Source organism: Mustela lutreola, chromosome 16, assembly GCF_030435805.1.
Source record: "Mustela lutreola isolate mMusLut2 chromosome 16, mMusLut2.pri, whole genome shotgun sequence".
NCBI lineage: Eukaryota > Metazoa > Chordata > Mammalia > Carnivora > Mustelidae > Mustela > Mustela lutreola.
The window spans coordinates 27,728,212-27,983,994 of record NC_081305.1 but is presented as its reverse complement, the minus strand read 5'-3'; the positions used below and the strand labels follow the sequence as shown (position 1 = coordinate 27,983,994).

Genomic DNA, 255,783 nt, shown 5'->3' with positions numbered 1-255,783 from the left:
ACTCCATAATGGTTCATAATGAGAAATAGTTTGTCAATGGATTTATTTATGATTTCCAAATTCTAAAACGAAGATTTCACTAAAGATATTATAATTATTAAATTTCATCTTAAGCTAATTTTATTGCAGGAAAACAATTGATATTGTTATCCCAGATTACATAGAGTTTGGTCATTTTGACGTCATGTAGGGGTTCACAAGTTCATGTCTTTCAAAGGTAAGTACAGGGGTGTCTGGGTGTCTCAGTGGGTTAAGCAGCCTACTCTTGATCTCAACTCAGGTCGTGATCTCAGGGTCATGGGATCAAGCCCCACTTGGGCTCTGTGCTGGGTGTGGAGGCTGCTTAAGAGTCTCTCTTTCCCTGTCGTTTTGCCCCCACTCCCCAAAAGGTAAGTACATTTCATCTTTTAAAAAATATTTATTTTTCCCTTTGCAAAAGTAACAGACTTACTAATTATTGTAATAAGTAATAACAACAATGGCCACCAGTCTGGAGTGCTTACCATGTATTAGGCATTGTGCTAAACGATTTACAAGTATAATTCATTTAAAGACTTAATGAAATATTGGTACTGAACAAAATTTAGAGCAATCTTTAAGTCACTCATTTAATGGCAGAGCTTGGAATTAAAGCTGATTTTGTCGGACTACGAAGGCCATGATTCTAATCATTTACATATAGCATCACCGTTGCCATATCTATAGAATTTATAGATTAGTATCTGCTATATACATTTTCCTCCTTGTGGTCCTAGATACCAAATTTTGACTGAGTACTTAAAGGGAAGAGCGACAGAGGTGGTTCCAAATGGCTCTGGGCAATGGTTGATATTGGAAAAGATGGGTAAACTGAGGCCCACGATAGGGCAGCTGAAAATCCAGAAACCTTCCCATATGAATAATCCAAGTTGCTGTAAATCAATGGAGAGGTCAACTTCAGGATCCTATGGTCATCTTTTCCTTTGTGGATAGTGAAGGAGCATGGGTGCTTTCCTTCTTATGGGTCCCTCTGTTGTGGGTCACTTTTTAGTCATGTCTCTGCTCTCAGAACAATGTTACATGACCAGTAAGGTCACGTTGGAGGGAACTGAAGACCAAGTCAAAATAAGAATACCTTCATCCTCGTTGTTCTGGAGGCTCCCCTTTGCTGTTCTCCTCACTTATACCTTTGCCCTCCTATAAATTCCCTTGCCAGACCGAGAGCACCATGATTGTCCCAAAGCATAAACCAATTACCACTTCTCCGGTAAATGTTTTCAAAAGCCGCCCATTGCAGTTTGGACACAATCCCAAATATTCAACATGGCCCTCAAGGCCCTACATGGTCTGGCCTCCCTTCTCTGGAGGTCTAGATCTTGACCGTCTTCTGTCTCTCCCTCACTGAAACCCTACTACCCGCTCTTTCCTTTCCTCAAACTGACTAAAATCCCTTCCAGCCTTAGGGGTCTGTGTAACTGGTTTTCTTTCTAGTTACAAGGCTGCTCACCTGCCTTTTTTTTTTTTTCACCCAGATTAAAACAAAACAAAACAAAAAAAGCTTCATTGAGATAATTCACACATACAATTCACCCACTTAAAGTGTGCGATGCAGTGCTTTTTTCTACGTTCCCAGACTCGTGCTGTCATCACATCTGATTTTTAAAATAAATTCAGATTCCAAATCAAACATCATGTCCTCAAACAGGAATCCCCCACTGCCTGATCAAAACAGCCCATCCTGTCTCAGACATTCTCAGTCCATTACCCTTGTGACTGGGCTTTACACCCCTGGGAAATTATTTGTTTATATATTTATTATCTGTTACCCCTACCACTTCGGAGGCGCGCCCAACATGGAGCAAACACTATTTGGTGAATGAACAATGATAATGTTAGGTTTTCTTGACTGTGCCTCGCATCGCATGAGAGCAAAGATCATCTTTCCAACAAAGTTGAAAACCTGTCATTATGACATCCCTAACATTCATGGAGAAATGGGCTGGGAGAGGTTCTGTCACTTAGGCCAGAGTTATATAACTGGCGAGTACCAGGGCTGGAATTCAAACCCAAGGCTGTCTGGCTTTGAATGAGGGGACTTCTGATTAGGCGAGGTAACTTGAACCCATAAAATAACGAAAGGATATTATATGACAGGTTTTAGTTTCCAGAAACATGGATACTAGATATGGCCACAAAACCCATAGAATGCTGAGCAAAATGTCACAAACATTTGAAATGTTAGCTGAGCATGCAAAACACCAAGGGAAACCATCCCTGGGCAAAAATGAAAAGAGAGTTGGAAACTGGAACTGAATGAAGGCATAAAAGTTCTAAGGGACACGTGGATTATTTGTTTGTCTCAGTAACAAAGGGGCTCAGTATTTTACAGCTCTATAAGGCAAAGCACAAGGTTTTTGTTTGAGGTGGGGATCTGGGACCGAGATCTCCAGGGAGAAAAACAGACATAGGAAGGGCTATGCTCTCGGGAAAAGAGTAAACCAGAAACATTCAACTTCTAGCAAAGGACGACAGAGAAAATGTTTCTGTCTTGGCCTGGATTCTAGGCTGGGGTTGAAAAGCCTTCCCTCTGATCTTTTAAAAAAAATGTTTTCATATCTGTTCTTTTCAATGTTTTAGAACTCATGTTATAGCCCAGCCAATGGTGTGTCTTGGTGAAGAGTCTCATGGGTTCTTGTAAAGAGAACGAGTGTTCAGCAATTGCTGGGTGTAATGTTCCATGAATATAAGTCAGACCCGGCTCGTGGATCACTCAAGAAGTCCTCTTCTACCTTACTAGTTTTGTATCCCTTTCTTCTAGCAGTTATTGGGAAGAGGGCTATGGAAATCTCCAACGATGTAGTTTTATCAACTGTCATTTGTCTGCAGCTTTGCCATTTGGCTCATAATCGTTTTTGATTGTTACGTCGTTTTGATTAACTGACCCTTTTGTCGTGATGAGTATTTATTTCTTCCAGTAATACCACTTGTCCTGTTATTAAGCAACTGCTCAGCCTTGCCAGCTTTCTTACACTAGTGTTTGCCTGCTTTATCTCTTCCCTTCCTTGCTCCTTTTAACCCATCTGTGTCTTTATACTCACAATGCATCTCTTAAATGACTATTTTGTGATCCATTCGGCTCTTCCTTTTTATCTTGTCTGGCAATTCCTGCCTTTTCATTGGAGCATTTGGTCTACTTCTAGTTAACGTAGTTATTGATATGATTGGATGTGAGTCTACGTCTTGCTTTTTGTTTTCTATGTTCCATATGTTTTTTGATCTTTTCTCCTTTCTGACTTCTTCTGAACTAATTTTTTTTTTTTTTTTTTTAGTATTTGTCACTTGGTGTTTTCTTTTGGCTTATTAATTATATTTATTTTACTTACTTTTAGTGGTTCCTCCAGGGCCTACAATATAAACCTTTCCTTTAATATCATCTACTTTCAAATACTAATATGCTTTTTTACTTATAATATAGGAAGCTTATAATATGCTTCTGTTTTCTCCTATCCTATCATTTGTACTATTGTCATGTATCTTCTATGTGTCTTCAACCACACAAGACACACTTATCATTTTTGTTCTAAAGAGTCAAGTGAAATTTTGAGGAAAAAAAAAGTTCTATTTATCAACACATTTACTATTTCCAACTCTCTCTTTTTCAATTTCTTCATAAAATTTCACCTTTCCATCATTTTTCCTCAGCCTGAAGAATGTCCTGGAACAATTCTTAGAGTACAAAACTCCTGACAATAAATTCTCTCTGCTTTCTTTTGTCTGAATATGTCTTTATTTTGCCTTCATCAAAGACGTATTTTAGCCAGATACAGAATTCTGTGTTGACTTCTTTTTTCCTGTCAGCAATGTCAAGATTCCATTGGGCTATTTTGTTTTTTCTTAACATTTTTTTCTTTATTACTAGTGTTGAGAAATTTTATTATGATTTTCCCTCAATTCTAACCACTGTAGAATATCACAGCTGGGATAATGACACGGATACAGTCAAGACACAGAACATTTCCACCAGCACAAGAATTCGTCATTGGGCTCTTTATAGCCCCTGCCCCTGCCCTCTGATTCCCGCCTAACCCACTTTAGTCTCCGACAACCACTCGTCTACTCACCATGTCTGTAGTTCTGTCATTTCAAGAATGTATCAATGGAATCATAGAGTATGTAATGTTGGAGAGACCTGTTCTTTTCACTCAGCGTTTTTCTCTGGAGATTCATTCAGTTGCTGATTCTATCAAGACTTTGTTCCTTTCTTGTCGATGACATGAGCGTACCATAATTTATTTCACCCTTCACCCACTGATGGACATCTGGGCTGGAAAACGGGAACAGAAAGAAACTTCTTTAACCTGACTATCTGCCAGGAATCTCTAGCTAAAAGCGCACTGAATTATGAAAGTATTCCTTCAAAATCCGAAAGAAGGCAAGAATGTCTGCTGTCGCTGCTTCTAGTTCCTGTTGTAACGGAGGTCTTTGCAAGCACAGACAAATGGGGAGAAGATCAAGGAATGAGAGGACAATGTAAGGTATAAACAATGTAAGAAACTCTACAAATAAATTATTAGAATTAATAAGAGACACAGATACCATAAATTGCATTTTTACATACAAGTAATCATTAGAAATGGAAATACTGAAAAGGAAGATATCCGAAAATAAATTAGAAATACATTTGTAAGAACTTGTGGATGAAATTATGAAATACGAGTAAAAATATGTTAAATGAGGGCCAGATAGAAAGCATAGGAAGATCTAATTAAACTTACAGGCTGACTTGACATGATAAACGTTTATTTTCCACCAATATTTCCATCAATTTGAGCAATTACAATCAAGAGCCTTCTGTGGTATGGGGTGTGTGTGTGTGTGTATGTGTGTGTGTAAAAGACAAGCTGATTCTAAAAAGCTATTGTAAAATGTAGACAAAAGTACAAAGAGTCACCTATAACAAGTTCCGAAGACAAAGAAACCAAATTACATGTGCTTGCTATGGGGTCCTGCCACCTCTGATATAAAACAGGATTGTAAAGCTATGGTAATGAATGCAAAGTGAAATCACGCCCTTGTAAAGTAGACCGTGGACTCATAGCAAGCCTGGAGAAAGATCTCTCCTTTACTCGTCTTACTTTCTCCATTCATTTACCTTCAGTAATAACTATGTATCGAGCAGGTAATTAGTGCCAGGTCCTGATATAGATCCCCGGCATACAATGGTGAACAAAACAGCAGTCCTTGTCCTCCTGGGATACAGTCTTGTAGAGACAGATCATTCAAAAGTAGAAACGAACCTGCAATGGGCTTACGAAACAGGAAAGTACAGTTGCTTTGTGAAGATATCGAAGGGTACCGGTACCCAACATTGAGGGAGGAAGTCCTTCCTGTATCAGGAAGGAGGACCAGAAGTTAGAGAGTGGAGGAGGGAGAGTTTCTTCCAGCAAGAGCAAAAGGTGCAGGGGAAAGCCAGGCTTATTCACGGAATTCTCAGAAATCTAGTTTGTTTGGGAGGTGGAAAGATGCCGGGGAGACCGACCTCTTCGGATTAATTGCGTTGCTTTCGAAGAGACCTCTTCCTCAGGTATATTCCCTATACTTGACAGGAAAAACAAGACATGCCTCTCACCTCGTCTGAATCTTAAAATCCCACCTTACTCCGGGGATGTGAAAATCCCCTGGACATGGAACAAGGCACCCGCTGGAGTATGGATAGAGGCATTAAGAAAATGAACGGGAGGGCACCTGGGTGGCTCAGTTCTGATCCCAGACTTTCAGGATCGAGTCCTGCATCAGGCTCCCAGTTCCTTGGGGAGTCTGCTTCTCCCTCTGACCTTCTCCTCTCTCATGCTCTCTCTCACTCATTCTCTCTCAAATAAATAAATAAAATCTTAAAAAAAAAAAAAAAGGGAAAGGGAAACTAATCGGTTAAAAAATACTTGGTGGTGTTATTTAACTCATGTATGTGCGTCTTTAACACCAATGGTTTTCATTATTTGCTTTCAGTGAAACTGAAGGTGGACCAATCAACTTGTGAGTCTGTGGATCATTACATATAATCTTTGATTGTAGATACGTGATTTTTGGTAAATATCTTGAAAGTAGTTTAACTATTGCTCTATAACAAATCCCTCCATTCCTACCACTGACATATATGTAAATAAGCTTTTTCAGGGCTTTCATCCATAAAAAAAAAAAAAATGGGGATAGTACTGATGGGGAATCATGAATGCTTGTAGCAGTAAGCAATACTCATGAACAGACACAAGAGGTAGAGAGAAATCTTACCCATCTTATTAAAATGCATTTCCAATGCGTTTTGTATCTGATACTAATTTCCTCTGTATTTGATAGCAGGAAGAATGTGTAATACATTCCATTCAATACATTCAAAACAGAAGATCTAAGACACACATAAAGATTAAGAGAATTGGGTGCACCTGGGTGGCTCAGTGGGTTAAAGCCTCTGCTTTGGGATCGAGCCCCATATCAGGCTCTCTGCTCAGCAGGGAGCCTGCTTCCCTTCCTCTCTCTCTGCCTACTTGTGATCTCTGTCTGTCAAATAAATAAATAAATAATCTTTAAAAAAATTAAGAGAATTGTGGTAAGTGATCAATCAAAGGTTATTGAGCTTTAACTTGTAACACAGAAACACAAAGAGTGAAAGGAATATTATAAAACGACCAAATCTTTAGGGAAAACTCGCTCATGTATGTTATTGTTATTTTTGTAGTTATTTTATTTTTTAAAAAAAGATTTTATTTATTTATTTGTCAGAGAATATGAGAGCATGCGTGAGCTGGGGGAAAGGCAGAGAGAGGGAGAAGGAGACTCCCAGCTGAGCAGGGAGCCCAACCTGGGGCTCGATCCCAGAACCCCAGGGTCATGGCCTGAGCCGAAGGCAGACGCTTAACCAACTGAGCCACTCAGGAGCCCCTTTGTAGTTATTTTAAATAAAATATACACACGCTGAAATGCATAGATCTAACTGGATACACTCATGTGAACCATCCCCTTATCTCGGAAAGTTCCCATAAATCTCTTTACATTCAGTCAACCCACCACCACAGAGATGACCACTATTTTAATTTCTATCACTACAGATTAGCCTGCCTGTTCTAAAAATCCTATAAATGAACTAATCAGATGCATACTTTAAGTACATAAATTATGTGTTCCTTTTGCAGAATGTAACTGAGATTCATCTGTATCGGTGAATACTATTACACAGTAGGATTCTGTTGTAAGAATTAGCTCAATTTCCTTATCCATTCTTCTGTTGACAGACACTTGAGGAGCCTGAAATTTCCCCTAAATATTTATCTCTCTCTCTCTCTCTCACACACACACACAGAGTTTTCTTCAGTGAGAAAACACCCACAATATACACTTGCGCATTTTTCCACATTTCTAGGATCAGTCCTCTCCTTGTCAGGGCTTTCAGTTAGAAAGTGCTCCAAATTCATTTGAGTTAATTGAAGCAAAAAGAGCAGGAAAGAGTCAGGAAAAGCCATTTCCCTTGAATGGTAAACACAGGCCCTCGAGGGGCACTGAGGGGCCCGCTGAGGTCACTTTTCACTCCCTTCTGGGCTACATTGAGACAAGTGGGCTGACAAATGATTTGCCAGAGCTCAAATAAAATGGACCAGGAAAAGCCTGGAAGGCTAAGAGGGTTTTCTGATGGAGCTAATTTACCTGAACCCAGGCGTTGTCTCGGAAGATTGAGCTGACGCGCCATCAAACGCAATGCTGCTGACACGCCATCAAACGCAATGCTTGTTCACTAAACTCTCAGCCTTTTTCTTTCCATGTTACGTTTCCCTCTGTCCAAATTCCACCACGGATGGAGGCCTAGCATTCCCTCCTCCACTCTGCCCTATTTCTAGATACACCAGTAGCCTAGTACTCTCAGCCTAAGTGTTCCCTAGTTAAAGAAAAAACAAAAAACGCAGAGATCCCAAAAGAGAAGCGCTGTCACCTTCGCGGGTGACAGCTTGGCTCTTGGTTTAAACTGTACCCAAACAGAAACCCATCCTTCTAGAAGGCACCTTTAAAACCTGCCCAAACTGCCTGTTGCCCCGTCATCACCCTGCCAGGCCTGCATCATGGACATTGCGAACAACTTTGGCAAATGGAGAAGAGTTGTGGGAACATGTAGACACAACCCGTACATGGCCCGGAAGAGAAGGAACAGGATAATTGGTCCCATGGACACTTGTATGGCTCTCTAATCCTCAGAGGACATTTTTGGAGAATGACTGTGTTCTTAGCTTGAGCTCACACAGGACAGCCACAAATCGACCTCAGCTGTGTCTCCACTCACTCAGCCAAGGATTCTGTAGGTCATTTCAGTAATGGGGCCAAAAAGTGATGTGTGATCTATGTTTTTTTAATCATTCTCAAAGTACTGTCAAATAAAGCTACCTCCTTGGACTCAAGCAGAGTCTCAAAAGAAGCAATAGCTCAATTTGGCAAAAAAAAGAAGCTGGGACCCTGAGAGATGAGGTCTCAGCTAGGTCCGCTCTGGGGGGGGGGGAGGGCAGAGCTGACCTAGGCTTCCAAGTCCCCTAACCCCCAGGTCAGTTCCGAGTCCCCCACGACACCCCTGAACTGCTTCAGTCTGCCTCTCCAAGACTCAAGTCTCTGCATCTCTACAAGGAAACCCTTATCGGGGCTTTGTCTGCCGCAGAGACCCCGTGGAAAGGGACATTGAGACAATATGGCTCGAGCCAGGCCACAGGTGAAGGGTAGGAGTGGTAATCTGACCTCGGATGGAGACCTCCTTTGCTCGGATGGCCTACAGGGCAGCCCCTGAGCCACATGAAAGGCCCACACTTCCTCGGCCATTGTCTGAGTTTATGGATGAATTCCTGCTGTGGTCACCCAGCCCCGGAGTGTTGACAGCAATGACGCATGGCTCCCCGGGGTGGGGTCAGCACGAGAGAAGAGATTGAGTGTTCTGGGGGTGGGAGGAAAGCCTTGTTTGTTCCCAGAGAGCTTGATCACCTGGCTTGGGGCCAGGGCTCCTGCACTCGTTTGAGGGAGGGGGAAACCTGCTCATGGCAAGAGGCTGCAGAGGACAGTGGCCTGAGACAGAGCCCGGGAGACACCTGCATGGGGGCTCAGACCTTCCCCGTCCCAACCCCCGTGTCTGCCGCAGCTCACCATTTTCCAAAGTGGGTCCGTTATGCAGAGAAAGGAAAGCCAAGGTCAGGGTACTTAGGTTCTAGTCCCTGTGTTCATGCACTGGCTTATTGCCACATCTCTTACCCTCCTAGGACTCAGTGTCCTCATCTATAAAATGGGGATATTACTTCAACTACATGTTGTTGTTGCTGAATTTTAGTGAGTCAGTTCAGACCAAATCCCTGTGTGTGTGTGTACATACCTATGAGACCTCAACAAAGTCAGGGACTGAGAGAATGAAAGAAAACTTTTCAAAGAAGAACATCCTAGGTAGAGTATTTCCTTGAAAGCTGGCATTATTGTCTGAGCTTTGGAAAATCGGGGGACTCCAATGGATATAATCTGAGATTTTTCCTCCAAGGACCTCCTAGCTCAGCAGAGATCTTGTCGAGGTTGTCCTTCTAATACCCTGGGACACCCATTTTACAGATATATGGAGAGAGGCAGAAGTGAGGCCAGGGAGGCTGGGAGAGAGACAGGGAGCTCAGTCTTCTCGCCACTTCCAAACGGGAGCCAACGAGATACCCAATGAAGGGCCGCTTTGGACGAGCCCAGGTGTCGTCAAGCAATAGCTTGGGTGGAATGGATGGCCGTGGGGAGGGGGGAGAGGGGAGAGGGGGTTGCCCCCAGTACCAGGTGCTGGGTACTCCACACCCTGTTGACAGTGTCTGACGAATATAAATCGCCTTCCTCAGAACAAGTATGTGTTTCAGTCTTGTCAAATGGGATGTGACATGAACCACAGCTCCAAACTATAGCAGGAAAAAAAAAAAAAAAAAAAAAAAAGATCAAGCTCATTTTCTAAAGCTCAAGTCAAACCAATTATTTTTTTCCCCTTAATTTCAAAGGAAAGCTCAGTTATAGCTTCTTGCTTATCCCCAACATCTACTAATAAATCCATTCCGGGAGGAATCCATTTTTTCTTTTTTTTTTTTTTTTCTGTAACTAATATACTAGGGGAAAAAAAAAAATCCAAAGGTTAGTATATTATTTGAACGGAGTGGATTTAGTCTGAGACTGAGGTCGTTTCATGTAAGTAAAAAAGACTACTCCCGGTTAGGGTACGCCTAGAGGTCCTCAGTTTTGGATCTGAGCTCAGTCGGGAAAAGCCACTGGAAAGCCCCCAGCCCACTCCCAGAACAACTCACAACACTGACTTCTCGAGGGAAGACAAAGTAAATGGCCACTGTCAGGGTCCTCAGTCTGGGGACCCCTAAGTGGCCAGATAGGCTGGTCTGTTCCAGCAAGAGCATACGGGCTAAGCGGACCAAGGAAACACCAGCCAGCATCCACCTCTGCCCCTTCGTGGACCTCTGGGTGGACCGGAGCAGGCTGAGGAGCCCTGTTATTGGGTCATTATCCGAACTGATTTTGTCACTGAGGTCTCCCCGACGTCATCTTTTGACCATCAGCTGGGAGACAGCAAAGCCTGGACATGAAGGAGGTTCTGGTATTTGCTGCCAGCTGGGGACACCTTTGATGCTTAGCATCACAGCCCCTGAACCCACCTCTGATTTCAGCCTCAGGGGCAGAGGAGAACGTTCTCAGTGGGCTTAGAGTCGCCTCCTGCAAGCAGTGCGTGACCTCAAGAGGGCGCAGGGCAACTTCTGCTTTCTGCTCAGGGGCTCCCGGGATGCCTGGCAGGAAACCCTCCTGACCTGTGTGCAGGGGGTGCTGATGCCCTTAGCCGCGCCACCCAAGAGGGGTGGATGGTGGGTGGGAGCTGCTGGGCTCGCGTCCCACCTTCCATCCTTCTGGGGACAATGCTGTGGGCAGGGTACTCTGTGCAAGGAGCTTCTGGGAGGAACTGGCAGAACCGAACCCCCGTTACTCACAGCACAACCCTGAGAACACCCACTTATGTTGGTCTTTCTTCCTTCCCTGGGTCACTTGTCCTCTTCCTTCCCTCCTGCTGCCTGCGGTCACCTCCCAGATATAACCACCTGGGGCCAAATCTGTGTCACAGGCTGGGAAAGCCTTGATCTTCGGCAACTATGAAAAACCCACGTTTCTTGGGAGGTTGGAGCCACGGTCTTTCTTTTTTCTTTTTTACGATTTTATTTATTTATTAGACAGAGATCACAAGTAGGCAGAGAGGCAGGCAGAGAGAGAGAGGAGGAAGAAGGTCCCCTGCTGAGCAGAGAGCCCGATGCGGGGCTCGATCCCAGGACCCCGGGATCATGACCTGAGCCGAAGGCAGAAGCTTTAACCCACTGAGCCACCCAGGGGCCCCAGCCACAGTCTTTCTGAGAAACCCCGAGGTGGGGGTACACATCCCACCCATCTATCCTTCCTGTCCCCTGTCACCCCTCCCTTCTGGCCACCACCCTGCTCCTTCATTCCCCAGAGCTACTGCCCTGTGTCTAGGCCCTTCACCCAGAAGTGGACACCACCATTCTCCGGTTCCTCAAAGCATGCTTCATGCCAAGATGCAGTGTTTGACCAGACATGGTGAGATCTTGAGGCTTTGAGGAGGGAATCCAAGTGCAGAAAACCAACACTTCAAACTGGCATCCATGCTTCTTCTCTCAGGAGGTCCTTCTGCACTTATGGAACTTTCTGGGCACAGGTGCCGCAGTGGGCTGGTTCTCTCCCTCTCAGGGGGGCGAGCAACTCCCGGCATTCTCCTCGAGAGCCCGGAGGGAGGAGGAGCACTCCCCCTCCTCGCTGAAAGTCACCAGGGCTGCCGATGGGAGCCGCTGGCTCATTTAGGAGTTCATCCCTCGCAGCCTGGGCCAGACCATCCCATGAGTCCCCACAGTTCCCCCAAACCTGGCTCTTGTCCTTTAGAGAAGGTCAGGGAACGCTGCTCCCAGCTGAGTGTCGTTCCTTCCAGAGGCCCTCCTCCAGCACGAGGGAGAGACAAGACGTGGCCAGCAGACTCTTGATGTGTGTGCTTGGAGAAGGGGCTGCTGCACGGGGAAGCCTTCTGCTCCTGTAATCTTGTGAGAAAATACCTAAAAGCAAGAGTCAGCAACTTCACTTCTTCCATATTTAGGGGGAAGACAGTCAGTCTACCAGGGCGAGATCTTGTCGGGCAACACCCGTTTCTGTGGATCTCTCTCAACCGTGAGCCTCTGTGTTTGTGTTTCCTCACTGGTTCATCCTAAGAACAACGGGGCTCACTTTGCATCGGTAAGATCAGGAATAGCCAAAATGCGGAAGACGCCTGGGTGGCTCAGTCAGTTAAGTATCTGTCTTCGGCTCAAATCATGACCTCAGTGCCCTGGGATCGAGCCCCGCGTTGGGCTCCTTGCTCAGCAAGGGGTCTGCTTCTCCCTCTCCCTCTGCCCTCCCCCCATCCATGCCCTCGCTCTCTCTCGCTCTCACTCAAAAAAAAAAAAAAAAAAAAAAGAATAGTTCATGTGCTCCCACTTAGAGCAAAGAGTGGGTCAGGCCCCAAGAGAAGGGCCACCCCCCTCGCAGCCTCAGCTCACAGAAACTGCTGTTTTCCCCCAAAATGGTAAAGGCCACACTTCCATGACACACCTTCCTCCTCTGGCAGCATAAAGAGCCTGCTGGCAGATCTGGGTTTGTCCCCCGTCCCCAGCTTACAAATGTGGAGAATCTACCTGTTGCCAAGTACTCCCAAGGTTGGCCTGGGTTGCTCTGGGCATCCCCCGACCCGGGGCAGAGGCCCCAGCCTGGGAGATGGACATGCATGGACAGCCATGGGTCCACTTGCAAAGGAAAACACAACCACCACAGAGGCCGCATGGGGACCAGAGAGGCAGAACTGCCAGGACAGGGGCTGCAAACTCGGCTGAAAGCTAAGTGAGCAGGGCTGACAAGAAGGTCTGGGGTCGACTGGAAAGCTCATGCCTTCTCCAGAACTCAGAGTGGCCAGACAGAGCTCCCTGAAACAGGTAGCTCCTCCCACCATGGACCCTGACCTGGCCGGTCGATGCCACAGCTGCTTTAGTGACCCTCGGCACCTGTGTGAGTGATCACAACCGGTTAGAGCCTGTCCTCCGCTGGAGATGACAGGCGGGTCTCCCCGGGGCAGTGAAGCTGTGCGAATGCAATCGATACAAACCAGATCAACGCGACCTGAGAAAGTCAATGACTGGGGAGGGGAAGAGCTGTGTCCCCACGGCCTCGTGGGCAATTAGCCTTGATGTCCCTGGCAGCCGCTGAATTCCAAAGGCAATTCTGGGAGTTGTGATTTGGAATCAAGTCTCTTAATACTTAAAGGCAGCTGGGCTGGATGCTTGGCCCCGAGAACAGAGAATCCAAGGTGGGGGTGGGGGGTGGGGAGAGGGTGGTGTTGGGGGTGGGGAGGCAGACTCATTATCCCCGTCCTCTGACATCTGCTGGGTTGTTGTCTAGAAGCATGGAGTCACCTTCCTTTGTGTGGCTCCATGGGCTAAATCCAGGACCTTAACCAAAGCTTAACCAAAGGACTCCTGAAGAACCAGCGTGGTCTGAAGGGGGAGTTCGTTGCCTTTGCAAGAAGTAAGCACTCCATCATGGGAGGCATGCAAGCACGCTAAATGGCCAGAGCTTAGGGATGACACAGTGGAAAGGGAATGCTGCTTTTGGATGAACTCTGGAGTCCCCCCCCACCCCGCCCCATCCTAGAAATCTTGTGATTTATCTTATGACATTCAGCTGATCTGCTTTATTTGGAGGTCTTGGTGTTATTTTAGAAAATATGCAGCAACTTCAGAATTCTCTTTCTACTCTGGAAATGGGGCTTGGAGCCGTCGGCTCAGGAAGTGTGACAAGTGGAAGGCAACCTGCAGAAGCATGGCACTTGGGAGAAGAAGGGAGCAGGGGGTCATCGACAGCCTTCTGGGCCCGCGAAGAGCCAAAGCGTAAGCCGGGCTCCTAAGAGACAGGACGGGGAACGGGCAGCCTGGACACGGGAGCCTGGAATTCATAAGAAGTCAAATGACTGAGTCACTGAGCTAATTTCAATGTCTGAACAGGAAAAAAAATTAAAAGAAAATAAAAAAGGAAAAGTAGACAATGGAAAAATAATGAAGTTTTGCAAAGACCCCAGGTGACCAAAACAACAGAAGAAGTTGGGAAAATGTAATTACACACTGACATGAAGCCCTCGGTAGCAGTCAGCCCATCCTGCTCCCGGCCTGCCCTGCTCATCTGATTCTTACCCGGTCCCGGGCAGCCCCCCGCCCTATCCCAGGACATGACTAGATGGGCAGAGGGCTCCCCATTTGCTCAAAATTGTCCACTTGCTCCCGGTTGCAGCGCCCCTCATTTCACCTCACACCCCTCCCTCTCAGTGAGGACGGAGATATCAGACACGAGTGAATATTGGCAATCATTTCACCCATTATACAGAAGGGAAAACTGAGGCCTGAGGAACAGACCCTGTGCCAAGTGCGATGGGGAGGACTGACGTGTGCAAGAGTCCATTCTTTCTCCTTCCTGAATTCACAGAGAAAGAAGTTCATGCCACTCAAGTTCCAGCGTGTCCTTTTGCTTTAAAGGACATTTTTCTCTGGGAATTAGTACAGGATTCTCTCCCACTCAATAACGGGCTTTGAGGAACAGAGATCTCTCCTGTTCCACAAACTGAAAGGCACCTTTTCATTAACAGACGACGTACTTCAGAGCAGTCAGCATCTGTGTTCTGCCCTGTGCACCGGCCTGCCCAGAGCTCGGGCTCTCCCCACCCCAGACCCCCCAGGGCTCCAAGGGTCCGCAGCCTTTGAAGCTGACCCTGTTTGTCCCACTTTGAAAGACAGAGAAGAGCCCCAAGATGGTTTCCCAGCAGGACTGGGCAAGGTAGGCAGTTCTCTGGGCCAGGACAGTCATATCTCTAAAGAACTAGAGAGAAGGTAGTCTCTAAGGGTCTCTTCATGTTTTTTTCAGAATCGGACGATGATGTCTCCAGACTGTTCTTGCCTGAATTCCTCAGCCTTCTCCTGCCTGGGTGGGGGTCTCAGCTGTTCTTCTTTACAGACCCTCGTCTCCCCTGGTGACTCCAGAACTTCTGGCCAGGTTCCACTTTGCACACGCTGGCCGGACAGACCCTTTGAATACAACCTCAGTCGTGCACTCCCCCTTTTCAGCCATCGGCAGTGGCTTCCTCCGTACATGCCGTCCTCTCCATGGTGGACAACAGGTGCCTTAAAACCAGGCCATTGCCTGACTCCTCCCTTCCTCCCCCACCATCTCCTCTGGAAGGCATTGCCTTTCCTGCTGTTCTGCCACTCAGACCTCTGCCGGTTCTTCCTCGGCCTGTCTCCCCTCCCTGCTCTCTGGAGGGCTGAGCCCGTCTCATCCTCCATTCTCCCTTGGGAGGCCCTGGAGAGGCTTCCCTGAGAGCCTTCCCAGCCCACGGCCCTCCCCAGGCTTTCTGAGTTAGCCCACACTCTGGTGTGGTTTTCAAGCCCTTGTCAGGATCCCCTGATATCTAATTTATTTGCTTAGCTAATGTGTTTTAGCCTTCAGCTTCTCCTTGATTTTAAGCAGGAGACGTTGCTGTCTCGTTTACCGCTGTAGTCCCGTGTCGTAGCTCTGTCCCTGACATACAGTAGTTGCTCAGGAAGGGAGGGAGGGAGGTGGAGAGAAATAAAAAAAGGGCCGGTTGGTGGGTGACATAGAGGAAACCATCCATAATACGAAAAGGCAGCTTACAGAGTAGGAGAAAGTATTTGCAAATGATGTACCTTATAAAGCGTTAGTATCCAAAATATATAAAGAAATGGTACAACTCAACACCAAAAATGCAAATAATCCAGTTAAAAATGGGCAGAAGACATGTAGAGACATTTTTCCAAAGAAGACTTCCAGATCATCAACAGACACATGAAAAAATGCTCAACATCACTCATCATCAGGGAAAGGCCGATCAAAACCACATCGAGATACATCTCCCACCTGTCAGGATGGCTAACATCAACAACGCAAGAAACAGCAGGGGCTGGCCAGGATGCGGAGAAAGGGGAGCCCTCCCGCACTGCTGGTGCACGTTGGTGCGGCCGCTCTAGAAAACAGTGCGGAGGGTCCTCCAAAAGTTAAAAATAGGGCTACCCTATTATGACCCAGTATTTCCACTTCACATATTTACCCAACAGATAAGAAAACACTAATCTGAAAAACACACGTACCCCATGTCTATAGCAGCACAGTGTACAATAGCCAAGATACGGAAGAAGCCCGATAAAGAAGTCGTGGCACACACACACCATGGACTATGACTCAGCCGTCAGAAAGAGGGGAATCTTGCCATTTGCAACATGGGGGGAGCTAGAGAGTAATTGGGCTAAGTGAAATAAGTCAGTCAGCTGAAGACAAATATCGTATGATTTCACTCGTATGTGGAATCCAAGAAAGAGAACAAAGGGAAAAAAAAGACCAAAAAATAATAATAATAATAACCTACCAATAAAACAAAACATCAGATGCTTAAGTACAGGGAACAAACTGGTGGTTTCAGAGGGTGATGGGGTCAAGGACACATTTATGATGATGGGCATTGAGTCCTGTATAGAAGTGCTGAATCCCTATATTTTATAGCTGCAACTAATGTAACACATGATGTCAACCGGCATTTTTTTAAATTAAAGGGTCAACTATGGGCTTGAAGGCATTAGATGCAGCCATATTTGGGGGGAGGTTGTATGGGTTCCCTGGAGGTCAGCCTTGGGTCTTCTGCCGTCGTACAAATGCACTGCCCCCACTTGAGATCTGGTGACACATAACTATGCATGGCAAATGACGGCACGGGAGGGGTGGGACCTTACTCCCAAAGATCAGGATAGACCAGGGGGCAGGACTCATGGGGGGTGGGCACAAGCTACCCCAAAGCAGCTGACCAGCCACCTGCAGAGTCATGTCTTCTAATCAAGAGTGACAATGACACTGGACAGCCTGCTTAAGGGATGGGGAGCAAGAGTTCTCCTCCACCTCACCCCACCGCACCCCCATCCTGACCCTGGGGGTGCTGGAAAGAGCTAGAAGGGCTCATGTGTTAGGTAGAGGCTGGTAAGGACAGCGCTGGGCTGTCCCTGCCAAACCTCAGATTCTAGGATGCTCAGACGGGGTCCAGTCCCTGCTAACTCCCCAGCAGACTCTCAAAGCCATCCAGAGGGTGTTCAGCCTAGTCAGGAAAAAGTCAATTCCCTGGGGCTTTCACGTCTAACTTTGTTTGCAGATAGCGAGCCTTTTCCGTCCGGCTCCTCATCTCGATCCTTTCTGCCTGTAACAATCACATTATTTAATTTAGACGAGTGAAGTTACCTTAGATCAATTATACTTATTTTTCCTGTGTAATTTCTAAAGCTTAATCTCTCCATTCAGGCCCAGCCTGGGGGACAGGTTGTCTAGCAGAGTCCTAAACAATTTCAGCCCTTAATTCAATTGTACTTTTACCGAGGCCCCGGCAGGCGAGCATAATTCTTTTATCCTTAAAATGTCTCATTAGCAATAATCTAATAGCACATATTAAAATATAGGTCACCGAGGTGGGCTGCCAAGTAGAAGACTTGTCATAACTTTGAAGGCTGGACAGCTGCCGTGTCCCCACAATACCATACCACTCACATCCCAGGCTTCGCCCTAAAACAATTCAATGAAAACAGTTTACTTTCTGCAGTTCAAAGTCAAGAACTAACCTTGGCTAGGAAACGCAGTTGCTATCTGTCGCAGTGGGGCTGGGTGGAGGGAGATGTTTCTTGCCAGCTTGACATAGTGTAAAAGATCTCTGGCCTCAGGCATTTTGAAGCCAAGGCCCTTGTCCCAGCTGGAACTTGAACTCGCAGACTGACCCGGTGTGGGGAGGGGAGGCCTGGCTCTTAGCTCCCCGGCCTCAGTGTTCATACCTGTAAAAGGGGAAGAGAGTGGAGTCAGAACCCATGTTTTCTCAACGCTGACACCCGTGCTCAGCTTGTCCTAGGATGCCCTCAGGGTTTTCCTTGAAATCAACTCACTCTTCTTAATTAAATACATTTGTTTTTAAAAGGAAGCTCAAGTATCAACATGGAAAAATCTCAAGAACATTTGCAGAAAGATTCGTGCAGAATGATGCCATTTGTATAAACTTGAAACATGCACAAAATGATATTTTCTATTGTTTAGACAGGCCCAGGGATTCTGGGCTATTAGAGGTCAAGGGAGTGGCTACTTTGGGAGGAGGGAGGAGACAGATAGTAACTAAGGGAGGGACAGGGGGATTTCTGGGGCGCTGGTCATTTTTTGTAGTGGTCTGAGTAATGATTTTATGGATGTATTTATGAGGATTGATGCGTTTTTCTCAGTGTGTTAAGCCTTGCAGGCACACACAGAAAGACGGTTGATCTTGACCAACACTAATAGCCAAGCATGGATGAGAAGCATTACTGATCCCGTCAACAGTTGACTAAGACATGTTTTGTATGGTATAGGTTTTCTAGATTGTATTCTTACAATAAAGCAAGCTAGAGAAAATAATGTGATTTTAAGAAAATTCTAAGGAAGAAAAAACTGTACTACAGAACTGTACTACAGTTCTGTACTATACTACACAGAACTGTACTACAAAATATCTGCAGGACGAGGCATCTGGGTGGCTCAGTCGGTTAAGTGTCTGCATTTGGCTCAGATCATGATGGGGTCCTGAGATCAGCCCCGAATCAGGCTCCCTGCTTAGCGGGAAGCCTGCTTCTCCCTCTCCAACTCCCCCTGCTTGTGTTCCTTCTCTTGCTGTGTCTCCTTCTGTCAAATAAATAAAATCTTAAAAAAAAAAAAAAAAAAAACGAGGCTCAGAAATGTTTTAAAAGCATCTGCAGGTATTGCACTACTGGGGATTTACCCCAATGATACAGATGTACTGAAAAGAAGGGCCATCTGTACCCCAATGTTCATAGCAGCAATGGCCACGGGCGCCAAACTATGGAAAGAACCAAGATGCCCTTCAACGGACGAATGGATAAGGAAGATGTGGTCCATATACCCTATGGAGTATGATGCCTCCATCAGAAAGGATAAATACCCAACTTTTGTAGCAACATGGACGGGACTGGAAGAGATTATGCTGAGTGAAATAAGTCAAGCAGAGAGAGTCAATTATCATATGGTTTCACTTATTTGCAGAGCATAACAAATAACACAGAGGACATGGGGAGTTAGAGAGGAGAAGGAAGTTTAGGGAAATTGGAAGGGGAGGTGAACCCTGGGAGACTATGGACTCTGAAAAACAATCTGAGGGTTTTGAAGGGGCAGGGGGTGGGAGGTTGGGGGAACCAGGTGGTGGGTATTAGAGAGGGCACGGATTGCATGGAACACTGGGTGTGGTGCAAAAACAATGAATTCTGTTATGCTGAAAAGAAATTTTTTAAAAAATCTGCAGGTAACTGGACCTGATAATACAAATTTGTATTGTTAGACATTCAGCTATCGAGACACAACATTTTAGGAATACACATTTATAATTTTAGGCATATATGTGTATCTCTTTGTGTATAGACCCATATGTATCTCTGTATCTCTGTATCTGTCTGTCTACCCAGTGAAAGCACAGATCCATGCTTGGGAATAATCAACACTATGTGAGGACAGCGGTTGGCCAGGGAGGAGGGAGGACAGAGACACACCTGGGGAGGAGTGCACAGGGACCTCAATCATATTGCTTGTGTTTTTGTTTCTTAAGCTAGTGAGCTGTTTGTTAGGCGATGTCTATCTTTTTATGAAAGGCTGAACTATTCCACAGTTTTGAAAATCTTTGAGTTAAGAGTCATGAATAATTCGAGAAACTTGAGATCATGGTCATAAATGGAAAACCAAGGTCAGTGTTATAATTAGATGGTAAATGCAAAAGTAAAGTGAGAAGAAAATGCTGTCCTTCAATTGTATTGGACACTTTTTGAGCAAGTGGATGACCCCCCCTCTCTTGCCCCCCCCCAGAGCCCCCCCCTCCCGCCAAGCCAGTTTCCCTCTGGTGAAAGGGGGATCAGACCTATGAGACCAGACTGAAACTTTCTTCTTCAACAGTCAGGGTTAAAGGGACAGGGAAATCGAGGCAGACTCTCCCTCTATCTGATTCTAGGTCCCTTAAAGCGGGGCTGGTGTAGGCCTCAAGCACAGGCCCTCTCATGGACTAGCCCCGCTGCTCCACTTCAGGAAGGGGTGGGGAGGCCCCTCTAAGCTCTAGCCTCTAAGTGTTTTGGGGATCTGGGGAGGGGGAGGGGAGGTCCTGTTAGGAGTGGGGTGGAGGACAGGGAAAAAAACAGGAGGACCTATTATTAGCAAAATGATTAGCCAGGATTGGCGGAATTTGGAAAACCTTGAGGAAGAGCGCCCTCTGCTCCCGTGGCCCCTTGCCCAGCCTCGTGACTGCTTGCAAAGCTGTCAGGCTGACAGGCTCCACACTGGGATTTGTTGCCACAGACCAGGGTAGCACTGACTCAGGCCTCAGAGGGTGGCGGAGTCCATCCCTGACACGGCTCTCCACACTCCCCTGTGCCTCTGTGAGCTGGATTGGAGGCCCCGCAGCAGGTGTTTGGGGCTCGGCCCTGCCCTTGAACTACACAGAAGTACAGGCTTCCCTCTCCCGTGGATGTCCCCCCTTGAGGCCAGCGGCTCAGGCCCTCGCAAGTCCCTTCCCCGTCACCTCGGCTCACCCCCGACGCACACGCACACGGAAGGGGTTCAGTGGGAGGGGTGGGGCAGAGTCGGGGCTGAACGGAGCCACAGCCCACTCCTATCTGTGGGCAGTGTGGACGGGCCACGGAGTCACCTCACCGGGAGAGTGGCACATTGTAGGGTTAGCAGGTATGTTCTTGTGTCCCTTGGAACAAGAAAGAATGGCCTAATGCTGACCTCCCTTGGACTCTGTCAGCACCCGGATCCAGCCGGTCTGGACCTTCTTGGCCAGCGTCCCCATCGCAGCTTCCCTGTCCCCTGTCGCAAGCCCTCAGGGTGTGTCTGGTCTGATCAACACTCCACAGAGGGGCTGTGGGCTGTGAGAAGAGCCCTGGACCCTGTGTCAGGACCCAGGGTCTGGGTTCTTGTTCTGCCACCAACCTGTGTGACTTGGGAAGTAGGAGAGGGGGCACGGAGGCAGCAAAGGGAGGGTTCTCCTTTGAGCCTCAGGAAGAGGGGGGGTAAGCAGGCTACAGTGCTAAGGAGGGGTAGCTTGGACAGGTGGGAAGGGCATGGGGTGGGGGCGGAGACAGGGTGGGAGTCGGGGACTGGGGTGGGAAGAAGGACTGGAGAAGACAGTGGCTATGACGGACAGTGCTGGGGTGCAGACTGCGTCTCGAAGGGGGCAAGGCCCTGCTGAGATGGGGAGCCCACATGGGGAGGGGGCAGCCAGGAGGTGGGGAGGACGAAGAAGATGGGGGACCAGAGAGAGAGAGAGGCTGAGCCACCAGAGAGAACAGTGATCCAGAGCGTTGCCTTGGAGCCAGCCCAGACCTGGGTTCAAATCCCATTTTCGGTCTCATCCTCCCCATGTGGCCATGCACAAGACCTCTAACCATGGGGGGCATTAAAAATGGGGATAATGATGGCAAGTATTATACGAACTAGTATGTGCTACTTAGGACCAGTACATGCCTGGGGAAGGAAGGATTGTCAAATTGGAGCAAGTACCCATGTGTCTTCAGTCTGTGCAGACACTGCTGACTGACTTTACCGTCCTGATGCTGTCATGCCTTTCAACTACCCTGTGGTGTAAATACTATGGTGGCCTCCATTGTAGAAGAGAAGACAGGTGCATGTCAGCCCATGGGGACACAGCGAGGGGGCAACAGGGCCAGGATCTGAAGCCCTACTCAGTTAGTGTGAAAGTTGAGTGTCTCTGTGCTGGTTTATTGTATTTCGGAGGCCAGGGATTGGCCGTCTCCTAAAAAACTAGAAGGTGGGGCACCTGGGTGGCTCAGTTGTTCAAGGTCAGGTCATGATCTCAGTATTCTGGGACTCAGGGCGTTGTTGGGCTCCCTGCTCAGCAGGGCGTCTGCTTGTCCCTCTGCTTCTGTCCCTCCCTGACTCATGGGCTCTCTTTCTCTCTCTCTCTCTCTCTCTCAAATAAGTAAATAAAATCTTTAAAAAAGAAAAAGAAGAAGGGGCATTTACCATGAAGAGGGGGAGAAAGTCACCGCCCTGAGCCAGGCTCCCTAGTTCCCCTGCCCTTTCCCTAAGACCGTCCATCTCTCACCTTGGGGGTAGAGGGTAGAGAAAGAGGAGGACAGGTGTGCTCTGTGCGTGGACTATGGCCTGCACTGCCAACACGAACTGCCTTCAGGTTCCTGGGCACAAACGCAGAGAAGGACCAGAGCCCTTAGCTTCGCTGTGGACAACCCCACGATGAGGCCTTACAATGACCACTTTGACAAGGGTGCTGCTCCCACCTCTGTCCCGTTGCCCATCCCTATCCCACCTGCTCTGGGGGCTTTGTGGCCATTCCCAGTAATTCCACAATTGTCACCCCAAAGCTGAGCATGAAGCACATGAAGCAGCTTTTCTCCCTTCCATCCCTAGAGGGCGCCCGTTCACCCCTCCCGGGGAACAGGCAGCTCCGCCTGGAAGCAGCTGTGCGCTGTTTGCTAAGTGCGGCCGGTCCTTTGCCAGAGCAAAAGGACGGTGTACCAGTGTGAGACAAAGAAGGCACTCGGGCCAGGCAAATTGCGTGTGTATGGCTCTGGTCACACTCAGCCTGGGACGGTGGTCATGAAGCAAGCCACTGGCGCTGGGATTCTATTTTTTTTTTTAAATAGGAATTAAACACGCTATAAACATGCAGATCCTGGGTCCCCACTGTAGATGGACTGAATCCAAATTTCTGGGATGGGACCAAGGAATCTGCCCTTTGAGCAATCGGCTAGACTAGTGTGATCTGCGATCTGGGAAAGGGGGCAGAGAGGATCAACCTCTAGGAAGAAGCAGTGAACTTTGGGGACCTGGCTACAGCTGGCATCACGGAATCCTGATGAACAAGTCTCTTCCAATAGCGTTCTCAAAGGGCTTGTTGTTGGTTCTCTTACTGTACAGGTGTGTCCCCTCCATTTTACAGATGGAAAAACTGAGGCTCAGAAACCAAAGTCCCTCAGCACGCATGGGGTGAGGCCAGGCTTTGAACCCACCCAACTCTTCCTAAAAACAATTTCCCACTCTGTACTCATAATTGTTATATCAACTTGTATCTGCTCTGCCATCCCAGTCCTGGAATGGGAAGTCTGATAAACTTAACTTAAAATTCTGGAGAAGAACCTTACCTCCGACAGACATAGAGAAATTAAACTTTTTGGAACAACAGCAAGAAGAGATTACCCATTATGCAGTAATCTCTGCTCTAAGTGCTCTGCATATATCTATTCCTTTGATCTCCTTGACAATTCTGTTGGCAGGCACTGTTGCCATCACCAACGTACCCATTTTACAGATGAAGAAACTGAGACACACAGAGAAGCGGGGGAACGTGGCCAAGATTTCACAGACAGTAAGTGGTGGAACCAGGATTAGAGCTCATGTCGTGGGGCCCTAAATCAATGCATTTAGAGAGTTTACTATTTGGCATCTCCAGGCTGCTGAAAAAGCTGAACTTGGTCAGTTTCCCAGGAATGGATATCAGAGGGCCAGAAGGAGGAGTGGGAGGGAGGTGGTAGGTAGCCTCGAGATTGGGCTCTTATGTATTACTGGAAAACAGAGCAGAGAGGCCAACAGGCAGTAATGTTTGAGGGATTCTGGGATAGGTTTCATGCAGGAATCTGCAAATCCCCCTATGCTCTATTTAAAATGCTGTGTCTACTAAAGATGGAAAATATAAGGAGCTATGTGCTGTGTTCTTGGATAGAAAGACTGAATACAGTAGAAGTGTCAGTTCTCCTTAAACTGATCTGTAGATGTAGTGTAATCACAGCTGAAATTCCAATGGGATTTTTCAAGGAACCCAGCACGCTGATTCTGAAATTTGTAAGGAATAACATTGCCAAGACACTCCTTTCTCTTTTTTTCTTTTTTTAAAGATTTAATTTATTTATTTCAGAGAAAGAGAGTAAGAGAGAACATAAGCGGGGAAGAGTGAGAAGCAGACTCCCCACTGAGCAGGGTGCCCGACATGGGGCTCGAGCCCAGAACCCTGAGATCATGACCTAAGCCGAAGGCAGAGGCTTAACCCACTGAGCCACCCAGGTGCCCCCACCAAGACACTCCTGAAGAAAAGGATCTGGAGAATCTTGCCCCATCAGTTAGAAAAACACGTTTTAAATCAACGCTATTTGTTTTCCCAGCTTTGTTGAAGTATAATAGACAAAACTGTATATATTGAAAGTGTATAATGTGTTCATTTGATATACATACACATCCCAATAAGATTATCATAATTAGGTTAATTAACATATCCATCACCTCACATAGGCTTTCCTTTTTGTGTGAGAACAAGATCTACTCCCTTAGCAAATTTCAAATATGTATTACACAGTTGTTAATGCTGGCCACCCGTTTGTACTTTGGACCCCCAGAACTTATTCATCTAATAACTGAAAGTTGGGATCTAGAAAGCAACATTAGTTAAAACACTGAAGGGATATATGAAGGCAAAAACTGTCAAGTTTTAAGTTATAATTTAGAAAAGTATCAGGTAGGGAAGGATTTCTTAAACAAAGCATAAATACATATGCCAAATAAAAGTTAAAGTAAGATCACACTAAATCACATGAAAATGAATAACCTTTATTCATATATATAGAGAAAAGACATAATACTACCAATTAAAGATATTTGCAATATAACTGACAAATAGTCATGCCCAGAATATTAAGAAATTCTGGGCAATAAGAAAAGTTGAACAAGGGGCTCCTGGGTGGCTCAGTCAGTGAAGTGTCTGCCTTTGGTTCAGATCATGATCCCAGGGTCCTAGGATCGCGTCCTGCATCAGGCTCCTTGCTCAGCAGGGGGTCTGAGTCTCCCTCTCCCTCTGCCCCTCCCACTTGCTCCTGCTCTCTCTCTCTCTGCCCCCCTCAAATAAATAAAATCTTTAAAAAATTAAAATTAAAAAAAATTTTTTAAATTACACAAACAACACATTACCATTTTACAGGAGATAAAGAAATACAATTGGCCAATATGTATATGAAAAGACGCTCCATGTCACAAGAAGTCAGGAAAAACCACCTTAAAGTCACAACCAAAGGAGCAGCAAAAATTAAAAGTTTAAATAACACCAAGAATTAGGGAAGATGTAAAGATCTAAAGAAATTGGAAGTGAAGAAATAACTCTATGGGGGAGATTTTTAATTGGTTCGACCATCTTAGAAAAGAGCTTGATATTCCTTAATAAAGCTAACCAAACACATACCCTACAAACCAGCAATTTGTTAAGCACAGAAGCTCTAGAAACTCTTGCCTACATGCAGAGGAACTATCTGCATGCAATTTTATAGGCGGTGTTGTTCAAATATAAAATAACTGGAAATAATCCAAATGTTCAACCATTGAATAAATACATGAATTAGTTATTACTCATAAAATAGAAAGAATATATGCAGCCATGAAAATGAGTGAATGCCACCATCATGGGTGGGTCCCCAAAACATCATATGCAGACAAAGAAGTTGCAAAACTATCCATAGTGTGTTTCCTTTTATATAAAGTTCAAAGAAGGACAAAATCATGTATTGTTAGGGAAGTATTGATAGGTGGTAAAGGAAGACAAAGAAATGATTATTTGCTGAGCACAGGGTAGTGGTAACCTTGGAGTTGGGGAGAGCGGTGAAGGGGTGTGTTGAGAGAGGGAGACCCAAGGGCTGATAAGGTACAGGAAATGCTCTATTTCTTACCCCACAAGGTGGGTTCTTATACGTTCATGTCATTAATATTATTTAAACTGGAAACTGGTCCTACCTGCTTACTACACTTTTCTTTAAGCATGATAAATTTCGGGGCACCTGGGTGGCTCAGTGGGTTAAAATCTCTGCCTTTGGCTCAGGTCATGATCCCAGGGTCCTGGGATCGAGCCCCGCATCAGGCTCTCTGCTCAGTGGGGAGCCTGCTTCCTCCTGTCTCTCTGCCTGCCTCTCTGCCTACTTGTGATCTGTCAAATAAATAAATAAAAATCTTTTTAAAAAAAAAAGCATGATAAATTTCACATGAAATTAAAAATGCAACATGTATGTGCCTATTTCTGGGAGAATCCAGGTTTCATCAGATTATCTAAGGAGTGCCTGGTTTTCCATCAGACGGCACCTGAGCATACAGGTTTCTTGGGGGGAATCCCCCCTGCTCTGATATTCCCCAGAGAAGCAGAGTCCTTGGGCCAACCCGACGATGGTTCTTCTGGTCAGCTGCTCCCTAGTCCCCTCTGCCCCAGAGACAGACACAAACTAAGTGTGAGTGCCCTCCTACTGTACCTCACGTGACCACCTTAAGGCCGAAGGATGTATTAAGGTGCTCCTACAGTGGAGGGAGGGCCCTAGTTCCTCCTAAGAGACTGAATCCCTTCATCGTGTACCCCTCCTTCCATTTCTCCCTCCCCAGCTCCTCTCCTGATCTGCCTTCTTCTTCCTGGGGTCCATCCCCATGTCACCATTGAACTTGCCCATGATTCCAAAGCCTGAAACCAGCACAGCAGGGGTCAGGACCCTGGGTGCTGACTCCCAGCCAAGGGCTGTTTCGGCCACACCACTTGCCCCTCCTGTTCTCACCCAGCCCCTCTGTCCTTGCCTGATTCCCATCTCCCGGGGGCCACAAGGCTTTGCTGGGCTTGCGTAGGCAAGTCCAGAAAAGGATGCATGTATTCGGTTTTATGCTGAATGAGATAGGAACACGAGAGAGAGGGACTGGATCTAAACTCATTCCCAAAAGTTCTAGCAGTTGCATAGAGCTTGACCTTCAGAGGCAAGGGGAGAGTTTGGGACGACCCTCAGAGACTGTGCAGTGATCCAGGTGAGAGATGGTAGCAGGCCAGGCCCCGTGGAGATGGGGAGAGGTGAGGTGGCTCCGACCCACAGAGTTTGCAGTAGCACTGGACATGAAAGTATGAAAAAGAGGAGTCGAGGTCAACTCCAAGGTTTCTGGCTTGAGGAGCTAGAAAGAAGATGCCATCACTCGGAATGAGGGAGAACTAGGAGGAGTCCGTTTGTGGGGAGGTCAGGAAGGGGAGCTTAAGAAGTCTGTTTTGGACACAGTAAGTTCCAGATGCCTTTTATCACTGGGTAGAGACGTGCAGTGTGTGGATGGACCCAGGATGTGAATGTGCAGGTCAGTGAAGGTTGGATGCCCTTAATGCCGGAGCCTGATTTGTGGCTTGCTAGGGCAGGAGCTCAGCAGAGAGGACTCTAAGGCCTGAGCTACCTCTGGGTAAGCTGGTAGCCTCAAGGACCAGGGGGCTTTTACAGGGGGAGTTCAGCCTATGAGGGTCTTTTATTGAGGGGACGGTTATGCTATTTGTAAATGCAATAGAAGTTATACCAGGTCAGCTTCAAGGTCGTAGGTCTAATCCCTGGAAATAGAGAAAAGAAAAGAAAAGAACAAGGGGAGGGAGGAAGGGAGGGAGGAAGGAAAGCTATAGACAAACCTCTCCTCTTCTCTGACCTTAGTTCCCCCATCAGGGCAACATAGCACAGGTTCAGGTAGTATCCTCAAGACCCCCTCGGTACCCAGCCCTTTGGATTCCAAATGTCCCCCAGCGTATCCTTTGCGTGTCAGGGTCTTGGCGTCGGCCGGGAGACGTCCAGAGCTGGACTGAGAGCACCAGCCATCACCTTGTGCCCATGGCCTGTGTCACCAAGTGCCATGGTAAGTGGAAGTGACGCCTCCCCAGAGATCCAGTTAGCTCTGATAATGCTCCAGCCGTCTGCCCACCCACTTGCCCTCAGGCCACCTGGAAGGGCAGAATGCAGGGTATGGAGAGAAGCCACATGGCCCCATGGCTCTTGGAGCCAGGGGCAGGGAGTCTGGGCCAGAAAGGGAGGGAGACGCCGTGCCCTTCAGTCCAGGCCCAGCCTGGTGTTTCCACTGCTGTTCCCCAGAAGTCCCGGAAAGCTCCCGGCGGAACTCTCGGGGCTTGCTGATTGGTACTCTGATGGCGTGCAGGAGTTGGGGGATGCCTCCCTCCATCCCTGTAGCAGACACTTCCAATGCCCCGCCCACACTGTTCCTGCCAATGCAGGCCCCACCACCAGCTTCCTACTGCCAGTACCTGGGATGCTGCTAGAAGCCTTTTCCTGGCAACGGGAGCATGCTCAGCCCACACACCAGGCAGGCTGGAAATGCTGGCAAGTTAGCACCCCCGGCACAGACTTAATGGATAAATATTCTAACCTCCTTGCCCAGGAGTGGGACAACAGAGGCGGGCTCTATGCAGTCTCCCAGAGGTCCCCGGCAGGGCTGAACACCAACTGCCCACAGCTGTAACTGCTCCTTCACGTCCCCTCTGCTGGTTCCTTTTCCTTTCTTGCCTCCTGCCCCACTCCTATATAATTCCTCCAGGAATTACCTCCTAAATAAACTACTTGAATTCGAATCTTTCTTTCAGATTCTGCTTCTGGAGGAATTCAACATTAACAACCCCAACCAAAGACAGCAAACCCAGCCAATGACTGAGATCTGTTCTAGTTCTGTTTTGTACACATTTCTAGAGCATAACCTATGTGACAGGATCTACTGGGTTCTGTCCTTGTCCCTAGAAGGGAAATCACACAGGTAACTGTACTAGACAAATATACAAAGCAATATAAAGAAGAGGAGGTGGGGAGGCGGTGGTTATCAGGGAATTTTACAATGGAGGTGACATCTGAGGTTTTGAAGGATGAATAGGAGTTCTCCAGGTAGACAAGCAGACTATGGGGACAGCATAGTTAAAAATCCAGAGATGTGAAAATGCACAAGATATCAAGGATACCACTAGTTGTTGAGTATCTCCCATGTTGCTAGAGAACAAAGTATATTTTTGTATCAAGTAAAGGGTTTGTAGGGAGAATGAGGAGAGAATTAGAATAGCAAGAGATGTGATTGAATAGACAGGCAGAATCTTGTCCGTACTGCTAAAGGTGTTTAGATATTATCCTGAAAAGATCGGGGGTTTTAAGAAATTGTGCATTATCTTTTTCTGATTGTTTAATATCAAATGCTCATTGTAGACAAGTTGGCCGATAAAGAGAAGTATAAAGAAGAAAATAAAATTACCTTAAATCCAGGGTTAATGAAATCACGTCGGTGTGTTGTCTCTTGGGGGAGACAGAAGAGGAGGCCGAGGAGTGAGGTGATCAGTCTGGAGTTTTAGAAAGAGCTCTGGCAGCTGGTGACCATCACGCGGCTGGAAAGATACTGGACGTGAGAGGAAAGTTGTTGCAGTGAGGGGCTGGGGATGCTGCGATGGCGGGGGTGGGGGGTGGAGGGAGGCGCGGCAGAGAAGGCTGGGGCTTCCTGCGGTGTTCAGAGGTGGGAGACTTGGGGCCAGTTGGGTGGGGTTAAAGCAGAGGAGGGAATCATGATCCCTAGAGAGATTCTGAGTGTCTTGACTCGCCAATTGGTGGAAGGGGCAGGAGCTGGGAGCTGGGAGACCTGGGTTGTCATTTCAACTTTGTCATTTCCAACCTGTGGGACCTCTCGCAGGTCCCCTGAATCCTCAGAGCCACGGTTCCCTGACCTGAAAAATGGAAAGATGATTTCATTTCTGTTCTCTTAGAGGCTTGTCAAAATAGCCCGGGGGCGGGGGGGGGGTGCTGCTGGTCAAAGGAAATTGACAACCTTGATGGATGGGAATCCATGGCTCCAGGCTCTCCTGAAACTTAGCCCAATCCTTCCCCTGACTTCTGCCTCTCCTCATCAACCCCCAGAAAGCCAGGGCAGACTCATCATCCACTAATTTTCCCTTCTTCTCTATATCGTTCACAGAAGATATTTGTCATGCTGGTCCTTCTGGCAAAAATGATCTCAATGCCCCCATACACCAGCATGAATGCATTCAGTGTCCCTACTAATTGGTGCCTTAGTATGTTCCAGGTGTTAGGAACACAGAGGTGTTTAGGACATTCAGGGTTCCTGCACTCACAGAGCTCATACACTACCTCCAAGATGAGACATATAATAAACAAATAATTGCATTTGTATACTGGTGTAATGAAGGGAATAAAATAGGGTGATGTGTTAGACAATAGGGGTGTATTTTAGATTTGAGTGGTCAGAAAGGAACCACTAAACTAAGATCTGAACAACTCAGGCAGAGGAACCAGGAAGTGTCAAGGTCCTGGAGCGGGTTTGAGCTTGGACTGTTTAAAGAACAGAAAGGTCAGCATGTCTGGGTTTGTCAAAATTTCTGCCCATCCCCTTTACCTGTTGTCTCCTCTGTGATGCCTTCTTAGATTACCTCTTCACCCCCATCCTTTATCTGCTGATTCAGCTCCAACCAGTTTCCATACCCCTGTAGTTGCAACCAATCCTGACCACACTGGGTGGTGATGGTCTCTTTACACACCGGACCACTAACTCTTTGATGGCAGGAACTATCTCCTTGGCTCCAGGAGCCAGCACTGTTTCCGCACACAGCAGGTGATCATTTGATGAATGAAGAAATTAACCAACAGACAAACAAGTGAAGAAATGCATGAATACCAGGCCCAAATGGCTCACTCCTTTACTTGCTTAAATGCTGCCTTCTCAAATTCCCTGACCAAACTGCTTCCCCCTTTCCCCGCAACACACCACCCCCCAACACCTTCCCAGGCTCACTTTTCTCTTTGCCCATATCCCTGTCCCACACACCCTACAATGTGTTTATTTATTATGCTTCTTGTTTTCCCGCAGGACGGAACGCAGAGTCCATCCTGCCAGGGATTTTTCCATAAGTTGTGCGGAAATTCTCCTAAGAGCCTAGAGCAGTGGCTGGCACATAGCAGGCATATGGACACATGGGGAAATTAGTAAAGTTCTCAGCCTCATGGAACAGGAGTCACACCTGCAAATCTGTGTAACAAACAGAGGAGGTCAGAGCTGGGGTGTGACCTTCCAGTCCCCAGCCAGCCAAGGGGCCCCCAGCAGGTTTGCCGACCTAGGTAGGCACCGAGCAGAACATGCCCACTTTGTTGATGGAGAAACTCCGCAGGGTAGTTTAAGTGGCCGGTGGCAGATGACAGAGCTGGCACCGACTCCGGTCATTTGCTCTCCCTGGTCTTTTCCCGGGCCCCTCTCAGACGCGACTCTGACCCCAGTTCTGGGCGTCTCGCTCTCTTCCCGTTTTGGGAAGTCAGAGCCCGGTGCCCCCGGGAGCTGTGTCTGGCGCGCGGGTGCGTGTTGGGAAGACAGCGGGCGCCCGGGTCCCCGAGTCGCCCCCTGAGCCCGCGCCGCGCCCCCGCCCCTGCCCAGCCCCGGCCGCGCTGTCAGTCCGCATTAGCGCTAACAGGCTCCAGACGGAGCGGACTCCGCGCGGGCTTAATGCAATCGGCGCGTTACCTGGGGCGCAGGCTACATTACCAGCCCGGCCCCCGCCCGGCGCGGACAGAACCAGCCAGCCCGCGCCCCGCCGGCCGCCCCGTGCCTCCCGCGCTACCCGGGCCGCGCCCGAGCGCCACGCGGCGGAGCCCAGCCCCGGCCCGCGCCCCACAGCCCGCGGCGGCCAGGCGGGGCACCCGGGATCGCGGCGCTGCCGGACACGTGAGTGAGCCCTGCGCGCCGCCCGGCCGAAGTGTTCCTGGGAGGCCCCGGCTGCGTGCGCAGAGCGAGAGCGCCCGCGAGTTTGACGTGCAGAAAGGTGAGTGTCCGGGGAGGCTCCTGGGGCTGCTGGAGGCGGCACCCATCCGAGCTGGGGGACAGGAAGCAGCAAATGGCACTGGTAGGGTCCCCGCCCCTGGGAAACCTCAGCCTCCACGTGTCCCAGCCCCACCATTTGGGGGCGAGAGGGAGCGGGCGAATGAGGGAAGCGCTGCGGGGTCCTGGGCCGGACCCACGGGGCGGACAGGGTCAGTCTCCACCTCTCAGTACCGTCTCAGGTCCTCGCACCACTCCCACTGTTTCAATTTTTTCCCCAACAGACGCGCTCCCGTTTTGGAGAACCCCGCGTCCGCCCAGTGTGCACTGGCCGCTGTGTCTCCGCGCTCCCGGGAGGTCTCAGGAGGCGCAAGCAGGGCGGGATGGTCTAGTGACCGCATCTTTTCCTTTCATCCGCGCAGAACCTCGGCGTGCTCCCAGTGCCGGTGACGTTTCCCTCGCCAACCGCACTCATGCTTTTGGCGCGGATGAAGCCGCAGGTGCAGCCCGAGAGCAGCGGGGCGGACCCGGGGTCCGAGCAGCCCACGCAAGGGCGCAAAGCCGCGGAGCTGCTGGTGGTGAAAGAGCGCAACGGCGTCCAGTGTCTCCTGGCGTCCCGCGCTGGCGACGAGCAGCCCCGGGAGACCTGGGGCAAGAAGATCGACTTCCTGCTGTCGGTGATAGGCTTCGCGGTGGACCTCGCCAACGTGTGGCGCTTCCCCTACCTCTGCTACAAGAACGGTGGTGGTGAGCCCCTTGATGGGCTGGGAGTGTGGACTTGGGAGGCTCCCTGTCCTCAGCGGTGGCTGGGAGAGGGGCTGGGATGGAGGAGCTGGGACGCGCGGGTAGAGGCAGCACGCGAGCGAGCCTGGAGCGCAGCAAGGGCCTGGTCAGGGTTCCTGGAAAAAGGAGTGCAGTTCCCGGTTGAAAAGGGAAGTGGAGGCTTGCTGCTGGACAGTAATAGACGCATGGGTGGAAGGACAGAAACCGGGACCCTACGTTGGGTGAGAAGCATTGATCTTTTGATGGGTCACAGGAAGAGAGGCAGAGATCTGGAGAGCTCTGGAAGGGGCACCAGAAGTGCCCGGAATGTGACAACCAGGCACACAGGGACCCTAATTCCAGCACTCTGAGCCTTGGGGCAGGGACCTCTGGGCCAAAAAGGAAGAGAGGATGTGGGCTCTCTGAAGGCGCCTGGGGGGCCCTGCCCTCTTGGGGACAAAGACTCTGGAACAGAGACACACATAGAGAAGCTAGTGTCAGAAGGAACTCCTCTCTCAGGATGGGGGTTGTGTTGCTGGAGGCACCAGAGTGCATAGACTAGGTAGTGTGGCCTGATCCTCGAGGCAGGATGTCCCGTTGATAGGGATGAAACCTTTACCTCCTGGAGTCCTGGCCATGATTGAAGGATGGAGTGGAAGAGGGGCCTGGAGAAAACTCCAGTGGAAACAGCCAGGCTCTCTCCCCATCCTCAGCCCAGTGACAGATAACCTACCTGCCTGGGATGCGAGTCAAGATGGCCCAGTCCAAGGGCAGAGCCCTGGAAAAGGGGGACTGGGGGGGCAGGACACAAGGTCTTAAGACCCCAGCTCCTTCTTAGTGCCCAAACCACCCCAGTCCTGTGCCCCTTGCTAGAATGAGTTCAGGGGTTCCCTGGGAAAATGATAGGGAGGAAGAAGTTGGCAAAGAGGGTCCTGCTCTGGAAACTTCTCTCTATCCACGGTTCATCCTGCCTGGCGGGGGCTCTAGCTCATGACTCTGAATGGTCAGAGGCAGGCAGGGGGAGGGTTTGGAACCAGGTAGAGGGAAAGCTCGGGACCGGTCCCATTGAGTCTGGGAGCTAGCTGTTGGCTTCAGCGTTTGCTCTGGACCCTCACTCTGGTGGAGACGTGGGAAAGGGTAACGCTTTTCCATGGTTGGCTGCTGTAGCCTTTCCAGAATCTCTGGTTGGCTAAAAGAATTCAGGCCCAGGGAGGGAGGAAAGGCAGATTCCGTGTGTTTTTTAGTGGGTGGGGAGATGACGAATGAAAGATGGACTCCGAGATGAACCATCCGGCATGTCCTCAGGGGCCGTCCAAGACTGTGTGTCCCTACACAGCAGGAGGCCCTCTCATGCATCAGCAATAATTCTTGGCTTCTTCCCGACGTGAAGCACAATGCTCGATTCCGGAGGGACCCCCTACGTGTATTCCTCACCACTTCTGCCTGCCAGGGGCTTTTGTTATCTAAAGTGTCACGCCACTACACGCCATTTCCCATTATAAGTGTTGGTTGAAACTAAAAGTCCCCCAAATGGTCAGTTGGACACATCGGCTAGATGAATATTCTTGAACTTCCACTGACACTGCACTCCCGCAGCCATTGCCACCAGCCGTGAACGCCTGCTGCATGCACGGTGATACATGGGGAGCGGGGGCGCACAAACTCAGCCACTTTGCCACAGGTTCCAATTTTTAGACAAACTGGGTGGGAATCTCCTTGGTCCGCTAACCCTGCATATCACGCACCTGAGCTGTTCGGTTATTTATCGCTTTGTGTGGTCGTTACCCAAACAGGTGGGGGCAGGGCACATCGAAAGCATAGACTGGCTTTTTCCTGCTTCTATTCCAAAGGCTCAAAATAAGGTCCAGATCCTAGAAATGTGGTAGAAGGTATCCAACAGACTTCTACCGAATGAGTAAATGAATGGAATGATCAGACAGCGGGAACCCCCGGCAGTAACTGACCAAGAGAGGGAGCTCATGCTTGTTGGATGGGGCCGGCAGGCTAGATAGAGGTCCAGGGACCTTGACTGTGGAGTCCCAGGTTCCAACTTCTGCCAGCCGGACTCGGGGTGACTTCTCCTGCCTCAGTGTCTTCATCTGTCAAGTGGAAAGAATGGTTTTCACCTCAGAGGGTGAGGATGGGATCGTGTGATATAAGGCTCGTGGAAAGCCAGACAGGGAGGATGGCCCCAGCTTCTGCTGTTCCTTAACCACAGTTTGATGATGTGGGAAACAGATGGGAGAGGTGGCAGGTGCTCTAAAGGCCTGAGGAGGGACTGCTTGGGAAAGACAGGGAGGTGGACAGTCCTCAGAGCTCAGCCCCTCAGGATGGGAAGTGCATGGATAAGCCTTGAGACAGTAGGAGGCATCCTTGTTGTTCGAGAATGCACATGAGATCATCTCAGAGACTAGGAGTGCGGGCTGGCGGGAGGGCAAGCCAGCAGAGATAAGGGCAGAGAGGCATGCCAGGGCCCAGCCCTGGAGACCTTGAATGCCAGATTAAGAGGTGGGAAAGTTGTACCAGTGAATTTCCATTACTGGCCACCATGTCCATGGTTGACCCAAGGAAGCCGTGCAGCCTCTCCCTCCATTTCAGACTCGAAGGCAGCTCCTCTTCTAAACTACCCCCTAGCCCTTTGGGGGGAGCTCAGCTTGGCCCCTTTGGAGTTTCATCCCTTCTGAGCTCTCCTGGCTGCTCCTTGGGCATCCGTTCTTAACCATAATTCAGAGATGGGCCAACAGGTTGGCAGGTGGGTCTCCTATAATTGTGGAAGCAGCCCAAAGACCCAAGTTTGAATCCCAGCTCTGTTTCCTGGGTGTGGCCCAGCCCCTCTCTCAGCCCAAGTTCCCCATTACAGTGGGAGAGGAGCTTCGATGACCACCCCCCCCAAGACCTATACTTCTGCGATGACCTGGCTCAGCATTACGCCCAAGCCAGGATGCCCCCTGCCCTGTTATTTACTAGCCCGGGTGATCTTCTGGTGCCAGTCTGAACATGGTAACCTCCACATTTGGCTGTGCACGCTGGCGTACACTGGAGCATATTGTGAAATGACAAAGGTGCCAATTGTTTCGGCCCCCGGCTAATACTTTCTGAATAAATTCCTGGGAACGATCAGCCTGTCTGAACATCTTCCCAGAGGCCAGCTGCAGGGACGCACACGTGTGGGAGACTACCAACAGGGGAAGCCAGTCTTGGAAATTCTCAAACAGAGAGACAGTGCGAGGACATGGGGGCTATTTTCAGGGGGCTGGAATCTCCCCTGCACCTGTGGTCTTGGGCCTGGCCTGGGCTGGTCCCCGGAGAGGTGTGGGCAGACTGTCTGGGTCTCTGTGTCAGCCTCCCTTGCCAGGAAAGGGGTCTTGCAAAGGCTGCTTCTGTTTGAGATGAGTCCTGTGCTGTCAGACCCATGGTCTCTGGGCTCAGACACACCCAGGTTTGAATCTGAGCCCAACACCTCCTGGAAATGGAGCCCTGGACTCATCCTCTGCAGGCCTCAGTTTCCTTGTGCAGAGAAGGAGAAAGCGTCTCCCTTCCGGCAGGATGATGGTGTCCATGACATAAGCAAAACTCTCAAAATAGTGTCTGGCACATAGAAGGGACCAGTAAAATGGACCTCTTCCTGTTGTTGTTAGTGTTTGTTGATTTTTAACCACAGGCTAGACCCGGGAGTCCGGTATGGTCCTGAGTTTTGAAGGAACAGAATCGATTCTAGGAGGAGATTAAGGAAGGGGAGTCAGGCTGGACAGCAGGCACACCTCGGCCCAGGGAATCAAGAATCAAGAGCCAGGCTCTGCTCTGGGTTCTGAGAGTGTACCCTCCCCCGACTGCTCTTTGCTCACCTGCAAGATGGGGATTAACATTCCTGCACCGGACATGTTGTTCTGGTCCCGAATAGGGTTCTTCTCCCTTCCTTAGTACACTGAGGGTCTCAGGTACCCATAGCTTATATGGGAGTGGGAACCCTCTTGGCCAAAATATCTGGGCTTCTGGAGGCTGACTGTGAAATGGTGGCTGGTGCTGAGGTCAGAGGTTTGTAAACTCGGTGGCCTCACATCCAGCCTGCCTACAGGAGTCCACCTACACCCTGGGCTTGCCAAGCCTGGCACGGATCGTTCAGCTCAAGTGCACAGGGCCTCCCACAGATAAGTCTGCAGGAACTAGTTGGTGCTCATTAGGGACTAGAGCTGAGTCTGGAACCTGGGGTCATCAGCATGAATGAGGCTCATTGCTCTGATCTAGCCAAAAAGGTCTAAAGAAGCTGTTTCTAGCAAGATGGGATTTCACGGGGATAAATGTTACACCCTTTGCTGTGGTCCCAGACCCAACTGCCCAAGTAAGGATTAGGTCACAGTACAAGGGGAGGAAGGCCCTGGGGCTTTCATTAGCTGCACCCTCCACATGAGTCACCGCTGGGAGCCACTTTCTGCACGAGAAAGCATTTCCAACATGCCCACCATATGCCAGGAACACAGAGATGAGCGAAAGACAATTCCCCATAGTCTAGGGCAGCTATCCTAGAAGTTAACGTCATCTTGGATTCTGTTATTGGAAGTCTTATATCCCAAATGGGGGAGATGAGTTCCACTGTTCTTTGTGGGCAGCATTTCCTTCCAGATTGTAGTTCTCAGCATCCAGCATCCTTTTTTGTTCATTTTCAAGAGACCAGGACCAAGATTGGGAAACCCCAACCTTCAAGGAGCTCTAGGGAAAGCCCAGCTTCATTAATAAAAACCAGGTCAGATCCTGCAAAGGTGATAGCGGAAGGAGAATTTTCACATGGGGAGGAGTAGCCCCAACTCCAGGTTTCCTGAATTGCACCCCCCAGAGCCTTCCTGAAAGGGGCCAGTGGTGTCCATCTATCAGGATGTGGGCATGTTTCCTTGCTGGGGGTGTCCCCTGATCTCAGAGCCAAAGTCAGCTCAGAGGACAGCTGGAATGTGTTGATCGCTCTGCAGGGAGCCCACTCCTGGAGCAGCAGGAACATCGGCAGGTGTGTGCACCCATGCTCCCGCCTGAAAGGCAGGAGTCCAGGGCTGCAAGACTCCACTGGGGGATCCTGAGGCCAGTGGGAAGGGGCCTATAGTGGTCCTTAAGGCCCCTAAAGAGAAGATCAGTCTGGGGAAGAAGGAACCACAAGGCATCGCCCCATGGTTCCAATACCCTACCCTGGACAGTGTCTGTGTTGACAAACTTGAAGATCTGGGCTTGGTTTAGTATAAGAACTGGAGGTTTTCCTTAGAGGAGTGACCACACGAAGCCAGCTGTTTAGCTGGCAAAGGCTCAGAGGGGATGTTCAGGCGAACACCCGGTGCACAAAGCATCGCTTTAGACCAGACCGATCTGTTTTGTTCTCGGTGGCTCTCAGGCCAGAAGGAAGGCGGAAAGGGGAGGCTGTGGGGTAGGGATTGAGGGAAAGGGAAAAAGCAGTGCTGGCCAGATGGAGAGGTTGACCACCAGGTTCAGCTGACCGTGGGGGAACTCGGAGACCAGGATGGCCCCCCCAGACTTGTCCTGAGTTGAGGTGAGGAGGCCAGGACTATGCCCCAATGGCAGCTGGTTAGTGGATACAGGTGCTTTGGGAAGGGGACATGGCCTTGGGTACCGTGGCTGTCTTCAACTGAGGCAGTTGCCAGGGGCCTGATGCCTGAGGGCTGAGCAGTGCTAGCCGTGGGGGAGTAGGTCCTTCATTTCTGAGGGGCTTCTGTGGGAGCCCTTTGTGGTCATGGGCTGGCGGTGGCCTAGGAGAACCCTTGACCCCATTCCTGCTTGTGGACCACACTCTTGTTTGGGTGCAGGGGAGTAGCCAGCCTCCCTTGGGACCGGGACACGAGGCGCTAAGGGCCTGCCTCAAAGCCCTTCCGTGCTGGGGAGCCTCCAGCAGGCATTCAAGGTTGTGCTCTGGGAAGGACCCTCAATTCCCACGGGTGATGGTCGACGCGATTTCCAGTTTGCAGAGGGGTGTTGCACATGCGCAGCCCTGAGTGATGGCAGGGCACGATTCGCATGCTCAGAGCACCCCCTAAGTGCCAGGTACTGGCTTCTCCTCCATCATCGCCAGTTATCCCAGCAAACCGGTGACACGTAGCCTGTCCTCCATACTTTCCCATATGGGCCAGGGCTCCAACTCTCCAGACCCCAGCTGGGGGCCCACCTGGAGTTAGCAGACCCCCCGGGTTCAGGCTCAGTCCCGCAAGACCCCTCCCACTTCCGATGCCTGGCGAGGTGTCCCGCTGTCACCTGGTTCTCTGGTCAGGTGCAGTCATCGGCTACGGCAGCTCCTAGAACTCTGGGAAGCAATGACATACATTCTCCAGCCTGTGACAACGGGTATGCGGAGAGGGTGCCAGGGAGAAGCCCGATGAGGAGGTCCGAGGGGTGAGGTCTGGAAGAGTTTCCAGGAGCTTCCACCCTCCCCGAGTTGGGCCATCCTCCTGGCACGTGCGTGTGTTCATCAACCTGCAGGTTTTCCGAGTTCTGTAGCTCAGAAATCTTTATGGAAACTCCATCACATGGGCGTCATTGATATCAGCTTTATCTCCAGCCTGGCTTTCTGTCCCAGAGGTTGGAGGCTGAGGGAGGCTGAAAGTTCCAAGCTTGTAATCAGAGTCTGGCCTTTCTGGGGACTCCCCCCAAAATTGTCTCATTAGAACCAAAGGTCCTCCTATCACCCGGAAAAATTCCAAGGGATTTAGGAGCTCCGTGTAAGACACTCCTGTCATTCTCCCCCCCCACGACCCCCCCCCATCCCCCGCAGAAAACCGAGAGGTTTTTAAGAGCTCTGTGTCAGGAACCTGGAGCAGAGACCAAATATCCAGTGTCACTGTCACCAGCTACCGCCATCAGCATCACCGCCCCCACTGGGATTGTTGTCCCACCGTGGACAGACATGAGCTCAGGTGCTAGATCAACCCTGTCTGTGTGGGAGAGGGGCAGGGGTGGAGTTCGACAGTAGGGACTGAGCAGGGCACGAGAGAGGTGGGCATCTGGGCATTGCAGGGAAGTCAGGCGTGGAGCAGGGGATAGAGGGTGGGTATGACCAACAGACTAGATGGTCTAAGCTGGCTCCAGACCCCCAGGGTCAGAACACAGAACACTCCCCTCTAAGACCCTGTTCAGTCTCATGGTCTTCACTGAGGCTGGAATATTCTGGAATCTGCAAAATATCTTGGGAATGGCTCTGGAGCTCTGAAAGCAGGCAGACCTTGACCCGAACCCCAGATCCACCCCTGACTGGCTGGGTGACTTTGGTCAAGTCACTTGATTTCCCCAAGCCTTCATTCTCTCCTCTGAAAAATGGGTCTATCAGGTGCCACCTCAGATTTTTCTGGGTAAGGTAGATGGGATCCCATATGTCCAATGCCCAGTGCCGACTCGATACATAGGAGGTACTCACTTTCTGGCAGTTTCTTTCCTATGCCCACCATGCTGGGCCATCTCTTGCTACAGCACTTCGTGCTTTGTCCTCTAGAGCCCTGGGCTTCCTCAGGAGAAACCCTGGGAAGAAAATGGAGAATGACGGTCTGAGTCGCTGGGCGCGTTTGACCTGGGGTGCCATGTGACTTCGCCGTAATCCTCTGTAAAATCGAGATGGTAATCATCTCTGCAGCTTAGCGCTGGTGTGAAGATGGAATGAGACCTTGCCTGGAAAGTGCCTGGAACGCAGCCCAGGACGTTCTAGTCCTAATGCTACCATCAGGAAATATTTCCCAGTTTCTGCACTTTGCTGGTGTGGGTGGGCCAGAGAGCGTTTCGTTTCCAAGGTTATGGCATCTCAGCCAAAGGCCAGAGGCCGAGATGAGTGTGGATCTGGCCCGGCCACCTCCAGCTGCGTCAGGAAAAGGAGTTGGCATTTTGCATCGGTCCCGCTTGTAGCTGGGGCTGACACGGCGCATATCCCGGTGAGTCACCTCACGGCGTCAGAGCCCCGTGAGCTCACCTCGTGGAGGGTCATCTCTGAAACTCGACCGTGGCTCATCCCACTGGGAACTCTCCCAGGGATGAGTCGCTGCCCTTTCCTTGCCAGGGGCCCCCCTCTAGTTTCTGCTGTGCCCCAGGTGGGCTCCTTCCCTGGTCAGAGACTTGCTCCGGGGTTTGGGTCCCCTCAGCTGCCTGTCACAGGGAGAGTGAGCCTCATGGGTCCGAAAGACCTGAATGTGAATCCTGCTTCTGTCACTGACCAGCAACGCCAACAAGACCTGTTTCAACTCTGCCCTCAGTTTCGTCTGACATAGTGACATAGTGACCCTGTCTGATGATGTCTCGTAGTGAAACTAAGAATCCAGTGAGATTGTGTTTGGGAAAGCCCCCTGGGAACTGAAAATGAGACAAATTAGAAACTCAGTCATAGGTGGGCACATCTCTCCCCCTCTCTGATCACCATTTTCTGACCTCTCCCAGGAGGCTTTGGGGCGATTGGCTTCCCCCAGAGCGACAGTTTGGGCAAGGAAGTGTTCTGCGGTTGCAGGAATTGGGTAAAGGCTGTACCTCTTAGCATCCTCATGGCATACTCTCTGCCTGGGTATCAAAGGCTGGAAGAATCCTGCAAGAAACTAGCCTGTTCTGCTTTGATGAAGCCAGATTTTACTGCTTGGCCCACAGAACCTCATTAGCATGACTGATGGTTCTTCTTGGTGCCCCCACAGTTGCCATCAGTGTGACGATGATCTGTATTCGTGGCTTTGTGTCACTGTATTTATGTGCCAAGCACCCCTGGGGAAGTGGCCAGGGACCTGGGAAACAAGGACCCTGAGGTTCTGGAAATGTGGATCCAGGCACCCTGAGGGGCAGGCGCAAGGCTGGGCAGGGCTCCGGGGAGGTCATGTGCTGCCTCTGTGTCCTCCAGGTGCCTTTCTGATTCCATACACACTGTTCCTCATCATCGCCGGGATGCCTCTGTTCTACATGGAACTGGCCCTAGGCCAGTACAACCGAGAAGGAGCGGCCACGGTGTGGAAAATATGCCCATTCTTCAAAGGTAAAGCGTGGGTCTGGGGAGTTCAAGATCACCCACAAGTTTGCCCTGGAGGCCCTTGGAGAAAGTGCTCCAGAGGTGGGATCTGAAGTAGAGCGGCTCTCTGAGGCCGGTATGGGGGGAATGTCAAGGGCACCCTCTGTTCAGTGTCATAGGGAGAGCCCTGAGTGTGTCAGGAAGAGCTTAGCCTAGAAAATCTAGACTCTTGGGGACCAGTCCTACTTCTACTGCTGAGTGAGCAGGGGGTGTCTCTTTTCCATGTGGGAAATTTTTATGGAAAGTCACAAGTACCCAGCTCCTCTCCACTCATGCTCTCATGGCAGAGATGTGTGGTAAGCTGCTCGTGGGCCTTTCCAGCCTCAGCTAGAAACCGGTCACACCATCTTGGATCCAGCAGCCACCACTGACTGATCACAGCTGGGAGAGGTGATGAGGCCTGCTTGCATTTGGGACTTGGAGCACATCTGGAGAAAGTAGCCATAGTAACTGGCCTTTCTTGGCTCCTGTACCTTCATGAGAAGGGCATGGAGTCAGAACTCGCGCCTCCCAAGCACTGGTTAGTGACCAGGGCCCAGATGACACTGAGGGCCAGTATGATTTCCATGCACCTCTTCTCAGTTTATATGTGTCTTGAACCCCCTTCTCTGTACTCAGCCCTGAGATAGACACAGGCTGGTGCAAGAGGCTTGTAAGACATGTGTATTGGTTAGTATTGTTTAGTTTCCAGAAATCCCACTCAAAATGACTTTAATGTAGAAGAGAACTCATTGGCTTATGATACAGTAAAGAGTAAAGTCCAAGAGTTTTGTGCCAGCTTCAGGTGCAGCTTGATCCAAGTGCTTGAATAAGATTACCTGGAATTTCTCTCCACCTCTGTCCATCTGAAGTCAGCATTAGCATCCATCTCAGGCATATTCTTCTCAGGTACCGGCAAAACTGGCCATCAGCAACAATTTGACCTCCTACCAAGTTTAACAGTGACACAATAAATAAAAAACACCTTCTATCGTCTTTAAAGTTCCCAGAGAGGACTCTCATTGGTTTTACTTGAGTCATAGACCCATCTATCAACTGATCCTTGTGGCTCTGGGCTAGCAGAACTCTAAATGGCCAGGTCTGAAGCATGTGCCTATAGCTAAGTCAAGGACGTGAGGGATTAGCCTCAACCCAAACCTCACATACTAAGAATGCTTAAGGCAACTTTCTTAAAGCAATGCTGCACAGACAGAAAAAGAAACTCTACCCTAGGCAAAAGCCTAGAACTAGCTAGCCCACGGGGAGCTTCTTATACATTCAGGAGGGTGGCATTGGCACATGCACAAAGCAGATGGTTGAAAGTAGGGCCAGTGCTAATCAGGGAGTTTGTTTGGGGTTCCCCAGAAGCAGGTCCTGAGACAAGGATTTGTGTGGGGAGTTATTTTGGGAGGTGATTCTAGGAAGGACTGTTAGGGCACAGAGAAGGCGAGTCAGCCAATAAAGGGTGTGTCATCAAGCCCGTTCCACTGTGCACCAGCGGCTCACCCCACGGGGAGAGAGTATTAGTGGACCTCACTGTTACTCTGCCCCAGGGGTGAGGGACCTGGGGTACTCACACTCCAATACCTCTGTCCACTCCAGTACTTACACTCTGGCTGCTCCCTTGGGGCAGTGAGGGCCTAGCACTCCTGGCCGGCCTGATGAGGAAACCGAGGGACCCTAGGGGCGAGAGAGAGCACTCGGGCAAAGGGCTGGTGGGTTCCCAGGGTGTATGGGTGGGGGACTGCCAAGAAGGAGAGGCAGAGGGGTTGGGTCATGCCATGGTTGGAGCTGGCTCCCCAGGAGATGTGAGTGGCTCTGGGACGGGGCCGGGGGCAGCCCCCTCCTGACCTCGCTGTGCCCCCCACACAGGAGTGGGCTATGCCGTGATCCTCATCGCCATCTACGTCGGTTTCTACTACAACGTCATCATCGCTTGGTCGCTCTACTACCTCTTCTCCTCCTTCACACTCAAGCTGCCCTGGACTGACTGTGGCCATTCCTGGAACAGCCCCAACTGCACCGACCCCAAGCTCCTCAACGGCTCCGTGCTGGGCAACCACACCAAGTACTCCAAGTACAAGTTCACGCCCGCAGCAGAGTTCTATGAGTAAGTCATCGGCCGCGTGTCCTACTCACACGGGCACACCAACCCCTGTGCTGGGCCTGACCTGGGCCCAAGGCTAAGGAAACACCCCGAGACAGAAGGGGACACCCCAGCCATGGTGTCTGGGATATGTTGGGCAGCCAGCACCTGCTAGGAGCTGAGGATCCGGCCATGGACAGTGACGGACCCTGGGTTCTGGCAGGGGACAGCAGGGCTGGGGAGAAGTGCCCAAGTCGGCAGGCAGGAAAGCAAGAAAGTTTGAGAGAGTCGATGTGCCCTTCAGGAAATGAAATATATTTTCGGGAGTGTAAGTGCTCTTAAGGAACCAAAACCAGGTATGTGGTAGATAGAGATGGTTGGGGAGGTGAAGGGGAAGGAGCATTTGCTCCTGTGGTCTGGGAGGGCTTCTCTGAGGAGGTGACAAGAGAACAGATGAAGCCAGCCAAGGGAACATCTAAAAAGGCTCAGCCGATGGTGCTGTAGCTCGAACCCCAGTGGAACGGATCCCGAAGCTGTCACTTGGGGATTCCGGCGGGGCAAGGAGCTGGAGTTGGTGTGTGAAATTTGGGAGGCGGGAGGCAAGTCAACCGTGAGCAGCTCGGGGGAAGCATTTGGACCGTGTGTGCATGAGAGTCACTGACTGGTGATAGAAGACAGAACATCTTTTTTAAAAATTCACTTTAGATACTGACATCATTTTATTTTTTTTTTAAGATTTTATTTATTTATTTCACAGACAGAGATAGGCAGAGAGGCAGGCAGAGGGAGGGAAGCAGGCTCCCTGCTGAGCAAAGAGCCCAATGCGGGGCTCAGTCCCAGGACCCTGGGATCATGACCCGAAGGCAGAGGCTTTAACCCACTGAGCCACCCAGGTGCTCCCTGACATCATTTTAGACACAGAAAGTTATAAAAGTAACCCCTGAAACTCTCATATGCCCTCCACCCACCTGACACCTTATAGAACCAGAATGCCGGGAGTGAAATCAGAAAATGAATGTTCCTGTGCTGTTAATTCATCTGCTACAGAACTTTTTTTTTTTTTTAATTCATCAGTTTTCCCACTCGTGTCCTTTTCTAGCCCAGGATCTGCTTCCCCTTAGTCTCCAGACTGTGGGAATTCTTTGGTCTTTCCTTGAGTGTTGTGACCTTGACCCTTGTGAAGAGTAGCGGTCAGTGATTCTATAAAGGCGCCCTCCGTGTAGACTGGTTTGCTGTTTTCTCCTGGTTCAACTGAGCTTAGGCATTTTGGACGAGAATCCTGGAGGGAAGATGCTGCATCCTTCCCAGAGGTCCATGCTGGGGCGCCGTGGGGGTACGTGATGCCAGTCTCTCATTACCAGGGGCATTAACTGTGATTGCTTGGCTAAGATGGGAGCAGCCAGCTCCCTTCTGGGTGGAGACAACATTATTTCTTTTGTCATTCACAAGTGTCTTCCCCAAGCCACTTGAGGTTATCCAAATATCTTGTTTCTTGTCATCCTCCGACCCACAATTCTCGAGCACCCCTCAGTGATTCTTGCAAGCAAAGATGGTTATGATAGCGTTGGTCTCATTGCGATTTTTCTATTCCCATCATCCCGTCTAGATTAATGGGTTGGAATTCTTCTGTAAGGAAGACTTATCCCTTTTCCCCTCTGTATTCATTCATTAGATCACTTACAAATTCTTTTTTTTTTGAGATACCATGAACATAAAACATTATGTGAATTTCAGGTGTATAGCAATTTGAAACATGTATACATTGCAAAACGATGACTACAGTAAGTTCAATGGACATCCATCACCACACATAATTACAATTTTTTTTTTCCTTTATGATGAGAACCTGTTAAGATCTACTCTCTTGACAACTTTCAAATTTACAGGACAGTGTTGTTAATTGGATTCCCCAGGCTGTGTGTGGCATTCCCAGGACTTACTTAGAGTTGGAACTTTGTCTCTTTTGACTCCCCTCACCCTGTTTGCCCCCCCCCGCCCCCCGCCTCTGGCAACTACTAGTTCATCTTCTTTATCTATGGGTTTGGGTGTGTGTGTGTGTGTTTTAAGATTTTATTTATTTATTTGTCAGTGAGAGCAACCAGAAGCACACAGAGTGGCAGGCAGAGGCAGAGAGAGAAGCAGGCTCCCTGTTGGACAAGGAGCAGGATGCAGGACTCGATTCTAGGATCCTGGGATCATGACCTGAGCCGAAGGCAGTGGCTTAACCAACTCAGCCATCCAGGCATCCCTGTATTTTTTGTTTTTTAATGTAGGTCCCACATATAAGTGGGATCATATGGCATTTGTCTTTCTCTGCCTGACTTATTTCTCTTTTTTAAAAAAAATACTTTATTTATTTATTTGACAGACAGAGATCACAAGTAGGCAGAGAGGCAGGCAGAGAGAGGGGGAAGCAGGCTCCCCGCTGAGCAGAGAACCCGATATGGGACTCCATCCCAGGATCCTGGGATCATGATCTGAGCTGAAGGCAGAGGCTTTAACCCACTGAGGCACTCAGGTGCCCCCTGACTTATTTCACTTAGCAGAATGCCCTCAAGGTCTGTCCACATTGTCCCAAATGGTAGGATTTCCTTCCTTTTCATGGCTGAATATTGTGTATAGAGATACCATAGTGTGTGTGTGTGTGTGTGTGTGTGTGCACGCACGTGCACATGCATGTGTGACTTTCCCTGCCCCCGCACGTGGACACACACACACACATACACTCCATCATTCTTACACATTCACATGTCCGTGGATGTCTTGTTTCCATGTCTTGACTCTCATAAACAGAGCTGCAGTGAGCATAGGGTTGCAGGTATCTTTCTGACTTAGTGTTTCCACTGCCTCCAGATAAGTACCCAGCAGTGGAATTGCTGGGTCACAGGATAGTTCTATTTTTAGCTTTTTATAAAAAAAGATTTTATTTATTTGACAGAGAGAGACAGAGCATGAGCAGAGGGAGGGTCAAAGGGAGACCATCCAGGACTCCAGAATCATGACCCAAGCCGAAGCCAGATGCTTCACCAACCGAGCCACCGAGGCACCCCTGTTTTTAACTTTTTGAGGAGTCTCCGTACTATTTCTCACAGTGGCGGCACCGGTTTGTGTCCCCTCCCGCAGGGCACAAGGGCTTCCTTGTCTCCAGGCTCACCAGCTCTTGTAACGTCTTATTTTTTGATAGTGGTCACTCCAGCAGGAATGAGGTTCTGAGAGCTCGTGGTGGGTTGGATCTGCGTGTCCTCATTCACTCATTTCTGTCCGTATGGACTCATGGGTGGTTATTTTATTTTTTATTATTTTTTCATTTTATTTTATATCCAGAACCGTCGACATTTATCTTGTGGTTCCCTTGAATCCTGTAATCCTCTCATCCATCCTTTTACGTCTTGAGGCCTGTCTTAGGCCACCCAGTGGACAATGTTTGCATGGCGGGCTCTTGGGAATGGAGCACATGGACCGTGTTTATTCCTGGGCAGGGAGCTGGGAGGGAGGCCTGCTTTAGCAATCTCGACACGAAAGTCAGCAGGTAGGTGGGAAATCCTGTTACAGGCCATGGCGTGGGATAGGGAAATGCCACTGGGATCTCACTCAGGGTGTATGTGCTCTGGAATAGGTGTGGCAAACTGTTCTATGAAAGACCAGATGGCAAATATTTGGGACTTTGAGGGCCTTCTATGTCTCTTGCCTATTCTGCTTTGCTTCCTTTTAGCCTTTCAAAAGATAAAAACCATTTTTAACTCTCAGGCCACAGTCTGGATTCGGCTTGAGGGCTGTGGTTTGCTGACTCCTGGTCTAGAGAGGTTCTCTATCTATGTAATTCAGTGAAGGAGCCACTTGTGGCCAGAGGAGCCGTGGAAATGTGACCAGTGTGACCGAAAAGTTACATTTTTAAATGCTATGTAAGTTTCGTCAACTTACCTTTAAAGAGCTGCATGAGGCTGGTGGCTATCCCCTTGGGCAGTTGAGGTCCAGAGGATGAGAAAAGATAGCTTCATAAAAGACAAAACACTAGGACCAGCATCTGTCAGTCTGACGGATTCTCTACCCCAAGGACCTGGGAGTGAGTCCCGTTTATCTGGAGACTGGGATCCCTTTGGGCCAGTTTCCATCCCTGCGATCTCAGGACGGTGACGCCAAGGAGATACAGTTTGGTTAAAAGGGGCCTCTGGAAAGTCTGCTGCCTTCTGGGGCTCAGGAGAATTAGGGGCTCGGGACCCAAACTGACCCTCCATGAGTTCTCACAGCAAATTTGCTAAGCGTCCCTGCCCTGCATCCTCCCTCCCTCTGTGTTTCCTATGGATTTCCAGCTGGTACATGCAAAACTATATAGGTTTCAGAATTTGGGGGGATAGAGTCCATCATGGTCATCAGATTCAAAGCCTTGCTGCTACATCCTTCCTGTCTCCCTCAATGTCCCATGAGCAGCTCATTGCTCCCCACACACGTTCAGCTTTCTGCTGACTTCCTTGTATGCATGACTTCGGTGGAAGCCTCACCTCCACCCCATGAGGTTTCTGTGACTCTTTCCCTCAGTGCACCCCAGCCCCAACCTTGCCAGTCAGTCAAACCCACGGCCCGCCATTCTCCTCATCGCGGGTTTGTTCTGCATTCTCGCCATTATCAATGGTCGTTTTCATTCAGAAACGTTGTCCTAGTCACAACTCACATTTGTCTGGTTTCAATTATGCCCCCCGTTGTTGCATGCTGTGGCTTTTCATCCGGAGCACTGTGGTCTGGAATTGTTCTTGTTCTACACATGAGGGAACGGGCCCACGCAGGAAATGACTTGGCCAGGGTCATGCACATTACAGCTGGCATCCGAAGTGGAAGGAAAGGCCAAGTTCCCCATCCAGAACAGTGATTCAGAACCCACGGGGAGAGCTTTAAAACACACAGATGCCTTGACCTTGCACCCAGAGGCCCTGATTTCGTGGGTCTGGGTGCAGCCAGGGCCTGGGGACTCTTATGAACAGCTCCCGGGGAGCCTCTGATATCAGAGCCACTCTGCCTTCCTGTCTCAGACAGAGCAAGATTCTCCCCGGTTCAGGCTGATATCCCAACAGTGTCCTATCATGCAACATCGAGGACCTCCTTTGGACTTCTTCTGAGGAGTGGGGCCTCAGAAAATTCCAGAACCTTCCGGAAGCTTGCGGGTGGAGGTGTTAGGCGCCTGTAGTTCATGAGTGCGGTTTGGACCAGGAGGCAGCTGAGGAGGATGGGCTGAGGATGCTGCAGATACAGGCCACCGGCTCCTCGCTCTGCCCATTGCCATCTCGTGCGAAGAGAAAGGCATGATTTTTCTTTTTGCTCTTGGCCATCCTCCTCCTTGTAAATTAAAATGGAAAAGGTAGTGTCGGTGGGCTCCAATCTAGTCATTATTTGGTTCCTCTGCGGTGTGCGTCTAAGTGGCCAGCACGTCAGCCCCAGTGGAGACCCCACCCCCACCCCGGCCCAGCAGGAGGGAGAGAGGCCAGTTGGGTTTTGAGACCCAGATCACTTCAGCCACAGCTCTAGACTTCTTCCAGGCGTGGCTCAGCTGTGAACAGGTTACCGTGGAGGAAGATGGTGTTCTTCCATGAGCGGGGCTTGGGGACAGGAGACCTGCAGTAGGGAGCAGCCTCTGGGACTCTTTTGGCAGCTCTGTGCTCTGCAGGACTCACCCCCGGGTCCTACCCCTGCAAGCTTCCCTGCACAGTGCATACCAGGCTTTCTTCCCACCCAAGCCCCACTTGGTTTGCAGACACTGTGGAGGTGGAAATTACACCTGTCTCACAGATAAGAAGGTGCCAGGTCAGGTTTTTAGGGAAGCGGCAGAGCTGGGATCCCAGCCCATGGGGTCTGGGCCAAGGCTCTCCTGTCTTCCTCCTCCATCCGTTCAGGATGTGCGTGCGGGAGTCTCTCCGGACAAAACACGAGACAGTGGCGTCTAGAACTCAGGGAACTCACTGTCTCAAGTTCCAAGGCTCACTTTTCTCACCTCGAGCTGTCTTCTGTGCACCTCGAAGTCACTGAGGCAGGAGCTACTACTGGATTTTTTTTTTTTAATGGCACATGGCCCTTTTGTCTCAGTGTTTCTGCTTCGTAAGAGTTGGCCCATCTCAGTCTGGAGAGGCAGCGAGGACTCCCAGTGCCAACGCTGAGGAGGCCAGGTCCTTTTTTTCTCTTTCCCCAGAGCCTGCTGGCCGATTTGGTTGTCATTTTGCACTCATTTAGGCTGATGGATTGAAAACACCATCCAAGGGAACAAAACCGATACTTTCCCCAGGCCCCAGGCCTGAAGCCAAGCATCTGGCTAAAAAGAAAGCCCGATGCTCTAACTTTATCTGTAAAAGGGCACTCCTGGTGAACGTGCTCTGGGAGACAGAAAATGTCTACCCCCTGCCTGTTCCAGGTGGGGCAGAAAAGTCCCCGTGGGCCCCCGGGGCTAACCCTCTGGGCTCAAATGTCAAGGAAGAAACTATGCCCATTTGGCCCACTGACTTCGGAAAGCCTGGACCATATACTTTATGATGATTCATTTTCATTAAACTGCTGGAAAAGTATAATAAACCCCAGTTCCTTGTGCTAAGCCCTGAGGCTTGGGCCTGCTGGGGAGAGCCTAGGTTCACATTTCCTTTCCTGGGAATCAGCTCAAGAGTCTGGCCTTTTCCCTGGCAAATATCTAAACAAGCCCCGAAAACCTGAATGTGGACTTCACATGCACTGGGGGCCTTCCGACGGGACGCTGTCCCTCCAGCTGGACACTGACATCATTTTAGCACATTTCAGACCAAGTAGAGTTGCTCCAGTCCCTTTTATCATCATTTTTTTTTTACAATATTTTATTTATTTTTTTATTTGACAGACAGAGATCACAAGTAGGTGGAGAGGCAGGCAGAGAGAGAGAGGAAGCAGGCTCCCCGCTGAGCAGAGAACCGATGCGGGGCTCGATCCCAGGACCCTGAGATCATAACCTGAGCTGAAGACAAAGGCTTTAACTCACTGAGCCACCCAGGCACCCCTTTTTATCACTATTTTAATAGTCGAATGGGCCAAATGGTTTGTGCCACCCTTGAACCCTCAGCCCATAAAACAATGAAAAAGCAGAATGAAGAGTTGGGCGGGTTCATCACCTGGTCTAGGTTCTCTGTCTTTTTGGATAGGCCCACCCTCTGTTCAACTCCTCCTCCTCCTTCTCTTCCCCCTCCCCCAGCTCTTCCTCCTCCTCCCCCTCGCCCTGCTCCTCCCCTCCTCCTTCCCTTCCTTCTCCCCCTCCTTCTCCCCCCCTCCCACTTCTATCTTTCTGTCTTTCTCTCAGAGCATAGGATAAGAGCCTGTCAGGGCATCATTTTGAGCTAACACTAGCCAGGAAGACAAATTGGGTCAGGAAGTGTGTTCTAGATGAAAGGGAACAGAAAGTTCCAAGCCCCAGAGCAACAAGAGCTTCAAATGACGGAGAAATGACAGTGACTGGCCATGGCCAGGAGCCCAGGGCAGGGTGTGGTGAGACAGGGGGTGTGCTAGGCAGGGGACAATTAGGAAAGGCCTCAGGTTCTGCAAGGCTTTTGTTTTTATCCTTTGGACCAGGATTTCATAACCACCACAGTTTTAGCATTACGGGCTAGGAAATTCTCTGTTGGGGCAGAGCTTCCCTGTGCACTTGGGATGTTTGGTAACATCTCTGGCCTCTGCCCATGAGACAGGAGCAGCATCTCCCTCCACTCCAGATGGCACAACCCAGACATTGCCCAGCAGCCCTGGGGAGGCGGGGCCAAAACTGCCCCCTGGGGAGGCGGGGCCAAAACTGCCCCCAGCGAGGACAATCGCTGTTGGAGGTGATAGGGACCGTTTGAGGACTCAGGGGTTGGGCGAGTGACAGATTAGAAGGACACATCTGACCGATGGTTCTATAGCAGCCCAGACTGTATTAAGGGGTCGCAGAGAGACTGGGTAGTGGGGAGGCGGGGAGACATCTGTACCAGTCCAGGGGGAAGAGACCGTGCGTCTGGTCTGGGACACGGCTGCAAGGGTGGGGATGTTGGTAACAGACCAGGAGGCAGGATTTGGGGGGGCCACACACAGAAGCTGATTGCATGGGGCAGCTGATGTGGAGGAGTTTAAAGCCACAGCGTCTGGCCTGGGGGCCTCAGGGATGGGAGCCTTTTGGGGCGGGGGTACGTGGGCCTTTGTGGGTCACACAGCTGTGCTCACTCACTCACACTTGCTCGTCTACAGACTCTTGAGCCCATGCATGCCCCCTCTGTCCCTCTCTCCCTCTGCTGCAGCTCTGCCCCTCCTCTCAGCTCACCTGCTCCCCCACGCCCAGCAGAGAAGGTACCAGCCATGCCCACAGCAGAGGGGAGCCGCCGCCTGCTGACTCCCTAAGGCTAGCTCCCTCAGCCAGTTTGGGGGCACCCCTTAGCTCCTTTGCCACTCCTTGAAGGCTGGGACGGTCTCATGATAGTTATACTTACCATTCGTGGAGCATTTCCTGAGTTCCCTGAGTTCTAGACGCCACTGTCTCATCTGTGATTTCATCCCCATGAGAAGCACTTTCCTGAGAAGGGAAAGGGCTCAAGGTGGGGAATGTTTGCACCAGCTCCTGCGCCCACCCCCCAGCCCCATGGGAGCGCCATGTGGTGGGAGCCAACACCTGCTTGTCCACAGCCGTGTCCCCAGATCCTGACACTGCCTGCCTCACCGCAAATGTACAGAATGAGTTTGCACAATCAGAGGACAGATTCAGGCCACCTGTCGCTGGCGGCAGGACCAGGGTGGGAGCCCAGGTCTCTCTGACCCCCGTTCTGGGCCCCGGTCTGTTTGCCTTCAGGTTCTTGCAAATAATAGACATCAGTTTGGAAGGGATGAATAAATGAATGCGTGAGTTCACGCACAGGGACAGTGGTGGCCTCCTCAAATGCAGTCTCCTGCCCAAGGACAAGCTAATGAAGTTTCCAGACTCGGGTGCATTTTCCCCACAAGTGCAGCACCTTCAGGGTCTAATGCACTGGTCCCAGCGAGCCCAGCCATCTGCCTCTGATTCTGTGGGCCCCTCTGACACTCAAGCATACCAAATATTCCAAGCTCACATTTTCTGAACTTCTCTGAGCCTTCCCTCCACCCCCCCGTAGGTGCAGAAAGCCAGTTTTGTTTTGCCAGGAAAGTAAAGACAGTTTCTAGAAGACTCAAGCTTGCTCTAAAGAAAACCTATAATTTAGACAGACCTCTTTGCGGGGTGGGGGCGGGGGGTGGTCTCAGCTTTGGCTGCCCAGGAGAATCTCCTGGGGAATTTAAAAGATGCTGGTGCCCAGGCCCATTCCCCCATGGGTTCTGAGTTAATTGGTTGAGAGCAGGGCCCAGACATCAGGACTCGTTAAAAAGATCTCTGCCTGATTCAAATGTGCGGGGTAAGAATTTGCTAGGCCTCCAAGTGACATTCTCCATACCTTGAATTTCTCTTTTGGGGGGAGTGGAGGGAGTAGAGGCGAAAGAGGAGGGAAGGAAGAAGGGGAAAGAGAGACAGAGATGCAGACAGGCACAGAGACAATTGACACCCCCCACCCCCCCCATTTATCCACTGTGGTTGTGCAAACTTTTGCCTCTAGTGTGTCCTCCTTTTCAGTTAAAGCACTCCTCTAGGGAAGGACAATATATCAAGATACTTTTAGCTTTTAACATGAGTGGCCCTGGACGGTGTAAGGGACCTGGACAGAGGGGGAGGAGCTGCCGAGAGAAGTGAGGGCCTGTGGGAGGCTGACCCTCTGGGCTCCCTGGTTCCTCTTGGTTGGGTCCTGGGTCTCATTTTTTAGAAGATGGGTTATTGGATTTAGCAAGAAAGGTTGTAAGCAGTTGTTCTTGATCCAATAATATTCTCTGAGTTAACAGGTCTACCTGTGAGGCCAGGGTTTAGCACCAGGGACCCAGAGATGGCCCATCCACCTCCTCACCCCAGGGAGAGCCTTGTAGGCAGCCAGCCCTGCTGTGGTAAGAGCAGGCATGGCTTGGGAAATGAACCAAGAGCCATGGGAACTGGAAGGATCGAAAGATCCATGCCAGGGGTGATCATGGAGGCCTCCCAGAGGAGGTGACATTGGAGAAGGCCTTGAAGGGTATTGGTGGTTTGTAGCCTCTGAGTGTGGAGTGCAGTGGAGGACGGCAGGGACGAGTTCTGGGTACCCTTGAAGCTCTCTCAGCTCCCAACCCTGGTCACACTTTATTGTGACTGTGCTTGTAATCCTGTCACTGGTGCTAGAATGTAAGTCCCCCGACACACACACACACACAAGGCATCGTGTGCTGGTGAGGCCCAGGATGAACCTGCTCCCAGAGGACCCTCACTGAGGGACAAATGATCTGGGTGCAGGAAGAACATCTTCCCAAGCTGTCCCCTCTTCCATGGAAATAGTTTTGCCTTCTTTGTCTTATAAGGATGTGGAATTGGGGGCAGGGAACCTCCATCCCCTGGGACCTGGTCTACTATGTTTTCATTTGGTCTAACTTGACCTTCAGGTAGATCCTAATGACTTAGATTAGATTCTAATTAGCAGTTGGTCATTTTCTGTGCAATTCTATTTATTGTTTCTTCATGGTTGATCGAAGAAGGAATGCCAGTAGTCTCCAACCTCATTTTTCTTGTAGTTGTTTGTTTTCCTTACTTTCAAACACCTCACTTCTTATTGAAGGACACCACATTGTAAAGAAGTGCATATCACTGAGGGGTGGTTCCAGAATGCCACAGATGGATCGCAGCCATATTACCAGCGCCGAGATCTAGAAACGTGACTGACTAGTGTCCCAGAAATTCCCATAGCGTCCCTTCCCATTCTCCCCCACCTAGGGAGCACCTGCCTTTCCTGACTTCTAACTCCTGGGGTTAGTTTTGCCTGTTGTAGTTTATATGAGAGGCATTAGACAGAAGGTACCAACTTCTTTGGATTTGCTTTTGAGTTCTCACAGAATTTTGTGTGCGCGGTCCATTCATAGAGAACTGGTTGCTTCATGATATCTCATTTTATGAATGTGTCATGATTTATCCATTCTACTGTGGATGGGTATTTGAGTATTTTTTCAGTTTGAGGTGATCGTGATTCATGCTGCTAGGAACATTCTAGAATATGTGTTTTGGTGAGCATATGTACACATTCCTGTTAAGTGAATATCCAGGAATGGAGTGGCCAGGGCACGGGATATGCCTACCTTTAGCTTTAGTGGTTCTTCCCAAAGAGAAGGAACGTTTGTTCTCATCTTCGTCCCTAGACAGTTTAAACTCAACAACATGAACATTTGGGATTGGATGATTCCTTGCTGTTAGAGACTGTCCTGTGCGTTGTAGGATGATACCGGTCACAATCCTCCAGATGCCAGGAGCACAGCATTGTCCCCCGGGTTGTAAGTTCAGAGTTACCCCATTGCTCCTATTGAGAACCACTGCTCCAAGCTGTGAGTTCTTGAAAGGCCGGAACTTTCCTGTTATTTCCCACCATCTCCCCAGGACCAACATGCTGGTGGCACTCAAGAGATTTGTGTTACTGTTTTGAAAACAGAGGTGTGCAGGAAGAATTTGACAGATGATCTGTTGACCCAGGGAAGGCCCATCCCCAGCACTGGCCACCGCTGTGCAGGACAGGCCCACACAACGCGGGGCAGTGGCTGGTGCAGCCCAAGGCCAGTCTCCATCAGTGAGAGCTTGGGGGGGACTGGCCAGTGGTGCCACAGCCTCGGTCATCCTGCCTGACGCCACCATCTCCCCGGCCCCTCCCCTCTCCTCCGGGCAGGCGTGGCGTCCTGCACCTGCATGAGAGCAGTGGGATCCATGACATTGGCCTCCCCCAGTGGCAGCTGTCGCTCTGTCTGATGGTCGTCGTGGTCATCCTGTTTTTCAGCCTCTGGAAAGGTGTGAAGACATCAGGAAAGGTAATGTCTTTGTTTCTATTTAAGTTGGAACGTTGGCCTGAAAAAGAAGTTCTTTTTTTTGTCTAACTGTCACTAGATAATTGGTAAAAAGCCAGGTTGGGAGTGGAGGTATAGAGCCTGGCTTTGCCTCGTCCCCACCCCCCATGCCCAGCTTGGCCATTGTCTGACTGGGAGGCCTGCAACAAGTCCCTTCACTTCCCAAAGCCCAAGGCTCCCCAACATCGGGGGTAGGGGGTGCAGCAGGGTTCCATACTTCTCTACCAAAGCTTGTGGGGATTGGGACATCCCAAGGGTCTTGGGGAAAAGCTAAAGTGACTTATTGACATGTATTTGACAAATTACAAATTCTGGCCTAAAATCTGATGCCCATTTGCATCCTTCTCTGGGATATAACCATTTCCTTCACTATCAAATCCATGTGCTTCAGCTGGCACAGTTCTGAGTGACTGCGAAGGTCTAGGTTTCCTGGGAGGAGGGGCACAGGGAGGGGAGGGGCGGGGCCACCAGAGTCTGCATTCTGACCTGGGTGACACTTCCCCCTGCCCCTGGATTCGGTCCCTCGAGGGAGAGTATATGCATCTCATGACCCATATTGATTCTGAGCCCAGGAATGTCAGAACAACCCCATTTGGACCCTATGGGGTCCATGGGGGGTTTGATTGTCCTCAAGAGGCTGTAGTTGAGAAATGCTCTTTCAGTGCTGTGATTAGCTACTGCCGTGTAACAAAATACCCAAGACATAGTGATATTAAAGAACCATTTTGTTACCTCTTGTGATGCTGGGGTTGACTGAGATCCAATAGGCCTTCTGCTCCATGTGATGTGGCTTGGCTCCCTATCTGGGGGCTTGGCTGAGCTGGAATGTCCAAGATGGCGCACACTCAGGGATGGTAGTTGGTGCTGGCTGGGAGCCCAGCTGCAGCCGTCAACCAGAGCGTCTTGGGTCATTTCCACAAAACCTGTCCAAATGGCTTGGGCTTCTCACAGCATGGCGGCTGAGTTCCAAGAGCAGTTCCAAGCAGACAAGCCCCAGTGTGCAAGTAGCTCTTCCCGTCTATGGTTGCGTCATGCTTGCTGTTGGCCCAACGGCCAAGATAAATCTTGTGGTAAAGCCCAGAGTCCATGTGGGTGGGGACTAACCCAGGTGCAGATTCACTGGGGGTCACGAGGCAACAGTCTACCATAATCAGGGAGGTGTGACTTTGTGAGAAGCCCCACTGGACAAATGATGGGACAAGTGGCTTGTGTCAGGGTGATCCCTGGTATTCCTAGAGTCCTTGGCCATGCCTTTGAGAAAAAAGATAGTGGCAGGAGACCAGCAGCCAGTATGTCAAGAAAGACTTGACATGGAACTTCCTCTCGGCATGATGAAGACACAGTGTCTGCCCCAAGAAGGACCCCACCACCAAAATTGCAGACCAGGGCTGTGAGCAATTCTGAGATAGGGCAAAACTAGGTGAGGACTGCTACCGTCCCAGCACCTTGCACGTAGTAGGTCTTCGGTAAGTATTTAGTGAAGGATTCATGAGAAAAGGAGGGAAGGTACAAAGAAAGGAAAGAGGTGCATGGATCATAAGTTGGGGAGCCTCCCTGAGTGTTCTTTTGAATTCAGTGCAACACGTTTAGTGTCTGTGTACACCTACTATGTGCAAGGCTTGATGCTAGTACTAGTGGCATAGGAATAGATGAGACAGGGTCCTTCCATGGCTTATCCTCTTCTGGGCATTACAGACAGGCGTGGGTCACCCAGTGGGACTAGTTTCTTGAGTCTTCATCTAGAGACACGTATGCCTCCCTCAACATAAACAGTGATGGTCACAAGCTGTACACACACTAGTCTATGTCTTGCTTTTTTTTTTTTTTAATTTTTTGACCTTCCCTTAGAGGTCATTTCTCATCAGGTACTTGGGTTGCGTTTTAACTGAAGCACAAACTGGATGTTTCAACGGTCCTTAAATCAATTTAGCCGATCGCCACCATTTTTTGACAAGGAGACGGATTGGACGCATCTAGTCAAGGCAGAGCTGGCTTGTGGAGTTTGGATTTTAGCTCTAGCAATCCGCGTGTTTGCATGTGTTTTGTGTTAGTGTGCAAGGGGTTTATTACCATGAGTTGTCGTGGTGAAAAAAGTGAGAGATCCTGCATCAGCATTTGCTCTTGGAGCTAAGGACCATGGAGAAGGTGGCATTTGGCCCAGGTCGCTAAGGACAGGAGTATATAGAGACAAGGCAGAAGGAGAGGGTTTTTGGTAGGAGGAACTAACTGCCTAAGTAAAGCCACAGAGGAGCTGAAGCCCCGGGCCAGCCTAGTCCAGCCCCTCTGCGCCTTTCCTGGGTATCAGGAGCAGGTGGCAGAATGGCAGAAGGGCTTCTGGCCTGGGCATGAGGCCCCCACAGCTCCTGATACTCTGTTTCAAGATGAAATGCCCTGTAGCCATCGCCAGAGTTGGTACAGCCGGTCCCACTGTAGCCCTTCCTCGGGAGCAGAGCCGGAGTTCTCTGCTGGGAGACGAAGGCGCAGGGCTGAGCATGCTCAGCTCCTCTGCGCAAATGCTCCTTCAGGGAGTCACGCCTTCCTCTTCGGGGTGTAAGGAGGGGCAGGTGTCGGGAAGGTTGCCCTGGGAACCCCCCCAGGTGGAAACGCGTCAAACTGCAGCCACAGCCTACATTTCCCGTAAAACCCCCCCAAAGGAAGCCACGGTCCACATTTTGCGTAAATCTCCCAGCGTTCTGGCAGCTGAACGGGGAAGGGCCCCTGGCATCCCCTGGGGAGGGAGCTTTCCAGAATGCGGGACCTCACTCAGGACATTCCGCTGCCCTGTCTTGAATTGTTTTTATAAACTGGCTCACGAGAAACTCGAGAGCGTTGCTTCTTTCTGTCTAGGCTGTATCTGGAACGGGACGGAGTTTTTCTTAGCTGGCTTCCACAGCCTCCTCGGAGCAGCCCGAAATGAATTGCAAATGTTCACACTTCCCGTCTTGGAAAGTGGAGGCTCCCTGCCTAGGAGGAGATGTGACTCCACCTCCGCAGCTGGGAGGGGGGGGGGGCGGGGCACAGTCTGAATCAGGGAAAGGGGTGACCCCACACCGCACACGCTGACCTCAGCTCACTGACCACCTCCAGGTTGAGGGCAGAGGTCTGAGTGGGGAGTTAGTTACCCCCGTCAGCACGCACACTGAGGCTTGCAATCCTGGAGTCCTGTCTGCCTCCCCCATCTCCGGAGTCCTTGGCTGAACTTGGCTCTTGGATGATAAGCCCGGTCACCGAGCCCCTAAATGTCAGACTGGAAGGCACACAGAGGCCATCTATTCCACGTGGCTTGTACACACCGGGAGGCCGAGGCCTGGAGGGACACAGGGTGTCAACTACAGTCTTGAACACGGCCAGGACTTGGCCTTGGCTCCTAGATCTACAGTGGAATGAGCTATTAAGAACATGGCTTTGTGGCCAGACACCTGGGTTGGAGTCCAGGCACCACTCTTTCCTGCTGAATGACCTTGGAATTAAGGCTGCTCCCTACCGAGGGCTGTTAATAATTATGGCCACTGGCAGGATGGAGGAGAGGTCCTTGGTGCAGGGCTGACAGGTGGAAATTGCTCAATAAAGGATCCTCATCCTGCCTTTGACTCCTCCTGCGGCCCCCACTTCCAGGGTTCTGTCCCCGCCTCAGAAGTTTGCAGACTCCGCTGCCCGCTCTGTGTAACTGGGGGAGGGGTGGGCCCGGGCTCCTACCTGCTCTGTTTACATATTGGACTAAATTTTCAGAAATCTTGAGCTCCCCTCTGCCTGCAGATAAATCAAGACAACAGAACGGGCTGGGAGCTGGGCCACCGTGTTCTGCCTGCGGCACAGCCAGGCTCTGGGCTGTTGGGGGAATGGGAAAAGGCAGAACATCCCTCAGATTTTAGCAAAGAGGGGTGGGGTTGGGGAGAAAGCTGGACCAATTTAAAAAAAAAAAAAAACCCTCAAGTTTTAGAATTTTTAAATAGAAAGGTCATTTTGTTCCTTGTGAGTTTCAAGTTGTAATTCTATCCAAGTCTTCCCCCTGATGGCTCCATGGGAGCTGGTCTGCCTGTCTTTAATGACTGAATCAGACCCAGTTATGGTGAAGCCTATCATCTTCTTATGAGCAGTGAAGAGGCTAAAATATTTACAGCTTGGTGGTTTTTTTTTTTTTTAATGTAACATCTGTACATACCCCTCACCCCACAAATCTTGTATGTCTTCATTATTTGTGCAAATGTCCCTAAAACCCAGTTTGGAGGATCACACATTCTGAGTCATTAGAGGTTAAATCAGTGCAGTTTTGAAGGGATAAAGCACGGACATTTTTCATGCCTGTGTCGGAGGAGACCTTAGCGGTGACCCCAAGCAGTGCTTCTCAACCTTTTTTAACACACATGAGAATCACAGGGAAGCCTTGTCAAAACTCAAGATTGCTGCGTCTCACCTTGATAGTCCGATTCCATAGGGGTGGAGTGGGAGTTTGCCTTTCTGACAGGCTCCTAGGTGATGCTGATGTCTCTGGTCCATGGGCCTCCCCTAGATCTGGGTAATCCTTTGCTTAATGAATGGATCTCTGGTGAGATTTGCACACCTTCAGTGGCAGGGACCTCACCATCTCCCCATCTCCCTGGGAAACTGATTCTGTCTTCAGGGAGCTCTGTTCATTAGATCTTCTTTGTTGTGATTATCAGCCATTGGTTTGAGTTTGGCACCCTGGAACCAAGCACTTCTTAGCCTTTATCCATAGAAACAGGAAATGGGTGAGAAATTGGATTTGAGGTGATGGAAAGCACTGGCCTCCCTTAAAGACTGAGGACACTTGACTAAACAGTGGGCTGCTCGTCCCTCCTTTTATGTCCTGCTAAGAGACTGGCCAAGTCTGGCTTCTTGTGGCCAGAGATGCAATGAAATTTAAAATTTTGAGAGCAGAAAAGCCTGGGGTGGAGATGACAAGAGCCCAAGCGTCCCTTCTCTTTGTCCAGTGTGCATACTGGGCATGCGTTTGTAGGAGCTAGTGACTGGCCAAGGATCCAGGGGCCTTCCTTTTTGCACAAGATTTTAGGCAGCTGAACTCACTTCTGTCAACAATTTCGAGAACTTTCCATAAGACCCAGATGGTTTCACTTTCAGTACATGTGCATAGACAAGACAAGCTCCCCTTTCTTGATGCTTTGCTGCCTCAGAGTCAACTCAGTCATGTCCTGATATTTCTTGTGTCCTGATATGTTCCCAGTTAAATCCACATTCGAGCCTCAGACATGGCTAATGAGTGCTGCCTGTGGATCCCTTGGGAGATTCCTTGGAGTCAGACCTGAGGATGCTTTTTGATGGGTGGAGTATGGTCTCACCTGGCCTGTGGGGCTGGCCATGGGGCCTGCAGCTGGTGCCAGGAGTTGCAGGGGAACACAGCAGTTAGGACCCACTGCAAAGGTACATGAGGGCTCCTCCCATGCCTTTCACCAAGGAGTTAGACCTATTGGTCCCAGTTTAGGAGAATAAATCCAGGATTAATGTGAGGCCAATCAACCAGATGCAATGGCTGTGCTTTTCAAGGCATGTTTTCCTCCTTACTTGCTTTTGACAGTTTGTCCTCCCATTCCTGCACTTCTGAAAGAAAACAGACCAACAAAGCCTCCACCCCCTCCTGCATAGAGCAGGGGAAGGATGGAGGAACAACTGGATAACATGAAACAGAGGAACCTGATTCCTCTTCTGGTTCCCTCAGAAGACCTGAGCAACCACTGACACATTTAATTATTCCTGAATCATTTTCTCATTCATTCACTTGCTCATTCTTTCATTTGTTCTTGGACTAACATGGTCATCCACTAATCCTCGAATATCACTGACTCACTTATATGTCTACCCATCCATATACTCAACAATTTACTTACCCAACCATCTATCTACATTTAACTATCTACCCAACTGTATATCTAGCCATCCAATCATCCATCCATCCAATAATTTATCTATACAACTGTTCAATCATCCATCTATCCATCCATCTACCCAATCATTCATCTGTGTAACTGTCCAATTATCCATCCATCCACCTACCCACCCAACCCTACATGCAATTATTCATCCATACAACTCTCCAGTCATCCATCCCTCCATCCATCTACCCAATCATTCATCTGTGTAACTGTCCAAACATTCATCCATCCATCTACCCCTCCAACCATCCATCCAATCATTCATCTATACAACTGTCCAGTCATCCATCCATCCATCCATCCATCCATCCATCCATCCCTCCATCCATCTACCCAATCATTCATCTGTGTAACTGTTCAATAATCCATCCATCCATCTACCCATGCAACCATCCATCCAATCATTCATCTATACAACTGTCCAGTCATCCATCTATCCATCCATCCAACCATCCAGTCATTCATCTATGCATCTGTCCAATTATCTAGCCCTCTATCTAACAAATGTTTTATAAACACTCATGTATGTCATGTGCATGATACAAGTTTGAAAAATATTGGGATATTGCTTCCAAGGAGCCCCTGGTTTAATGGGAAAGACAGACAATGAGGATAATCCCAGTCCTTCCATGTAAATATGGAAAACAGAACTTTGTTTTTCACATTTCATTTTTTGTATTGAGCCGATATCTTTCTGGCCCAGGAAAGAATTTTACCCTTGGTCATGTTTCAGGGCTTCCATATTCTCCCCAGGGATGTGTGAAGATTCTAGAGGCTGCCTAGTGCCAGGGCTTTGAGAAGAGGGACCCTCTGGTCCTTAAGTCCTGTGTCCTCTTCTTTTTTGGCTGAGGCTTCTTCAGTCTAGCTAACCCAGGCCCGAGCAGATTTTTTGCTGGAGGCGCAGCCTCCTTTCCACAAGGCTCTCCAGGGCTGCAGCTGTCTAGAGCAGTGATGTTTGACCTTGACCTTGACCAGTTGCATCACCAGGGAAGGGGGAAGCTTTCAAAACCTACCAAAGTACAGGCCTCACAACAGATTGATTAAATTAGAAACCCAGAGACTAGGAGCTGAACTTTGACATTCTAAACTATAAATTTGCCCAGAGTACTCTAATGTGTAGTCAGGAGTGAGCAGGGACAGCGACAGAGCCCATACAACCTTCCTCTCTCCCTCCTTTTGGTCTCTGTTTTTCCACTTTCGGCAAGGGGGTAAGAAAAATGTCGCTTTTAAGTCTGGGGCTAATCTCTTTCGGTAGGGGTTTCTGGAAGAGACGGTCTGTCTTTGTCCTAAATCCGACCCAAGATAAAGAACAGTCAGAGACTCTGCTTCCTGCCCCACCACAGCCCTTCTTGGACAACGAATTCCTTCTTGGGCAATGAGTTGGGAGGATATGTATGAAGGAAGGTACAGGAGGTAGAGAGAGGAGTCGGGGGAGGGAGTGCGGGTGGAGAAATCAAGGTGGGCGTGCTTAGATCTGCCTGGGGCAACCTGAGGGTGTCAGTAGAGGCAGCTCAGAGAAGAGGAGGGGTTGGGAGCCGTGAGAACCTCATCCCTGTCCTGGCTACCCTTCACTTCTGGAGCAGGGCCACCTGTGTGAGCGGTCCCACCTGTTCTGGGCTGCCTGAGAGAGTGGCCTGGCCAAGAGATGGAGCCTGGGGCTTGCACATGGGGTGAAGGAAAGTTTGGGGAGGGCACACCTGGCTCCCTGGGCAAGGACCTGACCCTACGGCCCTGCCCTCTGTCCACTGCCAGGTGGTGTGGATCACAGCCACGCTGCCCTACCTCGTGCTCTTCGTGCTCCTGGTCCACGGCATCACGCTGCCTGGCGCCTCGAACGGCATCAATGCCTACCTGCACATCGACTTCTACCGCCTGAAAGAGGCCACGGTCAGTGCCTGGGACTGTCCACCTTCAGGCCGGGGTTGGGGAGGGTTCTTGGGGCAAGCAATGGCAGGAAATCTGATCCTAGATTGGCCACAAATCGGTGGCAGCGCCTGGGACAGAGGACAGAGTGTTCCCTCTCTGGGCCACAACTTCACAGTCTGACCAATGCTGTTTGATTTGCACCTGATGATCTCCCAGCTCAGATGACCCAGGACTCTGTGGCCAGACACATGGTGTCCTCTGCAGACCCCTCTTTCCAAGGGGAGCAGCACTCTGTCCTGGGTCCTGATGCCTGCCATGGCCTCTCAGTTCCCCCTACCCCAGCCACCCCAGCCCTAATTCCACATCTGGTCCCCAACTCTATCCTCTGCTGCCATCCCATGATGTGAGCAGAAGCAGCAACAGCCACCACAGGGCGATCTGGACCCTGCTGACTACGCCCCCAGTGCTGCCCCAGCCTCTTCCAGCCCACTGTCCTGTGAGAGACACAGACAAAATGCAGGTGGGATGAATATGGAGGGGACCCCAAGGCAGCGGGATGAGGTTGGGATCAGAGACAGCCGCGGAGGTACCCGGTGCCTTGAGCATCTTCCAACCATGGCTGAGGTCATTTCCGCATCCTCCCTGAAGCCCGCATCCCTGACGACAGCTCAGCAATTCCCCTCACTCTTCCCAAAGGCTTCTTCACACTCTCTGAACACACAGCAATCCCGGCAGCGGGAACAACATGGGCTTAGGAGGGAGGCGTCCCCGTACGCACCTCCCATAGCTACGATGTCCCAACACACTGCGGTGTTCTCATCCAATAACTGAGGGGAAAACCTGTTTCCTTAGGAACTGTCAGAAAGATAATGGAGCTCAGGACTCGCACAGTCTTGTAAATCGTGAAACAAGTCGGAGTTCTATTTGTTCCCCACCTGTTCAAACACCCTGTCTTTCGGATGAATAGAAATTGAGCCTGCGTGATGCCTCAGGGAGCAGACCCCTCCTCCCCCATCAGATTGCTTCTCTTTTTCCACCTTCTGCTCGCAGCATAGGGAAGCCGAGGATAACATGAGCCAGGTGATGCAAAACTTGAAAATTCAACTCAGTCCAAGTGGGCGGGGTATAACTGTGCCCCCCTCGCAGATGTGCACACACGTGAAATTGACCAGGGCTAGGAATCCGGTGGGGGCAGTGCTCAGAGCTCCGGGCCTCAGACGTGTGCCTTCATCACCCAGAAGATGGAATAAGTAACCCCCGTGCCCTCCCTCCTCCCCCGAGGAGTCAGCACTGTGGGCTGGTGGAAGCTGCTGGGAATCCGCATCCCTTTTCCGAAGCTGCAGTCTGTGAAACTCCAGAGATGGTCCTACCCTTTGCCCTCAGTCCATCCACATCCTAACCTAGGCACCGTGAGTTTCATAACTTTCATTGAAAATCTGGTCGTCAGACTGAGCCTGTGAGTTTGTCCAGCCTGAGCTCATTCCAGGTCACCAAAGCCAGGGGCTTCTAGAGGGGTCTCTCTCCACCGAAGCTTCGAGCAGGCTTCTGGGGAGGGATTATGTGGCTGCCCATCGCCGGTTCGGACCTCACTTCCTCAGATCTCAGACATCCCCGGGGCTCCCCTTCCTTCCTGGAGCAGCCTTCCCGACCTCGAGGAAGCAGAGGTTGATGGCCCTTGTGTGCCTGTTTCAGGTCTGGATCGATGCGGCAACTCAGATATTTTTTTCCTTGGGGGCTGGATTTGGAGTCCTGATTGCCTTTGCCAGTTACAACAAATTTGACAACAACTGCTACAGGTGAGATCCTTATGAGGGCTCTGGAAAGCTGTGGATCCTGGGGCCTGAACCCTGGAGAGTAGGAGAGCGGGTTCTGGTCTGGAGCAAGTCAACCCCTCTTGGCTTTCTTCTTCTGTGAAATGAGGCAGAGCGGACCTTCTGTGAACTCCAGAGGGGGTGTTCTGTGAACTCTGACAAGACCTCTAGGGGGGTGGAGGGGTCCTAACCAATGTATCTCAGTGCAGGACAGCCCTTAAACATGCAAGGTCGTCACCTGGAAAAGTCGAGGCCACTGGAGGTGGCTGGAAGCTCATGGGGATGGGCTACTGGTGCAGAGGAGGGCTATGTACAGGCTTTCAAGAGCAGACAGCACTGTCTGTCTGTCTGTCTGTCTAATGTTCTACAGGCAAAGGCTGGTCGCACAAGAGGTGAGGGCCTGGCAGGGTCAGAGGGGAGACCGCAGTGTGGGCCGAGGAGTCTGCACAGAGCAGCAGAGCCAGAAGATCACGTTGTAGCTCGGGCCTCACTCAGCACATGACACTGCCCCACTGTGGGCCCTGAGCTGTGCAGCCGTCAGACTGGGACACACCTGCGGCCCACTCCCTCTGAAGCTTCAGGCAGAATCATGCTGCCTCTAGAGTGAGACAGAGGGGGAGGGACACATGCCACGGGGCCAGGCTGGAGAAGCGGGGTGATCAGCCAGTAGCAGGGGCTCAGCAGAAACAGGGAGGGAAGTTAGGGGAGAGCCTCGGAGGATCGCTGGTAGTCGGATCGGTGGACCCGGGGCAGCCAGCACGCACGGCGGGGAGAAATCTGAGAGGAGCCAGGGAGGTGGGCCTTTGGTGGGCCGGCAAGCTGACCGATCTGGAATGTTCCAAGACTGCGTGTTGGGGAGTCATGGAAAGGAAGCCAGGAAGGAAGGTTGGGTCATCTCAACAAAGCTCCTAAAGGCCAGGTTGAGATGCCGAGAAGTGCTAGGGAGCTACGGGCAGTTTGCTGAAGAAGGAGGCCAGTTGGGTGAATCCCCAATAAGAGCTGGACACCAGTCCTTGATCTCCAAGTGGCCCCAACCCAGTGGGGCACTGGGGTCCCTGCAGCAGCAGGAGGGGCTGGTGTTGGAGGTGGCTGTCCCATAGATGGTGCAAGGGCTCGGGGAGCAGGCCGGGGGAGTCTGGCCACTTGACCCCACAGTGCTCCTCTCCCCCAGGGACGCCCTGCTCACCAGCACCATCAACTGTGTCACCAGCTTCATCTCTGGGTTCGCCATCTTCTCCATCCTCGGTTACATGGCCCACGAACACAAGGTCAACATTGAGGACGTGGCCACTGAAGGTGGGTGGGCAGATGTGGGAGGGGCTGAGAAAACCATCGTGCCCTTGGCCAGCGGCTTTCCTGTGGGTGGCTAAGGGAACAAGAGGGCTGGGCCTGGAACCTTCCACATGGTCCATGTCATGGGCTTTCTCTGTGGCCGTGAGTGGGCGTTCCTGGCCCTCCTGGCTTCTGCCTGTGCCGCAGAACCTTCCCGTGGGTCAGGCTAGGTGGCTATTGTGAACCCCTATGCTGAGCTGTTGACATACCCTCATTAGTTCTCATGGGACTGCAAGACAAAGGGTAAATGACCCACTTTACAGGTGAGAAAGCAGAGACTCCGGCCATGGGAGTGGTCCTGGGTCAGCCAGTTCGTGAGCTGCCGTGCCAGCATTCAAAGCCTGAGCAGCCTGACCTTGAACCTGCCCTCCCCTACTGCTGCTCCTGCTCTGGCCAGGAGCTGGGGCCTGGGAGGGAACTCGCATGGGCCCTGAGGATCACGGACTTTTGAGAGTAAGAGGTTCTCTGAGGGCGTGTGAGGCGTGGGATCTGCAGCCTGTGGCCTGCTGCCGCCCGGGTTGGAGGTCTGCCCCCTCCAGGCATAACGGACGGCGAGCTGGGGCCAGCATCACCTGTCATCGCAGAACCTGGAATTGCTTGGCCCCAGGGGACCAGCCAAATATCGCAGCGGGGTCGGCCGGGCGAATGGGGCCTCCGCTACGCTTCCGCCATCGGCCTCCCAAACAGCTGGCCCAGCCCTTGAGGATGTCCTCCCTGCTTCTTCCAGGAGCTGGCCTGGTTTTCATCTTGTACCCAGAAGCCATTTCCACCCTGTCGGGATCCACATTCTGGGCGGTCGTGTTCTTCATCATGCTCCTGGCTCTGGGAATTGACAGCTCGGTGAGTGACCCTGTTCGGGAGACAGCGCCGCACACACCGGGAGGGCGGGAGTGGGGGACACCCTGGGCCTGTCCTTCCCGGCCCCCCAATGACTCAACCTGAAGTGCCCACCTGATTGCTAGTGATTTTCAGGAAGTCCTAATTAAAGGCAGACCAGGAAGTGAGCTCCTCTAGGTCCAGGCTAAGGACCAGTAGAAACCCCAGGGACATCACAGAAATCCACAAACACTCAGGGTCCTGTTGGTTTCTTAGAACCTTTTATTTTACGTAGGCCACATTCGATTTACCAACTTCTAGGTCTGCTCCCACCTCTGGCCTGTCACTTCCTCAAGTTTGCCAGAGTCTCAGGGTAGGGCTGGCGAAAGAGGGTCCCCTCGCTGTCTCTTCCTTTCAGTCGGTAGGTCTGCCGGGGGCACTGTGTTAAGAAGGATTCTGAGGCCACTTTTAGGCTCACAGGAAGGAATCCCAATCGTGGTTAACACGGTCTGCCGGGGGCCCGGGGGTGTGTAGAGGAAGAGAGGGAAGCCATGTGTGCTTCTCACCTGCCATCCCAGGCTTGAGGTGTCCCTTAAGTGAGCACATGATTAGTACTCACTGGAGAGCCTTTCAGACTCTGAGAGGGGACGTGCAAGGTGACCCCTGGCTTGACAGTTGGAAAGGCAGCCAGAAATCCTTGTCACAAACCGCTGCCTCAGGCTCCAACCGCTGGCAGCTCTACTCTGAGAGTTGCTTCCAGAAAGACTCTTACTCCTACACAAATAGGCGAGATGCGCGAGCAGTTTGGCATTTCATCGCCGCACCCTCCTGGGCTCATGGGCCCCGCTCAGGCGAGTGTGTGGGACAGCAGACGGAGACTTGCTGTCCAGAGGGAAACTGGGGTTTTCTCTTCAGCTTCTCCCACATAGTTCCGAGTTCTGAGCCGGGTTGAGAGCAGGGCCGAGCCGGGTGGGCGGGCCGACCCTCCTACCTGCTTCTCACCCCACCTGGCTCTGTGCAGATGGGAGGCATGGAGGCTGTCATCACCGGCCTGGCGGACGACTTCCAGGTCCTGAAGAGACACCGGAAACTCTTCACGTTTGGGGTCACCTTTGGAACCTTCCTTCTGGCCCTGTTTTGCATCACCAAGGTGAGGAGGGGCTGGGCTCTGGGTCACCTGGAGCTCTGGAGGCTGCATTTCAATCCAGTCTGGTCAGGAATTCCCAGCCAATGGCAGTGCGATGGGGTAGGGATTGGGGGTGGGGATGGGGGGGGTGCCGGGGTGAGCTCAGGGGAACCACAGTGGGACAGGCATCAGCCCTGCAGCCTGATCTCCCCAGGGCGACACCCCAATGTTCTCAGTCTCCCACCTCTGAGCCTGAGGGATTCCAGGCGACTTTTCCAAACTGCTAATTTATTTGAGGGGAAGCCAAAGTCCCTTTGGAAGTCAGCTCACTTGTGACCGGCTCGAACACCCACCCTTGGCCCTCTGGAAGAGCACAAATATGCGACATTAAGACAATAAGCCCAGGACACTGACACCTGCCTTCACAAACAGGGTTCTGAGCCAGTGCGACAGGGGACGGGGGGCTGGGACGGATGTGGTAGTCGGTGGCCATTTCTGGGCAGGATGGTCTCAGACTTTCTCCCTCCACACCCAGGGCGGGATGTATGTGCTGACCCTACTGGACACCTTCGCGGCGGGGACATCCATTCTGTTTGCTGTGCTCATGGAAGCCATCGGCGTCTCCTGGTTCTATGGTATGTCGGCGGGCCCAGAGCACAAAGGAAAGCCTCAGACACCACCCAGATATGCAAAGGGTTCTCCATTTCCAGGACAGCCGCTGCTGATTCTAGAACAGAGCAGACAGCTTCTTAGGCACAGCCCCGCTGCCCTGCCAGTTCATTTTTGCCTTTGCACAGGAAGCTGCAAGGACCCCCCCCCCCCAGGGCCGCACAGTGCCAGCTTTTACTGGGGAACACAGATTCCCCCAAGCCATAAAATTCCTTCCAGAGTAAGGTGGCCACATTTAGCAAACAGAATACAAGACACCCAGTTACACTTGAACCTCAGATAAACGATGAGTAACTATTTTAGTAAAAGTACATCCCAAATGTGGGATGTAGTTGTAGTTCAACTAAAATCACTTCCGTTGTGTCTCTGAAACCCAGATGGGACCGGGCATCTCGCGTTCTCTCTGACAGCCTTATTCTGCAGCTGAACGGGGAGAAGGTGTCACAAAGTGTCACATGAGTTCCAACTGCTCCTTTCTTTCCCCACGAGTCACATCAAAGAGTCGATCCGTGTGAGGCTGGGCTCTTCCACACCATGACGTCACTGTTCTAGGAGCCCAGCTGCCTGGCTGTGTCACTCGGGGCTGGTCCTCTCCACTTCTGGAGCATGGCTTTCCCTCTGCAAAAATAAATCGGAGTGGCACATAAGTCAATACTATATATATATATATATATATATATATATATATATATATATATAAAATTTTTCGTTGACAAGTAGTTGACATGCAGTGTTGTTTTAGCTTCAGGTGTATAACATAGCGATGGGACGCTCTGTACCTTCCTTGGTGCTCGCCACCCACAGTGTCATTACCACTGGGCCCTGAACACTATTCCTACAGTATTGTTCCCTCTCCTCCCTGGGCTCTAAGACCTATTTACTTACAAGCTGGAAACATGTACCTCTTACCCTCCTTTCTCAGTCTCCCGCACCCCCCCCCCCCCCGCCCAGGTCTGTTCTGGCCACCACATGTGTTCTGTGTCTTGAAGTGTCTGGTTTTTTGCTTGTCTCTTTTTTGCTTTGTTCCTTTGGTTTGTTTTTTGAGATCCGGCCGATGAGCGAAGCGGTATTGGTATCTCTGAGACTGCCTGACTTCACTGAGCACAGTGCCCTCTGGGGCCACCCGTGTCGTCGGCACACACGGCACCTACAGGGCATGTCTTCGGCACCAACTCAGTGCCCGCGGCCAGATCTCCCAAGTGCCACAGTGCCCGCCTCTTGCCTGACTGCCTGGCCACCCCTCCTGGGGCCTGACTCTCAGGGGTGGACTGAGAGGGGCGGCCAGGGGCTCTTCGGTGGGGGGTAGTGTGACTGGCCTGCCCTGTGTGTGCCCAGGTGTGGACAGGTTCAGCAACGACATCCAACAGATGATGGGGTTCAAGCCAGGCCTCTACTGGAGACTGTGCTGGAAGTTTGTCAGCCCCGCCTTCCTCCTGGTGTGTACAGGGTGTCTGTCTGGGGCTTCCAGGGCCTAGGGGGCTGGGTTGGGGAGCCCGGGGTGGGGGGGCTGGGCTCAAGCAGACAGGATGCTGGGATGCCCAGCTCTGTTCAGAGCACGGGAGGCTTCCACGATGGCGGGTCTCCAGCTGGGGCTGGGTCCCCAGGGGAATGTGTGTCACCTTCCCATGCCTCTTCTGTGTCTCTTGCTCCCTCTGTCTCCTTTCTTGTCACCATTTGCTTCTTGAACACTTCCTGCCTCTCAACCTTCTCCTCTCTTTTTTTTTCTCTCCTGCTGCTGCATCCCTCCCACCTGCTCCCCTCCGTCCCTCCCTGGTGTCCCCGCAGTTTGTGGTGGTGGTGAGTGTCATCAACTTCAAGCCGCTCAACTACGACGACTACGTCTTCCCGCTCTGGGCCAACTGGGTCGGGTGGGGAATCGCGCTCTCCTCCATGGTGCTGGTGCCGGCCTACAGCGTCTACAAGTTCTTCAGCATACGGGGCTCCCTTCGGGAGGTGAGGTCGGGGTGTGGGCCGGGCTGGACCAGCGGGGTCGGGGGAGGCAGGGATGGCGGGGGTATCTCTAGGCATCGCTGATGGGCCGAAAGAGGGCAGACACGAGGGCGCGTACACCAGAGCCACCGCGATGGCCCAGTCATGACCACAACCCAGCCCGAGTTTTCACGCTCAGCAATAGGGACCTTGGAAAGGTAAAAGTAGCGCTTAGCCCGGTGCCCGGCTCCAGGAGGCGGTCCGCGCGCGCCCCCTGCTGTCCGGTTGTGTGCGGCAGGCGTCTCCGCTCCCTGTCCCTGTGGTTATTATTAACATGAACCTGGTGTCCCCTTCTGAGTTCTGTCCTGTCCCCGATGTCCCCATCTTCCAGTCTGCGCTGACCGTGACCTAGCCACCTCAGCTTTTACCTGCCTCTTTCCCGAACCTGACACCCACCAGCCAAACCCAGAGATTTCCAGAATACATCTTCTTCTTTTACCGGGGTGCGTTGTACATGCAGATACCCGGAGAAGGGTTTAGGAAACAGGGCCTTTCCTCTCAGAGAAAGTCTATCCTCATTGGTTATTCAAAAGCGCTTTCTTTTATGTATCATGGTGACAGCCTCTGCCTCAAGTCCTTCCTTTGCGAGATGAAGCTTCCATTCCTTTATCCCCTCATGGTCTCGCTTCCCTGCTGTGAGGTTGCCTGGCCCCGGCAGGCTGCTGGCACTAGATATAACTCCCCAGAGCTCACATTCTAAGCCGGAGACAGAAATACAGATGAGGGAGGCAGGAAGTGAGGGAGGGCTTAGGGAACAGGGTCCCAGGCTGGGCTGTGTCCCCCCCCCCACCCCCACCCCAGGTCCTTGTGATGCATTTCCTGTCCTTGAAATCCCACGTCCCAGAGCCTCTGGGTCACTGCGAGGACCTGTGTTCCGTGAGCTTAACCTGGATCTGCTTGGAGCTTTTCATGTTTCACACTTAGGGAGCAGCAAGGGCTCCGCACCATGCAGTGATCCATCATGGACCCCAGTGAGCCCCCCCAAGTCCCTGCCCTGTGTCTGCACCCCAGGGGGCCTCCCCAGTGTCTGACCGCAGTAGTCAGCCCAGATAACTCAAAGTGAACAGACCCACTCTATAAACAAGGACAGGGGGTGTCTTGTATGGACCTCACACGCCGTTTCTGTGGATCTTCGGGGTCAACCAGGAGGTGGTCTGTGACTGGGGGTGGCTGCTGGGCTGGTGTCCCTCGGTCTGGCTGAAACACACACACACACACACACACACACACACCCCACCCCACACACCCCCACCTCCTGTGTCTGTCTTCTTACAGAGACTGGCCTACGGCATCACCCCGGAGAATGAGCACCACCTGGTGGCCCAGAGGGACGTCAGGCAGTTCCAAGTACGTACAGGCTGGAATGTTCCGGGCGGGGGCCAGGCCCTAATTACTCCCCACATGCTGGCTGCAGGCCTACACGCCACAAAGTCTCAGGCAGCTGTGGGCTGGAGTCCCAGGGCTATGGTGTCAGGAAGGGAGGAGAGGGGCCTCTCCTCTGCATCTGCCAGCTTCTGCCTGGCCTTCTGCTCCTCAGTCCTGGGAAGCCAAATGTCCAGTCTTCCCTAAGCTTTAGTCTCTCTCTCTCTGAGGGGTCATCACACTAGGCTGGGGATCTCTTATCTTGGAGGAAGAGTGGCAGGTGCATCAATACCATGTTGACCTAAGTCCTTTTCCCTGAAAAACCTTGGGGTTGGGGTATGGGAGAGGGTCCTGGTGGGCCCCCTGTTTTCAGACTTGCTGTGTGACTTTGGGAAGCTTCTTCACCTTTTCTGGGCCTAAGTGACAAGCAGGTAATCAGCCTGCCTGTTCTCCGGGATCTTTGGAGGGAGGGGTGTGTTCTCTGCACTCCACTCCCCCGTGCTTCCTGCTGCCCTTCCCGACTGGCCCTTGGCGCTCTCCATCCCCACCTGCCCCCGGCCTGGCCTAAACACCTGCCGTCTTCCTCCGCAGCTGCAGCACTGGCTGGCCATCTGACCGCAGCCCCAGGGAGGAGCCCTGCCGCACCCACGTCCAGGTCCAAGGCTTCGCTACCACTCCAGACACAGTCTTGAAAATCCTCTCCTGAAAGATATGTCTTTCTATCCCTCTTCCTCTTTTCCCAGTTACAAATGGTTTAGCGACCTGGTTTTTACTCACCTTCTGTCCATCTGGCCCCAGGGTGGGGGGCGGGTGGGCTTTGAGTTTAGATTGGAAAGCGACACGGGACAAGAAGAGGGGAGGGAACAGGAAGAATGACTTCTGTTGAACCTCTTTTGTTTGGGGGAAGGTCTCACGCAGCTTGGGATCTGGCCCAAGCCAAGCTCCGTGGCTCGGGCAGAATTCCCCAAAACTCTTGCTTGTAGTTTGGGTCTTGGAAGAAATCCTGTCAGCCAAATCAGAGAGGGGATGTTCCTTTTGGTCATACACCATGAAACCAAACCCAAACAAAAAGCCCACCTGGGTCTGGGGCGGGGTTCCTCTTGCCACCCGGTCAGCGTTGTGGTATCTGAACCTTGGTCAGGGAGCTTGGGTTGGTTTGTCTCTGTCTTGGGTCTGCGGATAGACGCTTTGGGGGATCGTGAGCAGAAACCATCACAGTTTTCACTCTGGCTACATTGAGTCTGATGTGCGTGTGTGTTCTGGAACATTCTTCCTGGGGAATCCCACCCAAGCACGGTCCTAGGGCTCTTCAAGTGATTGGGGGGGTTGGCCCCGAAAACCCCCTCTGTCTCTCTTCATGGTCTGGACTTAGCACCTGAGGGCAAAGTGGGACCAAGTACAGAGCAACCTAGTCACTCAAGTTGAAGGGAGAATATTCTGAGTTGACGGAGCCCTTGGCAGTTTTAGAGAATGTCCTGCTTGAGTTCTGTTACACGTTTGTGCTTGGCGCCCCCTGGTGGTGTTGGTTAGTTCCAGCTCCTTCAGAGAACGGATTCGTAGTTTGGTTAAGTTGGTGACATCTGTTTGGGGTTTCTGTTTATGGTTTGAGTCTCTTCTTATGCCCTCACTGGAATTCGAGATTTAGAAGTTCTTGTTGTGACTTTGGAAGTCCCTGATGAAGAATCTTGGGCCAGAAGTCAATAAATACAGGGGTCATTCCTACTGGGAGGGTAGGATGACACACATCCGGAAGGCGCTTTGCCTAACACTGGGGTGTCCCCTGAGCCTGACAATGGATCGTGCAGTTTGCAGAAGATGGTTCTGTGGGGGCCTGCTGGGCACAGCGGGATGGTTTTCTCTCTCAGGGTCCTGAGATTTCCTTGCTAAGTCAGTGTCCGTGGGTCATTTTTTGGAGGCAGGAGGGAAAATCAGAAGCCCTTTGATCTTTCCGTGTAAAAAGTCTGGCTCAAAGTGTAGGACAGCCCAGGTGGCAGGTGTCTTGAACCACGGTGGAAGGCGGGGCCTGGGAGCGGAGCATCCCATGGAGTGGAACAGTAGAGTGGGGATTCAAGAAGATGAGGGCGGATGACCCATCACGGGTGGGATCTGGTCCCATGAAGGATAATCCCTCCCTCAGGGTGATGCTCCTTCTCCACAAAGTGCATGCATCCTCATCACCTCCTGTCCTCCCAGCTCGGACCACAGGGCTGGTTTCTGTCCCCATTTCCCAGATGGGAACACCAAGGCCCAGCATTTCGGGCACTCTGGTTCAAGTGTTGTCAGCTACCGAGGGACCCAGTCAGACCCTCAGGTCAGATCACCTGACTCTCAGCCCAGAGCTCTCCGAAATGCCCGGCACACTAGGGTCTCCCCCACCCAGGGCTGTCATGAAAAATAAACAAAACCCAGTGGAGCGGCCAGGGAGGGTCTCTTAGCAAAAGAACAGTGTGTTGGAAGAAGGGAAAGGGGAGAGGATGTCACCTGTTCTCAACTAGCTGGTTGGCAGAGGCGATCATGGAGCGGTGCCCTTCCTGATGATCACGGTCGCCCTGGGGAACAGCGAGGGGTGACAGCTGAGGCCAGCTGGCTGAAATGAGGGTGAGCAGGAGAGCCTGTGCGTATCAGAACAGGGACCCTACAGAGGGAACCTGCCAGCTGCATGTGGCCTTTCTGCCTCCAGACATTTGTCTCAAGGGTGAGTCGGAGATGTGGTGCTAGCTGACCCGTTGCCAGACCAAAGCCATGGTGCAGCCTTGTGGCAGGATGGGGTTGCTGAGTCTGGGGGGAGGGGCGAGGGAGGGGGGCAAGCCCAGGGACCCCCCTCCCTCCCCGGGGTCGGGTGGTGGGGGTGGGCGGGGAACCCTGGGAGCCTTTGGAAGCTCTCGTGGAAGTGCTGGCAGAGCTCTGGGCTCACCTCCCACCTACACTTAAGGGACGGGGGTGTATGTCCTTTGTCCTGAGTCATGTTTGACTTCTTTTTCGTGGCCTTTTTTTGATAGCAGAGGTTCCCCAACGTGAGGGTGCTCCTGTGTACTGTATAGGATGCTTTTGCCTTTTCCCAGATTTTTAAAGGATTATTCTTGTCCATGAAATGTACACTATCTGTTTAACACCCGCCCCCCCCCCCACGTTAACATCTGCTCTGAGTCCAGTGGTTCCGTGTCCCCCTGTGGGTGGGGGGGGAGGGTCCTTATTCTAGATGCAAGGGAGACAAAGGAGAAAGGGGAGCTGCCAATTCTTGCCAAACGTCCTGCTGAATGCAAGTCCCCAAAGCTGCCTTAATTCTCGGCTGGCGGCCCCACCTGAGGGGTGGGGGTGGTTGGCTGTCTCGTGGTATAGGACCTATTTCGCAGCCATGGTGATGTGCGACAGAAACATGCTCACCAAAGAGGTCATTTCTTAGTAGAGAAGCCTGCTGAGCTCATTTCACTTATTTCTTTTGGAAGCCAGGGAATGGGGAAGAACAGAGAAAAGCAAGTGCCATTCAGCATTTCGAGTCGCAGGGGACCTGGGTCTACGGATGCCTCACCGGGCTCCTGAGGACAGGGGAGATTTTTCTCTCTGGGTTTCAGGGCTCTTTGTCTGCAAGCAAGGGTTGGATCCCATAATCAAAGGTCCTGTCCAGTTAAAAAATGTTCCTGTCTCCATGAAGATATTCTTGTGCTAGATGTACCTTGAGGGAAGCACGCTGTTTCCTGTAGGACTTTCCAGAACCATCTGGCGACTTGTAACCTGTGGAGTAGAGCGATGTCTGATGTCTGGCCTCCAGAACTCAGATTTTTCTGGACATTCGGTAGTTCCTCCTTTTCTGGTATGTCTTCAACAGATGTCGGAAACACTGGGTATTTAAAAAAAAAAAAAAAATCCAACCCTTTTGTTTCAAGGATGTCAAGGGTGACGTGTTACGCCCTTGTGAGCCCCGGGATCCACAGCTGTGCGGGCGCTGGTGTCCTTACTGCCACCAAAGACACTGGTGAATGTGAAGTTGTTTTTGGGGTACCCGCCCTCATCCCTCTGCTTCTCTACTTCTGTGTAAATAAGGATTGTTCCAGTGGTGCCCTCTCTGTGTCATGGACCATTCCGATGTCATGCAGGTTTCTTTGTCTGGTGTGGATTTATTTCCAAAGCTGTTCTCTTCATGGAAAAATAAGTGTGCAGAGTAATAAAGGATATTTCCTGTGCCACGTGTCTGGCAGTTGGATTCTTTCTGTCATGAAAGTAAAATGCTACAAATAACGAAAGGCAAAGGAGGGTGACTGCAATCAACCTCCAGCTGGTGAAGAAAAGCTTCTGGTCATAGTGGTCCATCTCTCACCCAAATAACTCTTTGTATAACCCATGGAACAGGAGCGTGGAAGGGGTGAAATCTGTAATCCCAGCTCTAAGAATGACACACTTTAAAAAATTTGTTTGTTAATTTTTTGACATTCAAGCTACTTACTAAAATAGCTACATTGGTTTTATTTCTTAAGACGTATTTTTATTTAAATAGAAAATGGATAACAAGTAACACCAAGTTAGGTATCTAGCTTTGCTTTTTCATTTCTGGGGCTGAAGTTCAAAGGAATCAGAATCTTCAGTTGGAAAAAAAAAAAAAAAAGAACCTTCAGTTGGGTTACATTCAGTGCACAATTAATTGTGTGTTAATGCATGTGTGCATTTTTCTAGGGAAAGAAGGATACATTAACACAAAGCCCTTGTGGCTAAGTACTAATGTTATTACTTTTAATAACTATTGTTATTATTTTTATTGTTATTAGTTTTAATTTTTCATTATTTTTAAAGTGACATCAATATAAACAAGGTATTGCTATCAGGGACTGGGTGGTGAACCCAAAGGCTGAATTGAAACCAATAATAGGAAGTCCAAGAAGAGAGCTTATAAGGTTAGACCAGACAAGAAAATAGGCTAGAAGTGGTGAGCTTCCCATCACTGGAGATATGCAAGCAGTTAGCCCACAGTGTCTCTTGGGTAGGTTATGGAGGGGACTCAGTGCCCTACAGGGGTGGGGGAGAGAGGTTGCACAACCTCTAAAGTCCTTTCCATGAAGCTCCTTTGTGGAGAGCCATGAGCCCAACCCCCTTGCAGCAGCCTCGGGAGAAGCAGATATACTTGTGGCAACGATCTTGAGGTGGGGAGTGATGTGGCCTGTCGAGCTGCCATTGGGCAGACATCCCAGGGAGGGGATTAGGATTCCAATCGTTCTGTTTGAAGTCCAAAATTGGAGTTAGGGTTTATTATAATGGATCAAAAGAAAGGCAGCCCCTTCTAACCATTTCCAGCCTTCCCTTTGTGTGTGCTGACATTTCATGAGTAAGCCGCCCGGCGGGTGTAGAGGAGAGAGGCTGGACCAGAAGCAGAAAGGGCAGCAATTCTGGGGACGATGGGTTGCTGGCTGCCGCCTGGTGCCCTCGACTGACAAATATGGCAGGAGAAGCCCGCACAGGTGAGCCTTGCTTGAGGCGACCGGCAGGTTTTTCCCTGTTCCCGCACTGAATCACACCCCTGGCCTATTTGTGGAGAACTATAACTTCGTTTCTGTCCCCTTCCACAGGCGCCGATAGGTGTGAGGTGCTCTCTATGGGCCTCAATTTATTCATCTGTATAATGGGTCAGGGGTTATGAAAACTTATTTATGGATGGACTTCAAAGACTTCCAGAACCTTCTGAATTTTGGCTTTGATGAGTTTGTGTCTACTTCTGTGGGGGAGAGAATGCACGTGTTCATCAGATTCTCAGGGGTTTGAGACTCATGGAGATACACACACACACACACACAGCCTTGGGGGCCCTCTTTCTACAAGTGATCCATGGTGTCGGTCTCTGTTCTCCAACCCCAACCAAACGACGATGACAACAGAGCTTATTTCTGAAAGTCTGTCACCTCATTCATGCTGAGTTTCCATTGGATCCATCCCACATCCAACATGGCCTTGGTTTTCCCGACAGCGACTAAATGCTCACATCGTGTTCAGAGCAGTGCCTGTCCCTCCGAAGTTCGTTGTTACGTGTTTAGAGCAGATCAGCTCTGCGACGAATGTCCATCTCCTCCCCCTCCTCTGCCCATGTCAAAGGCAGCCCAGTCATTGCTGTGTTTTCCTGCAGCCGAAATGGTCTCTGTTCCTTTGTCCCCTCCTTTGGCTGGTGCCGCTGAGGTTTGAACTGGGGTCTGGGTGGCCACATCCCAGTCTCCCTGTGCCCCAGTGCACATGACCACCTGGGCAGGGAGTTTAAGCTTCAGGAAATACCAGAGCCCATGTGCTTTGCTAGGCAACAGCCAGCCTTCTGCTGGACCGGCCGGCCCCACAAGCCCTCCGCTGTCAGCCCCCATTAGGCTGCGGTATGGGAGAGGCTCCCCGAGCTGGGCAGCAACTCAGGCATTACTTGACCTCAGCTCCAGCTCAGAGGAGGAGCAGACAGGAGTGTGGCAACCGGAGACTCCCAGATGATCTGGCCACTAAGTGGCTTAACAGCTGGTAGCCATGTCGGCCTCAGGCGTGGGAGGGGCTGAGCTGGGCCCGACCAACAGGGCCAGAAGGCTCCAGGAAATCAAGGAAGACCATCTCTGTCTCCAGAGGAGGCCCAAGCCAAGTCCATTGCCTGGACATACCCAGGAGCCGTAAAAGGATTGTTGGTGAGCAGAGCAAGTCTTCCTGGGAGGGACAGCCCCCACCTCCCATCCCCCCAACCCCTGTAGCTTCAGGATCCGGTCCAGGGGAACAGTTGAGGATGGGCAGACTTGGAATCAGAAGAGGTGGGGCCTGAAGCAAGCCCAGCCCCTGGCCACAGGAAGTCGGATGCCGACCTGGAGGCCATGACCAGCCCAATATCGCGGCCCCTACCTGCTGCTCACCTGACTTATTCCCAGGTCCCTGCTAAGTTTCTGTTCTTGCATGACAGGCCCCCAGACTCCCCTGACCCCCATCTCCAGCCACATGCAGTAATACCTTATCAGTAGAGAAGAATAAGGGGGTGGGGCGGTATCTGAGGCCTTCCCACTTCCCAGGTAAGGACGGGCAAGGCAACTCTGACATTTCAAATTAGCCATAGAGTCAGATCAGGGAGCATGGGAGCCAAGATTAGAACCGTTGACTAGACTATTACACTTAGAGAGGACCCCACTGGAGGTTTGGAACAAGAAGGGAAAGACAAGGGGTTCCTGGCTTTCTTAAAGAGAGAATGGAGCCTTTCAGGTCTCAACAGCCATGATGGATTCATTCCCAGGGGGACTGAGACCTTAGGAGTATAAACACCTTGGACAAGGCCAGACGCACTGCGCTGACATTTAATGAGCCAACGCAGTGGCTTACCCAGTGCCAGTTACTGTTCCAAGTGCTTTGCAAATTTCATCTCACTGAATTCTCCTGATGAAACCATGAGGCAGTGTTATTATCCCCCGTGCACAAATGGCGGACACTGAGACACAGAGTTGAAACAATGTACTCGTTGGCGACACTGGGGTTTGAACCCAGGGAGTCTGTGTTCTTAAGCGCTCTGATCTGCCATCGTCCCTGGTCCCTGGCCATGGTCCCATGGTCCCTGGCCATGCAGGCATAACTCTGTCCAGCTGGTAGGATCGTGGGTCCTCAACTAGTTCCAACACTCTCTTCATCACAAACAATCTATAATCCGTACACCCATAGATAGTTTACATGCATGTGTTACATATGTTTGTATACAAACTAACATACTTAAATATGTATGCATTTTCATGCATACTTAAATGTATACATGTATTTACATGTAACATGCATGTAACACAAACATGCATGTGAATATATACATATTTAAGTGCCTCCAGTGTGCTCAGAAACAAATGACTTGCACTAGGACACCACCGTGAGAAAGTTCACCTTGAACAGAGGTTCCCTATCTCCCAGAGAAGCTAGCTATACCCTAACCTCATGCTCTTTGTTTCTTTATGTCAGATACAGGTTCCCTTGGGCTCCCTATCCATCTCCTCTAAAGGTTAGGATAACAAGTGTAACAGGCATCTAACTATGGTCCCTGAACAGATGAGGTTTTATCATTCTCTTGTGTCCAGTAGGCAGTGGGCCAGGGAGAGGTGTGTTCCTCAGCAGGAAGAAGACGAGAAGCATCTTTGGTCGCAGAGAAGAGCTTCTGAGCGGGTCTCTGCCTGGACGTGCCCAGAAGCCTGCGGTAGCTCTGAAGACACTTAAGAAAGCCATCAAGGATTTGGACTGCTTCTAGTTTTCTATTCCATCCGTAGCGTATGGTTCTCATGCTCCTGGAGAGAGAGAGAGAGAGAAAAGAAAGCTAATCCACCTGCATTTGCCTATCTTTCAGGCAGGAAGAAGGGAAACACAGAGAAAGGACAAAAGGCAGAGGCCAACTGCATCTGCAACCCTTTACTCTGGAGAAAAGTGGGTCTCCCGGATCCCCGCCAGGATGTCAGTCTGTGTCTCACTGGCCAGACCCATGTATCAGGGCAACTTCTAGCTGTCAGGAGAATGGAATTTGTCGCTGGGTACATTGCGGCCCTGCACAAAATCAGGGTTCTTTTAGGAGGAGGGCAAGAAGGATATTAGGACGACCCTGATCACTGCCTTCTTTCCTCCGGCTCCTTCCCCCAGGATTCCACCGTCTGCTGAGAACGGCGGGGGCCTTTGTGAAAAGCACCCTGATCGGAGCAGCCATCATGAAGGGCTTCTTTGTGCCATAGGCTGAGATCAGTTCCTATCCTGGGTGGGGGGCGGTGGGACTAAAGGCTCAGGTCTTGCAGCGTGAGGACAGGCAGACCTCGGTTGGCATCCACAGAGACCCCTGAAGCTGGCCGAGCGAGTGGGGATGTGTGTATGCTGAGCTGAACTGTTTCCGCCTGCTCCAGCTTCCTTCTCACTTTCTCTAACCTGAGGGCCCGTTCTTCCAGAACGGAAGAAGCTGATTAACGCCGAATATGGCCGTGGCCACCAGATGGCGCCAACGCACACTCCTGTTGCATCACAGAGGCCGAGGAAGAGGGCGGCAGGAACCAGGGGTCTTTGTTCTCCGGACCCTCCTCAGCGCCTGTGGGAACCTCCTCAACACCTTCCCGAACCAGGGGAGTGAAAGGTCATTCTTGGCTGGATGAAAAGGTCCATTTGGTTTGTTTTTTTATATGTTGGGTGGATGTATTTACTCATTAACTCATTCATTCTTTGATGAGAACCATATCTAGTCCTAGTACATACCAGAAAGGAACTGGGGTGGACAAAGAAGGAGTAACTTGTCCCTGAAGAACTCTTAGTCTAATGGAGGACGCAGATAGTATGCTGACAAGGAAACGTATATTGAGCACTTACTGCATGCTTATTTGTAACCCACAGATGTCTCCCCAAGACCTTCAAAGTAAATCCAGACTCCTTCTTCATTTCATGCCCCTTCTCTGCTCCAGTCATGCCATACTAGCTGCAGATGTGTCCCCAAGGACACCCCGTGGCCCTGGTCCTCGCCCCTTGGGCCTCATCCCTTGGCCTTTCCCCATCTCTCTGAAACCGACACTCTTATCTGTCCCTCGTGTCCCCCTAAAAAAATAATAATAATAAAAAGCCTTTCCTAACCTACCCATCTCACCAACCTTGCCACAAGTTGTTGAAATGATCTTTCAGGAGACCACTGGCCTGGGGACAGAAGGCAGCCACCACTTCTATTTCTCTCTCCTGTATCTAGATGAGCTTCTGGCACATGGCTGGTCCTCAGTAGATAGTTGCATTGACAGAGGGGACTGAGACAAGGCCATCTCAGAACCTGACAGAGAAATCATGCATGGAACCCCACCTGGGAGATCGGAGAGGGGCTCCCATGAGAGGTGGCACCTGAGCTGAGTCGGGAAAATTCCAGGTCATGAGACTAGCGAAAGTGACAGCGTGGACGCAAGGAAAACTCCAGAGATATGCGGTAGAAATTTCCACGTGGAAGGGCCGCTGCAAAAAGTAAAATATAGATGAGGAGGGCCCTCCCAAGCTGGAGAGGGGGATGGAACTTTTTCCAGAGGGCAATGAGGAGCTATTGAAAAGGTTGAAGTCGGTGGAGTGATGCGATCATACTTGGGTGTTACGTGTTGTATCTGGAGGTAATTGCTGGGTGACACACCACCCGCAAAATGTAAAACAATAGCCATGTATCTGGTTGATGAGTCTGTGGACCACCTGGGAAGTCCCGCCAACCTGGGCGGTCTCAGCTGAACTTGATCGGGCTCACCCACGTGTCGGCAGCTGAGGGTCAGGTGGGCTGGTCCTCGTTGGCCTTGGCCGGCTTGGCTCCCCTCTGTGGGGTGTCTCATTCCCAGCAGACTGGCCTGGGCTCATTCCCATGGCAGTGATGGGGGTTCAGCACGTAGGCACGGTCTCTAGAAACACAACATCACTTCTGCCATATTTTAGTGGCAAAGCAAGTGAAGAGGCCAGCCCAGATTCTTTAATGAGTAGAGCTTCAAAATCAGATGCCAAGGCTGTCTCCAGCAAAGTGAACACGAGGGTGGCCATTCGGATGGATCACTCTGGCTCCGTGGCACGGAGGCTAAGGGGAAGAGAGGCCAACTGGGAATTGTTCACCCGTCCAGGTGGGAGGCAAAGCGCAGATCCTTTACAGAGAAGTGTCACATGAGTGGAGTTTCCTGAATGTTTCTGAGGTGCCAGGAGCTGGGTTAGTTCCTGTTGGAGGCTGGGGAGACCACCAGGGCCAGGAATCACTTCATCTTAGGGTTAAGTAGGAGGAGGACATGGGAAGGGCCTACCCAAGCTGCCGCTGCATGATTAGGATTCTCGAGGCTGCAAGAGACCAATCTGAATGCTGAATGCTGACCCCTGGAAGGGTCAGCTCTGGCACAGTCACCGCCCCCCCCCGCCCCCCCCCCCCCCCCCCCCCCCCGGGAACATTGCCAGGGTCCCTTCCAGGGGTTATGGTCCTGGATCCAGCCCTGAAGCACGTGTGGCTATATGGACACTTCCCACTAGAGGGCAGCAGAGAACAGCCAGTTAAATAGGTGCCTTTGGCAGGAAGCCTATGACTCAGGATGTTTAAAGTGTTCCATTTAGGAAGGAAGGATTGCTCCGTGGGCTCAAGTTCTAGAACCAGACTGCTAAGGTTTCTATCCCAGGTCTTTCGGCAAGGTGGGCTTCATGGGTGTGAGACCCAAAGCCCCAGGCTCATGGTTGCTTTAACGCTCTGCTGTTGCCGTCTTGAAATTCTTAATAATTTTTTAAGATAAAGGCTTATTTCAGGGGCACCTGGGTGGCTCAGTCATTAAGCGTCTGCCTTCAAGCTCAGGCCCTAAGATCGAGCCCCACATCAGGCTCCCTGCTCAGTGGGAAGCCTGCTTCTCCTTCTCCCACTCCCCCTGCTTGTATTCTCTCTCTCTCTCAGATAAATAAAATCTTTTTTAAAAAATAATAAAGGCTTATTTTTATTTTACACAGAAAATTATGTACTTGGTCCTGTCTGCCACTTCCTTGTTGAGTTTTCTTGGGCCCCATGTTAACGTTCATGAGGTTGATAGCAAGTCTTCACCTCAAAGTATGACTGTGAAGATGATATGAATAGGAAAAGTACTTTATTATGAAGATACATAGAAAATATTTGGTAACTTTTAGTTACTGTTCTTCTTATAGAAGTCAAAGGTATAATCAATGAATCACTGAAGGCCGAAGAGCACTTTGACCTTGTAAAGTTCCATCTGACCACCACCTATCAGTCTGTCCATCTCATCACCTGAGAAGGCCTACATTTTTTGCGATCTCCAGGAACCTAGCAACACTCCTTTCCTCCCTGCTTATGCATCCTACCATCCGTCTGTATTTAGCGCACACATTGTGCAGGGCCCCAAAGTCCCAGAGACCTATAGAAAGGGTTCCTGCCTTCAGGAACGCATGGACTAGGTCAGTGGTTCTCAATGCTGGCTACATACCAGCTAAACAAAGGGAGTTTTTTAAAAAATCCTAATGCCCAGGCTACAGAAAGGACCCAGTCAAGTTGCTTGGAAGGAATGGCCTCAGGGAAGGGCCCAGCAGGCTGCTGTGTCCTTTGAAGAAAAGCTCTGGGCCTGGGGAAGAGTTCGTAAGGGCCACATCACAGTGCCCCAGGGGTGCGGCGCCACCTCCCCTCGCGGCCACCTCGAGTGCGCACACAGACGATGCCCCTTCCCTGCCTACAGGTATCTCCTCATGGAGGGGAGGGACAGGGCACTCTGGCCACCCACATCCGGTAGTTGGAAGCTGTTGAGGACCAGAGGCGGAGTCCTCCTTGGCAGCTCCCAGGGCCAAGCCGTCTTCACCAGAGGCGACTTCCAGACAATGGTGCCCACCAAGCCCAAGACACCAACACTGACTTGGTCTCCGAAAGAATTTATTCCCCAAATGGAAGCCACAGTTCCCCTCCCTGACCTCCACCCTCCTCCACCAATAATCCCTAGCCTCCACAGTAAGATTGCTCTTTGGCTCATTAACACCACCTGTAGAATACCCCGGTCTGAGCTCCCCGGACCCCAAGGTCAGGCAGGCTTCCCATTCACAGCTCCACGTGTTCTGTGCGAGGTGGCATTTCTGCCGCCCCCTTGGCCAGGAGCTCAGTCCAGAAATCCACTTCCTCATCCTTCAGCTTCTCGGCTGGCTGAGTGGTGGCTCCAATCTGCAGGTACCCTTCCTTCTGGTCGTAAGCTGGCCAAGAGGGCAGCCCCTTCCCATTGGGGTTCCTGGGAACAGAATCAAGTGAGAATTACCCAAAGCTACCGTGGGGTCCCCCAACAACACTGTGAGATTTGCAAGACCTCTTGGTTTCATTTCTGCCAGGAGGCTCATTCACCCCCAGAGGCAGAGAGCTCACCAAATCCTCGGCAGCCTGCCCACTCTCAGAGAACTCTCATTGTCAGGGTCATAGGGCTGGGAACTACCTGTCCCAGCCCACACGGCCGGCCCTCCCCCAGCCTTGCTCCATCTCTGTCACCCAGCTCACCCAGTCCGGGCGAAGTTGGCCCAGTATTTCATCATCATCTTGCTGAGCCCGATCTCCTCTTCTGAGGCACCACCTGCGCAGAGGAAGAAATAAAGGCCACGGTCAACAGCCCTGGACAGCTTGTGGGAAATTCAGAATCTGAGTCCTTACTCCAGGCCTACTGCATCAAAACCCGCATTGCAGGAAGATGTGGGTAATTTGTGTGCAATTAAGCTTCGGGGATCCTGATAGAGGATGCAGGGGAGGGCTGTGGTCAGTCTGTCAGCTGGCCACCTCTGTCGACGATGCCTATATATCCTGTCCCCCCGGCTGTTGCAGGCCCAGCACCACACCCAGGGGGGGCCTCCACAGCAACCCCACCTCAGGACTGTGCTCCCCGGGGTCTTTGCTCAGTCTTCTTCGCCCACCCACACTTGCACAGAATCTGAAAAATAACCCAAGTAGTTCACGCCCAGAGGCGCTGGCGTATCACAAACAGCCCTGAGGCGGGTCGCATGTATGTCATCTGTCACTGCTAGTTAGGACACTGAGGATATTGGCAAGAGGTCGTCTCTAAAGCATTATTAAATATATTAAGTTTAGAGACATGAGTTTTAAGTAGATACACAGTTGAATGGACAGACACACAGACGTACACTAGCCCTGATTCAAGGTCACCAGCCATTCTGACCTTGTTCTCACTCACATTCTGATATGCTCTGGTGAGTGGGCAGTGAGTGGTGGCTTTCTGGCCCTGCACGTGACCCACCAGGTGTCTTATAGTCAGCCAGGTCCCAATTCTCAGAGACACTACCAATGGGGACACATGGCTACACCTTCTCCATCATGTGTGTGGGAGTCAGAGAAAGGCTGGCAATCTTTGGAGCTCAGCCCTACTCTGGTGTATTTGGGTAAGAACTAGAGAGAAAGGGGAACCTGCCCAAGGCCACCTCAAACCCAGATCTCCTAACTACAAGTCTGTAGTCACCAAAGGACCATCACCTTTCAAAAACGGGGCCCCGAAGACAGAGAAGAGCTCATCCCCGTGGTCCCCTTCCACCGTCTTGGGTTTCATGTTTGACGAGAAGCTTGGATGATACCGGAACTCATACATGTAGGTGGGGGCTCCGGCATCTGGGGAAAGATGGAGCACGCACAGGTCATTTTACCAGACACCCACCTGGGTGGTGCCGAGGTCGCCAGGGGCCCTGAGCGCTCAGGGACCAGGAGGGCCACCCGGGTATGGAGTACAAACACCAGCAACATTAATAGCAATTGCCCAGTGTCGGGGCTGGCTGTGCGCTGGGCCCCGTGTGAACCTGCAGAAAACCCCTGGAGCTTCGGGAAAGGTCCGTATTCGCTTGAAGGCACACCGTCGGTGGAGGCGAAAGTGGTTTTGAGCCAGGTATTGAGTGACTCAGTGAGCGCAGGTCGAATGAGCGGCTATTGGACCCGGGGGCGTAGACCCATTCAGAAGGACCATCACTGCAGGGGCCTGGGGTCCTACAGATGCTGCCATCTACACACGACATCTGTGCTCGTCCCGCTGACTCCGCCGCATTCCACTGCCGACAGCCCGGGTCTGATTCCTTCACAGGCCCTCTGCAGCCCAACAGGGGCCTTCTATCCTGCCCAGTTTGGGCAGTTTGCAGTGTTTTCCTCACCTAAGCTCTAGGGAGGAGTGACATGAATCTGAGGTTGCATTTAAGTATCTGACAGCTCCGATATTTTAGTAGGAACACGGGGAAAGGGCACAATCCGTCTCTTGCATCACAAGAAACCAAAACCTCAGCATTTTCTATTTCTCCATCATCTATCTTGCTTCCTGACAGCAGAGGGGGGGTGGCAGCAGAGAGAAGGGGGTCTCTAAGGGAGGACAAAGGTGGCTGCTCTTGCTTTCCTGGTCCCGCTCTCGGAATCCTCTCTCTGAGCCCCCAGAGGGGGTCAGCTTTCCTGAAGACGGCTTCACCCAGAGTTGTTTCTCCCACTCCTTCAGGGCTGCCACCCCGGGGAGCTCAGTGCTGTGCACAGACCCGAACACCCACAACGGACTGACTCTGATGGGGGAATGGCCAGGCCCCCAGTGGAGCTGGCGGAGACATCGCACAGCTTTTCCCTCCTTATGTACAAGAACAAACTCGGGAAGTGCAGAAACAACCGATGAACAAAAAGATCACTTATGGGGCGCCTGGGTGGCTCAGTGGGTTAAGCCACTGCCTTTGGCTCGGGTCCTGATCTCAGGGTCCTGGGATCGAGCCCCGCATCAGGCTCTCTGCTCAGCGGGGAGCCTGCTTCCTCCTCTCTCTCTCTGCCTGCCTCTCTGCCTACTTGTGATCTCTCTCTGTCAAGTAAATAAATAAAATCTTTAAAAAAAAAAGAAAAGATCACTTACAATGCCACCACTTGAAGACACACATGTTCATTTTCTAGCATATATCCCTTCTATGAATATAAAAATGGGATGATGTTGTAGATGTCATTATGAAATAGACAATAATATTTCTCCCTATCATTAAATATTTGTCCAAAGATGACTTAGCCATATACGCCATCCCCACATGAGGATGTAGAATAATTTATTGAGTTACCTCTCTCACCCCCGTCAATGTGCCCTTGGTTTAGCAAGAGGTCCTGTCTGGAAGAAGCAACCGTCAACGGGTCTGAAATCTGCCTGTTAGCAGCTGCTTCAAGGTCAAGCAGAACTCACCGAGAGAAGGATCTGTCACTTTGCCCCTTAAGACGTTTTGCGAAGGAGAGATCTTCTTTGGGCAGTGCATCGCACAAAAGATAATTCCCCCCCCCCTTTCTTTAGCTTTCTGCCTAAAACCATGGAGGTGCATAAAATTCCTACAAACACAAGTGTCCAAAGGAAAGTAGGGGCACAGGTTAGGATAACAGGAAAATAGAGGCAGAGAGGACAGAGTTAGTTATCTAAGTACACCATTGTAAACACAGGGATGGTCTTTCTTTCTTTCTTTCTTTCTTTCTTTCTTTTGGTGGGGGGGGACAAGGAAAAGCTTATGACATTTGGCAGCATTATCTTTCCTTTTAAATCTGAGTTTCCTAAGTAAGAGAATTAAGAAATCCTACTCATACAGTGGAAAGAAATTTCACAACATCTATCAAGAATTTTAAAATGCTCTTAGGGTCCTGCCTGGGAATTTCACTTCTAGCAACCAATCCTCAGAAAACTTTTAGAGACTTGACTGAAGATTTATGCACATAAGGCTAAGCATGAAGACTTTTCACAGATCTTGAACAAAGGCTTACAATATAGCGTTTATGAACACTGTTGATATATCGAACATGTGATTATTGAACACAGGATACAACATTAATTTCTAAGTTATATGTTAGGCATGGAAAGATTATTCAAAAAATATATCAAAAATTTAGAGCAGATGTTTCTTGGTGGAGGAATTCAGAGTAGTATCAAATTCCCTCTTCACGTGTTTCCACATAATATCCCAGTGCAGGATATTAACTTTATATTCAGAGAAGTTCTTTCAAAAAGAAAGTGGGACAAATACAGAATGAAGACTATCATTGGTAAAATCTGTGCAGTCCTGGGAAAAGACTGTGAATTCAAAGTCACAGGATACTAAATTCTGATTAAAAAAACACAAGTCCAAGTATGGCTGGGACCAGCAGACAAAGCAGAGTAAGATATCACGAATCAGACACGTATCCAGAGGCAAGACCAAATTTATGAAAGAGCAAATTTGACCCCCCGTGGCCCCTGGCTGACGAGTTTCATCGGGACCCTTGGGAGGAGGAAGGAGCGCCTGTACTCATTATACTGAGGGCTTGGGAACAGAATAGGTCAGCTCAGCTGCTTTTTCTCATGCCTAGAAAGTCCTGAACTTTAAAACCCTCCCAGCACGGTTAGAGAAGAGACATATGTACCAAGAGCCATTTCCTGGCCTGCAGACCAGGTGAAGGAGGGGTCCTGTGAGGACCTCATACAGATGCTCAGAAGGGGTGCACCCTCTCTAGATGAGCTTAGCCATCCTTGACCTCGTGCTATACCTGCACAGCCTGGGATCAATGTTGGATGGGCCTGTGGTAGACCCACCACACACCAGGATGGACAGAAGCCATCAATAGAATGGACACTCTCTAGAACAGCTGCCTCCACACCTCCCATTGCTCGCTTCTCTTGTTTTTTTGTTTTGGTTTTGGGTTTTTTTGGTCTTGGACCAGCCTGATTTTATGCTTGGCTTCAGTCTACCCCAGCTCCACTAGTTAACAAACTGGTTTGCCCCAGCTCTGATCTTGGAAACCTTCCAAGACATATCTTCTAAGCCTTGCACTCTGGCCTCAAAGACCACAGTAACATCGGGGGAGAAGCCCCTGTGATAGATGCTGCTGGTCCCTCATCGCCTCCCCCAGCTTCTGGGTGCACCAGCTGGACTTCCACTTCTGGCATCTGGAGCTCTTTGTCTGGAGGCTTTGGCCACCAAGTGACCATTCTGCCCATGTGTGTGGCAAGTCAGAGCTCCTGGAAATTAACAGCCCCTTGGGAACAGGCTTCAACCCATGACTCCCAGGAGTGGGAGGCTAAATACCGAAGCTCCCTTGCCAGTCGCACAGAATCACCCTGAGACATGACAGGGGACGTGATGTGACTGGCTCCAGGTGTCCACGGTGCCCACCCACTTCCTATGCAGCTCCAGTGGCTTCCTACTCCTTTCTGTGCCGCTTCTCCGCTGCTCTGCTGGTGTATTCTGGGATCCCCTCCCTAACAAGCTATTTGCATTCAAGTCCTCCTCTCAGAGTTGCCTTCTGGTGGACCCAAAGTGAGACAGTGTCCCTATCCCCGGCCATATGGGATCGGTCCTGGAAGCCTGACCCTTGGTGGCTTCCCTCTGTCTATGCTGAGAAGTGGGCAGGACAAACAGAGAAGCTGGTGGGGTGGTGTCTCTCTCCTGTCCAACCTCTGGGACTTACCTCTGTGATGACGGGCCACAGTCACAGATGGGACACCAAATACCAAATCTGCTATCATGTCCAAGAACAGGTCCTTCTTTTGGGCGGGGTCGTCTGTCCCTCCTAAATACTTCTCAGTGGCCAGTGGCGTCAGCTCCTCAGGGACCCCCTGAAATGGAGCAGAAGTAAAAGTAACCCTCTGTCCCTCCTCCCCCCTGGGAATGATGTGGCTTCTAGAGCCTGGGGTGGCTTGTGAGAATGGTGACTCTCTCCAGCCCTATGCAACCACCCCCGCTGTGTGTTGAGGGGGGGAGGGCAGAAAAGCGGGGCCAGAACCCTCCATCTCTGGGCTTCACCCTGCCATTTAGGTGCTCAGCAATTTGGGGCCAGTGTCTGTCCCTCTTGGGGTTTCAGCCAGTTCCTGTGGTTCCCTGGCCTCTTACAGCGATGGAGTAGGACCTCCACAAGAGTGATGCAGCCGTCTTCTGGTCCAGCTTTCCCTCGGAGAGTGGGTAACCCATCATCTGTTAGAACAACAGTCACACACTTGTAACGCATCAACAACTAGCAGAAGACACCAACCCTACCAACCAACCAGACCGATGCAGGCTGAAGGTCACTTCGTCATGACTTAGACAAGCCTGGGTCCTTGATGCATTGGGCAAAATCAATGAAACAAATGGGCTTATTTTCACCAGAAACTCAAGCCATGCAAAAGGATACAGTCAATGTAGAGAGAAGCTGTCCCAGGCCTTTGCAGTGTGTGTGTATGTGTGTGTGTGCATGTGTGTGTGTGTATCAGGCAAGAATCCCCACCCTGGACATGGCGACACCCAGGAAAGGTTTAAGCCTGGCTAGTGTTGAAGCAGAGGGCAGAGGACACAGACCTGACAGATACTCCCACCTGTCTCAGTGGCCCAGGAAGGCCCAGATCCTGCCATTATAGCTTTGGTCTGTCAGTGACCTCTGCAGTTCCGTGAAGTGAGAACGCAGGACTGTGACAAAACACCCCACCCAAGCCTCCACGTTAAGGGACTTGACCAAACGATAGCTTGGCTGCCAGAAGCGTAAGGCCTTGTCCCTAGGATGGATGGGGAGGATGTCCCAGTGTCCTTTAAAATGCTTGCCTAAGAAAGCGCCTGGAACCAGGGGAATTTACTGTTTGTTCTGGCCAAATCCTGGCAATAGCTTGATAGGTCCCTGAGCCCCCTACCTTAGAGAGCATGCAATCCCTAATCCTTCTCCCCCTCTGAGATGTAATCTACCACCCAAACCATTTCCTCCAGGACCTGAGAGCCACTCCTTGAAATGCAGACATTCAGCCAGGAAGCCTCCTTCCTCTCCCGGTTCTGTGGGAGCGGGGAGGCCTGACTCTGGGGTCGCTGTGTCGCACCCTGTCCCACCACCCCCTGTCACAGAGACAGAAATGTGTCTGCCTGGCGATCATCCCCGCAGGCCCTCCTGGCACCCACATGTCAGGGATTTAGATCGGAAGACAATAGAGAATGTGGGGACGGGGTCCCCAGGTGACACTTGGGCCATCTTAGAGAAGCTCCCCTTTGAAATGTCAACTCGCGTGAAGGGGACAGCTGCTCTGGATTCAGGGGGAGCTCTGGAGAAGGAGGAGCCCTGCAAGCAGAGATGAGGGGGTGACGCAGTGGGCGCAGGAGGAGGATGGAGGGGACCCCACGTTCTCACCATTGGAAGAAGCCAGCCAAACTCATGCTTGTTGATTCCGATGATGTAGGGGACGGAGTTGAATTTCTTTTCAGCCAGAATCTCTTCAGGCATCTTTGGCAGCAGCACGCCATCAACGACCGTGGGCAGGAAGGGATGGCTCTGGGGAGGACGGCATCATGGTGTCGCGGCTTCCCCTCTAGGGGCCGCACCCAGGTCCCCTTCTCCAGTCTGAGCTGGAAGTTGACGCCCCAGACCTGCAGGGCCACAGGTGGTGGCCACAGAACTCTAGCTCCCGAACAAAGGGGGCCAAGTGCACATGACCCAGAGGGCAGAACACTGACTCAGGAACTAGCAGCGGTAAGGTGATGGGGGCAAAACTCACTCAAATTGAAACACACAGGGGAGTCTGGGTGGCTCAGTCCGTTGGGCATTGGACTCCTGATTTCAGCTCAGGTCATGATCTCAGGGTGGTGAGATCAAGCCCCGCATTGGGCTCTGCACTGGGCATGGAGCTTGCTTAAGATTCTTTCTTTCTCCCTCTCCTTCTGCCCCTCCCCACCACCTCCTTCCTTGTGTGCTCCCTCTCTAAAAAAAAAAAATATATATATATATATATATATATATATATATATATACACACATATATACATGTTTTCATATGTAAATATTTTTAAAGATTTTATTTATTTATTTGACAGAGAGAGCATACAAGCAGGGGGAGCAGCAGAGGGAGAGAGAGAAGCAGACTCCCCATGGAGCAGGGAGCCTGATGCGGGGCTCGATCCCAGGACCCTGGATCATGACTCGAGCCAAAGGCAGATACTTAACTGACTGAGCTACCCAGGTGCCCTTATTTCCATATATTTATATACATATAAGTATACATTAAGTTAAATATAAATGTATAAAATTTATAAATATATAAAATATATAATTATATGTATATATTTTAGTATTGAAATTTATAAACATATACATTTTATATGATTTTAATATAAAAACATAAAATATATATATGTTCATATTTCTATATCTCAATTTGAAGTACATGTTTGCCTGTATGATCTCTGTATCTATAGTCAGCTCTGGTGTCCATGCTAGTTCATTTCTATAAAAGCTGCCGTGAACTCTGAATTAGCAGGTGCTGAGCCACGGCTCCTGGAGGACATACAATGTCAGATTCCTGCAAACACCTGGTCACGTTTTTGTGAATCCTGTTTTATGCGTGTTTAAAGACACCTGATACAACATGCATTGCTCACAAACAATGAATTCTGTGCAGTGTTTATTCATAAGACACCAGCTGAGAAGGGCTCACCATTTTCCTGGGGCCTGGGTAACGTGAACAGAGCCTCCTTGACCTTCAGCCTCGCGACCGTGTTATCCGTGATCCGCTGTCATCTCACAAACCCCAAGTGTAGCTGATCTCCTGCAGCTTCCTCACACACTAGATGTTACTCTAGCCCTTGCCTAAGCAGCCTCAGACTGGCAAGTTGCCCCTTCTTTTTCCTGCATGGCGGCCTCACCGACCCATTACCACTGAGCTCACGGCCCAGGGCCCTGTGAGCTACCCTGAATAAGGCTGATCTAACACATGACTTTTCTCCACGAGGCACACCACAGCCTTGCTGCAGGGAATAGCACCTCAGTGCTGTGCCCACGGGCCATCTTCAACAGTGAAACCATCAAGAGAAAGCGTAAAAGTGCAGAAAATGGGGCTCTACATAGACTGTGAAAAGGACACGAGTTAATAGTGGAGATGGGAGACAACAGAGGGTAGCCGTGTTTGATCTTGATCAAGAGCCTATGCTCTTTGTCACTATGCTTTTTGTCACTCCCTGCGTGTCCATGAATGATGGCAAAAACTCCACAAGCATTGATTTTGGGGTTACACATACATTTAGGAGAGCTGATAAACTCACCAGTTCAGAATTCACCATCAATAAGGATTGACTCTATTTAGTCATCTCTATTTAAACAGAAGCTGCTACTGGGCGCACCTGGGTGGCTCAGCGGGTTAAGCGTCTGACTCTCTATTTCAGCTCAAGCCAATTGGGTCCTGGGATTGAGCCCCAAAGCCAGGCTCCACAGTCAGCATGGAATCCGCTTGTCCTTCTCCCTCTGCTCCTCCCCGTCCTTGCTCTCTCTCTTTCTATCTCTAAGATAAATAAATAAATAAATAAAATCTTTAAACATAACCTGCTACTGATTAACAACAGTTCGCATCGAGGAGGTAGTGAGTTCCCCATCACTCATGAATAAAAGCATCAGGGATAGTCTCGCCTTACGCTGCAAAAGTCCTCATTTTGGTGAAATTCGATGAAAATCACTCACATGGGGCCAGAGTCAGTGGCACCTGACTCCTGTGACAGCGTCTGGGACACAGGCTCTGGGTGTGGTTACACTGCGTTCTGGGTCACTCGCGTAGTTATTAAGAGCATGGGTTTGGGAGCCGCCTGTCTGGACTCGAATCCTGGCTCTGACACCGACTAGCTGGTAACTTGGGACCTTATTTCACCTGTCTGTGCTTCAGTTTCATCCTCTGTAAGGTGGGTTGTTGTGGGGATGAAGAGCCTGGACCCACAGAGAACGCTCAGCTTAGTACCTGGGCCCCGGAGGTCGCCCTGTGCACATCAGATAGGACCCGTGGGCAGTGCTGCCCAGCCCTCACTTAGACACCAGCTCCACGAGCCATGTTCCCAGCTCCACACACCATGAGCCTTATTTCCCACCACCAGATGGCAGGTAGAACCCTACGACACCCAGGCTTGGAGCCCCTGTGGCTTCAGGGACTTGCGTCCACTCTGCAAGGGTCAATGAATGACGGGCCATTTCTGGTGGCCACAGGAAAAGCTCTATCAAGTGAATTTGACTCGAAGCCTCCTCCAGTCTAGGCGTGGCCTAGGGGGATCAGGCAGTGCAGGACATTTTCTGCACGATGCCCGGCACACAGCAGCCGCGCAGCTGGGCTCTGGGGGCGAGGGCACTGGTCTTGTAAGGAAGACCAGCCTTTCGAGGAGGTGACGTGCCCTGACCTATGCTTACAAGGGTCCAGTCTGGCAGCATCATGAGGCAAGGATGGGAAGGAGAAGAGAGTCCAAGTGCAGAAGCGAGACCACAGGCCCCGAGATGACCCAGTGGGGCTGACTGGCCCTCGTGAGATGCAGAGCAACACCACAGCTGCCTTCCACGGTGCTCACGAGGGGCTACCCTGGGGGGCGGACCTCAGGCACCACCAGGCTGAAATCAAAACCCCGGGGGCCATGCTCCATCCTTCCGTTTCTCTTCCGCCCCTCATCCTGTCCATTAGCAAACTCCCCCAGCCATGACTTCGAAATTACCCAGATTCTGGCCCCATCTCCCCATCCCCCCTGCTATGCGCCCAGCATAGGCTGCCCCGGCCCATCTGCCACAGCTCAGGGGCCTCACAGCTGGTCTCCCTGGGCCTACCCCACTCTTCCCTACCTTCAATCTCGAGCAGCAATCAAAAGCCCTTTTGTAAACCCACGGTCAACTCCCTCCTCTGTTCAAAACCCTCCCAAGACTCCCCATCTCACTTGAAATCAAACTCTGAGTCCTTTAAAGGGACCACCCATACCTCTCTTTCCTTTTCATTCCCAGGCCTGTTCCCTCCCCCAACTCCTTCCACACCACCCACAATGACCTCCTGCCACAGGACTTTTGCAACTGCTGTTCCCTCTACCTGGAACACTCTTCCTCTAGTTTTCCTGACAGCTGCCTTCCCCCCTACCTCCAGAACGTGGTCCCAGTGTCACCTTCTTGTTTGAGCCACTTCCTGATCTCACTATGCAAATCCAAACCACTGCAAACCCCATCCCCATTCCTTTCTCTTTCTCCGCATCGAGGACCATCACCAAACACACGACATATCTCGTTTGTCACTGTACCCTCCTTTCACTCCGAGAGGGCAGGGCGTTATCTTTGTTTTTGCCTATTTTATTGCTATTTCCCCAGCTTCTGAATCAGGTCCCCACACAGTAGGTGCTAATGAAATCTTTGCTGAATGAATCTCGGTGAATTGTCATGACACCCTTTAAGGTAGATGCCAGTATCCCCAGGACAGAGCAGAGAGCACAGAACTGTGAGGTGTGGCAGAGATAACGTCTCGGAATCTGTCAAGGTGTTGGAAGGCACGAGAGGAGGAGAAAGGAGATAGGGAGGCTCCTGGGGTTCTGGGTGTGGCTGCAGGGGGGTGGTGTCCTCAGGACTGAGATTCTCAGCTCTTTCCAGAGGGCCCTCCAAATCATGTAGCTTGCACAGCTCGTCAACCCTGCAGTCTCCCGGGAAAGTCCTAGGCTCCTCAGGGAAGGTTCCTGAAGAAACTCCTCATCAGCTATCACCACCACCCCATAGTGGAAGTTTCTAGTCCAGTCCTTTCCCGAGGGACTTTTTTGGGAATGGGAAATGTAAATAAGAAGTAGGGTGTAGGCTGGACCCAAGGGACATAGAGTTGATAACTGGAAGCCCTGGGCTGAGTCAAGAGAATCCATTCCAGTCTCACATCTGGTCACCCTGGCTGTGTTATCCCAGCAAGTCGCCAGCCCTCTCTGGGCCTCAGTATAGTAAACACAAGGAGTCATCATGAGCGCAACAGAAGATTTTTTTTTCATTCCTATTTAACTGGAGCATAAATGTGTCAAGACTTAAAACCTGTAATCAAGAAACCCAATGTCCTTACCTCTCTGGGGTCTCCAAACATATCAAGGGCAAAAAATTTCTGTGAAGACAAAGGGAGAGTATATGTGAGAAGGCTTCCAGGGACGAAAGCCAGTCTTTGTGAGCGGAGTGCCAAAGGTGTCAGGTTCTCCCTCTCGGTGCCACCCTGGCTGGGCCAAGAGGAAGTGGGCAGGATACTGGCTCCCCTGGGCTGGGGCACAGGTGGAGGTCTGGGACAGGGGCGGGGTTGCTGGAGAAGCCATCTGTCTGCTGTTCCTGCCTGTGCTGCCCTCCATCCGCTTCCCCTTCTTGTCCCCCTGGGTGACACTAGTCACCCTTTGGGGCACTTCCCTTTTCCCCAGTCTCACTCACAAATCCAGGCATCTATATGTGACCTGTGGTGCCCCATCTCCCTGACCACAGGGATTTAGTTCAGGTATTGGCATACACCCACATGAATCCAATAGACTTTACCCCAAAATTTGTGCTGGAATTATTGTGAACAGTGTCTAAACAGATAGGAGGTAAGTCTAGATGCTGTCACTGACTTTACCCTCCCTCAGGAAAAAATTTGCCCAAGAGTGAAGCCAACACTGAGAGGAAAAAAAAAAAGCCGAGGGATGGAGTAGATACATTCTTAATAATAGCATATGTGCACCTGGATCCAGCCATACCTAAAACCATATTCTCCTGAACCACAGTTTTGTTTTCAGTTAGTTACCTAAAGATTTTGTTACATTTCTTTTTGCACTCAAGGTAGTTTGAGATGAGTTTCCTCATCCTGCATCAGTAAGTCCTGACTTACACAAGATCACTGAAACTCACCCAGTCCCATGGTTCTCTTATATATCGGCTGAAGAGTGCACTGATTGTAACATTGCACTGTAGCTACTAGGTCTGGCCGGTATGCATCCAGGGATCAGTCGGGCACTCCTTGTTATGGGTTATGGCCCTAAGTCCTCTGGCTTTCGTCAATATCACCAACTCTTCTAAGCTGGTCCTCTTAAACCAATGGAGAATTGATTAAATAAACCTGCCTCTTTCAAGGAATCAGATGTGGTTGTATTTTCATTCTTTACATGCACTACTCACCTTATTTGAGCCCAAGAAAACAAGATCCAAGCCCAAGTCCACATTGGAATCCAACCAGGAAACAGAGCAGAGACTAATGCCAGAGGCCTGGCCTCAGGGTCCAGGAGTCTCTCCAGGAGCTGAGGGCCCCGACAGAGTGTCCAGGGGCTCAGGATATGTCTGAACTCACAGTCACACCCTTTCCCCACAGAAGGAAAAATTCCCATTGGGCCTTCCTGCTGTATTCTCTGGGTGTTCTTGTGATGACACACTGTCGTAACCATCCATCAGTCCTCAAATGTCGCCTCCTCTAGGAAGCACCCCTGCTGACTGTTATGGGAATTTCCTCTCTCTATACTCCCACCACCCTTAGTCCACGAAGTCTGTGAGTGCATTCTTCCTTGAATATTTCCTTGTCCACAGAAATTACATCTGATTAATGTCAGGATGGATGGAGGGATGGAGGGAGGGATGGAGGATGGATAGAGGGTTGGATGGATGGGTGACTGGGTGGATGGGTGGAGGGATGAGGGAGGGATGGAGAGAGGGTTGGATGGATGGGTGACTGGGTGGGTGGATGGAGGGATGGATGAATGGAGGAAGGGAGGGATGGATGGATGGATGGATGGAGGGATGGATAGATGAGGGATGGATGGATGAATGGAAGGAAGAATGGATGGATGGATGAATGGAGGAAGGGAGGAATGGATGGATGAATGGAAGGATGGAGGGATGGATGGAGGGATGGATGGATGAGGGATGGATGGATGGATGGAAGGAAGAATGGATGGATGGATGGATGGAAGGATGAGGGGATGGATGGAGGGATGGATGGATGAGGGATGGAAGAATGGATGGATGGATGGATGGATGGATGGAAGAATGGATGGATGGATGGATGGAGGAAGGGATGGATGGATGGATGGATGGATGGATGGATGGAAGAATGGATGGATGGATGGATGGATGGAGGAAGGGAGGGATGGATGGATGGATGGAAGGATGGAGGGATGGATGGAGGGATGGATGGATGGAAGGAAGAATGGATGGATGGATGGATGAATGGAAGGATGGATGGATGGATGGATGGAAGGATAGATGGATGGATGGATGGATGGATGGATGAGTGGATGGATGGCTAGATGATGGATGGAGTTGGTCAATACACAGAGTGTGAATGAACTGGATGGACTGGTAGACAGATGAATAATAACTAGCTGACCGGGTGATGGATGGATCATTGATTCTGGACAGTTGAATAATGGGGTGAAGATATATGGTGGTTGGATGACACCCAGATGATGGAAATGAATGGAAGTTATGGCTGAATAAAAGTTATGGATGGATGGATGGATGGATATTAAACTGATTAAAGAATACTGATAAACTGGATAGACTGGCAGATGAACAGATGGATAATAAGATGATGAGTGGATTGATGGCTGACTGGCTGGCTGGGTGGGTGCATGTATAGTTATTCTAGAACCACAACTGAGGCCGTCTCAGAAAAAGTTAGATAAATGGACCACCACTGGGTTATCACTGAGGTAGTTTCTAAATTAAGCAAGATATATTATGACAATCTTCCTTAGAATCTTTGTTCTTAATATCCTATCCTCAAAATTCAGAATAGTATGTACCTCTGGGACTATGTAATACTTAATTTCTTTAACATACATTTGGAAACAAGAATGGGAAAATAGTAAGTTTCAGTTGAGGTGAGAGATTATTATACGATTTGTTCATTGTGTTGTTTCACAACTTCACAAATGTTTGTGATACTTCATATAAAAAAAAAGAAAAAGAAATTCCTATTCAGATCCAAAGGCTGACACTGTTCCCCGGGGGTCAGAAACACTGTCCCAGACAGTTTTCTAGGGCAGGGGCAAAGGGACAGCCAAATAATGGAGCCTGGGCCCAAGTGCAGAGGGTGGGGGGCTTGTGTGGTCACGAGAGTGGATATGCCTACCAACTTCAGCGACGTCTCCAAGAGCTCATCTTCTGTCTTCTGGCGCAAGCAGTGAACAAGGACAGCCGAGGTGGTGGCTTTACACCCAGCAAAGACAGCAATTTGCTGTAGAGATCACAAGCAAGAGCAGAACTCAAGAGCCACGCCCCTTCCCTCCAATCAATACCCTAACCTTCACTTCTAAGGGCAGCAGAGGGGAGCAGAACATACTCTAGACCAGCAGGTGGGAGTCCTACGTCCCAGGCATGCCAAATTAAACAAGGTCTGTCTCTGTGACTGTATCTCCGTAAAATGGACAAAATGATCTCAGAGCTGAGAGTGAAAAGGGAGGGAGAGTGGGGTGGGGTTTAAGAGCACAGAATCCAGAACACACTGCCTGTTTGCACATTTCCTTTCAGGAAGCCTTCCACGATAACCTCCTGCTCACATTAAGATTAAGTGCTCCTTTTGGATTCCCTTACGGTATCAGATATCTCTGCTTTATTGCTCTTGTCACTTGAGATTTTATAATCTGTGTGATTATGAAATGATTAATTTGTCTCCTCCAATGGAATGGAAACTTCATGAGGATACTAGATGTCTGGCTTTATCAAAATTACGTGATGAATGAATGAATTCCCGGAACCAACCCCAGCCATGAGGCACTTAAGTGGGGGGCCACTGCAGGCCCACATACTGTAAGTGGGTTAACCAGAACTCAGACCCTGAGAGAGACCAGTCACGGTGACAGCCTGCTGCCCACTATGTGGCCTGGTGCCCCCCACCCACCACCCTGCCCCCGGTTGCACTTTGGGTAGAATGCTCAGGGGACAGTGCACTGCACTGGCAGTCCAGAGTCACGTGTTCAAGTCCCAGCTCTGGTAAAACTGGGAGACTGGCTGAGGTGTCTCCTTCCCCTTCCACTCCACTGCTGTCACTTCCATGATTCCTTGAGGATGCCTGCCGGATCCCATGGCAAGAAAGACCCCTGAAGATTCCAGAACAGCAGAGCCAAGGGTGTGGCAGTGGTCCTGCGTGAGACCTACCTGAGCTGTTTCCTTCATGTCTTTCCTAACCAGGGCAGCCGTGAGGGCCACGCCGCTCTCCGAGATGGCCCGGTGGAAAAGGTTCTTGGCCAGGGGAGACAGCACCTGGCAGGACAGTGGACAGGAAGAGAGTTTATGCTCATGGGGAGGGGTTTCAAGAATCATCTCATCCTTAACTCTAGCCTGGACTGTCCCCCTGGAGACCCGGGCACCCAGGGAATGTGGCAGATCCTCACCAGGGCCTCACCCTATTCCCAGGCTGACGCTAGGGCCCGGCTCCTCCAAGAGAAGCTGAGCTGGAGGGCACCAGCAGCACAGAGTGAGGGAAGCACGGGAAGCGTGGCACGTGTGCCCACTGTGACAATCAGAGGTCTCGAGACAGGGCGGCAACTGTCAGCCGCCCTTTAAAGACACAGTTCTGATTCCCCATCTCTACTATTCAGGATTTATCCTAAGAGTGATCATGGAGATGAATGATGATTTCCAAGAATGCTCATAATGTTTATAATATAATTGGAAATAACCCAAGGTTCCAATATTACAAGATTGAGGAAATGAAGGATTTTCATTTTTACTGTGGAATACCATGCAGATCTCTACCACGGAATACCACAGAATCTACAACAAAATGATAGTAATGGAAGAGTAATGTTTAGGTAAATATTTCTGTTATAGGATATACTAAGAAAGGTTTTTAAAAAAATCTTAAGACAGGTGGGGCGCCTGGGGGGCTCAGTCATTAAAGCGTCTGCTTTCGGCTCAGGTCATGAGCCCAGAGTCCGGGGATGGAGTCTCACATTGGGCTCCCCACTCAGCGTGGAGTCTGCTTCTCCCTCTGCTCCTCACCCCACTGTCAATCTCTCTCTGACTCTCTCCCTCTCTCAAATAAATAAAATCATTTTTTAAAAAATCTCAAAACAGATGACAGATGGATAAAGAGACAGAAGTGAGTCATGGGGAAAACACTAGAAAAATAAGTCTCAAAATGTCTGTGGTGAGCTTCCCTGGGTAATGGGACTATGGAGGACTCTTTTCATCTTTGGGCTTATCTGAACTTTTCCTTTTTCTCCACTTGATAAACTATCAAAACTTTTTCCTCTGAGTATTGGACATGGAAACCAATACATACGTTAAAAGCAGTAATAGTACTGACCGTCTGCTCAAAAGTGAGGGAGCTGGAGAGCTTCTGGCTTCCAGCACTTCCTCATCTCATTCCCATCTCTGCTGCCCTCAGTGGCTCCCCCAGCCGCACTCCCCACACCAGGCCCCCAGGAGCCCCAGGTGCTCACAGCACCACTGCTGTCCCAGGCCTCCCTGTCCCTCCCAGCCCAGCCCCACATCTCAGTCCCAGAGGCAGCTGTCCTCACAGGAGGCCCCTGACCTGTTCTTGGTGCCGATGTCCCTTGACTTGCAGATCTGGCTTCCAGCTGAACAATGACCCTTTGTCCAACTCTTTCTCATAATCTATACCCACCCTACTCGCTAGGAGAAGTGAAGCGAGTTCTAATGCTAAAACGATGGGAAGGAGAGAGAGCGAGTGCGAGCGAGAGAGCATGCACTCAACCATGGTAGAGGAGGTGTGTCATTGCTGGAGCTGTGGCTGGAGATTCTCAAGGCCCTAGGATGCTACCCTGGGATCTGAGCTTCCTGGGGGCCAAGGAGAGCTCCGCCATTAGCTCTCCACCAACTGATGCTGTGCAGACCGGGTCAGCCCTGAGTCCAGGTCTTGTAAATCAAGCTGCCAACTGGTCCAAAGGCTCCAAGGGGTCCCATCAGCAGATATATCAGGGCAGGAATACTTACAAGAACAGAGACGCTTTCACCTCCTGCTGACTCTCCAAATATGGTTACAGAACCTGGATTCCCTCCAAAGTTGGCAATGTTCTCCTGGACCCAGCGAAGTGCAGCCAACTGGTCCAAGTGACCCCAGTTTCCTCGGCTGTGTTCGTCCCCTGTGCTGTAGGAATGGGGAAGGGGTGGGAGCATAGACCACATGGCAGGGCTGTCAGGACCACAGATGGGGCTGGGGGACTCTAGGTGAGCCTTCTAGAAAAAGACCAGCCTTCTATAGCCCTAACACAAGGGTCTTCTTCTGTCTTCCATTCTGGTGGCATTGTTCTGTTGTAGGGTTCTACATTTACTCAATTGGCATCTATTTACTGAGCATCTACTTTGTGCAAAACACTGTTCTAAGAGCGAGGAGCACATCTGAGAACTAAACATGCCAAATCTCTGACTATACAGAGGTTCACACTACAGATTACAAACAAATGGATAAATACAGAAAATAATATCAGGTAGTGAAAGTACTTCCAGGAAAAATAAAATCAGGTAAGGGAAAAGACTAGGGTCCTATTTCAGATCACAAGACCAAGAAAGGCTTCTTGGAGGTGGTAGTATTTGAATAGAGACCTGAATGAACAAGCACATGAGCCTTGCAAATATCCAAAGAAGGGAATTCCAGGCTGAAGAAACAGCCAGTGCAAAGGTCCTGTGGTCCAGTGGACAAAAGTGAGTGTAGTACAGCAGCTAAAGGACTCTGTGGGCCTTGGTAAGAACTTTGATGTCATTGCTAGTAAGGTGGGAAGTCATTTCACGGCCTATGACAAAATTCATTTTATGTCTTAAGTGGTCATTCTGGCTGCTGTGTAGATGAGACCCAGCATCAAATTAGCAGATTATAAAAGTAGGTGGTTTTTACAATCATCTGGGAGAGAGGCACAGAGGGCTTTGATTAGGGGGGCATAAGGGAGGAGGTGAGAAGTGGTTGGATTCTGAATATATTTTAAAGGTGGAACCAAGAGGATTTGCTGACCCTGATGTGACCAGGTGAGAAAAAGAAGTCAAGGCTGACCACAAGTCTATCCAGAGCAGTTGGAAGCAGGCGCGAGGGGCCTGCCAGCAGCCAGCAGGAGGCGCTGTTGGCAAAGTAGGAAAGTTGGGGAAGGAGCAGTGGGAGTCAAAGGTTAAATCTGTCCCCCTGGAGGGTGAGGTACCCTTCAGACGTTCAGTTGAGGTAGCAACAGGTACAAGGTGGTAGTTAATGAGGTACCTCTGGGTTTCAAAGGCGAATCAGGGGCTGAAATAGGGAGCTTGGAATGTGGCTCCTGAGGTCACCCAAGGAACCCGTGGAGGTGGAGAAAGAGATGCACACAGAGGCCAGAGGACCACGCGTGAGGAATGGTGTGCAGCTGCTCCCAAGGTTGGCCCAAAAGCTGTTGGGACACTGGGCAGAGGACAAACTGGGAGCAGGAGCCACAGGAAGCACCCATATAGCATTTTGACCTTAATGGGGAGCAGAGAGATGGATTGCGGTGGGAGAGAAGAGATGTCTCCACTAAGTCACCACACCCTAGGACAGGACTTGCTTGGGATAATCCTCCTCTAGCCCGGGGCCGGAGGGGAGGGGCTCTTTCTTGTGAGAAGTCCACCCCCTCCCCCAATCCAGCCCAGCAGCCATCTCAGGGTCAGGGGGCACTGCGGCTGGTGCCCAGGAGGGCTGTCCACTGGACAGTCTTCAGCTCCAGACACCCAGTTCCTTTACCCAGAAAAACGCACCAAACACCTGCCCCGAGTGTGCTCTTTCCTTCCCTTCCTGCCATGTCGGATGCGTAAGTCTCTAAGTGCTGCTATAGGCTGTCTCCACAAAGGTGTGTGATGTGCTGGAACAGCACAAGTGAAGAAGAGGGGGCATTTCAGAGGGGGTGACATTTGGGTTGGGCCTTGCAGAATGCATAGGAGTTCGTCAGGTAGAATGGGCATTCCAGGTAGAAGGAAGAGGACCTGCAAAAGCTCCGAAGCAAATGGCCCAATGCAGCTGGGGATGGAGAAGATAAGTAGAGCCCAGTGAGGAAAGGGCTTGGGTGCTTTCCTAGGGAACCTGGCAAAGATCCCTTTGAGGGCTGACCTGGCCAGAGCTGAATACCTAGCACCCTCACTTTGGTTGGGGGGGGGGGTGGGGCAAGGTGCAGTGAGGACTGTGCAGAATCTTACCTGAAGAATCCCCAGATGCCCAGGCGGTACTGAATGACCACCACCACCACGTTTTCATGGGCAGAGAGGGCCAGCCCATCATAGGTTGATGCTCCGCCCACCACCAGACCCCCTCCGTGGATCCACACCATCACCTGGGCAAGAAGGAAGCAACCGTACTGGTGAGGGGAAGCAGCGCTGGGCAGGACCTCAAGAGGTTGTCTGGTTTGGTCGCCGACCTCTTGGCCGTGGCTCAAGGAGGCCATTACCAGAAGTGACCTGTCCCCAGCAAAGTTAGAACAGGCATTTGCTCTTCTCCCCGCTCCTCCCAACTGGGGCCCAGGCCACTGCTCCAGCTCATGCTTCAGAACTTCATCATGGAAACAGTCACGGCTAAGAGTGCCATCTTCTCCCCAACACACCCATCCCCCTCATGCCTGAGCCCGTCCCGCAGCCCAGCCTCCTCCGCTGCCAAAGCCCCGTGTTTCGGCTTCATCTTAGTGATACCTTGTATGGTGAATTGAACTGCTCGCCTGCCACAGGGACTGTCTTGAGAAGCACACGTGCCCCCCGTGGGATCGCTTTTGAACATGCCGTCCTTTCTGCCTCCTCTGCACCCCCAAATCCCACCCGTCCTCCAAAGCCCAGCCTAAAAGCCACCTCCTCCAATAAGTCTTCAGTCATCTCACTAATAGGATCTGAGACCTACTCTATGCCAAGGACAGTGTTTAGAATCGAGGACGAGGGTAGATATAGGAATTCATCACGCTTGGCTCTGGCATTGTAAGAGCTCATGTAGCCAGGAGGGAAGAGCAGCTAAAATAATTATGTTGTAATCATTTTATTCATTTAAAAAAAAGGAATTTGTAACACAAACTATGTGCCAAGTAGCATTCCACGCCATAGGGACTAATACGGCCCCGTTAACAGACAAGAAACCTGCCTGAGGCCACGCAGCTTAATAAGCCGCGGAAGCAGGACTTGAATCCATGCGGTCTGTTTCTGGAGTCCACCCACTGAGGCACTCAGCCCACTGCAGCCATTGGCCAGGGTGCAATGGAACTGCTGTTAGGAGAGGAGTAAGATCTTCCCTTTGACTCTAACTAATGCCTCGGGAGTACTTGCTTTGTGCCCTCGCCAGCCACTGAGACAAAGCCCGATGAGCATCACTGGTACTCATGCGTGATTAGCCCCATTCTGGAAACAGAGCCAGGCCCCTCTGCTGGTAAAAGGCAGAACCGGGATGTAAGCCCAGCCGACTCTGTAGATCCAGAGCCTGTGACATATGGAGAGGTTCTCGCCTTGTTCCTCCTCCGCCTCTGGTCCCTGCCTCTGTCTGGGTGGAAGGACCGAGTTAGCAGTCATCTGAGTGAAGGCTGAGATGAGCGTTGGTCAGCAGTGACTTCCTGAAGAAAGCATCCCAGATGGTAGGGCCCTCCAAAGCCAAGGGTATCTGATGATGGGTTTTTTTTGTTGTTTTTTTTGTGGATTTTGTTCTTGTTTTGTTTTGTGGTGGTTTTTTTAAGTCCCTCCTTTGCCTTGACCCCCAAGTACAGCTCTGCACACAGAGGCAGGGAGTATGTAACAGAAGAACGTGAGAACAGAGGACTGAATGCTCACAGATTCACAGATGCCCTCCCCCACTCCTGGGCATCCTGCCAGGAGATGGCTGGGTGCAAACATCCCCCCCACCTCTCCACCCCGGGGATCACCTCCTTTTCCTGGACATCTCCAAGCCCCAGCTTGAGTCTAGAATTTGCCCCATCTCTGGGCTTCCTTTATTCTAGAAATGCTGACTCATGGGGTCATCAGTCGTGCCAAAGACAATTAGGGAAGGAAATTAGCTACGATAAATTCCCAAGTATTTGGCCGGAGGCAAAAGAATGAACTTCTCGGATTGCCCCAGGCTCTGCCCCTAACATCTCTCAGGCGACCCTGAAGCTTGTGAGAGAAGCATCTTACTGTGCTGAGGAAAGGCCTCGCCTCCTGGTCTGTGTCAAAGGGCACTGGTCTGAAATTCAGAAGACCTCGGCCCTGGTCCTGCCAATCCCACTGTGGGATCTCACTTCCCCCTTTCTGGGCCTCAGTCTCTCTACCTGTAAAGGAAGGATGACTTATCTCTAAAGTCACCATTTTGGTCCTCCTATTAACAAGAAACGATTTGGAAAAATTACAATGGGCATGACCGTGGTACAGCAAATTCCCCCGGAGGTCCGTCCCTAGGGGAAACTGAGGTATGGAAAGCTTGTGTTTCTTGTAGTCCTAAGGTCTGGCTGTGGTGGGAACAGGAAGCACTGAGGTCTCTGAAATGACGCCCCACCCAAGCTGTCTTCACCCCCTTCTAGTCTACACCAGAAGACTCTCAGTGCTAGAACCTTCTACTTACCGGCAGTCGGCTTTTCTTTGTCAAGTCAGCGGGAGTGTAAATATTTAGATAAAGGCAGTCTTCAGAAAACTTGAGAGCAATATTCTCCTTTCTGTTGGTAAAGAGCTCTGAGAGCACCTGCCCCCCCATTGCATCCTGGGAGCACCTGGGGAGGGGAGCAAAGAAGAAGTTCTGAGTTTGGCTCAGAGCTGAGCAAGATGCCTCCTGGGGTGCCCTGGGCCTTGGACTGGCAGGCTCAGGCTGATAAATAGAGTTGTTCCTACCAGGCTGGAGATACTGGGATGGTTAAGAGGTTTTTTAGGTGCATAGGTGGGGTTTGGAGGGGGGGAACCCTGAGGCTCACTAAGGTCTCCCACGGCTGTGTCTAGATAGTAAGAAGGCTTGGTACCTGTCCCCTTCCCTGAGCCTTTGAGATGCCCTGGGTCAAGGATAGGAGACCGCCCATAAGCTAACCACCTGGGCGAGGCCTATCTCCTGCATACCCTGGATACATGCGAGCTCTCTGTTCCAGGCAAATGTGTCCTCCACCAGGTCAGCATATTCTAGTCCATGGCAGACTTCCATAATCCCTGGGAAGTCACTCAAACGACAGACATTTAGGCACTACAAAAGGTCAGGGATGAAATATTTTGTTGGGCAGTATCAGGAGAATTGTGTTCTAGTCCTATCACACTCGCTAATCTTCTGGGTGACCTTGGGTGAATTCCCTGCCTGATTTGGTTTGAATCTGCCAGGTCAGTGTGAGGGAAGTGATTTTTATAAGGGTCATATAGTCCTGACATGCTAAGAATCTACCCATCCCAGGCAAACACTATTGGTTTTCCCAATAACAGACCTTAAAGACCCGACACAGATTAAAACTGGTAAGGTTGGGGCGCCTGGGTGGCTCAGGGGGTTAAGGCCTCTGCCTTCTGCTTGGGTCATGATCCCGGGGTCCTGGGATCAAGCCCCGAGTCGGGCTCTTTGCTCAGCGGGGAGCCTGTTTCCCTTCCTCTCTCTGCCTTCTTCTCTGCCTACTTGTGATCTCTATCAAATAAATAAATAATAATTTTAAAAAAATTGGTAAGATTTATGAACCTCCCAACATGCCAGGTACTCTATGTACTAACTTACTTAATCATCACATGGCACGCTCCCTAATATAGAATCTATAATTATCCCCATTTTTACTAAGGTACCGAGAGGTTAGAGAACCTACCCAAGGTCACACAGCCAGAAAGATCTATACTATGTAGTGCATGATATTTCTAAGGACACTATAAGGAACATTTCTGGATCTCAAGGTACCAGAATGCAGGTATCACTGCCCCCAGTTTGTAAATGAGGTCACTGAGTCACTCTGCTGGCAAGTGGCAGAATCAGAGTCTCCAGTAATGACTCCTTAATTTCCATCCTAAGGGAACTTTCCCCTGATCACCAGGGCAAGGAGCCTAACAGTCTTAAAAGAAGAAAATCAAATGTCAAGAAAGGGGAAAAGAGTAAAGGTCACTAGTGTTTAAATAAATGCGGAATAAATAGCAAAATTACAGACAATTATAATGATAATTATTATTGTTTTGCCTATCCAATAGCCAAAAAGCATTTTTTTTTTTTTAAAGATTTCATCTATTTATTTGACAGGGAGAGAGAGATCACAAGTAGGCAGAGAGGCAGGCCGAGAGAGCGGAAAGCAGGCTCCCCACTAAGCAGAGAGCCTGATGTAGGGCTTGATCCCAGGACCCTGAAACCATGACCTGAGCTGAAAGCAGAGGCTTAACCCACCGAGCCACTCAGGTGCCCCCAAAAAGCATTTTTTAATAACCCCAAGCATTGCCAAAGATCTGGGGAGTGAAGGTTTTCAGATATCAATGGAAGGAGTGTCGCTGGAACATTTCTGGAGGGAAATGTAAACAGAAGGTGCATATTCATGGCATTTCTTCAAACTTGCCCCAAAATATTCATGGGCATACATAAATATTTAACTACAGGATATTCATCAAAGTGTATCTGTACTATCAAAAACATCAAGAACTTAATGAACCCAAATAAGAGATGGGGTAAATAAATTATAAACCAAGACTCAATGTAATACAGCCATTACAAGTCCAGCTGTGATATCTAATGACATAGAATAATATTCCTGCTAGATTTACAAATGAGCAAAGCAGGCATCCAAACTATCTGTATGATGTGATACTGTGATTTATAATAAATACATATTCGGCCTCCATTCCATTTCAGCCACAGGATCCCTAAAATCCGTGGAATTTCCTATGTGAAGGAAACAATAAAGATATCTTTATTATGTTAATAAGGTGACTTTTGATCACACTTAAGGCTAGGGGCTGGTTGTCACATGAACCGTCCAGTAAACTTTCAGTTCTGCCTCCCTGACCTCTGGGGAGCAAGATGGGGCTGGGGGTTGAATGGTGGCCAATGCCCCTGGTTTCATCAATCATGGCTACATAACAAAGCCTCCTTAAAAAACCACAGGACAGGATACTGCGAGTTTCCAAGTTGGTGAACCAGAAAGCTTTTATGGCCACTGTGCAGGACCCCCAACTCCAGGACAGAAGCTCCTTTATTCAGGACCTCACCCCATGGATCTCTTCATCTGGCTCTTGATTCATATGCCCTAATAACCTTTGTAATGAACTGGTGATGTAGTGAATAAACCAGTTTTCTGAGTTCTGTGACTCAGCAAATTAATGGAACCCAAGGAGGGAGTCATAGGAACCTTTGACTTATAGCCAAAGTCAAGCATAGATAGCAACTTGAACTTGTAATTGGCATCAGATGCAGAAAGTGTCTTGTGGGGCCGAGTCCTTAACCTGGAGGATCTGACACTATCTCCAGGCAGAGCAGTGTAGGGATTAGTTGAATTGTAAGACACACAGCTGGTGTTGAGATTTTTTTCTCTGTGTTGGTTGGTGGTGGTTATTGAGAGGGGGGGGACCCACACACTGAAATTGAGTGCAAAATCTCATGGATTCTATTTTTAAGGAAGAAAATATCCAACAGATAAAAGACTGGAAAAACAGAATCTAAAATATGAACAGCAGTTCTCTCTGTCGGTGGAGGAATTGTATGTGATTTTCATTTTCTTATCTTTCCTTACCCGTACTTCCTCCTTTTCTGCAATATGTATGTATTACATTGGCGGTCAGGAAATAAAAAGAGCAAACACAATTTTTTAAAACAAAAGGAAGGAAGGAAGGGAGGGAGGAGGAAGAAAAGAAGGGAAGGCAGCAAGGAGTAAGACCTTAGAAATTTCCAGAATGCCTTGCTGAGGTGAATAAGGTCATATGGATATATGTAGGCTTCTGAGGTATCTGGAGGAGGTAGATATTGGCTACTTTGTCCGACTTGGTCAGGGTGATTGGGACACACCAGCCATTGCTCTGCTCATGACTAGGTACTTTGACACACTTGGGAGCTAAGAACTTTTGAGTCAACTCCCCAAAGCTCTCCCCACTTACACAACTCTAGGTCTACCCCCGCTCCCCAGCTTTGGCAAAGGTCCAGACAGGAGAATTGTTACTTCTACGTCCCTCACTTGGTCAACTTCTAATTTTCTCCCACTTATCATGGTCTAACGTATTGCATAATTTATTGACTGATTTGCATATTTTTTCTTTGTCATCCATCTCCCTGCTAGAATGCAAGCTCCGTGAAGGTAGGGATACTTTTCTGATCGTTCGTGGATCCTAGGAAACCTAGAACGTGCTCAGTAAATGTTTGTTGAATAGAGCTCTAGAATGCTCTATTCTAGAAGGTATTAAAAGATTTATGGGGCGCCTGGGTGGCTCAGTGGGTTAAAGCCTCTGCCTTCAGCTCAGGTCATAGTCCCAGGGTCCTGGGATCGAGTCCCGCATCAGGCTCTCTGCTCAGAGGGGAACCTGCCTCTCCCTCTCTCTCTCTGCCTGCCTCTCTGCCTACTTGTGATCTCTGTCAAATAAATAAATAAATAAAATCTTAAAAAAAAAAAAAAAGATTTACAACAGCTTGGAAATTTTGGAACAAAGCCACTCAGCAAGTTGCCCTGGACGCTTCCTGCATCACTTTGAGGCCAGCATCCCCCCGAGAGACGCCAACTTACATGGGAGGGTAAGCGGTGGTGTTCTTCACGTAGTTCCATGGCTCTGCAGGCTGTGGCGGAGCAAATCTCAGGGACCCCAGAGGAGGCCTGGCAAAAGGGACTCCCAGGAAGACGGCCACAGGCTGTGCAAATCCTTCTAAGCTGACGTACTTGCCCAAGACCTTGCCTTGCACGGTGTCCACCACAGGCAGCGAGGATGGGTGCCCCCCTGGACATCCAGAGGAAAGAGGACACATCAGCCCAAAAGGTCTGACCTGGACTCCCAGTGGGTCTCCACCTTGAACAGGGACCTTGAATGAGTCACCTAAACCCTCAGGACCTCAGTTAAGCTTGAGGTTAACTGTCATTCCTTACTTGGGGCTATCTAGAGGAGCCAATTGGAAATGGAGGTATAATAGCATCAAGTTAAAAAGAAATGCAAGAAGGAGAGCTGCTGAGGGGAATAAGGCATTTGGTTGTCACTCCTAGAAGCTTCTGGAAATAACTGGCCAGTAGGCCTCAGGTGCTAAGCTGCACACTGGTGTAGAACATGAATAAGAGGCTGTCCCTCCTCTCAGAATTTCTGAACCATGTAGGGAACATGAGCTACAAACACACTTGCCCCTACTGGGTGGGAAGGCAGGTGCCGGAGTCCCCAGAGAGGTACCAGTACCACAAGGGTCAGAAGAGGCAGGGAGGCCTCCGTATTGGTGGCATGGTGGAGGTGGTGCCCTTGGAGCTGGGACTGGCAGTGGGAGGGAGGAGGGGGCTGACAGCAGGAGGTAGAAGGCGGGGGGTTGGGGGATAAAGGTGTGAGGCAGAGCAGAGGCTAGGCTCTGGGAGCAAAATGCAAGGCTGGCCTGAGGAAGAGTGAAGGGCCCACAGAAGCCAGAGGGAGTCAACAGGGAGCGGACAGCAGCCTGTATTGTGAAAGAGGTTCAAGCCTGGGAGGGGCCTCAGTACCAGGCTAGGGTCTGGGGCTTTCTTTGGGGGTACACATATAGCAGTCAACAGTCCTAGAGTATGCAAGAGTGACATGTATCATCTCATATGGGATTCTGAGCAGGGGCTTCCGGGGCAGGGGAGAGAGCCTGGGGTCTGGTTCCTACCTGTCCCGTCCTTGTGGGGCTGGTGGTCCTTCCCCACTGAGCTGTCCCTTCCTCCCGGGCTGTCCCTTCCACCCCAGTCCTGGCTCCACCTGCTGTGCAAGTGGGCCCTCAGACTCTCGATCATGGCCCTCCTCCAAGTCTTCCCTCATCCTGCCCTGGCAGCCTCTGTGTGTATGGTTCCTCATCTGAAATGGTTTCTAGCCTGGCATCACGCCAGCTGCTCCCTTGTGGACACAGACAAAAGGTCAACCTCTTCCCCAGAGTGTGCGGGCGGAACAAGAAAGGGTGATCCAGATTTAGTCTTACAGAAGGAAATGGAATGGTAACCTGCAGGAGAGGCGAAGTGGACAGGAGCCCAAGGGGCCAGGGTGAGGAAGCGGGTGGTCGGGGTGAGAGGCAGAGCAGTTATGGCTCCAGGAGCAGTCCACACTTGTTGTGTTACATAAGTACACACGTGATGTTTATGCTACATGACATCCGTACACAGGTAAGCTTTGAATGCTGAGCACTGACTATGCGCCAGATTTGCATTCTGGCTCACTTAAATTCAACTTCACAAGATGCCCATTTTATAGATGAGAAAGCTGAGGAAATGGAGAGAGCCAGCGTGGACTTTCTACAGCGGGAAATGGGATGGCCTTGCCAGCAGGTAATCGGTAGTAAGGGAATAACCCACTCCTCCTTTGGTTCTTCCTCTGGCCTCACATTCAGTCCCAGGTTTCTGACAAAGTCACCATCAGAAAGAAGGTGAAGTGCACATGTGGCCTGGGCCTTCCCAGTTCTGAGGGTCCCAGCCCTGGCTGTCCATTCACAAGCCACAGACAGATTCCAGAGTATGATTTTAGTGGACCTTGGGCAAGTCCATTTCCCTCTCTGAGTCCGTTTGCCTGCCTGTAAACGGGCATAGATGCATTCTGGGGCCCCTTGCTACGCTCTTGTAGTAATCATGGGCTTTATTTTGTGTACACTTGACGCTTGACCTCTGGGGCCTTGATGACCCTGGAGGGACTGCCCTCTTGGAGTTAGCCAATTCCAGTGATAGGCATCAACTTCCCTTCCAGTGTGCAGAGCCTGTACCCCAATCACCTTCTTTACCAGGCCGTCCCAGGCCAAGCCACTACCATCCTGCCCTAATCACTCCAGGGCCAGAGATCCAAAAACTGTGAGAAGCCTTCGTGCCCTAGAACTCACTGAAATTGGTTAGTTTGCCAGTCCTGAGCCTGCATATCCTGTCTCACCTCTTCCTTCCCCAGGTAACCACAATAAGGGCTCTTGCACGAAATTCCTCCCTCCTCCCTCCTCTTCTAACCCACCTTGAGCATCACCTCAGTGTGCAGGACCGTGGTGGGTATGCGTTCTCCTCCCGGGAGCTGTGAGTAACAAGTCCTGGCCATTGGCTCCTGATCTGTTGGCCTCACCGCACACCAAGTCTTCTACTACTACCTTTTAAAACGACTCCTACATTTATAAATTCTTTATTTACACTTTCCATACTAGGTGCTCTTTAGAAATAACCTGTTTTATCCTTACAACAGCCCAATGACAACTGCCGTCATTCCCATGTTCGAGAGGGGGACCCCAAGGCACAGAAACCTTAGGCACAATGCCTAAGGACAGCTGGCCAGTAAGTGCTGGGCTGGGATTCAAACCTACACTCTCTGGGTCCACAGTTCGTCCAGGTCTCCTGCCTGACATCCGAATGGGGAGCATTCCTACGACACTTTTCCTAAGCCGAAATGGCACAAAGCAACATATCCTGGGCTTTCTGCAAGTTGCATTAAGCCACTTTGCTTTTAGGAAAGACCTCCCCATTAGTCCCTGTTATTGTAGCCCAAACAAATTGGAGGACTTTCGCTTTTCCGTTACTATAGTAATACAGGATTTCCCTAAAGGTGAAGAGGCCCGATGCCACTTGCAGAAAGCCTGGGATACTCCTGTTAATATTCTGCAAAGCCACTCTCCCTGATTTGGCCATGCACAGACGAATAATCAGGCAGAAAACAAACTGAGCTCTCTGGAATCCCCATCCAGGAGGCATGAGGTTAGCTGTCTGCCCTGCTCTGGGAGCACGCAGCTGCAGTCTGGGAGTGTTCCTGCTCCCCCCGCTCTCAGGTTGTCAGGGACTGGCTGGGCACCAAGCGGGTGAAGTCCAGAGGGCACTGGCTGCAGCAGAACTGGACCCGCCATACCCTTCCTCTCCACGCATCTCCCCCACCTCGTTCCCGTCCACCTCCCACCTCGCACCTGGGCAAGGATTTCCAAACACACCCCACTGTTTTATTTCAGAAGGACTCACCCCAAGCTATGGAAGTGGCAAAGGAGGTCAGGACCAGAGCGGAGAGCCACATCGTGGACAGGCTGCAGCTCCAGCGCTTCAAGCTGTTTACACCACTTAAAAGAGTCTGTTGGGTCCCGCCCCATTGCCCTACTCCGCCGGCCACCGCCCCAGAGCTCTTGGCCACGCCCACCCAGAGTTTACCCTCTTTTCTCCAAAGCCAGGACAGAGTTTCTGATTACGGAGAGCCCCAGACTGATCCAGCAGCGTATTACATAAGGGCTTCTCCCTTGCAGAACTCTAGCCTGAGAGCCCTATGAATTTCCCAAGGCAGGCAGGAGCAGACAGATGCCTTTCAGGAGGGGGAGGCTTTGGTCCAGGGTTCTCAGAACAAGCTTGAAAATTAGAACAACCGCCAGCTGCTGGGGAACTCAGGACAAATCTGTCTCAGCTGTTTGGGCTTCTTTTCCATATAGTTCTGTGTTCTCAAGTTTGGAAACACCTTAAATTCATCCAGGTCCCCCCACCTCCCTTTTAAAAAAAAATTAATTTATTTTGGGGAAAGAGAGAGAGAGAGAAAATGAGTGAGGGGAGGGACAGAGGGAGAGAATCTTCAAGCCCCATGTGGGGCTCGATCCCATGAACCAAAAGATCATGACCTGAGCCAAAACCAAGAGTCAGACACTTAACTGACTGAGCCACCCAGGTGCCCTATCCGGTTGCCTTTTGATGCCTAAATTAACCTTACAATATTCCTGCCAAGCCACTCAGCCTCTTGTCACACACCTCCAGGTTCAGGGAATGCATTCTTTCTCTAGGCAGGGATCTTTGGGCAGAATATTTTCACAAAAAATGAACTCCAGATCTCCACAGTCCCTAGCTCTAATCATCCATCCATCATTCCACGTACTCAATATTCCATTTATTCATTCATTCTCCATTTACCAGTGTCTGACGAGATGCTACATAGTATGGATACAGAGATGAACTCAAGGGATATTCCTTCTGCTTACAGAGCTCAGCATGTAGTAGACAGGTGGTGGGCCACTGCGCAATGCAAAACCCCAAAACAGAGGGATACAAAGTGCTCTGGGTATACCTGAGAAAGTGTCATGTGTCTGCTGGAGGCACAAGAACGATGAAGCTGCTCAAAGCCTGTTTCATAGAATCACTGAATGTCCAACAGAAGGGAATTCCTTCAACACAGTCTGGTACAGCTGGCTAAGAGAATACTCTGCATTCATTCAGACTACTGATGAGCACCCCATTCATTGACAAGGACAGACAGTCATGATCTCTTGTGAAGGGAGAAAAGGAGGCTCTAAAATACTTGAGGTCGCTTTATAGGAGATGTTTCCTCAAAAATCAAACACAGAGTTACTATATTCTCAGCAATTCCACTCTTGGGTATATACCCGAGGTCACCAAGAACAGAGCCATACAAAAACAAGACACAAATAACAGCATTATTCCTAATACCCCAAAGTGGGAACAACCCAAATGACCATCAACTGATGAATGGATAAAGTGTGATCTAGCTACCCAATGGAATATTATTCAGCCATGAAAAGAAACAAAGTATGGACCCTTGCTACAACATGGATGGGCCAGGAAAACCGGTCACTAATGAGAGAAACCCGACACAGAAGGCTACTTGCTATAGGATTTTATTTACATGAAAAGCCCAGAATAAGCAAATGCATGGAGACAAAAAGATCAGAGGTTGCTTGGGGCAGAGGAGAGGGGCATGAGGAATGACTAATAATGGGTAGGAGGCTTCCTACCTAGGTGACAATGAGTGATGCGTGATGAGAGTGGTGGGATGTTCTGGGTTTAGATTGCACTGATGGTTATGCAATTATGTGAATATATTACAAAAAACACTGAATTGTACACTTAAAAATTTCAAGTTAAATTTTAACTTAATAATTTAACTTAGAAAAATATATTTAGCTTAATAAAAACTTAAAAAATGAATTTATGGTATGTGCATTATCTTTAAGATTTTATTTATTTATTTATTTATTGGTGGGAGGGAGAGGTTGAGGGGGAGGGAGAGGGACAAGCGGTCTCTGCCCTGATCCTGGAGCCTGATGGGGGCCTCACTCCCAACACCCTGAGAACAGGACCTGAGCCAAAACTGAGCGTTGGACAATTAATTGACTGAGCCCCCCCAGGAGCCCCATGAATTAACTTTCAATAAAATAAATACTTAAAAATCCAGTCATGTATAATATCCCATTTTAGTAAAAACATATCTTTGTGTAGAAAAAAAAAAAATCCTGGAAGGTGATACATCTATTTTATGTTACAACCATTTTCTGGCTGTCGTAGTGTGTTTTTACTTATTTATATTTTCCACCTCTACTCATTCAAGCATTCGTGTAATGAATATTTATTGAGGGCTCACTGTGTGGCAAACAAGGGGCAGAGTGCTTTGTATGCAGTCCCTCCCTTCCGTTCTCAAAGGAACCCTGTGAACTGATACCTCTATCTCCTGGGACTCACTCAGGCAAAAAACATAAGTTTAGGAAGAGCTGGGAATTGAACAAATGCTGTGTAACATTGCAGACCATACTCTTTTTTTTTTTTTTTAAGTATTTATTTGACAGAGAGCGATCACAAGCAGGCAGACAGAAATAGAGGAGGAAGCAGGCTCCCTGCTGAGCAGGGAGCCCGATGCGGGACTCGAACCCAGGACCCTGAGATCATAACCCGAGCTGAAGGCAGAGGCTTTAACCCACTGAGCCACCCAGGTGCCCTCCAGACCACACTCTTAACCAGTTTGCTGTGCTGTCCAAACCTTATTGACAAACCGACTTTGTCAGTGCCCTAAATGCATGCTCGATTTACCTGTGAGTGAGCGCCTACGGTTTCTCTCCCTAAGTGCCTCTCCATCTCCACCCTTCAAAGCAGCCACACCTCCCAGCTGACCCCTCCCGGACCCTTCCTTGGGCTGCGTGGGAGGATGAATAGAAATGGGAGTACTAGGATTCCTGGGACAGGGAGTGACTGGACATGCTGCTGGCTCAGCCTTCATGGTGGCCCTCTCCCAGCAGAGACAGACTTGTGGCAGAGAAGTCACTGGCTGGCCGGGTATCACAGGCCCCAAGCCTTCTACCTTTAACTGGAGACATGAGATGTATTTTTGTCAGTGGAGAGGAAGTAGATGTGAAGCAGGGTGGCAGGTCAGGTCTCCAGGCTGGTGCAATCAAAGGGCAGCTATGCCTTCTCTACGCTTGAACTACTCTCCTGGGGTCCTTTGGCAAGACTGCACTTGTCTGGTCAGAGCAATGTCAACATTCAAGAGAACTGAGCAATTAGCAGCCACAAAGCACATGACACTCAGAAAAGCTCATGGGTTCTTGGCCAAGGCCATGCGTTAGAGCTGAAATGAAATGAAACGAATCTGGAGACCTTATTTCAAAAAAGGATAATTTGCACTCATTTGCACTGTGGTAGGCCAGTAAGGGGAGCACTGGGATTAGGCGTGAGGTCTTAGTGACAGTGCTAGAGTCAGTCCCCAGAGGTGACCGCTTGGTTGAATGACATGGGCTGGGGCTCTTCCCTTCCACCTGGGAAAGAAACAGGAGTCTTTCTTAGGACTACCCTAAGAAAGAAGACCCCTATCTCTATCTTCACGGGACAATCTGGCTTGTCTTCCTAAGCAGACGAGACTGTTTCTAATCACTTAGCACACCACATCTCTCTCTCACACACACACACATACAACCATTATACCTGTTGCCCTGACGAGCTCATCTTTGCAGCCTGGGAACAAAGCCCTGGTTCTCTGCCTAAAGAAACCTGGAGAATGCTGTCTTTGCAAAATATAAAACGAGGAAGGGATTATTCTCCCGATCCCACTATTTAATCACATGCCTGCTCGAGACATTAGCCAGTTGTGCAAACAGAGGCAGCCACTCCCAGACCTTGCCATGTCTGGCTGCAGCCTGGAAACCCATTACTGGCTCATGATGATTGCGCAGAGTAATAGGTGAGGTTCGAGCTCACCATGCCATTAGATCACGCCATCACACCTCAGTTTTGCTTAACGTATATGGTCTGCTTGCATCCCATCAGCTCTGTACATAACACAGCTCTTCTTGCTTCGGTGGTGGTTGACTGCGTTAACTGCTTTTCCCTTGGGAAACTCCCTATGGTTTCTCACGTGGAGCTAGACGGTCTGAAGGGTAAAATCCTAGAAACTGGCCTTTGCTCTCAAGCGTTTAGACAGATCTTAGGGGAGAAGACACCTCTGAGACCTCCAAGTTATCCCCTACCACACCTCCCCAACAAAGTCCTCAACAGACACACGGAGAGCACCTACTAGAACAAACCCTCAGAGAACTATAAGCCATATCCTAGGATTGACTGAGGCAGAGCACCTGTGGGAAAGTTTGACCTGGGGGAGGCTTCACTCGCCATGGACATAGGGGTCATTGCACAAAGCACAAACCACTGGAGATGTCTCATCTCCTGCTGGCAACATTCATGCCATCCCCATCAGGCAATCCCATGGGACTGCCTACTTTAGCTTCTGCTGAGGTAGAATACATGGTAAGAGTTGGGTAACCCATGGTAGCAAACAGTCCCAGAATGTCAGGGGCTTATTTCGGCTGATGTAAAGATAAGTGGTGCTGCGCCTCCAATGATCTTCAACAAGGGGTAAGTCAAGGTTTTCTGTAAAGGGCCAGGTAGTAAATACTTGAGGCTTTGTGGGTCATATGGTCTCTGTGGCAACTGTTCAATCAGCTATTGTAGCAAAAGCAGCCATAGATAACACCTGGGCAAATGGACACGGCTGTGTTTCAATAAAACTTTATTTAAAAAACAGGTGGCCCGCTGGATTTGGCCCATGGGCCAGTTTGCTGACTCCTGATCTAGAACATGGCAGCTTTACCATCTTTAACTCATAGTTTCTCATGTTGTCCTGGGTGCCAATTCTAGTCAGCTGGAATTAGCACAGAGGAGTGAACGGGGTGGGGTGGGGGGGTTGGGCCAGGCCTGGCTGTGGACCTCCTCATCTCTACTCACAGTCCATTGGAAAGAACGTAGCAGCCTGGACAATATAATTGTAAGGAAAGCCAGGAGATAGGGTCTGGTTGTGCGCCGAAGGAGGCTGGACAGATTTTAATGGCAATGCCTACCACAAATAATAATATCCATTAAATCATCAATTAGATACTAGGGATTTTTTTCCCTAACACACAGCAAAATGAAGACATAACCATCATATAATGCTTTAAAGTTTATTTGTGCACCATCTGAAATCATCTTGCAGAACTCCGGGAATAAGTGTACTATACTTTGGTAAACAATAGCATCTGTATTTCTTTTATTTAAATTCTGATAGCCTGATTGTAAACCTAGTTCCTGCTTGCTTGGGCTACTCTATAAAGGTTTCCTTCAGCCCCTTAAGAGTAAAGAAAGAGAAAGGGTGAATCAGAAAGATACATAAAAATGGAAGCCCCAGGAAGTTAAGATTAAATTATATTCTGAAAACGGTCCAGCAAACTGAAATCATTACAGATTGTATTATAGACATCTGGGTGATACAGTAACCTTGAACGAGAGAAGTGTTTTGTGTGTTTTCTTATGCTGAGCATTGTTGGGGTTTATGTCTATGAATGTCCAAACCGTCCATGACTTCTGATTAGGCAAGGCGTTACGAGGTGAGCACGATTTGAAACAGCAAAGAAGAGAGCATGTCAGCACTGGGGCAAGGTAGTTCTGGAGGCTTCTAGAGGAGGTCACTTGGGCCAGAAGGGCAAATGGAGGACAGAAGGCTTGAATGGTAATCTAAGGGGAGCTGGCTTTCACCCTGGACAATAGGGAGCCCTTGAAAGTCTTTAATCCTGGGAGTGACAAGAGAGAAAGGGTGTTTCCGAAAGTAGAATCTGACAGAAGCAGGCAAGCCACTGGAGAGGTCAAGAGGGTTCCTCCTAAATCCTCACTGGGAGGTGGGAGGTGAGTTCTCTCCAGAGAAAGCTAAGATCTCTGCCTGAGGAAGCTTGCCCACCAGGCTCCCACAGGCCTCTCAGCAAGAACAGTGACATCAGCTTCTCTGAAATGCTGGACTGCACAAAGCTTTGCCCAGATCGAAGACCTATCAAGGCTGATTCTCGGTTCTCACTTTAGAAGGTCCTGAGGGGCCATGAAGCCTTCAGAGTGCCTAACAAGCTGGTTGACAGCTGGGGGTGGGGCATCGCAACCTCATCCCCAAGTCACTATCCTTCCTGTGCCTACATGTCTTTCTATGGAGCAAATCAGGGGTGAACACCAGGGAGCGGTAGAGGGAAGGATGAGTCAGTCAACCCCCTTCGCTGTGGCACCTAAGTTCCAGCGGCCTCTCATATAAAATGTCATTTCAACATACCATATGTTTCAACATACCATATGAAACATATGTTTCCACATACCAAGAAAATGTCATTTCAACATGCTAAGAAACACGAACCTCAAGACATGCAAATTACAGGCCGACTCTCAAATGGTCCTGATCAAAATGGCAAGGACTTCTACTACTGCTGTGTTCGTAGTTGTGCCAAGTATGGACAAGAGTATGGGAGAAATGAGAACAATCGCTATGAGTGAGAAACTACGACAAGCTTTCTTGGGGCCAATTTTGGCAGAATCCATCCAAACACTGCCAAACGGCATACCTCCTGTCCACACTATTCTCTAATCAGGAATAATTCTGAATGAGCCCGAAGTTGTGTGCATCAGAACGTCTGCCTCTGTGACACTGACAGTAGTAAAAACTGTGATGTAATTGGAGAGACCAGCTATAGTGACTGCCCAAATACTTCATCAAGTATTCCAACTATGGAAAGCTATGTTGTTGTCAAACATGGAGAAACATATATATTTTTCATTTATTCACCTAAAAAGCATGTTTGCCACTTCCTATGACAGAGGGACCAGAAATTGCATTTCTTTCCACCCTCTCCCCCACAAAAGCTCATAAAATAAACTCTTGGAAGGCACAAGCATGTGTACATACAGAATGGAAGAGGAGATGATAATGACATCAGTATTTTAGAAGTGAGAAGGTGGGACAGAGGAGTGACAACTGCCTTTAGAGCAGAGAAAGGGAAAAATCTATGCATGAGGAGGGAAACCCCCCCCCCCGCCCCCGCCACACACACACTCAGACTAATACATTCACAGTGGAGGCAGCAGAAAACCCTCTGGATTTAGAACTACTGGGTACCTGTGAAATTGGGGTGCATCTACCCTCCCTTATGCACATGGGAGTGCAGCTCTCCCTTCTGAGATCTATCCCCCAAACCAAAGTTCCCACATGTGCTCTGCCTCTGCTAGTCCCAGAACTGGTTGAATCTGTGGAATCCAATCACTTGATTACAACAGAGCCTCCAAAGAGCCTTGCTAATATCAGCATAGTGTGATTTCTGTCCAGAGATCTGAGTGTCAAAAGGAAAATGTTCCCTGAAGTTCAAGGAAATGGTGCAGTCACAGTGACCCTCGATGAAGCCAATGCCGGTCACCTAACCCTGCCCTTCTATTACTAACTGACCATCAGTGGTCCACAGGAATACAACTTTTGGAAATCAATTGTTACTTTATAGAAAATAAAGCAAGGAATTTCTGTAAAGCAAGGAAACATAAAGAATAAGGATAAAAGTGAAACGAATCCTTTAGAAAAATACCAAGTGTCAACAACAACACGGAAGAACTAGAAATTTCTTACTCTGCTGGTACGACAAGTCTGCACGACCACTTCAGAAAACTCGTGGAGTGCCTACCAAAGTTGACATGTGCTGGTGACCTAGCAAAGCCACTCCCAGGTAAATATCCAAGAGCAATGCATGCACATAGTCATTAAAAGACACGATCTAAAGTATTCGAGGCAACTCTTTTCATAATAACCTGAAACAGGAAATTCTCCAAATGCCCAGCACCAGTAGAATGGATAGATTTTTGGCATATTCACACAAATAATGACTATGCAGCAGCGATAGAAACCTGTCACCACCTGCACCACCACGATGCAGATACACCTCCTCTCCCACCTCTGCCCACCTGGGACCTGCAGCCAGGGCCAAAGGGCAGGGAGCTGGGCTTTGTGGTTGGCCAGAAAGGTCAGAGTGTCAAGGGTCCTCGAGGGGAGGGGAGCAGTAACAGGGAGTCACCAGGGAAGGGACCCTTTCCTGCCCATCTCAGGCGGGCTCCTCGGGCCCCAATTGGGAAGTACAAAAATTAGGAAAGAAAAAAGCCTGTAGGTCCCAACCTCTGCTCTGCCTGCGAGTGTAGTCATTGGAGTCAGACTTTGCAGGTAATGGGCTGGAATTGGCCCTTTTCCAAGTGTTACAGAGAAAAGCAATGATGATAAGTAGTATTGGTTTATAATTTAACCATTTTGTTGTTGTTTTTGTTTTTAACCTTCGAAGTTGTACAGTATCAGGTCACCCGCATCTCAGGAGCCTCAGAGGGGAGGAGAGCAGTTTTTCCCCTTTTATAATGCTGCCCTCTGCTGCACAGTAGGGAATTCACAGACAAAGATTTGGTTTGTCTCCAGAGTTTTGTTGGATTTGATTTGATTTAGGGATTCAGGTCCAAGATTGTAAGGGGGGTGGGGATGGGAAGGAAGCATGGAAAAAAGGAAGTTGTTTAATTTACAATAAGAAAGTATATAAGTATTTTCTGTTTTTACAGTGGTGAGATAACAGGTGAGTGGGAAATGCATGCATCTGTGTTGTTGATGAGAAGGAAGTGAAGGGACCCTTTGGGGAAGTGAATTTGTAGAACATAAGAAGAGCAATTTAGGGGCCCCTGGGTGGCTCTGTCAGTTAAGCGTCTGCCTTCGGCTCAGGTCATGATTGGGAAGTCCTGGGATCAAGCCCTGCGTTGGGCTTTCTACTCAGTACGGAGTCTGCTTCTCCCTCTCCCTCTGTGTGTGTGTGCATGCTCGCTCTCTCGCGCGCGCGCGTGTAAATAAATATTTTTAAGGGCAATTTGAAAAGGGCATGGTCTGTGACTGGGCCCATCTTCTGCAGATCCAGATGGCAGGAATAATTTTACAAAGTAAAAGTACTCATTCCCAAAGCTGCTCATCAAATTCTATCCATAAATGTTCCAGGAGCAGGCTACTGGCTGGAGATGGGGATACATCCACATCAGACTGATATGAAAAGCTGATTCTCTGAAGATCCTCCAGCAACTTGGAATGCATATATCATGCTGTGACTACTCAGCACTTCTTAATCAGGGGGGGAGCATCTAATGCCTAAAAGGGAAAACATATGTTTCTTGGTCCCATCCAAAAAGTTTCTGGTTTGGTTGGACTGGGGAGCGGCTTGAGCAGTGGAATTTTGGAAAAGCCCTTTGGGGTGATTCCTCTACTTACACCTCTGATAAGAAACCCTGAATTAAATGGAAAAAAAAAAAAAGCAGGATGCCAAATAGCATTTATATTTCAGCTTTAACCCAATACAACATCTGATGGCACGTGGACAGGAATAAGGCAAGAGGGCCCTGTATCTAGATGCGTTGGAAATATGCTCCCTCTTGCAAGACACCTACCAAAATTAGAACTGTATTTGAGGATGCCGGGACTGCGTGCAGTATATAAATAAGTGTAATGTCATTTAATATGATAGTATTTTAAAAAATGAGTTGAGTGGTGTTTTCTAACTGTTAGTTTAGCCAAATATCAGTGTAGAAATTAGCCTTCTGCAGCTGCAGAGGCAACTGAATTTCCAGCTTGCTTGTGTGTGGCTTGGTTCCTCTTCCTAGAGCCAGAAAATGCCCCAAGTACTGTTGATCAGCCCTTCCGCAACCACCAAAGCCAGAGACACTCCAACAGATTTGGACCCTACGCTGAGGGAGACAGGGAGCATGGCAGAAAGAGTCCTGATCTGGAAAGACAGAGATTCGAGGTCTGGTTTTGACTTGCTACTAATTCACTGAGTGATTTTCAGTGAATTCTTTCACATCTCCATAGGTTTCCATAAAATGAGAGGCCAGGGGTCCAAAGCTTAACATCTTTGGGAGTCAGGTAATATCAATGAGTGAAATGGACCCAGGCACAAGACAAATTAAATAACTTCACTTTTAAAGAAAATCTTCCACCCACCCTTACAATCTTAGACCTGAATCACTAAATCAAATCAAATCCAACAAAACTCTGGAGACAAACCAAATCTTTCCCACAAAGGGGAATAGTGAGACTGTGAAAAAAGGTAAAGGGGTGGCCACTACTCCGTTCCTACAGGTTGTTCCATCAGGGTCGCTGAGAAAAATTGTGCAGGTTGTGTACTGCACAAGAGCACTAGTCCAGAGGAGGTACTGTTCACATCACAGATGTAGATCTCTATCAATGATGAGATGATGATTTCCTGGAAGATGCCTATAGAAGGTTTTGAAGAAAGGATACTTTCTAATTTGTACGAAGGTGATGTATGGGCTATCAGAAGCCCTGGTTACCAGGCTGGAACGCAGCTCCAGTGTTGCCAGAATTCTTCTTCCCCCTTCTCCTCTTCCTCTTCCCCTTTTCGTTCTTTTTCTCTGGAGGGGCTAGAAACATGGCTTCTAAAGTGAAATTCCCCTGATTTCATATTAATTGGAAACTAAATCCAAAACATTTTTGACACCTGTGGGCTAAACAAAACATTTCTGGGGGCCACATTGAGGCTAGGAGTTGGAGATCTCTGACCCAGAAAAACACAACATTACTGACATTTCAGAAACTCTCCTACTCCATGCACTTCGCATGTAATCCTGAAGCAATCACAAAGAAAAACTAATTACCCTGGTAAATTACATGGATAGAATAGGGATTATGTAGTTATCATATGAATTAAATTAAATATCAGATTATATTAAATATATTACCATTTTAAATAAATATTATAAATGAATAGATAATTCTATAAACATTAACTTAAATATTAAATTTTAATATGATATAAAAAGTAAAAGTACGGGACGGCTGGGTGGCTCAGTCCATTAAGTGTCTGCCTTCAACTCTGGGATTAAGCCCAGAATTGGGCTCCTTGTTCAGTGGGGAAGCTGCTTGTCCCTCTCCCTCTGCCTGCTTCTCTGCCTACTTGAGCTCTCTCTCTCACTATGCTCTCTCTCTCTCTCAATTAAATAAACAAATATATATATATATATATGTACATAAACAAATCTATCTATCTACCTATCTATCTATATAAATTCTTTTAAAAAAAGTAAAAGTGCCTCCTTCAAATGATGTATCACAATACTCTCCCTACCTATCATCTGGTTAACTTCAATCCATCCTTTCTCCAGAGAAAATCTCCTAAGATACGCATCTCAGTTAGGTTCCCCTGTTGTACTTACATGAAACACCTGACTCTCCCTAAGTGAGATTTTCAGATTTGTCACCAACTACACACTTGTGTGGATGTCGGCTTATGGTGTATCTGCTTACCACTGGTGGAGGGCGTGTCTCGCTCAACACTCTAGCCCCAGTGGGGATATGCCTGGCACATATCAGGCACCCAGTGTAGGTTTATGGAGGGTTGGATCAGTCTATGTCCCATCAGGCAAACATCTTTTCTCCTTGGTGTCCTCCCTGACCTGACTTTGTCATCAGGTGTCTGACTCCTTGGCTCCTGACCTTGGAGGACCTCTGGTTTTAATTGCTGAGAAGGAGGCTCTCTGGCCACCCCACAGGCTCTCTGGCCACCCCACCCCTCCTCCGCCTCATATCTCCTGAGCTGGAGAAAAGGCCCAGTTTAAGCCATCGAGGTTGAGGACATCCATGCTTGGCTTGTGGCAGAAACCTGCCTGGATAGGAGTTGGAGCACTCAGATTTCAGGTAACATACACCTCTGATAGGAAGTGCACTTCACCTTGGATGCTGGGGGTTGGGGGAGAGTTTTGAGTACAGAATTAAATTCTGCTCCCCGTACATACTTCATGTTCTGATTTTGTTTCCTCTTAGTAACAAGATCATTATGATGCCAACTAATAGGCCGGCCCTCCTACAGATTTATTGAAGAGATCTGGTAGTGTTCCAAGGCAAGCAGCTTTGTTTGATATCGAAAAGAAGTCCCCTAGGGATCATCCCCACGTCCATAAAACATCAGTAAAAGCAGCTGATTTCACAAAGTAGCTAAACACAAAAATGGAGCTAATGATCGTGGGGGAAACTGCAGAAGGAAAATCAAAAATCACACACAATTCCTCGGGGAGCAGAGAAGAAGAAAGGTAGGAGCAGAGAAAGGGAGAGTAATGGGGGAGGAGGACCCGGGAGGGCTGTGGAAGGGGACATGATCAGAGGGAGGGTATCTGACCAAAACTCCACCTCCCGTTCCTTCAGTTTCTGTCCCACGCTCACATTCAAGTCCAGCTTCAGGTACTGCTCGCTCTGACTGTAGGCTGGCCACAGGGGCAGGCCTTCCCCGTTAGGGTCCCTGGAAGTGAAGGCAGAGACGAGGATGAGATTTCCATCCTCCAGCACCTGACTGTGGGGGAGCTTGAGCGGGGGTGTGTGGGGGTGTGGGGAGGGTATACTAAGGGGAGGCGGGGGACAGGGCTCACTTACCCGGTCCGCGCAAAGTTGGCCCAGTACCTCATCATCTTCCTGCTCAGCAATTTCTCCTTCTCCGTGGCTCCTTCTGGAGGAGACAATCACAAAACCCAGCTCTCACACGGATTCACCAGAAGGCCAAGGTGACTCAGGTGTGCTGAATGGCATTCCCATCTCCCTTCCCGCGGGATCCGCTCACCAGCCCACCAATCAATGTACTCCTTTTGCAGCCTCATGTACAAAGGCCCAGAGCAGCAGGGGCTCGCCCAAGGAATCATGGCTTCTGAATGCTCAAGGAGGCCCAACACCTAGTTTCCCCTTCTAGCCAGTGCTCTTCCATACATTCCTGCAAGGCTGCAAGCTCCCTGGGGACAGAGACCAACACCCCCCCCCCCACCCCTCCGTCTCTTTCCACCACTCCCCGCCTCAGTTAATTATTGCATTTCTTTATTGGAGAAAGTAATATTTGCTAAAAGTACAAAATGCAACATGCAGGAAGGGCATCTAATGACAATAAGGTTCCCTCCCATCCCTTCCCTCCAGACCCCCAGTGCCCAGCCTCAGAGGTAACCATAGCTACCAGCTCCTCGAGCGCCCTCCAACGGCAGGCTGGACACGTACAAGGGTTTAAGCGGACACCTTGCTACACATTCAGTATGACAGGAACACATATTCTGCGTCTTTTTCTTTTTACAAAATCGTATCCAGGAGATAGTTCCACACTGTCGCTTAAAAACCTTCCATTTATTGCCGTTTATTATTCTCTAAATGTATAATGCATGAATATTTATATATGCAATCCTATGTAAATATATAATTCATGCACCCAGTACTCTCTTGGTGGATCTTCACAGCGTTTTCAGTCTTTTGCTGATAAAAGCAATGCAGCAGCACATGCCTATCGTTTTGCCTGTGCGCAAGTATAATTGCACAAAAAAATTCTAGACATTGGATTGCTTGGGGAAAGACTATCTGCATTTTAAATTTGGAAGTTTTGCATTAATATATGAAATTGTCTGTCTCCCCACACCTGCTCAAATACATTATGTAAAATGCATTGCTCTTCCCAACCTTGATAGATGAAAAAGGCTTCCTTAGTCAAGGTTAGTGTGCAATCTTCTTGTTATGGGTGAGGTCATGCGGATTTTGATGCTTAGAAGTCACTCACGTTTCCTTTTCCATAAACTGTCTCTTTGTATCTGTTAGCCACTTTTCCACTGGGCTGTTCTTTTCCCACTGACTTTAGGAGCTCTTTAGATATTAAGGAATTGAAACTTTGATACACATGTGGTTCATTTTCTCCCATTTGGAGAGTCCTGTGCCCGTCCCACAGTATGAGCTCAGTGATGGCTGCTCGTAGTACAGTGACATTTATTAAGCACTCACTGTGTGCCTTGTGAAAATTGTCTCACTGGGTCTTTATCACAACCCAAGAGGCAGCTGTGTTATTATCTGTATTATTAGAATGGGCACAAATAAATGATGTAACGAATAAACCGCAGCCCACAAACATACTTGTGCGGAGCACAAGAGGCCAGCATGACCTGGTCAAGGGCCTGGGTCGTGCAATTTCTTTAACGAAATATTTTAGTGATATCTGTTGTGTGTAGTTGCTATAAATTTTTTTGGTGGATAACCTCATCTGATTGGCTTCTTATTTTAGGCTCTGAATAGGTCATAAGTTCAGGAACAGATGAGTGAACCTTGCTAGTAGCAGTGCACAACATCTACATTAGATCACCTAGGTCCAGAGGACTTCGGGAGTTATGAAAAACATGGGTTGTTGGGTTTTGTTGTTTTGTGGGTTTTGTTGTTTTGTTTTTGTTTTTGGGTTTTTTGTTTTTTGTTTTTGGGGGTTTTTTTTGCCTTTTAAAGCCCTGGGTGGTAATCTCATCGATGGCTCTGGAAAGGGCAGGGAGGGTAAGATCGGTGGTCAGAGACAAGAAAGTGGTTCTAATTAAAAATAAAATTAGATTGCATGAGTGCCCCCAGTGGTCCAGCCTTTTAGGCTTTAGCACAAAGAGAAACATTTATCAAGCAAATGCTGACAACTCCTTTTCATCTCGGTTTCTAAAAATAAGAGTGGGGGCATTTTCCAGGGAATGGCTGGGTCTGTAAACTGTAGATTACATTCCAATGCACCAATACCAGGGGGCTCTTGCATCACGTCAGGTGGACCAAGGGCTTTTCCCCAGCTTATCCCAAGCTCAAGGCCCCACAAGAGCAGAAGCCCGCCCCCCCATGCCCCCCCGCCCGACTCCTTACCGAACATGACGACGTCGCCTTTGAGGAAGGCACCTCCAAAGACGAAGCGGATTTCATCAGAGTGATCGGCTTTGACGAAAGCTGGCCTTCTGTCCTTTAAGCACTGGGGCCCGTGTTGAAACTCGTAGAAGTAGACAGGTGCGCCAGCATCTGCACAGAGGAAGGAGGGGGCCTGTGGCCAGCGCCCAACGCGGTGGAGCAGGGGCTGACCCTGTGTTCCCATTCAGAGGGCCTGCCACACCCGTGGATGGGATGGCTCAGAGACAATGCGGACTTGAACCCTGCTAACTTCCCTCTTACTTATTAGAGGCTAGTGCTTGCTACCACAGCAGCCCCTTCCCCCGTGGTGACAGGAGCTCACTAGCCCTCAGGGCAGACCGATTGGGCAAAGAGGTCTTGGCTATAAGCCTTTCCTCCTGAGCAAAGAACTACCTCCCACCGATCCTGCCTCAACTGTCCCAAGACAAACCAAACAAAGTTATTCCCTGCTTCCAACATTCCTTCTCCTCACTTCTGCTAAAGGTCTTTGCTTTTAACTCCTCCTCACCCCACCTTTCCCTGCATCATCCATGTTTCTCTCCTGGACCACTGCCATCAGCAGAGTCTCTGTTAACGCACACACACGTGCATGCACATGTGCGCACACACACAGAGACACCCACAAACACACATACTCTTGGTCTCAGCTTCCCCTCTAGCTACTGACTTATATTTCTAAATCCCTTCTAGCAAGAACCCCCAATACTCATTATGTCTGCTCCCTCCCCTCACTCTCTCTCTCTTAATTGAAGTGTCACTTACGGACAATAAAAAGTGCAGATTTTAATTACATGGTTTGATGAGTTTTTGCAAATGTATACACATTCCTGTAACCACCATGCAAGGGTATACAGAGCATTTCTATCACCCTGGAAAATTTCCTTGTGTGTTTTTGTAGTCACTCTATCAAGGGACAATCAACGCTTTTATGGCTCATCACCACAGATTAATTTTGCCTGCCCTTGACCTCCACATAAATGGGAGCAACAAAATATATATACTTCTGTGTGTCTGGATTCTTCTCCTGGGTGTGGTGTTTTTGAGACTCTTCCATGTTATCTCATGTATCAGTCATTGATTCCTTTCAACCACCAAGGATACGCTATTACTTGAATATACCACAGTGCATTTATCCACTCGTCTGATGATAGACTTTTGGGTTCTTTCTAGTTTGGTGCTATTATGATTAAAGCTGCTATGGATGTCCATACACCAGCAAGGACATATGCTTTCATTTCTCTTCAGTGAATGCCTAGGAGTAGAATGGTTGAGTAATAGGGTAGGTATGCACTTAATTTTATAAAAAGGGACAGTTTTCCAGAATGGTTGTACCATTTTATGTTCCTTCCAGAAATACATGATACTTCTGAATATTCCACACCCTTGAAAGTACTGGTGGGCGTGGTTTGTGTTTTCAGTATTAGCCATTCTAGTAGGTGTCCATGGTTTCCTCATTTGGGGTTTATTTTGCATTTTCCTGATGACTAATAATTTTGAGAACCTTTTCATGAGCCAAAAAAGGCTTTCCTGTATCTTGTTTTGTGAAGTGTCTTTTCAAGCCTTTTATCCATTTGCAATTGGATTATTTGTCCTTTCATTATTGACTTGTAAGAGTTCTCATATGCTAGATATGAATTTTTTGTCAGATAATTATGTTGTGAATATTTTCTTCCAGTCTGAGGCTTGCCTTCTCATTTTCAGAGCAGCACTGGGTTTTTGGTTGGTTGGTAGTTTTAGGTAAAATACACATAACAGGGGCGCCTGGGTGGCTCAGAGGGTTAAGCCTCTGCCTTCAGCTCAGGTCATGATCTCAGGGTCCTGGGATCGAGCCCCGCATGAGGCTCTCTGCTCAGCAGGGGGCCTGCTTCCCCCGCAGCCCACCCCCCCCCGCTCTCTCTCTGCCTGCCTCTCTGCCTACTCTTGTCTCTCTGTGTCTCATAAATAAATAAAATCTTTTTAAAAAATACACATAACATAAAATTCACCACTTGAACCATTTCTAAGTATGGTAAATCAGTAGTTTTTAGCACATTCAGAATGTTGTACAACCATCACCACTATTAAGACCTAGAACATTTTCAGCTCCCCAAGCAGAAACCCCGCACCCATTAAGTAGTCACTCCCTATTTGCCCTTCCTTCCTGTCCTTTGGAAACTGCTTTCTGTCTCCATGGATTTGCCTATTCTGGACATTTCATATAAATGGAATCACACACGTGGCCTTTTGTATCTGGCTGCTTTCACTGAGCATAATGTTCTCCCGATTCAGCCATATTGTAGCAGGTGGTGGTCTTATAGCCAAATGATAACCCATCATATGTGTATACTATGTATATACTATGTGTATGCCATTTTTCAGCTGATGGATCTTTGGGTTGTTACCACTTTTTGGCCTCTCCAAATAAGGCTGCTATGAACATGCATGTACAATTTTTGCTTGGCCATCTGGTATTCAATTATCTTAGGTCTATGCCTAGGAGTGGAGTTGCTGAGTGATATGGTGATTTTATGTTCAATTTTGTGAGGAACAGCCAAACCACTTTCCACATCACATGGACCATTTACCAGTTCCACCAGCAGCTCATGAGAGTTCCAGTTTCTCCACATTCTCAGTAACACTGTTATTTTCAGGTTTTTGTTTGTTGTTGTTTTTTGTTTTTTTTTCTTAAATTATAGCCACTTTAGTAGGTATGAAGAGGTGTGTCACTGTGGTTTTGACTTGCATTTCCCTGATGGCTAATAATATTGCTCACTTTTTCATGTGCTTATTAGTCATTCATATATCTATTTTGGAGAGATGTCCACTCACTCCTTTGCCCATTTTTGAATCGACTTGTTTGTTTTTTTGCTGAGTTATAAGGGTCCTTTTATTTTTCAAATAATAAACACTTATCATGTAAATGATTTGCAAATATTTTCTCCCATTCTATGGGTTGTCTTTTTACTTTCTTTATATTGCCCTTTGATGCAAATTTTTCATTTTAATAAAGTCCAATTTATCTGTTTTTTTTTCTTTTTTGATGATACTTTTGTTGTTAGAGCTAAGAATTCACTGTAATTTTCAACCTCTTTGTGTCTTTGGTTCTAGAATGAGTCTCTTGTAGACAGCACACAGTTGGACTGTTTTTATAATCCACTCATTCTGCAATCTCTGCCTTTTGGGAGAATCCATTTACATTTAGTATAATTACCGACTATGAAGGACTTACTTCTGCCATTTTACTATTTGTCCCCCATATGTCTTATATTCTTCTTCAATTCTCCCATCACCATAATATTTTCCAGGGTACCACTTTGATCCCCTTGTTTCTTTTATCATACATACATATTTTTTGTTATTTTCTAGGTGGTTGCCCTGGGGATTACAATTAACTTCCTAATTCATAATAATCTATTTCAAACTAATACCAACTTCATTTCAATAGTAAACAAAACTTTCCCCCTTTATAGCTCTGTTTCTTTATATTGTTATTGTCACAAATGGCATCTTGATGCATTGAATGTGAAAACAGATTTATAATTATTATTTTCTACAGTTGTTTTTAAATGATGTAGGAAAACAAAGAGACATTAGAGAATCAAAAATAAAACAATACTGACTTCTGTAAGTAAACATAAGTAGTGTAAGCACCATGAGAAGTGTTTTCTTTCTTCTTATGGATTTGAGATACTGTCTAGTGTCCTCTTGTTTCAGCCTTAAGGACTCCCTTTAGCATCTGTCAGGCAGGTTTACTAGTGACAAACTCTCAATTTTTGTTTATCTGGAAATGTCTTGATTATCCCTTCATTTCTGAAGATAGCTTTGATAGACATGGAAATCCTGGTTGGCAGGCCTTTTTTTTTCCCCCTGCACTTTGAGTATGTTATTCTGTTGTCCCTGGCTTCTGTGGTTTCTGTGAAGAAATCAGCTGTTAATGTTATTGAAGCTACTTTGTACATGATTAGTCTATTCACTTTAACTGCTTTCAGGAATTTCTCTGTTTTTGGTGTTTGATTGATTATAATATGTCTCTACATGGATCTCTTTGAGTTTTTCCTACTTGTGATTCAGTGAAATTCATGGACATGAATATTTACATATTTCATCAAATTTGAGACATTTTGATCATTATTTCTTTAAATATTATTTTTACCTATTTTTTCTTTCTTCTCTTCTGGTAGTCCTATCATGTATATGTTGGGATATTTTATGGTGTCCCACAGGTCTCCTGGGCTCTGTTCATTTTCCTTCATTCTTTTATCTTTCTGATGCTCACAATGAGTAATCTCTATGGATTTATGTTCAAGTTCTCTGTTTCTTTCTTCTCCATGCTCAAATCTGCCACTGAGTCCCTCTAGTGAATTCTCCATTCCAGTTGCTGTATTTTGCAATGCCAGAATATCTGGTTCTTTTTTATAATTTTATAAATTCTCTATTGCTCCTCTATGTGGTGAGACATTATTTTCATGGTTTCCTTTAATTTTTTATATGTGGTTTCCTTTATAGCAATTTGAGTATATTTAATAGTTGGTTTAAAGTAGTTAGAAAATCCATTGTCTGGGGTTCTTCGGGGACAGTTTCTATTCATTTCTTTTTTCCCTGTCTGGGGCCATACTTTCCCATCTCTTTGCATGGCTGTTGAACAGTGGAGATTTTGAATATTATAATGTGGCAACTCTGAACATCAGATTCTACCCCTTTGCCACGGTTTACTGTTACTGCTTTTTGTGGTTGCTGTTGTTTGTTTGTTGAGAAATGTTTCTGTACTAATTTTGACTATTCTTCATCCTGTGCGGCCACCAAATTCTTTTTTCTCTTGTTATCTTCATGGTCAACTAATAATTTTATGGGTCAGCTGAGATTTTCATAAGTGCCTAAAACAGACAAAATCTCCCAATCTTTGAAGACAGGCATTATGTGTGTGTCAGAGCACACCCTCAACACTCAGCCAGACAGTCTACAATTCTTATTTAGCTTCCAGTTTCTGTATGAGAAGAGCCTTCAGGTCAGCCAGATATAACAGCTTAGGGCCATCTCAGGTCTTTTCTAAGCATGTTGCCCACTCTAGACAAACACAAAGCCTTCTAAATTCCCAGGGCTATGAGGGAGCTCCTCAAGCCTTTATTCCCAGAACATTCTATTGCCCAGCTTTTCCTCCCTAAGTATTGTCTATTATTTATTCCAACTGTTATCCCTTGTGTTTGGGGGCAGCAGCAAATACATTTATTTATTTTCATTTTTCAGAGAGAGCATGCACACATGTGCACATGTGAGTGTGGGTGGGGAGAGACAGAGGGAGAGGGAGAGAGAATCTTAAGCAGGCTTCATGCCTAGTGCAGAACCTGACACAGGGCTTGATCTCACCCCCCAGAGATCAGAACCTGAGCTGCAATCAAGAGTTGGACGCTTAACCAACTGAGCCACCCAGGTGCCCCAGCAAATGCATTTACTTTTAAATGTTGGTGGGAAATGCCCTCCAGGTAGGTGCCTAATGCCTGAGAGAGTTCTGGATTAGGTGAAATGAAAGCAAACCCTTTGAGCTTAGTTGTTTAGGGAGCCACCAGATAGATCAAAGAAAAAAAAAAAAAAAAAAAAAAAACCAAAACACAATTCTTTGAGTGTGAGATCCTTTTTTCTCCTTCCAGTACTAGAAACCTATTCTATAAATGTGGGCTGCTGTCTTTAAGGCCACTGCCTAACTGGTATCAAGAAATGGGGCAGAGTAAGTTGAAATGCCATACTCTCTCACTGAGACCTTATCTTAATTAAATGTTCACTTGCTTGCGATAAACCCTTGATATGTTTCCAGGTTCTGATCAAATTGATTCTGACAGTACTTACCAGTTTATTCACTGCTTTTGGGGTGGAACAGATTTTTGGAATTCCCTCCTCCACCATTTTTGCTAACATTGTTAACAGTGTTTTTTGATGAGCAAAAAAATATGTATTAATTTTTCTTCAGTGCAATTTTAGATTTTACATTTGGATCTACAACTCAATTCACACTGATTTTTGTATATAGTGTGAGGTAGCGGGTTGAGGTTTACTTTTTCTACATAAATATCCAGTTATTCCAGCTCTGTTTGTTGAATGGAATTTTCTTTTTCCACTAAATTATCTCAGCACCTCTGTCAAAAATGGGCTAATTATCTTCTGGACTCTCTCTACTCTATCCTTCAGTCAATACCAGACTTTTTAAATTCCTGCATCTTGAAAATTGTACTTGAAATCAGATGACTTGTAAGCCCTCTAACGTTGTCATTCTTTTTCAACACTGTTTCAGCCATCCTTGCATTTCCATGTAAAGTTTTAAAATCAATTCATTCCTTTTTTTCAAAACCACTGGCTGAGATTTTGAGATTGTGATTATTTTCTGAAGATCAGCTTGCTTTTTTCTCATGAATCCCATTTTAACCAGACTTTGACATATATCATCTCATCACAATAGTTCCCATCAAGGTCACCAGTGACTCCTGTGTTCCCAAATTCAAGAGTCAATTCTTGGTCCTCATTCTCTTGTCTCCTCCATAGACTTTATGATACAGAATCCCAGAGCTCCCTGAAACTGCTATCCCCTACCCCGGTTTATCTTACTTATATTACCACCTAACACATATACATTCTATCTTTACTTCTTTGTTATCAGTCTCCCCAGCTAGAATCTGAGTTTCATGTAGGCAGGGTCTTTGTTTGGTTCACTGCTGTATCTCTAGGGCCGATGATACTCTTAGGCACATGGTAGGTTCTGGATTAAAAACAAAACAAAGCAAAACAAAAAACTGGATGGGGCACCTGGGTGGCTCACTGGGTTAAAGCCTCCGCCTTCGACTCAGGTCATGATCTCACGGTCCTGGGATCAAGCCCCACATAGGGCTCTCTGCTCAGCAGGGAGTCTGCTTCCCCACTCCACCCCCCTCTGCCTGCCTCTCTGTCTACTTGTGATCTCTGTCTGTCAAATAAATAAATTTTTTTAAAAAAGAATAAAAGCTTGAAAAAAAAAACTGTGGAAAGAGGAGGAAAAGGGGAATGGAAGAAAAAGAGAGAGAGGGAGAAAGGAGGAGAGAGAGAGAAGGAATTAGGGCAGGGAGGGAGGGAGACGAGGTTTGTATCCCCACAAATAATACTCTTTTTCTGATTGTTCCACTACTCCTTAGAGCTAAAATGCTTGGGAAGACAAGACTCCCAGAAAGGAGTCTGGGAAATGAGTTCTCTCAAGTCATGGGGAGATGAGAATTTTCTGCACAGTCCTGAAGGAGAAAGAGAAGAAACAATAGAACTGGCCAACATCCCTGAACACTGAAAGGCACGGGAATTGCAAAAGTCAGAGTGCAAAGTTATATCCCACGCATTCTTGGGAACTCCCTCTCACTGAGCGAACAAAAGGTAGAGCAGGTGGCCAGTTATCAGGCCACAAGACTCTTGGCAGTCACTGGCGTTACTGGACTGTGACCCTGCTGTACGGTGGGGGGTGTTGGTACTCAGAGACTCACCTCTGTGATATCGAGCTGTGACCAGCCCAGGGACCACAAAGAACACATCTCCAAGCAAGTCCAGAAAACTATCTCGTATCTCAGCTGGGGAGTGCTTGTTGGAGAAGTATTGATCAGCCACAAGGTATAAATACTGGTTGGGGATGCGCTGTAAAAAAAAAAATCATGGTCACAGGAGACTCAGGTCAACAATAGCAAACACGATGAGCATTTGCTTGGGTGGAAATGATTCTGGGGTCTTTATGTGCAATGTTTCATCTAATCCACACAGTGACCCTATGGTGCAAATATCAAAATTAGCCCCATTCACAGATGAGGGAACTGAGGCTTTGAGAGAGTAAGTGGTTATCCAAACTGGTGCAACCATTATTCTTCCACAAGTCTATATATGCAGCCGGAATGCATGCTCCTAATTAGAGTACTTCCCTGAGATGTTTCAGAAACACCCATCCCTGGCAACCAAGGGTGGGACTCTTCTAAGCGTATGCCTTCGCAGCTACTACTGGGGCCCTGCTTCTGGAAACAGTGCTGCCTCCAGTCCATTGCTCTTAGATTTGAACTAGTCTTTGGTTGGAGTTCCCTCATCCATAAAAAATGGGTTGTTTGGAGGATTACATGAGATCTGAAGAAAGAAAGGTGCTGGCTGGCACAGAGCCTATCTTCAGTTCCATCAGTCCCCCCTGAGACCCACTGCTAAATCCCTGAACAGGACCTTCTGTGCTTTCCTGACTCAGCACGGGCTGCCTCCCAGGCTTCCATCTCTCAACTCGCCCCGAGCAAAAATGTCAGCTGTTGCAAAGTAAACTTCATAAAAATGCAGGGTCTGCCACACTGGTGAGGTTCTTGGGGACCTGGGGGTCTGAGAAGTGCTGGCACAAGTCATGGCACCTCTACCATCACCCTCTCACCCGCCACATGACAACAGGCATAGCCAGGCAGAAATTTCTTTAGAATTTGGGGACAGTATAGAGCACACCAGGGAGCACTGCTTAGACCACTCAGCGGGTCCTCTGAAGGCTGCGTGTTTTTAATCAGACCCAAAGCAACTCCAGGCTCTGGTGCAAGTGAGTGCCCCTGATTTGGACCATATGACCAGCAGACCCCTATGAGCTCAAGTTGTCCAAGGTGGGTACAGTGCTCTGTGGAGCCTTCGGCGAGCCCTAGTGGGACAGTCACCCTGCACTCCACTGGGATTCTAGAACAAGGCTCTGTCTTCTGCATCTGAGAATAACTTAAACCTTTGAAAAGTATTTCTTGCTCTGCCACCTAGGACACACTGCACGCCCCTCCCGTCCTTCCTGGGACCTGCCTCAAGATCCCTTCTCCTCTTGAAGTAGCCTCTGCTTGAATTTTCCCCTTTTCTAAGGCCAAGATCAATGAGGCCATCCTCCATGAGGTCATCTCCAATCCAGCCTGAAAGGTCCCGCTGTCTGACTTGCAATTTAAGTATCTCTCAAACCTTAGTCCTGATTCTCATCATTGGACAGCCCAAACTCATCAAACATCCCCTCTGAGCCTTGAGGCCTGAGATATCCCCTGCCTCCAATCTGGCTCACTCTGTGTCCAGAAGGCTCTTTCCAAAATGGGAATCAATCACGTCACTCTTCTGCTCCCAGCCCCCGGGATGAGCTTCACATTCCTTTCAGAGCATATAGAAGCTGGAAGCTTCCTTCTTGAATGGCAGCCAACCCCAGTAGCTGATCTCACCACACTCCTCTGCTCCTAACTGCACATGCTGGGCCCTCCGGCTCCCCAGCCCATTGCTCCAGGAGCTGGACAAACCTAACTCATTCTTCAAGGCCCTTCTCCCCAAGAGAGCTACCTGCTCCCTTCTGCGGGTACCAGAGGGCATTGGACATTCCTCTGCTCTGGTTTGTTAAGACACTGTACCGAAGTGCCTCCTCCTTCCGGCCACCCGTGGTCTGCAGATCCTGTAAGCAGAAAGGGAGAGCCTGCTTCTCACTGCTCTCAGGGCATGGGGAAGCTCTGGGGCATGTGGGCTCTCAACAAACATCCATTCCATGAATAGATGACGGAAAGGAACCTGGCACAGGTTCACGTTGGAGAAATGTTTAAGGCAAGAAGGAGGGAAGAAGAGAAAGGAATCCATCCCTACCTCTAGCGGTTGGCTAAGACCTAATACTGGTATATCTGTGCAGGGAGTCCATGAGTAGATGATTGAGTAATGGTCCTTGGTCTGGCTGGAACCTAATACGGTGCCCGGCTGGTGTCTAGAGAATACAGGTCCCTAGTCCCGGGTGTGTTTCAGAATTTAGAACTTTTCGGACTGTATCTAGATAATTCAGTACCAAGGCTGCATATGATGTGACATGCTCTGGAGGGGGGCATCCCCACCCCTACAGTACCATCTCCGCAGAGAAGCACGTGAATAGGGGGACAAATGACGTGAATGGGAATGATAAGGAACAGCAGCCACCTTCCGGCTGAGGCGGCTGTGGCTGCCCTGTGGGCTGGTTTTCAAAGCTCCTTGGATTTGGAGACTGAATAAGGGACTGTGGAACTCTGCTTAGCAAAGATTCACTGAATGAGTGAATGGGGAACGTCTATAGCCCCAAACCTTTGTCCCAAGTGTGGTCCAAGGAGGCTTGTTAAACAGATGACTCTGAAAACTCAGTTGTCCAAGCTCACTTACCAGGACTGTGTGCAGCAAGTGCAGGGCGAGAGACTTGTTGGAGCCCCCGAGGATCTCGGGAAATTCCTTCTGTGGAGAGAAGTAGGGCGTCCTCCATGAGCACCTCAGGTCACCTGAAGGGAAAGCGTTCTCTCTGAGAGCCAAAGTGTCTGCCTTCTAGAAGAGAGGCTGGGGAGAGCAGGAATCTGTTCAGCCCCCAGGGGGCGACATGTAGGAGAACCTCCATAGGTTGGTGAAGCAATGATGTTTCTTCCCACATTTGCTAAAATGCAGCCATTCCCTGCCACACCTGTGGTCTTATGGGGCCTGAGTGGCTGCTCTGTGGAAAGACAAGGTTATGAGCTGACATGTCCCCTACCACCAAATTCCCATGTTGAAGCCCTAACCCCCACTACCTCAGAATGTGACCGTGTGGAGATAGGGTTTGTCGGGAAGTGATTAAATGAGAGGGAGGACATTAGCAGGGCCCTCATCCAATCTGACTGGTGGCCATGCGAAGAGCAAATTCTGACACACAAGAGAGACACCGGGGATGTGAGTACACAGAGGGAAGATCATTCTGGGACACAGACAGAAGGCCGCCATGGACAAGCCAGGGAGGGACTCCCCAGAAGAAACTGGACCTGCCGACACCTTGATCTTGGATTTCCAGCCTCCAGAACTGTGAGAAACTAGGTTTCTGTTGTTTAAACCGTCCGGTCTGTGGTATTTTGTTCTGGCGGCCCTGGCAAACTGGTACAGGCTATAGCTTGGTTCTGGCATCAAGTCTGAAGAGAGGCCAGAAAATCTCGAAGCTAGTGACTTACTATTCTCTTTCTCGAGACCTTTGCAGTCAGGGCCTCTGAGAAGCCAGCATTTCGCTGACAGCCAGCAAGGCTGCAAGGGTGGGGGTTAAGAACCCAGGCTCTGCATGGGGCCTAGTACAAGCTGTGGGTAATTATTTGCTAACTGACGCCTGCCTGGCTAGTACTACAGCTTAAACACATGAGAGGGTACAAGTACTCTCCACGTGTCAAATGAATTTCCCTTTGACATTTTCTGCTGAAAATCTTGGGATAATAAATCGCCAGGGTAAATATTTAAACGTCTCTGTCTCCTGGCATCTGTGGGAACCCCCAGAGTCATTCAATTTATCCGCAAGTATATTTCAACTACTAAGAACCTCTCTGTATGTTCAGAAGCTGAGATTTGTTTTTGGAGGACTACCCATGGTCACCAACGGCCATATAACTGGAAGGTCACCTGAACAAACAGCCCTGACCCAGGCTCCTGAGCTACGCAGACCTGAGCACCACATCCCATAGTGCCGCTTGAACAATTCCAATATCTAACATTTATTGAGCACTTGCTATATGCCAGGCTATTTGATGGGTGCATGTGAAACAGGTAGTAAGATCAGCCCTATTTCACAGGTTAAAGGAATAAAGGTTCAGAGAGGTTGGGCAGTTCACTTGAGGTCACAGAGCAGGTTAACAGAGAACCCAACATTTAATGGCAGAGCCTAAGTGCATGAAAAAAATTATACACCACTGTCTCCTCCCCAGCTGGGAGACTGGAAAGGAACTTCGCCCTTTCTGAGGCTAAGTTTCTTTAACCAGAAAACAGGACTAATAGTGCTTCACATTGATTCACAAGCTGTTGCGCCAATGGCATAAACCTAGCACATGGAAGGCACTCGAAACTGGTCACAGTGGTTCCAGTGGTGGTGGCTGTCATCAGGAGCACCTGCCTTCTTTCTGGCGCAGACCCAGAAGCACTGAAGAGCCCTCCTTAAGCCACAGTCTGTGACTCAGTTGCCTCATTCACAACATGAGGAGAAAGATCCCCACTGCCACTTACCCAAAATCATTGCTCTATAGGTCAAATTAATCATGGCAGAACATGCCCTTGGCAAACCTCTGTATTTCATTATCTCCTCTCCCTCAGCTTAAAAGGAGGGGGTTGGTCTCTATAATTGAGTTATGGTGATATTATGAATTTGAGCATTCCTCCCCTTCTGAGGACAGATGCAAAGTTTATTTCAAATCAGGAAGGGCTTCTTACATGTCAGGGTCAAGGAAGTACAGCTCCTTCTCAGCATTCAGCCTGAGCACAAACGATCCCTCCCAGAGAAGCCTTTCCTCTCTACCCCTTCTCCTCCCTAAAGATCTTCTCCTACCAGCTTGTGTCCTTTGTAGCACCTGTCCCTTCCCGAAACCAGCTATTCAACATTGCATTCCACCTGCTCTCCCCAGTCAGATGGCAGCTTGCAGAAAGCTGGAGCCGGGGGACTTGTTTACTACCGAATGCTTGGTTTTTGCAAGAGTGCAGAGCAGGTAGCAAACATTCCGTGCATACTTGTTGAATGACTAGAGGGATTCCATAATTTTGCAACTTGGACAAACCTCGAGAGCCCTCTTGGAAGTTAAAATGCCAGAACCAAGGCTGGACGTGAAAATGGAAAGGCCTGAGATTTTCCAAACCTGCGTGAATTTCATCTTCAAAGCAGTAACCATGCTAATTTGAAACAATCATTTATAATGTTTTGAAGAAAGCCTCCTCCCTTACTTCTTTATAGAGTTGTTTCTTTCTCCCTAAGCCTTCTATGAGGAGCAGAGCAGACATCGGCTAAGACTGCTCCTAGTCCTCAGTTACCCTCTGCCAGCGTGGGGAAGGGGCATCTCTGTGTCCTTGGCCGCTGGGCTCTCCCTCACAGTGCTTGGCGTCATGGACAGGAGCACTCAGCGTGGAAGCACACAGCGGCCTCACTGCTGAGGGAGCCATAGGGAGCACAGTTGGGATTGTTACCTTGGGCAGCAGGAAGCCACACTCGTGGTTATTGACTCCGATGACAGAAGGAATTGGATTAAATGTTTTTTCAGTCAGTAGGTCTAGAGGCTCATCAGGAAAGAAAAAACCATCAACCACTCGAGTGAAAGACTTTGTTTTCTGGAATAAGGAAGAGAAAAATCAGCATCTGTTTCTGTTCATAAAACCCGCTGTCCCCAAATCCCTAGTCCAACAGATCCAACCCACTCCAGAAGTGGTCAAATTGCATTTTGGAAGGAAATGAAAGGAAAACTAAGCCACCTTTGGCCCATCCCAAGGCCCGAGTGCTGCCTGGCCAGCCCTGCCACTTACTTGGGCAAAGGGGCTCAGCTTCCCGCCTTGAATTCCTCATCTGCTAAATAAGGATAATAAATAGTATCTACCTAAAGAACACAAAAGCCTACAACAGTTGATCTCAAAGTGTGGGTCCTGCACAGCAGCAGTAGGAGCATATCACCTGGGAACTTATTAGAAACAAATTCTCAGGGCCCAGCCCAGGCCTATTGCATATGAAACTCTGGGGATGCATTCCAGCCAACTTGTTTTGACAAGCCTCCAGGTGATTTTGATGCATGCTGAAGTTTGTGAATCACTGGCCAAATGCCATGGACAGAGTGGTTGACTGGGGGTGGGCAAAGGGTGCGGGTGGAGGTGGCCAGAGAAGTGGTGGGGGTCGGTGTGTCTTTGCCTTTCATCTGGCTGGATATTTCTTGGGTCTCAGGAAGTAACACCTGGCTCTGTCCATGGTGTTTTGGGGTCTCTGTTTGGGAGTGGGGATGGAAGCGAGTACACAAAAGACTTTTTACACAGTATCAGGTCAAGGTCAAATAGCTCCCACATTCCAGCACAGCTCACAGCAGACCCTTCATCTATGCTAAATAACTACCCAACAAATGTTGGAATCTGAAAAGTTAATGACCTTGCTCTTCCAAGGGCCATCAGAAGCTCTCAAGTTTGGAAGGGACATAAAAGTTCATTTGCTCTGATGAATCACCCAGTGATTGAAATTTGTCAGCTGTCATCTAGCTTCTGCTTGCATCCCTACAGAGGTGGGTGTCTCACTACCTTTTCTAGGAGCTGGCCTTGCGCAGACCACTGAGTTTTTAGAAAATTCATGGTTCTATCAAGCCAATATGGCTTCCTAACAGAACTCCTGCTCTTGGCATTGAGTTAACTTCTGGCAGCACGTGGAACAGGTGTGGTCCCTCTTCTCAGAGACTTAGAGACAACCTTCATATTTTCCTGGCTTTTCTCCAGGCTCAACAGCATCCCTGGCCCACAGGTTCCTTCATTACCAATCAGGGTTCTGGATATTCCACCTTGTGTTTCTACACCATGACTATGAATCCCAGCCTCCATCTTCCCAAAGTCCCAAATCAAAGTAAGTGAGTGATGGGATTTGTGTGCCCCTAGAGCCTCCTGTCCCTCCCCACCTTGTTGATGTCCAGCAGCTCCGTGGGGGATTTTGCCCTCAGGCACTGCAGCAAGGCCTCCGAGTCCATCGCGTTGGAGCCACAGATGCGTGCGACCACCTGCAACTATTTCCAGAGAAGGACTGGGTCAGAGCACAGCCCTGGAAGCCGCCAAGAAAATGACAATTGAAAAGAGTCCTTGATCCAACCCCCGGCAGGTCCTTCATATATGAAGCCTGCCCAACCCCCACTCCACCCCCATGAACGTGTAACAGAATGGGCACACTGAGGTCAGGCTGGCCCTGGACCTCTTTATGCTCCTGTCTGACCCTCTTGGCCATCTTTAGCGACTGCTGGAGCTGGGGGAGGGGGTGTGGCACTCCGTAGCTACAAGGGACAGAGTCAAGCTTCCTGGTCACGGGAACACCAGTGCTATGATGTCGGCTCCACTAGCACGAGGCACCCCCCCGAGCCCAGAAGCCCAACTCAGGAGCCCCGAGAGTGAGGAGCAGCTTTGCAAGCATGACTTATCTACCCTGAGACATGACTCCGGCTCAGTCTCAGCCCGTCAGCTCTGCTCAGCCTCACCCCTAGCGCAGCCTGGAAAACCCCCCAACATCTTTTTCTGTCTCTCACCAATTCCACTCATCCCCACTTCCTCTGGGATGTCCTTTCATGAACTCCTTCCTCTGCTAATTTCCCATCACTTCCAGGATTCCCACCTTTTCTTCCTAGCCTTTTCCTAAACACTGTCTTGCCCGGTCATTGGGCGCTTACCCCTTGAAAGTGGTGGTCCCTCAGTGTCTGGGAGTCACAAAGGCTTTGAGAAGCCAATGAAAGCTACAAACCCTCTCCCTAGGAAAATGCACAAACCTACAAAACCTGCCTACAACTGTAGGAGCTCAAGGACCACCATCCAGACTTTTCCTTGTCATAAAAAGATGATGGTCTTCTCAAGTCAGTGTGGCGTGTCTCCATTTATAAACCCACAGGTCCTACCATAGATCTGGGGAGACAAGGGACACTCAGTAGACGCGCACCAAATGAAAAAGGATGTGTACAAACTGAAAGCTGATTTATCGTGTTCCCCAAATCAGTATGTCCTGTGTTTTGGGAGCACGTTCACAATACTCTATCTCTAGGCCTCTGCTCCTGGCGTATATTGTTCTTTTCTCTAAGGTGTTTAAGCAGATGTACCACTAAAACGCACAGTCCCCAGGAGATGGCTCCACAACCCCGTGCTAATGTTCATCGACGGAATCAGCTCAGTAGTTAACTCATTCATTCGGCAAACACCGATAGTCACCTACCAGACTGGGACATGAAAGATACAACCCTGGCCTCCAGGTCCTCACTGCCTGGTAGAGCACTAAAGCAAGAGGACAGATGACAGAAGCCTTGGGCATATGACTCACTGTCCCCTCACAATGCCAGGCAACATGCTTCATTCACAGTGTTCTTTTCCACTGAACTGGAAACAGCTTCAGGCTCTTTCTTAACATGGTCCTCTAGGTGGAATGGAGCAGTTATGGGAGATGAGGTGCATACAACACAGGGGACTGAGTAATATATCCCAGACAAAGAACAACGAATAAGATGTAAGAACTCTCACCTACACACTCACATACATGCACGCATGCACACACACACATTTGTGCACACCAGCCGTATTGCAATGGAGATCTACTTCCTGAACCAGGTCTTCCACAGAGCAGTAACGTTCACTTTGATCAGCCCTGGAGTCTTTGACCATGGTCAGTAAGGACAGCCAAGCACACGGTCTATCAACACCTGCCCAAGTTCTCCTGTGACCAAGCAGAGGAAGCTAAAGAGGTGTTAACAAGATACCTACATCTTCATTCCTCTCATCGTCGGGGGCCCTCAGGAAAGGGATGATGGCCACCCCACTCTCCATGATGGCTCTGTGGAATAAGCCATTGGCCATGGGGGACAGAATCTGGAAAGAGAGCACAGGAGATCAGGACAAGTTATGCAGGGGACCCCCCATCCATCATATATACCACCCATCCTTCTTTAAACAAACCTTCCCAGGAAGTCCTTTAAAAGCTCTACATATACAGGGTGGGGGGTGAGGGGGGTGGAGCCCTGGTTTGGGAATTCAAGGATGAGTCACAAAGGTTCCGGCAAGTCATTTAACGTCTCTGAGCCCCAGACTCCTCAGGAGCTTTGAGGTCAAACATTCAGGTGTGAGTCCTAACTCCCTCACTTCCCGGCTGGAGAACCTCAGGCAAGTTGCTTTCTGTATTTCTGAGTATCAGTATACTCCCTATAAAACTGGGAGGAAAAATGGAGCCCATCTCACAGAATTGTGCAGAGCAGAAGTACCGAATATAGAAGGCTTTGCACGATCCCTGGTCAAATACTACACACTCAGGAAATGGAGGCTATTAGCATATATGTAAAAGTTGGTTTACTCTAATTCACCTTATCGAGTTATCTTGAAGATAGAAAAATAACTTGTATATTGTCAAGTTCTATACAGCAGAAGCTCTCTTAACCCACTCCCATGTTAACTGCCTTCTGTGATTAACCTGTTGGCTGAGGCCCAGGAGAGGCCGACCACTCGGAGCCAGTGGGCTGTTTTCTAGCACCACATACGTTTCTATTCCCACCAGTTTCTGGCCAAGGGTAAAGTGTGTTTGCTCCCAGATTTGCTTTTGTAAGTTACACTTGCTACTATAATCAACTAATCGATGAGATATCGTGGGAACCAATGAAGTACATGTATAGAAAGAAAACAAAATTATCTTTGGGGAAAGAAACTTTGATGAAAGCAAGTAGCTGAAAAATAGCGCCATCAGATTAATTTGGTGTGAACAAGGTAAGAGTGTAAGCTATGTGGGGAGTCAGTGGGAGATTCCATGAATACGCCACACTCAGACTACAATGCAGGCATCTCAAGTTCATGATCGCTGTAAAGAAGCTAAAGCAGCTGTAGAGGGCATGAATCTGGGGGCAGGGGGTTATACCCAGAGACCAACCCTGAAAAGATACAACACTGTATCAAATCATTGGCAGAGAAATGCACACTTTATGTTGGAAGTTGAAATAAAACGTTATATGCATCCTTTGTTGCTTTAGTTTTAGCTACATTTTTCTATTAAATGAGTAATTATCTGTCCTGGTAATTAGACACCAAGGTTCATTCGTTCAAGCCCCGCAGAGAGAAGAACTCACAAGGCTGGAAACACTTATGGCTCCCGCTGACTCGCCAAAGAGGGTCACAGAGCGTGGGTCCCCACCGAAGAACTCGATATTCTCCTGGACCCAGGTTAAGGCGGCCATCTGGTCCAGGAAGGCCCAGTTCCCTGGAGCATGCTGGTCCCCTGTGCTGGGGCAAGAGGCATGGTGAGAAAACTCAGTGGACCTCAGTCTGTTTCCTGAAGCCCAGAGAGTTTGAGGTGGAACTCTGGGAGGATGTCAGGGCATTGCCACTCCGGCTGGTGCAGAAGGGTAGGAGGCTGCAGGCACAGGGCAGTAGGGAAAGCCATACTTGTTTCTCACTCTGTTGGGATTTGGTTTTGTTTTTGGTTTTTTTGACAATCCGATGAAAGCTACACACCCCAGAAAAATGCACAATCTCGTAAGTGCAATATGAGGGTATTCATAGGCTCCCCTGAACCCACGGATTCCAGAAAGTTCCCGTTCCTGAGAGCTGGTCTGCACCAGGGAGCTAGATGTCCTGGGCACAGAGGTTCCAGGAAATGACTACATGAATAATAATGGTAATAAGAGCGAAACACCTATCAAAATATCCATGTGGTCCACACCATATGTGAGTAGACCTGGGATCACATTCTACTCCCCTCCATTCTCCAGCCCCCTCATGGCTCCTCCTGCTGGTTCCCTGCGCCGGTCCATGAGCGCTGCCTTCTCTCTCCTGGCAGCCCCACATCTGGTCAGGAGCCAAGCCCTGCCGATTTCACCTCCAACCCACTGTGGTTTTCATATGGGTTCCCATTCTTCCATTTCCATTTATCCAGATTCACAATCTGATCACTTAAGATCTGGGTGCCCTTGGGCAAGTCACTTAACCTGCTTCCTGTCAATGTTCTCAGGCCTAAAACAGGGCTAGTTGTGATGCCTGTGTCACATGTGGTTATGAAGACTGGCTGTGCAGGCCTACGGTAAGCGCTGTGTACGTGCCTGCAATCACTCTGGTTACTCAACTACCACCCCACTTTGTCCCGACAGCCGGCCTCAAAGCTGTGCAGTAGCCTCCCAACCAGACTCCTGCCCAGCCCCCGCTTGCTCTGGAGTGACCGTCCTGATAGGCTGCTCTGAGAATGGCATGGCTGAATCCCTCAGGCCCCATGTTGGCCTGGCCTTCGAGGCCTTTCCACACCCATCTCCTGCCACATCCTTATCTACCTGCCTACCAGGACCCATATCTTAGGAACAACTTTCGGAACACTTTGTGCCAGAGGAATCCCCATGTACAGAGTAGGTGACAGTGTAATCGCTCTGGGTCCTCTCAGCCCTTCCTGCCCCCATGGCAGCCCCAGAGCCCCAGCCCAGGGCCACGGGCCCCTAGCACAGCTTGCAAATATCATTCCCGGCCACTGTGCAAGTCCACTTCCTTCCAACTTCCCAGCTTTTGCTCGGGCGGCTCCTTTGCCAAGGACACTCTTCCCCAGCCTCTCCTCTCAAATCCAACCTCGTCTTGGAGGTGCGATTCCAATGCCGCCTCTCTCGTGATGCCGCCCTGATTCCTCACAGATCCCTCCCGTGTGCACCGCCCTCCCACCTGGCACTCTCGGGGCCTTAATCACATCCTGCCTGGTGGCATGGATATTTGTGTGCCTGTGGTATCTCCCCCACAACACTGAGAGTCCCCAAAGGGTGGAATCACACTCGGCTCCCTGCCACCTTCCCTGAAGTGCTGGCTGGTATTTTCTCACTGCCCCCTGGCCAGGGCTTAGGGTCTGCTGTGTTCTAAGCAGGATAACAGAAGTGGTCACGCTCTGCTCTGTGAGCCCTGGGAAGTTGCTTCACCTCTCTGTGCCTCCACTTTTCAACTGCAGGATGGGAATGACGACAATACTTCTCCCATAGGATTACTCTGGGGGCAAGCTGAAGCAATGTATGGCTGGTACACAGCACTGTGCCTGGCTCACAGTGAGTGTCTGACGCAGGGTGGCCATTACTGTGGAGAGGGAAGGAGTGATCCTCCCAGGGGAGTATCTGAGGAGGCCGACGTGAGGCCCTATAACCGCTCACCCACCATGCCTCCTCAAATTCCAGGGCACGTGTTGGGTCTACACTCCTCCACCTCCCAGGGCGGTTGGGTGAGGCCATGAGCTGAGCTCTGCCAATGATATATGAACAAGAGTGACAAGCGCCAACTCCAGGCTGACCCAGAAAGAACTCCCTTGCATGATAGCTGTTTGTCTATCTGCCGGTCAAATGCAGAGGGTCTGCGCCATAAAGGAGGGCAGAGGCATGAGACGGAAGGACCCCAGTCCCTGATGGACCACATAGAAAGACCGTTTTCAGTCAGGATCACTCAGCTGGACCTTACTTGAATGAGAAAGAGATTTTGGTTTGGTTTGGTTTGGTTTGAAGTCACCAAGACTTGGGGGTTTATCTGTTATAGCAGTTTATCTGTTTATCTGTTTATCTATTACAGCAGTTTATCTGTTACCTAACTCCTTTGGCTCGCATTTGTTCAACATCACTGAAAGCTCATTCCTCCTTAGGTGGCTGGGCACTGAATCCCCTGTGGCTGTCAAACAGCTGTGCCTTGGGGACCCAGGGTGTTGGTCACATGGGGACACTCACTTGAAGAAACCCAATATTCCTAGCCGGTACTGGGTCGTCACAATTAGCACGTCCTCGTAGGCAGCCAGGGCGGACCCGTCAAAGATGGAGGCTGAGCCAGTCTCGAAGGCGCCCCCAGGGAGCCACACCATGACCTGCGGAAGGGACAAGACCTCTGCAGTCAACCTGCCAGGCATTCACATCCCCTCCCCATGCATTTTGGGACTTTCTTTATTTAGGGAAATATAATAGAAAGCTTTCCTTTCTAAGTAGCATCAGAGGCTTTGTCTTTTGAAGAAGGCCCAGGGGCAAGCTTGTGGGTTCTGGCACCAAAGTACCTGGGTTGGATTCCCAGCTCTGCCACCAACGAGCTGTGTAATGTTGGGAAGATTACTTAACCTCCCTGAGGCTCATTTTTGCCATAGGTAAGCTCTGAAGAATGAAAGTATCTCACTGATGGGTTATCACGATATTTAAACAAGATCCTGCATCTAAAGTTCTTAGAACAATTTCAAGTGCCCAGAAAGCATTAACTAAATATCACTGAACTTGTGACCCACAGGAAGATGGAAATCATTGTAAGTCATGAAGGAGAGCCAAACCACTTAAGCTATTTTAACTTAACTCCTTCCCCTACCTACAGAAAGGAGAGAAGCAAGGAGAGATGACAGGGAGGAGAAGTATGAAAACTTTCCTCTATTGATTAGAAAAATTCGGACCAAGGAACATAAAACATTCACATGGTACTATTGGGATTGATATACTTCTTTAAAAAAAAAAAAAAGATTTTATTTATTTATTTGACAGACAGAGATCACAAGTAGGCAGAGAGGTAGGCAGAGAGCAAGGGGGAAGCAGGCTCCCTGCGGAGCAGAGAGCCCGATGTGTGGCTTGATCCCAGCACCCTGGGATCATGACCTGAGCCGAAGGCAGAGGCTTTACCCACTGAGCCACCCAGGGGCCCCGGGATTGATATACTTCTTAATAAATCCTTTCCATTCTCTCTTTTTAAAAAAGATTTATTTATTTATTTATTTATTTGAGAGAGAGTGAGTGTGTGTGCAGGTTGGCAGGGAGGGGAGCAGATGGAGAGAATCTTAAGCAGACTCCACACTGAGCACAGGGCCCGATCTCATGACCCTGTGATCACGACCTGAGCAGAAACCAAAAGTCCAATGCTTCACCGACTATGCCACCCAGGTGCCCTGCCCTTCATTTCCCAGGAATGCCTGAGTGGCTCAGTCATTAAGCGTCTGCCTTCGGCTCCTGTCATGATCCCAGGGTCCTGGGATGGAGCCCCGTGTAGGGATCCCTGCACAGCAAGAAGCCTGCTTCTCCCTCTCCCTCTCCCCCTGTTTGTGTTCCCTTTTCTTGCTGTCTCTCTGTCAAATAAAGAAATAAAATCTTAAAAAAATAAAAAAGGATTTCCCAAACAAGCAAACAGAAAATCAGGGTCCTTTTAAGCAGTTGTCTTTCTAAACGTTTACAGACCATTAAATACTCAACAGAGGGGAAAAACAAAACAAACTAAAAATCAAAGTTCAAGTCAAGCCACTGCCAACAAAGAAGCAATCAGAAAGGAAGATAAAGTAAATCTGTCATTAAATGACTTTTTAAGAGTTACTGATGCATCAAGTGATTACATTTCCCTTTTACCCAAGAGGGGGTAGGTTTGATTCTAGACGCCCAGCCCCTCTGCATGGGACCCTGGAGCCCTGGGCACGGTGGGCAGCCTTACAGGGAGCTTGGAGCCCTTGTTCGCATGGGCTGGCGCATAGATGTTAAGGTACAAGCAGTCTTCAGACACTTCCAATTTGGGGTAATGCACCTTGAGAAAGTGTTGATCTGAGAGCAGCCACTCTGAGTTCTGGAGGCACCTTGGAGGAAGGAAGGAGAGATCTCAGAGTTGCTATCAGGGAACATGCCTGGGAGGGGCCAGGTCTTGTGACAGCAGAGAGGCCAGATGGCCTCCCGTGTCTGAGCGGAAGAAGCCTATGGGAGCTATTGGTACAAAAACTAATCACCTCCCCTGCCCCCACCATGGTGGCACAAACAGAGAAACATGCTATAATTCTTTTAGATCTGGTTTTTGGGTAGGAAAGCAGTTTGTGCAGAATAACTGTATCATTAACTTCCAGCACCCACGCATGTGTATAGCCACTACCACAATTCAGACACATACACATCAAGATTCAACATGGCTCAACAATTCCCCAAACTGGAGGGCAAGACACTGGGTTACATATCAAGGGCTTTGCTCTAGCAGCTCCCTTTTCTGCCCCCAGAGGGACAAAAGGACATCTCTAGGCCTTTTCTCCAGGACACAATGGAGGTAGATGAATAGGGAGATTCCTGCATCCAAGCCTTTGTTCAGGCTGGTCCCTATGCCCAGAGTGCTCTCAACTCATATCTGTTTGCTCATGTTCTTCCCTTTCTTTCAGATTCAGTAAAAGTGCCACCTCCTCCAAGAAGCCTTCTGAGATCCCCCTAGTTAGACCACAGCTCTTTAGAAACACCTATATACATTGTGTTCTTTCCTTAAAGTTCTCTTAGGTTTGCACATGAGTGTTGCCATCTTCCCCCACTCAAATGTGACCAGCCAAAAGCTGTTTTGGTCACCTTGGTACCTCATAGTCCCTAGCACTGAGGCTATGACACAGTAAGATTGAATTAGACCAATATATGATTCCTAGGCTGGATGGGTGGTTCCTTCTCAGCATCCTTCTCTGATCCCCTAAAAGGCTGCCCTCGTCACTTTATATTTTAATCATTGTTATGATTTGCACCCCCTAGCACCCCTAGCACCCTAGCACCCCCATCAGCCCACAAAGTCATTCAGGGCAACTGTGACCAGCCCACCATATGTCCCCTAGGACATTATAGAGAGGCAATGACTGAGCTGGCTCTCAATGAATCTTAGCTGAATGAATACATGAAGGAAGGAACAGATGAGTTTCAGCTTCGTGTCTTGAGTCCCTGGGCCCCATGGGGTCTTCTTCTGCGACTTATGGAGCTTCCTGGCATCAGGGTACTCCTTACTCCTGGGACCCCAAGGCCAAGAACCAAGAACCAACTTGAGGACTGGACAGAATCTGAGCATCAGAAGATTCTCGGGGATCACTTCTCGGCCTTTGGCTAAGATCAAGTGCAGAAGATTCTTGGGGATTTTCAAGTCTCACCTTCCAACCTATGCTCATCATGATTCACCCACCCCAGCTTGAAGATCGGCAATGACGGGGGCTCCTGACCCAGAACACATGCATCTACTCCACAGGTGTTTGCGGATTTCCCTGCATCAGGCAGAGAGCACTAGAGCTGAGATCCCTCTGGCGTGGTTCTTCACCTCAAAGCCCTCAGCCAGTTTGGACCTTGGGTGGGGATTGACATGGAAACACCTGGACCAAGACTCAGTAAGTCTGCCACAGCCGTTCCCAAATCTGATCGGTCCTCAGATCCCTAGACACCTTTCAATGCAGCCAGCTTCCTGGGCCCGGCTCTGGAGATTCTGATTCAGGAAGTCCAAGAGGGGAGCCCAAGGTACCCGTGTGCTCTGAACACCACTGCCAGTGGTCCCGCTGATCAGCCAGCTGGGGGGCCATGGTCAACCCTCCTCCTCCTTGGTGCCACCACCTTTCCCAGGGAGCTGCACGACCTTTACTCCCCTGCAGTGCTCCGCCCCCACGCCCAGGCCACTTTCCACCACGGGACTGAGACTGCTCTTACAATTTAGGGTAGGACGTGGCATCTCGGAAGTCATTCCAGGGCAAGGCAGGCTTTGGTTTCTTAAATCGCAGGGGTCCTACAGGGGGCACAGCATAGGGGATCCCGAGGAACACGTTCACAGGCATGGTGCTTCCCAGCACAGTGGCTTGCTTCCCCCGGACCCACCCCAGCCTGGTGCTCCTCACTGGTGCGTCCGCGGCTGGCCCTGAGGGAACACACAGGGCAGAATCAGGAGTGGCTGGGTGGAGAACTGGAACGAGCCCAGCTAGGACGCCCCTCAATGGGGGCACTCTCTCTTGGCCCAGAGGCCATGCAGCAGGAAGTACCTAGACTCCCCATCAATAAACCACTGTCCCTGGCTTCTTTTAAGATTGCCTTAGAAGCCACCTGCATCACAGCGCTGACTTCGTTTCTCCTAGGAGCACAGCACCAAGTCACAAAATTTGCCCCAGTCCTCTTGGGGAACAAGGAAACTCTCCCTTCAACAGCGCGGATTTCCCTTACTCTCCAACTGATAGATGCCAGGATCTGCAGATCCTATGGTCCCACAAAGTCATCTGGCCCAGGGTCAGCACACCCGCTGGCATGTCTGTGCCTTCCCTACCTATGAGCTTTTTGATTTTTCTTAAAATTAAATTAAAAAAAACTTTAAAAAATCCTTCCTAGGGCAATCCTAAGCAGTAACAGCTATGGAATTGTGCTCTTTGATGAGTTAAGTCTATGTTTTTGAATATACATGGAAATAAATATACATCAATAAAAACAAAAAGTTCTCATGGGGATGCCACCTGACATCAGCGCCCCCGCCCCCAGGGACAGGAGGATGATATTTTTGGAAACCCGAGAGTGCAAGCTTCTCGGTTTTCACATAGAATACAGAGTGTTGAGAAGCCCACTGCCCAGCTGTTTACTTATTAGGACTCGGGCGTCTTGGTGGTACCTGTTCTAATGTCATTTTAATAGAGAAAGTCCTGTCCAGGCAGGCACTAGTACAAAGCATGGGCTCCATTCTATGACCCTCCCCAGTGCCTGGACAGAGAGCTCTCCAAACTCCGACAAGGTGTGAGCAACCCAAGGGCAGGACCGAGCTCTACCCACTCCCACAAAGGAGACTCTGCGGAGGATGGTTTTCAGTTAACACCAGGACGCTGCTCAGGGGCCCTGAGGTTACTTACATAGCCTTTTATGAGCCTTCAGACCTCCGAGAAATAGGTTTGTTTGCACTAGTGGTAAGGAAATTCCCCTACCCCATCTTCTGAGGCCCCTCCTCTCCCACGGGGTGTCTCACCCTTGGTGGCAGCTGTAAGGACCCAAACAACCCAGATCAGGGTCTGGCCCCGGTGCCCCCACTCCCCAGTCATCCGGCTGGCCTGCCTGAATGCCCTGCACCTTCACGGCCGCAGCTGGCCTCAGAGAGCTTCGGTCAGGGGCAAGAAAGGGCTTCCTGTTGGCAAACAAATGTTGAGCAGGCAAACACAGAACACCAGCTGGTGAAGAGGGGCAGCAGACCAAGATTTTCGGAGGAATTGGCCAAGCAAGACTTTCCTGTTCTGATTTACATAAGGAGAAGCTGATGATTAACTTGTAAGCTGGGGAAGGATAGTGCGGCAGGCTCTGGGCATGCGGGATGGAACAAATACAAGGGACACTGGGCATCAAGGAAGGCAAAGACCTTAACTGCAGTGTCTGCAGGGGCCAGGAAAGCAGCAAACAAACAGTGAATGAAGCTGGCCAAGAGAGCTTGATAGGATGTGGTGGGGACTGTGGGACAGAGCGCATGCCCTCTCTTAAAGAGGCAAGACTTCTCAACTCCAATGAACGTTTGGCTTACGGCAATGTAGGTACACCAAACCAGAAGTCAGTGATCTCTCTCTATTTTTGTAAGTGGTTTCAAATTTGAAGAAATCATGTTATGAGTCCAGTGCAGTATTTCTACTGGCTTGAGCTGTGTCTGTAGTTCTGATCTAGACCCAGCTCCCCTGCGTAAATATGAGGAGACAAGTCCAAAGAGGTTCTTTGGAAGTTCCTATACGTGGTTCTGTTGGAGCCTGTCCTTACATTCAGGTGGGTCATTGATGATCTGGCTTAGGACCCAGGAACATCACCATCTGGCTCCTGCCATGGTCTACACTGCCCTCGGGGTAAAGGTGTAGCCCCAGGATGGGGCTTCCCAAGTGCTTGGAGTAGGTGGGTGCAATCGGGGTATGTGTCGAAATTCTGTCCTTCTGCTTAGCCGCCCTGGAGATCTAGAGGCAGGACTTGAACAACGTGAATGGTGGGTTTGGGAAGCATTAATCTAACGCACAGGTCTCGCAGAGGAGTCACCTTCTGAGAGAGGCAGGGTTGTTACGAGCAGATATTATGTGCCTGCTGGATACAGAACTCTACACAAGCAGGCAGGGAAAGCCTTCCTCAAGGTCAGAGCAAGGGGCTGTCGGGTGTATTTTGCTAAAGGCCTGTGCTCTGTAAATCTCTACAGATTAGTAGAAGTCCTCCGGTAAATATCTTTCTCCCCAGCTCTAAGTCCCTTTCTGACAAGCCACTGACCGCACCAGGAATTATGGAAATAGGACTTGGGTGGAGTCCTTTCTGAAGATTTGATTCTTAATTCAGCAAAAGTTACTTATGGTTCAAATAGAACCTTGACATTGTCCCCTGAAATCTAGCGAACAGCGGTAGACAGCAGTCCCTAGGTATGATGACAAGGAGTGAGGAAGACAGGGGCTGCCCGTATCAGATGTCTAGATGTTCAGACTGCCCACCTTTGATGTGACCACAAATCCCAGCAGATGAATGGGAGATGGGGTGGGAATTTCTAAAATGTTCCCGGTATGCCCTGCAGACTTTGTTGGGTGTGGGTTAAACATTGAGCATACCCAAATCCCAGCGCGTGTGTATACACAGGTTGGTTGCTGCTAGGTTCAAGTACTTAGGGCTTTTCAGACATCAAAGACCTTAGCTTGGGTCTGGGCCATAGAGTGGGTGGTCAGTGGTGTTTGCTAGATTGCAACCTGACCCTAGCTTGTTGAGACGCACCCACACATGATTCTTTAAAATGCCTTCAGAACAAAGGCAAGTTGTTTTCTTGCCTTTCCCAGCAGGCCCTTCCTGGCATGGCTGACCTAAGCAGCTGCAAGCTCTTGCCCACAGCCTTGAGACCATTTACAGAGACCTGGGTTCTCTCTTGATTCTTCCTCAGAATCAAGGGTGTCCTTGAACAAATCCTTTGTTTCTTCTGGGCCTCAGTGTTTCCATCTTCTGTTGACATCTGTGCACGCATTTTAGGATTATAAATTCCGGAGACCCAAGCATGAGTGAGTTTCCAGAAATGCCTAGGGGGCCAGAAGAACCCAGAGAAGGGTGGAGAAGTAGACAAGTTTCTGAGCAGAGGAAGAAGGCTGCTGGCAGGGCCAGGCCAAGTGACTCTGAAAGCACAAATTTGCCAGCTCAAAATGGCATCTTCATGGGCCCTGTCAAATGAAGGTCTACAATACCCATTCTGTCTACAGCCTTGAAACTCAGACTGTCTCCCTGCTCTGGCCCTTCTTAGTTGCCGCCAGAAAGGTCCTCCCTGCCCTATAACTCTATCAGAAATACGTGGTGTTTCCCCAAACTCAGCCATGGACCTAGAGCTTCACAGTTTGTACCATTCCCACTCCTAACCTGATTATCAGTTTACTGGAAATTGTTCTTTAAATCAACCTTTAAAAAAAAACCTGTTGATTATCAAGAAATTTTTATATACCTAATGCAGTAGAGATAGTGTTTTGAAAAGAGTAAACCAGTGTATTTTGCATTTCTATATGGTGAAATCATCCCCCACCTCTAGCAACTGTTCTAATAACAGTTGAAGACCCCAAAACAGGAAGTGTGGAGGATCTGGCCCTCCTGCTCCACAGATTGTGGGAAGAAGAAGGGAACAGTGGTGGGGAAAACAGGGAGTGATACCAGGTGACCTGAATCTCCCTCTTAGACTGAAACCCCAAGTGGGAGATGTGTTAGGGAAGCTGACGGCAGCTTTGGTTCTCCAGAAGAAGACTGCCATAGGGGTGCTCCAAATCCCTAAATCAGCCTGTGGCAGCCACAACCAAGTTGAAGAGGTTGGGCAAAGACAGATCTCAAGTGATGCTCTTGCTTATCCCGGATCAGCTGTTCTTGGAAGGGCCTGAAATATGGCCTTGAAGGGAACTCAGAAGTAATTGAGACTATGGTTGAGAGCTAGATAGGGAGAGGTCAGGGGACCCACAGAGGTGCTTCCTGGGCTTGAGGATAAAGTGGAGGCCTGACCTGGGTAGAGCACAGTGATGAGAGCTGGTAGAGCTGGTCAGAGCCAAGGTGAGGGCACTGAGTCTCTAAGGAGGGATCCATGGGCTTTGACCAAGACAAAAGGACAGACCGTGAGCTCACCATGTTAGAATTCACCATCCTCCCAGGAACTCGGTGCACAGGGAAGTTGCTGTAGACAGCCCAACAACACCAGGACCTCTGCAAGTGGGTTTAAGCTACCTCTACCCCTCTAAGGGTGTGGTCGTATTAGCTTCTCCCAGTTCATGCATCCAGATGCCATCTTGGAGAGGATGGGAAGCAAATCTGAGCAGAGGCTATGCATTTATTTGAAAAAGCTATAAAGAGATTATTCAAGTTATTAAATAGGACTGAGTTTACCTGATGGAGCTCCATGTAAGTATCTACTATGAACTACAGGGTTGGGGTGGGGTGAAGGAATTGTTCTCTTCTGGTTAAAAAGAAAAGTTAATAATTATTATAGATACATATATATAAGAAACACGCTATGGCCAAACTGGGTCTCTTACCTACAAACCCAGCCTGAAAGAGAACCCTGGAGAGTGTGACTTCCTAACTGCTTATCTCGCATTTTCTTTTCTGTCAAGGTGCCACCTCTGCTTATCTCACTGTTCCCTAATGGACAGAGCGGACCCTCAGGGAAACTGACATGGCAGGAAATAATGATACTAGTTTTCATTTACCGAATGCCTTGTAGGTATCACAGCCTGGGCTAAATGTTTTACAGCCATGACCCTGTGTAATGCCATTATTCCCATTTTGCAGAGCAGGAAACCCTGCAAGGTAGGATGAATCGTCAGATATCACAGGACTGAATCGTCAAATATCACAGGACTGAGGAGCCAGCACAGCTGGGACTTGAGCCCAGACTTCCTGCCTCCAAGCTGCAGCCTTTGCCATTTAGGGAAAAGGAGCGGGAATGAGGAGCAATAGGAAGGTCGGGGAGCATGGGCTGACTTCTGCAGTTCTTGGGCCATTAAAGATCATTTAATCTTGTAGGAAGCAGAGGATCCACCTGACATCACCTCCTTGGACCTTGCTGTTCCCAGCAAGCCAGTGGCCTTGAGGGCCCCCAAGACAAGAGCTCTTCTGATGAGCTCTCTCTGTTCTCCCAGGCTGCTCTGCTGAAACCCTGAGGGAGAAACCAGAATGGGAGAGGACCTCAGTCCCAGGCCTGGCTTCGGCTTAGAACATATGCTAATCTGCCCTGCTGCCAGTGGCCTCAGGGTGGAGGCCGGCCTGCAGGGGGACAGAACAAAGGGAGGATGCTCTGGGGCTGGACTCGTGTTACCGGGCACTGCACCTCTCACTCTAGGGGCCTGGGGCTGGGCACCCTAGAGCTTCCTTCTTTCTTCAGACCCACCTCACACTGCTATTTAATTCAAACACTTCAGCAGGTTGTTCAGATCTTTTCCCATTTGGCTCTGTCCTGTCCAGATGGATGCTTCACTGTACCCCATCAGTGCACCTGCATCACTGCACCTCCTCACTATGCTCCCATCACCAAGCCCCTATCCCTCTAGCCCCATCGCTGTACCCCATCCCTCTAAGCACATCACTGCATGCACATAACTGTTCTCCAATCACTGCACCCCCCTCATTATATTCCCACCACTGTACCCCATCCCTATAGCCCCATCACTGTACTCCCATCCCTGCACCCCATTCCTACAACCTCATCATCACACCACCATCATTTATGCCCATCAGTATGGGTACCATCCCTGCACCCCTATAACTAGACCTATCACTGCACCCCACCTGCATCCAATCTTTTAGTTAATCACATTTTCCTTTCCTGGAATGTTTTGCCTTGACTTCTTCACCTGGTAAAATCCTTCTGGTTTTTCAAGATCCCACAGAAATACCATCTCCTCCAGGCAGACCTCCTTATTCTCAAGTGCTAAAATCATTTTCTCGTTTCATCCTGAGTGCTTTGTTGATGTTTCTATTATACCATTTCCAATGCTCCATCCCAGTTCAATGGCTGGTTTCGCCACAGATGATGATGATGGCGATGACCATGTTGATATCGCAATCTCCTGGTCACATAACGTGAGCCCACTTCTGCCTTAAGTCATACCTGTAGTGGACAGTCCTGTGCAGACCAGCCTCACCTGTCAGGTGACAGCACGCCACCTGAAGCATGGGTGGGCCATGTGACTCTCTATTTTCTGCCCCAGGGCCTTCACCCCATCACAAATATCCTCTCTCACTTTGCTTAAGCAAGATTGGAATTAGAGTAACCCAGGAGTAATCCTCAAGAAAGGGGGCATGAGGCCTGGGAGTAACACTCCAGCCTCTGGAGGCATTCTGTGTGCTGCTCAAGAGGCAGAGGGTTCTAGAAAAACCGGGCTCTCTTTCCTCACAGAAGCAGTCTCAGTAATACACCTTATCTTGTCTTTTCTCTCTGCCCTCCCCGCCCCAAGCTCCACTCTTATGGAACCAAAGTAAGTCAGTGGACACCAGGAGGAGACCTTGAAAGTGGACCATCAGTGGGATCCTATGACTGGATCACTCACCATTCAGACAGCATCATGTGGCAAAGACTCTCAGGGGTGGGCTGGGATGTGGTCCAGCTGGAGGGGCACCAGTCAGGAATGTCTTCACCCCAGCCTCTTGAAGGTATAGAGGTAATGGTAATTACAAGGGTTGTGGTGTTGGCTGGATTTCATGAACTGCCTTGAAGCCTTGAAAAAAAAAAAAAAAATGACAGGCTCTGGTCAATGAGCTATTAACACAGCATGAAAATTAGAGGCCTTCCTGGCAGCTTTTAAAGATAGCTTTATCTCCTTGAACCACAGTGAGACCATGCTAAAGATGAGACCCAGGATTTGACCATACGAGTGAAGGAGCTGCAAAGGAGGTTGTTTGTATAGCCGTGGAAGAGCTCCTATGCTTAAGTCAACCCCTAAGTAAGATGGTTGGGACCCAGAGTCGTGTGAATGGAGACATTTGAGAACAATGAATACTCGATTCTCCTAAACTTTCCAAACTAACAGGAGGTGCCTTCTCCCTCTTACTAGAAGGGAGCAGACTTGGTTTGTGTTGTGTGCTCCCTATGAAAATGTTTTTCCTCATCAAGATCACCCTATTTCATGCATTCCCCCTGGTCAATCATGGGAGCCAGGCTTCAGCCTAGCCAGAGCAAGGGAAGATATTTCCCTCTCCAGGAAGAAATGGCTTTCTCACTGAATTAACTGCATATCATGCCAATATGTCCTGGTAGCAACTGAGAAAAACATGTGTGGGAGTGAATCCTGAGGGCGGTGGACCTGAGGGGTGGGGCAGAAGATAAGATTGGGTAGGAGAGAATTTATAAACACAAGAGCACATTGCCACGACTCAGGATTTATTGTCCTGAAAGAATGCCTCGAGCTGGTCTAAGAGGCCACAGGAATGGCTCTTTGAAGCATGCACATGAAGACAGCCTGCCGTGGATGAGATGGAGCTGCTAGAATTGCCATGGCCGAGAACTAAGAAATAAATCAGAAGGTGCAGGACATGGGTCTATTAGAATGAATTTATTTCCTAGAAGGAGGGAATTCATGACCTGGTGATGTTTACTAGGAGTGCCCACGAACTCTCTTCTCTAGGGTGGTGAGGAACATACCAGTGTAGAGAGCACCTGCCTCTTTGAGAAGCCCAGTGCTGACAATTCTCGGTAAGTCAGTGTTGACGGTAGGCGATGCCACCGTGAAAATGTGCTTTGTTCAGATTCAGTCAATGTGAATGAATCTGGAATAGCAGAAGCCAGGCGGTGCTATTTAACCACCAGAGTAATGTAGAAATAACTGCCCCAATGGATGGCAAAGACAGAGTGGCAACAAGGGTGCCTTGTCCACTGAGATCTATGACAGTGACTAACAGACCACGGTATTCCTAGAAGTAAGGTAGGTAAGCAGCCACCTTGAACATTGTTTCACTTGTAAAACCAGAAAAAGTCAAGAGCTGGTGAGCAGAAGTTTCATGCCAGCCATAACAATGAAAAATCACAAGGCCTTACCAGATGTTTCCAGATGTAAACCATTTCTCAAGCATACTGAGCCTATTGATTAGGAGATGCTGGGTCCTCTTAAAGAAGAATTATGCAATGCCACTATAAATAAATAAACTATATACATTTCCTCAATCCTTCCCTAAAGGAATTTATAGACAGAACCCATCTCATCATGCGAAATTCCATATGCATGCTCATCTGGTGCCCATGATCCAGCATTTCTTCTCAACCAGAACCCAATAACACTCCAGGAGATCGTCTCAAAGGGCTTGTAATTCTCTGCTATAGTTAGCAAAGCCTTACTCCAGAATTCCAGAGACCTATATCATGATTCTCTCACTGGAGTTTGCCATACACTCCACACTGCATCTTTTCCCATCCCTGACACCTCCAGTATCATAGGGCCTGCCAGATCCTATCACTCAGATAGCTGGGATGATAGATCCACAGGTGCCGTCTACTCTCCAGACCCTACTCAAAGCTGGAAGCCTTCCATGTCCCCTGGCATTTAGGCCAGCTGAATACCATGTACAAACACCCTTATCAATTATACAGTGATTGAAGGGGGCCATATTTCAAAGGTCACGATGTATAAGACTGGGCAAAAATCTAAGACATTGAATGGAAATTTCATCGCCCCTATAACCTGCAAACAGCAGGGTTGATAGAAAGAATGGAATATTAAAGCAGTAAATTATATTACTAACAGGTTAATCACATTGGTCAGGTGGACTAATGTGGCTTTAATACATTTAAATGATCAACCAGTAGGGCCTGTTGCTCCAGATGCCAGGTTGCAGACTCTCGTCCAGACACCCAACACTGTAAAGGTATGGGAAGGATGGGGGACAGCCATTGCCCTGACTTTCACCAAGACTCAGTGTGCTATGCTGCTAAGAACACCAAGTCCCATCATTTCTGAGAAAGGTGTCATCTACTAGAACTTTCAATGGGACATCCCACAGGGATGGGCAAGTTACTTCACACCCATGGGGTGACGGGGAACTACTCAATCTCCACTAGGATCCTATTGTCCTGATGTAAGCCAGACCTGCTGGAAAGCACTAGACTGCAGTAGGACACACACTATTGAAAAGAGAAAGGGTGGCAGTTGTGATCTGGCATATCCTGCCCCCAGTCCAGTCCCTCATGCCTGACATGCTCTCTCCCCCAGCCAATAGGTATGGTACACACAGCCTGGTGAAGTGAGCAAGTTGTTTTCCACTGGTATGATCACTTGGTCACCATCTTTGTTTTCTCCCATTGGGCTTCAAGAACGCACATTAAAAGCCCCCTACTAAATTCACCCAACAAGCCTTAAACAATAGACAACAAAGCATTTCCTTATCCTGAACCCTGAAATGTCTCTCATAAGAAAAGGTGTCTTGGGGTGCCTGGGTGGCTGAGTCAGTTGAGTGTCTGACCCTTGATTTCAGCTCAGGTTGTGATCTGAGGGTCCTGAGATTAAGCTCTGTCTCAGGCTCTGTGCTCAGTGGGGAGTCTGCTTGAGTTTCTCTCTCCCTCTCAATGTGCCCTCCCCCAATTCGCATGTGTGCACACTCTCTTTTTTAAATAAATAAATAAATCTTTAAAAAAAAAAAAGAAAAGAAAAGCTGTCTTCTAAGATAGGATGACCTTGGATATTACTGCCTCCCAAGGAGGGACCTGTGCTATCATCCAAATAGAATGTTGTGTGTTCACACCTGATGAGTCTGTTAATGTGTCATCTTCATGAAATCACATGAGGACACATGTGAATGCTCTGAGTGATCAACCCTCTAGTCTAGGGAACTTAATAAATCAGGGGTTTGGATGGATCATGGGCTCTTGGAGAAAAAAAAATTGTACTTATTTTGGGAATTATCTTGATCTGTGTTTCTCTGGCATGTGCTTCTATTGTTGTGATGGTATCTGCCTCCAGTGCAGCCAGACAGTCACCAAATCAACAGCCTCCATGCTGGTGAAACTCCTTGGTGACTGCTCACAGCACGTTCAAGGAAGAGGGATGTGCATAAGAGTGTAAGAGCCTGTCACGAGGGCTGGAATGTTGGCGATGCGGGGGGGGGGGGGGGGGGGGGCTTCATTGAGACAATGTGACCACCGGTTGACCCAGAAACTGGATTTGGACAACTGGGAGACTCCTCCCTCCCTCCGTTGTCCTTCAAATGCATATTCATCCCACTGTTCCCACAGTGGAAGCCATTTTAAAGGACAGAGCCTTGAGAGAGTCAGGTGTTGTGGAGACCATCAGGATGGTGTACATGGCTGAATCCAGTTAAGGCCTAGGTGTAAACCTGTAAGATTCTGGTGAGGGGTTGTTGAGACCTTCTCATTTTGCTGATGCCTAACAAAAGCCTTCTAAGTAAGCTCCCTTGTTTATCAAACCTGCCACCCACCAATCTGGAGTGGTTTACCTCTTTCTTTGGTCTTCCCTCGCCTTCTGTGTTCAAGAGCCAGCTTGCAAACCAACACCAACTAGACCTAACAGACATGCACAGCATGCTATACCCAACAACAACAGAATACATATTCTTCTCCAGGGCACATGGAACATTCTCCAAGGCATACCATATGTTAGACCGCAAAACAAGTCACAATAGATTTGTGAAAGTTTGAAATCATATGTGGTCTCTTCTCCTACCACAATGGAATGAAAGCAGAAATCAATGACAACAGGAAATGCAGAAAATTCACAAATATATGAAATTTAAATAAGACGTTCAGACAACCAACAGGTCAAAGAAGAATTCACAAGGGAATTCAAAATATTTTGAGATGTTCTTTGGAAGTACATACTCGTGGCTTAAAAAAAATACTTTGAGGGGAATGAAATCAAGGTACAACATAGCAGAACTAATGAGATGCTGGGAGAGCGGTGCTGTAAATGCCTACATTTAAAAAAAGAGAGAGAGATCTTAAATAAATAATCGAAACTTCCCCTTTAAGGACTTGATAAAGAAGGGAAGAATCTTCCCTTATCACTCGGCATCAGGGAAATACAAATCAAAACCACAATGAGATATCACCTCACACCAGTCAGAATGGCTAAAATCAACAAGTCAGGAAATGACAGATGCTGGCGAGGATGCGGAGAAAGGGGAACCCTCCTACACTGTTGGTGGGAATGCAAGCTGGTGCAGCCACTCTGGAAAACAGCATGGAAGTTCCTCAAAATGTTGAAAATAGAACTGCCCTATGACCCAGCAATTGCACTATTGGGTATTTACCCTAAAGATACAAATGTAGTGATCCAAAGGGGCACATGCACCCGAATGTTTATAGCAGCAATGTCCACAATAGCCAAACTATGGAAAGAACCTAGATGTCCATCAACAGATGAATGGATCAAGAAGATGTGGTATATATACACAATGGAATACTATGCAGCCATCAAAAGAAATGAAATCTTGCCATTTGCAACAACATGGATGGAACTAGAGCGTATCATGCTTAGCGAAATAAGTCAAGCAGAGAAAGACAACTATCATATGATCTCCTTGATATGAGGAAGTGGTGATGCAACATGGAGGCTTAAGTGGGTAGAAGAAGAATAAATGAAACAAGATGGGATTGGGAGGGAGACAAACCATAAGTGACTCTTAATCTCACAAAACAAACTGAGGGTTGCCGGGGGGAGGGGGTTTGGGAGAAGGGGGTGGGATTATGGACATTGGGGAGGGTATGTGATTTGGTGAGTGCTGTGAAGTGTGTAAACCTGGTGATTCACAGACCTGTACCCCTGGGGATAAAAATATATGTTTATAAAAAGTAAAAAATTAAAAAAAAAAAACTGGAAACCTAAAAAAACAAGGGAATGAGCCTTTAAAAATTCAATAAATATGTAAAAAAAAAGTTTTATTAAAAAAAAAAAAAAGAAGGGAAGAATCATTCCAAGGCAAGTGGAAGTGAGGAAGCAACAAATTTGGGAGTATAAGTAAAACAGAGACTAAAAAAACAAAAGAATCAATGAACCCCAAAGCTGGTTCTTTGAAAAGATTAACAAAATTGAAAACAAAACTTTTTTCTAGATTGACTAAAACAAAAAGAGAAAAGATTCAAATACTAAGGTCAGTAATGAAAGTGGGAATGTTACTGCCAGCTTTAAGGAATGTTTTTCAGGCTGAAAAAAAAATGATAAATCAAATATAATGCAAATGCATCATGGGGCTCTAAGACACACAGAAGTAAAATCTATGACATGGGAGGAGGGGGTAAAGGGGATTGTATCATATTAAGTTCCTTATATTATGTAGCCAAAATATTCAATAGCAGAGATAAAAAACAGAGAAACATGGAAGGGTTCAATTAATCTAAAAGAAAATAGAAAAGAAGGGACAAGAAAGTGTACAAAAGAGGGGCACCTATGTGGCTCAGTGGGTTAAGTGTCCGACTCCTGATTTCAGCTCATGACCTGACATGAGATCTCATCTCATGTCATGAGATCGAGCTTCACGTCCAGCCCCACATTGGACTCTGTGCTGGCATGAAGCTTGCTTCAGATTATTTCTTTGCCTCTTGCTCTCTCCCTCTCTAAAAGCAAAACAAAACAATACACTAAAAAGTACAAAAGAACTGATGGAAAGAAATAGAAAAGTCACAGCCAGATGATAAACTTTATCCTACCCATATTAGTAAACACATTTAATAAAAATGGATTAAATGCTACAAGTTAATACAGATTTTCAGTGAGTTCAGTATAGTAGACATCAAGGTAAAAAATATTACTAGAGGCAAACAAGAGCATTTTTAAGGGACAAAAAGAAAATACAGTGTTCAGAAAGATAAAACAATCCTAATTGTGTTACACCTAACAACAAGCCTCAGGATACATCAAGAAAAAAATCAAACTATAAGAAGAAATGGAAAATGGTTACAATCATGGATAGAAATTTTAATATAGTTCTCTCCATATAACTAATAGAATAAGGAGGAAAAAATGAGTAAAGATAGAGACTTGAACAACATATTAATAATCAATTTGATCTGACTTATGCTAGACTAACAACTATAGATTACACATTCTTTTCAAATCCACATTGACATTTACTAACAGAGACCATATGCTGGGCCCTAAAGCAAGTTTTAATAGATTGCAAAGTGTTAAAATAATGAAAATAAGTATTTTCTCTGTATAGGCACAATGCAGAAGTTGATATGTAGAAAAATTCCAGACACTTGGAAATCAAGTGACATGCTTCCATGTAACAAGGTAAATTTGACACTGGAGTTCACAAATTGGTGAATTTTTAGATATCATAAGTAAATTGACATCATCTGTGGAAGCAGTCTCACTCAGGTAAGACTGCTATTGACCAGTTGCCCCTTGGAAGTGTGTTTATTGAAGTGAGTTTGTCCCTGATGGCTAATTTTCAAAAGTGAGCAGATAATGATGATTTGTGATTTGCTTTTTAAAAGCATGTTCACTGAAGCAAGTTGTCATTGATCAATTGACCAAGTTTAAAATCAGTTCTGGTGGCTACTTGTTACCATGGCTACAGAAGAATCAGTCTTTAAGTAAGTTTTTGAGAAGATGTTTATTTTCAAAATGAAAAATCAATCTTTTCTACTATCAGAAAGTTAGAAAATGAAATTATAATAGTATAAAATAGCACATACTAAGTAATTTATTTAATAAAAGATTTGAAAGACCTCTAACTTAAAACTACAGAGCAATGATAAGAGGAATACATAAAAAAAATGGGGAGATAAACCATGTTCATGGATTCGAGGACTCGGTATTATTAAGATGTCATTTCAACACAAATTGATCTGCAGAGTGAATTCAACCTAAACAAAAACTCCAGTAGGCCTTTTTTGGGGAGGAGGGGGTAGGAGGTAGAATAAATTGAAAAGCTGATTCTAAACTGTAAAACCTTGCCAAATTTTGGAGGACTTACACTACCAGACATTGAGACTTACTATAAAAGTAACTTGACTCCTACCTCACCATACACAGAAATTAATTTAGGACACATCAAAACCTAAATGTGAAAACACTGGAGAACATTTTTATAATATTAGAATAGGCAAAGTTTTCTGAGAGAGGTACTAATTGGGAGAAGAAAAAAAAAACTGATAAATTGGACTTCATTAAAATTTAAAACTCCTGCTTGTCAAGAGATACCCTTAAGAGCACAAAAAGACGAGACACAGACTGAATGAAAACATTCATTACACATTACCTGACAAAGGAGTCATACCCAGAAAAAATAAGAATTCCCATACCTCTACAATAAAAGACAAAGAAGCTAATTAAAAATGGGCAAAAAACGAGTTGGGGGTGGACAAAATGGATGAAGAAGGTCAAAAGGTACAAACTTTCAGTTATAAAATAAGTAAGTCCTAGAGATGTAATGTACAGCACGGTGACTGTAGTTAACCATATGTATTACATATCTGCAAGATGCTAACAGGGTAAATCTTAAAAACTCTCATCACAAGAAAAAAAATGTTGTAACCATGGATAGTGATGGATGGTTTCTCAGCTTAACATGACTGTCATTTCACAGTGTACACTAATTGAATCATTATGTTGTACACCTGAAGCTAGTATAATGTTCTATGATAATCATACGTCAGTTTTTAAAAAAACAGGCAAAAAGCTTGAGCAGCCATTTTACAAAAGAAACTATCCAAGTAGTTAATAAGCACATGGAAAGTGTGTTATGTATCATTAGCCATCAGGGTAATGTGATTAAAACATAGTGAGTATGATGATACACCCATCATATAGTTAAAAATAATTAACTATATCATGTATTAGCAAGGATACAGAGTGTCCATTGCTGGGAGAAGTTACAATGATAAAACCACTTTGATTGCATAGCAGTTTCTAACATGTTAATTCTTCACCAACCCTGTGACTGGGCAGTTCTATTCCTAAGAGAAACAAATGTATATGTCCATGAAAAGACTTGTGCAAGAATGCTTACAGTGGCTTTATTCATAGCAGCCCCAAACTAGAGACCAATGTTCATCGATAAGAGAATGAATAAATTGTGATATGTTCATACAGTTGAATACGACTAAGCCATAACATAAACAAAGGTACTAAAATGCACAACAATGTGAATAAATCTCAGGAACATTCTCTTGATTAAAAGAAGCCAGGCACCAACAGGCAAAACTAATCTTTGGTGACAGAAGTCAGAAGAGTGGTTACATGAGAGGGGAGAATGAAGTAGAAAGGGGCCCAGGAATTTGGGGGGTTTATGCCAATATCTTGTGTCTTAGTCTGAGATCACATGGATGTCAACGTATATAAAAATGTATGAAGCTGGACAGTTATGCATTGTGTCACTCTAGGTAAATGATCTTTCAACAGCTTGCTGGGAGATGAATCAATGAAGTCCCAATTTCTAAGGGTTTTTCTGGGTGTTGGAAGTAAAGGCCATTATTGGATTCCCTCACTGCCGAGCCTGGGTCACTGTTTCTTTTGTTTTTGTTTGTTTGTTTGTTCTTGTTTTTAAAGATTTATTTATTTATTTTAGAGATAAAGAGTCTGTGTGGGCACAAGCAGGAGGGGCAGAGGGAGAGGGAGAGAATCTCAAGCAGACTCCCCACTGAGCACGGAGCCAGACACAGGGCTCGATCTCACGACCCTGAGATCATGATCTGAGCTGAAACTAAAAGTCAGATGCTCAAATGCTCAACCAACTGAGCTACCCAAGCAGCCCTGGGTCACTAAATTATAGCTCATACACAGGTACCTGGGCTGGACAGGATACAGTGCTGACTTCCACAACTGCCCCCTACCCCAGATGTGCTCTAAAAGCCAACCACTGGATTTCGTCTGCTTTTTGTCCTTATATCCTGTGGCCAAACTCTTAGCTCAGGCCACAGCTCTGGAAACACGCTGGGCATTTCCTGCAGTGGTGCAGTTCTCTGCCAACAGTATAAGCCCATTCACCAGTCCAGGTGAGGTCTCTCTGGTTCCACCAGAAGGACTCAGTAAGCATCCAGGTGTTCTTTACCATCTGCTCGTAGGGATTGTGTGTGAGTCCCGGTGCACAAACTTAGGAGCATAATACGCGGACTCTGATCTTCTCTAACTCAACTGAATTTTTACTTTGAGTGCCCATCATCACCCTGAAGAGTGGAATATCCTGCCACTACTGCCGTGTTCAGATCCAAGACCACAGCTCCATCCCTGCTCACTGTTCTGTGTCTCTGCTCCTTTTCTGGTCTGGAGTTTGAGCAGAGCTTCACCGAGGTCCCCTTTGTGTGTTGTCTATCACTGCAGCGGCTTTGGACCAACGAAGGGTGTTAAGGCACAAATAAGCTCCTACCATATGCTGACCGAGAAATTGCAAACTTAATGATGTTCATGAGCGTGCGTCTTGTCCATTCTCCTGAATGGACTTTTGAACCTCAGAAGTCCAGAGCTGATTCCCATTTGGGCTGCTTTATCCTATGTTATCCTTTCTTGAGGCCATGAATTGCAGAATGGCCTTACTACTGATTGGAGAAAGGGCCAAATAGGTACAAGGAATGAGAGGGTAATATTCAAAATATTTTCCCTCCACACATCCTTGGAGAGTGTTGGGACCTCCTGTGAAGTTTTCTGGGAAACTAATTTGTGCAAGACTCTGTGGGCAGGAGGGTAGGTGAAAAATAAGGCCTACATTTCACCTTTGCGAGCCCAGATCCAGGTGAGGGAATTACTGTGTAAATGCAGGTAACTCCAATAGCAGATAGAACATGGTCACTGCCCCAACTGAGATTTGGACCAGGATGGTGTACAGAGAAGGAAGCTGATTCATGGAAAACAACCTGGCACATAGCCACTTAGCTTTTACCCTTGCACTCATGGCTGTTGAGCAACGGCTTCAGGTCTCTTCATCAGGGAGCTCCCTGCTGCTAGCCTGGTCCTTCCACAGCCTTGAGGGTAGCTCTCACCCTACCATCCCTCCTTGAGCTTATAACTGGGACATCTAATCCCAGATTTCAGGACTGTGTCAAGAAAGAAAGAGTGTTCAACCCCTATCAGAAGGAGAAGGTAAGGAGCCAAAAGGAATTCTGGAAGATTGTTGCAGGAAAGGCTCAAATTTGTCCACATCTACCTATATATACACCCTTGGCATTAACCCTTCTTCTACATTGATGCTGAGCTTGGTCATTGGACTTGCTTTAGGCCATGAAACAACGCAAATACACACAAACCAATAATTGAAAAGTGCTTGGATAATGGGTTTGGCTTGTCTTGCTGCCCTTTGGAACCCTGCAATCATCATGTGTGAACCAGTCTGGGTAGCCTGCTGGCTGATGGGAGTCAGCGAGTCAAGCCCAGTGCTCTGTCCCTCCAGCTGACAGCCATTCAGTCCACACAGGCAGGGTCTCCCAGCTGACTGGCAGCAGACCACAGATGCATGAGTCTAGTGAAAACCAACAGAACTGCCCAAGTAAGCCCAACCCAAAATGCTGACCCATAGAAACTTGACCTGAATAAATGGCTATTTTTTAAGCCACTATGTTCTGGGATGGTTTGTTGCACAGCAATATATAACCGAGACAGAAGTTGGTATGTAGATGTTAGATGCTGCCTAAAAAAAAACCCTCAAACTCTTAAGACAGAATGTTTTATCTTTAGTGTGCTCTTAGCTGCTTATGATGAGATAGAAAGCATGTAACAAGGCAGAAAAAGAATTGAAGCCTGGCAAACATTTTGGTCCCACACTGCTGTTTCCAGAAGGCCATGCTCCTCCACAGGGGGCAGAGACGTGTGGAGGAGCGTGGAGAGAAGAAACTCGTGAGTTCTTAACAGAGGAAATCTGCATCATGCTTTCTGGCTGGAAAGGGGGTGAGTCCTGCACCCCAAGTTGGAATGGTTATGTATACCTAGGCACAAGACCCTATAAGCCATCACACAAATGGCCAAGTTGCATTAACCAGATGTAACCCACAAAAGGCATGGAACTTCTGGGCCTGAAGGACCACTGGATGATAGATGTTGGACCCCATGTGGACTAATGATTGAGAAGGAGATGGCCCTGCAAGCTTCTTGCCCCTCACCCATGCCATGGCACTGAAATCTGGGAATTATAGACCCAATCTCCAGACTGGAGAGGGGGTTAGGGAACCCAGAAAAAGGTCAGGCTAAGCTTTCCCACCATTTATGTGGAGCAAGAGCTCTGCATCCTAACTTAGCATTATAAATGATCAAGAATATTATACTTTCCGGGGTGCCTGGGTGGCTCAGTGGGTCAAAGCCTCTGTCTTCGGCTCAGATCATGATCCCAGGGTCCTGGGATTGAGCCCCACATCGGGCTCTCTGCTCAGCAGGGAGCCTGCTTCCCCCTCTCTCTCTACCTGCCTCTCTGCCTACTTGTGATATCTGTCTGTCAAATAAATAAATACATAAAATCTTTAATTAAAAAAAAGAATATTATACTTTCATACTAAGTTTGGGGTAGCAACATTGCAATACACTTCTTTGCTCTCTATGATTGCCATCAGAGTCAAGGTTTAAAAATTCAACTCCTTGTAACTGGAGGAAATACTTAAATTATTTATGAGTAATATTGATATGACACAATTATTATGTAATATTTACTGTTCCGTTATTATTACCATGACTTCTGCTGTGCTAAGTGCTTTATATATGTTACTTTATTTATTCTTCCTATGACTGTATGAATCAGGTGTTATTACTACTCCATTTTATAGGTAAAAGAATTAAGGCTTACGGGAACTAAGTAGTTAGTTCCTCAACTTCTAAATCTGTTTCACGCACTCCCCAACACTGCAAATTTGTCTTTGGAGGCAGCAAACATGTCTCCTGACAGAATCACAAGTAGGAGGGGTCCAGAGATGACCAAAGTCAGCCTGTTCACCAGAGTGATGGGGACGCTGAGTGTTAGAGGGGGTAGGGCTCACACCAGGACCATGGTTCCTGACTCCTGACCACTCTTCTGTACACAGATGATAAACGATTCTCACTTTCCCCCTGCACGGTGTTGATCTGACAAGGTGTAAGCAGTGTGGACCAAAAGGGTAACATGGATTGTCTCATTTCATCCTCCTGACAACTCTGGGAGATAGGGTTTATCCTCATTTTAAATATGACAAAACTGTGGTTTTAAGAAATTATTATTTGAATAGCAGAGTCAGCATTTGAAAATGAAATTATTAAGGAAGTCTGTTTTTTTAACTCCTGATCTGGTTCAGGGCCTCGGGACCATTCCCACCTGCCTCCACTAGCCTCCACCTCTCCAGGCCTCACTTGCTCACTTGTGCACAAAGAGCTCTCATTCTGCTTTCCTCTAGCTTATGTCTCCAGGGGACTGTTGAGTGTTCTGCTTGCCTAGGCCCATGCCAAGAGCATCTAACCGCCAGGGACCACTTCCTGCTGTCCTCAGTGGGAAACAAAGCACTTTGTCTGGGGGTGAGGGAGGGGAGAGCCAAGAAGAAGTGGAGAGGATGGGGGCAGGGGCTATTATCTACTCATTAGTCTGACCAAAAGCCCAAGACACGTTCAGGGCTGGGAGTGGGGGTAGGGGGTTTCAGGAAGGGGAAGAAATTGTCCTGAGACTCTTGTGAACCAGGGTAAGAAAGCGGCCAAGATGATGGTTTGCTTTGTTTTACTTAGGAGATGTGGGTCAATACCATATTGTCCACTCAGACAAGGTCCTAAGTGAGCTGGCTGGGATGGTTAATTTTATGTGTCAACTTGAAGGAATGAAAAGATGCCCAGATAGCTAGTAAGACATTATTTCTGAGTGTGTCTGTGAGGGTGTTTCTGAAAGAGATTAGCATTTTAATTAGTAGACTGTGTAAAAAGATTGCCCTCACCAGTGTGGGTGGCCATCATCCAATCTGTTGAGGGCCTGAATAGAACAAAAAAGTGGAGGATGGGCAAATTCGCTTTTCGCTTTTAGCTAAGACATGTACCTTCTCCTGCCCTCCTAGCCTTCAGACTCAGACTGGGACAAGCCACTGGCTGTCCCAGTTCTGAGGCCTGTGGACCTAGACTGAGTCACGCCATGGATTTTCCTAGTTCTCCAGCTTACAGACAGCAGATCATGGGTCTTCGAGGCCTCCATAACCAGGTGAGCCCCTTCCCAAAATCATCTTCCTCATATATATATATGTATATCCTATTGGTTCTGTTCTTCTGGAGAACCCTCACTAAGACATCTACCTTCGAGTAGAGAAGAACCAAGCCTGTGTCTAGATTCTCCAAATCCCCTCATGTTCCTGGTGGAGGAACCTTGACAGAGCATTTCCTCGAAGCCTCTAAATATACCAGAGTGAAACCAGAATCCTGCACAGGGCAGATATTCCCAGGTTTCCTTTTTGCTTAAGGGGCACTTACAGATGACAAATTGTCTTTACCATCAGTGTTTAGAAAACTGATTTACCATGCAGAGCAGTATTGGTTGGTTAATAGTCAAAACCTGGGACCAACTCAAATGTCCAGCGTTAATAGAATAAATAAATGTATTAGCAGGATAAATAAATGTGATATATCCACATGTATTCCATAATAAATGTGGAATGCTACTGAAAAAGAATGATGCGCTACTATAGGCCATGAAATGAATGAACCTCCCAATGTCAAACTTAAAAAAACCAAGACACAGGGCACCCTCGGTAGCTGAGTCGGTGAAGCATCTGACTCTTGATTTTTGGCTCAAGGTCATGATCTCAGGGTCATGGGATGGAGCCCCCTGTTGGGCTCCATGCTCAAAGCAAAGTCTGCTTAAGGTTCTCTCTTTCTCCCTTTGCCCCTCTCCACACTGTGCACACGTGCTCTCTAAATAAATAAACAGAATCTTTTTTCTTTTTAAAGCTAGACACAAAATGGGTATGTACTGCATAAGCCCCATAATGGAGAGTTCAAAAACAGGTTAATGTATGCTGACAGAAGTCAAAATAGTGGGGGGATAGGTAATGACCACAAGACCTCTGGGGTTCTGGGAAATGCTCTGTATTTTGATCTGTGTTGTGCATCTGCATGAGCAAAAATTTGTAAAGATTTGATTTGTACATTAAGGATTTGTGCACTTTTTCTATGTGCATGTTACTCATTGTACTTAAATAAGAAGAGCAAAGCCAGTAGCGAATATTCCTTGAGGGCACGCATGTGAAATCATGTGTAGGGGCGTCCAAAGACTCTGAAAGGCAGGCCCCAAGATGTCAAGAGTGGGAAGATGTTTGAGGCAAAAATTAGTCATTTTTACTTTTCTCTTACTTTTCTGTATTGTTTGAAACCATATATTTTTTTAAAGATTTTATTTATTTACTTGACAGAAATCACAAGTAGGCAGAGAGGCAGGCCGAGTAAGAGGGAAGCAGGCTCCCTGCTGAGCAGAGAGCCCAATGCAGGTTCAATCCCAGGACCCTGAGATCATGAACTGAGCCGAAGGCAGAGGCTTTAATCCACTGAGCCAACCAGGTGCCCCTGAAGCCATACTTACTATGAGCATGTACTATTTTTGTAATTAGAAAAAAATGATTATTTTTATTTGGGGAAAGACATAATTAAAGCAAAATAAAAGCAAATAACCCTGAAGAATAAAGGAGGAAGGCCCCAGATCAAGTATAATGCCGCCTCATTAGCACTCAGTAAACACCTACAGAAGGGATGTATGACTCCCTAAGGTTATTTCACTAAACCAGGACACTGAGATCCAGTGGGCAGAAGTCCTTTGAACACTCATCTCCAATTATGGAAGGAAGGGTTTGTCCTCACGTAGGGATGTGTCCTGGGGGGCCACCTAGAGCCCAGGAATCACTGCCCCAGTCTGGCCAGCTCTCTGTCACCATGACAGAAGCTGGGGGCTTCCTGGGATGACAGCCTGACTGGGGAGACTGGGCTGTGGTGCCAACACCAAGATCTTCACAGGAATCACACACTCATGATTGTTTTCCAGGAGACTGCTGTGTGCCTGGCACTGGGTAGGTATTTAAATAGGTAATCTAAATTTACTCTTCTCAGTCATCATGTAAAAGGACTCTTGATGGCTGCATTTTGCTGATGAGGAAGCAGGGGTTCATCCAAGGTCCCCCAGCTGGTGTGGCAGAATAAAGTGGAGGTTGAGACGAAGGTCCTGTTGTAAGGGTTTGAGAGGCAAGGCTTATGACTCAGCGTGGATCCAAATACACCATGGATTTTTTTCCTGCCAAGCCCCAAGCCCAGGCAAGCACATCAATGGCCTGGCCTGCCTTTCTGGACATTCTAAGGCTCAAGTGCCTGTCCTAGGTCCCAAGGCCAACATCTCAAAGAGCCTCTCTCCCTGAGCCTATAGAAGGGCAGCTCAGTTTGGTGGAACAGAATGGACAAGTAGCAGGAGTCAAGAGCATGTTCCTTCATTGTTGTTATGCTGGAAGGCTTCCTGGAGAAGGTGTCCAAATAAGGATGCCTAGGAAAAGCAGTTTGTAGCACTGAGGATGTTGCTGGCTATCCCTGAAGAGCTCCCTCCTCTGCCTTTCCAGTTAAAACTCTCACTTGGAAAGAGGATCCTAGATTCATCTGGGAGTTTGGAGCTGAGAGACAGGGCTTTAGCAGTTTTTTAAAGTTTGTCTCCTAAAACACTGGTGTGTCAGTGACTCTAGAGCCACAGAGAATGCATCTGGGTAACACTCCTTCCCACCCCACCTTCAAAGGAGACTCTCACCTCTTAAATGTTCTATTAGATTAAAATAATGGGTCTCAAGCAGGAGCAATTCCCTGCCCCCAACCCCAGGAAACATTCGGAGATGTCTACTAAACTTGGGGAGTGCTACTGGTATCCAGTGAGTAGGGGGCAAAGAATGCTACTGACCACTCCACTAAGGACAGCCTTTCCTAATTATCCATACCCAAGGTCAATAGTGTCAAGGTTAAGAAACGCTGGGATGGGGTGCCTGGGTGATTCAGTCAGTTAAGCATCCAATTCTTGCTTTTGGCTCAGACCATGATTGCAGGGTTATGAGATCAAGCCCTGTATCAGGCTCTATGCTGTGTGTGGAGCCTGCTTAAGATTCTTTCTCTCTCTCTCTCTCTCTCCCCTTGTGCCCTCCGCCCCCAAAAAGAAAGAAACCATGGGATATGATACACTTGACATTTTTGCCATAGAAAAGCAGTGATTTCACATGATTCCTATTGGACTTCTATAGCTTTCAATTCAAAAGAGATTTTCAATGTAGTCTTAAACATTGTAAACCAAATCAAATCCAAATTTCTCATTGCAAGAGAGTCAGAATGTGGCCCACAGAGGAAAAGGGGATTTCCCAAGGTCAAGCACAATAAATGAGCGTGGATCCAGACCTGAACATGGGTCCCCTTCACTCTCCTCTTGTTAACACAGGACCCTGACCGCCATTGCAGGCCAGCCACAAGAAATGGCTTCTTCCCTGTTTGCTGCCCTAATGCTCTGCCCCGGAGAAGTTGTTTCTGAGAGGCCCACTTGCCACCAAAAACTTGGGATGACATTCATCCAGAACTCAAAAGAAAATCTGTTTGTCTAAGAAAAAAGAAATGGGGAACAAAAGAACCTTATCCCCAAACAGCCATGCAAAGTGAGGCCAGCTGCAGGGAATTAAATGAGATTAATACCCGCTCACGTTGGTGAAGAGAGAAAAGGCTTATGAGGAGCACATCGAGAATGACAAGGCTTTCCTCTCAAGGAATAATAAGCTTTGCTTCAGATGGACAGGGAGACTTTCACTGGGGAAGAATGAGCCTGGTGCCATCCCATTATAAAGCCTATGCTAGGGCCGGTAGGAGAGGGAGAGAACTCTTCGTCCAGGAAAAATGCGATTGTTTGTGCTGCCACAGCCACTTCCAGAGAATGAGGACACAGAATCTCAGATCTCTGCTCTTCGGAGCTGGGAAGAATCCTGGAGATGGTCTGAGGGAAGCAGATTTGGGGTGAGGAACAAGAGTCAAGTGGCCAAAAGCCGGGGAGCTGTATGGCAGCTTCTGTCAACTTGACTTTAACCTGCACATGCTTGTTGTCATCCTAGGACACTTCAACCCCATCCACTCAGTGCCTTGCCCAAGTTGTTCACTTTTCTAAAAAAGTGCAACCAGGAAGCACTCATCGCCTCTCAGGGCTTCGCGGTATGATGGGGAAACTGAGGCACAAAGAGGGGAGGGGTTTGTCCGAGTCAGGGGGAAGAGCGGCTCACCTCAGCCATACCCAAGCTGGGGTTCTTTCTCAGACAATAAGGGAAAATAAAACTAGCAAGCAAATGCCTGTGGGCATCCTATTCAAAGTTTTGGTTTACTGTAAGAAAAAAAAAAGTACAATATAAAGTTAAAATAAACTCCTACAAACATAAAATATCCTAAGCTACCCATCGGCAGTTTGGGAAGCAGATTCCCCACCTTCAGTGAGGAAGACATCCCCTTACAAATGCACTGAGGCTCAGGTACAGCCTTTCTAGATTTCTTATTTATCAAGGCCTCAAGCATCTCCCTGCTGGGGCAACGAGGACTGAAAACACCCTCCAAGACCTGAATTCCCTCATCCTCCCTCTGAAGGTTTCCATGGCAAACGCTTCCACTTTCCGTTTTATACACAGGATTTAGGCCAGCCCAGGGGCTCTTGAAAATGGTTTTTCTGACCTTACTAGTGTTGACCCTCTTTCCGTGTTATAAATCAGTGGATTTTATTTTAATTTTAAGGCTTACAATTAAACTGCAGCTGTTCCAGGACTGTCTGTCAGCACGTGGCTTCAGCAGCCAGCCGCAGCCCAAACTCCTCATCCTTGTTCCTTTCAACAGAGAATGATAGAAGCCTTGGCAAGGACTGTAATGAGGAACAGAAGAGTTCACTCTCAAATGAAGCCTTTTCCCTTTGATCTTGGCCTTTTTGATTGTGCCTTTGGTTGCTAAACACTGCTTTGATCCTTCGCCTGCCAGAAGCCACCAAAGATTTTCCACATCCTCTGCTCCCTTTAGAATGAAACAGAAACTATGCCACCTGGCAGGTCAGGGGAGCCCGTGGTAGGGAGTGAGAACATGAACACTCACCCTCTAACAGTGGCTGGACCTCTGAAGGGCTATCATCAATGAGGTATAGAATGGACAGCAGAAATTTTCTTACATGCTGCCTTCTGTCCAGTTTGGCCAAGCCCTCAAGGAAGGCTGTCTTCCACACTCAGGCAGAAAGAACTAGTACATCTTCTTCACTGACCATTAGGACAGACCTCCTAAGGATCTGACCACAGAAAACACAAAGCAAATGAAAGAAGAGATCACTATGGTCTCTTCTCTCAGTCCTGACCAACATCCTGTGAAATCACCGTCTATTCAAACCTTCCCAAGAAGATATTCACAATGATACAGGGTTATCAGAGACACAATCCGCAGCTATCAGAGTCCTTGGCTCAGCTCAGTTTGAAGGGGACCCAGAGGATACAAAAGTGGGGTCCCTGCTGATACAACCTTAGGCCCCTGCATTTATATAAAAACATGAAGAGTATGACCCAAATTCCCATCGCTACCTGTTACCTGAAGTGTCACTACTGGTGATTTTTTCTTTATAACACAAATACCTTGGAGGGGAGTGAGGGGTGGTGAAGTTCAAGGCCCTCTGATGAAGGAGATGAGTTCTCCATTTTTGGACCAGAAGAGTCCAGGTCAATAAAGAAGTAGTGGAAGGGGACAGGAAATGAGAGGGGAAAGATGAAAGAAAGACGTAAGAAGGAGGATGCAACAAAGACTAACGCTGCTTCTTTCACAATTCTGACCAAAGGTCAGTCTGGGGGAGACCATTTTACTCCTTCTAGTCATCAGTCTTAATCAAGACCCCTTTAAATATAGATCCCTAAGAAGAACTTATTTTAAAGGTATGCAGAGAAAGAGAGAGAGAGAAAATAAAGTCATGCAGAGAAGTTGCAGACCTGTTGTACTCCCAGACCTGAAATAGGCAGCAAGTTCAACTCCTGAAGACTAAGAGGGGCAAGGATCTCCTCAAGCAAGATAGGAGGCCACATCCAGGCTCCAAGTCCTGTATCTGAGCTAGAGAAAGCTATTCTTTCTGCCTGGGTAACCTGTTATAAGCTATTTGTCTGAAATGGGTCGGGACAGGCACAGAAACCCTAGCAACATGGATTTGTCTAAGTGATTTGCTGGCTCAGTCACTTAGTTTGTAATATTCATGTAGAATAAGAACACACACACACACACACACACACACACACACACACACACACACAAACACACACACACACACACACACACCAATGTAAGGCCTGAAGCTGAAGGCCAAGAAAGCTGAACGGTAGCAACACACACCTGCACACCCACACCCGATTAGGGGTTAATAAGCACAGACAGAAGAAGAAATCAAAAGCTCTCACCAAAAAATGTGAAATCACAAAACAATATCAATGTAGCTACGAACAATGTAGCTAAGAAACTAGAGAAGTTATACTAGCAGGGGAAGGAAAAAGGAGAAAACAACAACAAAAAATCATTAACAAAAAAAGGCAGTAAAAAAAAGGAAAAAGAAGAGCAGTTAAAGTAGGAAATAACAAGATTGTAAAAATAAAACCAAATATAATGGTAATTACAATAGACATGAATGGTTTAAACCCACTTATTAAAAGTTGGAGGTCATTCAATCATATAAAAAAATGGGCAGAAGATATGAGCAGACACTTCTCCAATGAAGACATACAAATGGCTATCAGACACATGAAAAAATGTTCATCATCACTAGCCATCAGGGAGATTCAAATTAAAAAACCACATTGAGATAGCACCTTACACCAGTTAGAAGGGCCAAAATTAGCAAGACAGGAAACAACATGTGTTGGAGGGGATGTGGAGAAAGGGGAACCCTCTGACACTATTGGTGGGAATGCAAGTTGGTGCAGCCACTTTGAAGAACAGTGTGGAGATTCCTCAAGAAATTAAAAATAGAGCTTCCCTATGACCCTGCCATTGCACCACTGGGTATTTACCCCAAAGATACAGATGGAGTGAAAAGAAGGGCCATCTGTACCCCAATGTTTATAGCAGCAATGGCCACGATCGCCAAACTGTGGAAAGAACCAAGATGCCCTTCAATGGACGAGTGGATAAGGAAGATGTGGTTCATATACACTATGGGGTATTATGCCTCCATCAGAAAGGATGAATACCCAACTTTTGTAGCAACATGGATAGGACTGGAAGAGATTATGCTAAGTGAAATAAGTCAAGCAGAGAGAGTCAATTATTATATGTTTTCACTTATTTGTGGAGCATAACAAATAGCACGGAGGACAAGGGGAGTTAGAGAGGAGAAGGAAGTTGAGGGAAATTGAAGGGGAGGTGAACCATGAGAGACTATGGACTCTGAAAAACAATCTGAGGGTTTTGAAGGGGCAGGGGGTGGGAGGTTGGGGGAACCAGGTGGTGGGTATTGGAGAGGGCACGTATTGCATGGAGCACTTGGAGTGGTGCAAAAACAATGAATACTGTTGTGCTGAAAATAAACTTAAAAAATTTTTTTTAAAAGTTGGAGGTCATTAAAAAATGTTAGTGACCTATATATTTGCATATACATTACAATGGGCTATTATTCAACCATAAGAGAGGAGGATATTTTGCCATTTGCAACAACATGGATGGACTTTGAGACATTATGCTAAGTGACTTAAGTCAGACAGAGAAAGACAAATGCTGTATAATACACTTATTTGTGGAATCTAAAAAAGTCAGACTTGTAAAAAACATCGAGCAAGGGATGCCTGGGTGGCTCAGTCGGTTAAGCATCTGCCTTCAGCTCAGGTCATGATCCCACGGTCCTGGAATCAAACCCCATGTTGGGCTCCCTGCTAAGTGGGGAATCTGTTTTTCCCTGTCCCTCTGCTCTTCCCCCAGCTCATTCTTTCTCTCTTTATCTCTCTCTCTCACTTGCTCTCTCTCAAATAAATAAATAAAAACTTAAAAAAAAAAAAAAAAACAGAGAGCAAAATGGTGGTTGCCAAGGAATGGGGAGTTGGAGGATACGACTGCTGTTGTTTAAGGGGAAAATCTTGCAGTCAATAATAAATAAGGTTATAGAGATATAATTCATTGTATAAGGAATGGAGACAACGATATTGTACTACCATTAACAAACTTGCTAAGAGACTAAAACTTAATTATCCCAACCACTAAAAAGAAAATATAATTATGTAACATGATAGAGGTGCAACATATTGCTATAATGACAATCATGTTACAATATATAAATGTATCAAATTGAAACACATTGTACACCTTAAATTTACCTATTACATGTCAAATATATGCAATTTAAAGAAGTTGGAGGTCACCAGATTGAACTTAAATCTACTGTATGTAGTTTACAAAAAACACACCTGAAATAAAATACGAGGGTTGAAAATGAAAAGATAGAAGAATATATTTCACAATACTGAATCAGACAAAATGGAATTTAAGTTGAAAAACATGACTAAAGATAAGGATGGACACTCTATGACCAAAAAAAAAAAAAAAAAAAAAAAAAATCTACTAAGAATTTAATGCAATCAAGAACTTGTAGGCACCCACTAACAAGCTTCAAAATATATAAAGCATAAAGCATAACCTGACAGAAAAATAAGGGGGAAAAACAATGAGTGAACTGACAGAAAAATATAAGGAAGTTGAAAAAGTCCATACTCATAGTAAAATGATTTGAACAACATAGCACCTGCTACAGAAGGAACCCAGACTACACTTGGTCACCTCAGAGAGAAACCTATCATGGCAGGAACTGAGAGAAATAAAAAACTGAGAAATAGGAGGCGTCTGGACTTTAGTTTCTCTGTGGAGAAGGAAGACTTGATCCTGAGAGTCCAGTCCAACTCACTGTGGCTTCATTGGAATTTGGGGCCAAAGTCCAAGTGAACAATCAAATCTGTCTGCATTTGTGTTTGTTCTCAATGACTCTTCTTCTTACTATACCTGCCAGGTATGAGCACTAGGATGATGGAAAATCTGAACTGAATTGTGGTAGAGCCAGCCAGTTCTTGATAGCAGAGGGGGAAGAGAATTTATGAGCCTCATAGAAAATAACAGAAACCCAAGGGAAAACAGATCATAAACACCCTATACATTCATTTTGAGATTCTGGTCCTCCCCAGCTTCTCTGGATAAAATCATCACCACCATCACCACCAGCAGCTGTTGGGTGATTACACAGGCACTGTGTAAGTGTGTCATATGCATTGCCTCTATTAATCTTCACAAAAACCATTTCAAGTAGGAGTTTTTATCAATATTCTCATTATACAGAAAAGAAGAGGCTCAGAAAAGTTCAGTGACTTGCCTATAGTAACAGAGCTAATAAATGACAGACTTGGGATTGAACCCAGTTTTGTGTGACTGCTCTTAAGCACTATATGACCTGGTTTTTTGGCTGATGAACTGAAAACACGTGGCACATAATAATGGCAACAGGTCACACATCCTTCAAATCTGAGGTCAGGTGTCCCTTGCCCCCAGGCAGAAATCAGTACTCAAGCTTCTAGTTTATACCTTCCCACAGACCACTCTAGAAGGTAATCTGTCTTTCCTGGATCCCCAAATCTTACCACTAAATCTGACCCAAAGAGAGTATCAGGATATTTTATTAAATTGAATTGAATAGATTAGCAAAAAGAAGCTAAATTCTGACACCCGATCACCACCATTTAAACAGTTACTTGGCCAATTGAATGTTAAATTTTAGAAACTCTTTTTTTTTTTTTTTTTTTTTTTTTTCCCAAAACAGGTCACTAGGTGAGCCAGTGACCCAGGACAAGTTCCTCCTGCAGCATGGCGCCCCCAGGCCCACCTTCCAGGCCTCTATCACATAGGTGACTTACTCTGCAGACAAATCATGGATGGTTCTGAAGGTGGTATTGTCACGTGAGGAGAGTTTTGTGGTTGGGTCTTCTAATGCCCTGGGTTTTCTTTCCTCCAGAATACCCTGGTACCCCACAGAAGATCTATACATTTTATTTTAAACAGGATTCTTCCTCCCATTTCCCGGTCAAGTCCCTATTTCTCGAGGAAAGTTTCTCTACACTGGTTACTCTGCGTTCTGGGAGGTTGGGAACGTAGATAGGGTTGGTACTTAATATTTAGCTGGTGATGCAAAGTCCTTGTGCTTACAGAACCATACTGCCAATAAAGAATTAAGAATGCAATGATTAATTAAGAAGTGGGAGGAAAGGAAAGTTTTTATTTATTAATCGCCTGGGAAATCTTCTGATGCTTTAACAGCACTATCTCACTTGATAATTGTAACACATTCCCAGGATGTACTATTGACTCCATGTTACCTGTAAGAACACTGAAACTCAGAGAAGGTAAGCCCCTTGTGAAATTCACAGAGACCTACAGTGACTGGCAGGATTTGAAATCAGATCCCTCTGCCTCCAGGGGCCTGGAATCTCAAAGAATACAGACAATATATTCTACGGACTCTGTTACAGGTGATCAGCGTTGGTGACCCTCCAAGTATCATACACTCCCTGGGCACAAGAAAGATCCTTAAGCTTAAACAAGAAATCATCTTACTGAGATCCCCTGTTTCCTGGTGAGAGCATTTGAGGAGAGTGATGCTGATTGATGCGGGTTGTAATAATACTTATTTGTCTGCAATTACTCCTTGAATCCCAGCCAACATGGGCCACACTGAGCTGCAGCTGTACAAGATGTCTGGATTCTCCCACACAGCTTAGAGTTGGGAACAGGGTGGTCAGGAAAGGAGCTGAGTGGGGGCAGAAAGACATCTCCATTCAATGAATATTTATTGCAGCCCAGCTCGACACCAGACCTTGGCAGGGAAGGGAGAGGAAAGGCATGAACTTAAGCAAAATTGCAGTTCCTTTATATGTCAATGAAATGTTTACTTACAAAATGCAAAAATACAAAGTGTGGTTTCTTCCTCTGAGGGAAATAACAAGCCCAGGAACAAAACCCAGCAGCATGATGTGATCGACACTATAATCAGGGTGCGCTGGGAGAGCTTAGAGAAAGTTGTGCCCCAGAGGGCTGGGGAAGACTGCAGAAGAGCCGACTTTTCAACTAGGTCTTGCAGGCTAGGTTTTGTGTGACTGTGCATCAGGTGGATGAGACGTGCGAAGGCAGTCCAGGAGTCGGGGAGGATGGGGACAACCAGAAAGGCTGGGGGCATGAGTGTGCATGACACACAAGAAGCTCTGGGGTCTGATATAGCCAATGCCCTGCCACAGGCTGGCTTAGAGACCTTGGGCCAGTTCCTTTCTCTGTGACTTTGCTGTCTCTTTTGCCATTTGTGAGATGGAGACAGTAGTTCCTACCCACTGGGTTGTCATAAAGATGAAATGTAACACTATGTTTAATGCTTTAAAAAGTTCCCGGCATATGTAGATACCCAATAAAAGCTAGTTAGTTTTAATTTTGTTATTAACATGATGATGTTTATATTAATGTGATGATGGTGATGGTGATGGTGATGGTGATGATGGTGGTCGTGGTGATGAGGGTGAGGATGATGATGTTGGGACAGTAAAATGAGGCCAGAGCCAAGGTATTGAGAGCTTCAAATGCTATGGGAAGGAATGGAGAATTTCATTCTCCTGTTCCAGAATGAAAGTGCAGCAGACAGAAGAGTTTTCGACTCAGCATAAAGTGATTCCACACCTGTTACTCTCAGGGCTCCCCTGAAGATACTCCTCCTGGATATGGCAAGGCCAACTCCCTCATCTCACAGGTTCTTGGGGCAGGGTGGAGAGAAATGAGCTCATCTTGGCAGGACAAGGCCCCCTTGCCACCCTATGCCCTGTCACTGCCCCTCATGTACATGCTGCGCGGGACTTGTGAGGACATCTTCAGGCCTGCTAGGATTTGAGACACATCATAATCCAAAAGGAACTGTCCATCTTCCTTCCTGCTGCCCTACCCACTGTGTTCCTCCATCCCACTCACCCCAGAAAGCTCCTGGGGCGTGGACATGGATATTCCCAGCCCATGAAGATGTTCCAGGCCATCGAACAGATCTGGTCCTGACCAAACGGTCTCCTGTCTGGGCTTGGAATTGGATAACTGGCCTCTCCCTCCCTTGCCCTGCCTGGTTCTTTGCTAATTTGCTCCCTCCCTCAGCAGGCTCCCATGCACCCCTGGGATTAGCTTAACTCTCCTGTTCTGTTTCTATTTCTTCAAAGCACAGGGCCTCTGCTTTCTTCCCTGTTCCCCCCGAACACTCGAGCTTCTCATTCCTGTTTTTTTGGTTCATCCTACCTGAATCCTACAGGTCAGCATCCCACGAACACTACTTGTTCATAGTGCCCTCTCTAGCTCCTATAGTCCCCACTAAGCTTTATTTTCTTGCTTCTAGGATATTCAGATGGGCCTCTACCCCTCCCCAGCTCCCTAGTTTAGTCCATCTTACGTCTTGTATTGGCATAAATACCTTGACCCATAGGTCTGATTCTCCAGAGATGGGGTGCCTCATGGAGGCCTCTCTACTTCTTCACTTGCACTGGGCACAGGGAATTAGCACTAGCTACACATGGACCCCCCTTCTCCCCTCTATGCTTAAGGCCGCAGCCACTCTTCTTTTCTCTCCATTCCGTACGTATTTCCCAAAGAGAACAAAGAAAGCTGCTCATATATTCCCAAAGAGAACAAGACACAAAGAAAATGTAGAACAGAGGAGAAATGCTCCATATTTGTAGACACAAGTTGTGGAGAGAGGTGGTAGGATTTGCAGCAAGGTTGGCAAGCATGATTTTTAGTTACCTGGGTTGGAGTCAAGGCTGTACAACCCACTGGCCTCTGAGAGACACTGCCCCTCCACCCTTCCTCCCAGTCTTGGGGGTGACTGAGTCCCAGAGAACTTGGGTGGACAGCCACATTCTTTCCTATTTGTCCTCAGTCCATGAGGGTAGGCGTGGAGGGCTGGAGCTTTCCCCTTGCCTTTTCCCTTAAAAGCTGGAGCTTTTAAGCCCCCTTTCCCATAGAGAATGAGGGCGATGTTAATTTAATTATTTTAGCCAACTCCTCACAATCATCACCAAAACCAACCTCTGCCTAGAAGTTAAAATAAAACCAAAAGTAAAGCAAGAATGACTGCAGTTGGACACCAGGAAGAACTGGCCAACCAGTGTGGTAGAGGTGGCAGAGAAGAACTTTGGGTATCTGAAGGACAGGGAAAGGCCACCTTAAGCCAGCAGGCATGGGCTGAGGATGCCCACATGCCTGGAGCCAGAGGAACCGATCTGATTATCTCTTGAGTTCTGTTCTAGTTCTGAGCTTCCATGAATCAATGAAAGGGGCCTAGAGGTGGAGCAAATGGCCTGAGGTGGCTGGTAGCAGATGTGAGGGTGGCAGCTCAGCTACTTTCCAAGTCAGCTGCACCAGCCTCCCAGGAAGTGAAGAAATCTCGATTCAGGTTCCTCTGCTGACCTTGGGGGTTCATTCCCTTCTCTGGGTTTAGTGCGATTATCCTTAAAATGTGGAGGCTCATCCAGATGTGGGACCAGCTCTGCCTTCCTGAAACTGTTGGAGGCATTGCCAACCTGAGCACCAGCCCCGGCCGGTCATCCAGCCCCAGGGCACTCCAGGACAGTCACCACTGCTTCCAGGGTGCTGAGCCTTGGGAAACCCTGACATATTACTTAGACATCAGTGGCTTCAAGGGTGCAATGAGGGGCCCCAGTGTCCCCACCTCAGAACACAGGGAACAAGGGCGATGCGCCCTGTGGCTGGACTCAGTCCACCGAGTCTCCCCCAGCTGAGAAGCATCCCGAAGCCCACTCCTTACATGCACAATGCAGCAAAACCCAGCATCCATGGGCCTGAGACTACTAGGAGCCAGGTACCTTTCTGCCCCAAACCTTGCAGGGGAACTGCCCGTGGCTCAGCAGGGCCGTCCTCCACCCCATCCCTCCCAGTCCTGTCCGGCTCAGCTCTGGTCCATACTCACCTGCCCTTCTCTGAGGGCCTACGTCATTTATTCTCCAAGCCCCAGCAGGGCCATGTGACGCCTGCTCTCTTTGAGACGCTTCTGCTCCTCAGCATTAACCTTGCTTTCCCAACCATGACGTCACCTCCACGAATGTCACCTGGAGTCTAGGAGCTTGGAGGGATTACATAAAACCGAGACTTCCAAATATGCATAGCATTTGGAAATTGAATTGGTTAAGGTAAAAGTTGAGCTAAAAAAAAAAAAAAAAAAAAAAAAAGCCTTAGTGTAGGGCCTGATGAACACAGGAGTTCATTTCTTTGTGCAGAACCGTGGCTGCTGTGATCGCCGTGCACACATCCACTCGGACGCCCTCACCATGTGCGTGCACACCGGCCTGGCTTCCCATGGCCAGCACCTGCGCCTCTGGCGGAGGGCCACCCTCGGGCTGCTGGTGGCCACTCTGCCCACGAGCACAAGGAAGACTGGAATGTCTGGGAACTGGCGGTCCATAGGGACCCATGGGTATGGTCCCTCAACCTAGGCTAGCTCTGAAGCTCACGCTCTGCTCTGTTCTTCTCCATGGAATTAAGCTCTTACCAGCTGCTGTGGTGGCTGGGCTTTACTGGCTGCCTTTCCTTCCTTTGGTCATCGCCCCACTACACTCACCTGCCAGCGCTCTTGCCCTCCTCCCAGCAAGCCACACGCATGCAGTCCTCTTCTTAGAACAGGGACCCAGGGTCCCTTCATTTTATCGCCCTGCCTGGCTCCCCTACCCCAAGCAGCTCATCCTGCTCCTGTTCATGCCCTGGCCTCCAGAAAGGAAAGGAAGAAGGACATCTTCAAAGGGAGTGAGGCAGGAAGCGCAGCCATCCCTTGCTTTCATGTGTCCTTGTGGAGAACTTAGCTGCAAGGGAGGCTGGAAACATGCCCAGCGGGAAGCAGTAATACAGATGAAGGGACATTATGGTGATGGATGCTGCGGAAATGGAATCGCCCTCCCCATTTACCGGGCCCCAGAGTGAGGTGCCCTGCAACACACCTTCCAGGTCCTGCCTTGCTGGATGCCCACAACACAGGATAAGACCATTACTGCTGCGGTTTGCCGACTGAGACAGGACTAAGTCATATATGAGCCATAAGGGGCAGAGTCAGATCCCAAATGCATGTCTGGCCCATGGGTCTCCTCTGTGGTGCTTCTGCTTTTTATCCCTAGATGTGACTTATAATCTGGTTCAATACCTGTGCTTTGAGAGTAACAAAACTGGGAGCCAGAGAAGGGCAGGGACTCAACCCAAATCACCCAGAGAGCAAAAACCTGGGGCTACTTGGCCACTGGTTGGCGACTTGGTCCATGGCTCCTTCTCTAGGCTGACAGCCTCCAAACAGCTTTTGCTCTGACTCAGACTGGTGCCTATGGGGCTGCTGGGAAGAGAGATATACATCCTCTGGACTCACAGCCCGAATTCACAATAGCATCTAAATTTCTAAACAGCAAATCTACTAGTCAAGGTGCCAGGGATGGCCCAGAGTCTATGTTACCTCTGTAGCGGCCCCTGCGTCAGCCCACAGACCTTGAATCAGCTCCCTGGCTTCTCCCAGAAGGCAAGGAGAGCTTATTCCCTTGGGCCTGGCTGTTTGCAGGCAGGAATTAGTGGAGAGGGATGGTGCCACCAAGGCCCCCAGATCCTCCATGAAGTCATCCCCTTGCTGTCGTCAGTGTCAGTTGCCTAGCAACTGCCTTTGGCAGATGGTGGCACTGAGAGCATGCCAATCTCTCCCACAGCTAAAAATACATGCCAACGACAACGGGTCTATTTTAAAAGATACAATGCGCTCCCAATGTCTTCCTTGAATGTGAGGAACTGTGCTGTGCCGGGTCTCTCTGGGCTTCTGATTTCATCTGATGGGGTGGAAGGGAGCATTCGAGGAAAGGAACCCAAGACCAGCACTGTGGGGGGCTTAGAAAAATTGTCGTGGAGGCGGAGGAAGGAGAGGAAGAAGAGGAGAGAGAAGAACTAATGAGCTGGGAATTAAATATAGTCGGCAGCACATCCTCTTATCTGGCCACATTTTTTTTTTTTTTAATCTACACAGGAGGGTGGGGTTAGGAAGCAAAAATCATAGAATCACAGAAGCCTAGACCTGGAAGAGACCCAATCTCATTTCCCCGTTGGGAAAGCAGAGGCCCTGAGAGCTGGAGATGAGAAAACTCAGCTCTTTGTCCTTGTTCAGGGTGCAAAGGCTGGGGTTCTAGGTGTGGACATGAGGCCTTGGACCCTCTCTAACTCCTCTTTTGCACTTCTTTTGTTTGCTTTTTAAAATTTTATTTATTCATTTTAGAGACAGAAAGCAGGGAGAGGAGCAGAGGGAGAGGGACCAGCAGATTCCATGTTGAGCACTGAGCACAGCTTGGGGTTCGATCCCATTACCCTGAGATCATGACCCAAGCCCAAACCAAGAGTCAGACGTTCAACTGACTGAACCACCCAAGGGCCCTCCTGCACTTCTCGTAGCAAGTTGACCACATGACACGTCACCACCTTAGCTTTCTGTCAATCACCATTATCTGCAATCACACTTCTGTTGGTACAAAGAGAATAGAGATTCTATTCATGCATGCATTTACCCATTCATGTATACGGTAAATATTTATTAAGCACCTACTGCTACACCGTGCCATGCCCTAGAGATAGAGCAGGGAACAAATACATATGGTCCCCATGTCCTGTTGCTTGTGGTCCTACAGCTGAGGCGGGTACTACACAGGTAAGCACAGGGCACCACAGGCTAAAAGCAGACACTAAAGCCAGACCCAAGTCGATGCCCACTAACCAGCTCTGTAACCAAAGGTTACAAATGCTAGCACTTAGTAGGGCTGCAAGATAAAATACAGGAGACCCAGTTACATCTGAATTTCAGATGAACTACAACTTTTAAAAATATAAGTAGAAACCCAGTATTACATTATCTGAGGTTCAAATGTAACTGGGTCTTCTGCATTTTTATATGCTACATCTGGCACCCTTACACTTCATATCATGGTTGCTTGATTTCCTCATCTATAAAATAGGAAAAAATAATATCTACTTATAGGGGTTATGTTGTGGATTAAATGAGAAAAACTTGTCTATCTGAGACTCTCCTCTCGTCTCCCTTGTGACTTGCCTGGGGTTTTGCCCTGGCTGGCATGTTAGCCCTCCTCCCCCAGGATCTGCATAGGGGTGGCCCTGCTCTGTCCTAGGGCTGAGTCGGGGGGTGAGGGAAATATGCAGGTTGACACCTGCATTGCCCAAGGAACCAGGAACCAACCCAACTTTACTTGGAGTGCTGGTCAGAGCCCACAGCCCTCTGTTAGACTGGGGTGCTTGTTCAAAAATATAGATGTCGGGGTTCTCTGCAAGCTTTAACAAACCAGAAAGTCTAGGGGAAAACGTGCCTTTTATTTTTTAATTTTTTATGTTTCAAGATTTTATTTGTTTGAAAGAGAGAGAATAGAGAACTCTAGAGAGAGCAAGCACGAGTAGGAGGTGAAGGGCAGAGGGAGAGGGAGAAGCAAACTCTCTCTAGGGAGCCCCCTGTGGGGCTCGATCCCAAGACCCTGGGGCTGTCACCTGAGCCAAAGGCAGATGTTAACCAACCGAGCTGCCCAGGTGCCCCAAGAATGTGCCTGTTGAACAAAATCCCAGGTAACTCCCTGGACTCAGAGATTTGAGAACTACTGGCCTGGGACGTGGAGAGGGACACCTGTCCCTGCTGAGAGGCAATCCCCGAAGCCTGCATTGACCCGTGGGATCCTGCAGTGGATCCTGGAACGGAAAAAGGACATGAGAGGGAAACCGGGCGAAATCTGAAGAAACATCATAGTTCAGTTAATGGTATCGTACCCATGTTAATCATTGTACCACAGTTACATAAGACGGTAACATTAGGGAGAACACAGCGAGGGATATATGGGAACTCTCTGTACTATCATCGCAACTCTTGTGTAAATCTCATATTATTTCCAAGTTAAAAAAAAAAAAAGCTTATTTTGACTCAAAGCCTGCCCTGCGCCTTTCCCCAGTGCGGTGGTGCATCAGAAGGCCCAACCCCCAGGCTGCCTGGACTCAGCTTGCGTTGGTTAAGCAAGTGCAGGTAGCTGAGCGCCTCCCCATCCCCCACCCCCAAACACAAGGATTCTGGGGAAGCACTGCTTCTCTTTCCTGCCACTCACACTGGGGCTTAAATGTCAACCTCAATGAATTACATTTTAATCTATGTTATCAACCTGGCCAAGGCCCTAATTGGATGCCAGGCACACCCGCTGAAGGGCATGCATAATTCATCAGCTGAGAGGCCAAGAAAGCCTTTCATCATGGGCCAGGGAAGGAGGAGAGAGAGAAGGAGAGGCGGGGGGGGCAGGGGTATGAGCTGGAAAAAGAGGGCAAGCAGGTAGGTTGGACGGGAGGCAAGAGAAGGGACCTGGAATAATAAAGTCTTCAAGAGTAGTCTCTAAGCTTCCGCTTAGGGTCACCTCCTCCAGGAAGTCTTCATTCACTGTCCCCTTACCCCCACCATCCCCCCTGCATGCTCCAGGTCCTCCTTCCCCTACCCTCCTGTAGCACAGGACATATCTCCTGGGATAATGTCTAACCGAATGACAGGTCACTCCCTCCTGGCAGAGTCTGCACATGGTATGGGTTTGTCAAGTGACTGGCTCTCCCTCGGATTTCTAGCTCAGACTATACAAAGAAATGCTCCAAACGAACGAGTGCTTGCACTTGAGCTCGCTGGCTCTGCCACCAAACTTGCTCCTGTTCCTCAGGGCCACCCTCCATTCTGCCCAACCTCTGCCATCTTCTTCTGCCTGCCAGCTCCTGAAGCCAAGAACCACACAGGGAAGCCAACACAGTTACAGTGGAATTGGAAAGGGAAGTCCGTATTTCTCTGGGCAGGCCCCCTGCTGCCTGGCCAGGCCCGGAATGTCCCCCACAACACCTTTCTCAGGCCTCTCTACGTGGCCTCCCACTCCACTCAAACTGCCTTGTCCAGGTCACTATCCAAATCCATATGAGCTTTGACAGTTTCTTAACAGGTCTTCAACTTGACTGACCTGCAGTAGCACTGAGCGCCCCCTCCGCCTTGACACATGACCTTCTCTTGACTCTGGACACTGCACCCTTCTGCTTTTCCTCCTTCCACTTGAGCCACTTGGGTGTCCGCTGGCTTTGCTGAATGTCTCACTTTTGTGGGACTGTGGAATGGTGGGAAGCCCCAAGGGTCATTCCTCAGAACTCAGCTCTTCTCCAGCTGTTTCTACCTAACATGATTCAGCTCCTTGGCTCTAAACGCCATCAAACACCAATGGTTCCTAAACAAACACATCCACCCTTGACCTCTCCCTTAAGCTTCCAGCATAAATATCCACTTTGGATGCCTACAGTTATCTTTGGCTGCATAATACCTCCAAATGCAGCAGTTTAAAACAATAAACGTGTTCTCTTGCAGTTTCTGCGAGTGACGGATCTGGATGCCATTTACCTGAGGGCCTCTGGCTGAGGTTCTCAAGCTGCCAGGTGGAGCTCTAGTCTCATCAGAAGGTGTGATGCGGGAGGGTCTATTTCCAAACTCACTTCCATGGCTGTTCCATGGGAGTTTTTCCATAGACTCACAATAAGGCAGCGGCCTTGTTTCAGAGACAGTGAGCAAGGGCACAAGGAAGAGGACCCCAGGCAGAAGCAGTGGTCTTTTTGTAACTTGATCTCAGAAGTGACACTCCACCACCTTTGCCCTATTCTGTTGGCCAGAAGTGAGTCACTAAATCCAGCTCACCTCAAGATGAAAAGACCACACAGGGCGTGAACAGCAGGACACAGGGATCATTGAGGGCATCTTAAATAGGCATCTTCAACTAAACACGCCCAGGAAAGAACTCCTAAAATTTCCCGTCCCAAACTTGTTCCTCTCCACATTTTCTCTATCTTAGTAGCTAGTGTACCAGCAGCAGAATGGAGTGGCCTATCAACTTGGATAAGCTGGAACTACATCTCCCAGAATCTCCCTATTGCATGGTTCTGGGACAGAGTTGGCCAAAGTGGGAGCTGGCACAGGATCTGGGAGAAGGAAGTGAAGGATCAGTCATTATTCATGGAAGATCATGGCAGCCACATACCCTGCTGGGCAGACATAGAGCTCCCTGGAGCCTTGCAGCTTGTCCTCACTCTTCTCTGCTCTGTGTCTAGCTTATCTTTCTAACTACTGATCCACAGTTGACCAAGAGCTACCCCAGACCCACCTCCAGATGGGTGGCTGTGTGCCCAGAGAAGTGGCAGACACACAGAGACATCAGAGCCCCAGAGCCCTCTCCATGAGCCTCCTCATGGCCTCGCCTTGCTGGCTAGATGTGCTAGATTTTTTGGAGGTCCCTACTGGTCCAACTTATTCACTTACACAGGGATTCAGGACCATTATTGGCTCTTTCTCTGATCTCTAAATTCACCCTTTCCCTTCCAAACTTCACTGTCCTGGTTTCTCCCACAGTAAGACAATGAATTCCCATAGTGAATTCTTTCTCCCATACTGCTGCCTCCTTTTTGCCACAGCTGAAGTGGCACCTGCTCAGAGAGGCCTTTCCTGAATTCACCAGCCAGGCCCATGTTCTGATCCCATAAACCATCAGATTCTGAATCATTGTTAACCAACTTTGCCTCCTTATTCTGTCCCATCTACTGCACAGTGTTCTGCAATTGTGCTACTATGGATGAGTTTAAAATCAGGCCTGCAAAATGGGCACATTCATGCCTACTTTTTTGATGGGGAAATGAACGCACAAAGAAGTAAAGTGATTCACCCATGATCTCATGGAGCAAGTGATGAAACAGACGGTAGGAGGGGAGATCAGAGCCCAGTTCTGCCTGATCTCTGGCCCATTCACTTTATCATCTATAATGCCTCCCCGTGCCTGAGGCTGGCTTTGGGAGAGTTACTCAACATCTCAGTCTCAATGTCTTCATCACAGGTACCCACGGATTGGGAGCCCTGAGAGTACTTAGTGAATTCTAAGTACTATGACTTGTCCCTCTACCGCCAGCAGATCCCAAAAGCCATCTCCCCTGGGATGGATCCTCAGAGTGGAATCGAAAATACTCGGGGCTATTTTGAGCAGAAGATCCATGTGTCCTCTTCAAGATTGTGGCAGATTTCATCCTGGATCCCAGGCACTGCCCTGCTGGAGTCTCTTTTTGCCCCATCCCTCTCTCAGCTCACAGTCTCAGGTGGGCTGGTGGCCCATCGCCCAACCCCACATGAAACAAATAACAAAAAGCCCCAGGCCACAGACCAAGCCAGCAACTGGGCAGTGTTAATCACAGAGATACACAGAAGCCTGGGAGGCACCTGGCCTCCCCTCTTTCGGGCCTTCACTAGCTTCCAGGCCACTATCCGCTGTGTTCCCTTGCAGTAGGGCTGGGCTGTGCCAGGTCTTCAAGGAGCGTCACTTGGAGCTCTTCTGAGGTTTATGCAACTTGAAAGTCACACAGTGACTTCTCCTTACTTCTTCACTGGGCTCATACCTTTGCCCAAAGGTACAGGTGCACTTGTGAATTATCTCCTTTTAAGATTTAGAAAAATCACTACTTTTTCATCAGTTTATACATCCCAGACATGTTTTCCCATCTGCTGTTCAACCATCAAAAGTTATTAGGTGGGTTGAACATAAAGCAGATCCACTGGAGAGCTCTGGAAATAACCATACCTAGCACATTCTGAGCTCTTCTTCATTGCCTAGCAGTGTGCCCAGTACTTCCTGTGAGTTAAATGCACAGACACCTTTCAAAAATCCTGGGAGGTAGCGACTGTTATTATTCCTTCTCCAGAAAAGGAACTGAGGCTCAGAGATATTTAAAATATGCCTGCTTGTTGCCCCTCAACATCCAAGGAGCAAAGCCAAGATCTGAATCCTGGTGGACACCTCCAGTCAGTTGCTAAACTGCACCCAGCCACAGAGGAGGGCCCAGGGAGGCGGAGAGGCTTGTCCTGCTCCTCTGTGCAAATGCTTCTCAGATTTTAATTAGCAATAATCGCGCCTCAGATAAACCTCATTGGCTACGATATTGCCACTGCGCAAAGCTTACTTCTCAGATTTTAATGCACCCGTGAATCACCTGGGGTTCTAGTTAAAAGATATTAAAATGAAGATTTTGATGCTGCAGGTCTGGGGAGAGGCCCAAGATTCTGCATCTCTAACAAGCTCCTAAGTGATGCTAACGCTGCTGATCCAAGAACCACACTTTGAAGGATGAGGCTCCATACCACACTGCACCTGGGCAGTACCTGCCCCTTTCTGTCATGTGGGATCCCCCTGGGTAGCTAAGTTCTTGCATTGAGCACAGACTGCTCCTGCTGTTGGAAGGAACAGAAAACCCACTTCAAACATTGGTTTAAGACAAAGGAGGAGTCTTGTAGATGAGAAGGCTTGGGTTCAGGCAATGCTGTATCTAGGTGCTCTGCTGATGTATCAGGACCTGATACTGTTCAGCTCTGCTCTTCACAGTGGGCTTCATTCCCGGCTCCACATATTGATACAAATGCTGCCAGAGGAATGAAGACACAGTGGGATGGTCTTGACAAGCTGAAGCTCTCTCCGTTATGGGAGCCTCCGAGTGTCTCATCACCCCACACCTGACCTGGTATCCTTAAAGTCTCAGCTGGCTAGAGATGCCAATGCCACCAAGCCGATTTGCTAAGGGGCACATAAAGGTCAACTGGCCATACTCTGGTATGTAGCACCTTCTCAAATTCTCTGGGTTATTCTGGTCTTCCTCAACTGTGGCAGGGTGAATTGTGGGTCCTGACTCTTCATTCTCCTAAGTGTTAAACATTCACGTCTTTGCCATAGCTGCTGGTGGGTGGAGTGAATTCCCCCACCTCATGATTTGGGGGTTGGCCATGTGAGCTGCTTTGGTTGACAGACATTTAAAAGTGTGAGTGAGCAGCAAGAGGCTGCTTGCCCAGTGTGGTTTCCTGTCTTGTGCCATGGTGCCCATGGAGCGAAGCACATATCCTGAGCATGTACTCAAGGGCTGGTGGCCCACGGAGGATGAGAGACATGTGAAACAATTTTGTACTAAGTCTGCGGCCAAGAGCCTGGGGCCCAGCCTAGCCCAGCTACGCAGCAGCTCACCTGAGAGACTGAGAAAGAGAATGAGTGATTGCTGTCCTAAGGCCCCAAGACTGAGCTGTTCTGTCACATGGCATCACTGTGGCAGGAGCTTATATGCCGGCTTAATAATTCAGACTCAAGAACTGGACAATAACTTCTCTTTTTGAGCTCCCCATATAGTACCTAGTATACACTCAGGTATTGGAAACAATAGGACTCTGCCAGCCTAATTTCTCAATATGACAGATAGGGAAACTGAGGCTCAGAGAACTGGGGATTTGTTTACGATCACACTGAGTGCATGGCTCAGCAGGCAGAGCTAGAACTGCCTGCTGACTTCTGAGTCTGGCTTTTCCCCGTCTCCTCTTATTTCTTTGTTTAGAGCCTGAAGACGACATTCCCCTGACCTGCACCATCTTGACAAGAATGGCCTCGAGATGCAGAGGTCCTACTTGACTTTGACCTTGCATCTTGGGATGACCTTTGAAGGCCCCTGTACTCAAGGCTCCATAGGGATTTCTGAGGTCTGCTTTCCAGGCACAGCCTGCAGGACCACAGACATAGGCTATGTTCACTGTGTGGGCACAGAGACGTCAGTGATACAGGCTGGTCCATGTGTCCATGAGGTCTCAGGGTCCCTGGGCGGAAGGTTCTACATAGATCACCTAAGAAAAGTCACAGCTGAGACCAGGGCTCACATGAGCTGTGATTGAAAAGGAGAGTGAGAGTGGGACTAGAAGGAAGCAGATACGGGTCCATCAGCTCCTGGGGACCACCTGGGATGGACCCCAACGCAAGGCCAAGTCCAACCATAAGGTACTTCTTACTTTCTGAGAAAATGGTTCCCCAGCAGCCTTGCTGAGGGAAGTGGGCGCTTGGCTCACAAGCCTGGTTGGCAGGCATACAGCACAGATGGGCTGCTGACAGCATCCCCCTCGTGCCCCCTCCTCAGAATATTCTGAAGGGGGAGCGAGCAGCAGGCCTGCCTGCACATCTCCTCCCGCCCCATGTTCACACAATCTGGCAGCATCTCTCACGTGCACCCCACCTCCACTGATCTTTTCCATCTCTGCTGGCCCCATAGGCCTCTACCCTAACCAGCCAGAGTTACCACCCCAAAACCAGGGCCAGGATGAGGTAAGCTGGGTGAGGTACAAAATTTATGGAGATGCCCAAATTACTCAGCAATCAAGATAAATAATATTTCTGTGCAATGGTTTTTAAAAGTAAAATTAATGCAAAAAAAAAATCCATGATGAGCAACTATCATAAACTTAAGCAAAGACAGACTCAGAGAGGATGGGGTTTGGGTTGAGGCAAATAAGGCCATGGCCTATAAGTACAGGGTTAGATGTCGTCATGAAAAAAATGGTGGCATGGAATGCCTGGGTGGCTCAGTCAGTTAAATGTCTGACTCTGGATTTTGGTCAGGTCATGATCTCAGCGTCCTGGGATCGAGCCCGGAGTCATTCTCAGCACTCAGTGGGTAATCTACTTGAGATTTTCCCTCTCTTCCCCTTCCCCTACTCATGTGTGCACGGGCATGCATGATCTCCCTCTCTCTCTCTCAAATAAATAAATAAATAAATAAATCTTTTTAAAAAATTTGATATTTCATTCATAGTGGATTTTTTGCATTACTTTAAAAAATTTAAAATACTGCATTAAAATATTTATTCTTTTTTTAAAGAGAAAGCCAGCAAGCAGAGGGAGGAGCAGAGGGAGAGACAGAATCTCAAGCAGATTCCCTGTTGACTATGGAGTCTGATTGCAGGGCTTGATCCCAAGACCCTAAGATCATGACCTGTGCTGAAATCAAAAGTCAGACACTTAACGGACTGAGCCACTCAGGGGCTCCTTATTGATTTTAATCACTGATTTTTGGCTCCCAGTTAAATTCTTCAACCAAGACAAGCACCTCAATTTCCTCATCCAGATCCCAGTCCTATAAAATGTGGTCTTGTCACCCACCCTCCTCATTCCTAGCAATGCCTCCCCAATATTGTCAGGATACAGGAAAAACTTTGTAGGTGCCTTTTATGTCCTCACGGTCAGATCCCTGCCCACTTCACCATAACCACCAGTAGTCATCTGGAACACACACATATGTTGGGTTGTTAAAATACTGGAACACTTCCCAATCTCAAACACCAGCACCCCACTCCAAGAGTCCCATGTCATCCTAGCTCCTCTCCCAGGACGCTGTCAGAACTCCCCATAATCCAGGAACCAAAGGACTAATGGCTGACCAACTCAGGACTCCCAGATACTACCTGAACAATATTCTCAATAGCCACCTGTCTGGCCTCATCCTTTGTCATGTTTAATAAACTTAGTGAGGCTAATTACTCAAATTAGAGTTCCCTCCTCACACTATAAACAAACATGAATTCCAGCCAATGTAGAGAACTAAATAGACACCTAAACAAAAATCAAATAAACCAAGACCCGAAAAACTTATGCAAATAGATTTAAGAAGTTTTCCAAAATCAAGTGTTGGGAAAAGTCTTCCTGAGCAAAATATAATGCCAGATTAGAAAATTCAGAGAAAGTGTTTGCAAGAAATAACAAACAACACCCATAATATGTAAAGAGCTCTTATCAATCAATAAAATGACAAAGAACACAAAAGAAAAATGGACAAACATATGAATGAGCAATACACAGAAGAGGAAATAAAAATGGTCAATAAACATAAGCAAAGGTATTTAATTTTGGTAGAACTCAAGGAATATAATTAAAATAACAATGAAATCATTGTAACTCACTCAGTTCCCCTAAATGTAAGAGACTGTGAATAGGCAGCATTGGTAAAGATGTAGTAAAACAGGTACTCTGTTGGTGTGAGTAAAAGTGATTAAAAAAAAATTTTTTTAGGGGGGCCAGGGTAGTTCAATTGGTTAAGCATCTGCCTTCGGCTCAGGTCATGATCCCAGGGTCCTGGCATCAAGGTCCAAATTGGGGTCCCTGCTCAGCAGAAGTCTCCTTCTCCTTCTCTTCCCCACTTGTGCTCTGTCTCTCAAATAAATAAATAAAATCTTTAAATAAGTTATTTGGTGGGATAATTTGGTAATATTTAAGGGTTTTAGAGGAGGATGGAGCACTGGCTATATCTTTATCCTATCTGTAAATTCCCTTAGCCCTGGAAATGGAGAAAGGCCATAGTCACTAGTGTAGATACCCCATAAAGAAAAGATCAGACAGCCACAGGGAAGAGAAATCCATGAAGCCAGTGGGTAGCAAATGCAAAGCCTTTAACCAGAGGTCCTCTACCTCACCATGATGCCTAAAATGAGTTCGCCCAAGCCTATGAGACACTTGGAGTCACTCAGTGACTGCCTGCAGCTTCTAGGTCAAGTCTCAGCTCCTTAGCATGACATACCAGGCCTTTTATGAACAAGCTCCTGCTGTCTACCCCCCCTCCCCATTTCCTACTGCTCCAACTCATACTCCACATTATGGCCATTTCCAGACTGAGCATGCCATATTCCACCCTGCTGGTCCCTCATACATGCCCCCTCTATCCCCTAAAATTCCCTTTTCTTCATCTGTGTCAGACCAGCAGCCCCCAGTCCTTCAGGGCCTGCCTCAGGCCTCCCCTCTTCCAGGAAGTCCTTCTAGCTTCTCTTCAGACTGGGCTAGGAGCTTATTCTTTGCAATCCTGTGACACACTGTACCCTGGCCTCTCACTCAGAGTTCTTAGTGACCTGCTTCCTTACTCAGCCATGAGATTCTGGAGGACAGTGAGCTCACCCCGGGCACCTCTGATCTCTGACGCTGAATCACAGGGCGGTGATGGAGCAGTTACCACTGGTCAAACACGTACCAGACCCAGGCAGTGCAGTGGTGAGTAGAGGTCCCTGTTCTGGAGCTTACTTCAAGTGGGAGAGACAGAATAGATGTGTTAATTAGTTCATTAAAGGATGGATTATTAGTGTTTGAAGTAGACAAAGAATAGCAGGGAGGACAGGTGGGCAGCTGTAGGTAGAGTCATCAGGGAGGCCTCTCTGAGAAGTTGAGACCTGAGGGGTGAGGAGCCAGGGGCGGGGAGAGCCAGGCAGAGGAAATGAGGGCAAAGACCCTGCAATGGAAGTCACATATTGACTGGAGGACAAGTGTGACCATGACGGGATGCCATCGAGGAGCTCTGGCCATTTTTATTTATTTATTTATTTATTTATTTATTTATTTGAGAGATAGAGAGTGTGCACACACATGAAGGGGTGGGGAGAGAGGGAGAGGCAGAAGGAGAAGGAGAGAGAGAATCTTAAGCAGGCTCCATGCTGAGCGTGGAGCCCAACATGGGGCTTGACCTCAGGACCCTGAGATCGTGATCTGAGCTGAAGTCAAGAGTCAGACACTTAACTGACTGAGTCACTCAGGCACCCCCAAAGAGCTCTAACTTTCAGTCTCTCGAGCTGCTATGTGAGAAGTGAACTTGGACATGCAAGGGTAGAAGCCGGGACACTAATTAGATGGCTATTCCACCAAGTGCAGTAATGATGATGGGTGCTCAGAGAGAAATAGAGAAGTAAAACTGCATTAGGAAAAGACCTGAAGTCTCAGTGGTTAATTACATTCAAAACATGTATAGTTTATTTCTTGCCCACATAAAAGTCCAGTGTGGGTTGGGCAGCCCTCACGCTGGAGCTCTGCCATCTGGAACGCGTGGTCTCTAAGGTACCATGTCAGGGAAAGAGACAGTCAAGGAGGCACACTGGTTCTTTACTGCCTTGGCCAGGGAGTGCCCTGTGTCACCTCTGCTCACAATTCATGGGCCAGAACCAGTCACATGACTCTATCTGCAAAATGGGAAATGCAGGGGAGGGCATGAGCCATCTCCATGGACTCCAGAAATAGATTTCTTTCCAGAAACAGAAGTGATCTGACTTGATGGGTCAGGTGCAGAGGCTGGAGGTTGGGGTGGGGAGGCAATGGCAAGAGTCAGGGATAAATCCCAGGTTTCTGGCCTTGGCACGTGATGTAGAGTTATCACATCCAAAACAACACTGCTCTTCCCCTCCCATGCACCTATTTCTTCCTCCATCTTAGTTGGCAAGTCCATGTTTCTGGTTGCCAGCTCAAAAAACTTTGCTTCTTTCTTGAATTGTATACTTTAAGTGGATGGATTATATGGTCTATTATATTGCAATATAGCTGTTGATAGATAGGTAGAGAGATGGATGGATGGATGGATGGATGGACAGATGACATATTCAGAATCTGGTCACATCTCTCACCTTCACTGCTGCTACTCTGGTCCAAGCCCCCACCATCTCTCACCTGAACCACGAAAACACGGTGGCCAGACTGATTCTGCTAGAACTTAAAGCAGACTAAGTCATTCTTCTGCTGTCTCCTGTCTCAGCATTAAAGCCATATTCCTTACATGGCCTACAAAGCCCAACATACTCTGACCTCGCCTTCCTCCTGACTTGGCCTGACCTCCTCCTTTTCACATACTCCTGGCCAGCCACATCAGTCTCCTTACCATTCCTCAAAGGAACCAGACCTATTCTCACCTCAGGATCTTTGCACATTGTCCAGCCTGGTCTGTGGTCCCCCAGACACCTGCATGGCTCCCTCCTTGACCTCCTCCTCCTCTCTGCTCAAATTTTGCCTTCATAGTAAGGCCTCACTGACAGCCATAGTTAAAATTGTAACCCTCCCCCAGTAGGTTTAATCCTTCATTACCCTCAACATTTTTATGGAATTTGTTATCTACCATGTTATCCAGTCAACTTATTGGTTGTATCTATTGTTTATTGTTCTGCTTCCCCCAACTAAAATGTAAACTTCAAGAGGACAGGGATGACTACTTTGTACTCTGATGCATTCCAACCATTTAGTGCACATTAAAAGGAAAGGACTGTTGATTAAGTAAATAAATATACGAAATGGGTCACCAGGTGGGGTGGAAAAAACTCCCATCCATGGTAGGTGTTCAATAAACATTTGGTAATTACGTATTGACACAAGACTGATCCACAGGCCAGACTTAGGAATGTGTTCCAGAGATCCCAGAGAGTAACAAGCACAATGTCTCAGCCATACTAGAGTTTCAGCAAGTTTTCATTTAGGGCAACTTTGCTTCATGAATTCTATTTCCCATCATGGAATACCATCTCTTCTCCTTCATGTATCCTAATTCCACCCATCCTTCAAGACCCAGTCGAGAACCATCCAGCTCATTCTTTTCCAGCTCTGACTTCTACATTTTGTTTTGTTTTTGTTTTTTTAACAAACTGAGGTAACCTCAGTTTCTCTCTGGGTAGATGTCTGTGTGTAACTGCTCTGTCAGTGCACCTGTCCATGAAATCTCCTGGTGATCTGATTCAATGATGAATGCCTTTTTTGGCATATCGTCCCTTCTGCTCACAGTCTACTTAGTCTTCCTGGGACCATATGAACTATGAGACAGGCACGCCTGCCAACACTCTCATCAAAAGTTATCAGGAATAGAATTTAATAAACAGGAAGCAACATATAAAAACATTGAGTCAGAGAAATGACACACAAAGGCTGAAATTGCCTTTGCTGCCAAAGTTCCAATCTGTAGATGGGTCCTTCACGGTCGCCAAAGAAGAGAGCCCAGGTTCTCAGGTAGCTCCTGACTTCAGCATTCTCTCAAGGGACATCTCTACTCTCATACCTCCCTGGAGCCTCTGCCATCTCCAGTCTACTGCCCAGGACTCCAGGAGCCGTGCTCATCCTCAGCAGCATTCCTGACTGCCCACTTCCCGCGATAATTGGAACTCTACTTCCCATGCCTCAGAGAATAAGTGGAAAAGAACAAGGAAAGAGAGGCTGGTGTTTATGATTCACAATGACATCTTTGCAGCTCTGTGGGCCAATATCTCCCGTTCTTAGTTCATCTGTTTGGAGCGCTTGCTGGAGAATCCATTTGAGAATCCACTAGGATCTCTGTGCCCAGTCAGATAGGTCCCCAATGCCCACCTTCCCAGTGTTGAAGCTAGGATGTGAAAGCACCTACAAGCCTGAAAGCCAGGTCACTCGGGGGTGGGGGAGTCTCCTTAGGGCTGGGCCCACCTATACATTTCTCCAGCTGATCCCTAAGTCTTAGAGGCAGACCTGAGAGTTTTTCCTTCACGTCTTGCTCTCTTTGACTTTTAGTAGGTATTCCCTCAGGCCTGGCTGATCGCTGAGCAACACCAATTGGGATCAGAGAATTAGCTCATTCAGAGGAGGCATGCCCTTTGAGGACTGAGGCTACGAGGGGCTCCCAACAGCCAGAATAAGGATTTTGTTTTAGATAAGGTGTTACTGAAGATAAGAATCACTATAACGAGGAGAATGTTTTTTGAGCATGTATCATCTATAAAGTATGGCACTTTAACTTTTACTGAGTGCTTCCTATATACGAGGCACTCCCCTGTATGCTTCATACTTATTCATACATATTGAACAATTTAATCCTCAAAACAGCTCTAATAAGGCAGCACTGTTATTATCTTTATAGATGAGGAAACAGAGGCCCAAAGATGTGAAATGCAGCAGCACGTGGGCTGCAGGAGACAGCCATACACACGAGTAGTACCAAGACGGGCCGAGTAAGGTCTCTGCCACGAGAGACGAGAGTCTGGAGAGGCTACCTCCTTCGCCAGAATACCCTTATGTGCCTTGCCTACCTCAAGAATTTTAAGCATCCTTCAAGAGTCAGTTCACGGTCTGTGTTTTCTGGTAGAGCCTTCTCTAACCTCTCCCACCACAACCACCCCCCTGCTGCCCCCATCAGACCAACAGAAATGCACTCCCTTTGCTGAGCCATCTTGCCTGGGACACAGCATTGGCCCAGCCTGATCACCCTGTGTGACAATGGCTCCCATACCTGCTGTGAGCAGGTACTGGGCTGTGAGTCCCTGGAGAGCAGAGGCAGACAGTGCTCCCAGGGCCTTCCCAGCACAGAGCATGGCCCAGAATAGGGGCTTAGTAACCCTTAGCTGAATGACCCAGCAGGGAGTCAGGCTTACTTGAAGGCCTCCATCCTGAAGTGACATGTCACTTCTACTCCTCTTCCATTGCCCAAAGCAAGTCACACGCTTCTGGTCAGCCTTACCACACCTCAGGCCCTGCCTAGTAAAACTCAGCTATGCCAAACAGACCCCATCCCCATGGGCACCACCAGAAAGATCAGCTGACAGACAGGTCGGGGGGAAAAAAGCCAGGTCATACCTTGGGAACCGTCCCCTCCAAAAGGGGTACTTCTAGAAATGTGGGAAAGTTGTAAATGAGGTCTGTACTGTGTGGGCTATTAAAAGGAAGGCTTTGGGATGTGTGGAGGAGTCTACACTGCCACGTAATGCCTACTCCACTACGAATTTTCCACGTGACTTTGAGCATCTCCTTTACCCTCAATGGTTCTCTTTCTCTCCATCAGTAAAATCTTGGGCTACGAACTCATGGTCTCCATGGCTCTAAGGCTGCACAGTCCTGACAACCAAGACTGGCTCACCGACATGCCAAATATATTACCTACCCCATTGCTTGGAAAGCTGATGAATCTTAACACATGCAACAAGCCACTACAGAGAAACCAGTAATACTCCTTTCCCATCTTTAAAAAGACTGTCTTTTTTCCAACCTCACATGTTTTTTTTTTTTTTTTCTTCTTGAATATGGAGTCTCAGGGGTGAGTAAGCTATGTCATCATCTCCCAATGCTCAGAAATTTGGGTTCCACGGGGGTGAAAAAAAGAAGGGGTGAACGACCTTTTCCCTTTCGTCACAGGAAACCGCAGCACGCTGCAAAAGAAAGATGGGCTCCTGATTATTAAAAATAAACCCTGGCCCACAGCCTGCCTTGCACATTAGTCTTGCCAGCAGATGCAGACTTGCACACACACTCTCTGGCTCCGTGCTGAGACCCAGCTTCTCTGGCCAGTTTTCATGCTGAGATTCTCTAAGGACAACCATTTGTGTTTGGACAACTATGAAATCAGCTATTTGCTTGCTCAAGGAAGGGAATGCTACCCTAGGGCTGAAGGGGACAATGAGTCCCTAGAATCTTGACAAGGAATCTCAGTGGTTTGAAAGGAAACGTAAGATATGCATTGAGATTCTTCTGGTATTAAATGATAGAAACATAAACTAATATTGATTAATGCACAGAAGGTACCTTTTTTTTATTTTATTTTTTTGGCTCATATACCTGCAAAGTCCAGAATGTGGAGATGCCTATTAGCTTCAAGAATGGCCATATCTAGGTTCCTGAGCAAGCTCATTGGGCATTTGTCTCTCTCCCTCTCTATGTGCTCTTTCACTTTCAGGCAAACTCTTCCCAAGCTTAACAAGATTATCTCCTAGCAGTTAACTCCAGTGGAAAGAGATTCTGGTTACCACTGGTTTCAACAAAATAACTCTTGTTGTCTAATTTGAATTACATACCCAGTCCTCAATCAATCCTTGTAAACTTTAGGATAGAAAACATTAACTGGCCAGAATAGGACACTTGGAATTGCGGATGAGGCAGGCCCCCCATTCCCACTTGATGAACTGAGAGTGCAGAAGGGTAGTTCACAACCCCCCCCAAAAGTCAGTTTTAAAACCTGGACAGAATGCGCAGAACATTCTGAGAACTCAGTAAGAGAGAGTGTAAGACCAGAATTCAAAATACCACTGATACCTTTCCCCACTCTGGTCCCCTGGATCTGAATGCCACATAGTCTGAAACCATGAAGGGGGCATTAGAGAGGCTCTGGGGTTCTGGCTCAAGGTGTGAGAAGGAAAAACAGATGAACTGAACACCACCAACAACAAATTAGATCTTAGTGACATTACCAATTTCTTGTCTTTACCAAAAAGAAGCAACATACTCATCCTTTTCAAGTGCACATTAAATACTCACCAAGAGAGACCATATCCCAAATCAAAAAATAAACTTTAACAAATTTAAAATAATTGAAATCATACAAAATGTATCTTCAAACAATGGAATTAAGGTAGAAATCAATGAAAGAAAGAGAAGAGGAAAATCTCAAACACTACCATATTAAACAGCATGCTTCTAAACAATCCATGGGTCCAAAAAGAAGTCTCAAAGTAAATTAGGAAATATTTGAACTGAATGAAAATGAAAATACAACATACCAAAAGATGTGGGATGCATCTAAAGCAGTGCTCAGAGGGAAATTCACAATACAGATAGTCCACAACTTATAATGGTTTGACTTCATGATTTTTTGACTTTGTGATGGTGGGAAAGTGATCTGCATTCAATACAAACTGTACTTCAGATTCTGAATTTTGATCTTTCCCCAGGCTAGCAGCACTCCCTGTGAGCCACAGCTCTCAGCCAGCCACATGATCATGAGGGTAAGCAACGGATACACTTATAACCATTCTATACCCATACAACAATTCTGTTTTTCATTTTTTAGCTCTAGTACATTTAGTTGAAATATTCAATACTTTCTTATAAAATAGGCTTTGTGTGAGATAATTTACCCACCTATAGGCTAATGTGAGTGTTCTGTGCACATTGAAGGTAGGCTAGGCTAAGCAATAATGTTCAGTAAATTAGACATATTAACTGCATTTTGACTTATGATTTTTTTCAACCTACAGTGGGCTTATCAGAACATAACCTCATTGTAAGCCAAGGAAAAACTGTATTAAGTACTTACATTAGTAAAGAAGAAAGGTCTCAAATCAGTAGTCTAAACTTTCGCAAGAAACTAGTAAAAGAAAAACAAAATAAAACCAAAGCAATCAGAAGAAAGAAAACAAGGGGCACCTGGATGGCTCAGTCAGTTGGGCATCTGTCTTTCACTCAGGTCATGATCCCAGGGTCCTGGGATGGAGCCCCACATCAAGCTCCCTGTCAGCAGCAGGGAGCCTGCTTCTCCCTCTCCCTCTGCCTTCCCCACCATCCACTCATTTTTTTTTTCTCACTCAAAATAAATATTTTTTTCTAAATGGAAGAAAGAAAACAATAAGGTAATGCAGAGTGAAGAAAATTGAAAACAGAAAGAAAAAAGAGAAAATGAATCAAGCCAAAAGTTGTTCTTTCCTTAAATAATCAATAAAACTGAGGTGTGTGCAGCAAGACTCACAAAAAAGACAAAAGACACAAATTATTATCAAAAGTGAAAGAGGAAATATCACTACAGATCCTGTAGTCAGTAGTCATAAGGAAATACTACAAACACAACAATACATGTAAATTCCACAACTTAGATGAAACTGAACAATTCCTAGAAAAGTAAAAACAACTAAAAATCACCCAAGATGAAAAAGACAACCTAAATAGTCCTATAAAGATTTTTTAAAAAATGAATCTGTAGTTTAAAATCTTTCAAGAAAGAAGTTTCCTGGCACAATGGTCTTATTGACAAATTCTACAAAATAAAGACCTAACACCAACTCTACACAATCTCTTCCAGAAAAAAATGAAGTGAAGAGAACATATCTTCGTTTGTTTTGTGAATTCAACAATACACTGAGTGAGACCAAGAACTTACAAAGATAGTAACAGAAAGAAAATGACCAATATCTTTCATGAACATAGAAGCACAATTTCTTGGCAAAGTAATGGCCACCAAATCCAGGTTTTTACACACACACACACACACACACACACACAAAGAATAAAACACAACCAAGTTAAGGCAGAAATACAAGGCTGGTTAAATATTAGAAAATCCATCAATGTTATCACCATATTCAAACTTTAAAGGGAAAAAAACTCTACATGATTATACTAATTCATGCAGAAAAAGTATGTAACAAAATTCAACACCAATTCATGATAAAACTCTTAGTGAAACTGAGATGGAAGGAATCTTCTTCAATGTAAGAAAGGGTATCTATTAAAAAAAAAAAAAGCTACAGCTCACATTACACTTGCTAGCAAAGGACTGCATGCTTTCCCCTTAGATTGAGAAAGAGGCATGTTTGCCCATCAGAATGGTTATAATTAGAGTCTGATAACACCACAGGCAGAGTCTATTAACTAATTGGAACTTTGTCATACTGCTGTTGGGTATGTGAAGGGGTATAGATATCTGCATGGAAATCTCTAATTAACATTTATCATATGCTCCAACATTCCACTCCCATTTCAACAGAAATGTATACATATATGCACTTAAAATACATACAAGACTGCTTTGTTGCAGGCGTAATCATCATACCCCCAAACCAGAAACAATTCAAATGAAGAGATAAACAGTGGTATGTCCATACAGTAGAATACTATTTAGCAGTGAAGGAAAGAACTCTCGGGTGCAACTCAACAACTTTATGGTGGGCAAAAGCAGCCAGGCACAAAAGAGTACATACTGTGCGATTTCATCCATACCAAGTTCTAGAACAGGCACGACTAAGCTAAGATGATAGAAATCACAACAGTGGTTGCCTGAGGGAAAGGTTGTCTGGAAACAGGCCCAAGGGAACTTTCTGAGGTGATGTAAATGTTTTCTGTCTTGTTTTGCGTAATGTTTTCACAGCTGATTACAATTATCCAAGCTCACAGAACTGAACGCTTTGAGTTGTGCATTTCTTTTATTTTAAAAAAAAAAAGGTTTTTAAAAATTTATTTTATTTTAGAGATGAGTAGAATGGGGGAGGGGGAACCAGAAATAAAGGGAGAAGGAGTGAGAAGGAATGTCAAGCAGTTTTCCCATTGAGCATGCAGCCCAACATGAGGCTCGATCTCACCACCCTGAGATCAGGACCTGAGCTCAAACCAAGAGTCAGACCCTTAACTCACTGAGTCACCCAGGTGCCCTAAGACCTGTGCATTTCTATATGACCTCAATTTAGTACAAAGAAAAGAAACCCTTGATGAATAATGCACTTGACTTTCTATGAAAGAGTCTCATACGCATTCCCCCTGTTCCCTGCATTTGATCTCAGCATCCCTGAGTGGCAGAGGGATGGGACATTTTATGAATGAGGAAACAGGGAGAGGAGCAGAGTGAGAAAGGGACTCCCAAGAGCACACAGCCTGTGCCAGGACTAGAGCCGAGGGTTTGGGACTCCACAGCCAGTGCTCCTTACACATGTCTTGGCTGTCCTTCTGTGTTCTCCTACACCACCAGGCACCACGGAGATGCCCGCAGGGTGATGATGCGCTCCCACAACTTTTTCCCCATTTATCCCCTCCACAGACTCAAGTCCTGCCTGCAATTTTCTGTGAAAAGTCTGAGAACTGCTGATGTTACAGATGCTAAAACAAATGTAAATGTCCAGGGGCTCCTCTCTTCTTTTGCGTCCTTTGTAGGAGGACACGCAAGACACTGGAGTCTGATTTTCACTCTGGGCTTAATTGGTTCTATCTGCCTAGAACGGTACGATTTCCAGGTCCCAGCTCTTACATCAGAGAATGTAAAACCGGAGGAGCTGCTGGAGAGGAAGTCCTTAACCGCGGTTCTGCCTCTGTGTGATGTCAGCCTCCTGTGCCTTGGTTTCCCTATCTCTGAGACAAGGGACCTGGACTAGATAAGATCTAGATGTCCTGCACGAGGGTCAGGAGCTGGAGTGGCAATAGTCATCTTTTTTTTTCCAAACCTCCCATGTGAACACTGTCAGCCCAGACATCCCCCTGAGGATGCTCATTCCGGAGAAAAGTCTCAGAAGTCACTGAGATGAAGAGGACCCGCACATCCCCACTCCCCACTGCTCCATGCAAAGAAGCACCTGAGACCTCCAGGAGGAATTATCTTCTGTTCCCCTGTCCAAAGAAATTTCAGGAAACCTGACAGCCTCTGTGTGTCACTTCTGGGCCAAGATATTGGATTTGTGAAAACCTGGTTCCTGGTCCTAGTTCCATTTACAGCTGACCACTTGCAGCTCCTCAGAAAGACCCCTTCTCCGTAGGGACTTGTTGCTTTGTCCAAAAAATGTACTTAATGATCCCTGTCTACTCCCCAGGATGGTTAAGAAGACTTAATGAAGTGAAGATTACTGGATGTGCTTTGAGCAGGTGAAGCTCCCTACTGAGATACGGGGTTCTTATCTTCCAGGGAGGTCAGAGGATACTATCTTAAATCCTTGCGGTTTAGAGCTAACCTTTCTTTCCCGGTGCCTGTGTAGTGCCGCTCACACCACTAGATGGCGATAGCTGTCACTTGCAGATTCAGAAAGAAGGGTGTGGGAGAGCCAGGGGGCCGCCTGCTTTAAGAAAACTAGGCCAAAGCCGGCGCGTTACATCACTTCTAATGGAAGCAGCCAGTTCAGTCTGGATTTTTCTCTATTGCAGGAGACAATGCAAGGAAACTTCCTGGCTCCTTGCGCATTTCAGTGTTAATTATTTGGCTAGAGATCAGTCTTTATCTCCCAGGAATTGGTTCTGGAGCCCCTGCCCCACCTTCTGGGAGTACAGGCCTTTCTCCCCTAAGGCTTCCGGACCCCTTTCTCCATTTGGCTCAGGCCCCACCCTCAAGCAGGCTCAAAGTGCATTTCTTGTCCTGCGTTTTAAATCTCAGCTGAGTTCAACAAGCACTTCTGTCTACTTACACCAGGGGCTCTACTGTGAAAACAAGTGCAGACTGCTTGAGCTCAGATGCGCCTCTGACCCTCACCTGCTATATGCAGGCTTTTGAGCGAGGCATTCTAATTCTGTGTTCTTCCCTTTCCTTACTTTTAAAATGGGATTAATAAAAAAAAAAAAGTTATTATTAAATGAGTTAATGTTGGTTGTTATGGAGCTTGGAGCTTGGAATGGGCTCTGGCACTTTGTAGCCACTAGTAATTATTTACTGAGCGCCTGTGATGTATATTATCTCATTTAATGACCATACCCATGACTCCAAGAAATTAAACAATGTGCCCAAGGCTGCACCGCAGTCAGAAGTAAAGGTAGGATTTGAACAGGATTCTGGCTCCACAACCCCTGCTTCAGCTGCTCTTAGTGAGGAAAATGAGCAGCAGAAGGCAGAGAATCAAAAGACTAGCAAAACTGCAGACCACACTGTCAGTCCCAGAATGCCTGCAAATGGGCCATCCTAAACCACGCTATTCAGGTCTCCGAGATCTTGCCCTAGATCAACGCTAGCACTCACTGGGCCTTTGGGATCTGGGGAAAGAGCCTTCCTTGAGCCTCAACTTAAGATTCGTTTATGAAACAGGGTATCTTGATAGATCACTATTAAGGCTTAGTTGTCAAAATCACCTGGGGTCCTTCTTAAAAGTGGATATTTGGACCCCACTTCTGAGCTGCTAAAATAGAATCTCCAGGGGAGGGATTTGGACATCTGTATTTTTAACAAGTGACTCATGATTCTCAGGACCAGAAAAGTTAGCAAAACGCCCTAGGTCCAAATGATCTTAGAGGTTCTCCCAGTTCTGTTCATCTTGATCCCACTGCTCTTCAACCCAGCTCCCGATCGGCCTCCGTAGAGACACGGACATCAACAGACCCTGTCCGGGTGCCCTGCAGTCCGACCCCCTAAGGCCCGCCCCAATCCACATGGATTTGATCTCTTCTTCCTTCCTGTAAGGCACTCAGCTTCTCAAGGGAGCTAAAGCTGTATAAATAATAAATGAAATTTACAGTAGCATTTGGAATTCACTTAAGCACTAGAAACGTAGCTGCTATAGAGTCTCTTTAAAACTCATCTTTTCATTGGGTAAGAAGAAAAAGAAAAGCAGCTTCTCCAATTGACTCTCCTAATATGCAAATTGGATATTTTGAAAAGACTTGATTCTAAATGTTCACAGTGTCCATTTAGAAGGCATAGTTTCCATTGCCAGAAGAGCAGTGCCCTGCTGCCCCAGTTTAAAATACCCAGGAGAGCTAGGTCAGACTACCTTTCAGACCACAGGCAGGGTTACTAGCCCTGTGACCTGGAGGCAGGCCCTGTGGAAGGAACGGGAAAGAAGCCCCAAGGCACAAAGCTAATACTAGACTCATCATTTCAGCTTCTCCTATAAACCCTTTCAATCCTTGCTCTTCCTGTTTGCAGATTCACCAAATGGTACAACTGAGCAATATTGGCTGCCTCCATTGCCCTCTTTTGGCTATAGTTCCTCTCTCAGTCCCCACAAACCAGGGACCCCACTGACTTGAAACAGACCTGAAATTCTTCCTGTTGGCCAAGTCTGGGTTGAGGGAAAGTTTTCTGGAAGTGTGTACCCTGGGCTGGGATTTTTTTTTTTTTTTTTAAGACTGGTATCAGTCAGCTATTGTCACAATAATGCTATGTAACAAAGCACCCTACCACTCAGTGATTTATAACAATAATTCATGCTCATTCGTGCATGTGTGGGTTGGCTGGGGCAACTCTGCTGACCTCCCTCAGCTGATCTCAGTTCAAATGACTTTGGTTTCAGCCTTGGGTTTGGTTCAGGTCTGCTCTAGGTATCCCTCAATACTTCCCAGATCACTAGGCTAGCCAGGGCATGTTTCTCTAATGTTGATGGAAGAAGCTCAGAAAGACAGGTCATAGCCCAAGCTTCTTCCAAGCCACTGATGGTGCCATATCTGCTCGCATCCTGTTGACCAGAGCAAAAGGCAAGGACATATAATCTGCCCAACATGAAGCCAAAACAAGTCACAGAACATATGTGGGGTGGGGGAGGAGGGCAGGAAGGTTAAATAGAAAAAAACAGGAGTTAAGCACCCTGGAGCTACTCCCTTAGGTAGGATGACACAGAGAAGGATCCTGCAGAAGCTAGAGCCAGGCTTCATGTTGAACTCATTCAAGCAATAGAAACATGGCTGCAGTAATATCTCCGTGGGGAGTGTGGGAAGGTAGGGAAGGAGAAAATGTAAATCAGGAACAAATAGAACATCAAACAACTATCTCCAACTACATAGTACATACCATTGCCTGGACCCCAACCTTCTCAATGCTCCATCTCCCCATCAGCAAGTGAGAAAAACCACACGAGAGGAACCTGACCTCTTCTCTGCCACAGCTGGTTGTTTTCTTTAAACAAATCACAGCTTTAAAAAAGATCAGCCCGGGAAGGGACTCTGGATGACCCTCGTATCCCGCCCCCTCATCTTTCAGAGAGGAAATGGGGCTTATGGAAGGTCCTGAGGCAAGTAAACAGCAGAACAAGGAGTTCTATTTGTGCTTCTGCGGTTTTCCCACCTGAGACATCTCCAAAGAGCCAGGTAATTAAGATTTCCTTTATTTGACAAGCACTCTGTGCCAAGCACTGCCGTAGGTGTCAGGGATAAAGAAGTGAACAAACACCTCTCATGAAGCTTCCATTCTACTGAGGGAATGGATAGATGGTAAATAAGTAAACCAGTGAATTAATCCCATGGCAATAAATGCTATGAGAAAAACAAGTAGGACAGGGGGGATGGTTAGGATAAATTGAGGCTGTATACTGATGGCCAAGGGAGGTCTCACAGAGAAGATGACATTTGATCAGTGCTCTGGTCTGATTATTTCTGTGCACCCCACCTTCCCCCCACCACTAAATTCATATGTTGAAACCCTAACCTCGAAATAATGGTATTAGGAGGTGTGGCCTCTGGAAGTACTGGGAGGCCCCACAGAGCTCCCTTGCCCTTCTGCCAGGCAAGGAAGACAAGTCTACGACCTGGAAGAGGGCCCTCACCTGACCAGGCTGACACCCTGATCTCCGACTTCCAGCCTCCACAAGCATGACAAGTAAGTTTCTGTTGCTTATAAGCTACCCAGTCTGCAGTATTCTGCTAGAGCTGCCTGAACGGGCTAAGACAATCAAGGAAGTGAAAGAAGTAAGCAAGGAGCCGTGAAAAAAAATATCTGGGTCTTTCCAGCAGAGGAAACTGTAAGTGCAAAGGCCCTGAGTCAGGGACAGGCTTGGCATGGAACAGAGCAAGCAGAGGAGGTATGGCTGAAAATGGCAGCAAGACAGTGTGGTGGTATGGCCAGATCATGAAAGGTCTTGAGGGCTATGACGATGAATTTTGTGTGCGTCAATTTGACAGGGCTAAGGAATATGCAGATAGCTGGCAAAGCAGTATTTCTGAGTGTGTCTGTGAAGGTGTTTCTGTAAGAGATTAGCACTTGATTCAGTAGACTAAGTAAAAAAGACCTGCCATCACCAGCGAGGGTGGGCACCATCCAATCCATGGAGGGCCCAAATAGAACAACATGATGAAGTTAGGGTGAATTTCCTTTCTCTCTTCTTGAGCTGGGACGGCCAACTTCTCTTGCTCTCAGACGGTGAAGCTCCTGGAACATCGCAGCTCCTTGTTCTCAGGCCTTTGGGACTTAACACCAGTGGTCCCCTGACTTCAGGCCTTCAATCTTGGATTAACCATACTCCAGGCTTTCCTGGGTCTCCAGCTTGCACATGGCAGATTGTGGACTTCTTAGCTTCTATAACCACATGAGCCAAATCCTATAATCAATCTCCTCTTTTTATCCATATGGGATCTATCTGGATCCTACTGATTCTGTTTTTCAGGTGAACACTGACAGGCACAATGGAAGAACTTAGGGTTTTGCTTCAAATGAAACAGAAAGCACTGGAGGGCTTTGAGTTAAAGAAACACATGATTGGACTTTTTTGGTTTGAAAGATCTCTTTGGAGGGGGAGATACCTGGGTGGCTCAATGGTTAAGCATCTTCCTTTGGGTCAGGTCATGATCTCAGGGTCCTGGGATGGAGCGCCACATCTGGCTTCCAGCTCAGTGGGGAGTCTGCCTCTCCCTCTTCTTCTGCCCCTTTGGCTATTGTGTGGAGAACTAACTGCAAAGGACAGAAACTAGGGTCACATTGGGAGGCAACTGCAGTACTCCGAAGTAGAGGTGGCTTGGCATCCCAGGTGGGAAGGAAGAGTCAAATTTGGGATCAGATGTGGTAAAGCTGAGAGATTTTCCTGATGGCCATGCATGTGGCGGTAGAGATCAAAATCAGAAAAGAACCCAATGTTGTAAGAAAAGAAGATCATCTTGAGCACCTGGAAAGATGGAATCACCATTTTCTGCATTGGTGCAAGTTGTAGAAGGAACAGGTCTGGGGGGGTAAATCAGGCAGCTTTAGAAGCAGCTGCTTCCTTGCTTTCTGATTGCCTGTTTTTCCTGAGACAACTCATCTACCTAAGCCCAGGGCAGATTAAAGTGTTTCTGTAGCTAAACATCTGCTTTCTCCAATAGATGTAGTCATTTCCACTAAATTCTTGGTCCTAGGTCAGAATCCCCAAAAAGCAGACTCTGATGTGAAGTTTAGCATGCGGGAGGTTTATTAGAGTGTCACTAAGATCAACACCCATGGGATGAAGGGAAGGAGGCAGACTGGGCACAGCGAGACACCAAGCTGTGATGCAGTATGAGTGCTAAACGTGGAGAGTCCTGAAAATGAGATGATCCTTCAGAACCACCTAAGTTGGGACAAGGCGGCTGGGCAACAGGGTCACCAGCTTCTCATGGAAACATGTGACATGACGCAAAGTCACTTTCTTTATCTGAGACATTCCCTAAAGGGCTGACAGCTGACCTCTGTCTTCCAGAGACCTGGCCATCAGCGAGAGAAACCGGTTCTTTATTCTGGAAGGGGAAACTGGATGGTGCATCACAACATTTACCATATTCCCTCATGCCAGACAAAAGGAAGGCTAATTTCTTCAAGTCCAGTCCTTCCCCCACACTCATTATTCATGGCTGGCCAGCAAATGAAAACCTTGTCCGACTCCACAGATTTTCCAGCCAGAGGCGGAAAATTAGGTCCATCCTAACAATGGACCACAGAGGAAATTCCTAATGGAAGAATACCAGTGTGGACCCTGACCTTGTCAGAGCAGCTGTTAGCTAGACCCAGAGGGCAGACCCAGCCCTGGTTAAACCTAGCTGCACAACTCACCTTCACCTTTGGAGTCTTGATTTAAAACATCAGCCTTCAACACATAAAAAGCTCAGGAGAGAGGTGCCTGGATGTCTCAATCCATTAACCGTCGGACTCTTGATCTTAGCTCAGTTCTTGATCTCAGGGTCAAGCCCCACATCAGGGTCCATGTGGGGTGCGGAACCTACATTAAATAAATAAATAAATAAATAAATAAAATAAAAAGCTCAGGAGATCAGGTAACAGTTGTAAACTACGCAGAATCTCTATGTTCTCCTTCCTACCCCAGGCTCCTACAAAAAACAGTAAATAAATAATAATAACAGCAGAAGACAACAATATAAATAAAATATAAATAAATAATATATAATAATATAATAAGAAAGAATAATAAAAATCCATAACAATGTTGTAACAAAAGAAGAGGTATTCCCAACAGACCAAAAATTATCAAAAATCCCTGAAAAGAGTAAGACAGAGAGGGAAGATTGAAGAAGAAAAACACATCCCAGTTGCACAAAGGAAAGAAGTGCTGCAAACGAGTTAGAGAAAGCAGTTCTGGGCACAGAAGTCGCAGGAGAGCCCAAGGATGATTGATAGGGTGATTGGTCCTGAAAAAAATCAACATGACAAAAGAAAAGTACCAAATCTAACCACCTGAGGAATTAAATTTAACATGAAGAACTAAGGTTAACAACCTGAAGAGCTAAAGCCCATGGGAAGAATCAACAGAACAAATAAAAATGCCTTTAGAAAATTCCAAGTAGTATTTTCATGTGGGGGGTATTATATACATACAAGATCATCAACTAGAGGTCTGGAAATGACAATTTGCAAAGTAACAGCTTCAATATGTAGGTTGAGAATCAGAAGAGATATAACTAAAGAGCAAATTAGTAAAGTAGGAGATTGGACCAAGGACTTCCCCCAAGAGAAAAGCACAGAAAGCAACAGATATGAAAGAGAGGCACAAAGTTAAGGGAAATGGAGAATGAATCAAACAGTGACAAAATCCTTTGATAGGAGCCTAGAAAGGCATAATAGTGAGAATGGAAAAGAAACGCTCAAGTAAGACGTGGGGAAATAACTCCTGAAAGAAACATGAAAATCTCCAGATTTAAAATGTCCATCAAATGCTGAGCAAGTTAAATTTAAAAAGATCTACATTTAGGTATCATATGGAAAATTTTACAAAGAGAAAATTCCTCCATACAGAAAGAACTGATTTCCTTGCAAAGAAATGAGACTCAAGTATCATCAAAATTCCTACTGGAACCATTGAAGACAACAGGCAACAGAACAATAATAATCTCAGATATCTAAAGTAATTTATTTTTAATCTAGAATTTATTTGATGCCCAGTAAAACTATCTTTGAAGTAAAAGAGGAAACCAAAGATATTGTCATATAATATGTCAGAAAGAATCTCTAGACAGGATAGAACCAGATAAAATGAAGAAAGGAATAAAAGAGGAAAATGTAGGCTATAAGAAGTAATGTTAAGCAAAACAAAACAAAAACAAAACAAAAAAAAAACTAAAGAAATTAAGACTTTACTACTGAAATACATAATTATATTTAAACAAAATCTTTAATATTTTGTACCTAAAATCCCAAGTCATACCAACATGGTTAAGTGTTGGGAAGAAAAAAAGAAATAATAGGAGAAATCAAGTAGTGAAAAAAGCAAAAGGTTTTACTATTTTTCACTGGCAGGATCTAGGTAATGATTGATTTCCAGACTCAGTATGTCTCTTAAAAATGCACGGGTCTATTACAACTGATTGGAAGTACAGAAATAAAATGAGCAGCTTCAAACCATTACAGTAGGAAAATAAAACAAAAAGTCATTCAATAAACTCCGCTCCCCCCAAATATCAGAGAGATAAAGAAGAAAAAAACATGAATTTATAAGTTTTTTTAAAAATGACAGGTGTAAGTCCAATTATATCAGGAATATCAATAAGTATAAGTAGTTTAAATCCCTATCAGATAAAAGAAGCTCTTAAATTAGGCTTAAAAAATAGAAGCCCAGGGGCGCCTGGGTGGCTCAGTGGGTTAAAGCTTCTGTCTTCAGCTCAGGTCATGATCTCGGGGTCCTGGGATGGAGCCCCGCATCAGGCTCTCTGCTCTTCTAAAAATAGAAGCACAGTATATGCTTCTCCTAACATACACAAAAGCAAAATGATAAGTGGAGGTTAAAAATAAGAGAATGGAAATAGCTATGCCATGCAAATACTAATAAAAAAATGTGGGCAGAGTAGTAACAATACCAAACACAATAAAAATCAAGGCAAAGCACAATGAAAGGGACTGAGATAAGAGACATTTCACATAGATAAACTATAAGTTCTATAGAAAAGACTTATCAGGGGCATCTGGGTGGCTCAGTGGGTTAAAGCCTCTGCCTTTGGCTCAGGTCATGACCCCAGGGTCCTGGGATCAAGTCCTGAATTGGGCTCCTTGCTCAGCGGGGAGCCTGCTTCCCCTTCTCTCTCTGCCTGCCTCTCTGCCTACCTGTGATTTCTCTCTGTCAGATAAATAAAATCTTAAAAAAAAAAAAAAAGAGTTGGACACAGAAACCACCAGATTAAGTAGCTGTACGAAGGGAGTACAAAATACAAAGTATCTCTAAGTACAAAGAGAGAGGATATGAATAGTATATATACTATAATTTTAAAATGTGATGTAATAGCTATAGATGTTAATAAAAGACAGCTCATTATTTTCGGTTACACATGAAATATTAAAAAAAATAACTTATGTGTTTGTATAAATTTGTAATAAATTATGTATTAGGCCCTAAAAGAAATCTCAACAAATTCTCATAACAAAGGAGTCCAACCAGTTACTTCTAGGCCCAAATACAATAAAATTCAAAATCAATAACAAATAAAATGGCCAAAAAGTCCTACACATCTGGGAGTGTTTAACATCTTTTAAATAATTCTTAGGTTAAAAGAAAAATTAATATTACCTTTTAGAAATTAATGACAAGGAGAGTCCATATATCAAAAATCTGAGGCACACACCTAACTCAGGAAAATTTAGTCTTGAAGTTCTCAGAAAAGAGAAAAAACAGTAAAAACAAAGTAAGCTTTTCAAGATTAAAAAAAAAATAAAAACAATGAAACTTCAGGGAAGACAAAGTGCAAAAAATAATAAACTAGGAAATAAACCAATAGTGTCAATTAATAAAACTAAAAGTTGGTTCTTTGAAAAGACCAGTAAACTAGAATCACCTGTGGCAAGATTGAGAGACTAGGGGAGGGATGAGGAAGCAGGACAGAAAAATACAGTGTTAGGAATGATAAATGAGATAGAATAGACAACACATATTCTAAAGTAAAGAGAATTTTATACCAAAGCATTTGAACATCTAGATGGATTGGATAGTTTTCTGGGGGGGGGGGGGGGGACAATAAATCACAATAATTGGCTCCAAAAAAAAATCATGAAAGAACAATAATCATCCGGGAAACTGAAATAGTCATTCAAGCTCTACCCTGCTAAGATGCACAAAGTAAGAAAGTTTACTGTCTTGAATGTTCTACCAAACATTCAGGAAACCCAGAATTGCACACAATACACACTCTAGGGCATTGACGATAGAAACTACCCAACTCATTGATGTGGCTAGCATAACCCAGTTCCAAAACCGGACAGGGAAAACACAGACAAAAGGGGAAAAAAAAACATATGCCAATACCATTTATGAGCAAAAATCCTAAGCAAAGGATTAGAAATCAAAACCAGTACCTCATTGTGAACAGAAATATAAGAATGGTTCAACATCTAAACACCATCTATGTTTCTGACTTGACTGAAATCCTCTCAACAGATCGTTTCAATGATGTTAAAATTTAATAAAATTCAGTACCCATTTCTTTTTTTTTTTTAAAGATTTTATTTATTTATTTGACAGACAGAAATCACAAGTAGGCAGAGAGGCAGGCAGAGAGAGAGGAGGAAGCAGACTCCCTGCGGAGCAGAGAGCCGGATACAGGGCTCAATCCCAGGACCCTGGGATCATGACCTGAGCCGAAGGCAGAGGCTTTAACCCGCTGAGCCACCCAGGCGCCCCTCAGTACCCATTTCTGATGAAAAAAAAAAAAAAAATCCCAACTAGGTAATGCGTTCTACTATAGACCCAGAGCACACATCATAGTTAATGGTAAATTACCAGTTAATGGTAAATAGTCAGGATCAAAGCAAGGATGCCTATGACCTCTGCTACTTTTCAATACTGTATTGAGGGCTTGCCCACGGAGAAAGACAAGAGAAGGAATCAAATTGAACAGAGAGAGATGAAACTATTTGCTGCCCATATAACCATTTACCTAGAAAATCCACAGAAACCAAAGGGCAATTATAATCAAATACAAATTCATCCAGGTGACAGATACAAAAATCCATGCACAAAATTAATAACTTTCATATTACACAACAGTAATGAACTAGAATATACTTTTTTAAAAATGATTTAATTTATTTATTTGACAGAGATTACAAGTAGGCAGAGAGGCAGGCAGAGAGAGAGGAGGAAGTAGGCTCCCCGTGAATGCAGGGCTCCATCCCAGGACCCTGGGATCATGACCTGAGCCGAAGTCAGAGGCTTTAAACCACGGAGCCACCCAGGTGCCCTAGAATATACATTTTATAACCCTATCCACAAGAGGAGAAGAGTAACCTGAAAAATGCTTCAGACAAACTTGATAAGAAATACCAGCCGGAGAAAAGCATAAAACTTTAGGACACGAAGGAAAACCCGAGTAAATACAAAGATTGCAGTATTTTGAGGTGGAGAAGAGCTTAAATGCCTGTCTTTTAAAATCCCATATCTCTACACCAGAACCGGACTCACACAGCAAAAGGCCAAAACCAGAAACCTGCCTTTTGAGTCCCATCATTAGGGTTTTGGCAAAGGGTAGACCTCGTTAGCAATTGGGGAAATTAAGAAAATGTCTTTTCAGGAAGCAGGATTGAGGACCTGCATTAGGCACAGAAGGGAACAAAAAGAAGGGAGCACAGAAAACAAACCTTGCCGACTTGATCAAGTTTCTTGTCTTGAGCCCTGACCGTGGAAAGACCCAGCAGTGGGAGAGGGGAAGGTTTCTGTCCCCCCACACACACCCCAAAAAATCACCGTGGTCAAACAGATGGCGTTGCACATTTTTAAACCACTTTTTAACACAGTGACTTTTTTTGCCTGCTTGCTCTTTATGCCTTTAGTCAAAAGTCCCACCAGCTGTCACCATCTCAAAGAAAATGTCAGGGGGCTGTGGCTGCCTATGCTTCTCCTCAGCTCAGTGGGAGAGACAAGCCCAGGGACTTCAGCCAGCTGTGGTCCTGGCTGTAGAATGTCTGGAACGCCTGAAGAGTGGTTCCTTCACCAAAATGAACCATCACAGAGGTTCTCAGCCAATCCCTTCCCCAGAGTAGCCCCTTCCAGGTACTAAACATATAGAGTTCCCACAGCACTTTCCCTCCTGCTTCCTTGTCTCCTTCCAGATAGCCCTGTGAGGTCAGACTTATGATCCCATCACACAGACAGACCAATGGGGAACTCTGGCTTTTAGCCTTGCAATCTATGAGCTGTGTGATCTTTGCCAAGTCACTGTCCCTCTCTGGGCCTCAGCTTCTCCATCTGCACAGTGAAACTGACCAAGGTCCTCCAAAGTTCTTCCAGTTCTAAGGCTCGGCACCATTGTCTAGTAACAGGAAGACATCCCCGACCTTTCTCTTTGCATGACAGTTCCTACTGGCTCCCTGACTTCCTTTCATTCCAGGGTAAACCCACTTACTCATCAAGGAGATTGAAACCTGGCAACTCCAGGAAATTACCAAACTAGGTCCCACTCCCTTAGCTTTTTCCCCCACTTCTCCAAACACCAATCAGTAACCTCTTTAAATGGCAGCCAAATAGGGCAATTGGTTCCTGTGGAATTAAAAAAAGGAAAAAAAAAAAAAAAAACCTGATGAGTAATTTGCTGAAACTGATCCCCCCACCTTCTAAAATCATGCATTTAAACTGATTTAGAGAACTTTAAAGACGTATTTAAAATTTCTTTCCTCCTTGTTTAACTATATAATTGTTTTCACTCATAGTAATCGTCTCTTGGAGGCGTATGCTTGACTTATTTAATAAATCCTTCTCCACATTTGAAATCATCCATTAGCAATAAGGAGCTTGACACTCCATTACCCACAATAAATTTCACTGCCATTAAATCGCCACATGCTGCGGAGAGGAATGGAGACTCCAGGATGGCCTCCGCGAGCCAGGGCAAGGTCAGAGCCCAGCCGCAGAGCCTGTCTGAAGCCTGGCTCTGGGTTCCTTACTCTAGGCCTGGATCCTCCTGGAAGTCAAGGTATTTATCTAGCCTACCAAGGGGGTTGACACAGAAAGACAAAGTAGGGTGGGAAAATTCGCATCAGCTCTCAGGCTCATCTTTCTCTTTCAAGTGGATTTGGGGCTGGCATGTAGGCCTAAGTAGCTGCCTGGAACTTATACCCACCTCGGGGGCCAAAGCAAGGAGCATGCAAAGAGAGCAGGGCCCAGGCCTGCCCTTGGTCCTAACCCAAGGCCTCAGATGGCCTTGACACAGAGACCCCGTCCTTCCGTACATCATGTTCGTGGCACGGCTGATAAAGAGAATCCAAATGTGTTTATCGTTTTTCTCCACTGTTGCCAGCTGGCCGCGTTCTCAGGGGGCACTGGAGCTTTGCTTACAAGCTGATGACGCCTCGATGCCAGCTCAGGAAGGAAGCCCAGAATCACTGAGTCGGGGGACCTCAGAGTCAGAGCTGAAAGAGACCTCCAAGGCCATTGATTCTGGCAGTTCTCAGGCTTTGTTGTATGTTAGCATCACCTTGGAAGCTGGTTAAACGTACTCATGCCCGTCTGTGGGGCCCCCCACACTGGGAAATTCTGACTCCGAAGCACTGGGTGGGCCTGGGCATCTGAATTCTCAGGGAGCGCCCAGGTAATGTTCATGCATTCCGATGTTTGAGAAGCAGGGATCTGCCGTCTCGGTTCGTAACACTGGCTATACACTGTAATAGCCTGGGAAGTCTGTGTGTGTTCGTGTGTGTGTGTGTGTGTGTGGCCTGGAAAGTTGAAATAGCTCCCATTCCTGGGCCTCACCCAGTACCTGTGAAATCAGAACTTCTGGCTGTAGGCCCTGGACATCAGAATTATTTTAAAACTCCCCAGATGATAACAGAGGCCGTCAGGATGGAAAACAACTGATGTGGGCATTTTCCAGAAGAGAAACAAGCTGAGGTCCAGAGAGGGTTTAGAACTTGCCCCAAGCCACAGGACAAGTGAGGGAGAAAGCTGCACAGAACCCAGGCATCTGCCAGTCTGATGTGAGCTCCCTGTGCTTGCTGAGATATGGATGGGCACTGAGCTTCTAAGGAAAAGCAGGGGAAGTGGCCTCCAAGGAAGAGCAGAATGCCCGGGAATGACAGTCACATCACAGGGGATGGCCCTTCAAATGACCGTGCACCTGGATGGTGTCCGTGCTGCTAATGTGGGGACACCACTTTAAGTAGCAAGAGTCCATACCCCTTTTAGAATGCCTCTTCCTCCTTTTTGAATCCCAGCATGTACCCATCAGGCACCAGCCCCCAGTTTTTTTTTTTCCAGTCTCTGCATAGAACAAAGTCACGGAAATGAGCACACTTTGTCTTCTACACCTTAACAAGGGGTCCGAAGTGTCAAAAGTAAACGGCATGTTGGGTAAATCTGCCTTCTGCCCCGACTACACATGTTATGAGGGCAGTTGTGAGCTCCCTCTCTCGTTATCCCTTGGTCTGGGGCTAAGAACAGCGAGCCAGACAGGAAGTGGGGAATGCTCAAGGCTCTGCATGGCCTTGGGCAAGTCACTGCCTGGTGGGGAGTCTCATCTGTAGAATGTGAATTCTGATGCTCATCTCCTAGGACATCGTTTGGACTAAGTGAGACATGAGCAACAAAGTGCCGGTTCCAGAAGAGATGTATAAAACGTAGCTTACTGTCTCAGTTTCCACACAGGGATGGCACCACAGGCCAGATGCTGAACCCGATGGCTTGGGTTCCCAATCTAGGCTATGTCACTTCTTAGACCTTAGGCAAATTATTTATCCTTTCTGGCCTTGATTTCCCCTTCTGTATGATAGCAATATGTGCCACAAAGGGCTAATTTGAAGGTCATATTAGAAAGTGCCTCTGCCTAGTCTTCTTGGGGTGGGGACCATGCCATTATCAAATTCATATCCCCAGCAGCTGATGCAAACTTGCTCCCTAGTCCATAGACTCCGTAGTGCATAGTCCTAGTCCTTTTCACTTTTCCATAGTAAGTGCTCAAACTTGTTTGATGAGTATCCAGGATGGAGTAGAAATGATTCATAATTGAAAGACTGTTTTGGGCTTCTGGGTGGTTCAGTTGGTTAAGTGTCTGCCTTCAGCTCAGTTCATGATCTCAGGGTCGTGGGATCAAGCCCCGCATCGGGTTCCCTGCTAAGTGGGGAGCCTGCTTCTCCCTCTCCTTCTGCCTGCCGTTCTGCCTACTTGTGCTCTCTGTTCTCTTTCATACTCCCTCTCTCAAACAAATGGAAAGAAAGGAAGGAAGGAAGGCAGGCAGGCTGACTGTCTTGAGGAAGAGGAGGAAGCTTTGCTAGGAGCCATCAAACTATATAGCCTGCAGAAAAAAATCAGCTCCAACCTGTTTCTGTAGAGCCCACAAGATAAGAACACTTTTCATGTACTTAAATAGTTGGGGGGGAAATCAAAAGAAGAGTAATATTTTCTGCAAGGTAAAAATCTAATGAAATTCAAATGCCTGTGTCTCTAAATAGAGTTTTATTGGAACACAGCCATGCCCTCTCATTTACGTATTGTTGATGACTGCTTTCACTTGCTACAATGGCAGGGTGACAGAGACCAAATGGCCCACAAAGCCTAGGATATTTACTATTAGGCCCTTACAGAAAAGGTTTGCTGACTCCAGCTCTAAGCCTTCAAATACATGAAGAGAATGAGGAATGAGAATAAGAAAGAAAGAGATCAGCTTGGTAGGAGAAAGAACTGCTTGACGACTGGAGTATCTTTGTCCATTTGGGCCGCTATAACAAATTACTGAGACTGAGGGGATTAGACAAAAAACATTTATTTTTCACAGTTCTGGAAGCTGGGGGGCCCGAGATCAAGGTGCTGATAGATCTGGCATCTGGTGAGAGCCCACTTCCTGGTTTGCAGGCGGCCATTTTCTTCTTGTATCCTCATATGGTGAAGCCAGAGGAGAGGGAGCAAGATCTCTCCTGTCTCTTCTTCCATAGGTACTAATCCCATCCTGAGGGCCCCATCCTCATGACCTCATTTAAACCTTATTATCTCCAAAGGCCCCATCTCCAAATACCACATAGGAGATTAGCGTTTTACTATGAATTTTAGAGGGAAACAAACATTCATTCCATAGCACAGAGTTATCTAAACATGATATATGTAGCCTTGACAAGGGATATGTTTTTCTCACTGCAATGGATAACTACTTCTCCTAGATGTTTTTCGGTATTTTAAGCATCAGGACAGGGAGTTGGCAGATGATCTTTAAGCCCCTTCCAGCTCTGAGATGCCCAGGATTTATGACTCAGTTGTCCGGGAGACCAGAGAATTCCAAGGTGACTCTGGTCCAGGGATCACTGATGCCTTCAGGCTGTCACATTAGATTCTCCCTTTACTGCCAGTCCTCTGGGAAGCTTTCTGGTACCAGTAAGTTACAGGACCTGCTAAGATTCATTCATCTATCTATCAAGTCAGCACAGCTAGACATACAGGGACTGGAGATTCAAATCTCATTGTTTAAACCAATAGCTGATGGCAACTGCTGACAAGAGGAAAGTTATTTCCTGATTCACCCAGACTCAAAGCTTTTGATCAGAGTCCTTCTTCAAGCACCAAGGTGACATTGCAGTTGTAGATTATTTTCTGTGGTCTTTCTTTATTAGACTGCCTTGATCTATTTCTTGTTTGAAGTCATAAGGGCCTGATATATAGTTGCAGTCTGGCCTTCCATCTCAAATGTTCTATTAGTCATCTTAACTTTACAGCTCTTACTTTGGTATCAACATGGGCCCAATTCTAGTTGAGATGCTGTCCTGGGAACTGGTATGGAATCTGCTCTTTAAAACTATTCTAGGGGTGCCTGGGTGGCTCAGTGGGTTAAGCCGCTGCCTTCGGCTCAGGTCATGATCTCAGAGTCCTGGGATCGAGCCCCGCATCGGGCTCTCTGCTCAGCGGGGAGCCTGCTTCCTCCCCTCTCTCTGCCTGCCTCTCTGCCCGCTTGTGATCTCTTGTCTGTCAACTAAATAAATAAAATCTTTAAAAAAAAAAAACTATTCTACCCAGTAAATGTTCATTGACTTGAATAAATAAGGTAAAGCCACAGAAGCCTAAGAAGCTTCTCACATAGCTTAGAGTAACCTCATGGAATCAAAATAGCTTGAGAACAGACTAATGTGATTCACAAGTTTTCTGTCACCTCAAAATATATAATAATGCTATATATCAAACAATCCCAGAAAGCTTACCAGGTTTTGAAGATAAGCATTTATTTTTTACTCATGGGTCAACTATAGTTGGCTGTTCTCAGTAGGTTTAGCTGGGCTCAATAAACTAGACCGGATCCAGACTTTGAGATGTTTCAGATTTGCTCTGTGTGTCCTCCTGCAGGACAAGGGCATGTTATTCTCAAAATGCAGAGCAGAAGCTCCAAGAGGGCTGGGAGAAACTTGCCATGCCTCTCAAAGTCTCAGCTTGAAAGCTGTATAACAATCCATCCACATCTCACTGGCCAGAGAGAGTCACATGACCAAGCCCCACATTGAAGGGGTGGGGAAGCATACTAGAACCATGCAGAAGCCATGGCCGAAACACAGAGAAGGAAGAATGATGAGCAAATAACAAGTTCTAACAGGGCTTAGAGGGCTGACCTAAAGTCCCTTTCCTTTCCAAGCTTTCCTGAAACTCTGTAAGATAAAGTCAAGAACCCATTCCTTCCTCACTTAGCAGAGCTCAGGGATTGTAAAGGAAACCTGGTTTGACAATGGAGGACATGGGTGGTGCAAACCTTTGTTCTGAACACCACTGATTCCATCTACCTCTGGAGACAGGGAGGTTCTGGGGAGTTGGGGCTGAATTCTCTAAAACTTAAAGAAAATCTACCAAACTCCCATGAGCACACTTTTTCCTATCTCCACGTTCTTGAAAGACTGTTTAACTAGTTAGTTTGCTTCAATGAGATCATAACACATAAGTATTTTCACCACCCAGTTAACATGTGATAAGGCTATTTCTGAATAGTCAGGATAGAGGTAAACAAAAGACAACAGTCCTTTTCCTGTGCTTACTTCTTAATGTTTATAAAATGCATAAGCTCACATTAGCTCCTTTGACACTAACAACCATCCCACAGAGTAAAAAACAAAGAGAAGACTAATTTTAAGAGTGCTGAAATGAAGGCTCAGAAATGCTGAGTGTTTCGTCCGAATTCACCAACTAGGCATAAAAGGGCTGGAACAGAGTTACGATGTTCTAATCCCTTGCCTGGTACTCCTTCCTCCCGCCATGAGGAAAAACAAAGGGAGCACAAGAAGGTGGGAAACCACTGATTCTCTCCTGCCCAATCTAGGGAGGTTTCAGGGAAGAGGTCGGTGTCAAAAGCTATTGGAAGGAAGCTGTCAGGATGGAGCAGGGAAAATGTTTTTATACCTTCAAACAAAACAAGATGCTCCAAATATCTTATAACCACTTCTACTCATGCAGCCACTAGCTCACAGGATGCCTTCAGAGCCTCCTAGACTGATGCCCCATTTCTCATCTTGCCTCCAGAGGTCTCTTTTCTATTTTAGAGCCAGAGAATCTGCTCAAAATCCTCTAACTGCTCCCCATCTTGTTCACAATAAGGCTGTGCTTCTGCCCTTCTCTCCTACTGCCTCTCTCCCAGCTTCCTTCTCTGCAGCCACATGTACGCCTGTGCTTTTCCTTGGCACAGTGAACATCTCTCCGTGTCTTTGCACCTTCAGTTTGCTGTGCCTAGAATGCCATTCCCCCAAATATACCTACAGTTTGTTTTCTCACTTGATTCAGTTCTCTGATCATGTCCTCTTCAAAGCTGTCTGAACATCCCATCTAAAACCGTACATCTCATTGTCTACTTTCACTGTATTTTGCTTTTCTTCATAGCATCTACCACTTTTGATAATATAGTGTGCATAAAGATGTTTGCTTACTTTCTGTCCCCCTTTTATATGGGGAGCTCCATGATAGCAGGGACCTTGTCTGTCTACTGCAGTTATCTTGAAGCATGAACGGCATATGGCAAACACTCAGTAAACATTTGTTGGATGGATAATCAAATAAGTGAATAGATGGGTGTCAGCTCTTTGTCCAGTTATAACCCATCTCAACACCTCAGTGAGGGTAAGTAGCAAGCAAACCTTCCCAGACCTGTCCATGGGCTTACCCCCATTTCAGCCCTCCCAGTGGTTGTTCTGGCAACCCTGTATGATCACCAGATTAGATCAGAGGCTTGAGAGAGCCAAACCAGAAGTTGGAAGGAGGCACAATCTTGTGTCCCTGGAGCAGAAGTCTTGGGAAAAGCCCTGGCAACTGGTTTCTGGACCAAGAGCATGATACAACTGGAATTTCTCATAATGCTCTAGGGTCTCATGAGGATGGCTTCTTGAGCTAGCTGCCTACTTGGCTTGGGTCCCCCATTGTCTCCTGCTAAGGGACCCATTAACCCTGAGAGTTTCTCTGAGCACATCGACAATCCCGTTGAGAGCCAATGAATGACCCATTTTAACCACATCAGGAAGTGGGAAGAAAACTACCTCAGAGCCAGCTAGGTCCCCTTGCCACTGAGTTTTATTATGCCCCTACTCATCAAGAGAAGACCAACCCACCACAGCACTTTAAAGTAAAAAAGAAAACACATGTTAAATAGTTTCTATTCAGCTGTTAAGATGTCTCAAGAACCAAGCATGGTCCACTTCACATATATAGAGATATCAGTCATATGATCCTGGCCAATTAAGCTCTCACTTCTCAAGAGCCTCAGCATCTTCATTTGCAAAATGGAATCCATCTCACTAGGCTGTTGGGAAGATGCCCGGTGATCTGAGTTTGAGTTGCCAATCAATTTCCATTTGTGTAACAAGTTAGTTTAGCTCTTTCTACTTTGGTTTCCTCTATCGTAAAGATGACAGAAGCCTAGTTAATTACTAAAGTTCCTGCCGGCTCTAAACATCCATGAAATGTCATCAAATGGTTCAATGAACTTGATAAACTTGCCAAATATTTTAACTCTTGCACAATAAAGTATACAGTATATTGCAACCATCCATTTTAATTAGTAGACCATAGTGTGTAATTTATATTATGTATATTGCCTTTTTAAAAATACATGTGTGCTAATAAAACTGAAAATTATATGACATTGTATGTGCCACATAATAAAAATAATGATTCCCTCCAGTACCCATATCAGATATTTAATTTGATTTGGGGATAAATAAAATATTGAGGTTGCCAATCTCTTGTCTTTACAGTATTTTGAATACCAGTTGCCTTGTGAAATGGATTTTAGGACAATTACAGCAATTCAGGCTGATCAGAGGGGAGGAAGGTGCCATTTCTGGTCTTTTCCTTGCCTGACACCTGCATCAGTCTAGATGTGAAAATAAGATGGCCCAGACTCAAAGAGAGTGTTGTGGGGTTCACCACCACAATCCCAACCTAGCTAGACCAAGAACAGGCTTGCTTTGGTGGCATATCAGGAGCCAGCAAAGGAAAAGTTTTCCCATATCAAATCTCCACTGAAATATAAGCTCCAAGGAGGCAAGGAATGAGTCTGTTTGTTCACAGCATAGAACTGGGCACCCACGTAATCAGTGAACATTTGCTGAAAGGAAGGAGGGAGACAGAAGGAGCAATATGACATTACAAAGATCCCAGAAGGGCCCAAACAGGGTAATCTCTTGCTGGGGATATTGCTGAGAGAAGTCAGGTATTCCATGGGGAACAGGGATCTTGAAGGTCTGTATAACCCCAAGATTCTACCTAAAGCTGCAAGAATGAGTGCAAAATGGGGAGCAGAGTGGAGACAAGACAGTCCCTCTTTTCATTTATGTTCAAAGGACCATGATATGGTATCAACGGGTCCACAGGCAACTGTGTGTCTTTCTCCACTGGAAGAGGGATTTGGGGGGCAAATTTAGATCCATCTGAGATACCTGTGAAATGAATCGGAGTTAGCAGCAAGTGGGAGAAGCATGGGTTAAAGCTATAGTCAGGGTCACAAGAAGAATCAAAGCTTGGACTCTGTATTAGTGTCCCAGAACTTGCCATAACAAAGCACCACAGACTGGGTGGCTTACAACAGAAATGTACTCTCTCACATTTCTAAAGGCTAAAAGTCCAAAATCAAGGTGTTGACAGGGCCATGCTCCCTCTGAAGGATCTAGGGAAGAATCCTTCCTTGCCTCTTCCTAGCTTCTTGTGGTTGCCAGCAATCCTTGACATAACTTGGTTTAGAGCTGCAACACTCCAGTCTCTGACACGATCTTCACATGGCCTTCTTCCCTGTGTCTCTATGTTTTCCTCCGTCCAAACTTCCCTTTTCTTAAAAGACCCCAGTCGTGAGATTAATCCAGTATAAATTTATCTTAACTAATTACATCTACAAAAACATTATTTCCAAATAAGGTCACACTCTAAAGATCCAGGTGGACATGAAGTTTTAGAGGACACTATTCAAGTCAGCAGAACCTCAAAAGACTCTGATGGGACACTTTCCGTGAGGGAGCATGGCTGGGCCTCAACCGCCTAGGGGCTCTCTCTGACCTTTCTGCAACCAACATGCTGGCCTCAGGGGGGCGCTGTGCATCCTTTAAAACACCACACACACACACACACACACACACACACACACACACAGTCAGACAATCTGATGGTCCCAAGTTTAGAGGGAGGGTCCTACCTTGCTCCTGGCCATCTCCCCAGGGCAAAGACCATATAAGACTACTACCACCAAGAGTGACCACAAGGAAATGGATATGCCTGTAGTCCTATGAACCCAAGAGGAGACTCCTTCCTTCCCAGGTGCCTGATAGTTGTAGAAACTTTCTATTAGGAGTCCTTTGTCCCTCCCCATAGGGGCATAACTTTGGTCTTCACGATCTTCACAGACAACTCAGTAAACTTCAGACGTTATGTATGTGCCTGTGTGTGTGTGTTGTGTGTGTGTGTGTGTGTGTATAGAGGATAGGGATCATTTTCTTACAGTCTTCTGTGGAGCTGGGTACCACTGACCAGAACTACTCTCTAAGCTACTTAGGCCTGTGCTGCCTGAGCACTGAAAGAGGAGAGAATGGGTGGACCTCTCCCCCCTCTGGAAGCCAGTGGAATGCTGCTCTGCTGGCTCCATGTGATGAATTTGAATTGCCTCTTCACTGAGGAATGAAAAGACCTTAAAAAGGCAGCTAATGCAAGATAATGGTTTCTACAAAATGCAGCCTATCAAAGGGACCATAAAAAAAGGCAGGGTTAATGGTTATGCTGCTGAGAATCTGGGGAAGAACTCTCAAGCCCAATACATTTAATACTCAGAAAACCTCCCAGGCACCTACCACATGTGAGTCCCCTTGCCTCTCCCAACAACCTAATAAACAGACAAGAATCATTCTCCCCACTTCACAGATGGAGACATGGATCCTTGGAGATCACAATATGAACTAGCAGAAAGTAGATCCTCTGAAGGCATCCAAACAGCCCCTTCAGTTTACAGATAAGGAAAAAGATCTAGAAACCCTGACACATCAGGCCAAGGTCACGCAGCTGCTAAGACGCCCAGTCAGAATTCAAACCCAAGTTTGTGTGGCTCAAAGTTTACTGCTTTTTCCATGACATGGCTACCATGTTAGTTATTGGAAAGGACTTCAACAAGGGTCCTCCAGCTTCTGGTCTATCCTCCTTCCAATCACTTCCCTTGGGGCCTCAGTGGGAACTTTCATGCAGGCACCAGCTCTGTCTTCCCCTCTTGTTTGACCTCACAGATGGTCACTCCAGACACGTTCCCAGGGTCTGGGAGGTGGCATGTCCATATAGGATGGGAAGCCCCATGACTAAGCACTCACTGGAATGACAAAGTCTGGTCTTTTTACTACACGACCAGGCTGTGTTCTCAAACTGGGCCAGGGCATTTGTTATTTTGCATCAACTCTGAACACTGAATAGGAGAGAAAAAGTGGGACACTTAGGAACTGGCTTTCCTTTGTGCCAACAAAGTGCCATTATTTTAACTTCATTTGTGTGGTACAAATGAGAAGGAGATAAATGTCGTGTTCCAGCCAGAGTCTATTAGTGAGTATCAACTGCAACATGGAAAGATTGTGCAATCTGGCTGTGTTAGGAAAAGGGAAGAGCTGTACCCAAGGACCTCAGCTCTTTAATTCCTTATGCCTGGGACTTCTGAACTGGGAAGCAATATTAAAAAGCATCCAGTGAGTTATACACCTATAGCCAGTTGCCTATAATTTGTTTAATTACATACGAATTCTAGCTAGGTAACCTTGGATATTTCTCTCAACCTCTCTGAGTCTTAATTTTGCCTCCTGTAAAATTGAGATTATTTTTGGCCTTCCTGTTACACTATTTTTACATGAGAATTTAATAAGAAAATCAATGGGAAATTGCAACTGTTTCACAAGTGTTATTAATTATGTGTGATACATTGTATACACAAAATAGTTTTGTACCTAAGTAATCTGGATGCATGATATAAGTGTGTAATTCAAACTAGAATATATTGTCCTTTCACATCCCTGAAGTAACTAATCCTGTGATGTCTGATAGAAGAAATGAAGAAATGTTTAAACCCTTGTTCTTTTGTTTTAATAAATATTTGTAATTTTAAATTTTCACTAAGGTATAGAATGTTGTGCAGAAAGTGCTTGAATTTTTCCAAAGAGAACACACTCATACCACCCAGCTCAACAAATTAAAGTATTAACAGCCGCTCAGAAACCTCCATCACAGTCCCTCATGCTCATTACTACCACATTTTCCCCCAAAAGTAGCTTTTATTCTGATTTATTATAGAGTAAGTTTGACTGTGTTTGAACTTCACTCAGTAGAATCATATAGTATGTACTCTTGGGTCTGGCCTCTTTCAATGTCGTGTTGGTGGAATTCATTCACACTGTTCTGTGTAGTAGTCACTTACTCATTTTCATTAGTGTATAGTTTCCCATTATATGAAAATACCTTAATTTATTTACCCATTTTACTGTTGATGGACATGTGGGTTGTTCTCATTTGGGGGTTAATACAAATAATGGTTCACATGTATACAGATTTCTGTTAATATATAACTGGGACAGGAATGCTGGGTCAGAAAATAGTGAATGCGCAGCATTATCAGATATCCATTTTCCAAAGTCATGGTTCTCAAAGTTGCGGTTCTAATTTGTAGTCGAACCGGAGTATGTGAGAGTCCAGTTCTCTGCATTCTTGCCAAAACTTGATTTTCTAAGTCTTTCTAAGCCATGTTGATGTGTGTGGAATAGTACCTCGTATTTTTAATTGCCCTCTCCTGATAATTGATGAGGCTAAGCACCTTGTGTTTTTTAGCCATGTGAATATCCTCTTTCATGATGTGCCTGTTCAAGTCTTTTGCACATTTTTGTATGGTTTATCTATTTTTCAATATGGCAGGAGTTCTTTATATATTTTGGATATTGTTCTGTAAGTACACTCTTCCTCTCTGTGTTTTGCATTTTACTCTCTTACTCCTCTGCCTTTTTAAGAGATGAGATATCCAAGGCCCCAAATGGGAAGGCAACTTGACCAAATTTTCTCAACAAGTTGATCATATAATATGGTGGGGAAGCTCATGACTTGGATCCCAAGATTTAGCTTTATGTAATAATAAACTATTTCAAGTTAAACGGGAGAATCAGGAGTAATCAAATCCATTTTTTTCATAAAGTGAGAACAAAAATGAGAATTGTATCACACATGTACATGCAAAGAAAGGTGAGCCAGCTATTGGGACAATTGTCTAAATCCATGCAAGCCAAATTGCTTTGGTTCTTCATATTTTAATATTTAAATCTATGTCAATTTATTTTCTCCAACTTTCTATTCTGAAAAATGTTAAACTACAGGAAGATGAAAAAAATAGCACATTCACATAAACGTATGAACACATGTACACCTATCACCTATTAACAGATTCACTGTTTAACATTTTGTCCCTTTTGCTGTATACATGTATGTGTGCATATATGACATACATGTATAAATGTATTTATGTATATATGGGGGGGTTTTGCTGAGCCACTTTAAATTAAGTGGAAGACATCATCACATTTTAGTCATTACTAGTTAGCTATACTTTTACTAAGAATGAGGACATTATCTTATATACTAATAATACCATTATCACATAAAAGGAATTGATACTGTTATATATTAAGTCCATATTAAAATTTCCTCAATTTCCCCAAAAATATCTTTATGATTTTTTAAAAAAATCTATGATCCATTCAAGGATTATACATTGAATTTAGTTGTAACAGTTATTTTAGCTCTTTTATTTAAAACAATAGCTTTTTTTTTTTTTTTAAACCACTGATGACATTGCTCTTTCTGCAGAACCTAGGTGTGCTGTCCAATAGAAAGTCCACATTCTGGATTTGTCTGATGGTCTCCTCATAATTAGATTCAGGTTAAACAGTTGTTTTAAGTATACCCCATGATGTTTTCTTAGGTATTCAATATTTTTCAAACAGTAGGGTGTATATCAGTATATCACCAGTGATACATGTGGGGTGGGTTAGTGGCACCAAAATGATTTTGGATGGCACCATGAATAAGGCTTTTTTTGGTAACATAACAACTTTAATTTCTGTATTATAGTTGTGTTTTATTGAGATGTAATTCACTACCATATAATCCACACACTTAAACATATAATTCCACTTTTTTAGTATATTCAGACTTATGCAACCATAACCACAATCAATTTTAGAACATTTTCATTACCCCCAAAATAAACTTCATACTTTTTGGCCATCAGCCTCTATCAATCCACCATCCCCCAATTTCCCCCAACTTCCATTTTGGTCCCAGGCAGCCACTCATCTACTCCTTGCTTTCTGTATTTGCCTATTCAGGATATAAATGAACCATATAATGAATCATGCTACATGTGGCCTTAGTGACGAGCTGCTTGAACTTAGCATAATGTCTTCTAGGTTCATCCATGTTGCAGCATGTGTTAATACTTTATTTCCTTTGATTGTTGAATAATATTGCATTGTATGGATATACCACATTTTATTTATCTATTCATCAGCTGATGGATGTTTGGGGTGTTGTCAATTCTGGTGTCAATGTATGTTTTCAGATCTCTCAAATATACACCAAGGAGTGGAACTTTTGGGTCATAGAGTAACTCTGTGTTTCATCTTCATAGGAACTATCAGACAGTTTTCCGAAGTGGCCGAACCATTTTACATTCCCATTCACATTGCATAAGGGTTGCAATTTCTCCATATCCTCACCAACACTTATCATCTTTTTTACTACAGTCATCTTAATTGGTATGAGGTGGTATCTCAATGTGGTCATTTGCATTCATTTGCATTTCCCTGGTGGTTAATAATATTGAGCATTTTTTCATGTGCTTTTTAGTCATTTGTATGTCTTCTTTAGAGAAATGTCTATTTAGATCCTTTGCTCACATTTTGTCTCTTTATTACTAAGTTTTAAGAGGAATAAGGCTTTTAAAAATAACTGAAATCACCACTATATCTTTATTAAGAGTTGCAAATACTTTTTCCCAGTTTGCTGTTTCCTTATTCTTTGTCCATGCAGAGTTTTTATGAGTTTTTAATGAAATTTAATTTATCAATCTTTATGCTTCTAGATTTTGAATCAGTTAGAAAGGCCTCTTCCTCTCCAATGCTATAAAGGTATTCTTCATGGTTTTTTGTGTACTTTTATGGTTTACATTTAGCATTCAAACCTTTTATACCTTTGAAATTTTTCCAAATGGCTATTCAATTATCTCAACACCATTTACTGAATTGTTCATTCTTTCCCCTATAGTTTAGAATATCTTCTTTATCATAATCTAAATTGCCATAGTATTTATATATCTTTCTGGATTTTCTGTTTGTTTCATGGGCATGCTTCATTTGCTACAACTACCTTGCTTTAATTTTTAAAGATTTTATTTATTTATTTGACAGAGAGAAATCACAAGTAGATGGAGAGGCAGGCAGAGAGAGAGAGAGAGGGAAGCAGGCTCTCAGCAGAGAGCCCGATGTGGGACTCGATCCCAGGACTCTGAGATCATGACCTGAGCCGAAGGCAGCGGCTTAACCCACTGAGCCACCCAGGCGCCCCCCTTGCTTTAATTTTTGAAGGTTTATAATATGTTTTTGTATCTGGTAAGGCTAGTCATTTCTCAGAAAGTATTTTTTTTTTCATTTTCTAACTTATTTTTTCAAGTGAACTTTTAAATAAGCTCATCTGATTAAAAATAAAGCCCTGTATATCTTATTATGATCATATTAAATGTATATGTTAAACTAGGAAAAATTTACATTTTATTTTAAGTTTTCCTATCCCTTTTAGGTTCTCATTTAGGATATTTGTATACTGATCCTTCTTTCTCAGTTATCTAATGATCTTATCTATTTTATTGGTTCAAAGAACTACTTTTTTTTTATTTTAAGATTTTATTTATTTATTTATTTGACAGAGATTACAAGTAGGCAGAGAGGCAGGCAGAGAGAGAGAGAGGAGGAGAGAGAGCTGAGCAGAAAGCCTGATGAGGGGCTCAATCCCAGGACCCTGGGATCATGACCTGAGCCGAAGGCAGAGGCTTTAACCCACTGAGCCAGCCAGGCGCCCCTCAAAGAACTACTTTTAAGATTTATTTATTAGTACTGTTTATCTGTTTTCTGATTCATCAAGTTCTACTTTTATCATTATTAATGACTTCTTTCTGGTATCCTTTAGTTAATTTTGGTATATTTTTCCTAGCTTTTTTAGAACAATGTTTAATTCACTTGATTTTTATTCTTTCTTTTGTTATTTAAGGCTATGATTTTTTTTTCCTCTGTACATCGCTCTGCTGTGTGTTAATTTCCTAGGGCTGCTGTTAACAAAATACCATTAGCTGGGGAACTTAAATGACAGAAATAATTGTCTCACAGTTCTGCAGGCTAGAAGTCCAAGATCAAGGTGTCAGTAGGATTGGTTGCTTCTGAGAACTATGAGGAAGAGCATATTCTATGCTTCTCGCCGAGCTTCTGGTGGCTTGCTGGCAATGTTTTGTATTCCTTGCCTTAGAGAAGTATCACCCCACTCTATGCCTTCATCTTGACAGTATTCTCCCTGTGTGTGTCTCTGTGTCCAAATTTCTCCTTCTTATGAGGACATCATATTGGCCCACTCTAATGACTTAATTTCAACATGATTACCTCTATAGAGACCCCATCTCCAAATAAGGTCACACTCTGAGGTACTTGGGAATTAGGACTTCAACATATGAATATTTGTGGAACACAATTCAACCAATAACAAACTGCATCCCACAAACTCTGATTAAAAAGTGCTTTCATTACTGTTTCCTAAGACTATCTTCCATTCCAGTTTTTACTTCCTCTTTAAGAGTTATTTAAGAGAGCCTTTAAAATTTCCAGATGGAAGGAGTTTTTGTTTTCTTTTTTGTTATCAGTGTTCAGTTTAATGAATTATAGTTATAAAATGTTATCCATACATCTAATTTTTAGAATTTATTGAAGATTTATGTATTGGCTAATGTATGATCAGTTTCTATAAAGATTCTCATGGTTTTTGGAGGAAAAAAGCTTATTTGTTATTCTTTGGTTACCTGGCTTAATCAGGTCTATCTCATCAATTAGTTAAGGTTTCTATACTCTTACCTATTTTTGTCCTGTTGGTGTATTATAAACCTAGAGAAGTGAATTAAATTCCCCTTCTACTAGTGTACATCTACCTATTTCTCTAGTCTCTTGTACTTTCTGCTTTATAAATGTGGATGCCCTATTATTTGGTGTGCAAATATTTATAATTTTTTTTAAAAAGTAAAAGTCATAGAAACAGAAAGTATTGGTGGTTACTAGGAGTTGAGGGGTAAGGGAAATGGGGAGACATTGGTCAAAGGGTACAAACTTTCAGTTCTAAGATGAGTAAGTTCTGGGTGTCTAATGTAAAACATAGTGACTACAGTTGACAATACTGTATTGTAAACTTGAAATTGCTGACAATACATCCTAAATGTTTTCACACACACAGAAAGGTAACTATGTAAAGGGATGGATGTGTTAACTAATCTTATTATAATCATTTCACAATATGTATGTATATCAAATCATCACATTGTGTAACTTTATACAATATTATGTCAGTGTATCTCAATTAAGCTAAAAAAAAAAAAGTTATCCTTACTGAATTATACCCCTTACATTACAATGTACTCTTTCCCCCTCACTTAATGATCTTTGTCCTATAACCCACCTTATCTGATATTAGGATAACAACCCCTGCTTTCTTTGTGTTTTTCCCTGTGTATATCTGTCTATCCTTTAAGGCTCAAAATCTCTGAATCTTTATGTTGTACATGTGTCTCTTGTATATGACATAGAGTTATGTTTGCTTTGGCTCATTCTGAAATTATTTTATCTTAATAAAAATTTACTTTTGTTAACAAGTCAAATATGTTTCATCTTCGTTCTTCCATATGGTTTGTATCATGTTGCTGTTGAATAGTGCTATTTTTAGTCTTTTAAAATGTAACCTATAGTTCTTTTTATGTGGAGTTATTCTGATATCAGAAGATTTATATGTTTATTCTAATACTTGCTTTCATAAACAGTATTGTTTTAATGACCTTAACACTGCATTTCCTTAGTTAGTTTCCTACCATAAATAGAAAAATTATATTTTCCCTTCTTCCCCTGTCATGTTTCTTCATTTTCCCACATAGCTCAGAGATGAGGATACTGTTATAATCAATAACTATTGATTAACTGTTACTCTTTTCTAAAACACAATAAAAGACACACAATGTCATGAAAAAAGTTCATTCTCTTCTCTATTCTATCTAGATATCCTAAATTAGGTAGTCTAGAACCAATCACCACATCTGTTTGAAAACATTCCCCAGGACCTAAAGACAGGAATCCTAACACTCTGTAAAGAAAGAATGGTTTTGTCAATGTAGGAGCACATGCTACACCAATATTCTTCTCTTAGGTCCAATTCCTGATTTTGCTATTGTCCAGGCTCTGGATGTGGCATAAAACCAGTGATCAGAAAAAACAAAAAGCAGTGATCAGTGGGAGAAACCAAGACTGGATCTCTACTAAGAAGCTGTTCCAGAGGCCTGGCCCTTGTCAACTGCAAAAAATACAAGATCCACAGGACTGGAGGTAGAAGTAAATTTTAGAGATATACCTCATTATCACAATGAATCCAAAGGTCTATGTGCCTACTGCACCTGCTTAATCAGTATAAAAGGTGATGTATGTCTCTCCACAGTTTTGCTTTATGGTTGTTGAGCCAGAGTATTTCAGTCTAGATTACAAATTATAGAGTCTCACCCCACCTATAAACCATACACGTTTGATTGACAAAGATGCCAAGTAGCCTTGCCTTCATTATCACCATAACTAGAAAGCACATGCTTGCATCTGCCATTGATTAGTTGCCTTCCCTGCTAAGCCTCAGTTTCCTCCTCTGTAAAATAAAAGACCAAAAAAGGGACGTGAGTTCATCACTCTCAAAAGTTCTTTTTTTGTTGCTGTATCAGAATTGTATTTCTATGTAGTTTCACCATTTTGCGTTACAATCACATTCTCTGTATCATAGTTAAGGGTCAGAATAAAAAATGGACAGAAAAGTGCTTCCTAAGTTATACAGTACTGTGCAAACAACAAGCACCATTATTACTTCAAGAGACTTCTTGGCACTTTCTTTTGGGGGGAAAAAAAAAGAAAGGAAATGAGACACTCTTGTTGATTTTTAGGGTTGGGTTCATGAAAAGGTCTTTTTCTACCAACTCAGGGACATGTACAAAGTATGTGGTGTCCCCCAGGACAGCAGGACTCGCTTTACAGGAACCAGGATTGAGAGGAATGGCTCACGTGCTCACAGAAATATCCAGCACATGAGAGTTTCAGGTGAAAGCCAATATGTGGGAGGTTCTGAGGCTCTTAATTAAAAGGTCAATCAAATTTTTCCAAGGCAATTTTATAGTGTGCATTAAAAGAATTCATGGTCTGTTTTCTCCAGTTGGGTGGAGTTCAAAGCTACTGAAGCATGCAGTTCTGGGACTAAGGAACAACAAGTAACACAAGACCTTCATTAGACAAACGTAACTAAAGCTGACAAACATCCCAATCCTCTCCCACCCCCAACCTCTTTTATAGAATCTGTCTTTAAAGGGGAAAAGCCCAGTGATAAGTCTCAGCACTTTGGTACTCCTGTTACTTTGGGAAATCTTACTAAATATCTCAAGTAGATATCCTTTCTCTTTCTCTTACCTAGAATGAATTGTTCATTTCCCTAACCCTTCTCCAAACTCCACTCTTCTAGATCAGGAGTTGGCAAACTTTTTCTGTAAAGGGCCAGGTAGCAAATATCTCGGGTTTCATGGGCCAAATGGTATCTGTTGCCATGATTTAACTTTGCAGTTGTAGTACAAGACTGTCACAGACAATACATCAGCAAATGGACATGGCTGTGTTCCAATATAATTGTATGGATGAACACTAAAACTTGAATTTGAATTTCAACAGCTCACAAAATACTATTTTTCTTTTGATTTTTCTCCCAACCATTTGAAAATGTTAAAAAAAAAAATCTTAGCTTGCAGGTTGCACAAAAAAAGGCAGTGGGCCAAATTTGGCCCATTGGCCATAGTTTGCCAACACCTCCTCTAGATCATGAACAACTTGCAGTCAGGGACTGACTCATAATCAAGTTTTTCCTAATACTTGCTTTGGTGATTGACACCTATGAGAGACCCAAATGCAAAACCTTGAAGGAAAAAGCAAGAGAGGGAGACCATGGGAAGGACAGCAGATGCATCCATCACATACAACAAAATAAGCCTTTCATGTTCTGTTTGGGTATTTGAAGGGAGAAAAGAGTAGAAGCCAACAGTATCACTTTGGAGTCAGAAAGATCCGAATTTGAATCTCAGCTCTACTATTGCCTGGCTTGGCCCCAAGTGAAAAACTGAACATGTGGACACATTTGCCGCAAGTGACAGAAAAATCAACCAGTGGTGGTTAAACATGGCAGATATTTATTGTCTCACTTATCAAGAAAGCTGGATATAGTGGTTCCAAGGCTAATTCAGTGGCTCAGTGATATCACTGAGGTCACACACTCCTTCTGGCTCCTGCTCTGATATCCTGAGCCACTGGCTTTTCATCTTCATGTGTGTCATCTGTGGTTACAAGGAGCTGTCCCAGCTTTAAGCATCGCATCCAGCATGGTCAAGCCAGGAAGGAAGGAAAAGAGGAAGTGCCAGCTCTATTTCCTTTCAGCTGCTATCTTCTACCAGCAAGCTAATGTCCAACCTAGAACTCTCCAAGCAGATGCTATCTAAGTTCCTGTTGTCTAGATGTGGGTTATGTGGCCACCTCGGCTGCAAGGGAGGCCAGTCTTTACCATGGGAACCAAGAGAAGATAGAGTCAGGGGGACTGGCTTGGGAAGACCTTACTAGTGCCCATCTCAGGGAACCTGGGTGGTTTAGTTAGTGGAGCACCTGACTCTCGGTTTCCACTCAGGTCATGATCTCAGGGTTGTGAGATCAAGTCCTGCATCAGACTTGGGATTCTCTCTCCCTCTGCCTTTCCCATTCATGTGCGTATGCATGTGCTCTCTCTCTCTCTCCCTCTTTCCAAAATAAATAAATCTTTAAAAAAATATAGTGTCCATCTCACAGACTGTCATGAGGACAAGTGATATGATGTGTGAAAAACATGGGCACATAAATACTTAGTCAATTACAGCTACTATGATCAGTAGGACTAGCTTAGATACTTTCAGGATTCTAGACTATGACCCCTACACTGTCAGTATGAAAACTTATTTCTCAGATGAAATCAGAAAGTCTCATACCCCTTGGCACAACATTCTAATTACATACAATTAAAGAGAATGAAGATGGATATTCAATAGAGTGAGTGAGTGAGTGAGTGTGTGTGTGTGTGTAAGATATTAGGCTACTGATTTACTTTATACTGCTCAAGATGTACACAAAGCTATATATGCAGATACACATGCATTATGAATAAATGAGAAAAGCCTGGTGACGATAGATATGCTTCACATCCTGTATGTTAAATTAGGTAACTTACACACTTTACCCAAGCTTAAAACCTGAGTTATCCTTCCCTCTCTCTTTGCCTTTCCTGGTCAGTCAATGAGTCCTGTGGATTTTGTACTGCAATATGTTTCATATTTTTCCAGGACCCAAGCATAACCTTTATCATTTCCTGTCCAGACAACTGCAACGGACTCCTAAGTATTCTCCCACCTCTAGTTGCAAGCCATTCCCATCTTCTGGCCAGGGTTATCTACGTGAAGCAAAGCTCTGACCAAGCCCTTTTTGTACTCAAAAACTTTCAATGGCTCCCTAGTGCCTATGAAGTTCAAACTCCTCATGTTATTCAAGGTGTTCCTGACTTGCCCCCAACCTCTTTTACCCATTCTACTCCCTACTGGTTCACTGACCAGCTCACTTAGAAACTTCTCTCTGTTCTGTGAACACACCCACCCCACTTTCTGCAACATCTCAGCTCACGCTACTCCATCTCTGCTCTTCTAGACCCTACTGCATAGGGCTGATGGGCAGTTTCCATTTTATATTCCACTGAAACTCAGCTTGCAGAGGACTTCAGGGAACCCAGAATTTTATGAACCATGATTTGTGCAAAACTACTTGATTAAATCAATAAAATGGTCAATAACTGCCTGCGATGTTTTCTTGGTCCTGGGACATCTAAACGAGCTGACAACTGACAATTTTAAATTGAAATGTCCCATCAAGCAAGTTGGGATGGAGACAGCTGATTCAGACAGCAGATTCAGCATCTGGACTGGAGGGAGGGGCCCACTGGAGTTCAGCATGGTTTTCTTCTCCCTCTTTATAGAGATGTCAGAAGAGCTTTCATATGGCAGAAGGGTAATGTGCTCTGCACTGTGCCAAAGCTGGAAGGGAGATACCACATTTGGTGACAGGCGTGGCGCAGGCCGTGCCATTTTGTCATCCAGTTAATTCTGGATCCAGTTAATTCCAGTGTCTCTGTGAGGAAGGCATTCTCATTACCTGTATTTTCTAGTGGAGGTCAGAGACCCAGGGGATGAGCAAGTTCTTAAGGCCACAGTGCCAAGATTCTGAACCAAGTCTGTCTGACTCCAAAGTTTCCCCAGTCTATGCACTTACCCATGATTAAACAGCAGGTGTGAGTTATTAAATTTGGATCAGCTTCTGTCAGGGATGCTGCAGAATACATTTGTGCAGGGGACAAGAGACTGGGCTAGATGAACTCTGGACGTCTCTCCCAGTGGAGAGATTCTAAGAGTCCATGTATGGAACAAGCAGTCAGAAGAAGACCAGTCCTCACTCTGGCTATTGGAGGACTTCAGATCTTTCAGATCTGGAAACAGAATTCAAACAGGGGAGCTCAGCCATCACCCTTAAGGTGACTTGAATTTCAATACATTTTTTTCATCAACCCCACTCCCATATTTCAACAATACCACCCTTCCAATTTTCCCCATCATGTATTATTTGCTATTGTTTCATGTTTCTATGATTAGTCTTCAAAGCTAGTCTACAAAAGGTAGATGGTAGCAATCAGTTCTTCTCTTCAGTTATACATATAACTCAGCCTTTCCTATGTAAGTGACCACCACATGACTTAGTTGGCTGGAGATCAGCCAGAGTTTGCTTGATTTCTACTGGGTTCAACTAGGCTTGACTCCAAGCCATGTGCTAGATTCAGCAACTTCTCATTCTTCTGGGACCAGCCTCCAGTGCATGTCTTCTTTATGGCAACAGAAGAAGCACCGGAGTGTAAACCAAATCACACAAGACATTTCAAACCCCCTGAATCATATTTTCTAATATCCGAGCGGTCAAAAATTTATGTGGATAATTTCAATGTCAAGAAATGGGGAATTTCACTCTGTATATCATAAGCCCATGACAAGGGTATGGATATCTACTATAGTAGCCCATGTTGGGCTCCTTGCTCAGTGGGGAGCCTGTTTCTCCCTCTCCCTCTGCCTGTTACTCTGCCAGCTTGTCCTCTCTCTACCTCTCTCTGTCAAATTACTAAATAAAACTTTAAAGAAAAAATTTTTTTAAATACAGGTCCATCTTCCTCCCCCTTCTCTAAATACACCCCCACACACCACACACACAAGTGTATGTATACACACACACACACATCTATATGTATGTATATATGTACATATGTGCATACCCATATGCATATATACACCAATCCTGGCACACAGCTGCTGCCAGCACTACGGCCATGGAGAACGACCTGTGTCTGAGAGTCGCACGGATACCCAGGTCCTGTGGGCTTCCTCACGCTCTCACACATTCTCTTTGTGTGAGAGGAGCCATTTTTAAAACCTGAGGTCAAATATCAGCCCTCTTCTCTAGACTTTTTCCCTTTCCTTGGCATCCAAGACCCCAAAATTGTCTCCTGGAAGCTGGCCAGGGAACTGGGCTGTGCAGCTTCAGTCTCCAACAGCTAGGGATGGACTCTGGAGGTTTGACCCCCCCCCCAAAGTACAAGACACAAAAGAGAGGGAACACCTCCAGATGGCTCAGTAGTAATTTAGTAGCCAAATCCCTCAGCCCTGGTGTTAAGGGTTTTAACTACCACTCATCATCTGCTATATCTCCCTGCCATTTGAAGGGAAGGGCTGGGACCTCTTCCTCTCCCTGACCCCTTTTCAAGTTTTCTGTGACTAGCTCCCTGCGTGCAAAATGTCTGCTCTGCCTCACAGCCTCAGCTGCTCATCTACTGTTTGATTTTCTCCTACTGCCTCCTATTGCCAATTCTTCGCCCTGGAAGCTACAAATACCTGTAGGCAGTTTCTTAATTATTTAACACTTTTACAGTCAATTTCCCAGACCTGACAAGGGAGCCATCCAGGATGCTGCGGCCTCTAAGTGTGCTCTCTTCAGGAAGCCGAGGCCTCTTGCTCTACCCACGGGCCCTGGCCCTCAAGGGGTCTGACATCAAATGGGTCTCTTATCACCTTCAAATTCACCAGCCTGGTCTGTCATACTTGGCTGAGGGCCTAGGACTTAGTTCAGAAAAGGCTTCTAATTGTATACCTTGTAGCTCAATGGCTGTAGCTCAACAGCACTTGCCAATAGACAGATCGGTCCAGGACTCAGTATATACTTACCATATATAAGATTCTAGTCCGGAGCAGGGGTGGGCAAACTATGGCCCATAAACAGGCCCATAAACCTGTTATAAAGTTTTACTGGAACACAATTATACCATTTATTTATGTATTATCTATGGCAGCTTTTGAGCCAAGATGCCAGAGTCAAATACTTGGCAGCAGAGTTCATGGGGCTTGCAAAGCCTGAAACTATTTGCCCTCATCTAGACAACAGGCACGCAGCTGAAAGTTGTCTGAAGAATCTTACTGGTTCTCATGGCCTTCACAGCAAGCATTTGTGACTGCCAAATCTATAGCTCTATTTGGACCTCTCTTCCAAGTGCCAGAGTCATCATGTGCAGCACTTTGGGGCATTTTCAACCGCAATCCCTAAATTCTGCTGGATTCTCAAACCTGACCTCCCTGTAAGAGCCTCTCTTCCCAGTGTGTCTCCTATTTCCCTAACGGCATCACTGCCCACAGATCCTGTGTCTCAGTCATCTGAGAGACACCCCTGGATCCTCCCTTTCCCTCAGCTCTTGTAACTACATGTACCTGTACCTGTAACTACCATGTAACTGCCATGGCTCCTCATATAGATCTCCAGATCTGTCCTGTCTGTTCCAAACTCACTGCCACCGCTCACTTTGTCTCCTGCCTGTAGGGCTACAGAAGTTTCCCCTTTCCACCTCCAAGTTCACCTTGGTGCAGAGGGATGAAGGTCAGCCAAGCTCAGGCACCAAAGAAGCACGTGATTCACAGCTTTTCATATGCTTCAAGAGAACAGCCCTTATTGTTCAAAAATAACCATGGCCAACACTTAACAGAGCACTTACTATGTTCTAGGCGTGGTTCTGGGTAATCTATGCACATTAACACCTCTGATCGTCCTAACAGCCTCATGAGATAGACAAGCTTATTATCACATCCCCATATGACAGACGGGGAAACTAAGATTCAATGAAACTGAATAATTTTCCCAAAGTCACCAGCAAGGAAAGGGAGGAGCTGGGATGCAAGCCCAGGGACCCTGGCTCCAGAGTCTATTCTCTTAACCACGGTGAGACACTGCTTCTCTTTAGCCCAGAGATTAATTTCACTTGCCAGGGTCACCAACATGGAACCCAAGGTCAGTTTGGATAATAGCTTCTTTGCAGTCTGGAACATTCCTAAGGAGAATACAGATAATTCTTGCCCAAAGGATTACTGTGATGCACCAGGAGAGGTGCTGCCCAACCACCAGGCTTCCCCTTGCAGGAGGGAGGTCCAGGGGCTCAGGACAAAACATGAGACCCAGAAATCCCAGAGCCGCATGAGTGAGAGAACAGGATTCCAGAGTGGGGCTGAAGCAGGGCAATTTTAACCCTTGAGCAGTCTTTCTCCTGTATTTGTCTCAGATGAAAACCATTACCAAGTTATCTTTCTTCTCCCTGATTTGTCACTCTCCAAGCTTTTATCATGAATAGCAACATGCTTAAATATTCAGCAAGTGCCCTGCAGAGCACTGAATAACAAAAGCACACAGGAAAGGTCACAGTCTCAACCCCCTTCCCACTCCCGGGAATTTACAATTTTAATGGCAAGACCCCAAAGCTGAACTCTATATAATGTGACTTAAAAATGTAGAAGAAATCATTTCCTCCCCTGTTTTCTCAATGTTGACTTTCTCTTGTCTTCATTGGGTATGACCAAGAGGAAAATGTATGTAAAATGAGATAGTTAATGCATCTGAACAAAATATATTAAGAATCTACTCTGTTCAAAGCTCTCTCCTTGGCAAGAAAAGTGGTGATAAACATGAGTGCCAAATAATTTCTACCTTCGTAAAGTTTTCTATTTAGCAGGGGAATAAAGTTCTTTTTTTTTTTTTAAGATTTTTTTATTTATTTGGCACACAGAGAGAGAAATCATAAGTAGGCAGAGAGGCAGGCAGAGAGAGAGGAGAAAGCAGGCTCCCCTAAGAGCAGAGAGCCTGATGCAGGGCTCCATCCCAGGACCCTGGGATCATGACCTGAGCTGAAGGCAGAGGCTTAACCCACTGAGCCACCCAGGTGCCCCAACAGGGGGATAAAGTTCTATGTCTATATTCATAGTGCACTGTGTTACTGCCCCAAGGAAAGGTCCACATATGGGAACTAATGGTTAATGCCACTCATTAAGCCCCAACTCTCTGTGAAGCTCTGTGTTCAGTGCTGCAAGCCTTCTGCCATCTCCTATTATCTTTAAACAGCCCTGCGAGACATATTTTTATTAGCCCCATTTTACAAATGAGAAAATTGAGGCTAAGAGAAGCTAAGTAATTTGACCTAGAAGTAAAAGAGCTGGCATTTTAACTCAAGCAATTCAGATCCCAAAGCCCATAGTAGAAGCATCATTTGAGCTCCTTTTCGCCCCCCAAATGAATAAAATGTTAATAGGAGTGATATGAGTCAGTGCATTCCAAGCAGAGGAAAGAGAGTGAGGAAGAGCCCGGAGGCAAAGAAATGTAAGGTGTCTGCCTTGGGTGGAAGAATGAGGGAAAGTGGTAGAAAGAAGTCTTAAGGGTGGGTTGTGCTTCTGGCTGGATACTGAGGAGGTCCTATCACTTGGTGACCACTGGCTAGCCAGAATGGAGAACATCACATTTTAAGACATAAAAAACCACCTTAGAAAGCTCTGGCTTTCTCCAATTTTAAGCCAAACTGTGTCTATGTCCTTTGAACCTCAACACGGTTCCTATAATCTTTTTTTAAAAGCATAACTAGGGGTGCCTGGGTGGCTCAGTGGGTTGAGCCGCTGCCTTCGGCTCGGGTCATGGTCTCAGGGTCCTGGGATCGAGTCCCGCATCGGGCTCTCTGCTCAGCGGGGAGCCTGCTTCCCTCTCTCTCTTTCTGCCTGCCTCTCCATCTACTTGTGATTTCTCTCTGTCAAATAAATAAATAAAAATCTTTAAAAAAAAAAAAAAAATAAAAGCATAACTAAATCTTTAGCAATTTTGAGTCAAGCAAACATGGACTACCAGGACAGACTGCTTGTCCTTGCAATGGGCGTTCATGCTCTGGTGACAGAGATAGCAGGGGCTCAGCTGCCCTCCAGCTAATCACTTCTCCTTCTGAGAGGAATAGCTATGCAAGGCAGTAGCTATTGCCTTGCATCTCTGCCTCATCAAAGGAGAATCAAATTGGTTTGTGGGGCATACTATTGGGATTCATATGTGACATGTTACATTAATAGAGTGTTTGAAGTATGGCCTTCAGAAAGCATGCTTCCATTTGTTGTACTTTATCATAATCAAGAGACTCAGGGCTTTAACTGAAAAAAGAGAACAGGGTCTGGAGTCTACTTACTGGATGAATAGAAGCAGATAAACAGAGGGCAGGAGGCAGACTATTACTGAAAAACACGCCAGTCCATGTTTTCAATAAAAATACGCATTTCGGCACTGCCCAGATGAGGTCTTATGAGCAGGAAGCCTCAGAGTCTTTGGGGAGCATGAGCATGACCAACTTTCTGCAGTGTCTGGAGTGTACGAGAGGGGCCCCAGAGATTAAAGGACTCCAATCATAAAATTAGAGCTGGAAGCAACAATGGAGATCGGTCCATCATTTTAAAATTGGAGAAGCTAAAGCCCAAGGAGAGCAAAGACTTAGCCAAGGTCACATAGATGGTTAGCAATGGGATGTGAGTTGAAGTATCTTGATCTCCAGTCCAGGGTCCGTTTATGACATCATTCTGCCCTCTAGGAGAAAGTCACTATGAGCAAATGGTAAATGTTCTCAGATGTCAGAAATCCAAGTGTGGATACAAAAGGTCAAGGGCGACTTCAAGGAGGACACAGAACGATGTGAAGTGGGGTTTAACCAGGCAGAAAGTAGAGGGCATTGCAGCTGCAGGGGGATGCCCTCCACCTGCCCAGAATGTGCCAAGCTTGGCATCTCAGTATCAGGAAAAGAAGTAAGCAGATTCTTGTGGTAAAAAAAATTGCTACAGCAGTAAAATTAAATCTCCTTTCCGGAAGAAATGTAAACTCATAAGAGATGAGAAACCTAAACCTTTGTGCCCTAGTTTAACTGTTTTAAGAAACCAACAGCTCCTTGGAAGGTTGAAGAGAGAGGGAAGAAAAAACCTGGCTTGCCTCCCCGCTTAAAGGAAGAGTATTTCTTACAGCAGCTATAAACATTTATGAAGCATCTGAAAGGCTTCATCCCCAGTAGGACAACCAGGACAGGGACAGTCCCCCAAAAGCATGGAGGAACCAGGTTCACCTTCCCCAGAGCCTTTCCCATTCACCAATGGGTGACAGGATCCCAGGAGACCTCAGTCTCCCTTGAGAATAACACGCTCAGTTCATTGGCCCATAACAAATGTCCACCAGCCAGAATGGGATGCAGTCTCTAAAATGATGCAGGTAAAGACAACAGCTAACATGGAGAAGGGTTTATAAAATAAATCTGAGGGCACCTGGGTGGCTCAGAGGGTTAAGCCTCTGCCTTCAGCTCAGGTCATGATCTCAGGGTCCTGGAATCGAGCCCCACATTGGGCTCTCTGTTGAGCGCAGAGAGCCTGCTTCCCCCTCTCTATCTGTCAAATAAATAAATAAAATCTTTTTTAAAAAATGAGTCTGGTGAACAGTAGAGAACCTGTGCCTAAAGCAGGATGATGGTAGAGATGTAAAATATACCTAGGATGAATTAAGACTGAAAAGATAAATGAACATAATTGTAACCAGTTGGTGGGATTATGGGTGCTTTTTACATCTTTAAAAATAATCTTCATTATAATCATATGTGATTAAAATAATAAATACAGTCTGCAATCCTTTTATCAACTGTACTTGCTTTTTTCTCCTGCCCACTCCCAACATACACTGAGCCAATAAAGCAAGGAGGTAGTTTTTTTTTTTTGTACTCACCTTCCCACACCCTCTCTGTAATATCATTTTATACCCTGTATTATCTCTCTAAGACCTAATTCCTTAACTGTCATCTCCAACTACTGACTTCTCACTCTCCTTCTCCCTGCTAGCTGCCTTCCCAAAATATTTCCTAGCATTAAAGCCATCCCCAGAGATCAGCAGTGCATAGCTAATCTGGTGCAGGAAGGGGCCTACAGAGGTAGGGTGTTCTCTAGGATAATATACTTGCTTGACAGCTGGATGGTCTCCAGAGAGCTGATAATGACTTCCCTCTCTGTTCATATATGTCTCTCCCTTTCCTTAAAAATTGGGCTGGCCTTAGTGACCCGCTTGACCAACACAGTGTAAGGGGAAGACACATTCTGGAGCTTCTGAGTCCAGGTCATAGGAAACCTTGTGCCTTCCTCCCAGCAGTCCTGGAATACTTACTCTTGGGATGCTGTCTTCAAGAACCCAGTTACGATGCTGTGAGAGGCCCAGGCCACATGGAGAAACTAAGTGTAAGTGAACCAGTCTAGTCAGCACATGTGGTGACTAGCCCCATCGCTGGCATCGACTTCCAGCCATATGAGTGTGCTATCATGACCAGCCAGCCCCACTGAGCTCTCCGATGACTGCCACTGCAGCCTCCACATGATTCAAACTGTGTGAGAGACCTCAAGTGAAAAATATCTAGATGAACTAACTCAGTTCACAGAACCCAGAAAGATAATAATGTGGCATTTTAAGACACAGGATTTTGGGATGTTTTGCAATGAAACAATAAAAGCATTAAAAAAGAAATTTTTTTTAGTTGGATCCCAAAACTTCAATTTCTGTGGTCCTTGGTTTGGTGAAAGATTCTAGGAAGGACTGCATTTCTGTTCAATCATTTCTTTAATCGTTCATTCATTCATTCACTCATTCATCCAACTTAAATATAACAAAGAATACCTCTGTATAAGGTACTGTGGCAGATGCCAAGAGGCTTAGCAAAGTAGATCAGAAACAACCCATGCAAAAACTGTATTTCATCAAAGGTATTGATATATTACATATAAGTGGAAAAATGACTTGAATTTGGATGGGCCACATGGGTAGGATTTGAGTATATGCACATTTAGGCAGAAAGGCATTGAAGAAAATGAGACTAGGATGATCAAGGAAAGACCGGTGGAGCAAGACAGCAGGGAGAAGGCAAGGGGAGCAACAGGAAGGCCTCCAGAATGACTTAAAGTAAGGAGCTCCAAAGAGAATGGTGGGGAGTAGGTCTGGCTGGGAAGGTTGAGACCTGGCCCTTGAGCAGGTCTCCTTGGGTAGCAGCTCTCTGAGCTGTGCTGTGAATCTGTCTCTGAAGGCCATGATCAACATGATCTGTGTCCTCTGCCACAGACCAGTCACTAATTGTTCCCAGATGCAAGGTCATTGTTTCGCCAAAACCTGAGATTAAAGAATACAAGGATCAAATCTAAATAAATCTCCAAAGAATTCAAATAGCATATCTTTCTGTGCATAAAGGACAGCTCCCATTGCATTTATGAGCTCTAGCAAATTCCATACATTTACCTCCCATTAATATTGATGGGCCCATGAAGATGCTATTAGGTGGGAGAGCATGATCACAGCCCAGAGTTAATGGGTGAAAGAATTGATCCCATTTCAACCTCTAGGGAAATGCTGAAGATGGAGTTGGACAAAGCTTACAGGCATTGTTCCCAAAGTATTATCTGACCTGGATTCCTAACCGTGCTGATAACTTGTAGTATGAACTTGGGCAAACTCTCCCTCACTGATCCCCAGTTTCAGAACAATGAAGAGTATCTCTGAGATTGCTTTAAGCTCTGACACCTTGTGATTCTACAGGGGTGAGGTAGGACCTGACTCTTACACATCCGCCATCAACTTCAAATGTATCCATGGAATTCTAAATCCTAATGGCATCAGTGTTTGGCTAGTGCTGTGTATGAGCTGGTGCTAGGCTGAGAGTAAGATCGAATCTCAAATTCCCAATATTTGACTTTTCCCCAGAGCATCTAGAAACCACAATCCCAGTTTCTCCCTGCACATCTCACCCCTGGGGTCAAACTTCATTACTGTATGCCTAAATGTAATAATACATTTAGATTTGGCTCATGCATAAAACACTGTTAGGATTCACTCAGAAAGGGGAAATTCTCTTCATCAGATTTTTTTTCTCACCCTTCTTAGGGGTATAACATAATTTCATCTCACCACACCACAAATTTACATCAACGATTTGGAAAAACAATATTCAGCTTCTCGTTAATACTTAAATATCTTATCAAGAGCTTGTAATTTTTTTTTTTAAGATTTATTTATTTTGACAGACAGAGATCACAAGTACGCAGAGAGGCAGGCAGAGAGAGAGAGGAAGGGAAGCAGGCTCCCTGCTGAGCAGAGAGCCAGATGTGGGGCTAGATCCCAGGACTCTGGGATCATGACCTGAGCTGAAGGCAGAGGCTTTAACCCACTGAACCACCCAGGCGCCCCAAGGGCTTGTAATTTACTATAAACAAGAAGTGATGTTTATGCTAAAGTGAATTATCAGCTCATGGACTTATAAACTGAGTGCTCTTGGTTCTTTGGAGGAGACAGTAGCAGCTTTATTTAAGAACACATGAAACTTCACAATAATGCAGGCCCCAGTATCCCCAGTTTTGAGTACCGAGATGAGTGTTCCCATACACCAACAAGGGCTCCCTATCTCAGGGGTTGTGGTCCACATAGAATGGCACCATTTGCTAGTACTAAAATGTGCTTCAAATATGATGCTCCTTCTTTCATCTCTATAGGTTGCTATGCTCACCTGTGTCAGTTGATTCAGCATCATGAACCACCCTTCTCTCTTGCTGAACAACCAGGTAGCATTCAGAGGAGAAAATAGGGGATGTCAGTAGGAGTTCCCTCATTAGTTCTGACTTGCGGGAAGTAATGTTAAAATGGACCACCCAAGCACATTTTATTTTGGACCCCTCAGTCTGATGTGTTCCCTGATGTATGCCCAAAATTTTCCCCTCCATTTTCCTTTAAGCAGGTGAGGGGTTGGGTAAGAAAGGATGAGAGTTTGTTTTGAGGAAAGACAACCATGTAGAAAAAGGATAGTCTCATGCCTTGTTCCAAGAATCAAGAAACAATTCCAAGAATCAAGAAATGGTGGCTAAGAGCCAAGGAACAGTAGATAAAACACTGGAGCCTAATTGTCTGGGTTTGAAATCCAGCTCTGCTGCTCACTCTTAGTGTGATGTTAGGCATATGACTTAACCTCTCTGTTCACAGGAGTCAACCCATAATATAGGGAGAGTAACAGTGCTTACAACCCCATGGGGCAGTTGGGATGATTAAATGACATCACACACAGGAAACCCTAGAGCAGTTTGCTATTTTATTGCTCTGGGAGCTTCTGAAGCTACTAAGATAGCCCTAAAACTGAGCTGGTTCCACACCAGCTGGTCTTGTAGACTGTGGCTAGTCAATAAGGAACACCTTTTCCAGGTCCTTCCCACCACATGTCATGAACAGCTCCTGCCTCTTTCCCTCTGAGTTAGAGAAAGGTAAGAAGTAGAGTAGTTGAGAATAAGACCTAAAAAATTCAGGGCAGTTATAACAGTAACAACTGGACAGTCCAGACGCTTGGTTCCAACCCCAGTTCTGGTTCAGATTATGCATGTGATCCTTGTGGAGGTTGATCTAGATGGCCTCCATGATCCCTCCCAGTTCTAAGACTCTGACACCCAAGAGCCCAGCATCCTTGCCCAACACCACTGTCTTTGGAATGGAGGCGCTGATCACCATGGCTGCCGTGCCTTTGTAAATCCTGGTGCAGCTCTCCTGTCTGCTTCTTCACATAGGACTGAACTCATTCCAGGTCACAGCTGCCTCCCACTTATACCTGCCTCTGTTCTAAGATGAAGTGATGGTGCTGAAGGGCTTGGGTCCTTTACAACTCCCACATCTGTGGAATCCCCACCTTCATAGGTACCCAAAAGCTTCTGGAACCCCATGGATCACAGTCTACTAATCACATCCTCTTATGCCTTCAGTAAGGTCTTTTCAGGGGAAGCTCTGAGATAACTAAACTATACTTGTTTTTCTGCCCTGCCCAAAATAACAGTATATGTTTTCTGGGTTATGTCAGCTCACTGAGCTGTCAAAGACACTTGAGAAAAATCAAATATTCTCTGTAGATGGTGTTGCCACACACCTTATACACACACACACACACACACACACACACACACACACACACACACGCTCTTTAAATCACCATACAGAGTCAGGAAATTATGGAGGACTGACATGCAGGAAGAGGAGAATTTTATATGCACTCACCCATTCTTCCCCCAAGTTGAATCTGTGGGCTTTAAAAATCCAAATGACTCCTGAATCCTATCTGCATTAAGCTGAAAAGTAAAATATTTGGCAATCAGAGTTTGGTAAGCAACTTTGCTGAGTGGGCAAAAGGAGAGTGGGCCACACTTGGCATTTCCCCTGCTGTCTTGTGTCAGCTATGTTAATGGGCCACTTGGTGATAAATGGAGACACAGAGTGACCTCCAGCATTTGTACTAGAATGTAAATGTCTTACGTAGGAAGATTTATTGAATTTTAGCAGGTGAGTGATAGCCTTCCCACATCGTGAGCTCTCATCAAATATTTCCTGAATGATTGATGTTTTCTTTCACTTTATAGACTCCCTCAAGGAATAAATCCAATTGAAAAGAACAGCACAGAATTTCTACTTAATTAGATGTGTTTCCTATAAACTAGAACTCTTTACTAAAATATAAAAGTATAAGCACTAATTTGAATTAGCATAGTGTCATACTTAAATGGGCTGCTTATTTCAAACCCAGATATATAAATATGTAGGTATAATTAGAAGCTTTGCTCACTGAGGCTTAACTTTCTGGAGTGACTATTTAAACCAGGGGCTCTTTACTTTATGGATATTCCTGGACATTTGAGACTCTCTTGGAAGTTATCAATCTCTTCCTGCAAAAAAAAAAAAAAATGCATCCATAAATAACATTTTGTCACATTTTGAAGGTTTACATAGATCTCGTGGAGCCCTTTCATGACCCTTCCTTCTTACCCCAACCCCCTGGGTCTATGAATCCAGATCTAGAATCTCTGA

The 255,783-nt window shown here is 47.2% G+C and overlaps 3 protein-coding genes, 3 long non-coding RNA genes and 1 pseudogene across 12 annotated transcripts; 1 reads left to right on the top strand and 6 right to left on the bottom strand.

Annotated features, from left to right (window-relative positions):
* Positions 1–11,218: 11,218 nt before the first annotated feature.
* Positions 11,219–31,342, bottom strand: LOC131818925 (uncharacterized). The gene is made up of 3 exons (XR_009348975.1): positions 29,239–31,342; positions 17,754–17,960; positions 11,219–12,122 (listed from the first exon to the last, which is right to left on the bottom strand). It is a non-coding gene; the product is annotated as an uncharacterized LOC131818925 (long non-coding RNA).
* A 327-nt stretch (positions 31,343–31,669) lies between these two features.
* SLC6A2 (solute carrier family 6 member 2) lies at positions 31,670–76,629 on the top strand. Of its 3 annotated transcripts, none has more exons than XM_059153704.1 (15): positions 31,670–31,801; positions 32,220–32,544; positions 41,408–41,539; positions 43,424–43,661; positions 55,394–55,532; positions 63,230–63,364; positions 65,036–65,139; positions 66,326–66,450; positions 67,214–67,326; positions 68,324–68,452; positions 68,964–69,063; positions 70,433–70,533; positions 70,883–71,050; positions 72,362–72,433; positions 73,040–76,629. In XM_059153704.1, the coding sequence occupies exons 2-15, from the start codon at positions 32,271–32,273 to the stop codon at positions 73,061–73,063; spliced, it is 1,854 nt and encodes a 617-aa protein (XP_059009687.1). In that variant the 5' UTR covers positions 31,670–31,801; positions 32,220–32,270; the 3' UTR covers positions 73,064–76,629. The 3 variants fall into 3 exon arrangements, with proteins under 3 accessions (XP_059009687.1, XP_059009688.1, XP_059009686.1); XM_059153705.1 differs by lacking the exon at positions 31,670–31,801 and adding an exon at positions 31,936–32,009; XM_059153703.1 differs by lacking the exon at positions 31,670–31,801 and having other exon boundaries at positions 32,025–32,544.
* Positions 76,630–79,703: 3,074 nt separating this feature from the next.
* On the bottom strand, positions 79,704–83,294 carry LOC131818923 (uncharacterized). Of its 3 annotated transcripts, XR_009348973.1 has the most exons (4): positions 83,170–83,294; positions 82,654–83,139; positions 82,027–82,372; positions 79,704–80,697 (listed from the first exon to the last, which is right to left on the bottom strand). It is a non-coding gene; the product is annotated as an uncharacterized LOC131818923 (long non-coding RNA). The 3 variants fall into 3 exon arrangements; XR_009348974.1 differs by having other exon boundaries at positions 82,014–83,139; XR_009348972.1 differs by having other exon boundaries at positions 82,027–83,139.
* Positions 83,295–83,983: 689 nt separating this feature from the next.
* Positions 83,984–114,704, bottom strand: CES1 (carboxylesterase 1). The gene is made up of 14 exons (XM_059153706.1): positions 114,548–114,704; positions 111,164–111,371; positions 107,086–107,230; positions 104,721–104,854; positions 102,531–102,684; positions 100,728–100,832; positions 99,703–99,807; positions 96,685–96,723; positions 92,004–92,144; positions 90,749–90,829; positions 90,327–90,474; positions 86,379–86,510; positions 85,398–85,470; positions 83,984–85,137 (listed from the first exon to the last, which is right to left on the bottom strand). Exons 1-14 carry the CDS (start codon positions 114,597–114,599, stop codon positions 84,954–84,956), a joined length of 1,701 nt encoding a protein of 566 aa, XP_059009689.1. The 5' UTR covers positions 114,600–114,704; the 3' UTR covers positions 83,984–84,953.
* An 11,784-nt stretch (positions 114,705–126,488) lies between these two features.
* On the bottom strand, positions 126,489–154,698 carry CES5A (carboxylesterase 5A). Of its 3 annotated transcripts, none has more exons than XM_059152090.1 (13): positions 154,491–154,698; positions 153,203–153,407; positions 151,218–151,356; positions 149,501–149,634; positions 146,897–147,050; positions 145,551–145,655; positions 143,720–143,824; positions 142,266–142,406; positions 139,479–139,547; positions 136,826–136,973; positions 129,318–129,467; positions 127,068–127,140; positions 126,489–126,936 (listed from the first exon to the last, which is right to left on the bottom strand). In XM_059152090.1, the coding sequence occupies exons 1-13, from the start codon at positions 154,561–154,563 to the stop codon at positions 126,687–126,689; spliced, it is 1,746 nt and encodes a 581-aa protein (XP_059008073.1). In that variant the 5' UTR covers positions 154,564–154,698; the 3' UTR covers positions 126,489–126,686. The 3 variants fall into 3 exon arrangements, with proteins under 3 accessions (XP_059008073.1, XP_059008074.1, XP_059008075.1); XM_059152091.1 differs by having other exon boundaries at positions 154,378–154,501; XM_059152092.1 differs by lacking the exon at positions 153,203–153,407 and having other exon boundaries at positions 154,378–154,512.
* A 5,335-nt stretch (positions 154,699–160,033) lies between these two features.
* Positions 160,034–255,052, bottom strand: LOC131818443 (uncharacterized). The gene is made up of 3 exons (XR_009348825.1): positions 254,980–255,052; positions 216,259–216,424; positions 160,034–160,197 (listed from the first exon to the last, which is right to left on the bottom strand). It is a non-coding gene; the product is annotated as an uncharacterized LOC131818443 (long non-coding RNA).
* On the bottom strand, positions 195,308–195,459 carry LOC131819051 (U4 spliceosomal RNA; annotated as a pseudogene).
* Positions 255,053–255,783: the final 731 nt, after the last annotated feature.

Coding starts and splice junctions, on each gene's coding strand:
- CES1 (XM_059153706.1), bottom strand. CDS start 114,599: ATGTGGCTCTCCGCTCTGGTCCTGACCTCCTTTGCCACTTCCATAGCT. Junction 100,833..102,530: donor GTGAAAGCGTCTCTGTTCTT/GTAAGTATTCCT, acceptor CTGTCCTGCCAG/GTGCTGTCTCCCCTGGCCAA. Junction 92,145..96,684: donor TGTTTGGAGACCCCAGAGAG/GTAAGGACATTG, acceptor CGTCCTCCCCAG/AGCCATCCCTTCCTGCCCAC.
- CES5A (XM_059152090.1), bottom strand. CDS start 154,563: ATGACTGGGGAGTGGGGGCACCGGGGCCAGACCCTGATCTGGGTTGTT. Junction 153,408..154,490: donor CCTTACAGCTGCCACCAAGG/GTGAGACACCCC, acceptor GTGTTCCCTCAG/GGCCAGCCGCGGACGCACCA. Junction 151,357..153,202: donor GCCACGTCCTACCCTAAATT/GTAAGAGCAGTC, acceptor CCTTCCTCCAAG/GTGCCTCCAGAACTCAGAGT.
- SLC6A2 (XM_059153704.1), top strand. CDS start 32,271: ATGCTTTTGGCGCGGATGAAGCCGCAGGTGCAGCCCGAGAGCAGCGGG. Junction 43,662..55,393: donor CCCGCAGCAGAGTTCTATGA/GTAAGTCATCGG, acceptor TCCTCCGGGCAG/GCGTGGCGTCCTGCACCTGC. Junction 71,051..72,361: donor TACGGGGCTCCCTTCGGGAG/GTGAGGTCGGGG, acceptor GTCTTCTTACAG/AGACTGGCCTACGGCATCAC.